Genomic DNA, 264763 nt, shown 5'->3' with positions numbered 1-264763 from the left:
GGCCAATTACGGGCATGTGTGGGTAATAAATGCTTCCTCGCATAATTTTTGAGCTTGCAACTTTTAACCATTGTCATTTTTGATGATTTGCAGTCCTTTGTTGCAAAATGCAGGTACATACATGTAACAAAATTTTCGTAAGGTTTTTAGATAAAACTGACGTCACCATAAGTTTATCAGATTCAAAATGATGACCCCTCCAATGAGTGAGGGTTTTCTTTTTATGCAGTGTTTATTTCATCACTGTGTGTCCCCACGGCCACATGGCTACAGTGGTTGACTCATGCAAGGTGGTGTGCAGTTTGAAACCAAAAAGGGGACCATGGCGGTGCATGTGTCTGAATGCCTCAGATCCCTGTTCCCAAAGAGCCGCTTTTGTACCAATTTCATTGAGATTTTTGTTTCTGGGACCAAGGAATAGTACTGAGGGTCCCACAATGACCAGAATCACCTTTTACCTTCACCTTCCACAACTTCTAGAGTTCTCTTGTCAAGTCATCATACACATTTTGGGGTTAAGAAAAGTGAAGACAAATTAAATCACATGTTTATGGGAATGTTTCCCTGAGGGTACCATTTTTAGTAGTTATTTTTTATTATTATTATTATTAATATAAACATGGTATTGTACCCTTCATGAGAAAATTTTATTCTTATACCTTATGGAGACACCATACATTTTAATGTCTCCCTAAAAATCATAACTCTTATTTGTGGGTGAATTTTAACGTTATTCAATACAATGAAGGCTTGATCCATTGCTTGTCATGGGGGAAGGATAATGACAAATGATTGTTAGTTTTTTGGCACAATCCTGTGGAAATGTCTCCCAAAGATTTTTTTTGTAATGTTTATTTATTTTATTACTTTTTTTATTAATTTTTTATTTTTATTATTACTTTGTGGTTCATAGCCCAAATGTGATGTGTAGATGTTATTGTAATTATGACTTAGTGTTACATTTGGGTGGCTAAATATGCGGAACATTCTTCTCATAGATTTACCGGGATGTCTGCACATCGACTGCCTTGCTGGTATCCTGGTTAGATTTGACGAAAATGTTGGGATAACAGCTCACCATCAAAGCCAAGGTAAACCTACCGGTACATCACCTGCCATTCCAAGTTTACAGTTGACTTCAGTTATTATGAATACAACCACTGTAATACAATCTCTGGTTAAAGCAGACCTAAAGACTGGGTCCCAATCGTGTTTGTGAAATATGCGACAAACATTAATATTAACTATTTATATATACAAATGACTCTGAAATGCTAAAGAAATAAAGCTACATTATAAGTCAAGAATTATTGATTTCGGGATGGGAAAATACATGGAAATTACTGATCCGGCTCCTAATAATTACCATGTCAACCAATTATATAACTTTGTAGATGCACTGATCTTCTATAACGGTGCATTTTGAACTAAATATAGCTTCCATAAATAGCAGTTTTGTTAATATTGTAAATGGATCTTTGGTAATACACATTATCTGGAAACCATTCAAATCTGAAAAAAGTTTTTAAATTATGTTTCCAGTTAAAAAACTTTAAATATTGAGATTCATGAACATGTATAGAGGCTTCCAGTTTTTTCAATATCTGTCCCTTATGCGCTAAAAGTCCCTCTGCAAAACAAATAATCTTTTTTGTCCTTGCATCCAAGTATGTTCTGTATAATGATCAAATAAGAGTACATGTATTAACCTTGATTTGTAGTGCTTTATTCTTGAATCAAATATTTTCTCAACAATTAACTGAATGTTGTTTGTTACAGACGCATATACCTTAGAGCACTTGTATCAAGAATGTTTTCCAGTGTTATGTGATAAATTGTGAACTAAAATTGTTTCAATATTTTCTTTCAGACCACAGCTATGCACACGCATCTGGCCTTGAAGAGGATGTGGTAAGTGGTGATGTTAGTTTCCTGTGTTTGGAGTTCTTGTTGGTCCCTCATGGTTCTATGTTTCTTGTGAAAAGTGCCTAGCGCATTTCAAGGGCAGAGGGGGTGTTTGTTGGGGATGAGGTGTCCCCCATGCTGCTGCTGCTGCTGCTGCTGGAGACCAAATCGTCGCAGAGCTGACAAACCAGCAAATCAACCATTTTGGCAATTTTGAGATTTTGTCACTTTCGTGGTTTTAAAGGTTGCTCTTTTAAGTATTTATGCCAAAATTCTTAATTTTTATTTGGATTTTGAGATTCGGAGCCCGGCCTGAGGCCAATCAGTCAAAGTAACAAATCCTTAATGTGACATAGTGACAAATACAAAATGTCCCTGGTAACCAGCTAATGTAAGGAGTGCGTTCAAAGTACAAACAAATGATGTGCTACTGTGGTTGTCAAAAACGGTGACTTTTTAAGACTAAATTCATTGTGCACTTATCTTCCTGTATTATGATCAAAATAACATTGCATGTTTCATGTTGAATGCGTAATTAATATGCAGTGCGAGTGCGATCTGACAAACTGAGATTTTTGTAATTTGACAAACTGAGGAATACATTTATGGTCGAATGAAAACATGTGGGACAACTAACCTGATGGATACTACATTTCCTATTTTATTTTGAATATACACCAAAAGGGTTATTATCGAAACATTAGGGACGCCCAGAAAAATGCCCAACTTCAAACGCGAATTACTTGAAACAGGGATTTTGCTTATTTGTCGGTATGTCAGCTGTGCGACGAAATATTCCTGTAATCTATTTCTCAGGTCTCTTGAGTTTATTAAGCTGAAGAGAGCTGAGTGAGTTCTAGTGTTAGTGTTCTATCATGGTTTAATGGTGTTATGTAATGTCATTGTTTAGAAATGCCAGTGGAAGCTGAATCTCTTCACCTTTTAGTGTGAATAATAAACTTGAATTTTGAACTTCAATCATTTTGGATGGTATGCATCAATTCCAACTCATTAATAAGGCCAAACAAAATATTTTTGCTACCTGATTTTTACAGCTCTGGTCCTGATTTATTTTTTTTGGGGGGGGGGGAATGAGGGGAAAAAATTTGAAAACTTTCAATTACTCCCTTTACTACACGCTGACACCTGCATATGATCGTACGCACCAGAAATGCCAAAACAAAATATGAAGTTTCCTATCGACCTAAGGTTCCTACCCTATTTTTAAATGCCAAGGTATCGGACACACAACTATTATTTTTTTTGGCCTAATATTTACCCTTTTAAGTGTACATATAGATATATATATTCCTATGCATTGGTAAAGAAAGGTTGGGTTTTTTTTCCGTATGCCACAGCAAATTCCTCCCAATCTCAATGATGTGTGGCCTGTGTGTGGAAATCCACGTGCTGCGGTCATTGTTACGGATCAATCATTTGCCGTCATTGACATCGTGGGCAATGGGTTGAAGTGTTTGACATGCAGGAGGGGCGATTGTCAGCACATCAGTAAGATCAAGGATATTCTTGAGCAAGTGACAGATTTGCCGGTCTTCTTATTGGAGATGTCTGCTCTTTTGGAGTCAACTTCTCTTAAAAGGAAAGCAGGAGCAGGATCAGTGGCTTCCTGGAAGCGCATTCCCTTTCAGCTTGAGAGCATTCATCTACAAGACATGGTTGCCAAACCTGTTATGCAACGGGGTTGTACAGTCAATGGCAATCTTCACCTGATTCCCACACCAGGTGGTATGTGCGCATGCTGTCACGCATCATGGAGTAATGACATCTACCTGAAGGGTGAATATCCTGTTTTCACTCTACAGTCAATTCATCGAGCATCAGGTATGAAAAACATGTTATTATGTACATTAATTGTGTCCTTCCCCTCTCCAAAAGTTGTATGTATATCACAATACATTTTTTTTTAGATGTCAGAATTACTTGATGTCGTTATGTATAAAGGGTCAACAATGTTCCATGCTTTCATTCCTATAGAATTACGGTATTGAAGTGAATACATCACGTGCACAGAATGTGTGTAAAAGGCATTAGCGCGTGATTCAGCCCATGAACCAACACGCGCGTACTCCATTCGATTGCACTACTCTAGTTCTAAATGACGTCACACTTCAGAACTCTATAAATCCAGCTTCAGACATAGATGACCTGCAGGGGACACATTGATTGATTCTTTTGGACAGCATTTTAATATAAATGGTGTACATACAATGCAAGTCAAAAACCAGGCTCGAGATAAATGATTTTTTGGTTGTTGAATATTGCAAACACATACATGTATCTTAAATTTTAATAACAGGTTGAAGGAGTATTTTGTTGGATTGAGAAAAGAAGTAATAATCTGTCATTGATCAAGCCAAACGACGTGAGAGCAATTTTAGTAAAGCAAGTCGTGCTTGGTGTTTACTGATTGCTACCCAGTATGAATTACTCATGTTTTGTTGATTTTGACAAAGAACATAGTTTTATAACTTTAAACTTCAGAATAAACGGTTGACTTGCCTGTCTGCACGATGCTTAAGTCTTAATGACTGAGTACAACATAAACCTTTTCAGTGTGGAAAAAAAGAAGGCGCTATATGCAGAACTTCACTTTAAAAAAATGGTCCCAAATTTTTGTTTTATTTTTTTTTTACTCACCCTGTATATGTGTTCATAATTTTCACCACAGTAATCATTTATTTTAGCTTCCATTTTGACTCATACTGTATGCATGCAGAAATAATGTCAAAGATTGGAAGACGAAATGGTTTTCAAAAGGGGCATCATGCATATCTAGTCAAACATTTTAACATTTTAAATACGTTTTTATGTAACACCGTTCGGCACACTATCTGTCAACATCCAAAACCTTCAATGACATAACGTTTCAGGTCTGTACATCTCCTACAGTAAAAATTTTGGTTCACAATGTAAATTCTACTACACTGTTCAATTCCAAAGAAAATTAATTGTGAATTTTCAACTTATACCATTTCATGTACGAAGTGTGTAGATCAATTTTATGTCATTAGTTGTACATCAAATTTTGATTTTGAGGAACCATATTGTATTTAGTTTTCTTCAGGAAGTGCAGCAATGAGATGTGTGACTCTGAACTTCAATATGATGGCTTGTCTGACTGCCTATTCAACATGACAACCTACTTGATTGACCACTCCGTCCTGAGACAGTACATGTACCAGTTTCTGTATGGAAGGTGTGCATTCCTAGAATTATTTGAAAGGGCTATATAAAGACCCTCATCCTCCGGGACGATCAACTGGTGTTTTATTTTTCTTGGCCTTAAAGAGATTTGAAAACTGGATCATTGCAGCACATCACAGAGCAATGTTCAATGAAAGCATGAATGGCAATACAAGTTACTATAGGATTAGGACCTCTGGGAATTTTGCCATGGGTGATATACGATCTCACGTTTGGCTCAGGATGTAAAAAAAACCCAAAAACATGTTTACAATATAACACAATGACAGCCATCATCAAATTCCTTCTGTATAACATGCATGTATGTACAATAATGAAATATTTATGCACAATAATGAATTATTTATTCATTATTTTCTTGTAGTTGGTAGTATTCATTGCTAATAGAAACTTGACTGTACATGGGCATCTTTCTGTAAGTTGACATTGCAAGAATACAATGTATTTCATCTGTCTCCTCAGATCACCCATGTTTGGATTTTACAGTGTTTGGGTGCAAATGCAGAATGATGCTGGACATAGCTCTTTTGCATCACAACTGCACTACAACAAGTTTGTATGGGCATGGTATGGGTTCCTGCGTCTGCTGGACATCGATTACCACGAGCAGTTTATCTGCAGGGAACAAACGTGTGGCGCACAGCCAGATATAATCATCTGTGATGCTACCCACCTTTCCCTTCGCAAGGACCTATCGCTGTGGAAGGACAATGTGCCGAAGGCTACCAAAGAAGCAAAACAGTCGTCAAGCAGATAAGGCTTATAATTGTGTTCTGGACTCTAATTTTTCCAGCTACTTTATTCAGTAGTTTTGTTGTAAAGAATCATGATTCCACAAAAGAGTTCACTTACATTACAATACAGCTTATATTAGTTGTAATAATAAAAACAAATAATAATAATTAGGGGTATTTATAAAGTGCAGGTATTCACCATTATTGATTGCATCATTATATTACCCTTCTCATTCGGCCAACGAAACATATTCCAAAGACCATCCCATTTCGCTGCATAGTATACAGCTCTTTGTTGCAATTTAGGCGCAAAGCAGCTAAAATAGGAATGGGGAGAAGCAATGTGTGACAAAGCGCCTTGTCTAAGGGCACACACACGATAAACCCAGGCTGGACTTGAACCCACCACCTGTAGGATTACATCATGAATTCAATGCTCCAAACTTTGATGCAACAGCACTCCATGGTAATCCTGTGATTCTTTTAATGCCAATTAATTAACACAGAGTGATTCATGCATTTGAAGGCTTTGTCTCATTTGGATTGTGTCTCAACTGGAAATTGTATGAATTGTTCATTTGACATTACGCTTAGCTAGATGATTTAATGTTCATGTGAATTACTTTTACTGTTTTCTCTTTATACTGTTTACAGAAAAAGCATCTTTCTGGTTGACACCCAAACAAGGAAGTTGTTAAAGAAGTTTGCCCGATCGTCAGAGGCACATCCGTTTCCTCCCAATGACTTCCTGATGCTTATTGATGGATGCAAGGAACATCAAGGCAGCCTACTCCCTTTTCTGAATGAGCTGGGTTCAACTGGACATGCAACAGCCCCACCTGCAACTTACAAACCGTTATTGCAAGCTTTGTCTGCAACTTCTCCAGTTTGTGGACTGCTCCATCCAGAGGCAGAGTTATTAGAACTGTTGGAGAAGATGGCTCATGGATTTTCCCCAAGAAAAGACTTAAATGCTATGGCTATTCTCACAAACAAGGTTAGTGCTCCATTGTAATATTAGCATAAATCCCCATGCAATAGTTAGATTACGTAGGTACAGAGAGATACTTATTAATGAGGTATAACAGTATGGTGTATTATTTGTTAGTGTGCATATTTTCCGTTTGATGTAACTACAGTACTCAAAATCTAAAGAAAGGTGCTTAATAACTACATGTACATGTAACTTGTGAATGATGAATACTCAGCAAAAAGCATACTATGTTCCTGATTTAAAATTCAAACGTTTTTTAATGCAGCCGATTGCAACTATGCAATCATGCTCTGAAGCAAGGAATAATAACAAATATCCTTGGATGTGCATTGAATCAATCACAAGTTTTTCCTGAATAAAAAAAAAATATATTATTACAGATATCTCCAAAAATGTGTCATCTTATAATTATCTTGGAAATGTCATTCTTTTATTGCTTTCTTCAAAATGACAACATGCTAGACAGAACAATTGCACAGCTCTACAGAATTATGTTAACCATCTCAAAGGGTGGAAAGAAATGGAATAGGAACCTACACACATACATGTACCTTGGATGGTGGCACTTTTCAGATGCACGTGATAGTTTAAACTGATAGTGGAGTGCATATTTTCCTTTTGGCTGTTTTCAGTATTCTTGTGAATGGATAAGAGCAAATAGTGCATTGAATATCCAGGGTGGTTTGCAGTTTGAGCAAATAGCAGTGGACTTTAGGGAGCATTTAGGACTCATTGAAGAACTGAAGAATAGTCCTAATAACTCAGATATGGCTTCACATTGTTGTCATAACAGAGTTTCAGAAAGGATAAATGGAAACACAGTACAAGGCCATACAAGAACATGGGATTCATTCATTCATTCATTTCCGTTTTATGGTTTAAAAAATCCAAGGACTAAAAATATTTGGTTTCAGCAAAACTTAATATTTACAATGATTGTTAAAAATTATATTAACGGTAATATTCAAACAAACGTGAACAGCAACAGTGACATGCATTACAAAATAATGGGATGAACGCATTGTGCTATGTGAAAAAAAACTGATGCTAATGAATGAAAAAAGAAGAGTTGAAGGTGGTCAACGTACATCATCGAACTTTATTGAAACATGACATCGAAGAGATTGAGGAATGATTATGTGGGAGAAGTACTTTGTACATGTAGGTAATAGAAGATGAGATATTGAATTCTGTCGTAGGCCAAATTAAACAATTTACATGTTTTGCGTTCCTGCCCGCTTCTATTTTGGAGGCCACCTCTTTCCTTTTTTGTTAATTGTAAAAAATGATACATTTTAAACAATGACATCATTTTGGCTTGTTTGTTGCATCTAGCCCTTATAAAGCTGGTTTGTCATTTCCTGAATTCAAGTGATGGTCATTTAAAAACAAAAACTGGCGGCCATCTTGAAAAATAGCCCGGTCTGGCAGCCATTTTGGAGGGGGGAAAAGGGCATCCTCCCTTGTTTTTCAAAAAGGCATGATGCTAAGCATTTTTTTTTACTTGGCCTTAATTGATGTGTACATGTTTCTTTGCTCAGATGTCAGTGCTGACACCTAGCACTCTTAAAGAAGTTTTCAATGGCTTGCCCGTGCTACCAGCATTCAACTTTGTAGTTAAAACAGAAGAGGAAATTACCAAGTGCTCAATAGTTACTCAATATTCTTATAAAACTTAAAAGTTTTCTATCACACAATATTATCTAAAATATGTGATAACTGATAAAATGCCGATTTCGTCTTTGCCAATTTCAAGAGCTACGTTTAGATAAAAAAAATACTGAAATTGCTCAATGCATTAAAAGAATATCATCATTTAAGCACAATGACCCTAAAACCTGTCACATCCCAAAAATGCAATTTCAAGAATCTTCATCACTCTTGTCTGCAAACATCACCTGAGATACAATTGTAAAACCTCAGTTTAAAAGTTAAAAATGATGAACAATGTCCTTTTGAAGGCCTGTCGCCAAAAAAGTGGATGTTATTTTGGAGCTTCACACAAATGTAAATACATTTTTAGGGGTTTGGGTTCATCTTTTTTTGACTCACCCTGTATATTGTTGAATTGATATTTTGTTCATAGTGTCCTATAATAGCTGACCTCATTGCATCGGAGCAAGTTCTTCCTGAAGTACTCTTTCCTGTCCTTTGTGAGCTGCTTCGTCTGGCAGTAGCCCCATTTGAGCAGTCAACTTCTTCACAATCTCCTGCTGCTGTTCAGGCTGAGAGAAGCACAGACCACCCACCACCAGACGACTTCGATGGCATGTGTTTTTGGCCCCATTTCCCCCAACAACGGTTAAGGCCAAAATATGCAATGGATGGCTTGAAGACCACCAGGACCAGTTGCAGGAAGGATTCCAAAAATTACGGGAGAATGACACCTGGAGTATTTGCTGCTTTCTGTCCCCATGGTAATACTTGCACTCAAATTTATTGTCAATGAACAAGTAATGCTGGGTAGGGGAAAAAAACAGCCTGAAAGTCAATTTGAACCAGCAATTATGATGCAACCTACCACATTGCAAGCACAAGGAACACATTGGGAAATCCAAAACATGTATTAACAGCACTGGCAATAATTTGAAAAGTATTGTCCATGTGTATGTTTCTCTAAGAATAATTTAATGGGCAATCATAAAATGTACAATCTGCCAAAGACCAAATTTCTCTACACCAAAGCCGACTGGATTACCCTAGTGGTAATTACAGTCGTTTGAATAATAGTAGTAATATGTCTGGCTCCATGACAATGCAATGGGATAATTTAGTATTACTGTGATTGATACTTTAATGAGAATATAAAGTGTGATGTAAATGCGATAGTTTCTGGTTTCGTGTGGCTCTCACAAGATTTTTACCTGTTTTTTTGAAACTTTGATTCCACTTATTATTACAAAGCATAAACAATGTTCCCCATTTCCTGTATTTCGAAGACTTTCTGTTCTGGCAAGGTTTTCATGAAGTTTTGCTTCCCTCAAAGGCCAAATTATGCCACAATTCATAGCAGTCCTCAGGAAACGATTATTACGTGACAACATTCTGTTTGCTGTTTAAGTATACATGTACACATAATCCTATCTATTTTATTAAAGACTGTCTTTCATTTTGTATTTGTTCAGGAATCTGTTATGGTTTCGAAATTATGAACCAGTTTGAATCACCGAATGTGCCCTTCACTTTGCTCCTCACACGATTTGAGACACGTAAGTAGTGTTTTCCTCAACAAATCATAGCTGTTGATTTAATAAGCCTCCGTACTGATGACGTCACACTTTGTTTACATGTGCACTTTCCTATGGAGCCAGTGGGGGCCCACGGTCAACTGAGCACCATAGGAGAGCGCACACGTAAACGGAGTGTGACGTCATCAGTACAGAGGCTTATTCAGTCATGATTTATAACTTACATTGACATTTGTAAATTTGCACACAACTGAAGATCATCGATTTGTTTGCAGCACCTAAACAAAGGTTTAAGAAAACAGTCCCTATCGTTATGCACCGGTAATCCTCCTTGGCCTTTATAATGATTTTCACTTAATTACGATGAATGTATGACACTAAAAAAAAAATATTGAAGTGAAATTGTTTAAGCATGTTGCATTTTTGTGGAAGCATTTGTTTGTTAACATGGGTGACTTGCGAATAACACTCAATGAAGGCATATGGTAGCAAATCTGCTTCTTCAGACTTTTTCTTATGTTACTCACTTCATGCCTGGTATGGGAATGAACTCAAATGCACACTACCAATTCAGTTGCAACAAGCGGTCGCTGAACACACATTCCATGGAAGCAAACTGATCTTTTGATAAACCTTAAATTTACATTATTGTTCTCATCAAATGTATGTTGGTTTTTTTTTTTTACGTAGCTCCAAAGATGATTGTGTATGACAACGCCTGTCATCTTCATGCCTACTGCCTAAATCGGGAGCCTGGCATGTTTAAGAAGACCAAGTTTCTTATCGACAGACTACACTGGCCCAATCATACTGGTAATTCTTGATTGTATATTTTTTTTATTTATTTATTTCTTTTTTGATGACTGTAACACAAGTGTATTCCATTCAGTTGGAATCATATCAAATATTTTTACGGATAATTATCAATGTCCACTTTCTGACACTTAAAGCCACATCTTACTCGCATGAATGTGAGTAATATAAAACAAGAAAATACAAGAATGATGAAAATACAAGCCTGAGAAAAAAAGAAGAAAATGCCAAATTAACGTCATACTTAATACTTTTAGGCATTGCATGGTGGAGTTTCAGTATCATTTCGGTTTGCGGTAACACTTTGTGGTAATAAATTCTGCTTAGAAGACAATTATTTAGTTCTGATAAGAACTTGTCCTGCTTGTTATCAACTTCCACTAAGTACTTTTAGTTCTGATAAGAACAGTCCTGCTTTAAGTTCTATTAGAAGTACAACTACTTGGTGAACGTTGATAATAAGCAGGACAAGTTCTTATCAGAACTAAATATCTTCTTAGCAGTAGTTATTATGACATGGTGTTACCGCAAACCAAAACGATACTTAAACTTAATACTTACAGTAGTGCAACAGGTACACTGTTCTACAGTGTAAATCACAAAATAGAGTGAAGACAGACAGCAGATATTCAAACAATGCTATTTGTTATTTGAAATGAGATATGAGAAGAATTTCACGGGTGTGAAATTTTAGTTTTAGAGCTGATTTCGCCTTTTTTTTCAAGAATTTCAGCTTTTTTTCCCTCACTTGCTGTGTACAAAAGTATAGTTTTTTTTACACCTTTTTCAGCTATTTTATCAGTGGTCACTCACACCCTTGATTAACAAGACCAACGATTTTAACAGTAACTGGTGCAATCCTATGGGTCACTTGGATAGCAAAATAACCTTTTCATCAAGAGAGCCTGGAAGATGACGATTATTGTCAGCACTAATCTTAAAATTATTTTGAAGCTGGAAAGTGGCCCTGCCTGAGGGATTCATCCTTATTTTGTTCAATTAAACTTCATTACATAAGCTGATAGCAATATTGCAATATAGAAATCATAATTTTCTTCATAGGGTTTCCCTTTACCTTGTCAATGTGGTCTTCAAGAATGAAGTCCCATAATTTCCCTCTTGTTACCTCTTCATCACATACACAAGTACCCACTTCATGTCTGTGTGCCTGATCAGTGCATTTCATTTGTCTATATCTTTTCAGTAATTTGAATTAATACATTTCTGTTTCATATTCTTTCATCAGCCTGTTCCGTTGGGTACAAACTAGATGGGTACTCAAAATACAAGGCGATAAACAGCCAAGTTGCCGAACAGATGAACTCGTCACTCCAGCGCATCAAGGTTCAGCTGTCATATATGGCTCAAGACAATTTTTTGTGGCACTGCAGATTTTTTTTGTGGGGGAAGAACATGAAAAAACAAAGCGTTCATTAGAATATGAGAAGCATATCTGCACTTAAGTGTATACATGTTACTTGGTGGTTTTAGAATCCAAGGGTGGTCATAAAACCTATAGGAGAATGTTTATTATATTGCTGTTTGTTTGTTGTGTTCTATTGTATTTTTATTAGGTGTAAATAGTCGAATGGCTTAGACCCCATTTTTTACAAGATCGTGAACGACTGGTCCAAAGCACCAACGTGGCAGATAGATTGTTATAGCCCTAGAGAAGATATTTTTAAGAAGTGGCACCTGAACATCTTTTGGGAAGGGTGCCTGATGTTCATAAATCATCAACACTTGCCATGTAATATGTTTTTTTTTGCCATGTTTGGGCATATTTGTATTTTTTTTTTTTACTTTTTAAAAAGTATATTTTGGTGATCGTCCTTACACACCCTACTTCAATTACATGTAATGAAGCCCACAAGTGACTGAATGATAATGTAAACATGGTAAAGATCTGAAATGACTTCCATTATACTAGTTGGCTGCATTTACCTCAGTTGTCTCCAGAGATCATCAATTAGTCTTGCCAAATCTCAGTGTTTATGAGCTTCAAATTCACCAAGTCGCTTACTGGCACAGTTACCCTATTAAGACTTTATGGGAAATCATGTAAACAATGCTAATATTGTTATATATAGCCCAAAAAGCAGAAACAGGGAAAAAAACTATGTGTCCGTAAATTAGGCAAAAAGGTAGGTGAAGGGTTGCTTAACAAGGGAAACCTGAACAAGTTCAAGGAAATTCCCTAAATTATTGGTAAGAAAACGTTTTGACGTAGACCTAATTATTAAAAACAACAATAATGTCTTATATTGCGGATTTCCTAGAACTTGTTCAGGTCTCCCACGTCAGGCAACCCTTCGCCTAATTTTAGCACTATTTACGGACACCTGATTTTTCCCCCTTTCTTGTAGCTAAGTATCATGATACTGTCCTCAATCATATGATTTATTTTTGTGAGGGTAACAGTGCCAGTAAATGACTTTGTGAATTTGAAGCTTGTAAATTCAAACTTTTGGCGAGACTTGTTGACGATATCCAAGGAAAAAGTGAATGGGCACAACTTTAGGGTATAATATTAGCCATTTGGGATCTTTATTATGTCCTCGTATCATCCAGTCTGTAGTATGATGCAGAAAACGTTATTTAAGTAAGGATATGTACCAGTAAGTGGAATCCCCAAAACATACTTTTCACTATATGTGTATTTATATACCCAAACATTGCCAAATATGGGAATATATTACACTGCAGGTACTAACCATTAGCGATTTATGCAATTTAAGCACCATTCCCAAAAGAATTTCAGGTGTCACCCCTTCTAAATATCTTATGTTGGGGCTATAAGAATAGCCAACTTTAGTGGTTTGAACCAGTTGACACGATTTCGACCTTATGCCACCCAACTAAAACGTGTTACACTCGTAACCCTTTGAAATATCGAATTGCACACTCACAATGTATACATTCTCCCTTCAAAAAAAAAAAAATGATGCACACTCGGGTCCTCCCTATGCTTAACCCTAGTCATGTCGTTGGTTGCGCAAAACTTCTTTTTTTTTAGCATTTGATGTTTGGGGGACGCCAAATCAAATTGCTTGGTGTGATGCATTTTGTTTGCGTGGTTTTCTTTATTTTTTGTTTGTGTCAGACCTCTGTATCATGCCATTTATGGAAAGTGAAAAAAAGGAAAATCAAAAATCTGACGGTCAGTCTGGGGTGGGGGCTGGCAGTTGCCCCTCTGCTTGATACAGTTGCTGTTGTTCTTGGGTTTGGCATCTAATCCTTTCATTCCTTGAAGAACATATTTTGAGTATGACAGGATAATTTTTCTTGATATTAGTTGTAAGTTTTACCAGACCTTTTTTGAACAATATGCACTGTTAATGTCTGATACAATATTTGAACAGCATGGACTGTTATTGTCTTGTTGTCCATAAAGTATTATTCTCTTCCAGCACACACATTTAGATCATTGTGATGTGATTTGTGAACATGTAATGAGGTTTGTATGTAAAAAAAAAAGGGTGTTTACCTATTGCAAAATACCCACCTTGGAGTCAGTGGTAGAAATCAAAACACAAAAACACATGTTTGCAGGTGTGGCTTTGTTGAATTTATTTATTAGCGTGAAGTGCGTGATTACTGAAATATATTTGGTACTATACAAGATACAGGAAATTTAATGCATCCGAATCAGTTATATCTTGGATGCTCAATTTTGAAAAGCAAATAAAATATGAAAGATTTCACTTAGTGAATTATTCTTCAAGATGTAGGTACTTCTCCAGCATCAAGTAACTAGTTTGCTGCAGCTACTTGACAACAGCAAATAATGGAACGTATAGTAATTTATGTACCCCATATACATGTAGCAATAGGGATTTGTTGGACTCTGCAACTCTGTATTTTTTTTCTGTATTATTTCCCAATATAGTATGAGTATTTTTTTGCAGAACACTCACCAGATTCTCTTTGCTCTGATTAATATTTTTAAAAACTTTATTAATATGCATGTACACATAAACAGGCATGATATTTTTATTGAGTTTTCCCATGGTTATAATTGATTGAATTTGAATGAAAGCAAATGGATTTGGATGCAAGACAGATTGATTTACAAATAAAGATTATTACATGGTGTCATTCCAAACGTTATATTGTACATGTACATTTCTACCACGTAAAGCTATGATTTCGTTTGATTGATAGAATAGCATTGTATCCAAACATAAAGGTGATTTGTCAAGTATGACACAATCTTTGATGATGTATATATTTAGTATACCAGGGATTGTTGTACTACTCAATGTGGTGTTATAACTCAAGTATACGAGAAGAACCAAATCACATTAGTTATTAGATTTTAAGACAATGAACATTATCTTCAGTGGGTCATTAGAGACACGCATCTGTTCACGCACATAAAACCTCACTTGTAAATTGTAACCTGATGTTAAACTTCCTCTCAAAACCTTTGTTTCATGGGGGGGGGGGTGTTACTGATCTTGGGATGTATGTTATTTCCAACTTTGTATCAACTAATCTAATTAAAACATAATGTTAGTAATATGTCTCACACTGTGTCACTTGTTTCCATTGAACAAACTGTTGCATTTAAGTTCTTGATAAACAACAATAACAAACCGTAATTTGTTATACTTTGTTTTCGTGAAATGTATGTAATTTAGTTAATATTTTATACTACATGTACATGTATGTTGTTATTTTAGTATTTACTTGATTATTAAAACGAAGATTGCACAATAATTCTGTGGAAACACACTTCTCAATATTGCCTCTGTGTCTATCTATCATGTTCATCTCCACTTTACAATTTTTTTTTAATTATCTGTGGCAGAGATGCACTCTTAAAGGGTATTCGAAGGGCAGGGGCATATCCATGGTGGTTTTTTTTTTGTAATGAAGATGGTGTGAAATATTGTGTGAATGTGTCCAAACTTTGCAAACAACGATTTCTAGTTGCAAAATAATTTGACCGTAATAAAAAAAGTGGGAGCGGATGGGTCGAGCCCCGATTCCAGCGTATGTATAGATCCGGATTTCTGCACTGCGTAAGACCATCCTCCCCCAGGACTGTGTCGACTCGACCAATTTGTAAACACCACTAGAGGTCTTACAAGCCTACAAACTGTAGGGACAGCAGTTGCAAAGTTTTGTTTGTTTGTTTGGTTGGTTTGGGGTTTTGGGGGGAGAGGGGGCCTTTGTTGCTTGATTCTATCCTTTTTTGAGGGGGGGGGGGTCGTTCAATAATGAACAAGTAAATGCAGTACTAGTAGATTCTCATGGCATGATCATCTTTTCACATATAGAGGGCGCTATTGACAAGTCGTGATACTTCTTATTGAGTATTATGGAGGTTGCCATGGCGCGGCGGTGGAGAGTGTACATGTATCTGGGTTATAAATTATGAAAAAAAGGAAAATTAAGCAAGAAATTGTAGAAGCACTAGTCGAGATTTAAAGTTGACACTGAACTTCTTGGTTTTTGTCATTTTTCATTTACTTGATTTGAATATTACATTAATTGTTTGTGTACGATGTCTTTTTACAAAAAGTTTTCGGATTAACTAGACTGCTGTTTTACTCTCATTAAACGCCACACCAAAAGAAGGAGAAACGTAATTATTTAGCAAGGCCGGATCCAGACAGCATTTTTTTTTCGAGGTGGGGAGATTTTTCTGTCCAAAATATTGTGTACGCAATGGCTAACTTTTTGCGACGTTAGGCTACTCAACAACAACAACAAAAATTTCGGGGTTTTTTTTTTTGGGGGGGGGGGGGTGTGGGAGCATGGCCCCTATTTGCCAATCCTCCTAGATCCACTGTTGTCATTTGGAGACCGGAAACTTATTACATAAACAGAATAAATATAAAAAGTAGACCCAAACACAAAAGAAATATATTTCATATTTAAAAAGTCGCACCACAATAATTAATACTGGTAAGCTAAAAACAAAAAAACAATCAATGGCTCAATCCGTTTAAATTATATCACCATTTAAACCAAATAATCGGCTCCACGTCCACAGTTAAACGGTATCGTATTAAACTTTAATTCGAAATGTAGTGAACACCTTCAATGTGTTCATTGTTTTCCCATGCTCAGACAAAAATAGTAGACAATCCATATTTCTTCTTCTTTGCTTTGTTTTTGGTGGTTTTAGTTTAGAAAAGGGTTCAGACCCCCATTGCTCAAGCTGCCATCAGTAATAATAACAAAGCACAGAATGAGCCATTTAGGCCTGGCATTATTATAACTCTTCTTTTTTTATAATTATATTATCGCTTTAATTGAAATTTTGAAAAATCTCAGAATATCACTCGTTTCTTTTGACAATTCAGAAAGAAGACATTTTGTAACAGTTCGATGTCAAAGTAAAAATTTGTTTTCAAAGACATAAATATCAAGTTCATGTATGTTTGTTTCCGTTTTATTTGCAAATCTCACGAGAGTCACTTGGGATGCAAATTCGTATAAAACCACTGCTGTGCAAAGACGGTCTACAAGGCTATAAAAAAAATAAGCGCATTAAAAGCTTCATACCATTGGCAAATCTTTTCTGAAAATGATAAGTAAATGGAAATAATGATTTATTAAATATGGCACGGAACTTATAAGCATAGTGCATAGTTTCTTGTTCACAAAAGAAACAATTCCATTGCATTAAAAAACATTTCACGTGAAGATTACTGCAAAAGTTTCCTAAAAGTCTAATCATGTACGGGCCTTTGGGCCAAATGGTATTTTCAAGAATTTAAGTGAAGACGTAGAGTCGATTAAAACAATCCATAGACCATTTATTTATGAAATATAATGGGGAAACAACTGAAAGCATCGGGCTTGTTAGAGAGTGGCATTCTCAACGAATTTGAGAGGCCGTCATTGTCTACAAACAATAGATGGATGGATGGATGGATGGATGGATCTCCTATATCTCCGATTACCCAGCCCTTTTCCCCGGCACATTTGTCTCCTATATACCCTCCCCAACGCTACACAATAGCGACAAAGCAACCATCAGTGAGCGTATGAGCACCCTTTTATAAAGAGCAGAGTCCCCATGCACCGACAGCATCTTTGCCACATTTCCGCTGTCAGCACCCAACATCCTCACCACGCCCACTGATCAGTCTCCTCATCCTCACCACGTCAAATGATCAGTCTCCGCATCCTCACCACGTGAAATGATCAGTCTCCTCATCCTAACCACGTCAAATGATCAGTCTCCTCATCCTAACCACGTCAAATGATCAGTCTCCGCATCCTCACCACGTGAAATGATCAGTCTCCTCATCCTAACCACGTCAAATGATCAGTCTCCGCATCCTCACCACGTCTAATGATCAGTCTCCGCATCCTCACCACGTCAAATGATCAGTCTCCGCATCCTCACCACGTGAAATGATCAGTCTCCTCATCCTAACCACGTCAAATGATCAGTCTCCGCATCCTCACCATGTGAAATGATCAGTCTCCTCATCCTAACCACGTCAAATGATCAGTCTCCGCATCCTCACCACGTCTAATGATCAGTCTCCGCATCCTCACCACGTCAAATGATCAGTCTCCGCATCCTCACCACGTGAAATGATCAGTCTCCTCATCCTCACCACGTCAAATGATCAGTCTCCGCATCCTCACCATGTGAAATGATCAGTCTCCTCATCCTCACCACGTGAAATGATCAGTCTCCGCATCCTCACCTTGTGAAATGATCAGTCTCCTCATCCTAACCACGTCAAATGATAAGTCTCCGCATCCTCACCACGTCTAATGATCAGTCTCCTCATCCTCACCACGTCAAATGATCAGTCTCCTCATCCTCATCACGTCAAATGATCAGTCTCCTCATCCTCACCACGTGAAATGATCAGTCTCCGCATCCTAACCACGTGAAATGATCAGTCTCCTCATCCTCACCACGTGAAATGATCAGTCTCCTCGTCCTCACCATGTGAAATGATCAGTCTCCGCATCCTCACCATGTGAAATGATCAGTCTCCGCATCCTCACCATGTCTAATGATCAGTCTCTGCATCCTCACCATGTGAAATGATCAGTCTCAAAATCCTCAACACGTGAAATGATCAGTCTCCGCATCCTCACCACGTGAAATGATCAGTCTCCTCATCCTCACCATGTCAGATGATCAGTCTCCGCATCCTCACCACGTGAAATGATCAGTCAAATGATCAGTCTCCGCATCCTCACAATGCCCAATGATCAGTCTCTGCATCTTCACCACGTCAGATGATCAGTCTCTACATCCTCACCACGTGAAATGATCAGTCTCCTCATGCTAACCACGTGAAATGATCAGTCTCCTCATGTTAACCACGTCAAATGATCAGTCTCCGCATCCTCACCATGTCAAATGATCAGTCTCCGCATCCTTACCACGTCAAATGATCAGTCTCCTCATGTTAACCACGTCAAATGATCAGTCTCCGCATCCTCACAATGCCCAAAGATCAGTCATTGCATCCTCCCCACGTCAGATGATCAGTCTCCGCATCCTCACCACGTGAAATTATCAGTCTCCTCATGCTAACCACGTGAAATGATCAGTCTCCACATCATAACCACGTCAAATGACCAGTCTCCGCATCGGTTGTCAAGTCTATATACGTTTAGTTTGTCTCATTGTTGTTTTGTCTTGTTTTCTCTATGATTTCGTGGGCTTTGTAGGGGATGCCTAAACACAATGTGGATGACGTGATGGGGCTGGAATTAATTGATTACTAAATTATTTCACAGCCCCTAGACCTGACTCACACTGTCGAACAGGAAGATGTTATTCTAGGCTAAATTATATCACTTCGCTATGAGTCGCACATATTCCCTCTTTTATATTTCCCCAAGAATACTACAAATATTATGAATTGATTATTAATTATTATTATTACTGTTGTTTTGGTATTATTTCTGGTAATGAAGAAACATGTAGAGAAAAGAAAATGAGATTTACATTTCTAAATGTGGGAGGAAAACTTCAGAAAAATATTATGTGGTGAATAAATAAGTAATGTGAGCGAAGGCCACTTTAAACGTACAAGGAGACAGAGCATTATTGATTCACACATACACTTTTTTTACAGCAGTGATTATATTAAGAAATAATAAGAAACGTTGTAATCTCTTGCAAATGCACGTTATTGCAGAGGAAAATCAAATAGTCTTCAGGTATCAGTTGCAGCGTAGCCACGGTTCTGAAATAGGGAAGCTTAGGGTAGTTGTGGTAAATGTGTGGGGCTGGATAGTGGAGGGGCGCCCAGTTTTATTCGTGATAGACAAATTATTGTCACCACACACTTGGCCTCCGTAAAATATAACAGATGGGGACCAAATTCAGCGGGCGCTGTTTAGAACCAACATCATGGTCAATGTCAGACTACATGTATTTGCTTTAATAGTGCTATTTGCTTTAGTGCTAAAGTGTTATTTGCTTCAAATCGCGAATAACAAAGTTGTCGAGGAAAAACAGAATAAAACATGTACAAAGGGTTTGTATTTTAACATGCTAATCGTGATAATATGGCTAATGATAATATTATTAATAGGGGGATGGGGTGTGCGCCCACACGCCCCGGGTTACGCAGCGCCCCGCACACAGCTTGATGATTAACTTTTGTTGTGGGGAAACGACTCCAATATCAGTGAAACACAAACTTCTGTCCACTCGCGACATGGCCATTTTTTTAAAGGTTATTGCAAGAAAGCGAGAATGAAGAAAAAACAATGCCTTTCGGTAAAAAAAATCAAGTTATTATTTATTTTCATTTGTTTTTTTTTTTGTGCGTGTGTGTGTGTTTGCTACAGTTGATTCCTTGTTTAGTTTCGTAGGAAAACGATGGCTCCACAACTGAAATTTGTCTTCTTTATTTTTCGTCCAGGCCTAAGGCCAAAAAACCCCCCATAAGTCTCCGGTTTCTGGTATGCGCGCGCGTCGCCGTAACCATAAGCGTCGGCAAAATGAAAACGTTTTTTTTTTCATTGAAATTGAAAGATGATGTCGCAAATCCGCCAAACTCACTGGTTTGACTGGAATCCTGCTGCTGCACAATGTTAACGTGTTTTTAGATGGGGTTACCATCGAGTAAAAGCTTTATGCGGCCTCTCTGGACTCCCATTTGCACTAAGTTTAGTCGGGCACCATTTGCAGTCATCAGCCGACATTTGAAGCCAAAAAAACCCCTTTTTTGGCCTAATATGTTGAATTGATGTTTCGACTGCTGATGATCTACGAGGTGACATTACACACCCTTTTAAGACGGCATGTATTGCTTATCTTGCATTGTGGATGCTTTCCCAATATTCCACAGTGTTTAGACTTAGTATTTGGATCATGGTTTCGATACATTTTCATTATGGTTAAGAGTTGATTTAATTCGACATAACGGTTATCCATATTAAAACACCCCCTCCCCCAGTCACACCAAACACTTGTCAGTACACACAATCCTCATATTTCCGCAGGCTAGGAGCGTCATAGTGTAACTTGCATTTCATGAATTCTTTTTAGAAAATGTTTTTAAAAAAACCCAATGCTATGTTTTTTTATTTAAACATTTTCTAACAAAAAATCATGAAATGCAAGTTACACTATGACGCTCCTATGCATAGTTTCCAATTAGTCTTGCTAAATGTATTTTTGTTACACACTCGGGACAAATTCAAAAAGTGGATTTCCAGTTTGAAAAGGTAAAATCATAAAACCATTTGGGATTCTTATATTGAAAGCTTAAAACTTCTTTTAATGAACCACATAAAATAAGGAGACAAACAGTCAAGCTGTTTCGGGTATATTAATGGAAAACCATTTATTCTAAGGCTACCATGAAGGCCAGACCAATCCACATATAATTGTAACTACATCAAAGAAATAAAAGAGAATCCTCATCAACGGGATACAAAATGAGACAGAAAAATAAAAGGCAAAACTGTTACAAAATGTAACGAAACAAAGGGGAGGGAGGGAAGAAAATTCTTGAAGTCAGTGCTGCTGCGACTTGAATATTAAAAACATCTCTGTCACATGGCAAATACTTTTAGATAAGTTTCCTGGGAATTAAGTTGATCGTCTAAAATTTCTCAACAATTCTAAACATCGTTCCTATGTACAATACCTCCTGTTGACTTGCTTTTGTTTCATATCCAAATATCCAAATACCTTAGATGTTATGCTCATACACAGGGGAGATCCTTCTGGATTGGGAGGGACCCCGGAGGATATTTCACGATTGTGGACACTGGTTCCAGAACCCAGATTAAGCCTCTGTTAATTATATAGGCCATAAAAAAATATACATTTGTACAAGATAACAAATATGTCATATTTCCATCAATTTGCACCTTTCGATCAAGAATTACCTGAGAGAAAATAGTTAAAAATATGAAGTACTAGGCATTTGTACATATGTTCAGAATGTCAAACAATCTGTGTAGTTTGTCATGGTTGATGTCTATATGACTTTCAATTTGAAGTTACATATTTTTGAAACTTGCGCAAATCCGGGCAGGCATGACATAAGACCAATATCATGCTGTGATTTCATTTCATAACTAAACACTTACCCATGCAAATACATACACGTAAATATTTTGTGTAAACAATATAATATTTATATTATAGTACATATATTTTCGAACACTTGGTAAAAAAGGTAACAAAAGTAAAAAAGGTTCTCTGTTGTAAAACTTTGATGTCCAAGAGACAAGAAAAGTCATAGCGGCTGCACACAGTTAATTTTCTGGGCCAACTGCATGTGTATGCAATGAAAATTATTTACGGTGTACACACCTGCTTGACACAGTCGAGTGAAGTAAGGGAACACTCAAATTAATATGCGATAGCAGAAAATACTTGTATAAAAATTATATACAGAAAACACTGTAGTGTAATACATTAGTTATTTTCATGGACATGAACTTCTGCTCGATGAGATAGTTTAAGCGGAAAAGTACACATGGTCATGTGCAGAGGCCTTGGCTACTATTCATACTTCAAGAGACCGCAACTTTAAAGCTGAATGTTAGGGACACTTTCACCATTCTTGATGCAAATTTGCTTTCTTTCACATTGGCTTAATTCAGCTACTTGATATACAGTATTACACTTACTAGATCTCTAAACCAATGCAGATGTCATTTAAATATTTCAAAACAAGCCCGCCTACATTGCTAATGTCATGGAAATTCGTTTTGCAATGACAGTTTTGAGAAGTAGGAAAAAGGCCTTTAATTACAACGTGTTACATTTTATAAGATTTTACAATTACATGTACCAAGTCACAGTTTTTGTGTGATTCTTTACACTCGTCTTTGTCAAACAAAACAAAGTATGCATGGTGCCATATCTGAAAGGTCATTTCCATACAGAGTGTATGTACTGAACCAAATGACATACTTGTGGGACAATGGTCTTGAAGCATTAAACCTTTAATCACTGAAAAAGCAATATACGTATCATCAAACACTTCTTAGAAAAAAGATTATTACCAGACTTTGTAATTTCACCCAAGAACCGCTTTCCGAGTGTTTTCTTGAATACATTAGGTTTCACTGAGCTTAATTCATCCTGCGTTTACATTGTATTGAATCTGTTCTCACAGGTGTGAAGAAAGTGCAGAAACATTAGGTGGTTCAATTTCATTTATTTACAGCACAAGTGTCTTTCGAAAAACTTACATTTAAAAATTCTCCTACAAAGAATGATAGTACTGTCCTGATCCAAAGTTATAGAGACAACTGTAATCGGGCCCTCATTCATGATACCACTCCAATGCCTACGAGCTGTGTCCATGTACCAAGGTAATGAGCCTCCTTCTCATCTTCATTCCATTTGTGCAAATCTTGCCCAACTCATCTATGCCTCCCTGCAATAATAATGTAGATAAAGACAGGCTCAAAAGTTAGATAATGAACTACATGGTTAAAGAGAATGTCCAACATTTGCTTTTGCTGTGATTTTCAAAATGGGAAGGATGGATTTAAGGAATTAGTATTTTACAGCAAATGTTTTGTGTTCGTAGATGCTGGAAAAAAAACAAGAAAAATAAATATGTTTGTATTTTAGTTCCCTGACTAAACATAAATTGAAATGGAGCACTTATAGACTTGGGGAACTGTAAGGTCAGGGACCCAGTCTAGAAGGCTTGTACCCATTCATAGATGTGTAATCGATTGCAAACAAAATTCAGACTAACTAAATGTGGTAATTTGGTGCAGTATTTGAAAAAAGCTCAGGTTCTTTCCAACACTGGTCGGCCGACTGCAGCGTTCAAAATTGATCTTTTCTTGAAAATGTGAGCACACCAGGTAAGTCTAGTCAGGTATTTCATAATAATTTGGTAGGTTTTTTTCTGTGTGTTTGCAAACGTTGTATGTTCCCTTTTAAGGAGCAGTGGTGGGTCCTTGGATTTTTTTAAAGGGGGAAGTACATTAGTCCGAGTAACTTGGACACAACTTATCGCCTTTTTTTTTAACATCTGGACATGGTCTGGCGTTAGTAAGGTCCAAGCTAATACCGCGACCTGGACAACACCGTCCCAAAAACCAACAAAAAACATCAGATTTCACCTTCAAAACGGCCTCCAAATTACTGCCACCTGAGGTACGAGTAGACATCGATGATTAAGATGGTTGTACTGAAGTTTACTTACGATCCGGAAAAAAGTGAAATTTTCCGTTCATTTCGGAGAGCTCCCCTCGTGATCTTGAACACGTTAAATTTTCGATCGTGTTTAATGTTTGAACGACGCGATTTCTTCTTCATGCCCAGCGTACATTCGATGGTCCCCGTATCCCGAGTGCGATTCCGTTACCGAGCGCGCGCGATGCATCGATTATGATAATGAGTCACGTTTGTAAACACATACATGTGCATTTCGAACAGTAAAAGGGAATCGGGAAACAGCTTGAACTGGTACCCGCCATAAAAGCTGCGCTTGTTCCATCGTTTGAAATGCACATGTGTTTACAAACGTGATCCAGTCTACTCATTATCATAATCGATGCCTCGCGCGCGCTCGGTAACGGAATCGCACTCGGGATACGGGGACCATCGAATGTACGCTGGGCATGTAGAAGAAATCGCGTCGTTCAAACATTAAACACGATCGAAAAATTAACGTGTTCAAGATCGCGAGGGGAGCTCTCCAAAATGAACGGAAAATTTCACTTTTTTCCGGATCGTAAGTAAACTTCAGTACAACCATCTTAATCATCGATGTCTACTCGTACCTCAGGTGGCAGTAATTTGGAGGCCGTTTTGAAGGTGAAATCTGATGTTTTTTGTTGGTTTTTGGGACGGTGTTGTCCAGGTCGCGGTATTAGCTTGGACCTTACTATCGCCAGACCATGTCCAAATGTTAAAAAAGGCGATAAGTTGGGTCCAAGTTACTCGGACTAGAAGTACATGTAGTATGACAAATTGTACTCCACAAAGGCTGTGTGTGGGGCTGACATGTGGGGTGGGGTAGGTTTTTACGCTTTACAGAATGAGTAACAGTACATATCAGATGGGAGCCAAAACAAAAGTCTCCATGCCAAAGAATTAGTAACACCCCATGAGAAAATCTAACCTCTCAGGCTTTTTAATTCCTTTTTTTTTAATTGTTGGTGGGTATTATCAAATTTCTGGGGACCTTCCAAAAAGGGAAATCCAGTCCCGGCCCATGAGGCCCAATCCCACACCATCACCTCCCTTCATTCAAACTACATGCAGTGTATGTATTACATTAATGTACAAAAATCAACAGAGGGGCGAAAAGAACAGCCAAGAAGGGAAACTATAAACTTTCAGAATAAAATAATAAAACCTACATCATACCTATAACAACATTGTTGTTATTCACAGACCAGTTTGAACAACTATAAGTAGAAAAAATATGATTCATGCTTACATTCAAGAAAGCTTCAAAGTTCGCAAGAAGGAATACGCCACAGTCGTGCATGTTGTCTTGCTGTTTTACCTGCAGAATTATAATAAAACAGACAATTTTATAAATACCATAGCTTCAATTACAGCTGGGTACGATACACAGTTTGGCAATGACAATAAACACTGATAATTTCTACCTTAGTAAACATTTAAATTCCTTCCCTTTAGTATCTCCAATTTGAAACAAATTTGATTCCTTTTTAACCACTGGACCGCGGATGACAGCTATAGCCGCAAACCCGTTTGCAGGTGAGTCATGCAAGCATGCAAGGAGTGTCTCAATCCATAGATGGTAGTGGACAAAGGCCGGTGTGCAGTCATGTGCGCAAGCCAGGCTATAACGTTGCCTCCAAGTGGCTAATTTCCTTTAGGTTTTTGATTTGGGAAACTTGATAGATGAAAATAATGTTATCTTCCAAAAAGAATAAATAAATAAAAAAAACCCATTTTTTAAATTAATGGCCAACTTTAAATACACGGTGCTGGAAGCACTTCAAGTATAAGACTGATAATATAACCGATCCTTGTCATTTGATTGGTGGAACTCACATTACTTGACATTTGTTATTACTGCCATTCACACCGCGGCTCAAAAAGTACTATCCGCCCATGGGGAATGGGAAATAGTATTGAACAGTTAGGATCATTCTTGTTCCATGATGCAGTATTTGTGTGCAAAGGCATGCTGGTGTGCGCGTTCAGCATTGCGCGTAGCGCGTATTGTTCCAAAGAACCAGCGCTACAGCGTTGGGTTCAAACATTTTCGTGAAGGGGTGGTTTGGAAGAGGAAATACATTTTTCACCAATTTTGTATTGAAAAGAATGTTCAAATATATCAAATGACAAGGATCTATATGTCAGTTATATAAAACAAATATTGAGTGGCTTTGAATTGTGAAATGGGAGGAATATTATCGCTTGGTACAATCTGGACTTTTCCAGTTCACTTGGCTTCACCTCATGAATGGAAAAGTCCAGATTTTACCTTGCCGCCCTCCCATTACACACTGATCCACTCAATATTTGTATACTATTCATGGTGTTCCTTAAGTAACAGTGAAGTGAAGAACACTGTATAGAACTTACTTGGGAGGTACAAAAGAAAGTTAAAACCACTCCCTGTAAACATGATTCACATGCCTGCCTGTTTGTTTTTGAATTTGGATGCTTTAATTATAGAGAGTGTTACCTTAGGGGCTTCCATGCATAGTGGCTCTTCATTCAATGCTTTATCAGCAGCACAATGAGCGATCAAGTCAAGATATCTGTTTTAAGCAAAAAATAAATCAGCATTCAGATCAAATTTGGACAGGGAAATAATGTAGTGGACAAACAGGATGTATCAATACACTTCCTCTTCCCTTAATCTCTAACTACAATACACAGATAAAGAATATGAACAGTAGCCACAGTTAACAAATTTGCTTGTATATAAATGTTACTGTACCAACCACATAGGACTGTTATTTGCATTGTCATCAGGCAAAATTAATGGTCTTAATCATGTGTTTTTATTCCTGTATATTCTAATGGCTAAGACATCTGGTCTAGAATGCAGAAGGTCATGGGTTTGAATCAATTTATCAAAAAATAAAAAGTAAATCAGTTTCGTATTGATACTTCTTTAAAGATACTATTTCTAATTCTAAAGACTTCTATATGTATTTTTTTAAAACTTAATGTCATTAAGTTCATTTAATTTAATTTAACTGATTTTCTGTGTGTGAACCAATTTAGTCAGGAGTGCCCCTTGACAGAGACTTTTATCTCTATTGGGTGATGGATCCTTTGGGAGCCGTCATGTTCCTTTCGCTTTCTGTTGTTGTCCTTTAATGGTACTGTATTGTAATTTGTATGCATTAGTTTTTACTGTTTATCCTGAAAAATAAAGAAAATGGAAATGAAAAAGAAAAGAATCCCGCCCGAGTGATCTGGATTTTAATCTGCAATCTGCAGCGCTCAAAAAACACAAATTATGGCACTGAAGAGTGATTAATGTTTGTTTGGGCAAAATTAAATCATAATTAAATCAAATTGGAAAACCAACATCAATTCAACTGAAGAAGATGTCAGTATCAGTGTCATGGATTAATTTACTCACACATGATATACAATTATTTGCTACTGTGGTAAGTTTGCATTGGTTGTTACTGTATGGCTGTTAAGACTGTTTCTATTGCTCCATGGTTAACGTGAACTGGCATCCTTGAACTATTTGACAATCTTTCAAGCAAGACTTGGCAATAAGGTCACAACATTGGTACACTTACAAATCTAATATAAACAATGAAATCAAATCTGTACACCACCTGCAAACAAATCTGTGCAGACTGTTGTATACATCAGCACCAAGAAATCCATCAAGTGAGTCCAGAATCAGCAATCTTTATAAAAGAGAGGAACATGTTAATAGATTTAGGGTTGGGTAGTCAGCTTACATCTTCATGCAATGTATGTTATTGTTGGTTTCATTGATTCATGTGGTATGCAAATGTAACAAGTGAAAATGAACAATAAAAGACTATATAACTCACGATTTCGCTTCTCGTTGGACTATAACGCCAACCCAGTGATTTCTGTGTGGGAAAAAAAAGAAGCGGCACAATTGTATTGTTAATGTTTAGATACAATTGACAACTTATTTTAACACTTATGTACAGTCATATTTCAATAATGTTGGAAAAGCATCAGGAAACATTATACAATCTGCAATCAAGAGAATACATGCATTACAGATGGATGTTTGAAACAGTATATACAGTCTAAAGTATATCTAGACAGTCCAGCATGCAAGCCAGCAAGCTAGCAAGCTAGCAATTTGCATCACAAAATGTAAGTGGACAAATCAGATGAACATCAAGCAAAATATTTAAAAGCAATAAGGCTTAGGTGTTTCCATACAAGGCATTGTAGGTTTACATACATGAAATAATCATACAGAAATTAAAATACAGAAATATTCAAAATACCGCATTTTTGTTCACAAGTGGCACTTACCGAGTACAAACTGGTAACAGCAGGTTGCCAGTCTGCTGGATTCTTGGGGCAGTGATGCCCACTGTTCGCAGATGCTGCTCCATCCTTGGCACAGCTTGGCTGAGTGGCAGCTTTTGCAGCCAGCTGTTAGGCTGCAAAAGCTGCCCAATGAAGTAGGGCAGGATTAAGGCATCTGCCCCATTTGATGTCTTCATGAAGTGTCTAAACACAAACCCAGAATTTGTGATGTAAGACATACTTTTAATTGACATGAAAATATAAACTATCAAATTTAATTAAAGATGCATTTTTGATAGATGCTGTGTTTCAAGCACTTCATACAGGACAATTTCTTATACTTCATGCATCTTATTCAAAGGAGGTAATTAGGCTCAGTATATATAGCAACTTCAAAATGTCCTTGTCCCTGTGTGGTATGAATACTGGGATGAGGTACAAGGTGTACAATTGGATTCAAGTCTGACAAGACAAGTGAGGTGTGAGTAGATTGAATTGAAGCAAAAATAATATGGATATCTCAGCGTACGATAGGCGAGCTGGAAATACACAATTTCCTTTCAAATGTACGCAGACTGTTCTCCTGGCCTAAGAAATGTTTTTATATATAGATATTTTTACAGCACACCTGTCTTTCCAAAAAATAGTACTGCTTACTTCTTTCATGAACTGAATTAAATGTGCTTGCACATGTACGCTTTTAAGAATTGGTAGGCTGTCTGGAAAAGTATGTGGGAGTGGACATCAGCAATAAATCTGTCAAAGAGAGCCACTAATTATCAGTGTACAGAAAAGTAATTGCTGTGTTAGTACCTCATGAAGAAGTCAATGGCATCACCAGAAAGGTCCTCTCCATTTCTTAGGCGATTAATGTCTCCCACTGTAATTGTGGTCCCATCAAGCTTAGCAACACTGAATGAAATAAACCAATAAAATTCAATATCTCCTGTATTTCTTGTTATTCCACAAGTGGGTTAATGATACAGTGTAAATTATACCAACATAACATTAAAAAAGAACACGACTACACAAAAAAAAACAAATGTTGTTTTTGCAAATAGTTAAGCATTCACCCATTGATTGTGTTTGTTTAATCTTAACATTTTTGGGATATCCTTTTTTGTAGCATCAATTATTTTTCACTGTGGTTGTTTTATGCATGTGCACAGACAAATAAATGTACAGGTTTGACCTTAATCTTTTTGTCAATAGTCAGCCAGGCTACTGACACAGACTCCTAAGTAGTCCAGTTAGGATTTTTTGGGGGCAAGTGGGTTACCAATAAAGTCAAACCCTGAATACAAATTGTTCCCGAAAAAATAAATTTCTGAAATGAGGTATAAAAATAATACTTGATTTTTGCTCACACACCAAGACACGAAACAACCATACCTGGTGGAGCAATTCAAGGAGCAGCAGACAAATGTCATGTTTTCTGCTGCAGCATGAGCCACTCCGGTGCACAGGCAATGATACCACTTATGACACTCATCGCATTCAATCCATGTATCTAGGTAGTGTACATCTGCCTGGCACATATTCATTGCCCCCAAGCAAGCTGTGCAGAAATTCTCGGCCACATCCCCCAGATTGAACTTCTTCCCCTTGTGGGCAGCGCGTCTTGATTGAGCACCTGAAATTTGATAACAAATATACAAAACCATTGTTAATAATGGCTTAGATTCACCATTGAGCAACGAACAGTTCACGTACAATACAATGTTCAAGTATTAAAACAACAATACCATCTGTGTCTGAATCTGTATACATGTAATTTTCCTCCAGCAAAACAGCTTCAGCCGCAACCCTCTTGAGTTGGCGTGGCGGGCAGGGCTAGAGGGACTAAGGGAGGACGTTGATGTTGCACGAGGGATCAGTGAGGGCATTTTTGAATTGATCCAAACTTTTAGCATTAATGACGTGGGAAGGCAGGTTATTCCAGTGTGTGATTGTAGATGGATAAAAACTGGTGCTGTAGATCTTGCTTTTGGCATGAAGTCAGTAATATGAGAATTGGTGAGACCTCCTGTGTGTTCTTGTTTGTGTGGTGAGACTATGCCCAGCTTCAATGTCAACCAACCCATGAACAATTTTGTAGAGCATGATGAGATGTGTCGCCAGTCTTCGGAGCTGAAGGAGTAGCATGGCAGTAATGGAGTTTCTGGTGGAATTGTTGCAGCACATTAAATCAGCCTATCTTTGAATGCTAAGTTTGCAGTTGTTTCCGTTCTTCGTCAGTGTATGGAACCCAAGCGCAGACACCATATTTCAATTTGGGGTGAACTAAGGACCGGTATAAGCGGCTACAAGGCTTGAGGTTACGACCGATGACACCAAGTGTTTGCTTTGCAGTAGTGGTAATTTAATTGATGTGGGATCGAGACCATAGCACACTCGATCTTTACTAAATACAACGCCCTGATATGGATGACTAATGTTATTTTGAAGGGGGGGGGGGTGTCGTTAATTCTACACTTGGATGTAGTGGGGGTATTTTTGGAAGTCATGTGCACATTACAAAACATTTGTCGGAGTTAAACTTCATCTGCCATTTATACTCCAGTGCGCACAGAGCACCAAAGTCTTTTTGTAGCTTTCAAATGCACCATTTGTAAATGATCTCATTTCTCGATAGAGCAGGCCATCATCTTAAATCATTAATTATGATTGGTAAATATATAAGTGCCACATTGCATTTCTGTGCAGTTCAAAAGAACGAAACCCACTTATAGTGCTGAGTTCATCAGACTTGAATGCAGTTTTAGTATCAAGTTAGTATCCATTGATGTGTTCTTCTTTTGTATATATTTAAATATGGATATAAGTTTGAAGTCAAATGAAATGTCCACTATGCAGGGTAAGTAAAAAAAAGCAAAACCCAAATGTCGGGACCATTGTTTTAGTGAAGTTCTGCATGTACATATATAGCCCTTTCAAAATCTGGGATACGAAAACCCAATTCATAGGCTTTCTTTTAGTACAAAAATCATTGAAATCAATCATGTACTTTTCAAACCACCGTTTAAAAGTTCTGTCCACGGATCACAACAAGGTAAGTGTTCTTTCAGCAAAACGAAAACAAATCACATAGGGATATGTTTGAATTGTTCTTGTTTTCCTGAAAGAACATACACCTTTTTTGTGGTTAGGGTTTATAATTCATTAACTTGAAAAGTACACAACTGATTTGAATGATTCTTGTACTAAAAGAAAGCTTATGGATTGGGCTTTTATATCCTGTATTTTCAAAGTACTACAGTCGAATCTCGTTAGTACAAACTCTGTTAATACAAAATTCTGGTTATAACAAACATAAAGCCTTGGTCCCGACTGTGCATTTATGTGCACAATGAATGGAACTGATGTTCCTCTTAATACAAAATTCTGATATAACAACCAATTTGGCTAGGTCCCAACGAGTTTGTACTAACGAGACTCAACTGTACATGCAAAACTTCACTAAAATAATAGTCCCGACATTTGCTTTTGAATTTTTTTTATCATCCTGTACATATCAATGTAACTTCCATTTCATATTTGATTGTGTGCTTTTAATACATTTTCAGCAGAAAAGAAATTGTAGAAATATTTATAGACACATGCAATTACAAAGACAATAACCATTCAATTTTTGTTTACAAGGAAATGGAAGAAAAGGTGAACAAAAAACAAATGAATAAAAGAAGAATGATTAGCAACACCTGTAGGGTAACAAATATAGTCAAAGAGAACATCAAAAATGTTTTACTAAACACTTTGTGGTACTTACGACGTGGAACGAGGGGGACAAAGTGGTTCATGGCTCCAGACGATGATGCTTTCACCCACATGACGTGCAAAAGTGGCAAGCCATCCTGCTCTTCACATGCGCATGGGTTTAGAAGGGTATCATACCCCGGGGCACGATCCTCCGAGTACTGCTGGATGTATACCCCTAGAAACCCAGCTGCAAACAACACCTGAAGGATGCCTAAAAAGTCAAAATACAAAGAAGCAAGACGAGAGCCAAAATGAAAAAAAGAGATATACATGTATCTTACTGCAAGTAAAATACATAGCAACTGAAACACCCAAAAAGAAACATAAATATGGGCCTTGCAATATATTTGTTGGTATACATGTTGGTCATGTATACATGTCCTACATGCATGTATTCTCCATTGGAACTTTTAGGACTATCTTGATCAACCACCTAATTGGCATTGTATTATAAGATTTCAGTATTTAATGTAAGATGAGCTTTTGGCATTAACTTTTTACTCCATGTATAAATACAACGATTCCCCCCAAAACTCATTCCCTCAAAAATCTTTGATGAACATATCCGATGAGCATCATAAATGCTGCAGTGAGGTTTTTGGTGACAATTGAAAATAATCATAGCACGAATTTGCATTGTAGATGTACATGTACGTGCTTCTGACATTTGGTGACAGAGTGTACTGGATGAAATTTTCAAAATGTACATAATTATTGCCTTTGACAAATGAGCCCACTGTTCTAATGCTGTCATCTTCCCTTGAGCCCTTACTAACAATATCTGTCCGAAGGCTGTTCAGACATTAGAATCTTGTTAATGATGTTGCAAAGCTCTATACATTGACTACAAATATAGATAATCGTGGTCGTTTAACACCTTTAGAACAATTATTATAAGTTAGCAGGGCATAAGCTTACCAGAATAAGACTGTATCTTAGCCGTGGAAGCAGCCTGGTCCTGCACAGTGTGGCATATAATCTCCTCCACAGTCCAGTCTGCAATGGATGTGCCAGGTGGAGGATGTGCACACATCATGTGCATGAAAGCACAAGCAGCCTGAATACTGCCACACTCTTCAAGATACTGTGTAAAACAATAAATACATAACTTACAGGCTGCTTATAGATTTCAGGTTATAGATTTCAGGTTATATCTGCTAAATTGTTCTTTTCTTGAAATTAACTTTCCAAATAGTTCAATTTTTTTTTTAAAAAGGGACATACATGTTCTCCACGGGCACCGGCATACTGCAATTTTGTGAAATACACTTAAAAAAAAGGTCATACCAGTAATTAAAAATGCAATCGCTTTGTTCATCACTTTCAATAAACTTCTCTACTATACAAATATCATCTGCTTTGAGAGGTGCAGTAAAACTCCTGAGGTGCTAAAACATTCTATTTTTCTTGAGGCGAAGCTGATGGAAAATAGAATGTTCCATGGATCACAGAGGGAGGCTAGTTTTACAACACCATGAGATAAAGCATTCAATATTTACATCTCTTTCATCAATTCGGCTTGATTTTAAGCGATGACTTATTAATTCAATCTAAATACAAATTCAAAATGTAATTAAAATTGAATACGAAAATTGGTGAAAGTTTACTTGCACTTTTCCAAGCTGGCTTCAGAAATGTTTGAACCCATCTTTTTAAAGTGTGTGCTTGTTGTATTGTATAGTACTTTGGTTGCTACGGGTATAGAACTTTTTGCCAATCACAGCAATATAGCAAAAATAGCAAATGCTACATGACTCGCTCTAAGGAAATCAAGATGCAGAATCTGTGGGTGAGGTGTTATAATAAAATACACAAACACAGATACATGCTTTGAGGGGTGGACAGTCCATATTCACTTCCCTAAGAACTGGTACTGGAAGTTCTCCTCAGGAACGAGTTAGTCAACTTCCAATACATCGACTGGCCACCCCCCAAAAACATGTTATATTTGTTTTATGCATACAATACTCAGTTGCCTTTTTTTTTTGGTTGCAGTATGCACTCTTTGGAAAAACTTAATTGTCAATACAGTTGTTTGCGGACAACTTTTTTGTACCCGCAGAGGAGGCATCTTTATTGCCCACAAATATTCTCCAGTTTGGCATCACTGAGCTTGGGAAAAGCATACTACATAATAAACACTATGCATACCATGATAAAATAGTTCACAAGAAACTAATCAAATGACAAAAATTTTAAAACTAGATTGGGCCCTATGATTATTAAGGGAATAAATATGTGTTTAGGGGTGTTACAACTCTCTGTTTAAGACCGGTGGGAAACAGGATGGGTGATTACCCGAGGCAAAGCCGAGGGTAATTACCACCCATCCAGACTCCCACCAGTCTTAAATAGAGTTTTTAATACCGACCGAACACAAAACAAGCCAAAAACTAGACGTTGCCAACCATTTTGTTTAACCATTTTACTTCATGTTTTACCAAACACCCCTCCAACTATAATATGGGATGCCCATCCCCAACTCTTTACCTTATAAGGACACTGGCGTGCGTGTCGCGCGTACTGCGCGATGTCGCGCAAAATGCAGCTGGGCTGGTGTAGTGTAAATTTCGGACCATGAAATCACTTACATGAGGAATGTGAACGTTCAACCAATGAAACATTAAAAGGCACCAAGGGAGTCCAAATTTCATGTGACACTGGAAAAGTGTTTAAGACCAGCTAGCCATGTCTTTATCATCCGGATAAGACCGGCCACATGACAGGCTCTCGACCAATAGGAATGTGTAAACTGTCTTAGGTATTTATGAACAATGCATAATCAAAATGTTTGAAAACGGTTTTAAACGGTTTTACAGTAAAAAAAATAAATGTGATTTGTAAAACACCACCAAATTAAATCATTTAGGATTTAATACCAATTGCTATTTTGGATGAGCTGTATCTATGAAAGTTGGGTTAATAATTTCACATTGCACAAGTGAATGTCAGTGTTCACTGAAAAAGAAGAGGTTTCCCTAGTTGATATAGTGCAAAAGTTGTACTTAAAAACAAGTGCCTTGTAGCCTTGGATAATTTAATTTAAGCATAAAAAACATTACCATAGAAACATAGTGGCTTGCATGGCACACACCATACACCGTTGCTGCCAGGCGAATAAACAGTGTGGCCTCCTCTGTTCCATTCACCAGGACACTCAGGGAGTGGAAAAGGCAATCCCCATCCCCCGTGCTGTAGAGAGCAGCAAAATTCTTTGGCAGTCTTGCTAGCTTGGACCGCCTGGAGTTTGTGAATCAAACAGAAACTAACATTTAAGATACAAATATTTCATAAAATCACACTGGTAGAGCTTGTAGAAACAAATGGTGATGCTTAACAAGACAAGTTAACATTAAGTAACTCAAAAATAAATAAGTTAATGAAAGAATGATCGGAACAAAGTTGGTTTATTTTATTACAGGTTTCAGTTTACAGATCTTTTAGATCTGTGCAATTGTTATTCAAATTTAGGCCCCTGGATTTTTTTGTTTGAAATCAGTTTGTGCATATCTTAACATAAAAACCACAAGAAATTCTTCTTTGTTGAGTTACAAATGCAGAGTGATGGGGCATAAATTCATAATTCACTAATCAGTGAAAGAGAATGTACATTGTACTAATAACAGAGAAAATTAGAGACAGTAATTTGAAAATACAGTTTTCTGCCAACACTGGTTTGCCGACCAGCCTTGGAAATTGATACAAAATAACAATTTTTCCTGTAAATGTCAGCGTACTTGCAATGATTTTGCAGGATGTTTGAGACTGTCATTTATAACAGACCAGCAGGATATCTTGCATAGTAATTTGGTAGTTTTGTTATTGTTGTTTGAAAAGGTTGTATATTTTCCAAAAGTTGTATTATTAGAACATAATTTTACAATATGCTTACTAACAGTCCAGTGTACAGTAGTGAATACCGGTACAGAATTAGCTCGTAGAGAGTACAAGTATGTTCATCATAAAGTTATAAATAATTTATGGAAATATCGAAAGTGTAAGTGAATGTATTAATAACACTAGGTCACAGCACTTGGAAACAGTCATGTCTCATGAAAGAGGACTAAATGACTAGGTAATAAAAAAAAAATCGATTATTTTCATATTCTTCCTCACGTGACTTCAACTCTGATGCATGCAAATTGAAAATAGTTTGAAATGTTACACAAAGTCGAACTCTATTTGATGCCACTGGAAGACACCCTTTCTGAAAATGACCTGTTCTCATATTTTTAATTAGATTTTCTTTACTGAAAACTTCTGTAATTTGTTTTTATGAGGTAATACGGGGTCCAAAATTAGCGGTAGCTAGCTAGCCAAATGCTAGTCAAAACAGTGGCGGGCTAGTCAAACTATTCCTTATGTAGCCCGGCTGGCGAGTCAAAAAAAAATTGGGTCACGGCAAAGTAAAAGGATAGGAAGAAATAAATCATGAAATTCAGAAAGCAAACCTGTATCAATTTTTTGGGTTTAATTTTATCAACCGTTTTAAAGGGTTTCATTTTAGATACGTTTATTAAAAACATCGACAAAATTATAAGATTTGAGACAAAATTATAAGACTATATTGACTAAGATGAAATCAGTTGGAAATGGGTAAAAACGATTTTACTGACAACCTATTTTTGTACCTAGGTTTCCTTGTTCGATCACATCTGTATTCACATCACGTACTTGCGTGAGACCAAAAAATGATAACGACACGAAGATTCACCAGTGTTTCTTGGTCTTTCATTAAATATGTACATTCAATAACATAAAAGAAAAAGATAACCCAACCTTTCATCCACTTTGCTAGCAGGAAAGTCTGCCAAGCTGATATTAGTGTTGATCTGCTCCTTCTTATCAATGACATGAGGCATCAGGTCATTGCAAACTACTTGTAGGTCTGCCCATGACAAAGCCTCCAAAGTGGTCAAGCAGGACCTGTAGTCTCTCTTCTGTAAAACGAGAAAAGTATGGAAGTGGGACATAAAATACATCTCCATTTCAATCTCCATAGGTTCAGTCAGCAAAATATCCTGTCGGATACATCAACGCTAACTTGCGCAGTGTGTGTGGACTAGCTCCAAAAGTTATGTTATTGTAAATTACTAACATGTTTATGATTCTATGCACCTCATGTTGACTATGTTGTAGAGGCATATTAGAGCAGCCGAAGATGTGGCCACATATTAATGATGTTTTATTGGGGCCATGGAATTGTCTCTGAGTAGAAAACCTGCTGACCAAGGCCCCTTTCTTAACACAAACTTCTTGTGTAGTATATTGTTTAAATTTTCCGAGAAATATTGACAAGTGACAGACCTTGGGTACATCAACCAACCTTGAATTTGTGGAGAACTCTGTCAGTGACAGAGGGCCGAGGTGGTGCAGGGGGAGGTTTTTTACTGGAACATGTAGGCCTAGGCTGATCCTTTTGGCCGCTGGGACCTGGGCACTGTTGATTGGTACCATCAGAAGACTTATATGCTTCAAGCACTTGAAGAAGCTGATGGCACCTGAGTTTAGTGCCTCCACCTATCATTATTGGACCAGTAACAATAAAAAAAACACATTTAGCACCTCACCTCTTTGGAATTCATCTAAACTTCATCAGAATATTATTTGTAAGGCACTGGTTTCAATACATGCAATAATCTGACTCTAATGCAGTTTATGACCGGGCACATCAGACTACATGGAGCAAGCATCTGGTGCTCCATGTGCTTGGCAAATCAGGGAAATTGCTAATTGTACATGTATTAGTTTACAGGTGACCAAGAAGCACACTAAATGTGTGCTGATAACATGAGAAAAATGAGAAGAACTACTAATAGGGAATTAAGCGAAATAAATCTGTTAGAGATTTTACATAAAATATAAATTAAATGTGAAAACAAAAAACATTATATTGTCTAATAACTGGATTTTGCAAGGTGGCTGTTACACATGTATACACCTATATTAATTGAACCTGATGGTGAGTCAAGATGTCACAGTGGTTACTGTCCTCGCCTTATGTCACTGTCCGGGTTTGATTCCTGTTCCATATAGTCCCCATATGTTCATTGGGTTTTTGGTCCCTACCTGCAGTTCCATGGGTTTTCACCAGAATATTCGGCTTAGTTTTACCTCCAACCTCTAAAACTGTCAAATGTTCTTATTGTTTCCCTCTCAACCAGCTTTTTTTAGAGCCCCTCTGACGGCACACCGCAAGTGTGTATGTACACTGATTTTATCCTGAAAGTGCACAAGGCCAAAGCTAAGCCATAGTTCATAAAGGATGAACCGGAAATCATTCTTGGTCTCCCCAACTCTGAGGGGGTATGTGCATGGAGCCCATAGTGTGCGTTACCTTGGTTTCTTGACCAGAAAATAAATTAGTAAAACACCATCACACAGCTCATGACCGAACATAGCCTACACGTATCACTGTGAAAAACATGATAAAGGGTTACTGCAGACCTGAAACCCAGTTTGGTGACTGGAATGGCACTTCATCACTAGGCCACCAGGATGGCTTGTTGCCAGGATTCTGCCAAAAGCCACATAGACCTGTAATAAGTGAAATTAATGGGATTAAAATAAGACATGTCTTAAATATGCAAAACATGACATAAATGACATATTTTCAAATGAACCAAAGACAGTGTGTACATATTTCTTAACAGAAATCACTTTGATTCTTTTTCCACACAAATAGCCCAGGTTTAAATACCTTTGGGATTGCAGATCTCTGTCAGAATCCGTCTCAGAGAGGCAACTGGAAGACTTTGAAGGTCCACACCATCAACATTTACACCAGTCCAGCTATTAGCTGCTTTCTTGGTCTCAGTACCTATCATGATAAAAAGATTATAAACTTGTTTGTTAGTGGGGACCATGATGTTTTAGTTGAAAACAATTGTTTTGTATCATTTGGCCCCATTTTGTAAAGCAGTATAACCAGAAAAACCAGACAAAAAAGACAGGGAAATGCTGGCTTAGAAAGAAAATAGCAATATTTTATCCTACTTGTTGGACAACTGCAATAAATGCCAATCCTAGCTGCGACTTAATTAAAAATGATTACTGATTTGGAGTCTCATCATTGACTGACTTTGAAGCAGATGGGATCCAAAGATGAACGCCTGCATGTTCTGGTAATGGCTGCACAAAATTAAAAGTATTACAAATGATAGAGAATGAAGACCCACCCTTGTGTCTAAAGGGCACAGGTCTCATGAAGGCTGCCTCCTTAAACTTGACGATAACTTCCAGGTCCTCAGCAAAGCCACGCATGAAGGAAGGACCTGAAAAATTATATGAATGTCAAATTTCAATGAAACCTTGAACTTGCATTGCATGAGGGGAAACATATTAAGGTAAAAAACATTATACAAATCATGCTACATTTGTAAAAGTTCTTACCTCCCCATTCAAAGACTCCCTTGTTCAGCCTCATGATTACGAAAGGCGCAACAGTCGAGCCTTGATTGTCAATCCACTTTTTGGCCTGAAATTTGTAAAAACAAAATGATATCAATGTTTTTTGTATGGGGTAGGGGAGATGTGCCATGCCCGGCAGAAAATGCCCCCACATTAATTGGCTGCTCACCATGAATTAGATTTTTCCTCCAGTAAGGCCTATTTAGCATTTTAAAAATTACTATTTAGTATTTAAAAAAAATGAAATCGAAGGTTTAGCCTTTATCACTTAAAATTATTTTATAAAAAAGTACTTTATTTGTATTATTCTTTGGTTGATATAAATAATGGTGAATTATATCACATAAACCATTAATATATTAAATTCAATTTTGATTTGTGCTTAATAATAATGTGTTTTTTTTGTGGGGGGGGGGGGGGGGAAGGCATTTCCCAGGCAAAATGAGGGGTCTCGGGGTAAAACCACGCTGTAACAGCCTTGTCATCAAACTGTTTTGCAGCCCAAGTCATTTCCTCCAAAACAAATTACAAAACCTCAATATTTGAATTTAATTCATTCGACAGCCATATATTTCTTTTTGCATGAGTAAGTATTGCTATTACAGTCCTACCACAAAATACTAAGCAATGCATTGTGTGAAGTGGGCCGGTGGGGGGGGGGGGGGGGGGGGGGGGAATACGGTACCACTAACTGAACTAAACATAGATGCAAGGAAATGGCAATTGTTAGGGAATGCCTGAAAAATAGCGAGCATATGGCATGTTCTCAAGAGAACAAAGTAACACCTCAATGAAGATTTGGGTGTACTTTTATTAATAAGTAAAAATGACTAGAAATGGTTAAAAAAAGAAAGAAATGTTTTAACACCCACCTAAGTACCGGTATAGGCCTACTCTCATGCTCTAATGGCAGAGCTTCATCTATAGCATTAGCCATTATTTTATATTCAGCTAAAATCGTGTCAAATGTAAGAATGTACAGATAAAATTTAGAGTGCACAGATCAGTGCATCTAATAATCAATTGAATTTGCAATCATAATAAACCAGCTGTGTTTGAAACATTATTTGTACTTGATTTACATGTGTTATTGCTCATTATTATTTATATCAGGCTTCCGGCGGTAAAAATAAATCAGCATATTGTATGCTTTCATAAAAAGTTGACTGCAATAACATTATTATTGCAGTCGTCCGGGCATTTTCGCAGGTTCCCGCTCGATCAAGAGCATAGAAAGTCACAGTTGTCAACCACTCAACAGAGTGTAGCGTGCGCGTACCGTCGAACACGCTGCGCGCATGCAGGCGCAGAAGGCCAGGTATACGCGCACTGTTGTTAACAATCACAGTGGCAGCTTCAATACGTTTGATGTAAACGAAAAAGATGTAATGGACAGTGTCTTGAATTGTGCTTCTTGCAGATCAAGTCGGCCTGATATAAATAATAATAATAATATTGGATGGCTTTGAGGTGGATACAAGAATATATTGCACTCTCTATGACAATATTGCACGAGTCGAAAGCTTGTGCAATAAATTCTTGTATCCACCTCAAAGCCATCCAATACTATATAAATATTAAATCCTTTAAAAACATATGACTATACTACTGTGAAACCTGTTTTTTTTTTTTTTCAGATGTGGGTGTCGTTTTACCCTGAGACCGGGCAAAAAAAAAAAAACGGCATAAAAACGCTGGCAAAAGTTCCTCCCTGAAAGGGGGGAAATTTTCCCTTATTAATAAAAGGACCATTATATTATATCTGCACATGACAGAGCAAACATGTATTGCATAAAACCACACATTTGTTTCCTATATGTGGTACTGAGATATTGAAAAAAAAAAACACACTACAAATCAGGCATCTTCACTCTAGTTTACTCAACCAACTTTAATTTTGGGCCAGCTGTTCCTAGCCCAGTTCCTTATTATCGAATATAACTACCATAGGTGAGTAGAGTCTGTAAAATGTTGTGAATTATACTTGTTGCTTTTATCCTTTCATAGCACTGTCTTAAATCTAGAGACCAGCTAATAGAAGTTTGAATGGATACACCAAACTAGACTCACTAATGTCAAATCTATGCCAAACTTTAATTTAAGTCAAAACGCATCTGCACCCCTCCGTTTTTTTATATTCATTGCATTTTTGAAATATCATTCTAGGATTCATTTTCATTACTACTGAGACCAATTTGAGATGTTGAAACCCAAATTTCCAACTTTTTGTACAATTATCCATAAAAAATTGGAATTTCTGGTATTATTAATAAATCAAACCTAAAAAAATTACCCACAAGCACAACTAGTTTGCCTTTAAACCTTGAAAATTGATATGATAAACTACGGTACAAGTGCTTTTCATCACATGTATACTTGAATTATACTATATGGTTCAGTCTGGATGGCAACCTTCCCAAATTGTTTTCCCTTTTAATTTATGGCAAGATATCCTGTAATAACATAATATCAGAAATTGAAATATTAGCCTACCGTGTCCTTCAGTTTTCCCCACTTTCTGCGATTGTACTGCAGATTCCTCTGTGTAACCTGTTATAAAAAGCCAAAGCATCAATATTGTATTAACAAAGGCATTCTGCTACAAGTACAATACAAATGTTTGGTCCCAGTTTAAAATGAAAGATTGCTTTACTGCAATACATGCACAGTTTATTTGTTAATCAATGTGCCACCAGGAGGGATAAACCTAATTACTCAGCACATGGTCAGAACAAACCACAAAAAGTGGAATAAACAGTTGAGAAATGGACCTGCTACCTATTGGGGAGGTTATTCAATACCTTCCCCCAAACCCAACATAATTTTTTGCTACTGGTCAGGAAAAAAATTAGGTATGCCCTGATGTATAAACTCATATGACAATTTTTGAGACTTCTGTAAAGAAAAAAAAATGTAAAAACCATGACAAATTGATAGCTAGAACATGACCTGGATGTAATAGACCCAGATGCATTCAACCATGTTCCTTGCTCTATGATTCAACGGATTACACTTCCCCCTCACTGCGCTCATTTGCATAAATTATCATTCAATCTTAGGTGCCAAAAAAAGGTGCTGAAGAGGATTAGAATGCAGACCCCCCCAAAAAAAAAAAAAAAAAACCAAATTTTCCCACAGTGGTCCTACATGTAGGAACAAATAAATATTAATTCACACTAAAATAACATGGTAAAATAATTATACATAAATATAGAGAAGATCATCAATAATGTGAACATGCTGAAAATCAAAAACAATGCAAAATTGGGGAAGAAGCCAAGTCAAATAAGGCAGAGTAGGTATATTTTGAAATTAGAAAATATCACTAAAACTTAAATAAGTAAGAAGGGGGAAAAAGTAAGAAGAGTGCCAAAAAAAAGATTCAAATATTTCACTGGTTACACATAATTTTCAAAAAATGATACACACTTTTAGAAACCTAATACAAATGTCAGATAAAACACATCAATACAAATACACACGATTTTAAAGATTATTTTTAAAGTTGTAGGACAATTTGTTCAAGTATATCTGGTCACAAAAGGATGTTCTAGAAAAAATATTGTTTCATAATTTTCCTGCAAGGAGAATAAATGTCAATGTGCTTCATAAACTGTCCTTCCTAGTGTAACTGTAAGGACCCTGGAGGTTTACTCATCATTTGCATAGCGGGATTTCACACATTAAAACTGTTTATTGTGTGTTTTCCTGTGATAATAGTACCACCTGTTTTGTACCAGTAGTGTGAGAGGAAACATTTTGACTCATAATGTTATGTGGATTATTAGATTAATAAAGTTATTGGGGAAAAATTACTTCGTATGGTATTTTGTATGATTAAATCTTTTAACATAATTTCATGTTTGTGTCATAACAATGTTAAAAATAAATGCAATAATAACAACAAATGTGTTAGTGAAAAACTTATAAACCAACTTTACATAAAAGGAAATGCTTTCAGCAAGCTGTCCATCAACTTCAGTATGATGTGATGAGGAACAACAATTTTCCTGACCATTACAAACAAAAGGGCCATGCCATAAACCTTCATGTGGTTACAACTCCGATTTACAACTACCGGTAGCTAGAAAATCCCCTGTTAGTTCACAAAACTTGTGTCCAGAAGTGCATGACCCTCATCCCTCTCTACCCCTGTGAAAACCACCCTCCAAAGAGGAGAAGAAACATCTAATAATCAATGCAATGTGGTTCACTGTTTACAAAAAAGAGATCTGGGCTTTGGCCTCCCATTGGGAATTGGTTGGAAGAGGCTGATTAGAAAAAGAAGATTATTTCTGACAAGTAACAAATTTTTAAAAAGGCTTTCGACTTTAGATAAATTATGGAAATTACTACATCAAAAGGCAATCACTAGTGGGCTCCACTTATGTATGTCGAGCATAGTCAGGGATTGTTACTTCAATTTTGCCCGAGGAGTGGGTCAGTTCCAAAGTGACAATCCCAACGTCTTGCCGGGAATGAGTGGTGCAGGGGGGAAATGTTGGTTATATACTGACAGATTTTGTGTTCCAGGTCACATTTTATATTTTTTTTTCTCGGATACTTGGCCTCCAAAAATCAATATGGGGGGGGGGAGGAAATCATTCTATATTACAGAAAAGTGTACAAATGTACAACTACATGTACCCCCTCACCAGTTGGCTCTGTCCGTATTTTGTGCACAAACGGACAGTTTATCAGTGTCCTCGATCCTCCTATTTCTGCGCAGATAACGCTCTGCAACCCAGTAGCTTAAAGGGAATGAACAACATTTGCTTTTGCTGTAATTTTCAGAAATACATGTAAATGGATTTGGAGGATTAGTATGTTATAGAAAATATTGTTAAACTGACTTGTTACATGTTTTGAGCTTGTAGACGCTGGAAAAACCAAGCAAACCTATCATGTTCTTGTAGTCTGGTTCCCTGACCCCATTTAAAATGAAACAGGGCAATTGATACACTTGGGGAATTGTAGGCTCAGAGAATCAGTCTAGCAGGCTTGTATCCCTTCGCAGGTGTGTAATCAATTGCAAAGAAAAGTCAGAATAACTAAATATGAAAACTTAGGAACAGTTTTTTGAAAAAAACCCAAGTTTTTTCCAACGCTGGTCGGCCGACCAGCGTTGGAAAAATACAGTTTTTCTTGAAAATGTCAGTGCACCAGGAGCCACGATTTTAAAGGATGATTTGGACTGTCAGTCCCTAATAATTCAGTGAGGTATTTCGTGACAATTTCGTAAACAATCCCTTTAAAAATAGCAAAGCAACCACTCTTTCCCTCAACAAAACTCACATTTTTGGCTTACGATCATCCATCATACCGATTAACAAAATGAAATCTCTTTATGGTGGCAGCAAGCGGGGAGTTCCAACAAGTGCAGTTTTGGCATTGTAGAAAAGAATCCTGCCAAATTCTACCATGGAACGCTTCATAAAAAAGTATGTGCTGTCCAGACCATGTAACTCAATGTAAATATTCTGTTTTTAATAACTTAGACTTGTTGGCTTTATGAAAACTATATTTCCTGAGCATTTCAAACATTATTTCTTTCTTTTTTCTTTCATTTTTTCAATGCCAATACACTTTTCGTAATTTCAGGATTATTTCAATATCCCATTTTGGAGATTTATACAAAGGCCTATATTTACATATTTACATATTAACCAGATTTATACATATTTACCTATTAAATGTAGATCCCAATGATATTGTTATTCTGAGCATCCCAATCAACAGAGACAGTTTTTAAGATGTCGGATTTTAAAACTTATGGCAAAAAAATTCCGAAATAATGTAAGAAACGTGTCTTTTTAGTTGCACCGTAAGTTTTCCCTTGTAGAAACTGAAAATTTCTATGACATCTCAACTATAAATATACTGACGATATTTGGCGACCAAGAAAGGACATCTTTTGGTCACATTTTTGACTTCTGCAGGCCCGGAAGCATGATCTGCCTGCATTCAAGCATGATTCAAGTTTGTACTTAAGTATTTGGCTGTAGAATTTGCCTGAATTTCTGGTAAAGCCTTCAATTTCCACTTTTTTTGGGCCGCTGGTTAAAGTTCGTGCATCAAAGGATACGATCCCGGTGAAAGTATGTCATTTCTTAGGATACACACCTTTCAAAATAAAGGCGAGTGCGCAGAAATAGGAGCGCGTAGCTTCAGAAGGTCTGACGATATAATTTTAATGTTAGTCAATTCAAAGTACGTACATGTACATGCAGGCCTAGGCCTACATGATTGTAATTGGCAACAAAACCGTATGCATAATTTTTTTTACTGTTTTCCCTGGATTGATGGCAGAACAATTTGCAGATCCGTGGAAAACATTTTCCCAGTATAGTTGCACTGTTCTTTCACAAAAAATATTATCTTGCTGAGTGATATTCAAAATAATTTCATCGCCACCTATTTTGGGTGATGATGAATGCATACACGTGGATATTTAAGTTCGATACAAAAAGGACAGTTCGAAGCTACTGCTATAGGCTATAATTTTAATTACGTGTTTTCTACTCAGCATTATTCCGGATGTCACTTTCTCCCATCATATCTCCAAAAGACAGTAAATTGCAAACAAAAATCGAGAACCTGCAATTCAGTTTTTGCAAAAAAATAATGTGAAAACGCATTCGGCTTTCAAAACATAATCAAGACGAGGTGTCTGGATACTCTTACCATTCTATCCTTATACCGGTAAAGGATTAAAAACTAACCTTGGTCTTGTTTACGGCAGGATTCGATTTTGGTGCTTGGTCCGTTTTGGGTTCTGATGATAGGCCTAAAGACGGAGGCGATTCAACATCATTTCTTTCTGACTCTGACTCCGACTCTGAACACATCTTCAGAGACAGATTAACATCAACGAACTATATGACAGTTTACGTTAGAATGTTGCTTTTTGCTCAAAAGTGGATGTTTTTTTTAATAAACAATTATACCGAGTCAAACGATCCAACCCACTCAGTATTGCACCGGAGATGACAACCACGTGCGCGCTTTGACTTATATGCCAAGGCTTTAACATGTGTGCACGTCCAGTACATACAGTACACGTACGTAGCAAGCATGCACTGTCAATCACAAGTGTCAAAAAGCAGTGATGTTTGAATATTCATAAAAAAGTAAGGTAGCGCACTACATCTGTCCGGGATTGGTGGGGCCTGATTTTTAATGAATATTCAAACAACAAAATCAGCTTCACTTTTGTGTTTTCCTCCAAAACATAATGTCATGGAATAAAACCAACTTCACATTTAAAAAAGAAACTTCCTACCCTTTCCTACCTAATATGTCTTCTGTCGTCATACCATCTTTACCTACCAATTATTCACGACTCCTACAGGAAAATATACACACTATAGTAGGTAAAGACGACTGAAAACAGACTAGTATTGCTTTGCACATGCGCATTTGGAGCGCAACCATCCGTGGTTTAGCTTCATAGGTCGTGATGCATAGATGCCTCGTATTTCATGGTGATTTTGGCCGATGCATTCTGTACAAAGGAAGTTAAACTTTCCCGTCGATTTCTTGTTACGTGACAAAATCAGCAATTGCGGTAAGTGTAAAATAGCGGGAATTCATCACTGATAAATAACGCGTCAAATTTTAGGAATTTTGTTCTGGTAAAAACGCGTAATGATTTGAATTTGTTTAACTGGCATGCGTGAAAGTTGTCTGACTCAGTGACTGTTTTTTTTGCCACCGCGTTCGTTTTCCTTGCAAATGTTGCAAGTTCAACTGTGTTCGTTCCCCACAATATGTGCCACGATGATTTCCGGACACGAATGCATGGAACGAACTCACGAAAAGCTTCAACATAACTAGCGTTATCACTGTAGTGTTACTAAAATGTGAATAACTTTATCATGGTTTCGTTGAAATGATGAGAATTTGGATTGAAAAATAAGAAAAATGGAAATTAGGCAGTCATGGCGTTTAAAAAAAAAAGGCAGTGTATATTTTGCCGGAGACGGCAAACCTTTAGTAAACGTTAGTTTGCCGGATATGCATTGAACATGCACAGTTACTGTTTTTTTGTACTTAAAACATTTTCCGGTGACAAGTTTTAGTGTGGCTCCATGCCAAAATTATCGTTGTTACCTCGTATTCACAAGATGGGATTCAGACCATTTTATAATTTCGGACTTTATTTCCCTTTAAAAAAAAATCCTCCAGAGCCACAAATCTGAAAAAGAAAATGTAATACTCTGCAAAAAATGTTTGAGACATGTTAAAACAATAAAAGAAGAATATTCTTATTTATTTGGGGATGAGAAAAAAAAAACTTTAAAATGTGGTGCGGTCGGAATCGAACGCGAGTCGTCCCGCTTACTAGAGCCTTTGCTTAACCATTACACCAAACGTGCTACACAACTTTTGGTGGGAATTTAATACATCTTATAATTCAGCCCTATTTTAAAGAGTACAGCGCCCTCTGTTGCTATGGATTGCCGCCGGCAAACCTTTAGTAATCGTTAGTTTGCCGTCATTACCTCCGGCAAAATATCCACTATCAAATTTTTTTGCAACCTGACGCCACTTTTTCTTCTCATCTCAATGAAGCCTTGCAAAAATGATGAGAAAACATGAATCTGGGAGTGGGACTGAGAAACGAGAAACATTTCAAATTTTTCTAGGCATGTTATTGTTAGGAAAGTGCATGGCTTCAGCCTTCAGGTCGCAAAATTTTTCCCCAAATATTTCCAAATGTGTTTCAATGTGTTGGGTTTAGAAACTAGGAAGAGACCAGATTATCATGATTATTACTCAGAATCATGTGATTTGATTAATTTGTTCTTTTTCTTCAGGGTTTTGAATAAGCCGTTTTGTAATTTCAACGCACATGCACACATGACCCTTCGACTTGTTTCAAGAGAGAACAGTTCATCACACGCATGCTTAATCATAGCGGCGTACCAACGAAATCAAAGAAAATTTTTGTTTTGCAGTAGGCCTGAAAGGCTAAATGCAATTTTTTTTACGGCACTATGGTTAAATTACGATGTTTTGTACACGCTCTATAACTTATTTGCGAACAAAAGTTTCCATCTCCTTTTTGATTAGATGAAAATCGCAGAATGCGGATTCGGTTACCACATCCCCCCTAGACTTGTGTGCTTTCATCTGCTTTGTTTATATATCTCAAAAAAAAATCGTAAACCCTTGTTGTGCGCATGCACAGTTGAAAATACAAAAAGACTTATACACTCTGAGGCCTTATGAATAATTTGTTTCTATGGTTAATCTGAATTCTGACTATTCTAGATCAATATTGCTCATCATTATGCCAAGGTATGGTTCCAAGACCTACAGCCGTACATTACGTGCAGGCACAACCTCCAACACACAGTTCGACGAACTCTTCACTGATTCCAGTGTCCGTCGGCGACCAGTGACACGCTCCTCCCCGACCAAAGGTTCGCAAATGAAAACCTCCCCAATGAAGTCCCATAATGCAGTGGTGAAGCAGGTGACGTCAGGGAACGCTGTGCGGTCAGCACGTAATTCTGAGCAGCCAGACACACTCAGTAGCCCAAAGAGGAGACGATTGGACAGCGGTAACGATGACCCGTTTAGCTTCAGCAGTGATGATGACGCATCACGCTCACCAATCAAGAAAAACGATGTGCGGACAGTCACATCTCCCAATAAGTTATCTGGGCTGGATAATCAGCCAGCATTGAGACAAACACGGGCCAGCAGTGCCCAAGCTCTCGCTGATAGCAAGATACAGACCAGATCATCTGGGAACAGCAAGCCTATAACGTTGGCCGACCGAACGAAAAAGCAAACTTCTATCATGCGCTATGTCAAGAAACTCCCCCAAGGGGAAAATGATCGCTCGGCTACCAATCAACAAACCTCAGTTCTACCCAATTCAAACGATGCAATGAGAACGATAGCAGCCCCACCCACAACTAAATCTGCTAAGCCATACCCGAAGCCCACCTCCACAAACTCTGTGGAGTCCCTCTCTCAGGTCAGCAATTCCTCTGAGTCTAGCAGTGCCCTCTATAGTCTGAACAGCACACCAAACTCGGGAGGAATGTCGCCGACGCAAGTCCTTAATTCCATCACCTCCCAGCCCAGCTCTAGCGAAGAAGGCAGCATTTTGCTCCTATCTGACGGAGAGTACAATCAACCCACAGCGACAACGGCACAGAGTCAAGTTTCCCATCGGACGTCAAGCAAACCCTCACAAGCGTCCAAGCATGAACAAGTGAACTTAGCGTCAGTCGAAAACTCAAAAGACGAGTTTGATTTCACAGATAGCGATGAATCGGACGATGAGTACAGCCTGCAGCCTCCCAATGCAATCGCTGGTTTTAAGGACAAAAACCAAGATGCTAAGAAAATCTTCAACAGCCCCAAAAAGGTAAAGTCTCCTCCATCACCATATTTTAAGTTTCATGAAAATTCATTGCATTATTTGTAGTCGCATTTCACAGGGATTATCAGTTTGTTATTGAGAAGAAAACTACATTATATTGTATTCTGCATATAAAAGCAGATCAAGAAGCAAATTACTTCCTCTAAGGCCACTGCAGTCATTTACTATGAACAATTTATTCAGGTAAGTTGTTGTTAGAACACTTCCTCGGTACATTTAGCTTTTTAGTGTGCCAGTATTGAGGAAATTGTAGATGTTTCCCAACTTGTGATGCACACCCAAGAACAGTTCACCCTGTATAATATAAACGCAGAAAGAAAAGGGCAAACTTGTCAAATTGTAGAATATAAACATTGTATCTTTTGTTTTGATGTGGACTTTGCTTCTTCCATGCCTTATCTAGTCCCCGGCCAAGGCTCGCTACAACGCTAGGTCCTGGAATGCACCCACTAGTCCGGAGGAACCGGAGGTAAGTTGGTCATTGGTCAGTCACAACTCATACATATTTATGAGCTAATGCAGCTCCTCCATTGGTCGGTAGTCCATCGTTTCAAGGATGTAAACATATCTCCCTCTCAGATATCACAAAAATAATAATTTCAACACTTTGAAAATATTGACAATGTATATATGGAGTACATACAGTTGCCAAACTAAAATATTAGATTGTGTCTTGCCCTTCTATGTTAATTCCATTATGAAACGATGAATCGTTTCCACTGTAATATTTGGTCTTCGATTTTACTCCCCAACCTTTTTCTTGCTCAACAGAAAAACAACGTAGCAGAAAAGCCCAAATCGCAACCCTCCCTGAAAAAATGGCAGTCGGATCCTTCAAATAAGGCATCGACAAGTGGCTATAGCGGTCGGGGTGCTAGACCAGGGGTCAGAGGTGGTGCCAAGGGGTTGACCAGACAGGTCACCTACCCAACCAAGGTCAACCACTCCATCGTGACCTCGCTGAAGTGCGACAAACAGGAGAAAGGGGTAAGTGTAAAACAGGTCTGTTAAGAGGGTACATGTACTTGTGCACAGAGTCCATAGACTTGCGGAGAGCCGACAGTATTTCCATCATTTTAAAAAGATCATAACATTAATGGTATCTTTGACTTTTGTTATAGCTTTACACGGTGGTGCAACACGTCAAGCAAGCCACCCAATGTCAGGAGTCGGGAGAGAGTCAGCAGTATGCTGACGACATTGAGTATCTGAGAGATGGCTTAGAACCGATTGCCTCGACATCCACACGCTGTCTCAGTACCATCAGCCTGGTTGAGAAGTGTGCAGCTCCAGCCTTCCGTCTTCACCTGCGAGCTCACGGAACCATCAGCAAGCTGTTTGCTGCCCTCAGGGACGCTGATCACTTCCCGGTAAGCCATCATCAGAAAAAACACTCTCTAGGTGATATTATTATTTTGATAATGCACCTCCATGACAGTTTGAAAGAAACAAATGCAACTTTTTCCAGGTAAAAAAGTCCATGTTAGTAAGTGAATGTTTGATATATACGGATTTGCACTATGAATATTTGAAGCATATCACATGCCTACAGGCACAATTCCTGTCAGTTGCAATGTAATATTTTTAATATCACATGCCCACGGACGCAATTTCTGTCAGTAGCAACGTAATATTTCTTATCTCACATGACCCCAGACATAATTCCTATCGGTAGAAATTTAATTAGGGAACTTTTTTAGGATTTTGAAGTATCAACAATGTATCACAGCTTCAACAGCCTTGGGCTTCAGGGTTAATAGTTTCTGAAGAGGTAATAACTTGACAACCTTAAACCCAGGAATTTTATTGAGAGAATATTTTGGTTGACAGAGCCTAGCCCTATGCACCTCCGGTCTGATGTACATGCTGAGCCGTGATCGTCTCAACATGGACTTGGACCGTGACTCCCTTGACCTGCTGGTGCGGCTGCTCAGTGTAGAATCAGAGATGACGTCCGATCAGTGGACCGAGACCAAGAAACAGGACTACGATCGCACTAAGGAGAAACTGAGGAGTATCCTAGAAGAGGTTCCTAACACTTGCAGTATGGCTAAGGATTTGGACTTGGACGGTCTGTCGGTAAGATCTTACTGTCAAAAAAATGTGGTTATACAAAACACATTAAGAAAGCAAGTAAGCTACGTCACATTAGCAACATTCCGTGATGGTTATAAAATTGTTGCGATTACTTGTCGTACTTGAAGTTACGCCAAAAAAACTGTCCTACGTATGAATCAGTCTGCAAGCTATACGTGAAAGGTACTAGTAAGTCCCCATTTTTTGTGTTTCGTGTCATGTAATGTTCAAAGAAATATTGAGAAAATAATCTCAAAATAAATTTATTTGCCTGTTACAGAGTGAATATTTAGCCATGGAATCCTTACTGTCTCTGACATCACGCCGAGCTGGTGAATGGTTCAAAGAGGAACTTCGTCAAGTTGGCGGGCTGGACCACATAGCAGACACAGGTAAGCTGAACAAACACTGTCGAATCAGGCATCATGACATAACTTTACCTAGACATGAACCCAGGACCTCTGGAGTGACGCTCCATTATTCAACCAACTGAGCTAACCAGCCCTATCCAGCCCTGTTAAATGATAGTCTAAGTAATTTTTTTTGTCTTTCCATCTGATCGGGTGGCTTGCAATTAGGACATCAAGCCCCATGTAAAGTAACAGTGGCTAGGCTGTACAAAATCCACCAAACACTGTAAACCACATGTATGATTTTGGCAGACATAGTGTAGTCAAAGATAATGACTGGATCATTTTAATGATCGGGAATGTGTTTGTCATTCCAGTGATAGGAGTAGGAGAGAAGCTTGCAACCTTGACCCCAGGCACTGACCCTGCCAACTTGGAGCTGATTGAGAGACTCAGTGGCTGTCTGCGCGTCCTGGAGAATGTGACATTCCTGAACACTGAGAATCAACAGTATCTCCTAGAACTCAACGACTGTAGCTTAGTCAAGGCCTTCGCTAGGTAACCTCTCACTCTAAACAACAACAGTTTTTACATTCCTTGTTTTATCCTCAAGTACACTTATAATAATAATAATAACAGGTTCTTATATAGCACTTTAAACTAAGATCAAAGCACTTTACATTATTATTACCCCTAATCATTGGGCCAATTAAACATTCCAAATACCATCTCAGCTCCCTGGGGAGTTTGCAGCTCGATGCAGCCTGTTAGGCGCAAGGAAGCTAATTCAATCACAATAACCATCACGGCCCTCATAGGTACCCATTTACTCCTGGGTGGAGAGAAGCACTTCACAATTTTTCTCAAGTAATGGCCTAAGTTTATTGCATTGACATCCAATATTATAACAGGGGTGAGCAGCCATGCACTCGAGGGCACGCATGATAACACTAGCAAACCTGTGACAAGGAATGAGTGCCCACTGCTAACGTCTGATACACTCTCCATCTCTTTGCTTGATAGCTTTTACATCTGTCACTGTGGAGGACATTGCACTCCAGCAAGTTAAGCTGTGGTGTAGCGTTCTTTATAAACTGCTGACAACCATTTCTGAGCTGCTACTGTAACCTGTACCTTAGAATAATGCTTACAAGAATGACATGATCTGTCTGTTTTTTTTCTCCAGTATGTTACCTTTGTGTGCTCAGCGTGTCGAGAGTTGCCGTGATCAAGAGAGAACGTTACGCCTTGGTAAAGAGAAGACACCCGGCGGTAAGATGAGACTGTGTCTGCTGGCACTGCTGCGAGTTCTGCTGAACATCACCCATGATAATGGTGAGAAGAAATAATACAATTGTCAGTATAAGCAATTGCCATTTCTGAAACTTTGTCATTGCAGCTTTGGCTCTGGTCTCCAGCCAAATGCCAGAGGTGAAGTATTTCAAACATGGCCACAATTTGAAGCATTGATATCTCAAGTTTAATCATTTTAAGGCTTGATTATACTTCAGCAAAAAGTGGAAGTGAAGCAAATTTCATGTCATCAACAGTTTAAATTTCATTGCGACATTTGTTGGATCCCAACAAATTTGTTTATGGATGGACTGCCTTTTAGTATCAGAACATGATATGATTGCTTTTCAAATTTTGTTTTTATTTACAGAATGGGGAAGCATGAAAGTAGGGGAGCAATCTGGTATGATCAGCAACACCTTGTTCTGTGTGCTTCAAGTGGCGCAACACATCGCCCACGACCAACGCTTTGATCTACTGGTGCTGGTAAGTCAAAGACGTCACCACTATTTATGTCTGCAACAGCACAAATTTCATGGGATAATGAACAAAGTGTATCACATGGATCACTAAAACAACACAATCATCGCTTGTAAATAACAAAACAACTTTCAAGAGTGACACAAACAGCCCCCTCTGTTGGACAACCTTGATTAAGTTCAATTGAAATTTCTGGTAAAATATTTTGTGAGTTGGTAGAGCTCTGTTGCTCTATCACATAAAGATGGTTCAAATCAAGCTTTTTTTCTTCAAACAGAGTCTTGGTGTTCTCATCAACCTTGTCGAGCATTGCCCAGGCAACGCTAAGATCCTGACCAACACGATGACCAGCTACTCCTACGACGCTCAGAAAGACGAGAAGGATAAATTTACAAATAGGGAGGAGGTTTGCTCGTTAGAAGCACTCACACAGGTGAGCATTTGTGTGTCCCTGGGCATGACACTTTATCATAAGTTGCTTCTTCCTACCCAGGGATGTATGGGTACTTATACTGGGCCCAATTTCATAGAGCTGCTTAAGCAGAAAATTTGCTTAAGCACGAAAAAACATTGCTTAGTAAAATTAGGTTACCGGCCAAAACTCCATGTGATGTACATGGCTTGTGACTGGTATTTAGCTGTTGTTTACTTAGCATAACAATCGCATAGAGTTTTTGCCGGTAACCTGATTTTATTAAGCAAGACTTTTTTGTGCTTAAGCAAATTTGGTGCTTAAGCAGCTCTATGAAATTGGCCTCAGATCTTTTTGTATCTAAATGGCATTTGGGAGCTATAATTCTCTCCAGGAAAGTGATGTAGTCATAGGCATGTTCTAATGTTCTATATATGTTAAGGATATAATGCCCTGAGGGCCAATATTGGTGGATGTGCACACTGTATACTAATAATCATTACTTTATTTATACAGCTGTTTATGCAGCGGTATCGTGCAGCATCTCGCGCCGAGCGAGAGCCAGAACCAGGCGAGGAACCTCATGAAGATGAGGATGAGGATTACAGTGAGGCTCAAGCTGGTCTGGAATGGGTGGAGATTGAAACCTCAGGGACAGGAGGTCCCAATGACCTCACAGAGGAAGAGATCAAACGGTCCGTCAGTAAAGGTAGGTCTTGAAATATCAATAGGAAGATACAACCTCATCCAGTTATTTGACATGAGGTTGTAACTGACCCTAAGTGGACAATGATCACCTCAAAGGAAGTTTAGGATCTCACATGAGGGAGAGATCTAATGGTCTGTCAGTAAAAGTAGGTCTGACAGTGTCTGTGGATAGGTAAAACCTCATCATTGTAGCAGAGATAGTAACTGCCCAACAGTAAAATAATGACAACCTCAGTGGTGATACCAGAACCTCGCAGAAGGAACCTCATTGTGGCATTTCAGATTTGAACAAGAGTGAAGTAAGCAGCATTTTTTTCTGAAGACATATCAGTTTCCTCTTGGTATAAAACTAACTTAAAGTAGAAGCAAATTGTGAGTGAACAAAGCTGGCAAAGGAAAAAAAACCTAGCAGGGAAATTTGCCTGAGGTAGTGCAAACCTCACAAGAATACGTAGGACCTCACAGGAAAATTACCTCACAGATGACAGTTGAAAAAAAAACCTAGCAGGGAAATTTGCCTGAGGTAGTGCTAACCTTACAAGAATGCGTAGGACCTCACAAGAAAAATTAACCTCACAGATGACAGTTGAACACCAATGAAAAATCCCACAGTTTTAGATAGGTGTAGCATGAATTATAGGTGCTCAGTGTTTGAGGAAACCATTGTATAAAAAAATACTTGAAATATCCAGCACCAGGTTTTTTTCTTAAAGGAGGGACATTTTTTAATTGTTACTCTTTTCATTTCCTTGTGACAGTGCTGCACACAGCAGGTAAACACATGGAGGACAGCATTGTAGCTTCCTACACTGCACTGCTCATTGGATGTCTGGTCAAGGATAATCACGTAAGTCATAAACTCTCCATGAAGTTCAACCCTTCAGGGCCCTTTTTCACAAAGGTGTAACATGTCCACCTGTTGATTGATTATCTCCCTTGTGAATGTAATTTGCTTATGTAATGACTTTTGATGCATTGGATGACATTCACAGATGAACGTTACTCGCGTGCGTAGCTTCCTACCAGACGGGGATTTCAACTGCATGGTACAAATGCTACAGAAGTTCCTGTCCTTTATTGAATTGACGGTAAGTTCCTTTACAGCAGAAAGCAACAACAAAATTCAGTAGACATTTTGTCTTCAAAGTTCTTACCAAAATGTGATTTAAAGTACTAAATCTTTGCATCCTAATTCATATTTGTCTAGTGTTATCAGTCAAAGGGTCATTTAATGTCTAATCTGACATTAGATCATCTAAGATGCTTAAGGTCAAACAATTGTCAGAGGTAAAAGAAAGGTCAAGCAAATGTCAAATGTCAAGCAAATGTCAAAGGTTAAGTAAATGTCAAATGTCAAACAAAATTCAAAGAAATGTCAAACCTGTTCTTATTTGTTTAAACATAATTCTTGTGTTCTTACTTAACTAAAGTTTCTACATTTTTTTCTAATTTATTTGCCCTCAGAATGCCGCCGGCAACACCGGCAGTAAATCCATATCCAAGATTATTGAGGTATTAGATCACCTTTAGCTGAGTGGTACAGTCCAGCAGAGTGTACAGTTGAATCATGGACTCTTCGATAGGACATCAACAACAGGGGTGTGGGAAATAGCATGACCAAACTGAAGGGAAGTTCACCTATTACTGTATGTAAATGTTCCGCCATAAAGACACACATTTGCAAAATTCAAAATTCATAGACACTTTTTGCTTTAACTGTACAATATCGGTCACACGTCATTGAAACTCAGTTATGTTGCATTTAAGCAGCCAAGTGGGTCGTTTCTAAGAGGTTGCAATGCATGCTGGGAAATCTGCCGGAGAACTCATTTCACTGTTTAGTCTTCTGCCACTGTGTACATCTGTCCATAATTCATTTTTATGAAGGCATAACAGTTTGGCATTCATTGTGAAGGAAATTTGCATCCCGTGCTAACGTCCTGGTGCATGTTGACCACAAGAGGGCGCTTTCGTGGTTACATCATCCAGAACCGAAGGGGACACGAAGCTCTGATGTCACTTTGCAGTGCTGTCAAGTGTTTGCATTGCTTTGGCCACATTGGCCAAACTGAGCATACCCTGACATAGAATGGTTTGACCCAGGCAAGCATTCCTTGTAGTGTAATCCCGGACCCTGGCACTAGCAACGCAGGGTTATAATATCTCTGTGGAGGGGGAGTGTGTCCATTTTATAATGGCTCCAAAAGGTTGCATTTCTCTTTCCTTATAGGTGAGCTATCTATTTTTGTAAATTAGCTTGAATGTGGATAATTTAAACAGAAGTGTATCGTTCATTGTACATATAATTCATGGTAATAGGCCCATATTTTATGAAAACATTTTGTCTTCTTTCATGGGTGAACTGACTTTTATGTGTCGGGGGAATAATTCGTAATAACTCTCACTATTATCAATTATCAATATATTTTAAATCATTGATTGGAAATAAGTCTCTCTTTTTTGTTACATTTGTTTCATTTTGAATAAAACATTGTTTTTGTGTTTTGGGAAAATTGTTGGACATGCACAAAAATCAGGCAAAATGAGGATTTTCTCTGATAGAGTTTCCCCATCTCTGTCATGTTTATTGATGGCACTGCTTTATATTTTTTGGAAACTTTGATTGCATAAAAGTAATTTTGGGTGGGTTTAAGGTGAATTTCTTTGTTTTTGACATGTAAATGTTGATTATTAATTATACTCGTTGTGACCTATAATGATCCATTTATTTTTTTCGTGTACATTTTAATTATTTTAAATAATGTTGTCTTGCAATTGTGGATTGAAGTTGTTTAAATGCGTAAGCAAAGAGTTTCGTCACAATTTTTTTTTTTTTAAGATATCTTTTAATTTGGCCCACTAATCATGATTATGTTGTAGTTAAATGACAAACTTCTAAATTTATATGTGTAGGTTGTGGTTTGGAATCCTAAACAATGTCAGTTAACACCATCAATTTGTTAACTTTCAAACTGACCACCTTTTAGTCCTCAAAGTAATGTTCGTATGTTACAATTGGATGACAACAATTTGAAATCAGGCGACAAAATTTGTGCAAAACGGGATAATATTGGACCTTATTTTGTTTTGAAAAATTGTAAATACAATGGGCTACTCTATTTATGATCAAATATGTGGTTCCATTTTCTGGCTAAATTTAAAAATGGATTTAAAATCCCATTTTGTATCAAACACATAAATTTTCCGTAATTTGATGCCATGATTTCTCATTCTAATTTGGGGGAAAACATGAACGTATTTGGTCTTTTTTCCTTCAAGAAAGGGTTTATAACTTACGAGTTGGTTGTATGTACAGTTAGTAAGGTTTAGGGTTCAACCAGTTTAGATATTAATTTGTGAAACTATGAATTTTTGGAACAAAAGTTGGTGGTGTAATTGTTAATGTATAGATAAACCCTTGTTGTAAATGTAACTTGGAGAGAGGACTAAAAAGGGCGATTCCAGATGAATAAAGTAACAGAATCATAGGAGTTCAACATTTGCTGTCTCGATGCCTTTTCAGATTTTTTTTTCAGAGTTGTCGGTCCTGTTTGTCTAGTTAGCTAAATTAGACAGTTTTGTTGGGGTATTACACTGGAACAATTCTTTTATTATGAGGACAAAATTCATCAACGTGCAAATTTCCTTTCATCAAGAACATATTTTTAGCCATCAAAAGGAAACCCTGATTAATGTGGAAAAGAAGTGATCAAAATTTACTTCAAAGAAACCACATAGGGACACTGACTAGGTGCATTATAGCTATTTTAAGTTTGAACAAGAAATCAACTGGAACGGGTTTGAACCTGTGACCTTCGAATTGCCGTTCCGGTGCTCTAAACACCAGAATGACAATGCGGGGGTCGCAGGTTCAAACCCCGCTCCAGTCAATTTCTTTGTTCAACCTTAAAATAATAATTTCATATATTTTCTCTTTCCCATAATGCTACATTTTCTACAAAAAATTCACCATGCTTGCTTAATAACGATGGATTTGGAAAAAATAGTAGAATCAGTCTATATAATATTTGATAAAATAGTTTATACCAAAAAGAAGAAAACTGTCTTCTTCGTTTTTTTAAATCCTAAGCCAAACTTCTGGACATCGATACCCAGCCACTGCGAGAGTACTTGCTTGCAGCCAACTCCCCCACGCGCTGACATGACGCGCATCGCATGTGGTTTAACTGCCCTATTACGTAATACTTGAATAACAATACAGTTATATGTAAATCGCGAAGGTTACTATGTTCATTGAAGCTCCATCAAATGATCAAAACGTCATATTTAGACTAACCATAGACTAACCGGGAGTGAATATCTTCAGAAATTATTATTTTGTATGAGTATCTAGAAAAAATACGCAGACAATTTGGGATGCGTAAAATTGTTCATGAATAATTGATTAATTTGGGAGATTGGAAAAGTACAACACGGTGACGTCACGAAATTCACCTTTGACACCGTTCTCCTGCACTCGACTCGTGACGCGAGGCCTGACAAACATAACATCGTCACAGCGAATTCTGGCCTGGTTCGGCGCCAAATCCATGCATTTTGCCCCAAATTTCAGCTGCTAGAGTAACTTGAAGGACCCAGGAACCATGTCAGGCCCGCCACCGTCGCGTCAGATGAGCGGAACCAAGGAAATTCCGACCAGGAAAGTGCTGTTGAACGACCCGAACCAGCTGCCGTCGGACTACAGCACCACGCCAGGCGGGACAATGTTTGGAACAACCCCCGGAGGTAAAAAAAAAATAAATAGCGAATCAAAACAAACTTTTCCAATCCATTATTTGTCCTTCAAATAAACACATATTCAACCGTGTGCTCCAAAACTTGCAAGATACATTGTAAGATCTGTAATTTTGCGTGTTAATGTCATATTTGTAAAACATTTTTTTCAAGCATTTGAACGATAAAGATTGGGCAAGTGTGTGGCCCCTGACATTGTTTACATTATGCGTGGACTGTTTTGAATGATGAAATCACACGGCCAATTCATAGAGCGCACAAAAAAGTGCGTAGAACTTAGTTACAAGGTAAACACACAATGCATGTTATTGTTATTCAGGGATTTTCATGTAATAGTGATAGGAGTTATAACTTAAATAATTTCAGACCAATAAGTTTTTTCATGTTTGTTGATGCATTTGCAATTTGATTTGAGTGAAATGATGAAATTTTTCAAATCAAATGTTAATCTAACTTCATTAAATTTAAGAGGATAAAGATGCAGTATTCTGATACAATGCTTTCAGTTATATTGGGAATCATTTTCCAAAACTAACCCAAAATTCTAAAAATCCTGTCAAACTCCACCAGCTGTTTTTCCAGTATTCAACATTTTGATCGACTACAAACTGCAGCCAAGTCAATACGTAGTATGTTTACATGTCCCAATGTTGTTTCACAATTCAGCCCTAACCCTGCTAAATGCAACCAAACGCAACAAAGTAAACAGTTGTTGCATACTGTATTAGCAGCCAACTCAAGCCCCCGTGCTTGTTGCATCTTGTTGCATTTAGCAGGGTAACTTCTATTACTAATACTAGTGCCAAGGCAATACAACATAATCCACTGATTTGGTTGCATTTTTTTTTTGATTTGGTTGCATGTTTTTTTATGCCAAGGCTAGTAGTATACATGTACACTGGGTTCACTGCACAATGCAACAGAATCCACTGAAGATTGTAATTTGTTGCAGTTAGCAGGGTTCTATTTCAGGCAAGTTGCATTTTGTTGCATTTGGCAGGGTGCCTAGAGAAAACTTGTTGGGGTTTATAGGCATTATTGTGCTATTTTATGTGTAGTGTGTGATTTTATTTTGAGGATTTGGTTTGCCTCACTGTATGTACAAATGTTGGGAAGCTCAAGGTTAATCGTCCATATCAATGTTGACCTTTACTTCACACAAATGCAGAATTTGGCAACTTTCCAAAAAACACCAAGCCCCACCCATCCTCTCTGCATACAATAGTGGCATGGATACAAGTATTACTCAATTACCTTCACAGTTTTAAACAAAAAGGTTAAAAATTTTAGAGGTATGTGCACAAGACAATTATATTACTGTGAGCAGAGACAAAAACATATATGTCACCAATCAGAAATACCAGGCAATAACTGTGTAAATATTCTGCCCTGCACAGTGGTCATAATTTCTAAAGATTAACACAAAAACTTTATTCAGGGTAGTGAATACCTGAAGGACTGTTCATATGCATACAATGAATTCCTCATTGTTTCATAGCTATGCAGTAAAGTCCAATGCATTGTTGACAGATCAAAGTCTACAGAAATTATTACTACAGATTTGAGAATTTTTATCAGTCGATGAAAGTGGCTGATGAGTCACTTTGATGCCGTAAATTTGATGCAAATTAACAACGTAGTAGAATTGCATAAATGCAGGCAAACTTTGCATATTTTGACTCGGCACGTTACTGATACTGAATAATAATAACAAAAGCTATTTCAATCAAGACTAAATATGCATTCATATAGTCATATTGTGTAATGTTTATGTGAAGCTAAACTGGATTGAACACACTGTATGCCATTTACAATGTATCTTAACTTGGGTCTCATGATTAAACCATACAGCGCCCTCTATAGGTCATGCACAGAGCGTGCTCTGCCTTACAAAGTGCAACCAATCAGATGTGACCTTCAGTAACCTGAGCTACAGACCTAACCTTGATAACCCAAACAAAAGGCTGAGTCATACTCCACATGGTGACTTCCCATAGATTGTGTCATTGTCCAGGGCCCTGGATAACTAGTCATTGTGGTAAATTTGTGACCCGCTCCGCAAAAATGAGTCTGTTGTGGCAAAACTGACATTTTGAGTTAACTACATTAATAAAATGGGAATGAAATAAGCTTTCATTTGGTATATCATGGACCTCTCTAGGACATTTGGTTGCATTGTTGTGCTTGTTTCATTTTGTAAAGTTTTTGCAAAGCTAGAAGTGTCTCAATGGAGAAAAAGGGCTTTGAAAAATGACGAATACACTGTAACTAACCAAGAAAAGCACCAAAGATTCATAATTTTCTTCTTTTTCTTAAAATATTTACATTTTTGTGTAAGATATTTGAACTCAAACTATCAAACAACCAAAATAAAACAAAAACAAAAAATCCAAATTTTGAGCAAATTTTTACTGTTTCCATTTCTAAATGGCAAAAGCTTGAATTCAAATGTGACATCAGACTCATTTTTGCAGAGCGGGTCACATTTATGACAGAAAGATATATGATAAGTTACATGTACAATGAAAGGACAAAGACAGTACTTAAAGGTAATACTAATAGGCCTATACTACATTTGCAAACATAAAAAAAACTAAACTACCAAATTATTAGGCCTATGAAATTCCTTACTGGACTGTAACAGTGTAAGTGAATAATACTAGTCTCAAGCATCCTGTGAAATCATGGCATTTGGCATTCCTTCACTTTCAAGAAAAGTGGAATTTGTTGATCAATTTCCAACGATGGTTGGCCAACAATCGTTGGGAAAAAACCCAGACTTTTTCAAATACTGCCCCCAAGTTACCAAATTTAGTTAGTCCACATTTTGTTTGCAATCGGTTACACATCCGTGACCGGGTGCAAGCCAGCTATAGTCTGGTTCCCTGACCTGACAATTTCCCAACGTCTATTGCTCAGTTTCTTCTCAAGTAGGGTCAGGGAAACCAGACTACAAGAACATCATGATTTTCTTGGTTTTCCAGTGTCTACGAACACAGAACTTTAAACAGGTCAGTGTGACAATATTTGCCATAAAATACCGCTTGAGCCCTAAATCCATCCACTCATGAAAAAAACAGCAAAAGCAAATTTTGTATAATAAGGAAGAGGATGGTATTTATAAAACCTATCAGTCAAAACCTGCTACATCTCAAGAGTGAGATTTGGTGAATTTCTGAGAGTTTTGTTACACAGGTCTCAGCTCATAAATAACTTGTTACTGACCCTTTCACTGATGAATTGGTTCTTGTAGGCACACGTATCATCTATGAGCGGCAGTTTCTGATGAACCTACGGGATTCGCCTCTAGCCAGGACACCCCCAGCTAACCTTCCCATCATCCCTGGTGTTACGGTGAAAGCCGACAAGGCCGTCAAGACCAACGGTCAGGTGGCTTGCAGTGCAAACAGCAAAGAGGGAGTGACTAACGGTAAGTTGTCTTCAGTTGCAGAGGGGTGTTGGTTCGAATGCATGATACTCAGTGTTCCACAGCAAAAGACTTTATTCTCTTCATCCAATGTTTTTTAAACTGAATAATGGTCGGTGGGTCTCATCTTACAACTTTGTGCTTGTGTGCAGTTGCAGAGTGTGGATTTAGGTAGGTTCCAGCCCTTAGGTGCTTAGTGTCCCTCAGCAAGAGACTTTACAGTAATTCTCTCCACATGGTCTGCTTGAAAAATTGAATGCGAATGAACACAAAATCACTTGGAAACACTTTTTTGCATATTTCTAAAATGCAATCTACGACTTGACCTGAGCTAGTTGAGTAAAATTAAATAATAATTTTTTTTTTGGCACCATGCTGAAATTTGATATTTTCCACAATGTCTTTCTTTTCATTGTTAGATAATGCTGAGGAGCCTCAGTTTGAGATGGACATCTGAGCAAAGGAGCAGGCAGCATGCATTCATCAGGTAGTCTACCGCCCTCGTGTGGGGGAAATAATCACACAGGGGGAATGTTAGGGTTTGGGCATTATCAAAGAAAACACCACTCCAATCGAGGGACTTTAGAAAATGGGGAAACAACCGGTGCAATAACGCAGTGTCGTCCAAAGTTGCTTCAGAAAAGACAGAAAGTTTATCAAGTCGGTGAATGCGTCAGTGTAGAAAAATTTGAGCGACTCAATGTTTGTGTTTGTGCGTGTTGAATTGTGTCGATCCGTCAGCACCAATGATTCTTTTTGGAATGATAGATGCCCTAGACAGGCCAAAAGACTGGATTTTCTTTTATAAATGATTCAGTTGAGCGCCCAGTTGAGTGACATTTGTGTTATGGATGCTGTTTCCATGGTAACTTCAACACGGTGCTTGGTTTTACGGACACGTTTCTCTAGTTTATTGCATCCTGATTATCTTCTCCAACTTGTTGCGATGACACTTCAGCCAGGGACAGAAATATAATCAGCTTTTGCAACGACAGAGTTGAACTCAGAACTATGGATAGAATTGCAAAATGTTTCTGTGATTGTCATTTCTCTACTCCACCTTGAAAACAGGAGCAGACCTTTTCATCCTATAAATGCAGAAGGTTAATACTGAATTATTTGAGGTCTTTGCAACTTTGTTATTCAGTTTCAATATTTAGCCCGCCTGTGGGCGACTGAGTAGAGTTTCAGTATTTCCATAGAAATATATTACATGGTCCTCTCAACATTAATTTATTCCAAAACCTATGCATGGCATACAATGTATAGGTCAATTCGTATGTTCATTTTCACTTTTGTGAACAAAAATAATTGCCTGCTCTATCAAAATGAGGATTCAGGGAAATATTGTCAAAATATGTGATTTCTTTTAGCGATGGATTCTGTATTGAACGACATTCTGACAAGATTTGTAAAAACTGTCAATTTGATTTTGTTCTATTGACTTAAGTTTGCATTTCAACAAACAACTTTTGATCATAATTTTGTAACCTTTTCGATACACATTTCAAACTGCGAACTAAAAAACAATTTATATAAAAAATGGTATCTTCTTGCAAGTTGTTCCTTATTTTGATAGAGCAATTTGAATATTCCTAACCACATATATACACGGGTCCTACACTATGAAATAACATGACTTAAAGTTTTCTTATTTGCCCAAAAACTGAAGTACCACTCTGGATAAGTTGGTTTTGTTTTAACCATCTATAGAATTCAAAATTTCCTTTTGAATCAACATATGGCATGACTCCAATAAATCCTAGATTTGAATTCAAAAGGTTGAACTACATCAGGGATATTTGGATTTTTAAAAATATATTAGGATGTTTATCGGAAGTTTGATGGTTACTTTGACTTTCAATCAAGATATAGAGCCCATGTTTCACTGACCAAATACATTTCTTCCTTATTACAAAAGGGACTTCAAAATACAACTTCTCAGTTTTGCATTATATATCTGTCCATTTTTGCAAAAGCATGGACTTTATATCTTAAAGACATCCTTCAAAGTTCCCTTGTATGCCGTGATAAACCTTACTATAGCTTAACGCATTAAGCCATTTGCAGTGGCATAATGTACTCTACACACAAACTGTAGCTGGCCATAGCCACAACTGACTAGCCACTGCAACTGGCTTAACACATTATCAGAAAAAGTACATATAATGTGTCACTAACCCAATTATATACATGTATGGTCACATGACTAAACAATCATGAATATACTAATGAAACTAAATTAATTTATTTTTCTTCATTGTAAAAACTTGCAACTGTTCAATTTCTTCATAAGAGAAGTAAGCTTCTTTTTTTTGTCCTCGAACTCAGTAAAAAAAATTAAGTCAGGCAAGTAAGTTTTTTTCCTCTCGAAAAACAATGTTCCAGGAAAAAAAATATGCACAATTAAAATTCTGAAGGTATAAACTGATGTACATAGGAGTTTTTAATTTGCTTTTCAATCCATTTTTCTCTTGAATTTTTTTTTCACCTCAGTGTGTGCCCCGTATAAAAATAAATAACGGGCACAAATGTTGCCTACTTTCAACATAGTAAAATATTTCATATTTTAGAAATTCAGTTTTGGGGTGGGGATAGTAATGTCATTTGTCAGATTACATTTCTCTCTTTTTTTTTAAGGTAAAAAATCCAGAGAAGAAAATGTTATATTTTTTCCACTTCAGGGTCCCCAAATTCTGTGGTTCATTTCATTTTTTTTGGGCAGCTCTACAGTATGTATCTAGCAGTTGGATCAGGGTTCAGTTTAGTATTGTTCCTTACAAAATCCAAGGGGGATGGTAATTTTAAAATATGCAAGGTTTATTCCTAAAACTCTTTCAAAATCTCTTTGAACTGTGAGTCTGATTTGTGTCAATATTTGATTCAGATGACCACAGAATCATATATATTCATGAACCCTATCTGTGTCAAACTCGTGAATATTATTTGACAGATTATGTTGTCGTCTGTTGGTAAATATGCCCATAATGTCGACCAATCAGAAAATGGAGCCAGCTCATGAATATGTATTTGATGGCATGCCTACCAAGTTATGGCAGCTCAGACTGTGTCATAATGATTTTCTTTTGGGGAAAAAAGACACAAAGCACACCATTTTTACTTCTAAATTTCATTTTGCCAATTGTCATGAGTGACTGGTATACATACATACCTACAGTATTTACTTTAAAAATGTAATAGACCGACCCGTTAGGCTCCGCCCACTGCGCACGTGGGCAATAATGTATCCCCAATAATGCCACACTGCATGTCGGACTTAGCTCACGGCTGTGATTGGTCAAAATATAGTTGGGCGGGGTATAGTGGATCGGTCTATTATTTGGCGGGAAATAGGAAAAAATGAAGTTCCATGAATTAATGAATAAACTTGATGCAATGTGCTCTATAGTCAAACATGATGGATTTGGCAATGGAAAGTGCACATCCAACAAATCTACTGAACATTATATATCGCTTAAGCAAAAATATCAGTTACTAGCCAATATTGTGCTATGTAAGTTTATTTTTGTTGTGTTTAAGCCGGTTTTCTAATTGGTAATGGCACCTGGGACATGAAAAGAAGTATTAAAACAAAAACTCGACCCGAATGAGGTACAGAACCGGTGTATTCGTCATAATCCTAATTTTGAAAATGTGAAGCTTGAAGGTTATTCTTAATTCTAAATGTACTTGAGTTGAAATATATTATTGACCGCGGCCCACGGCGCTCATTTGGCGCGGACGTTCAATATTTTATTTGTTTTCGTTATGACAACTTTAGGTCTTGTATTTACTTTTCAGAAGATTCTGAAAAGTTATCAGGCCCCAGCTGTCACTCCACAGTTGCGATGTAAGCCTGTTATGATTCTTGTAAATTTCGCCGCAGGAATCGCGAAATTTTTCATCCCGTAAAAAGGAATTGGACGATTTTGGAAATAGGGAAACATTTTTTTCAGTTTGGTTTAAACTTAATAATAGTCGCTTGGCTTTTTAACCTAAAGTGTTGTGCAGGCCTACCTATAAAATTAAGTTCTAAACTTAAGGGTAGTTGTATTCCACTCTAGCTGTGAATTTACCTGCCTTTCAATTTTTGCCGATCATTTTTGGTGACACTTTATTAAATAATTTTGTGATGTGCCGATGTACTTTTGTTCTCAATCGGCTCTGTAGGGCGCCACCATTACAGCGCCTCGTCAGTCTTTAAATTACCGCATAACCAATAGAGGGCGCACTGTTAATGACGTGCAGCGCGTGCGCGATGCATGCGTAATGCTTTTCCACCTACCGCCTACAAATTTAGCACAATTATATTTTGAAAATTCATTTGGGATTTCTAACTTACCAAATTTATTTAAACCGTTCAAATATTTGATAACGAATACCCATCTTTTGTGAACAAAGGAATATATTCTTATAAATTCATTTTCGGGCATGCCAGCCTCCTTAGCTCAGTGGTTAGAGCACTGGTCTTGTAAACCAGGGGTCGTGAGTTCAAATCTCACAGGGGGCTATTATTTTTTTTCTTTTGATCTTTGTTTTAAATTTTGGATGGTAAATAGTTGACAGATTTTAATGTTACCATAACATGGTATTTTGTTATTTTCTTTCCCTCTTTTTTTTGTTAAATACATGTGCATTGCACACCATTTTATGTTGAGTATCGATTAGAAAACCATTTCGTGACATAGAATATAGAGGTATTGATTACAATAAAAAATACTGCAAACTCTGACTTTTTAAAGCAATGGCAGTGAATTTTTTTAAACGGCATACAGTAAATGTCAGTATCTTACCATGGAGGAAGGAACACTTACCAAATTGTTTCAATTATTAATGTTTTATCAAGATGTAAATAACAGAAATCGATATCACATATTTCCGATATCGATAATCGTCGATAACCATTTCTGCCGTGTTTTCTCACTGCGCATGTTGTATGCGACCGCATGATATAATGAAGCCAACATCCGGGCTTTTCCCTCTAAAATCCAGTATGGCGGGCGACGTGTAGTCCAAAAGTGAATAATTACCGTCAAAAGACACGAGAAATTTTCTATATTCTACTGTTAATGCTACATTAGACATTTCTTGGGGACTACTCATGTAACTCGACTATCAGAAAATGCAGAATGGTGGGCAAAAGAAGGTCGCAGTCGTCCGAAAAGATGGGAAAATTAGCGAGAGTCCGAAGGCAGCCGTGACTGCGTTGGAGAGGTTGGACAAGGCGCAGCTGCTTGCGTTCCAGGCTCAAGACTTAATTTCCGATTTGTCTGGAAGTGAAGAAGGAGAAGTGTCAGAAGTAAGTATTTCAGCGAAGGAGCTTGCAATTCATTTACCTCTCTGTCTTTTTTCCCCCTTCTCTTTCCTTTTACTCCAAGCAAAAAGTATAAATAAATTCACAAACCAGTTAGGTTAACATGGTCATGATGGTTAACTGGTTAACAATGGTTAAGTTGCCCAATCATGCCAATTGATTTGAACTGGCATTTGGCAATGACTGGCCGGCCAACAATGAAAACATTCATGAACAGATTTGAGTTTATGAAAATGAGAAAGTATTCAGAAGTACATGTAGGACGAACTTTAGGGCCTAGTATTAGGTTTAGTTAAGGAAGAAGTTTTTGACTAATTTCAAATTCAAGCAACATAATTTATTATTTAGGGGCCTAATTTTTAGCACGAAAGTTGGGTCACCAAAAAAATTAAGAAATTTGATGATCATGATGATTGATGTTGATCATGTTTTTTTGGTGTGCTTGAAAGTTATACGCCTATCAATTGTTTGAGGTTCAATGAATGGGGTTCAGTTACATTGTTGGATTTAGCATGATCATGATGTCAGCATGATATCACTTCCAGTTACTGACCCTAACGATGACCTAGCGAGTAGCGGTGGGTGAAAACAAAGCTCGCCACCATTTTGACATTGTGTGTTTGCGTGCTAAAGCTCCTCTGGTTGCTATGGCGTGCCATTTTCACCCAAGTGTGGATAGCAATTCGCCACTTCGGTCAAAGTACCTGGATGTTTGGATCTGAGAATAGACAGAAAATGTTGCCATCTAGCAAACACAACATATCACAATAAATTGGAGCATAATCAGAATAATGCAGCTAATTTAATCGACATGCCTACATTTCTAGAGCTTTTGGGTGAGAGGAACACATTTGGGCATGGCCAAAATTACACTCAAGTGTCCTTTAACCCTAACTTCCTAGCCATTACGTTGGGATAAAGAACTGAGCACTACAAAATTCTATGAGAGTTGTGCATACTCCTAGACAGCTTAATACCCTGCAAAATTGTTTGCTTCTACAAAACACCAACTAAGTACAAAAACGTCCATCACAACCAAGCCATTTCCCACAGAACCACTGCACAGTTTGCCCCTAAACTCCGTACTTACTCCGTACGTACCTGCACTGGTACGCATGCGCATACTATCATTCCGCTCCTACCGTACCACTCCGTGGAGCATCATAGTTCTAGGAGTACATGTAAGTTGTGCACACTTATAGATGCTGAAGTATTTCAAACTACAGTTTACTAGTGTATTTTGTAGATTTAGGTGAGGTTAGGGTTAGGCCTACTATTTACTCTGTCATTTCCACTGTTGAGTGGATTTACAAAATAAGCACAGTCCTTGGCGACTGTGACTTGTCATTGTCAGGACCTCAACATTGTCAACGACGTCCAAAGGGCTTACCTAGGACAGGTTTATTTAATCCAGTCTTTTTGTAACGTATTTATTTAATCAAATCCATTTTTTTTCACTGACTGATGGGAAACGGCAAACAGTTGTTTATGAAGTCTCGTTAAGATTTGAAGTGAGACCAGATATATAATTCGAAGTAAGACCAAGTTCAAATGCTGTTAGTGTGTTTTCTAAAAACTAACAAATAAACATGTCATAATGTACACATACTCTATGATTAAGTTATGACGGAGATGAGTAATATGCCTCTAGTTTGGTTCTAACTAGGGGTGTACATTCACAGGTAGTATGGAATTGAAAGCTTGCATTCGTGATCAAGTTCCACACGGCCTGATGGAAGAAGTCTAACAGCTGTTGTGTCTCAATCAGCTATTCAAGCCCAACAACATAAATGTACTAAGAGGTGATAACATAAAATTGTCAGACAACGGCTGACAATGATTTCTTCATGAATTTTCATCTGGTGATACAAATTTAAAAAGGAATCGCTGTTAGCTACATGTATGGCTAACCCTCCAGATGCAATGTAAAGTACAAAGAATCTTTTTTAAATGTAAAATGGACATAAAGGTGCATTCGAATTCAATTTTATATATCAGTAGTTCCTTTAAGAAAATAAGCATGTATGATGTAGGGCTTGACCTTATATCAACAGGGAAAGTCTAGAAGTAATAACCGACATGCTAGACTAGTAACCTTCTCTGTAAGAGGTCTAGTTCCTTGCCAAGACGACTTCCTCTCTGTTCAACCCTGAAAGGGAGAAAGCTGTACTCTCTGGAAATAATTAGAATGAGCTCATTAACCCTAACCATGATAAAGTCAACATTATTCAGCATAAATTTTATGGGGAAAATTCTGTAGTATTTTATATTTTGAATTACAGTAGGAACAGAGACTGTTTGGATTTTATTGGATTAAGCAGGCCTCATTCTCTTCAATAATTGAATTATGTTGGAATTCATCACAGTGCATAGAAATCACCCAAAAGTGGTTGAGGTTCAGTGAAACAAAGAGCTCTGTGAATAGAGGTATTGTACATTGTAACCTTGATATCAATGTGGTCTACATGTACATGTACCACATGGTGGGCTAGGTTTAGGAGTAGGACATGCACATGTGAGCCTCACAGTGAGAGTTTGGCCAACAGTACATGTAAAATATACTGCTGATTACCACACACATTAATATTTGGCTCAATTAAGTTTTTCCCTTGAAGTGGAATTTAACTTAGTTATTTTAAAAATGGAAAGTATTGGCTCTACTCATGCGTGGACACACATCGAACATCCTGGAATGACATACATTGTACATGTTCATGATGTGCATGTACATGTTTTTTTTATGGACAAATCACTGTTCATGGTGACACATATGCACATGACATTTCCTACATGTATCTGCATTGGCCGAGAATTGGCAATCAGAATCTTTGCATGAAACGGCAATTTCTGCAGGAACAACAATGTCAAATGTACCCACACACATGCTGGAAATTGAAGGATGAAAGATAACGTGAAACAGTTGTCCGCTGTGATTCACCAAATCATGATAGTGAATACGTAGTGACGTTTATCTCTGTACATCCATTCAAAGAGTTCAGTAGTCAAGATTTGATTCATCAAAATGTCCCAAGGAAAACCCATGCATTGTACACATTTATTGAAAACAATTGTTGAAATGTAAAGAAATGTGTTCAAGTGAAGCATGTTATGTTGATCCATCATCTTTTGCATTAATTCCTTTAATAAAAATCCATTCAAAATCAGTCAAATGTCACAAATCCACAAAATTACTGAAAAGTCAGGTGTTGATTTTTTGGCAGGCTACATATAAATAACGTTAACCCACACCTTCCAAATAGTGAATAACTTCTACAATTATAAACATTGATGTGCACGTAACTTCTCAACATAATTTCTTACATTAATTTTTTTTTTGTGATTTTTATTTCTTCTTGTTTAGGTTGAATCTTTCATACTGGATCCAGACGAGTTACAGTTTGACAGTTCGGGCAACCCGGACCTCAGGGCCGTGGACCCAGATACCCTCGAAGCTCTCTTAGAAGCTGCGGGTGAGTACTCAATCAAGTCAAACCCGGGCTAGGAAATAGACAAACATCTTAAGATCAATGTCGTGATAGGTTTCTAATTGCGGACTCCAGGTCAAGATGGAGAATCCAGCGACTCAATGAAACACTTGCGGGCGCCCGACTGCTATGTGCCTTGCTGTTGGAGACCATTGAAGCCCACACAAAATAAGACATGTTTACCCTAATGTCCTGAGTCATTCTGGTATATCACATTAATTTACCCTACCTCCCTACTGTCTTTTACCAAATACTGGACCAAGTCCGCCAAAATCCATCAATCACACTGCTTCCAATGCATGCTTTGCTTTAGGCCTCCAGACCCAAGTCCATCATACTATATCCATATTTAGTCAAAACAGGCCTGCAGGACCAAGTCCCCCAAAATCTACCAAAATGAGGGGATGGATTTTGATGGAGATGGCGAGGGTAGTGTTAACCAAACTTGCAATGATCAGTGATGACACTCGGGTAGAAACTATGCAGTAACAGATGATCCAGTAGCACTAAAATTGGAATTAATGCGCTTGTGCATCAGTCATTGTTCAAGGGCCAGTTACAGTAACTGCTTGCTGGACTATGAGTGGAATGGATTCAAACACTCACCAAAATTCCCGTCTCTCTCTTTCACCCATCCTCTTCAGCAGGGATAGACAAGCTGACCACCGCCGATGGCAAAGCGTTCACCGACCCTGAGATCTTGGGCAAGTTAACATCCTCGGTCAGCTCGGCCTTGGACGAGGCGGAGGCTGCCCTCTACCGGATGCGGTCAGAGAGTGGAGGCAATCAGGCAAACCAGGGGGCTGATGGGTAGGTGTCTCTTGGCCTGGATATCTGCATCCTTAGAAAATCTCACGTAACCCTCCCAGATGCTTAATAATCCACCAAAAGGTGACCTTACCGTGTGCTCTAACTTTCAAAAGCTCCATATCAGGTAGCAGTTGCCAAGCTCTACCTTCCTCTATCCTGGAAAATCTTCCAAAACTCTTGGTTTTGGATGGAAGGTGCCAAAATGCTAGAAAATCCTTTCATTGTTAAAGCTAGGTTTACATGACATTACTTTTGTTGTTTTTTAAATGTTGGTGCCAAAAAAGTTCAGTAAGTGATTGTTTTCTCATGTTCTAGCCAAGCCTATGCCGACGCTGAAGATGACCCAGCAGCCCTTAAGAGCATCAATGAAACCACGGAAGAAGGCGAGAGTCTCCTGTCACTTGCCTGCTCTGGAGGTTACTTTGAGCTAGCCCAGGTCAGTCCCAAGTCATAGTTTGTGTTTTCATTTGAACCCTTCCATAATTTGAAATTTAGCTTCTCCCATTCTGATTACTTTCATATTCATTTGACACGCAACTTTGTTAAAAAAAACTAACTTGAGCTGCTAACACTCGGGGCCAAAATGATGATTGTTGTGTAAGGCTGCCGAAAAAAAAGTATCTGCAATAGGACATGCTTCTGAATATTGCCTGTAAAGGGAGAAGTAAGAGCTATAATTAGGGCTGTCCCGAATGTATCGAATATTCGAATATGCGATCAGCAACTGAATATTCGAATAGCTTTTTGCCGGTTTGAATATTCAAAAAGAAAAAAACTATGCATGTGCACACGAGACTGTGATGTTATTATAATCATAAGGTTGCATTTTTTGTTGTGAGATACCACTTTTTTGTCGACGGTAGCGTTTTTGTCGACGCCTATTATTGATCCCATTCTTTTAGCTAGGTTAAATCCCTTAACAGTTGCACAATACTTAATTCAAAACACTCCACTGGTAGCCCATAATATCCGTTGCCACGTGCAAATTTTAACCAGCGTTCTTTGAATGCAACTTTTGGAAGGAAGGCAGCTGCAGCTGGAGGTGTAAAACTTGATCAGCGAGTTTCAAATATTCAGTCAAGTGCAGTTTCAAATAATCGAATACTAAATTATTTGGAAATGGACAGCCCTAGCTGAAGTGTAGGCCAATGAATGATTTTTGTGGCCCACAAAGCAAAGGAATTGTGGAAATTCACCAAAGCAGGGAAAGTAACTGTGGTCATGTCTTGCTTTGGCATTGTACACCACGTAGGTTTTACTGAAGATGAATGCGAATGTGGAGGATCGAGGCAGCAAGGGAGACTGCACACCCTTAATGGAGGCAGCCAGTGCTGGTCATGTGGACATCGTTAAGCTGCTGATAGATTATGGAGCTGATGTCAATGCTCAGTCATCAGCAGGTAGGATATCTCTCCCTAATCCCCGCCCCCATTGCAAGTCCCGCCTCTGTGTGGAACCCCAACATTTCTCCACACGGCAATTTGAATCAGATCTTAAACTTTATAATGATAAATATGATAACTTTCATAAATAAGATGTTCCTGAAATCATCATTGGCACAATTGTCGCGGGTAGTAGCATGCTTAGATTGTATACAAAAATGCTGTATTAATGCCAAGTATTGCTTTATCCACACAGGTAACACCCCCTTGATGTATGCATGCAGCGGTGGCCATGAGGAGGCTGTCAAGGTTCTCTTAGACCATGAAGCCAACATTGAAGACCACAATGAGAACGGTCACACCCCACTCATGGAGGCAGCGAGCAGCGGTCACGTGGGCATTGCTAAGGTTCTGCTGGAGCGAGGAGCTGGAATTAACACCCACTCTAATGAGTTCAAGGAGAGTGCACTGACACTTGCCTGCTACAAAGGTACATCTTGTTCATGACCTCAAGACATGGACTCCTCTAGACATGTCCTGCTCTTTTTCTTTTCCTTCTCCTGCACCCCTGGCTCAACATCTCTCTTCCTGTGCCCCTCCCAAGCAGCCCTTACCCTGTGACCCTCCGAAAAACACCCTCCCAGTGAACTTCTCCCTTCCCAGTGAACCTCTCTCCCCTGCACCCTTTCCTTGCAGCCATGTCCCACATGCCCACTCTACACTCTTTATCCAATAACCTGCACTCTTCACCCTACACCCTCATCGTAATTATTTCCACCAGCTGCATACATGTACACCAAAACTCAAATATTCATGTCTCACATTCATCTTTGACCAACAGGTCATCTTGAGATGGTTCAGTTCTTGTTGGAGGCCGGTGCGGATCATGAACATAAGACTGACGAGATGCATACCGCCCTCATGGAGGCATCCATGGATGGTCACGTTGAGGTGGCACGTCTCTTGTTGGACCATGGTGCTCAGGTAAGTATCCTACACATGTGTTTACTTTAGTCTGAGTTTTGGGTTCTACTGGCAGAACACTCAAGAATGTCACCATTTGGGTGGCTCCAAATTTTAGGAATCTATTTTGATTCTGTCAACAAATCTCTTGAGAATTGACTTTGAATTTGGAAAGCCATACTCAGCTAACTTGAGTTCTTGCTTTGTTCTGTTCTGACAGGTGAACATGCCAGCAGATAGCTTTGAGTCACCTTTGACCTTAGCAGCCTGCGGGGGTCACACCAAGCTTGCTGACCTCTTGATAGAACGAGGTGCCAACATTGAGGAGGTGAATGATGAGGGTTACACGCCACTCATGGAAGCAGCAAGGGAAGGACATGAAGAGATGGTAGCACTACTCATGGCGCAAGGTAGGGGTACAGTAGGTTAAACCTATCAGGACCAGGGTAGTTTGGGTCTTCTCAGGACTGGGGAGTGAGGGGGGCGCGGGGGGCGGGGGAAAACATTGAGGAGGTTTATGAGGGTTATACACAGCTCATTGATGCAGCCAGGAAAGAGGAGATGGAAGCACTACAAGCTCAATGTAGGGCTTCATTCAGAAACCAAGTAGGTGGCAGTAACCATACGTATTATCTGTGCATAGGAAGGTATACATTATCAAAAGAGTAGATGCCAATTGGTAATGCTTAACAGATACCCGAAAGGTTGAGCCGAGTTGAGTATTACCATCATGGAGTAGTTGCTCTGTACAATAGCAAGCGCAATGCTTTCTCCATTACTGAGGGGCTCCATGAGTATGATTCAGTGCTCAGATTGGTCATACAAGTATGACATGAAGTCAGTTCTCCAGTTTTGAGTTACGTATTTTTATCATCCAGATGCCAACATCAATGCTCAAACCGAGGAGACCCAAGAGACAGCGCTGACCCTAGCCTGCTGTGGTGGATTCCTAGACGTGGCTAAATTCCTGATTGACGTGGGAGCCGATATCGAGCTGGGCTGCTCCACTCCACTCATGGAAGCAGCACAAGAAGGACACGTGGAGCTGGTCAAATTCCTACTCAGTAAAAGTAGGTCTACTTTTTTGCCCACACCAGTCTGTTGTTTCATTCGTCAGTGATTAAAATAATGGACACGTCCTTTCAATCGATCAGTCCGCATTGACAAATGAGTGAGTCAAGTGACTTAGTCCCAAGGTCTGTTAGAAATAAACACACACTAATGTTCGAGGGGCTTATAGCCAAATCCGGACAAGCTGGCAATATTGTTTCACGGATTTATGTGTGAAGCACAAATTAGCCAAGAACCCGTCTCAAGCTACCTCACTGCATCACTCGGTATAGTTGAAGATTTGTCTGTTTCTCCAATCTAGATGCCAACGTGCGTGCTGTCACAGCTACCGGAGACACGGCTCTGACTTACGCCTGTGAGAACGGCCACACTGACGTCGCTGATGTACTACTAGCTGCCTGGGCAGACCTGGTAAGTCTTGGGTCATTGTTTCTCGTCCATCGAGGATCGTTATCTTGAAGGACTTAGTCAGTGATAATTTGATATTTGGATATGTCATATTATAGCCTCGGTCCATTGTGATTATAAATGTTTTACCTCCTAGGAGCATGAATCGGAAGGTGGTCGCACCCCGCTCATGAAGGCTGCCAGGGCTGGTCACTTATGCACTGTGCAGTACCTCATTACCAAAGGTTAGTGTAACATCTTAAGATCCTTATCTAGGGCATACTTGATGAAGGAAGATGCTATTAAGCAAAATAAAAATCTTGAATGGTACCTGTAGAGTTATAACTACAGAATTAGTTGTTATTTTTAGTTATGACTAGAATTTATTGTCTGCAAATCATACAGCATTGAAAATCATGGATAGTAATATATACTCAAGACTTAGTATGCTTTGCAAACGATATTTGACTCCTCAGAGTTTCTTTGTTGTTAACTGTTTGCCTATTTTCTCAGGTGCGGAGGTCAATCGTGCAACATCAAACAACGACCACACGGTGCTGTCATTAGCCTGCGCCGGGGGCCATCTCAGCGTGGTGGAACTCCTGCTGGAACATGCTGCCAATCCATCCCATAAACTCAAGGTGCGTCTTGGAAAATACGCACAAGTGCTGATTTTGATCTGATGGTGCAAAGTCCCATATTGTCTTTGCGTGCCAGACAAGTGACTGTCCAGCTCTCTGTTATCACCATTGAGGGGTTACTTTTTGCACATGTGTTGGTTTTGAGTTCTTTTAAAAGTCTGAAAATTGTTGTAGCCATTGTGAGAAGTGAGACAGTTTGGTTCAAGAACACAGGCTTTCAAGGGAAAAATATGTATGAATTTGTGAACGTTTAGATATGAATATATAAATGTTTCATTATCAATATTTGAATAATCGATATCCTACTCGTACCCCATTCCAATTAGGATAACTCCACCTGTTTGATTGAGGCGGCCAAAGGAGGTCACTCTGGGGTCATGTCACTCATCCTCAACTATCCAAACAACTTAGTGACCACACCCGTACCCCTAGAGGGCACAGTCACGCCCCCTACGCCCGAGCTGGGGGAGGTATCCCGGGTGCCAACCCAAGCCCTACCAACAGTGGTACCTCCTCAGAAACCTGACGAGCATCCCGATGAGACGCAGTTGCCTCTGAACCAGGGTGAGTATGGCTTCTTGTCTCTAATGGCTAAGTCAGTCCATAAGGAGAGTGTGGCTTGTTGGTTAAAGTTGGTGACTAATGATCAGAGGATCCTCAGATTTGTTATCAAAGGTTGAAAACTGAATGCTGAAAAAAAAAACCATTTCCAAGAGGTATTTGACGTGAGTCCAAGAACCTGTGTCAATATTTGCATCTAAATGTGCATTTTCCTTCTTATGTAAATTAAAAAATTAGTTATTGAGTGTTGAAGTAACAGAATTTACTGCCTGCTATTGTGCTATCCAAAATGGTATATGTGATGTCTATTATTTATTTGTTTATCTTGCTGTTTATTGATGTCACAGGTTCCCTGCTGCTGGCTCAAGCAATGGCTGAGCCTTTGGTAAACCGAGATCCAACACACCAAAGAATTCCAAGCACCGCTTCCCTGACTGAGGAGCCGGGGGCAGATGCTGTCCCTGTCTCTACCACCGCTCCATCTCTAGTCTCCCCACTGGGGCTTGGTAAGCCCCACCCTGACGTCCAGATTGCCAAAGAGCAGCTGCTTGAGAAGCAGAAGCAGTTTCGGGAGCTGCAGAAGATCGAGTGGGATTTCATCCAGAAGGATTCGGTGGTAGAAGCGGAATTGGAATCCACCGATGGAGAATCCGCTACCAATCGAGTCCCTAGCCCCAGCGACGCTCCATCCAGTGATGTCGCCTCACGTCTAGCAGCAGAAGCCAACAATAACAAGTCTCCCAAAGGGGTTCGCGAAGCAACTCCAGGCTCCCCGAATGCAGATGTCTTAGCCACAGATATTGACGACTCGGCCTTGGATCTACGGGAGATCAAAATCAACCAGTTCAACAAGGAAGCACTTGCGCTAAGTCCCGACCTCCCCGAGCAGAGACTATCCGCCCAGGGCATGGAAGCTGAATCCCAAACTCCAACTCCAGATCTCCCTGCTGCAAGTCACTCCTCTGTATCTCCCCTTTTCAGCTTGGAAGATCTCGGTTTATCAAGAGATCCCCAAGATGGCCACTCTCCTAAACTAGAAGCCTTGGCCAACCGGCAATCTCCAACTAACCACCAAACCGCGGCTCCTCTGACTAAAGATGCAAGCAGCCAGATGGCCCCACTTACCCCAGCCTCCCTACCGGACGTCCAGAGTCTTCTACCCACAGGGGAGGATCTCTCCTTCATCTCTGTCACTGAATGTGTCACAGGGTCCACTACAGGTGTTGACAGACTTGCTGACATCTCGTCACAAGAGAGGGAGAGTGGAGTTGGAGAAGAGGCACAGAATGGTTTGATGGTGGCATCATCGGTGTGTGCTGTGGCTGAGACTATTGATGCTCAAGCACGTAAGTTGTAAATACATGTACATAATTATTTTTAAAATAGGATTGGTAACAACACGGCCATGGCCGTAAATGGTATGTGATGTTCACCAAATCTCTGCAAATTTGCTCATATGGTCTAATTTCTCTCAATGATTGAGTGTTTTTTCGGCTTTTTTTTTAAAACAGGCCCAGAGTTACCTCCCAAGCCCTGGAAGGCACCTCCCCAGACCCAATCTGTGGGCACCCAGTGTGGTTCCTCCCTCACCTGTCGCGTGACCCCTCCACTCACCCTCAGCACCTCCACTGCCTTCCCTACACCGGACCCTGTCCATCATCCCTCCCCGTCCTCCCCTAACATCCTCTACGTGCCGCAGTTCACCCCTCACCCACCTGTTGAGGTGGACGCGCAGACGGAGAGCAATCATGACACGGCGTTGACAGTCGCCTGTGCTGGTGGACATGACGAGCTGGTCCAGATGTTGCTGGAGAAGAGTGCAAACATGGAACATAAGGACAAAAAAGGTAAAGGGCTCTCAATTTTTATAATGTATGCTCAACGCTTTCTGAGAGCTTTATGAGAAAAACTTAGCCAATTTTTACACTTTTTGTGGGACACTCATGACCTTCTACAAGTACTGATGCCTTGCCACTCAAACATTGAGCTTCTAGGGCCCATTGGCCATTTCAAATCTTATATGAAAGCACGTATCATTATCAATGACATCGTGATGATGTAATTTTATAGAGCAATTAAGGAAAATCTCGCAAGCTTATATCTAGGTGGGCCTCAAGTAAGAGCTTATATCTGGTGCAAAGACAAGAAGGGCAAAATTAGTACCAAAATTGATTACATTAATCATCACAGATTCAGTTATGTATCTACAAACCATCTATGTAATGGTTTCCACTTGTTTCTCCCCTCAGGTTTTACCCCTCTCATCCTGGCAGCGACCGCTGGCCACTGCAAGACTGTCGAGATTCTCCTTGACCATGACTGTGACATCGAAGCCCAGTCAGAGAGGACCAAGGACACCCCGCTCTCCCTGGCTTGCTCGGGAGGAAGATACGAGGTGAGATTGTGAAACCAGGAATTCTTGAAAGCGTCCAAGGAATTGCTGCTTGTAGGTTTTAAGAAACCCTTTTGGAGAGGAGGAAGAATTTTACGTTCTTAGAGGTGGGAGGAAAAGCCACGTATATCTTCAAGGGGAAGAGCTTACAACTCCCTAACCCAAGCAATCTACCTCTACCACATCCAAAACTGAAAGTTTATTAACTGTTTGTAATTTTGTTCAGGTGGTGGATCTGTTGTTGGCCCGTGGAGCCAACAAGGAACACCGTAACGTGTCTGACTACACCCCACTCAGCCTGGCTGCTTCAGGAGGCTTTGTTAGTATCATCAAGCTGCTGCTCAGATACGGAGCTGAGATTAACTCCAGGTAGGAGCCAAATCAGAATCTGTTGGTGGGATGGGTCTCAATAGTTGGGTCATTTTCTACGTTCACCAGGAATACAGCTCAAGTTTACAACACTCAGACATGTTACATCCATATCCACAGACAGAAATGCTAATTTCGGGCACAATATCATATCAACAGCATCTTACTCGTATTTTTTGTTTCTAATATTTCAACTAGAACCGGCAGTAAGCTGGGCATATCTCCCCTGATGCTGGCCGCAATGAACGGCCACACCGCAGCAGTCAAACTCCTACTAGACATGGGCAGTGACATCAATGCTCAGATCGAGACCAATCGTAACACAGCGCTGACCTTGGCATGTTTCCAAGGTCGCACAGAGGTCGTGAGCCTGCTGGTTGATCGCAAAGCTAACGTGGAACACAGGGCTAAGGTAACGAATAAGAACAAGATGATACTTCAAAAAGGTTGTCTTCATCAAATTTTAATCTACCATCAAAAAATAAGTGAATGGGATATTGTGAAAATCTTAGCACGTCTCACAACCAATGCATGGCTAAATTTGATACTGTTTTCTTCTTCCCAGACGGGTCTGACCCCCCTCATGGAAGCAGCTTCTGGCGGCTACGCAGATGTAGGGGCGGTCCTAATTGACAAAGGGGCGGACGTCAATGCCGGTCCCGTACCTTCCTCCCGCGATACCGCCTTGACCATCGCAGCAGACAAGGGGCACTATCGCTTTGTGGAGCTCCTGCTGGAACATATGGCTGCTGTGGATGTCAAGAACAAAAAGGGCAATTCTCCGCTATGGCTGGCATGCAATGGTGAGTCCTGGCGGCCATCTTGGTCTGGCATCACGCAGTCCATATTAGGATTTGTGCTGTTTGTATTAATGTCACCGAAGCACCAGACTATTGGTCATTTACTCCTAATAAAATTTTTAACGGGTAAATAGCTACTAGGCTTTTAATTGCGATTACTGGTGGCTATGTTTTGTATTAAAGACACCCTAAAGCCCAAATGGGGATTAGTGTGATTTGTATTAAATTGATTATCGGTCATTAACCCTCGTTTTGAATTTCTGTCTCTCATCAGGTGGTCATCTGGACGTGGTGCAGCGACTGATCCATGCAGGAGCCGACATCGACAGCCAAGACAACCGCAAAGTCTCCTGCCTGATGGCTGCATTCAGAAAGGTGAGTCATCGTAGCCTTGGAAATCAGAAGGAAGCACTGCCTATAATGTAGTCCTTCTCAGAATGAACCGTAGATGAGTAAACCATGCTGGGAATTTTACTATTATCATTATTATTATTTATGCGGCCAACAAATAAAACAAGCACATTGAAAAAGCAATTATATATCATACAAGTATTCTAAAAGTAAAATGAGAATTAGTTACCAAAACATATGACTAGACAAGCCTGAAGGATGCAAAAAGGAATGGAGGGGGGGGGGGGACAGGAGGGGGACAATAGGGGTGGGACAGTTATAAAAAAAAGGAGATAGAAGGACCTAAAACAAGGACAACACATTCCAAGCCGGCCAGAGTAAATAAAAGTGTATTAAAAAGCTGTGGCCCTAAAGCCTGCTTACCCATGCTTAATATATCTGCACAACAAGTATATATGTTCTTTTCTTTTCTTTTTTTTTTTTTTTTAAATATTCACAAATTGAATGCCCTGTGTGGGAGGTATTATAGAGGACAAGCAGTATTTTGTGTAGGATCATAAAACAACTCCATTCAAAAAGCCTGTCTCCACCCAGCCCCCCCCCCCCCCCCCCCCCCCCCCCCCCCCGAACAAAAGTGACATTTAATTCCTGACCTGTTTTTACAGGGGCACGTTAAAGTAGTACGATGGATGGTGCGCCACGTGAACCAGTTCCCCTCAGATGCTGAGTGTATGAGATACATAGCTACCATCTCAGATAAGGTAGGTCAATATCTGGACAATCCATACAAATTTAGGTGACATTCCTTTACACCAAGACTATCCATAAGAAATTTTGATAGTTGGTATTGTCACTATGTCGAATGAAAACTAGTCAATATTGGCTCTGCTAACCACAGCATTCCGCGCTTACGATCAGTATTCTGTACTTACTGCGCTAACAAAAAATGCTGGACTATCCCTGTAAGCACAGAATTCTTAGTTACGGCATGTACGCATGTGCATAAGGGAAAATTCCTCACTAACCCGTGAAATATGCTTACCGTGCACACAGAATTTTCTGCTGCAGTAAGCAGGGATTTTTTTGCTAACGGTAAGCAGAGCCATGCAATTGGGCACCGGGCTTGCCATTTCAGGTCCAATTCAAATTTCCCTGATCATCCCATGTTTCAAATCTGCTCCTTACAGGGTATAAGATTTCCAATTTTGTTCCCTCTTGACAGGAGCTGTTGAAGAAGTGCCACCAGTGCATGGAGATCATCGTAGCAGCAAAGGACCGACAGGCTGCGGAGGCCAACAAGAACGCTACTAACCTACTGGAAGAACTAGAGTCAGAAAAGGTAAGCACTAAGCAAAGAAACGACCGCAGAAGGCTGTGGAGCTGCTGAGCAAAGTATTGTCAAGCAAGTTTACATGCTAAGCATAAATCAGTTGAGAAAAACTGTCCAGAAGTATTGACTTTTGTCACAAGAACCTTTCGGTGATGAAAATAACAAATAGCCAATACGAATGACCATCAGGGATGGTGGGGTGTTTTTGTTATTGTGCCATTCTGTTAAATGAAACCTTCGCAAAATGTTAATTTTAACATTTAGGAAATTTTAATCAAAAAATTAGAGTGGCCTGATATTTCATCCTTAGCAAGGACCTTTTAGAGGGAAATTTAGGAAATTTAACGTACTTAAAATTGAGCAATTTACAAAGTGATAAATAAGTGGTCCTTTTTGTCATTCGACAGACACGAGAGGAGAGCCGCAAAGCCCAGGCTGCCAAACGACGAGAGAAGAAAAAGAAGAAACGCAAAGAGAAGCAGCAGAAAGACGTTCCTGATGACCCTGACCCAGATATGGACCAAGACCAGGAGAGAGAGGACAGTACACCAAGCCCTACCATCAATAGTAAGTTGTGCACCTTCCCCTGGGATTTGTTGGTCTGGGGTTCATATCTACATGATGAATGCTGGATGGAGGCACAGGTGTTGCTGTTGGTTTTCCTTTGTTTGTTTAGACAATAAGGTAGTTTTTATCGTCCCAACAGTGGAAGAACCAGTCCCGTGGGAGCCTCCCTCAGCAACAACCACCACCACCATCGGTAAAGTTTGCACCACCGACGTCCCGGCCATCTACACCATGCCAGGGCCCAAGAAGGGAAAGAACACCAAGCTAGTCCTTAGCAGCAACACCAGCGGCAGCAACAACTACAGTAGCAATAGTAACAACAGCAGCAGCGGCAGTAATGCAGTTAAGAACTTACCAGCGACAACCAACGGAACCAAATCAGCTGTGGTCAGCTCACCTGCCACCTCTTCAAGTTCCAAAGAAACAGGTACTTAGACCCAGTCCCAATCCAGTATTCTGTAGCTTCGGCTTTGGCTTTGCAATTTGAATTGGCAGAATACTGTGAGTAGCCATAGTCAAATGACCTCTCCACCTTTTTTTTTTAACAGCGTCCAGCAGTGGTGACTCCAGGAAAGATCGCGTCCGGGCTCGGGCCAAATCCCGCGGCCAAGACCCCAATGAATCTGACAGCAGGAAGAGAGTACGTAACAGCCTGATGGACACGGAGGAGATGGACAGCAAGGAGTGTGTGGCTCCCAAAAAAGAAAGGGAAAGAGATAAGGGGCGGGATAAGGAGAGACGAAAGAAGGCGGGGAAAGATGGCAAGCATGCTGACCATCCCTCGTAAGTTTATATATTTTTGACAAGTTTTAAACCACTTTTATAATGTTCATGTTAATACTGGAATGGTAGTAGAAGCAATAAAACTTTGATTTAGTGAGCTTTAGGTTTTTGTTTGAGTCTCACCAGAACAAGTTTGTGTCTTCTCTAAGGTGTCAGAGACAGCACTGAAGATGCGGCGTTTGTGATTGCCAGGAATTAAAAATTTGTTGCCATTTCTCTTTTTTTTTTGTCAGTGACCACAGCCATAGCAGTAAGAACTCTCCCAGAGGTGGCAGTGGAGACGTCACAGGTTCCCCTAATCCCAAGAACCCACCAGGCACCGGAGCCAGCCCCAAGAGGGGACAGAAGAGGGACGAAGGATGGAAGGAAGTTGTCAGAAGGTACGTGGACAAGGGACAGGACAAGTCATTGTGTCACGTAGTGTCAATTGAAGAAAGCCTAATTTTTGGGGAGAAACTAGGTGAATTTGAACGTCGGATTCTTTATGGAGCAAACTTAGACTCTTCGAACAAGTTATTATGGTTTTAATGTTTTATTTTTTTCTCCAGGTCCATCTCCTCGTTCAGGTCCAAGAAAGTCAACGTCCCTGCATCGGCAATCAGTCGTCTGATCGGTCGAGGAGGATGCAACATCAACGCCATTCGGGAGGTGACTGGGGCTCACATTGATGTGGATCGGCAGAACAAGGGCGGCGAGAGGACCATTAACATCAAGTAAGTTATCAGGACTTAACTTCGGACGATGAGCCTAAATGGGACCCCTGTATCCCATTTGGAAGGATGGACATATATCAAGATGCATTTGGAGTCTGAGGGTGGCTGTGGTTGAGCCGTCTAAAACTGGTTCCTCCTAAAACCACACCAGCTCACAAAAGAAAATTACTTTCTCAGGTTGCAAGCCCAGTCTTGCTGTTAATTATTGACTATTGTTAATCCCAATATTTAGTACAGCCTTCTTTGCAACAATTATAGTGCTCTTGCCAGTTATCAGGATGTTGCTGAAGGTTTGTGGGAAACGATGACTATAAACAAACAAACCTAGGGTTAAACCTAGATTTAGAAGAATATCACTCTTATTCCATACCCTACGGTGAGCATTTTGTGTACATTTTCTTCTCTTTCAGGGGTTCTGCTGATGCCACTCGCCAAGCCCATCAGCTCATAGCAGCCCTGATCAAAGACCCAGATCGTGACATTGCTGACATCCTACCAAAGGTCAAGAAGGTGACATCCTCTCACCAGTCTTCATCTAACACCGCCACCTTCACCATCTCCAATTCTCACTCAGCCACCAAGTCCGCAACGGCAACCTTGTCGGCTGTCAAGGTCTCAGCAAAAGGCATGACCTCCGCCGACACCAAAGGGGTGAATCTGTGGATTCCGCAATCAGGGGTTGTCCGTCCTCCCTTATCCATCGCCAACAGTGTGGCCCATCACGCGCAATTCTCCCAAGCAGTATTTGCCAAGGCACTACAGCAGCCCTTGCAGTTCCGTGCTCCCGGAGCACCGCTGGCTCAGTTCCAGGGCGGGTTCCCTTTAACCCGCCAGGACTTAGCAGGAGGTACCATCTCAGGCTGGGGTGCCATCCCAGTCAGGAATGTGGTACCTGTATCGGGAGCTCCTAGACGTCCCAGTCCTAGTCATCCAGGACCACGCTTCCCAACAGCCACTACAGCCACTGGAGGAAGTCCATCTGCTGGATCTGTCACCATCACCAGTTCCGTCGGATCGTCCCCCCGCTCGGCAGCAAGGCAGCTTTTCCCTCCTACATCATCCACAAGCGGTCCCACACCCGTCAGCAGTGCGGAGTACCAGCCAATAACCCAAAGATCCAGCTCCGCAACTGCCCCATCATCATCAGCCTCGTTCGCCTCCAAGATCTCTGACACCAAGATGGCTAGCGTCAGACCTCAGAGTCTGATGACCATGGCGTCCATGTCTCAACCTACAGTCACTGCTCCGACCACCAAGACATCAGTTATTGCCCGGCCACCTCAACCACGCCAACCAAACCCCACCCAGTCAGGCTATCAGCAGGTCCAACACCAGCAACAGCCACCAGCACCACAACAGCAACAACAACAGCAGCAGCAACTAAGCCAAGCCAGTCGTACCATCACTCCCTCCACCACCTCTACCACCACCACCTCCACCCAGTCCTACCCCAACTTCAATTTCCTAACCCAGTCCCACAGCACCGGTTTCTGGGGCACGGGTGTGACCCAGCATCCCAACCGACCTGAAGCAAATGGCGAGTATCGCCCTCCTACCCCACCCAGCGTCGAGATGTCCAAAGCCCCTGGCTACAACCGCAACTCCCACATGAATCCCACCCCTCCACAACCGCTACAACCACCAGCAACCTCCATCCCTAACCCGTATTTCAACGCCCACAACTACCCAGTCCCGAACCCCCAAAATTCCTTCACCCCCAACCAGCAGTTTGGTGTCAACATCAATCAGACCCTCCCCCCTGACCAACCTGATTACCCCTCTCCAATTGGCTCTACCCTCAACGCAAATGCCCGTCAGTTTACCCCCATCGCTAACCCCAACCCCTCCCCTACCCCACCCAACACCATGATGTCTAGCAGCAGCTCGCCCATATCCCCTGGAGCCTCACCTCGTTCAGCAACTACTACGCCTAGTCCGGTCACCATGGCAACTGACCAGCCTCCGGCCCCGCCTCCAGCAGCCATTGGTCAAGATCGTCGCTTACCAATTCCCATTGGCAATGAGCGTAGTCGCGTGCAGCGCAAGACACCTGTCAACTTTGTTGGTGTCCCTGTTGGTGATCTTGGTAATCCTGTTGGTACACCGGGGAATAGCATCTGGGCTTACACACCAGGTAAGACAATTGGATATTTGTGAGGCATTGTAGCAAAACGAGACAGAACTGGGTACATTTTGTGGTCATTTTTTCTTCGATTTTCAGATTTATTGATATGTTTTGTCTTTGATATGCCTACTACACATATTTTAAAGAAACACTATCAAATTGTGGAATAAAAGGGTTTATAAGAAAAAACATCAGGCATCTTTCATATTCACGATTTCAAAACAGTCAAAAGGCCTTTTTCTCAGTATTTTACTTTCTTGACGTCAACAAATGCAAACCTTAAATATCCATAACTTGTATTCTCTTTCCTAATAACCACAAAATCTCATTTTGACCTCTAACCAGTTTTGCCTCATTTTGCCAGATTGCCTCACATTTATTGTCGAGTGTAAGAAACTTGGGAGGAGTGGAGACTATTTTAAGTGTGCTGTTTTGGCAAAGAAAGCGTCCTAAATCCGCCAACATCCATCACTGCATGCAAATCTATGACGCATTTTAAATCAAGCCCCACGTAACATTACCCTTTACAACCGGAATTTACCCAGAAAATATTTAGTGGAGTTTCAAGGACCCGAGAGGTATCAGTCTAAGGACAACATCTTATAATTGCTGGTTTTCTTTTTCCAGGGAGCGGTGGTGACTGGATCCCAAGTACCAACTTGGAGGACTTACCAGGCACAGCAGCTAACGGGATGCCTAACTTCCCCCATGAGGCACCGCCGAGAGAGGACAGCTTCCAAATGCACATGGTACGTGTCTCACTCCCCCACCACCGCCAACGGTGGTGTTTACATTAAAGAGGCTACTTCCAACTTCACCTTTGACTTCCTGCATATATTTTCTGGCATGTGAATCATCCATGCTTCAAAGCCTAAAAAGTTATGACTTAGACCACGTTTCCTCGTAGTATCCCTGTAACTCACATGTCAACATGGGATTCATATTGTATAGATCCTTTGCATTGCAGCCATCTTTGAGGTGTGTCCTTTTATATCTCATGAATATGCATGAGTAGGCCTCTTGTGCATTCATTATGGCTAATTAATGCTAAGGGTCTATTCAGAGCATTAAGAAGACTGAGACATCTCACTTGGCCAACCTGTTGTTTCCCCACAGACACCTGTCAGTCCATATGGTGAGCAACACGAGCCAATGTCCGGCATGCATCATAACATGGCCATGGGCGATGTGGGAGGGGTGCCAGCTCATGGAATGGCAGAAGCGGTCTGGAACCCTGGAGCCACCATGCAACTTGATGGCACAAATCCAAAGGTGGGTCCTGTCTCAAAGCTTAAGGCTGTTTCAATTTACATGGCTATGGCTAGCCACACCACATGTGTCTGTTGGACGTGTAGTCGGCCACTTCCTTGGCTGTATGGTCTCTTGCAAACCTCAGCCAAGGCCAAGTTCGCGCAAGGACTATAGTTGACCAATGGTTAACTAACGTTTGCCCGAACTCTGTCTAGTCGACGGTGGTTGACTACGCTAGTCGACTATTTGGAACCAACCTACTGGGGTTGGTTGCTTCGCTGGTAACCAATAGCCGCGCGCATTCATAACGCTAGCAGAGAGCCAGGATCCAGAAGTTTTGCAATGACATTTTGACCAGCGTTTGACTAGAGATGTTCGCACGTTGTTATTAGTGCGCAGGCGTAAGGTACGTCACAAATCAACCACTAGTCGACTAATGGTCCTTGCCCGAACTTGGCCCAAGTAATGTTGATACGGCCTTAAAATCTACTCTAAAGAATATTTTTTTTGTAGCTTATACACCTGAATTATTTAATGCAGTAATTTCTCAATAGCAAGTTTATTGCATCCCCGTTTTTTAATGTTACGTTTAAAAATACTGGAAAATAATTCTGACATTATTTCTCAAGCATAAGGACTATGTAGACAACGCAATGTTGATTCAGAAACCAAAAAAAAGGCATAACATTCCTTTAATGCCAGTTTGTTTTTGGATAGTTGCCAGGGGAGGCCCTCCTACAAAGGTGGTTGGCATGAACTACAAGTTCAAAAATAAAATTTATCCCAAATTATTTCATGTAGTTCAGGATTGTGCTCTTGGCCACCCCTCAAGAAGAATCTTAATTTTCTTCACCAGTGATTGGTCTGTTTGTCATTCATAAGTTGCAAATTTGTCTTCTACTTTCCCAGGTGTGGGGAGCATGGAGCCAGTCTGCAATGTGACATGAGGTCACTTCTCCATCCGCTGCCATAGAGGGCGCTGTTTGGCACAGCCAGGGCATACACCAGAGATAGTCGAGTTAAGTTTTCTTAGATGCTCAGCAGCCGTCCTGTAATGCTATCTGGTTTGTTGTCTAACCCGCCAAACATTTCAAATGACAATTAGGAGAAATTAAAAAAAATTGAACGAGCCTTGAGAGAAAAATTCTCATCGATTCTATGAAATTTAAAATTATAAAAGGCTATTAAGTAATTTTTGGTTGTGCATCATTCAAAGTATACGCATTAAAAATTTTGTTTTTGAAACAATGAATACGTGCAAAACCTTTTTCATATTTTTTTTTATATTTGACATTTTTGTATCTGAAAAGAAGACGGGCTACTCACACTAAAAATTGTCATTTGTGTTGAAATCTAATTTTATTTTTTATTTTGGGAAGTTGGACGACGGATTCAGGTTAGACACATTCCAGTTAAGCATTAGAGGATGCACTGTTATGGCTTTGGATGGGTACCTTTATGGATTTGTATTTGAGGTCAGTATCTATGAGACAGGGCACCAGCCTTGTCTCCCAACTATTTAACCGTTTATCCCAATGTTCCCAGTATGTTAGATAAACACGATAGTCGAATTCACATTTCTTGAGTGATTTTTATAGCGAATCTCACAAATTTTACTAGAATTGTTAAACAAAAATCCACCCAACCCCTCAATACCAGAGTAGAGAATGATATTTGTAGCAATGATTTTTTGTTTTTATTTTGGGGCTGTGTATGGAATTAATGAGTATGACCTTTGACCTTAAGTAGTCGAAGCAAGTGGCCACTGGAACATTTAATGTGACTTTTATTTTATTCCGAATTAGACAAAAATGAAACTGCCTTTCCGACAACAAACTTGTCCCCTCTTATGTTAATGAGACCCGCCAAAACTTGTAGCAAGTATTGGAAGAGAATGTTCCATTATGAGATTAGAGGGGTGATCACTTTGATGCAAGGCAATTAGACTGTTTTGTTGATTGATAAATGTAATAGACAAAAAATGTGACCTAAAAGTGATTCATTGAATGCATAAAAAAATTGTCTCACTTGAGATGTTTTATGTGTCAGTTTTACTTTTGTTTATGAAGCTTTACAAAAAGACGAACACTTCAAAAATCGCCCGGAAAGAATAAACTCTTTCAAAACGGGGATTATTTCTTGAGTTCAAAACTTGTCAGTTGAAGACGATGTTTCGTTAAATATGTACGTTACTAGTACGGAAGCATCCATCTTTAAAAAACGTAGTATTGTGATTGGTTCGTGCATTACATTGTAAACAAAGCGTGGCTTGCCCGCTTGGATGTTGGCATGTATTATGCTTTTGACGAAGGCACAGCATTAAATTAAGGTCAGTGAGCCTGTTTGACCTTTGACCTCTCGTCTCTATTGTATGTCAGTTTAAGCTTTGGTTTCGCTCTGCACAGTGAATTAACCCTCAAAAAATCGACTACAGCTCTATGGCCCATAAAAAATGTTGGCACATGTATCTTAATTGTGCATGCCTACATCAAACTTTGAAAATGTTTACTTCGAGACAACCACAACGGATAAAATTGTAAAAGTTTACGAGGGAAATGGAGATGAACTCTTGATCTACTGTTTTTCATGCAGGCATAAAATACGTTGGAATTTAAAAATTTGCACAGATGTTGGAGCTATAATGTAATATAAATTGAAAGCAATGTGCAACTCAAGGTTTTAGCCCTTTTATTTTTGCTCATTTCGAACCAAAAACCGTGTTTGATTTGTCAATTGTACTATGAATTATCTTGAACTGAAAATTTTCAAAGTTTGATGTACGTATGAACAGCTGTCTTTTTACCCAAATCCAAAAGTTGCCGGTCTCAAAAATATGTTTTTTTGATTCTCGTCTCTTACATCAGTGTTCATAATGTTCCTCCACAATAATCGTTTACCAGTACTTTGTAAAACAACAAAACACGAACATCTGTTAGGCAAAGGTTCATGTTTAAGAAGTGCATTTTCAAAATTTAGAATTCCGAAAAAAATACCATGAAAATCTTGCCGACGAGCATTTAAAAAAAAAAATACTTAGTTTTGAAATTCAAACCCTCATCCATAGTTCCATACTGAAAAAAAAGAACAAAATTCAAAAATATCACTTACATCTTCTTGGTGTGTAAAATTTCGTATTGGCTCTTGCAAAATTATATCCTAAAATTGTTCCAAAGACAGAGAAACAAATTTGCAACACTCACCATGAAGTCATTAATTCCTACTGAAAAATCATCCAATTTGCACCGGCACCAGACTATCACATGACCTCTAAATACCTTGGACAAGAGAGGGCGATATATTCAGGAAGAAATCATTGAAGCATGAAAACCTACTTCAACAGCACACTGCACGGTCAAGTGAGGAAGGCACTTCAACCAGGTTGCAGCAAGACCCTTATGCTAAGAGTCCACATCCATCATGTGTTCCACCGAAAGCCAGCAAGCCCTTAGCCCAGCAGAATTCGTACTACAGAGTCTCACTGCTAGATGTATCTATCTGACAGAGAAACATCGAAGCGAAGTTCATCAGCGCTCAACAGGCATCAATCAGAGAGCTAGTCTCCAAAAAGGAAAGCCTCTTCAACTACCAGCTGACTTATTGGTCTTCGCACTTGGAACTGTACTCCAAGCACTGCCTACTAACATTAGGACTTCAACCAAATGCAGATGCAAGATCCAACCCCTCTACTTAAGTCTATAGCAACCAAAAAAAGCAAGTCCAAAAAAACCCAAGTCCACCCCATTAAAGTTAAGTCCAACAAGCTCAAAAAGTATAAAGTCCCAGTCTATCAACTTGCCCCATCAGTCCAAAAATCCTATCAGCTTCCCTACCCTCTAAATAGTAGTCCAGTTCCCTCTCAACCATCAACCTGCCCACCCAGAATCCCGAAGCCTACCCTCCAGCTCCAAACCCCTTCAGCTCCCAACTCCTCAACCTCCCAGCCTCAGACCCTCAGATCTGAAAAAAATTCAAGGGGTACCCCTTGATTTCTGAAATTCTGGCCAGAGCTGAAAAATTGTCTAAGTCCAACAACCTAAGGGTTTTAATTACGAAAACCGGAGATTTTTTCAAGAAAGTGCCATGGCAGAGCGGGAAAAAAGAGAGCTGGCATGCAGAAGGTACGCGGTTCAACCCTGCCCCATGCTACTATTTTATTTATTTTTTAAAATTTCTCTCTGCTGTGAGGAAAAATTCTCCTCCCGGGTCCCCGGCTGGGATTTGATCCGGGGACCCCGGCCTGGCGGTCAGCGAGCTAGACCACCAGGCCATATGCCTCTTCGAAAATTTGTTCTCGGACGTTATATTTAAAGGTTAGATTGCGCAATATTAAAAAAAAAAATAAAATTTTTTTAAATACAACCTTTGCCCTCATTTGCATAATAAAACAGGAAAAAATGAATAGTCAAAAGGAAACTTCACGTATAGGCTCAAAATGCTGGTTCATAACCAAATTTAGACATTGGTTTTATTTTCTCTGTACATTAAATGACTTGCATTAAATATTTTTAACATTCTAATTACAATGCGTAACATGTTTTTGGTAGGTACGCAATAAAAGCGACTTTTATGCAATATTTAACAAGAACCAATACGTTATAAAATACAGTACCAAATTCACAATATGTCCTTTAAACACTCCTTTAAAATTAATTACAATGAAATTTGTTACTGCTCAATAATTTAGTGTTAAGTTGCTTGCAGATTTGTAATAAATGTCCTATGTACAAAATTAGCTCTCATTGGCAGACTATAAACGGATTGAAAACTAGCAACATCTCATTTTGTTTAATATAAAAATTTAAGGGTTTTTGCAAGTTAAAATCCGTCTTCTTTTGAGTACCATATCATACCAGTGACTAATCTTTAAATCCAATGACATTTTATCTACTTCAGAAACACACATTTTTAATACACATCACCTTATTTCATGCAGGTTCTAGTACCAACACCAAAAAATTAATACCGATTATAAAGGTTATTTGCCATAATGTATGAATACTGGCCTCTATATTCAATCGTAAAGTTGAGTTCAATATGTATGGCTTAATGCTAAATCATATCATAGCTAATTTAAACATTTGTTTTAATGAAAACAAATTGGCAAGGGCATATTTCCAATTTTCCATAAATTTAAGTACATTTCTGAAAACTGTCTTCATTAACATGGTTTAGTCTTCCCAGAATTTTATTTATCTACAGGAAATAAATGTTCAGTAAAATTGACTTTACAAAAATTACAGCGTGGGAAGTAGTAACTGGTGCGATTATAGGTATTCAAATACATAAATTTGACCTCATTTTGAGTGATCTAAAAAGTGTTGAGAATTTGCATATGGCGAGGGTTTTTGTTTTACTGTGGATTATGCATTAATTAATCCAACCATAAAAGTAGTATTTTTTCATAATCTAAAATTTTGTGTTTATAAAATTCGGAGGGCCAAATAATTATGAATTTTTCTGAATTTATAAGTAAGGAAGTCTTTATATTCTTTAAAAGTGAACAAAGAAAAATTTTGATGACCCACTTACGTTGTTCGATGCGACTCTTACACTGTAAATGGGCTTTCGTTTCATTCCATGGCGTTGATTGGGTTGTCTAAGTTGTGCGCAATGCATTCGACTATGTGCGTATTACTTGGGTCATGTTTTTAATAACACTCGACAGACACAAAAAGCCAAGAAAAATATCAAGCATGTTTTGAACTTTATAGACCAACCAGAAACTCTATCACTGTGTACTTAACATATCACCATCAGTTCCCATTCAATGTGTTATTTTCCTTTATTTATATTTACCACTAAAAACAGGTTTCAATAAAGTTTTACACACATTTTATCCAAAGGTTTTATTCAACGAGTATAACACAAAACCAACAGTTATGCAAATATGTAGGCCCAAATCAACCATCATTCCATTAAGACTTGTATATTTTTTTATTATCCTAACATTTTATCCACCATAATTGTTTATTAAAATAAAATTAAGGTTCATGCCATTGTTAAACACTAATGCAGACTGATATGAGAAGCTAATCACTCCTTTTTGAAAATTTTAAGTTCTGAAAATTAAAACTAAATAAATAAGTAAGCTCAAGGCAACCCAGGAAGGGTTATTTCTCAGATAGAGGATGTTGATGCAAACTGATGCATTGCCAGGGAACTTCCACATCAATAGCAGCATCTTTCAGTCCAAGTTAGCCGCATGAGAACCTGAAAATAAAAACAATGAAATTGAAAAATAACATACAAAATGTTCAGGTAATCTACGTCATTGAATTTTTTTTTTTTTTTTGGGGGGGGGGGGTAATATTGTAAGATTTTGTATACATTTTGAAGCTTGCATAGTTTGGAGTACAAACACACCATGTGAAGCTACTTTAACCCTAACAGTCCTGAATCCTCCAATTTCAGTATGTTTTTGCACATCCCCTAGGGAGTTAGGGTTAATTAATTTTTATACATGTACATGTAACAAAAACAAGCTATTTAAATACAATTAAAATTGTATCAAAAAGAGCAGTGGTTTCAAGAAAAGTTATAGTTATTAACCAGACTTGTATAGCATACTGACTAAATCTCAGATTAAAACATCTGGCTCTGAGAACCACTTTTATTTTAGGAGCGTCTCACTTTGCGCGGTGAACCAACAAAGTGTCTTCTAGAATCATCAACCAAAACCTGTACCTTTAGACAAGGGGAAAGCCACTTCTCCTGCAAGTCAAGGAGCATCCGCTTCGTTGGCTCAGGCATCAGCTCTGCCTCCCAGCTGCCGACCTCATCTGCTACTTGATCTGGAGTCCCTCCCATGGAAGATGCGAGGGGGGGGGGTGAAAATTTGCAGTGAAACTACTTAATTCAAATTTCCATCTCAACATTAATACCCATAAACAAAATCTATTAACCAATAAACCATGTTGAACTGAATGGAATGAATTGGATTGAATATTCCCCTCTACTATGCCAGTTAACTTATTGTCCATAAAAGGTGTATGTACAGTTTGGAAGATGAAACATAATTTTTAAAATGTAATAACAAAAATCATTAATTTATAAAATGAAACTAAATATCTTAAAATTTGAGTTATGTTCACATAAAACAACAATACAAAAATACTAGCATCAATTAATGCACCCATAATTTATACTGAAATTGTGACTTGAAGTTTAAATTTAAAAAGTTTTTAGCTTACCTGTTCCGATGCAACCTTGTATTCCTCTTCTCAAGGGGTTGGCATCTACTTCCAGTCATTTCTTTGGAAAGAGTGTGCAAAAAAAAGAGCAAATACAGAAGTTATATTCAAGCTTATCTATTCTCAAAATAATGCACATCACAGTGCAGGTAATTCAATACATTATGTGCTATTTCTTTAAAAATCAAACGTGTAGAAATCATAAAATGATTGATTTTATTTGCTGCATGCCATAATTGTTGTAAATCATTGGCTGAGATCAATGTGAATAAATAAGCTACCTCATACATGTAATACGGAGACTGCATGTATCCAACAGCGCCCTCCTGTGACTACGGTAGATCAGTCCTGCACTGCATAGTGAGTGTAGTCCAGTCATTGTTTGCTCCTGCCAGACTTCATCAGCATGAACAGAAGTTTAGAATCAGGGCCAAAATGAAGGCAAAGATGCTTTGGAAAATGATAAATATAAAATAAAATTGACATTAATTCATGAGACCTACAAGCACTCATGAGATCTGTTATGTAATGGAACTTTGAGAATTTAAAGTTTTCAAATTTATACGAAAATTTCACACTGAATTCCTTTTGCCATGCACTAGTTACGTATCACTATAATTAAGGCATTTGCCTGATGACAGACAGGACATATTGACTGAAATGTCAAGTTAACACCTTGGGTTCTCATAGAGACAATCGCTTCACTCTACAAAGCGTATCCCTGCTATCAGCAAACAAAAACCTCTACCTTTTAGACATGAGGGAAAGCCACTTCTACCAACAAATCAAGGAGCATCAGCTTGATTGGCTCAGACATCAGCTCTGCCCCTCAGCTATGGCTGCTTCATCTGGAGTTCCTGCCATAGCAGATGCCAAATGGGGGGGGGGGAGAGAAAATAGGCAATGAAATTAAAGTTCAAACTTCCATCTCAACATTAATTCCCACAAAAAAAAACAATACAAAATCTGTATATAATTATTACACAAGAAGTTGAGACAGGGACAAAAAATGAATGGAATATTCCCATCTACTATCAACTACACCTGTCAGCTTATTGCACATAAAAGTCTAATCCATAGTTTGCAAGATAAACACAATGGCATGAAAAAATAAACAAACTACAGAAAAACACACACATAAAACATTTAACAATACAAATGTACATAGGCCTACATTGATAAAGAACAGGAATAATGACAAAATAAATAAGACTACAAAACGAATGCTTGTATAAAACAATACTTAGGCCTACATTGATAAGGTACAGAAATGACATAATAAACAAAAATACAAAACAAATGCTTGTATAGAACAATACCTAGGCCTACATTAAAAAAGTACATGAATAATGACAAAATAAACAAAACTACAAAACAAATGCTTGTATAAATAAAGCAATAGATAGGCCTACACTGACAAAGTACAGAATTAAGGATAAAATAAACAAAACAAACAAAACTAATGCTTATTTAAAACAATACCTAGGCCTATATTAACAAAGTACAGGAATGGCAAAATAAACAAAATTACAAATTCTTGTATACAACAACAAGTAGGCCTACATTGACAAAGTACATGAATAATGACAAAATAAACAAAACTACAAAACAAATGCTTGTATAAAACAATACATAGGCCTACATTGACAAAGCACAGGAATGACAAAATAAACAAAACTACAAACAAATTCTTCTATAAAACAATACAAAGGCCTACATTTATAAGGTGCATGATTTAACATTTAAAATGCAACATGAAAACCTGTGGATTAACCAATAAATAAAAAAAAACAATAATGAAAATATACATAAATGAAATTAGAACTAGAAAAACAAATACCTGTAGACTGCCACGAACTTATAAATTAACTAAGTGAGAGGACAATACTCTTTCAAACATAATTACAATGTATACCGACCACAATCCTGAACCCTGGACTAGATATCACACCACATTGCATACATAATATAAGGAAGACATAAGATGGATAAAATAATAAACAAATAGGCCTTTAAATAACACAATTAAATACAACGATATAAACAAATACTAAAGTCTCTTCAAACAAATCTGCCAAAGATGTTTCTACAACACTGCAAGTTACCCAAGTAGGCCTATCGAATCTCTCTTTCTTAATCCCCATAAAAAAGTTTGCATGCAAATTTTCAATAAAAAAACTAGGGTCTCAAATTTGGGAGTCCTGAACTTTAGGGATATGGTAAAACTAAATAATAAAGCTTTAGATAAAATTGCGGTGTGGGATAAAAATGCACATATAAAGAAAGTTATTTTGTTAGTGCATGTGTATTAATAAGTTGTATAAATAAATTGAAACTGACCTGAATGTCATCTTGAATGGAGAACATCACCTGAAAGGAACATTTTCAAAAAGAATTATTGAACATTGTCAAAAAGCATTTCATTTTATTTTACCTTATTTTATTTATTGTTGTTTATCCTGGGTAAAATCTGCTGTTATTTAAACTGTGTTTACTGATGCCCACCGAGATTTACAAAATAAATATAATTGCAATAAATATAATACCAGTCAATAGAAATTAGATGTTAAAACTAGTAATCAGAAAAAAATAAAGCACAGATAACAAATGTAATACAAAATTATGACCACCCCCCCCCAAAAAAAAAAACTAGTAAGCCTATATCCACGAGAAAAAAAAATACATTGATAAGTACATGTACAGGAATTAACATTCAAAATAAAGCATAAATATACCTAAAATGAAGAAACCAGTACAACTGAAAACAAAATGTAATGAAAATACCCATAAATGAAATGCATGTAAATAAAAACTGGAAGAATATTTACCCTAATTATATTACTACAACATATAAATAAACTGATTGAGAGGACAATTCCAAAGCAAACATTTACCCACCACAATCATGAACCACGGAATCATGCCATATTACACTGACATACAAGACAAAAAAAGTGAATAAATAAATAGGCCTAAAATACAATAAAATTAAAAATAAATAAGAGTAAAGTAAGTCTATTCAAGCAAATCTGCAAAAATTGTATTACTGCAGTTAACAAGGTAGGCCCACCCGATCCCTCTGCTGTTTTCTTCCCACAAACTTACACAAAATGTGCTGTCCTTTAATTTGCTCGGCTGAATCATTCAGGAATAGGCCTACGCTACGGTATTCAATCAAAACTAAAGGGTAACAAAAGATAACATTGATGTGTAGTGTGGGATATAAAATATGTACAGGTTCAAAATAAATTAGTTTTTAAGGATATTAAAGTAGGCCCAACTTTCCAATGCACGAGGGCGTAGTTTCATAAAGCATGTTTCAGAAAGCTCCAATAACAACACTCATTATACATATCTTGGTATTAAAACAATGGAGGAAATAGAAAATTGCGACCCCAGCCATGCAGGTTACCTCAGTGTCTTCCTATATCCCCCACCCATTCCCCCAAAACACGCACAACGGTTAACCCATCCCCCCCCCCCCCCCCCCACCCCTGCATTTGCCAACTTGTTTATAAAACTACAATTTCTGCTTTTGAAGTAGAGGCTCAATATTACTGGTTCAGAAAGTCAAAACAACGCACCTTGAACATCCAAACGGTTCCATTATGGCCGCCATGTCACTGAGCATGCAACGCCAAACTTTGTGCCCAGTCCGAATTTTTCCTGCCCAAAACATCCCCTCAGAGACTACGAAGATCACAAATTGATAGCCAAAACACTTCTAGAAGTGCTCTAAAACAACATGAAATGGTCTGCTTGTGATGATGCATAATTTAAAAAGAGAAATTTACGGCTGAAAATTGATTCAGCAATCCTGCGAACCAAGCTCAATGAAGCCGAGCAGGAGAGGACGCATGTGCGCCAAAATTGAAAAGGAGGCCAAAGCACGTGTGCGCCGCCGCAGTTTGTGGGTTGTTCCATTTAAGATTTTCGCACTACGTGGACCGGATTTGGGAGGGGAATATTTCGATGGCTAATATAATTCCACAATTAGTTCGCAGGGACAGACTACATGTATAGCGAACTTTTTTTATCTGTTTATGATCCGGAACAAGTAATATTTTCGAAGAATTAATCTAAATTTTTAAAATTGAATTTCCCATAATTCGCATCTGAAACATTATGCATTTGGGGCCTGCCACCCTCCTATTTTGGATGTGAAATTTTACTAAATTTTTAATTAAAACAAATACACCATATTACTGACAGATATACGTTAATACTGATGAGTCCTCATCAATATTCATTTTATTTTACACTTCGATTCTCGCCAATGAGGTAATAAACTGACAGGCAAGATAAAACATTCAGCAAATACATCATTCATGAGCACCTTATAAATATGTAAAATATGTAATTTGCATATTCTTATAGCTTATTACTTTGCATACTTCATGACATAACGTTGCTATCTACAGAATATTTAAACACAGTGGAAGTCTAGGTCGACGAAGCTTTACAACAGTCATTTACAAAACAACAAAATAATTAAATAAATTATTCTTTGACTTAGACATGAGGAACTTTAAAGTTAAAAAAGTGTTTTATTTAAGATCATAGTGCTACAAAATTTCACGTAAGACCAAAGGTATAAGCAATCCTGAAATTAAGTTGTATCTGACTGAAGTAATATTGGTATAAGTATTCATGCTTTCAGCCCGGTCACTTACAAGCACAACTTTAATACTGCGAAATCCTTATCGGTAAACAACTTTTACGCAAGGTAGGGGACGAAATGAATCTTCAAAGATAAGAGAACTTTCATTTGAACTTTTATCTGAGGAGGGCTACACAGCTGCATTTCCAAATGTACAACAAAACACTGACACCTGCAGGGACTCAACTCAACTTTCCCACACAAAAGTCTCATATTTTAAACTTCCGATTTCAGCCAAACAATTAAAAGACCAACTACATCGCGTTCAGCAGGCCACTTCAGGGGCCAATCTTGAGAAGCTGGGTTTGGTGGCTCCTTAAAAAAATGTATTTACCGACAATTAAAAACAAAAGTAATAATGACCTTAAATTTGTATTTGTTTTCCACGCACTGAATGCATGCACATCAGACCAATTATGATACAGTGATAAACAGGTGTATTTTTTTTATAATGTATTATGTATACATATTTACAAGTAAAATCCATTACCTACAATTTCAACAGCAAATTATGCATACGAGGCACATTGTGGAAACAGATTAGTGAAGTATAAATCTCTGATTGTCATTCAGGAGAAGAAAAAAAATTAAATCGTATGACCAATCCAACTTTTAAGAGGGTTATATAGGGTCTAGGAAAAAAATTAATTGACAAGTTTTGTCTGTTAATTTCACACAAAATTTTGTCAGTGATCTTCCACATAATTGTTTGCTTTAAATCCAATTTCTTTTCTATCCACTTGACTTGTTCCAAAAAAATAAAACAACACATTTTCTACTAAGCCATGTCTGGTACATAAATAACACGGGAATTCTTTAGGGGCACTACATATACATAACCTGCAATATGACATCCTGCAATATACTGAAAAACGAATCTTACATGTACAAAAAAGTTGAACATTTATTATGAGAAATGTCGAGAAGAGATGAAGTTTCCGTCCCTCTTTTTTTTAACCAAATCAGGAAAAATTGGAACCAAAGGTCATTAGTTTTGTCTTTTGACATTTTTTCCAGATAACCTCCTACACACATGACCATGTTTATCTTCAAGTTTTCTGTAAAACACCAACAGAGCCAGACAAAAAAACACACAACATAAACACTACCCACCATTTCGTATGGCCAAAAGCAATCTTAAATAAAACAAATAAATAAATAACTGGACAGCATACTGCTATTAACTATTTATATTATTTACGGCTAAAATTGCATGATTGGAAACAGCATTTCAGGCATTTTCCTCATACAATTTGTTTTTACGAATACTTCTTTTACAAAAAAACATCTGTGCATGAATATGTACAGCTTAAAAATGACTGACTACATGAAATCGACTTCCAAAAAAGCAAAAGAAAGTTACTTATCCCTTTGAAAGGATCAGTCATGATTATGAATATTCATTTGGTATTATCACAAAAGCTATATTGTATTACATGCATACATTCCAATAAAAATGCATATTCATTTTTCAGTGTCCAATCAAATGATGTAATGTTCTTTGTACATATTCATTAAGAATTTCAGCCAATAAACATGAAATATACTGGTCATAGTTCAGCTGTACTCTTATTTACAAAAAACTAGTGTACACCCTACAGACAGTCCACACATATTCCAGATAAAAAGAGCTGCTCCTTGAGCTAACTTTTCTTTAAGTTTAAATAAAAAGAAATTAGTTTAATATAAAACCACAAATATCTTTAAAAATATCAAGGCATTTCTCAAAATACTTTACTTGACATTTTCCCCAGAATAACAGTGGTAAACTTATTTGACAAAAATGCAGTTAAGACCTGTTATGAAATTTCAGGCACCCAAGAGGAAAAGAAAACATAACCATTATATAGTTTTACCCCGGCCCAACCCCAGACTGGGACCGACCTAGAGTGCAGAAAAACATGAAAAACAAGATCAGGCCAACTTTACTCACTCTTTACCCAACAAAATTCTCAAAAAAAATTCACCCAAGGCAAAGGGAAGGTCCTCAGTATTTCACCAGCCAAGTTTTAGGTCTTAATTCAAATTGTTAAACACATTTTTTTCAATATTTTGCACCCGTGTGTGAAGCCAAGTGATTTCAATATGAAGCCAAAGACTAGACTGGTATAATTTCAAACTTTTTTGAAAAAGATTGACCATTCAGTAGTCTGGTGGCATGACTATTGGGAGTGTGTAGAAAAAGACTAGACACCAAACGTTTCTTTTGACACAGTTGATTGATGCAGTATTGAAGGGGTGTTGCACTGCTTGTTTCATGTGCCAGTCTATTTTCTTGTGTTGCATGTTTTCACTATCTTAAGTTCTGGGAATCTCATCAACAGTATTGAGAGTCCCAAATTGTCGGATTAGCCCAACCCTAGCAAACACTTGCTGGTACTTCCTGAAGATTCAGATTCCGCTGTCAGTTAATGGTGGATGGAATTTCTGCCCGTTTTTGGACCCAATTGAGGGGTGGTCAATAAGCACACAATAAGCAGTTAAAATTTGCGTTCTAAGAATATTTGACATAAATCAGGACAAATCCAAATATAGTTAAGAGGTGTAGTTTCTGAAGATTAAGATTGAAAACACAGTGTCAGCATTTGAGATCTTTGTAAATTAAAATAATTTGAAGGGCACTTTTTTCCCAAACAAGCTACTGGTTTCAGTGTTACCTCCAACGAAAAGCAGTTCTGGGCAGTCCTTTCTCAATTATCAAAGCACCTTAATTTTAAACACAATGTTTTCACCTTCAAAACATTTCCACTGTACAGTGTGAGTAACAAAAAACCGAAACCCAAATGTCGGGGCTATTGTTTTAGTAAAGTTTTTCTACATGTAGCACTTTCAAAATCTAGGTGTGCGTTCGTTCAGCAAAACGACAACAATTCACACGTCCCAATGTGATTTGTTTTTGTTTAGCTGAAAGAACACTTACCTTTTTGTGATTCGTGGACAGAACTTTAAAACGGTGGTTGTATTTAAAATTCCGTAACTTGAAAATTACATCAGTGATTTGAATGATTCTTGTACTAAAAGAGAGCTTATGAATTAGGCTTTCTTATCCTAGATTTTGCAAGTGCTACATGCAGAACTTCACTGGTACCGACATTTGGGTTTCGTTTGTTTTTTTACTCACCCTGTAGACTTCACAGCTTTGAGAACACACATTTTCCATTTGTTTCCTTGCTTACTGCAGCAATTTCATTATTGAAATTCCCAATGTTGTTTAAGTCACCATGGCAATGACCCACACACTTCTCATGCAGACACTGTTTCCCCAAATAGAATACAATAAAAAATATATAACTTTTTTATTATAAGTATTTTTGTCTCTCTTTTTTTAATTTCTTTTATTGTTTATAAATCTGCTATATGTACATATCCATACAGTGTAGTACTAAAAATGACACAATGGGAACCAGCTTGTGCCAGGTACCAGGTGGCAGATGGTCCGTAACTTGGCAACGAGTCCAGTCCACGTGTCAGATTGTAAATTTCAAGTCTTTCAAGGTTGGTAATAGCAGCATTCTGGTAGCGGTAACCCATTTGAACCCTGCAAAAAAACACAAACATGGATAAAGTGTTGTCAAACACAAAAGCTAAATAGATTTTTTCCTTTGTAAATTCATCCGTTTACACACTTCAATCTGTGGTCACATCCTTCACATCTGCACCCTTACAATTCCGTGCACACCTTTCAAAAGAGTCTGGTACCATCAATAATTTCATAGCAACACCCTTGACATGCAGGCCTAGCATCAGGTTTTAACCCTAACCCCAGCCACATGCTCCAAACCTGTATCACATACATGTCCTCGTGAGTTTTGGAATCTCCAAGCCACTACTTTCAAGACCTTACAACAACATTCAAGCCAAGCCACATCTTCCCCCAATCCAAAGGCATGCCCTCGAGCCTTCAAGCACCAGCCACATCCTTTAACACTGCCACATCATCAAATCCCTAGCCACACCCTCAAGCCAAAGCTGCACACCCTAAAGCTCAACCAAATCCATTAACCACAAGCCACACCCTTAAAGTCAAAGCCACACCTCTAAAAGCCGCAGACCATCAAACTGAAGCCAACCCCAAACCCAAAGCAACATCCCATGAGCCATAGCCACTCTCAAAAGCCCAAGCCACACCCTCAAACTCAAGACACACCCTTCAAAACCAAGCCACACCCCCCCCCCCCTCTTTCCATTATCACACCCATCTGTATCTCACAACCTGTCTATCAGCCATGGGTCATTAGGTCTTGGGACAGCACTGAAGGTCAGATCCACTGAGTAGACTCACCACGGGGACCGGCGCGTCCAAACCAGGGGGCCCTGGATCACCAGGATAACCTTTGATCCCTTTCCTTCCTTTCTTTCCTTTGCTGCCCTGCATTGACAAAAAAACCATCCAAAAAAAATTCCTTCAGCTTCTTAGAGCTTAATCTGCAGTTACTCCATCTTATAATATTAATAAGAAGATCCAACAGTCCTTACATAAAACTAGAATTATTGTGTGTGTACTTGCTCTATGATACATGCGTACTTTTAATTTGAAATTTGAGATTTTACAGATGAAATTCTGACAGATAAGTCATGTACTAACTGACTTTTACAAGGTCATGCATTGGCAGCATAGCACAATCACGAAACAAATTAATAGCAACAGAATGAAAGGTGAACTAAATCATTTATATAATTTCATTCAAAGTTCACTGAAAGACAAAGCACGGAACACTAGACTCATATGCACAACAGCCAATCTTTGAGCACAACTTTTCTGTTCTGTTGGAATGTATAGACCTTTAGGCCAAAAAAAAAAAGTCTCCGGTTTCTAGTATGCGCGCGCGTCACCGTAGCCATGCGCGTTGGCAAAATGAACAAGTTTTTTTTTCAATGAAAGATGATGTCTCAAAACCGCCAAACTCACTGGTTTGACTGGAATCCTGCTGCTGCACAATTTTAACGTGTTTTTAGATTGGGTTATGGTCGAGAATAAGCTTTATGTGGCCTCTCTGGACTCCTATATATTTGCACTAAGTTTAGTCGGGCAACATTTGCAGTCATCAGCCGACATTTGAAGCAAAAAAATCAGGTAAAAAAACAAAAAAGCCGCGTCGCCGCACCACTTTTTGGGCAAGCTCCATACCAGAAACCGGAGACTTTTTTTTTTGGCCTTAGTGTATTCATCTTTACTGAATTAAAAAAAAATAACATATAAGATGGCCGCATAAGGTACATGCATAGTTTGAAACAAAGCATTAGGCTAAGCCAATAATCCCTTTCTGTTAATCCTGTGAGGGATTTACCTGCTCTCCTTTTAATCCTTGATCCCCCTTTACACCTGTTGGACCAGCCTCACCCTGAATTCCTTGTGGACCCTAAAGCACAATGCATCATCACCAAATTAATGTTTATGAAAGCAGCACAAAATAATGAAGCAAAATCAACAATATTTTGAGAAAAAAAACAACATGCATATCAGGCATAAGAACGCAAATGCAAACAGCCAAAGAAGGATTTGTGCAATTTGTTTTTGAATTTTCAATTCATAGCAACAGCAAATTTAGATATAAAATCCTAGAAAAGAGGACAGCTTGATTTCAAAAATAACATAAGTTACAAAAAAAATGTATAAAATACTCACCTCTTGTCCTTTTGGACCCGGTATACCCTGTAAACAAGCAAAGGAAAAGATTGGGAAAGTGGGTAAAATAGGAACAACACATCACACATTTTCAGACAAGAAAATGATGTGTTCAAATCAAATGGGGAGTCAGGTTGGCATAGTGGTACTTTCCTCACCTTTCACCGCTGTGACCCGGGTTCTAATCCCGCCTGGGCCAACATGTGGATTGGCTCCCATCCCTAGAATGGTAATTTCTACTCATTGTCTCCTCTCTACAGGTTCCTTCAGGCTTGCGAGCTACAGTGCCTAGGGCACTTTTGAGGAGTCCTTGGTTTCATTTATACCAAATAAACAATAGTAATAAAATCAACAAAATTAACTGGCTTGACGTTGCAGTCTTAACAAGAGCCTTCAGAGGCAAACGACGGTGGTACAAGCAACAAACATGCAAGGGACACACAAGCATGCAGGGGTGGAAGGAGAAACACACAGAAGGGATTAAGGACCAAGGGAGTGTGACAGTAGGTGAAGATCATCCCTCCTATCTCAACCCCCTCCCCTTGACCCTCAACCACATCACACTCCTTTGTTCCTTCAGGCCCCATCCCCATTCTCTTCATTTCTTACCATTCCTCCCTTTGGTCCTGGTCTGCCAACTTTCCCTGGTTCTCCAACAAGGCCCTGTGACACACAGAAAAAAACATCAACTTAAGTTCCGTCATTTAGAAGTTAACAAGAAAAACACCAGGCAATTTTTACTTCAGGAAACAATACTTCAGAAAACGAAAACAACATGTCAAATTCTCAGCTGTGGAACTTATACTGGAAGCCCGCGTGATGCATGTACAAAAACATGTACATGATGTACATGTCACACGGACATTGGCCGTTTATGCTGTGTTTACGTTCGTTTCCCCCTGTGACGTGTCGGGGGTCACAGTCATATTTAATACATAATGAGCGTTCCGGAATCCGGGGAAAATGTGTTTCTCAGCGGTCCATGTTCGTGACATTTTCCAGCATAAGAGGTCAGCTGTGGTCATTCTATGTATTAAATTGAGGAGACAGTCTTATTGCCTGTTGTTGAAAGGCTTATTGCTGAAAAACAAGTTCTGTTTTAGTTACACTTTAAATAAATGTATGTTATCTAAAAAAAAAAAAAAAAAAAATCCAAACTGAAAAGGAACAAAAACAACTGTTTTGTTTTGTTACATTTTTCCTTTAAGCCCAAACCAAAGCACTTAAGTCTAGCACCCTGACTTACCATAACTCCTTTTGGACCAACTTCACCTCGTTCCCCAGGCTCTCCATTGCTACCCTGGAAGGTTATTGATAATACGAATGAGTAAAAAGGCAAAATAAACCCTCTTAAATGTAACACGAATACTGACTCAAACGCATGTGACACAAACAACAGAACATAACCTGAAAACAATTTTGAAGTTAGTAAGAAAAAGATATTTATTAGTACATGTAGTAGTAAACAAGTAACGATCAAACACCATATGAAGCTGAAATATTCGGGGAAAAGGAATTAAATTGTCAGTATGTGATGAGACGAACGAGAAAAAAATTGCTGACATGAAAGAAAGCAATTAGTATGTGAGAATGGTTGAATTAACAAAAAAGAAATGTTAGTAAGAGAAATCGGTTATGATTAGAACTGAACTGAAGCTTTCCAGTGAAGGTACAGGATTCAAGAAAACAACATTTGGAGAAAATTGTGGAGAAAATGGGAAAGAAAGTGGTTAATATGTGAAACACAGTTTGTGTGTAAAAAAAAAAGCATGTTAGTGGGTGAAAGCGGTTAGTCTTGAATTGGACTGAAAGCCTTTTAAAACATTGGACATCCAGTCAATTCAGTACAAAGCTAAATGGGAAGAAAGCAGCGCAGCACAGTTGCTTTAAAATCATGAATGTTAGTAGGAAAAAGTTAGTTTGAACTAGGACTGAAAGCCTTGTTTACGTACAGCAGGACCAGTCAATCCGAAGGATCCCTTGTCTCCTTTTGCTCCGTCTATTCCTGGTCTTCCCATAGGACCAGGAGGCCCAATCGTGCCTTTGATTCCCTGTGACATATCAATCCGCCAATTAATACAAAGATATAGAACGATTGCATGAAAAACAAAACTTGTTTATTAACCCTTTAGCATTATTTAGTCCTTGATAAATATAGAATATAATATTGCGCTGGGACAGTTTGGGGCAGTATAAGGAGTAATAGGCGGGGCACTTGTGGGCGGTTCAAGGACAAATTGGTTAAAAAAGGGAAGGTTTATATCATCCTAGGTCTTCTGTTTTGCAAAGAGGGTGAAACAGTCGATACTCAAAGAGCGTTGTACCTGCTGGCCTGGTGTGCCCGGTGACCCGGCTTCGCCTGGTAACCCATCATCTCCCCTATCACCTTTCACACCCTAGAAATACAAGAGGATGAATAATTTACATCAAATAACAAAAGACAGGTATTCATGGATGAAAACATGGATATGTTTTGCTTTAATCCTTCAACGTGTGTTATTTTCCAAACAAATTAAACTAGTGAGGCGAGGTTTCTATACAATGAGGTTCTGCCATGGCCAACTCTCTTTAACAGATGTTTTGAACTATTGTACACAACATCCGTTTTGAAGATTGAAAATGTTGCCACTGAGAAAAATGACAAAGACTATTAGTACACATTTGTCTGGCATGACCACATGACTACCTACAGGCGATCCGATTGGTCCAATCTCTCCGTCGCTGCCTTTCTCTCCTTGTAAACCAGGAGATCCCATAATGCCTTTCGGTCCAGTCAATCCCATCGTACCCTCACCTCCCTGTTTTTAAAAATGATGATGCAATGATCACAGAAATTAGACAAGACTTTCTTCCAAATAAAATATCACATTTCTTTCACACACAAAATCTTTCTGTCTTAACAAAGGAAATGACAGGGCAAAAATATAACATACACAAGCTTTGCATCAAATTGGAAGAATTTTTCTTCAAAATCATCCTTATTTAAAGAAACAGAGTGTAACTGCGTACAGACACCACATGCATGGGTTGGCCTGTAGTTTGCTTTAGACCATCAGTTCGGACAAAGACTAGATCTGAAACGATCAGAATGAAACTTAAATGTTAGTATGATGGGGAAGAGGTTAGTTCTTGGAGATGTTGAAGATTGTACCTTAGGTCCCGTTGCCCCTGGCAATCCTGCATCGCCCTTCATGCCTGTTTCTCCTAGTTCACCCTAAAAAAAATATCACGAACGTAACATATACATATTAATTATTCTCCACTGAACATTATTTTTTTATAAAGAACAAGTCCGTCATTTCAGCAATAGCAAAAACCAAAATCTGTGCAAATTATCCTGCCATGATAAAAATTCCGAATACTTTATCATGAATTGGAGGAACTTTCATCATCTTTCACTTTTGTGACCCGAGTTAGAATCCCATCCTACTTAGACAAGGTTTTCAACAACAACCTGATTAAGTGGGTTTACCCCTGGATAATTATCCTGCTGTTTTCCTCCAATCTCAAAAATTCAACACTCTTCATCATCTTCTCAAAGAGGGTTTCTTCAAACTTCGGAGTCACATTGCCTGAACAATTTTGCAGAACCTTTGGTTTCATTATCATAATGAATGAAGTTCCAACGAAGCATAATTTGAGTCATGATTCGTACCTTTTCTCCCAGCGTTCCTGGCAAGCCTCGGTCACCTGTATCTCCTTTGCTTCCTTCTGGTCCCATTTGGCCTGGAATCCCATCACGCCCATCTGTTCCATTTAATCCCTAGAAACCAAAATCATTCAGGAAAGAAAATGTCTATAATTGAACAAAGATTGTGAAATAACTCGATTCTGTTTTCCAAGTAAAATCCTAAGCTGTATAAATTTAAAACTAGTATCTCTTAGTTAGCACAATCCTCTAAACTTAACAAAGTATCAAACAACCTCCTATTATCACTTGAAAAAGTCCTTCTTACACCTCAAAAAATTGAACAATCCGGCACTGAAATTTATGGCTATATATTAAAATAGATACTTCTGAAATCTTATAAAGAGTTATTTCTTTATTGCTCACAGGCTTTGAAAAAGACAGAGTAGCAGCACATCCTGACTTAAAATAGGAACACAAAATAACCCAAACTAATAAAGTAGTGCAAAACGCTGACGTTCACTGATGTTTTGTGGTCACTCCACCAGCTGAATCTTGCAGTTTATACTTCAAATACACATATTTGTTGACTAAAAGAACTTTGAAGCTTCATGGTCTACAACCGGGGCACTTCATAGAAAAGCTCTACAACCGGTACCCTGCCACTTGTAAAAACAATGCTTAATTACTCCTATTTTGTAGTTCCCCGGTTAATACTTTACAATTGTTCACTTCCTTTTTTTTTTGAAGTAACAGAGTGCTGATAGCAAAAGTAGCCAATTGTCAGACAAGAATTGTAAACATTAATTGACAACACATATTTTCTATCCAATTCCCAACTGGTAAGCTCACAAAATCTTAATAATCAACAGTAAGAATTACTGATGAGTCAGAGTGTCAATTGTCCACAAGATTTCAGATGCATCTTGTTAAAACCTGAGAAGAGTGAATGTTAGACAAAGCAAAACAAACATGCACAAACCAAAATCCAGAGGCGCTTTGGGTTATGTTATGGCAAGTAAGTATTTACAGCGAGAGGGATAACATGATGACCTGTAAGACATCACAACCTTAAATCCGTGCAAAAAGTGACCCTTGTGACAGAATTTTATTAATGACTTTCAAATGTAGAAAGTACGGTGCTGTACTTGCACAATGAAATTCATTTCTTCAGCTTGAATACTCCCGATAGTTTCCACTTTCTAGAGTTCCAAGCAAACAATGTAAGTATATATTCTGTAAATATTTCTGAACTGACGTTCATCATTACATATTCTTGACAACACTGATGTTAACGTAAGCTGGATGGTAGCACAGCTGTTAGTAGAATTAGGTTCTGCTTCAGCGTCCGATTTGTCTCCCCAATGCCACCCTCCCCACGCCCCTCCCCCATCCCTCACACTCAATGTTCCCATAATGGATTTTTGTTAAGCTATCAAGACCATGCCATGTAATTTTTCTCAAGATTAATAATTGCACTGCACAAGTGTCATTTTATCATTAACATCACTTTATTTTCAGTATTGCATGCCATCCTTTTTTAATTCTTTTTGAAATCATACAAGTTATGGTAGGTAACTGCTGAAGACTGTCGTGATTTTTTGGGGAGTTTGTCGTCCTAATTTGAGCCCAACATATTTCTGTGTCAGCATCCTTTGAAGAATTTCTGATGTTAGTTAGTACGATGGTCTCGTGACCAGAGACGTTCCACTTCCGGTTAATGCTTGTTACACCTGTTTCAGATCAGGGGTTCCAGAGTCATGCTGAACCAACCTTTTAAGAGGAACTCAGGTCGACAAAAGTAGATTTTGGTTTCAGGCAGGCAAACTTTATTTAGTAATTTGTCACTGACAAGACTCTGCGTCAGTTCAAACAAATGCAACCATCGATCTTTCCTTCAAAGTCCCGGTAGTTGCTCGTAACTGTTTCAATCGTCGAACTTGTCACGTACTTAATTCAGATCTGCGGATGACTTGGTTAGCGTGACTCTAGAACGCCATTCTGAAACGGATGTTAGAGGGATTTGGCAGCCCAGGGGAGGTGACATGCTCATCACATGCTACCACGTACCCTCTTGCCCCTTCGCCCAGATTTCCCCCAGACTCCTTTCTGGCCTCGCGGGCCACGCATTCCCTAGAGAACAAAATACAGGCTGGCTAAAAACTACTGGCAAAAAAATATCTCAAAAAAATCCTTCAAGTCAGCACTTAGGTTCTTTAGTTGCCTTAGTGTACATGTATTGGAATTTAATTTGGGGACGGTGCATTGACTGAGTTGTCCGTGTAAAATTGGGGTGGTTTCTTAACTGTTTTTGTGGGATTTTCTTACTCCTACATTTAAATGGATAATCTTTCGTTGTTTTCTGTGTCGTAGTCACCCCTCACTGTTACAAACATCACAATTTTAATGTATTTAATTCAGATTTGTGGAATAATTTGGTTCGCGCAGCTGTAGACTGCCAGTCTAAAACGGAAACTAGAGGGATTTGGCAGCCTAGGAGAGGTGACATGCTCATCACATGCTACCACGTACCCTTTCGCCCCTTCTCCCAGATTTCCCCCAGGCTCCTTTCTGGCCTCGCGGGCCACGCATTCCCTAGAGAACAAAATACAGGCTGGCTGAAAACCTCTGGCAAAACAGAATCCTCTAAAAAGCAGTCAAGCTGGCACTTGGCTAATTTCCTTGCTTCTGATATATGAAGATTGATTCAGGGATGGTGTGTTGACTAGGTTCTCTGTTCCAAATTGAGTTTGTTTCTCAACCAACAGATCTAGAAAGCATTGTATGAAGCGTCTCAATTTACTCTAGGAGTTCTGAAGTTCCCATTATACCGCAGTCCAATTTGAAAAACCTCCATTTCCAACATTTGAGTCTTCCATCACTGCAAGCTTAAGGTCTGTGTTCGCTCCTATTTATCAATGAACAAACTTCACAAACTTCACAAAATGGAGGAGTATCTACTTTTTTCTAAATGGGATTTGCAGAGTTTGACAACATCTACACTGCTCTGAAGCAGAGAAAGCTTGTACAGGAGTTAAATAAACAATGAAGGTGCAGAGGTTATGTGTGAAATGGTGCAGACTATGTAACTACTGAAAGCTCTACAAGAAAGTCATGTCAACGGCCGTACTTAATGCCAAACCTAGAAAGAAGTTGAAGTAGTGCAGTGGCATAACGGAGAGAAACAATAAAAATAGAGAGAAACAATCAAAATAGAATATAGAAACTTTCTGAAGTGGGAAAGGAATGAAGGAAATGAAAAATTTATGGATCTTACAGGTACTCCTCTTTGTCCGGGGAGTCCGATATCGCCAGTGTCTCCCTTGGATCCGGGCGGACCCTGCAAAAAAAGAGGAAAACTTTATTCCTTAAGATATTTGTTCTGCAAAGAAGTATTCATTTCAAGATGCCACAGAAATAGGGCTCGACAGTTTGATTCTGGCAGAATCTTTTTTTAAAGATAAAATGACAGGGGAACAGTAACAAACATACAGGAAACAGGGACAAAAGGGAAAAGACAAGGGAGGAATCATTTTGGATGCCAGATGGGAGAATAAAAGATGGGCAAACAGAAAATGAAGGGACATTTGGGGTGTGAAGAGATGTCAGATAACAAGTGAAATAGCTATTAAAAAGTCTTAATTGAAAATAGAAATATTTTTCCATTAATCACACAAGAAATAAATACAAATGGAATGATAAAACTTTTACATAATAATTATATAGAACATCCTGGGTACATTACAAGCAAAACAGACGCAAGTCATGCAAGATAGCTCACTAGTCATAAAACAGTCACAGGTTATCTAAACAATCCCTTAACCTATAACCACATAAGACACAGAAATACATTGCACCAACTCAACACCTGTTTCATGCGTGATTCTTTCTCACCTGCATGATACCAAATTCACTGATAATAGGGCCTGCACTACCCTTTTCTCCCTTTTGCGATAGCATGAAAAAGAGAGCAATTTTATTGAAAGATACAGAATTGGAATTGCTGACGTAAGTATATATTTGTTTTCTACAGGTGAATACAACCGTGACTAAAAACATAAATGATTGTCCATATGGCCCAATTACTTAAACGACAGACATTAATTTCCAATGCTGAATTGTTTAATTACCTGTGTTCCGGGCAATCCTGGTTTTCCCATTGGTCCAGGCAAGCCAGGTTCACCAGCATCACCCTAGGAATGTCGAAAACATTAAACAAAACAGTTTGGTAGACAGTTAAAGCTGGACATTGATATGCCCAAGATTTATGTTTGGAAAATGGCCTGTCACCAACCACAGCCTATAGACGATGCATTGCAACTGATAATAAATTAACATCCGAGAAGCCTGATATAATTTCATCGAGCATGAAATCCAATCAAAACGCAATGATTCCCATTTTTTTTACAACTCTTATTGTACTAAAGTGCACATGCATGATAACATACATGTATGTGCTAGCAGTAAGTATATCACTGGTAGCTAGAAAACAACCAATCCAATTTATTTCTAATTGTTGGCGAGCTTACCTTCATTCCGTTTAGTCCAGGAATACCTTCAGGTCCTTGGGGTCCAGCGGGCCCAGGAGGTCCCTGCATCAACTCAGCATTCGTTCCCATGTCTCCTTTCTCTCCCTGTAATCAAACAAAGACACAGCATTTGGGTTATCTAGAGAATCGTGTTATCTTGGACTGACTTGCATTTGTGCTGGGACTTAGGGACACAGTGCAGAGGTACCTCCTTACTCGGTTACTTTTAATTTCAGGAAGTCCATTCAACAGAGACTCTTAATAGAACACGACCAATTAGTGAGTAAGTTCAACTTTTGAGATCCTTTACTCACCATGCGTTGAGCCGAGAGTCAAATTTCTTACCTTTTCACCAGGTAACCCAGGGAGGCCTGCTCTGCCCGAAGGACCCTGTAACAACAGAAAACAACTTAGTATTAAAATACGAGTCTCTGAAGTCAGACCTTTCAAGCTAGCTCTACTTGCTCTACTTGCTCTATTCAAAATGAGGTATCTCCTCCACTAAACAGGTGCTTCTCTTCATGATCTAAGTGCTTCTTTCATAAAGCTGTTCAAAATTCACAAAACACAGGAAATCTCTCTTTACCAAAACAGGTGAACAGCCAACAAGTCATTGCTCGTGACTCGCTATTAGCTGATATATCCTTAGCACTTGAATTTCCTAAGAAATAGTTTGCACTTGAAGAAGTACGCAAAATGACATCCTGCACCTACCATGGCTCCCTCCTTGCCTGGACTACCCTTCTCTCCTTCTGGTCCCTGAAAAAAACAACACACACACAATGCATGACTTCATTTAACAGTGTAAATGAGTACAACTCCCAATGCAACACAAGCTTTCAATTTAAGAAATTCAGAAAAGCTACCAATTGAGGTGCGTATCTTGCTCAACTTTCGGCAGTGGATCAAAGACTCTTACTGATTGGTGGTGGATCCAGCATGTACACAAGGGGGGGGGGCATCCAAAATGGAGGCGAAACCTTAACATACAAGCAGGATATATATTTGCTCATGTGGGTGAAAATTATGTCTTGGAAGTGATTAAATAACCAGTTTACAGCAGCAGAAACGAAGGCAAAAGACAAGATGCACCTCCCAAATTTTTTTTTTTTAAATGGGGGGGGGGGGGGGCCTGCGCCCCTCGCTGGACCCACCGAAACAATGTGCCTTGGGGGTCAGTTTGAACTGCATGAAATCCAAACTGTCTCACGATACAACACAGCATATCTCCACTACAAAGTTCTGATCTATCCTCAACTGGATCGACCATGGACAAAAAGTTGGCAATCTGTTTAGATGTTGCTAAACAGTACTTATTTTGCACCATGAGTTTGAACATTCAAATAAATGGTGGCGCGAGCGTTATATTAGATATTCGGATGCTTACAGAAAAACCGGTACTCACCGTTGGTCCCACATCGCCGTCTTTACCATCCATACCATTGAAGCCTGGTAACCCATCAGTGCCGTTAAAACCATCTCTCCCTGGTGCCCCGGGAATGCCTTGAGTTCCCATCATGCCTGAGTCTCCTTTCTCACCCTGAAAGGCAAAACCATTCATCCAATCAGATTAAAGCTTTACCTCTTACATATGCATGAGTATTCATATTCCTGATGAGCCATTGTCATTAGCCGGTTAAAAAAATGATGCGGTATCAGCTTGACAGAAATACTCCTACATTCATGAATATTCAGTGCATTCATGAATATTCAGTGTATTCACACTCACTGTGATTGATTAACTGTTCTTTTCAAAAGATAATAGCAAATTACCTTTAATTTAACAGGCATATTCATAGTGTTTCAACACGAAGTAAAGATTCAAGTAACTTACTTTGACGGTAACAATTTTCATGTGTGTGTCTGGATCATAGCTGGTACCCGGCTGCCCAGGTGGTCCCATTGGTCCCTGGCAAAAATTAAATCAGTTATGGACGGTAAATTGACAAACACTGTTGTAAACTTCTTCACTTGGAACTGGGCAAACTGTGTTGAGATCTTGTTAGATTTACACAGATTTGAATTTGTCTCAGTGGAGTTGGACAAACTTTCAATTTGAGATGGAAACTTGAATGATTTGGTAAAGGCAACTTTGGGAACAATTCAAAATTTTATTTTTAAATCTATAAATTCTAAGAATTGAACAGAAAATAACTCACATCCAATCCAGATTCACCCATAATACCTTCCTGGCCCTGCAAAGACGAAAAAAGGAGATTATTTCTATTATCAATTACCATTATTGTGAAAAGAAATAGAACAGAGATCGATGTGAAAGACTTCTTCAATTTTTCTTCCATCACATATTATTTGAGCATGTATGCAGTAATCCATCTGCCAGTGGCAGACGGATTCTGCTCATCTATAAACACTCCTCTACAGATGAATCACTCAGGAAAGCTGATCAAGAGATAAATGAGATGAACATTCATCAAGCTGACCTACCTTTTGACCTCTGTCACCCTTTTGTCCTCTATCGCCCTATCACAAAGAAGAAAGCAACATTTTGTGTTCAATAGTTTTTCAACATGTTTATTTTTAATCTGCAACTTCTGAAAAACTGTACCATCTCTTTAACAAGTAAACTTGTTCAGCTTGTTACCATCGATGTAATCTCTCAATTATAACTCAGTTGGTAGAGCACTGGTACGGTATTCTGAGGATACAGGTTCAACTCTAGCTTCAGTCAAGTTTTAACCAGAAAGTGATTATTACAAGGCGATATCTAATCTGATTCCCTTACCCTACAAATGTGATATATAAAAAAAAACACAACTTTGACAATTTAGATAGCATTTGAAGGTTTGCATGGTGGAGATAGCAATACGATAAAGATTTACGGTAGCACTATGTGACAAATCTCTTTTGTGAGTTTGTGAGGTTCTGAGAAGAACCGGGGGGGGGGGGGGGGGGGGGGGGGGGAGCTCAACATTTCGGACAGTATGCTCTGCCCATCGTCAGGAGACTGAAGGGATTCCAATGGTGAACGGGTGTTATGTGATTGGAAGCATTGAAGAGCGTTAAGCATGCGACAGTGGAGTCCTAGCTTGAAAATTTACAAAAGCAAAACGGGCACAGCTCAACCTACTCAAGATAACTGACACTTTCAGTACCAACTTCCTGGAGGTAACACGCGACCTTGCAAATGTCACATCATCAGTTTACACTTCCACACTAATCAAGCATTGCACGGCAAACATATTAGTGCATGGTCTAATGACTCACTTGATAAAACTTACAACTCGACCAATAATTGCTTTCATTGGGAATAATTTCTTCAAATTTCCGCATACATCAACCGTATAATTTGACCCAAGAACATTTGTAACATCAGGATATGTGCTAAATTAACAAGCCTGATAATGTGCCGTCTTCGATACCCAAACATATCATTCAAAAACTACATGCAGTAATGCTTCAAAATTAATGTGGTGGGATTTGTTACGACCTTCACATGGTAACAATTTTATGAAGTTGCGAGTTTGAGCTCCTTCTACAACATACACCTTACGTTTCTTCAACATATATGTATGATACTTTACATCAAAAGTTATGAGCTGATACATTTTGAAAGGCTTTGACCCTCCTTTTGTTTTATCAGTCACAGGCAAGTCAAAAATTCAATCCTGTTCCCCTGCCGTGTGTTTTACACAGGCTAGTCACCATCAGTCAGATCAGAATTTTTTTGTAGGCACTGTGACAGTCAAAATCCATCAACAGATAAAAGCAGGTAACTGACGGGCACAGCTGGCTTATCAATCTCTGACAGTCAAAGCATAGCTATATCAGATTTTGTAACAATCACAGCCAGTCAAGACAGGGAGCACTCAACTGTTTAAAACAGTCCCTTTTTTTATTTGACTGCTGGGCTGGCCTTGTTGAAATTGCCAACCAGAGAGGGAGGGTTAGGCCAAAAATTCAGCGGTAGCTCCAACAGCGCCCTCTATTGCCGCACCTCCTCAATTTTTTTTACCAAACAGCACCAAGGAATGGGAAATTGCACCAAGGCAAATGATCGAGGGCACCAAGGCAAATTATGGAGGACACCAATGTACATGAGGACACCAAAAAAAAGCAAAATAGTACCCCACCTTGTCTGAACAATCCAAGCTTTAAAAAAAAAAAAAAAAAAAAAAAAAAAAGCCGCGTCGCCGCATCAATTCCGGAACTTTGGCCTGACCAGAGACCGAGTATTTTTTTTTTGGCCTTAATTAAGGTGTACACAAATTAAAAGGCCATTTTCCCAAAATGTAACCTTTTTGGCCTTAAATATTTAGTAGCCTTATCTCACAAATGAATGATGTTTCCATCATGGAAATACAACGCCAGCTGATCAAAGGAAACACAATTTTTCTACCTAATAGCTTGCAATTCACTCACACGCTGCTGGGATATTATCAATTATCGGTCTCTGAACTGCATCTCAAGAGAATTCAAACCTCTCCAATTTCACACTGAATTCAACAGCGAGAATTACAACTCCTAGTATGACTAAAGATGGGAGTTGGTCCCAAGAGTCTGCTACTAGTCTTGAATTGACAAACGAGGCTATTTTTAACAAACTAGAAATCCACATTTCAACAAGTATTATTCAGTTCACACATTTAGAGGATTCCTTTCCACGACAGCCCCTTAATTTTATCCACAGTAGTCAGTTCATGTCTCGTACATGGCAAAGGAGAAAATACTGCAGCTACAATCCTGGCCAAATCTCGCTGGGCCACCAACCCCCCAGCCCCCGCTCAATGTTGTCTCTCATTGCGCGGTGTGTGCTCCATCCGCTGGCGAGAACAACATTGACCGGGGGAGCAGGGGAGTTGGTGACCGTTGGAGGCTAAGGTTGTTTCCAAGTGTCCCAACCATTTTGGCCGGGATTGTAGAAAGACAGCAGGTGCAATATTTGACATAGAAAAAAGATCAACAAATTTGTATTTATTCCAGTTTCACAACCAATACCTCCAGAAACTTGGGAACAATTTGTTTTCCATCGTCATCCATTTTGTCCATACTTTATGGCACAATGACAATCCTCAGACTCCTACCAACCAATCAAAAGCCTAGACACATAATCAGTTTTTGTTATTATCAAGGATTAACAATCAGCAATGATTTTGTATGCTTGGAACTAGCAAAAGGACTGGAGTGAAAAGCTGGGGAAAAAGCCTGTAATTACAGTTTCTGAAAGTCTTGTTACAGGGACGCCTATAAGCATTGTTCTGACTGTTTTCAGACAAAGCACGCTGCAATTTTCTCAGCGATTAGACCATTTCCTCCCCAGATCTACTAGGGAAGGGAGTTCCTGTCTTCTCCCCCTGGAGATTTCTGGGAGGCGGTAGCAGCGATTTACTTGGTGTCTCATGGGTACAGGACACGCCATTCTCAAGGGTGTTTTCAGAGCACGCTGGCAGGATCGGTGGTAGCGCTGTGGTCTGGGAGGGATGTGAAGGATATGGAAGTTCCCTCACAAACGCAAGTCCTGGCATCCCAGGGCGCGTGGAACCAGTGGCAGGGGGTAGCCGGGGGGTGGATTAGGGTAATAAAGTGCCAAGTGAGTGGGGATGAGGTTTCCTTCCGTCTACAAACCCTGTTAGAATCCACAATGCCTTCCTGTGTGATATGACACTAACCATGATCGGATAGCATTCAGTCAAGGCGATGTAATCAGTAAAGATACAACACCGATAAACGTAAGAAAAGCAAAAAGTTTTTTTCTGATAGATTTATTTCGTGGTTAATTTTATAAGCTTTGATCAACAGCTTTCATAAATGTTTTGAATTTCTAGGAAAGTTTCACTGAAAGGATATTTCTAAAACAGAAATATTACCTTTTCGCCACGCTTTCCTTCCGGACCCTGTAAAAAAAAAAGGAATAAAGAGTCAACATCTATCTTCAACAAAGAAATATCAAATTGAAAACAAATAAAAACACTGCAGAATTGTTGACAAGTTAAAACTTTGACATGACTAAATACGTGATGGTCCCCAAAACAAAACCATGGTAGCATTTCAACCTGTTTACAGGTATGGTACTCCACATTTGCAGGTTCAATTTCTCTTCAAACTTTTATTCTCTGTTCAATCAAAAAAAGGAAAGAAAAGTAATACTGATCTTACCACTGGACCAATCATCCCCTTTGGACCAACTTCACCATGCTCGCCATGGTCTCCCTATTTGGAAACAAATACACCAGGATTTTTTTTTTTAGAATTTGTAGCATTTAGCTTGTGACATTTTAATAAATAAATTGTAATCCTTAGGCCTACATAGCGTTTTCCATCGTATCAACAATCTCAAAGCGCTTTACACTCATTCCTCGTTCATCAGGCCACGAGACTACGCGGCAGCCGATATCAGCATGCAAATTTGGCCTCTATACTCTCACAGGTACCCATTTATACTCCTGGTATGAGAGAGGCAATTGTAGAACTACATGTAAGTGTCTTGTCCTTGGGCACACACATTATACATGTAAAAGCTGATGTTATGGCCAGTAGACAACACAACATCATTTGAAGTTCCTTTGAAGAGCAAATCATGGCTAAGGATTGACTATTGTGAGTAAAACTCAACTCTGTCCCAAGCAGGAAACCATGATTAAAATAAATTGAGTGTTTTCGCTGTGTTTTCTCACCTTTTGTCCTGGTTTTCCAATATCACCTGAAACACCATCATAGCCCTGGATAGAATTATCAAGAAAATATGTTGGAAAAATGAAAGAATGTTTTGTAAATGTCACAAAAGATGTATTTTTAGATTCTGATATTTCTAAGACACTACATATTTTCAATGACTAAGGAAAGCCAATTTAAACTGGCTACAATGACTTTTGTTCCAAAATTACTTCAATGATGCACAGAGTAGTCAATAATGGCATTGCTAGACAAGGAAGGAAGAAGAAACCATTACAGACTTACCGCTCTGCCAGGGCCGCCCAAGTCTCCCTGAAAGAATGAAATTAACAATCAATCAAAATTAACATTTCTTTTCTTCTAAGTTGAGTGACTCATGGATTTTATCCCCCTCTTGGGAATTGCTGTTGCCCAAGGCAAACTGCGACTGTTTGAACTGAAAACCATGATTTGCCAGAAAGCAATTAGCTTTCGCATAAAACAATCCTATTGCCACCAGCAGCAAGTAGGAATGGCTTAATCATCCAAGTTAGCAATATGGATTACAACACAACCAATGAGCAGATAATATCTCGTTCGCTACACGTAAGTAAAAAACGGATACAGATAGCTAAACGTAAGTGTAAGCGTATCCGTTCGCTTGCGAAACCTCCCTATTAACCAATAGTACCGCTCACATTGTCCAATTCATGAATATGGATTCAATGAGATGGCTTGGTTCAAATTCACACTACATGCTACTACCTGGTTTATAGTGTATGATAAATCTGCTTGTCAGAGGCTGATAACCAATAGGAATGGCCAAATTGTCCAAGTTATGAATATGCATGATGAAACAACCAATGAGAAGGCTGGATTCAAACTCACCTTATCCCCTTTACTGCCCGGTTCACCTGGGGGCCCAGGGGGTCCTGGTTGTCCCATGACACCCAATCCAGGGGGTCCTGGATCACCATTATCACCTTGGTAACCAATAGGTCCTGGCATGCCCGGGGGACCCTACGCGAGGAAAGAAACAGGAGGATTGTAGGCCTACCATCTTTAAAATAATTCCAACAAAGTTTTCTTCCTTTTGTATGAGCATTTTAAGTGTGCAAGGGGAGATGCTTATATTTTAATTTTGGATTTTCCTGTTGGGTTTGTGCATCAAAGCAGATGTGCAAATACTTTAAATACAAAGATTTGGAAAAAAATTTACAATGTAGAGAAAAATTCCCAAAATAGCCTGTATCTTTAAGTTCAGTAAATGAACAGCTTTGAAACTGTTATGCTAAAAACTTGGTTACTTTTCCCCAAAATAATCATTCCCCAACTTTTTCAGTCCTCAACAGTGCTAGTGTATGTTGATGCACTGATCTTACACTACTTGAATTTGAAACTGAAATTCCACTTTTTTTTCTGCTTGGAAAAGACTCAATCTTGAGGTCATTCACCCCACACCTCTTCCAATCCCACCCTAATCAATTGACAGATTGCTCTGCATGCTCCACTGACACCCAAACAATGTCTGTCTGTAATCATCCACTGGGTTGGCCACAGCAGGTGGGCCATGTACCGTTACTTAAAGCATGTCAGGTGTTTAGGGCTTAGGCTTAGGCTAAGTTTGTAGTCTGATATGAAAGTTTCTTGGTCAAGAAGCAGGTCATAGGTGGTCAGGTGATTTGATTAAATAGGTTTTTTTTAAGGGTGTGTCTGTATCTCTTGTCTTAAGGGCTCAGTGTCACTCATAGGTCAATTACAACTTTACTGGGAGCATGCCGACAGTAGGCATAGCCGTAGCTCTGGAAGCCGGTTTGGGACATGACCTTAGCTTTGTTTTGTAGAGAGGCAAACTATGGAGCATCTACAACGACACTACGTTCAAATTTCTAACTTTGTGCAAAGGTTGTTCCTAGAATTTGAGCCAGTGGGTCAGTGCTTGTCTTTTCTTTAAGTATGCTCTAATCATCTTCAGGAAACTGAAGACTTTCTAGTTCTACTTGTCTCAGAGATGATCAGAGGATACACTGAATAAAATGCCACAGCTGATAAAAAAAACTCGCCACAAGCCAAGAGTTGGCACCACAATCAGTTAAATAATGACTCAGAACTGCTGGACAAGGCGTCCATTATTCGAAAAAAAATTTCAAGCCTCTGACTCAAGATGTATCAGAGTTTCACTTCTGCCTTTCCTCACCATGTCAACACTTCTTATCAAAATATCTCTGAATTAGATACAGTATCCATGCACTTACCTGCACACCCATGCCAACTTCTCCTTTAATACCAATAGGACCCTGAGAAACAAAAAAAATCGAATGATAACTTCTTCGAGAATGCTAAGGTGGTAGAAACTTTCTACAAAGCTAATTTTTGACTGAGGTAAGTGAATGCAAGTTTTTTGGGGGTTTTCTGGCACTGCTTGTAATCAATAAGCTCTCTTATCAGAATGTGCAGAAGGCCTAAGGATCAATTTGTGAGGTTTTGATAAATGTTTGACAACATTTTTACTAGTCATTCGTCATTTACACACAATCCAACATTGGGTTTTACCCAGTCACCGATGTAGTTTGTTAATACACTGTATTTAGAGTTGTCCTGAGTGATTGTGAGAAAAATCACTCGGGTGGGACTCGAACCCATGACCTCCTGTTAATACACTAGTGCAGAGAACTTGACCACCAAGTTTGCCGGGGTACGTCGGCTGGCTGGTTTGAGTCATAAGTAGCAGTGGGTTCTACAGCTGAACTATTTATAATAAGATGGAATTTGCCTCCGGTGATGTAAAATTACACACCACCGCAATATTTAAGTTCTCCTAAATTTGAAATTGAAATATACTCACGGGAAATCCTGTTGTACCTGCCAGGAAATCAAGAAAAAGAAAAGAATTACTCAATAACTGCTGGAGAACTTGAGAAGGTACAAAGGTACTAAGTGTTGTAAACAGAGTTGTTCAGACAAATGCGCTACATGATAGTGTACACTATGTACTCTAACGGATTTGTGCACAGCTAGTGAGGGTGCTGTGTAGCTTCAATCACAAGTGCTAAATGAAGGTACTTGCAAGCTACATTGTACAGCCAAATCACAAATACCCGAAGCTTGCAAAACTTGTGAAGTACGGAAGAATTTTCTCACATCTTATTGCTTTCCAAGTCTTGCCAGTGCAGTGCTCAGCTATATCTCTGTCTAATGGAATTAGCATGTGTGCAAAACTACAAATACTTCATTATCTACAAGCTTGTAAAAAACTCTACAGGAATCGATCATAGAACCAATCCGCAAGAGTTCCAGAATAAGTTACAAAATAGTTTCCTTGATCGCATTCTTCTTGTAAGAGGATTAAGAACTGAGATTTGGTTTTGAAAGGAAATACAGGATTAATGGGTATTCCAAGACAGGACCTGTTTACAGATTACAGCAACTAATCTCTGGATAATCTGCAGTAATCCTAAATAACCCTCTTCAAAGAAACTATCCTGTGACTTTTCTGGGAATACTTTTGTAAATGGTTCCGTTTTATTATTATTAATTGGAACAAGGGTAACTCATTCCCGAGTACAATACGTCCATGAGTCTACAAGTAAGCTTCAAGATGTTAGCAGTCCAGACAGCATATGGATGAATGGCAAACAGCAGACAGACAGACAACTAGACTGACCAACAAACAGTGTTAATTTTGAAGCTATCAAAAGTCTGCATTTCAAACCATCACGTACGGAACTGTTGTTCGGTTACAAGGGCGGATCCAGAGAGGTTAGGGGGGGGGGGGGCTCTCACAAGTGAAAAATGACCTTATTAGGAACATTGTGGTCACTGCTGGAGGGGTGCGGTGCCCCATCCAGAACCCTTGATCCGCCCAGTGGGTTATACACAAAATTTAAAATTGTTAATACATTATGATTGATTTCTTCAAATTATATACATCTTTGACTTTAAATTTGTGTATTGTTTTTAGCACCAGATGGGTTTGTTACAATGCTTTCTGTCACAGTCAGATTTGGTATCAGTCATTATTGAGTATGGACTCCCAGGACAAGTACCCACTCATCAGTGAAACTTAGTCCTGATTAATGAGTGATATCATCAAATGGCATAAAAACGGAGACAAAATGAGAAAAAAAGATGAGACAACACACACACACACACACACACAAAAGATATGAGACAACACAACACTGAAATCACATCTAAAATCCTGCTAAGAAAAGAAGTAAAGACACAAACATTAGAGTGACAACCTCTGCGACGTGAGTGACAAAAATATTAATTAAGTTTTGTTAGTAAAATGAAATGCCGTTCTATCAGTAGATCTACATGTATCTGGCATTTTGTGGTATAAGGCTTGTATCACCTCAGTGAGAGGATGATCATGACAAACTAAATTCCTGTGGTATTATCTGGTATCAACTGCTATACATGGATGTTAGTGTTACAAAAGCAAATTGGGTTAGTACACAGAGACTGTTTGAATGAGTTAGCAGTGAAGAAATGTGAAGAAAAGATGAAAACACACGGGATTGAGCCAAACCTTGTTCACCTTTTTTACCTCTCCGTCCATTGTTCCCAGGCACACCGGGAAGACCTACGGGCCCTGCAAACAACGAAACGATACACAGGCAAAAAAAAAAAAACAAAATTAACACAATGTTCACGATATTCAGCATGCAGCGCATGTACAACACCATCTTCATTTAAAAGCATGCACAAATTTTGTTCAGAATTCACAAAGTTGTGAAGCATGAAAGAAATATTCTTATTGCACTAATCAGAAATCTCTGTTGCACACAAAAATGTTTCATGTTGTAAACATATCTTTGGTTGCTACATTCTGTGTAGAATATGCAAACGTCTGTGTACCATTCATAAATTTTAAATTTGTTTTGTGTACAATTCAGATTTTGTGTAAAAGTCAAAGTTCTTTTATCTTCTTGATTGAGTACATTCCTTGTAAAAACACTGCAGGCATGCAACTGGGAATTTCGGGAAAAAACGAGGAAATTCCAAATCACATAAGACTTTGTACCGTGTTTTTCAATTTCTAATGGCATTAATGAGAAGTAAAAAAACAAGGAAATCAGCAGATCCGAGGAAAAGTTGCATGCCTGACACTGTAATTTTAAAATACAACTTCAGGCAAGAAGTAAAAGAAAAAAACATGTAAGAAAGGGCATTCAAATGAATAATAATCAACATACACAAAACATCACAACAAAATGTTGGACACTAAAAATCAAGTTTAAAGGTGAATCTTTACGACACAAATCTTGATGACCACCACCCACAATTTAAAACTTGTCATGAATCAAGATCAGGAAAAAATTTGGACAATCAGCATTGAATGGCTTCCTTTTATTAGTACATGTTCCTAAAAATAAATGGTGGTTATTTTCCTACATTTAAGACATGGTACAGAATGCCAAAATGTAAACGCAATACAGTTCGTCTCTGTATCCAAATAAACAAAATATCTGTAATACTCATATGGAGCGGAGAAGTCGCACGAACACTGCATAAATTTTCCAGATATGTTTTCCAACGGCTATTTCGGTATGTGTGCTCTGGTTTAATACTGAGGAACATCAAGCATAATTTTAAGATGACGTACATTTCTTATTTCTGTCAGATTACGTCTTGTCAAAAATACGTACATGTACATGCTACAACACTGCAACGTAAGATCATGTTCAGAGGTACATTTAATCTTATATTTCGTCGTGAAGAAAATACAAATGAAGAACTGTCCATAATTTCAAAAGTTTTAAATACTTGTAAAAGCAATTCACTCATTACAATGTTATGTGAGATTCACAGGTTAATTTCCTTTTTTTTTTATTTAAAGACAAAATGTTTTAAAGTGCTGCACTTGTTTCACATGTTCTAGAGAGAGTTTTCAAAACTTAGGGGCCTGTTTCATAAATTCTTCAGCACAAAACTGCAAAACATCATTCACAGAGCACAAACAAAGACTTCAAAGCAAACACTGCCCAGGTACAGATCACAAAAACTAACCTTTAAAAATGTTAGATAGACCAGAACATTTATTCCCCAGCAACCATTTTTTGATTTGCGTGCGTGCGTATCGGAGTAGCGGACTCATAATGCCAGTGATGTATAGATTGGTCCTTCGGAATGTAAATACGGCTTGCGATATTTGTTTGGCTAACATTTACCAATTACCAACAGTCTGGCGTGGAAGTTGTTCCAGAGCTCACATTTCATTGAATGGCATCCTGTGTGGCGTTATTTCGCCTGTCTGCAGTCATGTATGCATCCCCTCAACGATGACAGAGCAACCTTTTTTTTTCCTGTTCATGTGCCACATGAGTATGTGCTCACAGAAATGTATTTTAAGATAAAATAGGGAACCTAGTTGTAATACATTCTATTTCAGGCTTCAGCCGGAGGGGGGGGGGGGGGGGGGGGTAAGGAACAGAAGGGTTTCAAATGGTTTGGGAAACTTTAAAGCATCCTTTCAGCATCATTCCTAAAATGCCCCAATAATGTAGAAGTGTGAGGGAACAGAAGTCATTATTTTAATAGATTTATTTTCCAATAATTGGTTTTTGTAAGAGTTGCCAAAAATAATGGCTAATAACATGGCCTTTAAATTGACTTAAATGCACTGTCATCAATCCAGGCAAACAAATTACCTTCATTTCAAGCGCTTAATTCAAGCTTAAGTCTTTTAAGAAAAGAACATCATTCCTCCTTCCCCCACCCTTTTATCACCCCCTTCCAAAAGCCCAGTGTATAAACACATCTTGACAGAGATAACGGTGTCAATTGGCACAGGAAGAGTCCACAGTTCTAAAGTCAGACGCTGTCCATCTCAGGTGACGCAGCAACCTGCCACAAAGGAAACGCCGGAGATTCGGTGCAGGCCGAACGACGGAAACTCCTAGAGAAGGCTCGTATTGTCTTTATCTCGGGGCCCACCGTGTAGACGCCATGTTATCGACAACTTGCGAGGGCATCTCGAAGAGATTTTTCAGCCGGTTTGCACTCTGGAGTCTCACAAAGTGTCTTACAACGATCACCTATGGATGGTCTTGCTTTGGAAGCGATTATGCGCAGTGTATGAAATAAAAATGAACATCCTGTGCAACTTGCCGACAAGTAACCAACACCCTAGGTGAAGGCTGTAATTTCTGGCAAGGGATGCCCTATGTTTACAAGTGCTGATAGCGCTTCCGTTTCAATACTCCGATTCTTCAAGACCTAGATCACGTTGTTTGAAACGTTGTTCGCACATGTGTGTCAAAATCAGATATAAAATTGTTCGTTGGAAAACTGTATCCCATTGACATGATGCAGTACATTGCGAGGTCAATATCATCAGCTGCTAGGCACAAAATGGAGTAAAGTGAAATGATTCGGGCCTATTGCACATCTTTGTAGCCTAAAAAATGAGAGAAAATCAATATAATCATTCAACCTATTTTGTCTTGTTCTTTCTTAACGAGGGAGCTTTGCATACATGTACCAAATGTGGTGTCAAGGCATAACCTTAAAACTGAAATTACAGTGTATCAGTGAGATTTCTTCAAACCAGGTGCTAGTCAAACTCAGACTTGAACTTTGTGCCAAACTCTAACAAGCATGGCTTTCTATGTCCACACAATACAATGCTTTAACGATGACAAACCATACCATCCCACAGAAACACATCTTAACTTCCTGTAGCAATCAATTTCGCTAACCATTTTTTTGTGAACAAGGCACACAAAATGTAAGCCTGAATTTCAAACTCATTCCACATGTTGCGAGACAGAAGACAGGCGTCAGTCTTCTCCAGGCACCTGGGACAATTTCCTGATGGACTTGCTGACTAAGATCACAACTTAATCCGCGAGGTCCCGGTGAGCCAGGCTGAGTCTGTATTTCACTCCCAGCCGTTCCCTAGGTGATCCCCAAGAATATAACAATCAGAAAATAAAGATGTTGCAAGTTCCTCGATGGATTAGAAACCTGGATTTAAAAGCGATACAGGATTAGCGATAATTTATCAAGGGATTTTGCTTGAGTGTTTAGATATCTTCGCAAGATGGCTTGCAGAATGCTGAAAACAGTACGCAGGAATATATCTCATGTGCACTTTCAACTTTTTCAATTTGCTCGTTCAGAGCAAAGACAGTTCAAATTCCTGATTGAACTCGGGATTGTTACTTTTTCTCAGGATAAATTGTGCACAATTGACGGCTATGTATTTAAAGCCTGAAGTCTTGCCTAATAAAATTTACCCACCAATATTTTCAAACTACATAAATGTCTTTCATTTCAGTATTTAGAAGGGTCAACCACCAATTCAAAAGGTACAAATTAAAAGAAATCAGGTGCAAGAATCTTAAGTAGTGGATGAATGTCTTAAATTTCCCTGAAAAGGTAATCCGGCAATTTCAAGTGGTCAAACTTAGGCCTTGAAAAGACTAATCCCCGGAACACCGCAAACCCACAACTCATCGGCTATTTTACCAATAAACCCATACTGACCTTGCCTGACCCCCTTGTTATACCATTGACCCTTCCTTCTGACCTCTGACCCCTCCCATGATTCATCATTCTAATCATCCCCAGTACAACTTTAAGGGAGGGGAGCCCACTCAATCGTAGACCCAACCTCAAATTTTCCGGTTAGGAACCTCCTATTTGGGTCAAAAGTTGAAATTGGGCGAAGGAACATGAGTGAGTCAGAATGGGCTGGGAACAAAATTCTGAGATGGATTGCGGTTTTTGTTAATCTGTTCTGTCAGCTACATTTCACTGCCTGAAGGCCCGGTATGTCAATAATTTTGTCTGCTGGAACAGTTTCAGATCGAGGGTATCTTTGGTAGACCGCAACCACAAGTGTCAATCCACTGAACTGCGATTGACTGCGATATTGCTAAACTGGGTATTTTTTATCAGTCAAGCAGCAAAATTTAAAAAAGGCAGTCAGTTTGATGTACTTTAATGATTTTTTTTCACACTTCAACAAGAAAACCAAGACCAGCTGACAGTTGAAATAGGCCTAGTCTGTATCCAGCTCACTCTTTGAGCTGCTTGTCACAACATTTGTTAGAAACAGGTGCCATATCTGATCAAGTTTTTGAGAACCTGTCACAGAACTGTCACAGCCAAAATGCATCATATTTTGTTGTAGTTTGGTTGGTAGTCTGAACCTGCAATTAAAAATAATTTGTGAAATTAACCAAGTTGTTTGCTTTGAATCTTCAAAGCTCATAAAAAAATTGCTAAGGGCAATTCTAAGCACGAACGATTGCTTTTAATTTTTAATAGGGCCCATTTAACACTTAATACATTTCTGTTGTTGAATTTCTACTTTTATTAGTTTAACCAGTTCACGTCCGATGACGTGTATAAACGCAAAGGTTTTGCAGTATTCGGAACGGATGACAGATAAACACGCAACGAGCAAGGCCGGAAATATCTGTCAGTGACCCACTCGCAGCGAACGAAACCAGAAATATCAGGGTGTGCTACCCGCAGATGACGGCCTGAACCCATCTTGCATTGAGGTTCGTGAAAAACAATCCCATGCCTGGGTCCGGTGTCACGGTCTCACTTCTCCGGCGTGCTAGCTTCTCCGGAGGGATTCGGCGGACAGTTGAGCACGTTACAGTGCACGTTACATGAGCACGATTCATGCTCATGTGTCCGCTGTGCTTACATTTCCTCGGGCTGTATTACCAAATAACACAGTGAGGGGAGGGACATCCAAGAATGTGTTATGTAACACGTCCCGCATTGTCTTGCAAGCATTCTGATTTGTGTTCCCAGCGTCATGCATGTGTGTGTGTGTTCATGGAGGAATAATTAAGAACGAACTCCTTGGTCCGTGTGCCTTGCTCTTTCGAGTTCCATTTTGTCTTTACTTTTGCAACCATGCGGCTTAAAATAAATGTGCATTTCAAGTCTTTTTTGGTTATGGTTATTGGGAGTTGTGCGCGCCACGAAAATTCTGGATTCGACTGGTACCCTGTAACCATGCATACAAATATCCTATTATATTACGTGCACCAGTACAACCCCGAAGAACTCAGCACACAAATAAAGCTGACGAAAATGTACACCACTGCGCAATTTTGTGCATGCGTGTTGAAGCGAAATTTCCCTTTCGGAGAAGCTAGCACGCCGGAGAAGTGAGACCGTGACACCGGTCAATGTCAAAATAATCCTGGCGCAAACTGGTTCAGAGAATTTTGCGTCTGACAACAGGATGATCTTTGTTGTGATACTGCTTTCAGGTGCCACAGAATAAATGCAGGCTGTTAGTAGAACAGCGCATATTAAATTAAATCAGGGCAAATTAAATCAGATGATACAAAATGTTCATCATATAACCAATGCAGACGATGACCCACATGAGTTTGCAATATCCTACAAAAAAAGTGCAAAAGGGTAACAGCCTCATCCAACCATTATTTTCCAATTATCTCCGCCGGCCTCAAACCACTGTGTATTTTTTTAGCCTTCTCCAAATTGAAAAAAAAAAATTGTTTGTATTCTCATAGCTGGCTGGCTGGTCAGAGGCCAAGCTGGGGGCCTACATGTATGTTTAGGTGTGAAAGAGATGGGTTGATTAATGAACTGACGACGAAATGAGTGTCTGCGGAAATGCCTGTGGTTTTAATTGGAATGGTCTTCTGATACTCGTAACAGCACGGTTGTAAATTTCAGAGCCGTAGTTTACAAATTTTCTTACAAATTTGTATATTTATGTTAGGTTAGGAGATAACCTCTTGAAAGCCTTGGCACAGATCTTCAAGGAAAGATTCCTGAAAGGTGATAGGAGACAGGGGTTGGGAACGAAAGGCAAACCTCAGACAATTCAGTGTTTGTTCAAATCTGAAGTTTCTTGCTGTTTTTTTGTTACTGCAATTTTTGTCTATTTACAGTGCAATAAAACCAAGAATTCCTCAAAGTGGATTTGGTCATTCCCCTAAAAACAAAAGATTACCGAAAAAGGAAAACAGACGGGTTTTATATTTCACTCCAAGCCTCCTCCTTTCACAGTATCTGTAAACAAAAATGTGTATAAAAGTGGACCTCTTGTGGAACTGGCAATATAAAAGTGGACCTCTTCCAGAACTGTTCAGTCACGTTTACTACCAGTACCAGTAGCAGACAAACCTTTAAACCCCTTTTCGTCTGAAAATTGGGCAATGTTACACCTCTCTGCCTCATCGGGCTGTTGGTTGTCAATCAGCACCTCCCAACGGCACAAGTAACAAACAAAGGTATATATACAGGGACATAAATTCTTGTGTTTCTTTAAAACAAACTAATGAAAACTCCTACAAGATCTGGTTCATCGCTGCGTCCCCCTCATGAAAGGCTACAGTAATTCTTTCTTCTGGCATGACGAAAAGATGGGTCTGGTTGACCCCTATGACCTAGAGGTCGCTGACCCGGTAAACAAAGCGTAGCGAGTTATTCCGAAAGGTAACAGGTTCAACTTTTTACAGTAACCGCTCGGGTGGGACATAAAAATGGGATGCTGTTTTGCTTTCGGTCGCAGCTCGGAACAAAATCTCACTCAGCCCCTTGTCAGAGGTCTGAATGTCAATGCGCTAACGGTACTGCAACAATTGAAACAAACATTCTATAATTTATTTGAGTTTGTCGTTACGGATGCTGCAACCGGTCTGAATTAATTACAGTTGCTAGGTTGTGAGTGGAAAAAAAACTTATTGACCAAAATTCAAATGGGATCTGGTGAACAATTCTGATACAATTAAACATACATTTTGTTTTTTAAATATCTCAAACAGAAAAATGAACATGAAATACCAGACAGTAGTTGTTGTAGACCATGTTATCACATATTTAGAGTTACCCCAGATAGATGGGTTATTGCTCTGGTTTTTACACAAGGACAATAAACAAACCCAAGTCTTCCCAAATACACAAGAAAACCACCCATGTCTGTACTCTCCCTATACACGAAAGCCAGCTGTGGTAGCACGATGACAAACTAGGATTATTTTGGGGGAACTTGTGCCAGGAATGTGGTTGATTTTTTTTTTATTTACGGATAAACCCAATCCTAGATTGGGCCCAAATACATTGTACAGTCCAAGGTTCACAAACAGCAAAAGATAAAGACCAACATTGAAATTAATACATTGAATAACAAACTGAGAGAAGACAATCAAGACACAAACACACATGTGTAGCTAGTAACATGTATGTTATATTTGAACATACAATGTACATGTATGTACATGTACATGTATATGTCTAATATAGATGAATGCTATGAATTTGGCACTTTCTCTAGATAGGTCTAGTCAAGCACTGAGTTTGCAAGTGTGAGTGAATAACAAGTGGCACTACTGCAAAAGCTTTTTTTTTATTTTTCGATTAAATTTATATTAATTAAGGGGGCACTTTGGCAACTACATGTAAGACAAATTCGCATTGAGTGACATTCGCACTGAGTGACGTGCTCTCTTACCAGGACCACCAAACTGCAAAACGCTTCTCGGAAATGGTCTACATAATTTTACAACCCATTTCCTCTGGCACAAGTACTTTTATCTGAAAGGATTCTTCATAAGTACATCCAGGGGCCAGGTCAACAACCTCTAAGGACATTTCAAGAGAGTGACCTTGGTGAATCATGACACTTTAATATGATCATCCATCCCACTTCCCATGTTTGCTCTCCATTTTCTGGTGCATCAAAATAGGGTAATAGGGTAATTTGTAGTGTAGTACACTGACCAGTAAGTTGATTTCTGGTCAAAATTGTACAGTGGACTAAAAGGAAACCAGTAAACATGTATGTTCCTGCACGTCAAAGTAAATCCCTGCGTGAGACTAAGTGATGATACGTGTATGGTCTATACTGTACATGTATTCTCAATTTGTGAAAAGAATCAACTTGCAAAATATGTTACAAATCTTATATCCTTGGAAATTGTTCAAATTGGTTTTGGTCAGGCAATCTTCAGTGATTAATTACTTGCGGTAATTGATCAAATTTGCTTCAAAAAGGAAATGTTTTTCTTGGTCCACATCTGTCAAGGTTATGTTTGCAAAATACGTTTCATGTTGTTTTGATAGTTTGCTTCCCCAAACTGCATGCGATAAAATTACGGTTGGAAATCCAATAATTTTTGCCACATTATTTTGTGTGAGAAGGAATTTATTTAATACTCCTCAAAAGTTAAACACTTTCTTCAATCAGTTATTGTGCTAATTTATATGCTAGGTAAGTGAATGTGTACAGGTACATCATACATGTAATTAGCAAGTTTGAGATCCTTGATGCATGGATGTGGCATTTACACTTTTAAATGGAGAAAAAAAACCACTAAATACGTTTACAATGATTTTCAGAACGTTTACATGAAACCAGACTTATAAAAAGGGGGCCATTAAACAGTTAAACATGTTTGCTAAACTGTTTGCAAAAGTCACATCCATGCTGCAGGTACAACACTAGGATATTTTTTTTTGTTCCCAATTTCAGGAAAGGGTTTGACTCAACTCCCTTTTCATGGATGATGCAACAGCGCCCTCTTGTGATGTTTAACGAGCACTTTACCAAGTCAATCAACTTGTCTGCTGAACTAGCCTTGAAAACCCACCCACAATCAGCTGATAACCAAGAAAGACCAATATTTCTGATGTCCATGTCCCGGCCAAATGTAGTGTTGTTACCAAAGCATCACAACTCATTTCACACAGGAATGACTTGAAATAAATTGGCAACAGCCAAAACATTACGCTTTACAACCAGTGAATGTCGGCTACATGTATGTTGACTTCAACACAGTGACAGTGGCTTTGACAATTAATGATAGAATCGCGTGCCAATTCCACCGGGTGTTCGCCGAGTCCTAGTACAAGAATTTCTTGCCCCTCAGGAAGCAGAAATTACTTCCAAGTTTCTAATCTAAGCAGTCTTGCAAATACATGTGATCAAGACACTACACTATCACTTACAGCAGAGCCAAAACTGAGCTAAAAGGGGAATTTGTCTAAAATCTCATAATCTAAATTAGTTTCAAGGTTGGAGAACACCTTTCACCAAACTGCTGATTTTTATCAAACATCTTGAAGCAGTTCTGTAATGATTAATTATTGCATTTCCCGAAATCGGATCTTTCCCAAAAAGGAAACAAAAATTACATTCGGAACTGACTAAGTACTATTCTAATCAGTGTAATTTTCTAGTTTCTCTTTGAAAATTATCAATTTTTAAGTGGCTTAAGCACTATTTCCTGCATTTTCACACGAAACCATCCCAAATCTTAATTGATACTCATCAATGTCAGAAAAAAAATGTTCATTTTATGTGTACTGACATCTAACAGATTCTTTTACAATCACACATAACCGCTCAACTTTTTGGTAACACAAAATATTAAATCTGGAAAAATCTTGAAGACATAAAAATGTTTGTTGATACCAAACACACCCCTTTCAACTTGATTGTGGCCATTGCAGACCCAACTAATGGCCAAAGTGGCTATGAAATGATAATATAAACCTACCATGGCATAAACCCTAATGGTCAGTTCACATGAACTCTAGATGACACCATAAGTGCCCCACTGCCAAACAAACAAACCCTAAGGGGGGTACTCAGTCACTAAAAACAAGGGCTCCCTTGGGCCAGTCAAAAGCACAGCTGGCTGGGTCCGAAAAACAAAAACCAAATTTGCGGTATTCTTAAATACATACTTTAAATTTTAATGAAGTTAAAAGTTGTTGCGCACATCTCAAGATTTTAAGAGAGTTGTAATGAGGCTTCTGGCCTTTACAGAAAAAGGTGTCATCAGTGTGTCATCACCATAAAAAGAAACCAATTTCACAAAGCAGTTTATTTTAAGTTTGGAATTTAGGAACCTGAATTTTTTGCTCAGGGAATTTTGCTAACCCCCCCCCCCTTGCCAATCCACCAATGGAACAAAGGCAAAATTAAGTACTCCCAAAACATTTTTAAAGTTTAATACCTGTGATATTTCTTTAATACACATCTTATAAACTGCTTAAATTCATCTGACCAATTTTGGAACCATTTCGTGTAATTTACGACGTGTTGATATGGCATACAATCCAGTTATTGAGACTGACCATCATTGCAGTCAACACAGCAATAAAAAGTCTGGACTTTGTCAAAATATTCCTTCGTCATTTCCCGCCATAATTACACAATTTTACGGCAGAAGTTCCACAACACTTCAGCTGTGCCACAAGGGGTCAATGCCAGGTCAAATTATACGTCCAATGCTGTGCACTAAACAACTGTAAATCAAGAGCTACTATCACTGGGGAATTAGCGAGTAATGAATTGACTTGTAATGGCTTGGGAGTGTGGTAATTAACGCTTACATTGTACAGAGTTTTCCCAGCCACTGGACTATTAAGTGAATACGAACCAAGGATGATTGTACAATGTATGTCCAATCCTTTTCCCATAGCAAAAAGTGCAGGGTCTGGTTAGGCCAAAAAAAAAAAAGTCTCCGGTTTCTGGTATGGAGCTTGCCCAAAAAGTGGTGCGGCGACGCGGCTTTTCTTTTTTTTTACCTGTTTTTTTTTTTGCTTCAAATGTCAGCTGATGACTGCAAATGGTGCCCGACTAAACTTAGTGCAAATATATGGGAGTCCAGAGAGGCCACATAAAGCTAATTCTTGATCATAACCCCATCTAAAAACACATTAAAACTGTGCAGCAGCAGGATTCCAGTCATGAGACATCATCTTTCACTGAAAAAAAAAACTTTTTCATTTTGCCGACGCGCATGGCTACGGCGACGCGCGCGCATACCAGAAATTGGAGACTTTTTTGGGGGGGCCTTATATGGATGTACCTGTGTTTCTTCTAATCTGGTTCCATGGGCCTACATCTTTGAATGCTCCAATATCGCAAATTTAGCAAAAATGTAGCAGAAAATGGCACTAGTCGCACTACATGCTAAAGCATCTCAACTCCAGGTTCAAGGTCAGAGGTACACACATATTTCCGATGCTATCTTGTGAAGAAGGCTCTTATTTCAAGGAAGTCAAACAAGCAAAGGAAAACACAGAGACTTCTGAGAAAATTCCACATTTGTTTTCTTCTCTACAAATACATGTACTACAGCTGTGCATAGATGGCATATTTGCGTACACAGCCCTGAGGCAGTAAAACTAGCATCTGATGACCAAACAAACATACAAGAAATTTGTGGTGACCAATATTGAGAATTGACATCATCACATCTGATCATTTCTTAGAAATATGAGCATCTCAAGGTGAATCTCTTCACAAAACAACTTGGCCTACGAGACCACCAAACTTGACAGAAAACCACAAGACTGGTACTCAAGTCGCTGGATTCAGTGAATTTCAGGGGCTACGTACTGTACATTTAAGTAATTCCGTTGTCGAGTCGGATTGAACTACTTGATCATTAATAAGAGGCAATCTCTGCAGGTTACCAGTTGGTCACTGGCCCCCATGGAGTGATCTCGGGATCATTAGGAGCAGGCCTGATTAAGAACTTCCGCTGATGACATCCAAGGAACAGAAGATGAATACATCTCTCTTGTATCACTCAAGACAAATTACACTCAGGCCACACAGAGAAGAATCTTTGTTTCCTGTATTAAACCCTGCAAGTATTTGCACCTTGAAGAATGCTGGGCAACATTTCTTATCTTCCAAGTTCTAAACTTTCTCTTTGAACAAAAAAATTTTTTATCAACACTTTATCCTATTTTATATAACATTTTGGCAAAAAGGCTTTCCAACAATGGACAAAAGTCTCAGCTCCTCTCATTTTATTGTTAGGAAGACTTTTATTTTTCCAGAAATGAAATGAAGGATCTTTTGAAGACATTTGAAAGACATTAACAAACCTCTGAGACTCAAGTTTACACCACCGTGTCATAAGCCATAAGCTATAACATTTCTTGTTAAGAATTCTTGCTAGCATCATAGACTTTTCAAGGTTGTCTGTCGTGACTCAACCTGAACCTGCTAATGTACAATGTACATGTATGATTCAGATGATTCTTTTCATCATAATATCATCAGACAACATTTATTTTGCTTTTCCTCTTGAAGTTCAGTTAAATGATAACAAATTGGGTCACAAGGGAAGTCACAGGAAAAAACACCCCGATAGTGAATGAAAATATTTATTGAAAGACATTATTATGCTACTGTATCTAGAACACTTTGTTGTGGCTTCAAAGTTGTGGTTTATACATTTATCCAAGATTTCCAAATGATAGTTGACTGACCTGCAGGAGATTTTTTTAAGACATTTTATCAGCTCAGAATTCTGCTTGTTAACTGGTATTTGAATAACATTTATAGACAACAAACTCACTCAGTACTAGCGATGGGAGAAATCAGAGATTTTAAAATCTGGTTATCCTAATGTTTTTCAAACCGAATTTAACGTAAATCCGATTTCACCGGACGTTTCCATTCAGCTCGCATTCATTTGGGGCAAAAAAAGGGATGAGTGAGATGCCGCATGCAATACGCTCCAGAGCTATAAAGGGTAAAAAAATGAACCGAGAAGACCACTAGCGAGTGAATGCGGTCACAGTCAGAGACCACAGAGCAAATTGGGATAGTTCCAGTTGTTTTCTTTAGCACTGTCACAAAAACTGGAAGGCTTAAAGGTTGGTTTCAAATATCCGGTTTTCAAAATCAAAACCGAATAATGGAATTCAAACTGAATTTTTCAAAATACGGATGTTAATCCCACCACTACTCAGTAAAAAAATATTCTTATTGGAAAGTCACCACAGTGGTATCACTTACATTTTGTATTTGTGCTGTTAAAAGGCAGATGTTATAGCAATTGTGTACTACATAAACAACCAATTTACAAGCAATAGAAACACACATGTTGCATCAATGAATAACAATTGTATCACTGAGTACCAGTACTTTTATTGAGGCTGTTCATCCTCTTTCTGGTAAAGCAATCGCTTGGATTTTACACTTCCATTCCATTCCATCCTAGGCATACAGGAAACGCCTACTGGTTTTTCTATCAATTTTTCCTTTAAACAACAGGAAACGACCACACGTTGTGCCAAGGGTTTGCACCTGTATCATTACACAATGAATGGACTATCATCAGATCCCGACAATTATAGCCCGAGATGTTCTTTTTTATGAATCAGGGACAGTACTAAAAAAGAATATGGACAATATACATGTAAGGGAATGTAATTTATGGTTCATTTAATGCATGCACCAGATGATATTGTCAATTTAAAAAAAAAGTCTGAAAATAAGATGACAGGTCTGAGTGACAGATGCATTTCTTTCTATACTTATAATGTCTTTCTCTCAGATTCAAAAACTCTGATTTCAGACTTTAGCAGTCTGCAAAATATCATGCCTGAAATTGAAAAGGAAATGCACATTAGAATTTGATGAGTAAAGTTGAACTTTTGAAAATCATCACCTCCTCACAATGTACGAATTGCACTTCAGAAAGTATCTTTATTTGGGGACTAATTTAAGTAATCTGCCTCCCCCTTCTTCCCCCCCCCCCTAAAAAGAGGCCTTGCCCTTGATGTTAAACAAGACGTCATTTTCAAGTTCAAACATTTGTTGATACTTAAAATTACAAAACAAATCTGTACTAGGAATAGCTCAAGTGACATAGTCCTCATTTTGACAGAGCAAGGAACAACTTGGCACCCTTGCTGGTCATAATTAACACTGATGTATCATCACACTGCGTGTACATACAACCCAGGACAACCAGACTTACAGCTGCCAGACTAAAAAGTACCTTCACCTCAAAGCAGATTTTAAGAAACTTTACGTGAAGCAACTGAGGAGAACTGTTACAGGTGCAAGTGTAGAAAGACAACAGCTGAAAGATGTGAGTCAAATCCTAAAGATTATTGCGGGATTAGATTGTAGACATTACTTCACACTGAAGACACCCAATTTCATCCACCCTTTACTCATATTAGGCCTATGGCCAATTGAACCTAACCGCCTCAAAGTACAGAGCCTTGAACTTCAATTGGTTTTACAATGTAAGCCAGGAGCACTTTTATGTGGGGAGAAACATGCTTCCCGGAAATATCTTTCCAACTTGACAAACATTTCCCAGAAACTATACCATTTCAAGGGCAATATTTGTACTTCTAGTAATGAGTAGTGATACTGCAGGAGGATTTGGTGTTAATCCATGTTGCAAAAGTTTTGATGTTTTGAATTCACTAATTACGACCACACAGACATAGGATAAATAGAAATGTCAAAACCATCCTTTTTGTACTGCACCTGACAACAACCCTTCATACTTAACTAAAGTATGGACACACAGTCACATACTTGTACTATAAGTAATGATATCACAAGTTGAAAATTGAAATCATGCACCTGTAAAAAGAAGTCTGTCAGATTTTGCTGCACTCTAATTATCAAAACGTATTTGACTACAACACTTAAAAATTACTTTTAATTACCCAAGTTCCTCTTGTGAAGGCAACCAAGTCAAGCCACTTCCCACAATCTTACTCAAATATTTAAAGTGTAAACACCTTTGCAAAAACTCACCCTCCCCTCCCACAGCCAAATCAGCCGTTAATTACCCCAATAATAGCAGTCAATCCCTCTGACACTCCACCTGAAATGACCCTATAGGGACACCCCTCAATTAATTGAGTCAAGCTTGGGGTGGTGCTTTGGGGCTGTCTGATTCCCTGGCCGAGAGAGAAAATTGACAACCACATGTGCTGAGATCATGAGGCCAGGTCACCATTGTCAGTAAATCACAGAGGTACATTCGAAACACCTGTTGCCACTGACCTGGCAGGCACCTGCTAAAAAGGGGGACCTATCCCACCAATCCATCTTATGTCTCATGATCACAATAATCGCTGATAATCAGGAGCCAAAGAAACGGAAGTGTGATGTCAACATAAAGACAGCCTCCCTGAGCATTTTTGCTAAGAGCCTTCTTGGGGCTTGAGTCAAACACTGTGCAGTGACTATTTGGCATAGATAGTAATTTACAAGTAAGACAAAACTGTGGGACATGAAGCCTCGTTAAAATCAAAATGACTGTGCTATGCTTGGCTGTAAAGTCCTAAATCCATCACAACACCACATAATCTAAGAGTGGATTTTGGAGGAAAATATTATTAAGCATTAAAAAGGCACAATGTCTACAAATTTCAAATTCTAATAACTGTCAAAATTTATTTTTATTTGTCCAGGTTTTGTGTCGAAAGAGAAAAAACCCAAGTGCATGTGCCGACTAACGACAGATTTTTTTTCTAAACTGAGCAGTTTTGTCTTCAGTTTTGTGAGGTCAAGCAACTATCCATTTGTCTTTCTGAGCACAATCAACTCTCAACAAATCAGAAACACTTGTGAAAACATTGTTCTAGGGATTAACCCCATCTGGTTAAAAGACTGAGAACAAATTGTAAGCGACAGAGTTGTTCTCCAACATGTGTTGTCTTGGGAATGAGAAAATGTCTTGGCCCTGTCCTGCTGGAGTCATGACCAATGACTGATGACAGAACTCTAAGGTGTCACATCAAATTTGTTTGACCAAGTCCTCTTGTTCCTAAATTTTATTCTATTTAGTAGTTCACCATGCATCATTTTCAAGACTAAACTATACTGTGAAAGACCCAAAGGATCTTTTGAGCAAAGTAAGAAAATTTAGGTTCAATGTGTTGGAGAAAAATCTCCACATAGCTGCAATTGAGTTAAGAGAAAAACAATCTTTTTTTCTACATTTCCTGAAAATCAGGCTCTCAAAATAAAACATGTTCACTCTACTAATAACACGAAGTCCTCTTCAAAATTTTCAGGCCATCACTGTGTCTGGTATGGACACTACTTCTAACAAACTCGATTCTCAATCATGATAGATTTCCATTTCCCTGATAATGTCCCGTCCGACCATCATTTCAACTTGTCATTACCTAAGACCTGAATTATGCCCACGTCACAACCTACATGTACTACAAGCATGTGCGTGACCATCTTTCAAATCCAACTGCCACAGGAAAAAATTCCAAAGGATATTGCCAAAAATAACAAACAGAGAAGACTATGAACTGCCAAGGGCTCAGGCAAAATTACATGTGCGTCCTCTTTCGACCTCAGGGGGAAAAGTTAATGTCTTATTTATTTTTTATAGCAGGGAAAAGGGACAACGGATGATAGGGGTTTACATTGCTTCATTCTCTTTTCCTGGAATTCTAATTACTGTTATCGCTGGACATCAAAAGTTTATTTTCTTTTAGCACCAATGCATACCAATTATTTCTATGACGTTACAAGTCCACTTTGGTCCAGCTGACGTAATATTTCCACCGAGTAGAGCATCACTTGGGTTATTTTATTTTCCAAACTACAAAAAAACTTCTTTTAGATCCACCATCGCTGAAAGTTTTTCCATGGGCACAAAGAGCAGAAGACGGCATCCACACATTCAATCCTTGACAGAGATTAAATTTTGAAACTGTGTTACAAAAGTGCAAAAGCATCGTCACATTCATGTTTTGACTGGTAACATTATCCCCCTCCACAAACTTAGACACTCACCCCATCCCACCCCTTAGCCCAGGCAACACTCATGTTCAGACATTACTATTTATTTTTCCAAGCTGGCCCCCGGTGAGCACATGACAGTAAATCCTCCATAAAGTCCCAATAAATTGTCTGACATCTGGACAAAAGTCGCATCCCAAAAGTCAAAGTGATAAATTGCGGGATGAAGATGTTCATTTAAAGAGGCAGGTTGTGATTTGTTCTTGTTTCCCAATCCTTGTAATTTGGAATATTTCACAGCAGAAAACCCCTTAAGTGCCCTCCAAACTACAAACCTTGAACCACTAGTAACTTCCAAGGTACATGTACTATAAAACACATACTTAAAGAAACAGAAATTTCTCAATTTGGTGAAAGCACAAGTCGGTCTTTCTTAAAATTGTGGATAACAGCGTTGAAAGATTTGTTGCGAAATACTCAATGATGCATGCCATTTTAGCCTACTTGTCCATTTGGTCTCAGCTCCCATTTGCTCTAGACATAAAATATTTATCTTCATCCGCTATCATAATGAAGGTACAGGCAAAGGCGACAGAAATGGGCCGTACTTGCGCCTTGGATTTATAATTGGGAGTCAGGACGAATTTAAAGACTAACAAGTTATCCATCCACTGTTCAGACTGAACAAAACAAATGTATTTGATGCAAAACGGTTTAGAAACCTGGTTTTGTTCTTTGTTAAAGGATTGTCTCTGTCAAAAGTCAAATTTCTTGCCAAAGAGAAATAACTTAAAATTGTTAAAGTTAACTACATGATGTACACATAAATTTGCTTCCGATCCTGAAGTCTTGTTCAACTTGATGGACCAGTTTTGGAAAACATTTTTATAGCGCTGCTTTAACTGATGCACCAACAGAGCAGACTGAACCCCAAGGAAAAAAATCTTGGCTCACTCCAGGGTTCAGAAGTTAACCAAATATGATTGGATTTGACAAGTATTTCCCAGGTTACCACACGCATGCCTCTATTCCTGACCAGGGATTAACAAGGGAACATATGGCAGTGGTGCCATGACCATCCATCAGCATCAAATGAGAACACATCAAGAATTGGAATAACAAAACTCAGCATTTTTTGGACAGAAGAGAGACACTGAATCAACAATCTACCAGTTTAAATTCAGTTCCTTAAATGTACATGAGAAGAGTTTTTGAGTTCTGACTGTGCTTAATGAGCTGCATGCTGCTTTTGTAAAAAGTTAAGGTCAATTGTCAAGATCAAGTTAAACCTTTAGCTGAAACTTTCACTTTATATTTCAAGTTAAAGTTTTCACTGATACTTTTGAGTTTGAGTTCAGTTTTCAAGTTTTGAGTACTCCGGAACATTCTGAAAAATCCATGATGTAACAGCCACAGCAGCAAATACACGACTACAAAGTCTGCCCGGCAATCATTGTCTGTCCTCAAAATGTCATGCCATTATTTGCAATCTCAAATGTTTTTCACCACCTTATAATGCTATAATATTCTTTTAAAAGTATGCAATTTAAGAAAAGACACTGAACAGGTACAAACATTGATTTACAACATGACAGATTTAAAACTGCCTATAACAACATGATTTACCCATAAAATATAGAGAAATGATGCAAGATTTTAACTCCGACAGGGAACTCTGAACTAGTTTTCAATATCATAAACAGGCCATCAATCAAAATGTTAAAGATGGCTGCACCCAAATTCCAGAGAGTGTTGCACAAACGTTGCCCCATTTGTCAATATAAAGAGACCCCCATGCGCTATGAAGAAACCTGTCAAGTTCGATAGATAGCAAAATTCTTTGACTCATTGAAAGTATTCGGCAATGTTCACAAGAGCAATAAATCATTGCTAGACCAAGGTGAGATGATTCAAATTTTACTTGTGGATAATTGAAAGTGACAGGGTATGAAACAAGACTATCATGCAATCAAGCCGGAGTTAAGATACAGTGCACGAACCACAGAATCATGACTGCATAAGTTGACGTTTAAAGAGGATGAATCCCATGACGACAGAATTTTTGTTAAATTAACTAAATCAATAAAAAAAAAATAAGATCACTCTTCTACTAGTTGTTCATTGGCCTTGTACTCAGAGCTCTCTGATGACTGGGGGAGGGGCAGGCCTGAAAATAAAATACACTGTGAATGATTCCTCTAGTAAAATCTCTTTTTTCTCATCCAACTTGTGAGCCTACAAGTTTCCACATGAACAGAGTTGTCTTAAGAAGCTGCTCTGAATGGACCAAATTTTAACAGTCCTAGGGGAAAGAAATTTCACATCGGAGAATGTTTTCCTTCAATTAAAAGATATTTCTGATCCTTGAAGTTGAGCCAGTCAAAAAGTGCCCCTGGGCTCTCGACACGTCTCCGCCCAGGCAAATCAAATTATACTGAACCCATTCTCCTCCAAGTAGTCCCAGACAACATGCTGGTCTCCCTATCTACAGGTACATGTTGCTATCAATCGCAAGGGATACCGGGCAATTAATGCAAACCCGACAAGCCCAGTTAGCTTATAGTGGCCAATGGGTGCTCCCGACACAAGGAATGTTCGGTATGAGAGGCCTGCAGTGATCATGTCTGCTGATACGTAATGTAGCCGCTCAACGAACTTGATTCTTATCTCCCAAAGAGAATTTGACAGCTGATTTTTCTTCAAGATAAAAACTTAAAGTTCAACATATATTCTTTCCTTCCTTTTCAAGAAAAAAAATTTTTTTCAATAAAATTCTTAGATTGAAGTAGAGTTCAACAGATACACTGGATATGCAAAGCAAGAGGAGGTACGATTGCTACATGTGTCAATTGTTTTAAAAACAACTTTCCAAGACCCTGAAACTTCACTCCGAGTCGGTGAAAATCCTTAGAATTTTAACAATAAAGAGGCAAAAGCTTCAACCATCTTCAATCCTGTGAAATCCTCAAAAACCTCCTGGTGGATTTTGAAAGATCAAGGTGTGTTGTTGAATCTAGATACACTTTTTTTTTTGGGGGGGGGAATAGTCGGTTAGGGGGAGGATCTCAGAAGGTTGAAGGTTTGCCAAGGATTAAAGCAGCTCTTAAACTCACTGTTATTACAAAGGCGCCACTATTATGCAACTATTGTTGAGGGATTCACAAGGAGATGTTAAGCTGTGGCATTAAGATGCCCCACATTGTGTCAACCTGCTAACTAGATGTGAAGGGCCCACTGTCCATGAGTATTGGGGTGGGACATCAAAAGTACCCGGACAAAAGCCCCTTTGGTCCACAAGTTTGCTTCAGGACCAAGCTCCAATAATAGAACCAACCAGGTCTTTGTTGGGGCCTTTGTGGCGGCTTTTTCTTTTAAGGTGTTGGGACCTGTTTAGTTTACAAAATAGTTACCCAATCCAAGGGGCACAAATGGGCCTCAAGGGGTGCAAAGCTATTGTGGTGAGATTTGGGGAAACCTGAATTGTCTGTTGTGTCTTTGTGGTACCTCTACAGGAAGCCTATCTGCAACTGTTATTTGTGTGCCCTGAAGAAAAAGTTACTTGGGGACCGTTATATACAATTTGTGGTCATTTACAAAACATAACAAAGTGTGGTTTAGTTGGGAAGCCAAAATGACACAGGAATGGTGGTATAAATTACAGTGTATGTGGACAGTTTACACCTTTTACTCAATGGATGTTGGACCGCAAAACCTTGATAGCGATATGTTGTAGTGTCAACAAGTGGTGGAGCTTTTGCAAATTTAAATGCAATAGGGAGGGGGGTGCAGACTGATACTGTTAGAGGGGTGGTGCTTGTGTTAACATCTTGCCAATTTTGCAAAGTAGATCCTGAAAAGATTTTTCAACAAAAAGTAAATTCAAAAACCTCCCACGAAAGTGAAAACAGTTTAATTTTGGTGTTTGTAATTCCTTACTACCCACTGTCATGCCTGCACACTTCACAACCAAACCAGCTGATTATGCAAGTTATAAACTTAATGCCTCCGGATTATAATTGCATTAAGATGGAAACCTGCCAAGACAGGTGTCACAGAAGCTGAAATTGCTCACAATCACCTGTTCTAGGATCATCAACAATTACTATCACTCAAATCCCATGGAGCCTCCTCAAATCATCTTACTAATATCGTCATTTACAAAGTGTCAATAAAAACGGGAGAAATTCCGGAAGTTGTACGCTACGATGCCTGGCAGCAGAGACGTTATCTCTTTCCTGCACCTCAGACCGTCCCACAAGAGACGGCAAACCTGTGTTGGTTCCATCACCCCGTCAAGCCCCAACGCTTCCATGGACAGAGTCAGGGAGCCGTCATTTCCCGCTTCAGTGCAGGGCCACACTTGCGTCGCCCCTCGACGACCGAAACAGGACAACCCTGATCCTTGCGAATGAGTAACACCTCACTGGGAAACAACCCAGCAATCAAATCGGTAATTGATTTTGAAATACGAGCATGAGTCACGAGTTAGCTCAACCGAGGAGTGTTAACCATCTTGGGAATGAATCCAGGGTGGATATGAAGGAAGGAAATTTGCCAGCGGCAATTTTTTTTTTCCCCAAAGCGTTATACAGCTTGTCCTTTGGCACATTCAGAACGGTGTTAACATTTAACTTCATACTCATGTTTTCCCCTATAAAAGCGTGCAAAATGAGTGGTTCTAATTTGTTTTACATAAAGGGGTATGACTGCCCTCACTGGAACAGGAAAGTACGAAAAATAATAATTAGAGACTACATTAACTTTCAATTTTGTATAATACATTGTACAAACACATTCTTGCGTCATAATCTCTGGAATGTTGTATCAAAAAAAGTTAAAAGTGCCGCACATTTTGCAATGCCAATCAGGAGGAATCACTCACTCAGAAAAGACCTTTCTGAGCTTCAACCATATGAGAATCTTGCAAAAAAATTAGAAGATTTGAAAGAATACAAATGTTCTCTACACTGCACTTCATCCGCAACTTTTTCGGATTGGATGCGAAAACCATTGACGCCTTCTTATGACAAATACTAAATAGCTTGTGACTGGGGCAACCCTTCTGGGAAATTTAACGAGTTGACCTGGTGCCCCTCCAATAACATTGAAAGCTCTAGGGGCCTTCTGGGTACCAGACGAGGTTACCAGCTGACTGGGTGACTGTAAGGATATCTTTCGCGCTGCACGTGCCGAGACTTTCTTGGGGAATTCCGGAATGGCAGAACTGAGAGTGTTTCTTTTGTGCGAATCAACAAGTTGACAGTAGAGGGATATATTCTTTTCACAAAAGGGGAAAGTTCAGAAACCTGTCATTCTGGTTTTGAACTCTGAAATGAACCATAGTGGTGATCATAATTCATGAATACTCTGGACATTTTCATGTGAACCCGAAGAACAATCATATGTGGTTCACTGGCCGTAGCGTAAATCATGAAAGCTGTGTATTTCATCACCTAAAAGCATGCTTGGGACCAGTCACAAGAACCAATAGTACTGTACATGTATCAGCTAACATTTTGGTAATACATTACTGGTTTTGCTATATTTTGCTAAGCAAAGTTTTCCTAGTAAGCTCAGTGTATTGGCCACTATATCAGGTAAACAAGTGTGTGCAACAAAAGCTTGATTTGCTCTTGAATAAGAGTTTGGTGAGTGGATTTTGGTTAGTGGGAGACTGCGAGTCTGCTAAACACATAATTTTCTATGAGCTGAGTGCTCTTCCAAAGTCATATTCAGGACAAATACAACCGCAGTCCTTCCTCATAAATCGTGTTTGTTTCTGATCGATTTCACCTCATGAAAGCCGAAACCATCACATATGTTCTAATCGGTTCAGCTCTGTACCCGCCAGGACCAGTCCCAGCCCCACAAGGTGATAAACACGGTTACCGAGGGGCGCCAGAGTCTGCCATGCACCTGTTCTGCTACAGAGAGTTCATGACCTAGAATACCTTCAAGGTTTTATTCTTCCAGTATTGTCTTGAGTCTCCGAAATTCCTAGCTTTTTGGCCTAAGTGGAGACTATAAACTAGGGTTCCAACCCTGGTCTTGTCAAAGAAAAGCCCCTTGAAAATTATGTTCTCTCAGGCCTTTCTCTACAATTCTCAGGCCTTTGCCTTTGCAGAGCCTGTGCCCCTGATATGGTTCAACGTGGATTAACATGAAGTCCACCATACATTTTTCGTACATTTTTGTCACAATAGTTCCTTTAGTTATTTTCTGACTAAGTCTGAAACACTATGGGTGTAAGACTATGTAGCAAGGTAATTTTTTCCAACAAGGTTACTTCCAAGTTTAAATACTGCCCACCCCCTCCAAAAAAATAGAATTTAAACCCTGAATAATAATGACTTGAGTCACATGAAATTACAATACATGTAAATGACATTAAAATGAAAATTATGAGATCATCAAAATCAAGCAACTTTCCCAAACCTACTTGCATTTTGGAACTGAAGACCTAAATTCTTGATCTACAACAATCTGAGTTTATTCAAGTAAAACACTGCAAAATATGAAAAGTGCAAAAAGCCACTGTGACCTCTTTTTTTGTGTATGATGAAGTACTCAAATCTAGGCTACCACCAACACGACAGTATGTGAAAGTGCAAACCTATCTTCTAAACTTTTCCCACCAAAGTATATCAGCGATTTCCTGACTTATCTGCAAGCATATCACAGAAATATTCAAATGGCATGTGAGAGAACCATCAACCAATGTCCTATGTGTCATTTGGATGAGTGATAATTAGAGAACACATGGCTTCAAGGACAAGGTCATACAAATCAGGGGGTGTCATGACCTTCTTTGAAGGGGGTGTCTTCAAGATGGGCCAAGATAGAGGAGCACAGTATTGCAACTTTAAGCATTATCTTGCTTGGGAGGAAGTTACCACAAAACACTCAACTTTTTGGAACATCTTGAAGGGGTCTTGTTGGTGTATTCAGTGGCACAGTCATTTCGGTACATGGGAGGGGGTGGTAATTTGACATCCTCCCACAATCCAAACACACATGCCCCTCCCCCTCCTTCAGTGGCACAACCACTGACAAGTTTGACAGGTTCCACTACAAGTCTTGAGTGTCGCCCCATGACAGCTCCCATTCCCAACATTGTCTCCCTTTGGACAAAAACAATCCTGACTTACCGGTAAATTCTTGTGTCCCTGCATGCCCATGTACATGTACCTCCTCATTACAATATCCCCCCAAAATAGTTCCACATGAATATCATCTAACATTCTGTCTGTATCAACTAGACTATTATCTTGGGACATTCTCAATACTTATCTTCCTGCAAATCATGAAACCATTTATCAAGGGGATATGTTCTTTTCTTGACCCAGAAAAGCATAGGGTGCGATGGCCTAGTGGTCTGGTTCGTCAAACTTGAGTGAGTAATTGTGCAGACTGTGGGTTCCAGTCAAACCTGTGGAGTTGCCTTGCATAATGCACTTGAGCAAGATGCTTTGTCACAACTGCCAGCAAAAATGTGAATCATTCTTCTAAACTTGTCCTGAAATTTTCATTTATACAACTCCAAAATCCAATCTCAAATTGGTACTAATTTTTTTAAATGCCCTCAAAATTCCATACAGGTTACCAAACCTTCAGCAGTATTGTTTAGATAAATGTGCTTTCTAAATCACAATTGACAGATGTTGTGACAAAAATGGCATTTTCGTAAAATATAAAACTCATAATTCTCTGACATAAATGTCAGCTTCCTCTGACGGCATTCTACCCCCTGGTTTGTGAACATACTAACATTCCTCCCTCTGTCATATAAGAACCCCCAAAATATCATTTACAGCAATCACCCAAATTTTATTATTAATCGTCCAATCAGAAGCTTTGATTCATCCGCACAGTAAAGCTACTACTGCAGTGAACATGAATAAATCACCAGAAACCTAGCAAGCCCGCAGACCACCCATTCGGTGTTAACACCGCTGTAAGGGCGGGCTAAGGGTTGGCTGCCGGAATACACTTATGAAATGTACCTGTTACATTACTGGTGGGGGAGATAACTCATGGAGAAGGCAAACACCTGCAGACTAGTGGCGAGGTGACAAGTGGTTGAACAACACACAAGTCAACAAGTTCGGAAGTAGAGCATTGACATACATAATGGCCAAGGCCAGGATCATGTTTTTCCAACCGGAGGGCATCTAGGTATACATTTTCAACAACCTGACATATATTTGGACAATTTTAAACTCTCTTTTAATCATCATGCACTATCATGCACTATGCATTTTCATGCCCCAATTTTTTCCAGAGGTAATACAATTTCAAGCCCCAATTTTTTCAAGACTCGCATTTTATTATCATTAATGTGCAAAAATACCCTAGTTTTGGTAAATTTAAACCCCCATTTTTTTCAGAGGCAGAGGGGTAATTTTTTCGAAGAAAAAAATTCTCAAGAATTCAGACAACACTTCCCAGTTCAATAAAGGCCACTTTCATAAACACAGGCAACTTTTTAGTTTCAAACTGATCGTTTTGCAACAAATCAATGAAAATAAGAATAAATTTACAGAATTAAGAGCACTCTGTTAAAATTAATTTCATCGTTCAGCGGCCAACGACCGATTATTGCAGCTCACTAGCCAACAGGTGGCTGATTCATGCAGCAATTAATAAAGCGTATTCTATTTTTAGACAATACCTTGCTGTTCAACTTCACTAATCATTAAAAGGCAACGTTTGTGTAGGACATTTTGCGTGTGCAACTAAGCGGGGAACTATGGAGCCATTGTCAAGACAGGAAGGGACTTTCAAAGCTCCTGCGGTTACGCCAAATTATCTCAACCGGCCCCCGTCTGACAAAATGCGGAACGCTGCGGTATGACCTGGGTAATTCCCTTCATCGCCCGGGTAGGGTGGGTACCAGATGTCATGCGAGCACTGAATGCAAACATGTGGTACCAGCAGACAAATGTTATTAAAACAATTTTTGGGAATTTTTTATCAATTGTACATTACCACCGCAGCTAACTCTTACATTTTAAAAACTTTTCATACTTCAATTTTACAAATGTGTCTTTTACTTTGAGCCAATTTGTTGGGTCCAATGGTCCAATTCCGATAACAATGAGCTGAAATGACACAATTATGCCAATGTACAAGTACTTTTACAATGTATTTCAATCAATGCCAAAATATTTGACAATATCCATTTTTACGGAATAGTCGGTACTGTGTAACAGTTGACCAAATATACGCTCTTGACAATAACTACCTCCCACTTCCTGATACCGGAAATTCAATTTGATTACATTTACCAAATCCAAGTACTCTTGGCATGCCTTTCCCACCAATATTCAATCAATTGTGAACACAAACCAACTAAAAACAATATCGGGGTGATAAAGTTAAGGTTCGGAAACCAAAACAGGCTCAAAGTACATTCTCCTAGCAAAAAGGGATGGGCATGCTTGCAGGAGTTGTCCAAACAGAGCGTGTAGTGACAACTTTATGCGCTGAGCTAGTCTTCCGAACCACTAGCCACCTGTTCCCGTCCCGAACACAGCCCTCAAAACAAACACCCCCAAAAAACCTCCAAAATGCACAAAAACTGTTCCCAAATTACCCGGGTAGCAGTGGGAACTATTTTTCTTGTTTGACACAAAACAAACACCGCTGGGGCTGACCAAGTCAAGAATCTCACTGCCTTAAATTCCGAAGCTATATAGGTCTGAGAACCACACCACTGCTTGCCACTCAGAACTAATTCCCTTTCATAACCTAATATTGTTTCGAATGACATTAGCAGGGCTGGTTCAATTGAATAGATAAATATTATGATTTGGTGCAATACAGTTCGCTGCAACAGTCCTCCTTCCAATGTGCTGAGTTACATGGGCTCAACACCCCGGACGCGGGGAAAAGACCCGGGTAATTTTAACCAAACTATTGCTGACATTTTCTGACACCAATTTCAAGGTGTTATTCTTTCTGTGGGCTGTGTACATACAGCATGCTGGGTCAATGTTCTCATACATGTATGGTGTGCTCACAAATGGTGCCATGCTGTTTGTTTGTTTGTGTCCATGCTGTTTGTTTGTTTGTTTGTTTGTTTGCTTGTGTGACTGTGTGTCCCTTTCTGTTGCTCTTTATCTTGATGTCTACATATAAATCTTACAAAATAAGCCACAGCAAAACCTCCTCCTTGAAGTAAGCATGTCTTTAGTTATACATGTACATTCACAAACTTCTCCAGTGCAAAGTTTCACCCCTATCAACACAAAAAAATATTCAAGGTATATCCATGAAGTTTGCGGCTTTTACTACAAGAATCCTCCGATCTGACCCGCTTTGTATCAATCATGTTTAATACCCCATCTACAAAAATTCAACCCGTAAACCGTTTAAAATCCTGCCCTTCAAACACCTGTATTTGACTCTACATGCACCGCCAACCTTCCCCTAAACAAAAAATCCCAGAGAAATTTATGGCCCAAATATTTCTGAACTTGTCTACAGATCTGTTTCAGGGATGGCCCTGTTGAAGTCACTCCAGCTATAAACTATTCCAACCCATCCTTCCGGAATTGTTTACAACGGACGTCTACCTGTGAGGCATTCATGGCTGACAGATTGACGATTCCGATTCTAACGAGCTTTTGTTTTTCTGGCCCTGCTTCAGACAGACACCTGCAAATCTCAGATTTTGTATTTGTTTCAGTTCTTTGTTTCAGTATTTGTTTCTAGACATCCCGTCATCCAAAAAGAATGTTTCTCATGTACTTGGGAATTGTGATTACAATGGTTTAAAGCTTCCCTCATAGCTGGGGTCACTTTTTGGAGTTGCTATATAGTAAAGGAGGCTTCTAGGCTTACATGTAGCTGGCAAGCAGAAAATAATGCACATTTATGCAAGTACAAATCACCCAAGAATGTAACCTTTACACAATGTGCCACACAACAGATTTTAAACGAGTTAATCATTATTCCGACCCTCCCAGATCCTAGATTTTAAAGGTTTTGCAGAATTATCACAGAGGATGGTATTACCATTTGAACTTGTTCCCCATGAAAGTTTTAAATCCAAAGATCATGCCATTTCTACACAGTTGTAGCTTGAGAAGATTATTCTAATGGAAGGTTCTTTACATAAAAAACCTGGAGAATATGGGTTAACCCTTTAGCACTTGTATGAATTTGTAATAATTGTATATAAATTTATTCCTCCATGAATCAGTAAAACCATAGAATACCGGGGCTGTTTGGGGCAGTTTTAGGAGTAAATGGGCTAATTTCTGCCAGGATTCTTGATGTTCTTTTTCTACAGTTGCATGTGTGTTAGCTTCGTCCAGAGACTTCATCAGACATCATTTTTCAGCTCCGTAAATGTTTACACGTTCTCCAAATGATGGATGGGGTGTTTTATGACTTTTGAAGCCCGTCAGTGTGGTATATATTTGGCGCTTTATGATAACACTATCAGGTATGAACTCCATACGCACCCAGGAATGTTTAATATCTCTCACGCAATTCTCACCCTAAAATTTTTCATCCCGGTATAAATATGATATCGCAGCGATATCAGAAAGTGCACATTGACGGGCTGTCAGAAACGTGTGAAAGGGTTAGTTATGGCCAAAATTGATATTTCTTTATTCTTTGGCTAAAATTAATGGGTTGTTTGTTTTGTGTTGAACAACAAGTCGTGGGGACTGGTAAATTTATTGTAAAGAAAATATTTTTTCATAAAAATCTAAGAAACGATGACAAAAGTACAACAGACCGTGACTCCAAATAGTGATTCAATAGTGAACTTTCAGGAATGCTTTAAAATTTCTGAACTGAAAATTTTTTTGAAATAAGGTCTGGATTAAAATAAATTCCTAAAAAATAAATGTTTATCATTTTTAACCATGAAAAACAGACTACTACAACAAATTTATGTAGGCCTAGTATTAACGATTGAAGCAGTAACCTGCGAATTTCAGGTGAAAGTGCAGGTGTTTCAACAATCTACATTTATGTGAGCCAAAAAAAATTATCACTTTAAAATTTAAATCTTTCTTTCTTGAATTTAGTATTATTAGTTTTTGGTGTCAACAAGGACTTATCTCATCAAGATATTTTAACAAACTTTTTTTTTTATTGAAGCCTAATGTAACTAACTTCCAAGAACTGTCTATAGATTTTGTTTTTTCAAATATGCACAGCCAGCACACGTCACCTTGGCAGAAATCTGGCCAAGTTGTGGCACACTATAACAACATTATTCTGGCCCCCCTGGATGGTCTGTGGGAGATGTATTAACCTCAGGGGCCAAGAGATTCAAGTCTGTCATGTAACATGCTAACACAATTTCGTGACAAGCAGAAAAATGTACATGCACAATGGAGGTGGTGGTGTACATGTATACAATGTATAGGTTGGTGTAAACAATGTATACATGGTGGAGAATACATGTACAGTATGTATCAATATTATCAGATTACAATGTGTAGACAGACATCGCACATGTAGAAATGCTAGTAAGTTGGGGGTGAGCTGAGGCCGTTTATTGCTTAGCATACATACTTTCTGCTAGGCATTTTTGGCTCCAATGTGTACAGTACAAATACTAAAATGTATCGAAGTGTGAACAGGCAGTTGCCTGCTCTTTTCTCAAAAACTTCAAAAACAAAAAAAAAAAACCCCAAGGGGTCAATTACAAGCAATTACAAGACGGAGCTCTTAACCAGACATCTTACATGAATTAAATCTTCCTACCGAGCAAGGCAATCTGAAAAATAGTCACAGGCAGCCAGATGCACCACATGACTTTTTGGCCATTCAGCTATTTTTTAATTTTTTTATTTTGGCAAAGTAAACAATTTCTGATCTGAACAGCTACAAAAACTTTGCCTGAAACCCGTCACAAAGAAATGTTCATAACATTGCATTTTGGCCGAATAAAACCTCCTTCAGCTAATAAGCAAATTATATTTGCATTCAGGACTGAAACAGAAGCACTTCAGCAGGTCCTCAAAATCCCCCCCCCCAAAAAAAAATCCTTGACTCTGATAACACCAATTGACAAGCCAATAGAGCCATCACACTGAAGCAATTATGGCCCATCTGTGTCGAATGTCTACCAAACTCCCATCAAATCCCCATATCATTGTTGTTAATGGTTCCAGAATCACTCCTAAGTGTTTTTTAACGAGGGCTCCTAATTGTTTGCCTTGTGTAATGTTTGTGGTGGGGGTGTGACATTGAACAGTGTGAAGAATTACTGTAATTACCATTGATGGGCACTCATTCGTGGAATTACTAATTTGCAAGTGTCACTAAGATGTCCATTTGCATTTGGATCAAAAAGGAACTTCATATAAGAAATGGATGGGCCTATAGTTGGCTGCTGTGTTGCAGTATATAATGGAGGTATTTCAAAAAGAAAGAGTGTGTCTGGGTGATGACATTTTTAACAGCTGTTTTGATTTTCCATTGCTAATCATACAAGTTCCCAGTATTAATTTTCTCTGTTTTGATTTGTAGAGTGCCAAAAGGTATCACATTTTCTCAAATTTTGAATTAAAAAAAAATGCACAAAGACTCTTCAAGAGACATTTACGATAGAAAGTTAAGTCCAAGTAGAGACCAAAGACAAACACAGGGGCTAACAAAATTTTGTTTTAATACGACCGGAATCAATAAATTGTGAAAAATTGTTCACCTGTCACAAGGACAGCCTCCCCTGGTATTTAACACCAAGAAAAATGTTCTAATGTAACCAACATGGGTCCAAGCCAAGAGGTTGCATTTATATAATGCTGTCAACACTCCTATGGGTTTTCAACACTTGATGCAATAAGCCAATCAACAGGCTCGTTGTCAATTAATCACTACGGTAACTGACTCCAATTGCATGTATAACTCCAATTCAGGCTGCAATGGTAGTCCTTACATCTTGGAGGCAACAACAGAACCTAGATTTGGGGGCAATACATCATGAAACAGTTTTCTTTTACGGGCAGTTCGGAGAGGAACTGGTAATTTGACATTGTGAAAAATATATACTGCTCATGCATCTTTGGGAGAAAAATCAGGCTGAAAAGCAGCAATATTGTGCACATTTTCATTCTTTGCTTTGAACAGGTTCCATACAGTTATAATGTACATGTTTAGCATAGTCAAAGTTGGCACAGATTTTGAGATATGATGCCAAATCATAAAAACGTCTGAGCCTATAATCTTCAGGGATGGCGGATCTGCGACAACAGCGATAAGCGTCAACGATACATCTGCAAATGTTGGAGAGCTACAGTTGACAGGGAGAGGGGGTGAGGTGGGAGGGGGAGGACTGGGGAAGGACTTTGGAGTCTCATATTTCTAAGCCCAGAGGCAATTGACTGGCGACACACCTCTGCACACAGAGATGGGGAGATGGGGTCAAAGGGGGGGGGGGGCAAGGGGGTGGTAACAGGTAGGTTGGGGGTACATGGGGGCGAGAATTGAAACAGAAAAGGAAAGAGGGCAGAGACTTTGGAGTCTTAAATTTCTAAGCCCAGAGGCGTATTGACTGGTGACACACCTCTGAACAGAGAGGTAGGGGCAAAGGGGGGGGGGGGTACATGGAGGCGAGAATGAAACTGAAAAGGAAAGAGTGCAGAGACTTTGGAGTCTTATATTTCTAAGCCCAGAGGCGTATTGACTGGTGACACACCTCTGAACAGTGAGATGCGATGACAGATCTTGACATCCGAAGCGCATGTATGGAAACATTGTCCCCCTGACCTGGGAACTGGGAGCGAGAAATCCCAAATCGCGATGATTTACTTTCCTCTTTTGTTTCGAGGAAATCTTAAAGCTGATGAAAAATCTTGGTGCAATTTCCTGTCCCAAATATCAGATTCAATCAATCTTTTGTTCCTGATATGTAACAAGACTTCAGTAGAATGTGTATATTTTGTACAACATGGAGAATTTTAAGGTTCTGATTCATAGGCATATGGTACCCTTCCTCCGGCACTAAAAGGGTGCTGAAGGTCCACCCCTTTCCTGAAAACTTTCTTTCAGATTATCTTGTACAGATGTACAGCTTTTTTCCTTTACCGCTGCAAGGAAGGAGGGGGTCAGTACAAAAGTGAAGGGTGCGAGTATAGACTTGGGTGAAGTCTACATACAAACATTAAAGCTCACCTGAGTAATTATGAAATCTTTCATCTTACCGCTGTATCCAACTTAACACAAAGTGCACTTCTTTGGTCAATAAGATTTGAAAAAGTCATCATTTGCAAGATTAACTGGTGAATTTTTTAAGTTGGGTGTGCCATCAGGTAAGGTGATGTACATGTACAATGTACAAATGTACACGTATTTAGTCAAACACATAATACATCACTTCACAGCTCAGCCAACATGTATGACAGTTTGTAGTGCGTCTTCTTGCAAAGTCAATACCACTTGTTTCCGCATGTTCGTCCGTCATTCGTGAGAGGGTGGAAGTAAGAGAATTCAACCTAAGATGATTGACAGAGGGACAATGCTTCCTGAGTCGTTCATGTGGCGATGATTGACGAGGCACTTTTTGGAGAACAATAAATAATACATGTTTGACACGCATACCGGTACAGTAGACCTCTGTTTTACTATTTCATATGCAGGATTGGATTGATTCCGAGAGTGACTGGTCTGAACTTAAGATTGGAACTGTTTGTGGGAATGGGGTTGAAGTGGGAATGTGGTGGGATGCATGGTTAGGGTAGAGGGTGAGATGGGATGGAGTAGGGTGTGGAGGGAGACAGGAGTTGGCAGGGGTAGGGATAGTCTATGTAATAGACCACAGCGAACGCCGTGGTCTATTATGCGCGAACAGATTTGCTGATTACTTAGGCAAGACCCCGCCTCTTGACTTCCTAGATTTTGACCAATCAGCAGGCGCTTTCTGTAGGTCTATCGGGTCTTCGGTCATTCACCCGTTGCGCGTCATAGACATGGATTTACAAAAAAAATTGTCACGGCGCGCGGCGCTCGTTATCATGTTACGCGAATGCCCTCCCGGCTGTTGTTGTATTACAAAACGCTGCATTCGAATTGACCAATCACAGCGTTAGTCCTGATTTTGGGATGAAATGACGTCACGATTTAGTAAAGTCGACTCCGATTGGCTGGCGCAAGGCTTGCATAAATCTGCATGCTTTGACATATCAGACGTTAGACAGGAGATGGCTCCGTGGAAAAGGGGTGATACTCAGACTAGGCTAGGGATAGGAGCTGAAGTATGCCGGGGGAAAATTGGGTTTGATAGGGTGGGGATGGGGCGGGGTGGCAGAGAGGCTGTACAGAAGCAGGCTTTAGCCCCAGTGTACCATTACTTCATAAACAGTAAAAATTCATGCACCTCAGGTGACTGCTGAAGAAGGGAGTAACTAGCTTGGCAAGCACAGCCTGCAGGCATACTTTTACTCCCCTCCCCAACCCCCAGATGACAAATCATCAAACGCCCAGCAAATGATGACAGATCTCTCGGAAAGTGTGTCAAAATGACTCGGTGGCCACCTCCGCAGTGAGGATTAGCGGCCAGGCACAAATCACGGCTGTCATACGGTGACTCAGTCTGGGATGAGCACAGGATCTAGCGATAATCTCCCAATAATCTCCTGATAATCTCCAGTTTCAAGGACAAGTCTAGGTTTGGCTGACCTCTGGGGGTGATATCGGTCAGACGAAAAGGTTGAACTTTCATAAAAGGACGATAAATTCATCCCTTGTTGGCCAATATCCAAATAATTTATCTGCTATTATTTACGTACAAGTGTCTGTGAGGAAAAAATGCTGGCTATGAAGGCAGGCTTTGGAAACTTACAGTGTGGTCATTTCAGTGAATCAGCAATATTTTTGGCATGACTGCTGTTCACACCAATTCACAAGCAAGATAAGACAAAAAAGTTAAGCCATGAACTTGCAAAAATTATTAATGAACCCTTCCAGATCCTTAAAATTCTAGCAGGAGCTTTTGAAGGATTTTGCAGGATTGAGGAGTTATAAAGCCCAACCACAATTACGTTACTTGAAATTTGATGCCTCTTAAAAGTTAGGAGTACAAATAATGTGTCACTGGGTATAAGTGCAATCTTGACAATGGAGGATAGTGCTAACCTACGGTACATTTTTGCCTCTCACTGATATTTTAGCATCATGGTGTTCTCAATCAGTTACACACAAAAGCAAATGGTAGCTTAAGTAAGTTACAGTCTTGTAATTTACTCAGCAAGAAAGTCAATACACTAGAAAAAAATTAATACAAATTTACAAGTCGATACAAAGTAATACAAACTGGAAGCTTCACATCCTCAATTAAATACAATGTACAGATTTGTATCAGCAATTTGAAAAACACCTCTCTTGTATGTACAGGTAAAATTGATACAAAATAATACAGGTGTAACTTTGCCCTTCCATAAATCTTCCAGTTCAATACCTGCCTACTGTATCTTTGCCCATGGAGGCAAGGCAGGGGCAAGGGGGGGGGCATCTTTTTCTTCCAGGTGGGGCCAGCGGCGTGAAGGCAGAGAAAAGGCAATGAGTATGCATTTCGGAGGTAAACTTGCACTCACTCATAGCAGAACCCGCCCAGAAGTTGCTAACTATAATCCAAACCTTGTACGACACTGATTCCAAATTTCCTCTCTCTCTGGATGTGCTTAAAGGGAAGGAAGCTCCTACTACAGGGACACAACTTCATCTGATCATCCCAGATGATAACCGGAGGCGAAGAAGTACGGTAGAGAAACTATTGTTCCGCCGTAGACGCAACCTCAGGAAGGTTTTCAAACCTGCTCTCCTGGGGAATCTTCTTGGTGGATTTAGTCCACCGCTCCAATGTGATGTTGCAAAAAAGAGGTTTTGCACCGTTTCAATCATCAGGGTTATTTCAGTCAATTGGCCCGCCCATTTCCCCTCCCCAATCACAATGTGTCCCTAATCTACAGGTGTAACAAGAACAATACTTTCTGCTCTGTGATGCCAGGGGAGAAGGATTATGGCATTGGTGAATTTCTCAACTTCCACTTCTGTGCGCCAGGTTCAAATTCCATAGTCAAACTTTTACTTGACTTCACAGGATTTCTGTTAACAACCGTGCATGGTTGCTCTTCCACCTCTAAAGATGACAACTTTAATTGAAAAAAAATCTGACTTGGTCAACTTTTAATTTATTTTTAAATAAACCAAGAAAAATGACACAGGTGGGATTTGAACCTACTGAATTTATACCTCTGGTTCTTTTCAGAACCATTCTCTTAGTTGATAAATTATTCGTTCATGGTGTTTCCGCAAACCTTTCATTATTTAGTATCTCCACCATGCAAAGCCTCAAATCTTACAAACCTACTGGGAGTTCTGGTGTTCTCTGTACTCTTTGAGGGTGGACACTAAAATTTGTCCCCCAAAAAATGGTTTTTAAGCCCAATTTGTGGATGAAAGCGAGTGTTCAAGGGCCTGAATCCCCCTCCAGTCAATTTTCTTTGTTGGGCAAATAAAACTCTAGTCTAATCAGTCTTATGATGACAAAGCACTTCATATTTCGGAGGAGTCTCAGACTCAGACTTGAAATGTCTTCATTAAGAAAATTTGACAAGTTCTGGCTGTTAGCTGACTCGCCAAATATGATTTTTTTTTTCATACTTGGGCAGGCTTTTCAAACAGACAGATAATGTGGGCCAAGTATGCCAATCTGTCACCGTTACGTTCTTCACATTCTCAATTGGGCATTTCCGTACCACTTCCCCTCCACGTCTAGCACAACTAAATCTGGGACTCCCTCGAGAGGGCCCGAACACTCCCTAACCCTGCGAATCAAGCGGGCCGGGCCCAACTGCAACAACCCGGCCCAAGTTCCGTTCCACTCCGCGCTCCCGTCTGAGATTGTAATTAACCAACCGGACAGATTTCCTGCCGATGCTACCACCCCACCCATGGTTGACACACGAGGGCGCCGCTGAGCGAAATCTCGAGAAATCGAAACATCTGATTGGGAGAAACCCAAACTAAGCTGACATCTGGAGTCAGTCTGTGCACGATGTCAGACATCTTGAGGTCTCAGGAAACACACGTACCTGGAGTGGTTTTTATTAGATTCAGGTTTTGGGATCGTCTTGGGGAATTAAACAATCAGCAAACCGGTTAAATTCATCTGTTACCAGTCTGTATCTCGTGCGAGGTATAAGACCTCCCCTCCATCCCCATGGGTCCGAGGGAAGGCCGAGACCGACTTTCCTGGCATTTACGTTCCCTTAAAGAAAAAGAGTTAATTTCAACCCCTTCCCTTTAACAATCACTCCGCGAAAAACTGAAGGACGGAGGAACATTCACGGGTATTTTCTTACCTCGGTGATTGGATTTTAGGGGTAAGTTTTCCAGCCCCACCTGGGCCGAATTAGGCCAATACAACCCTTCAAGCCTCGGAATCCCCCGAAGATTTTGGGGCCAATTTTAGACTGGTTATGGGGAGAGAGACTGAAGTACAGACTTTTCCTTTGGCACCGACTGTCGACAAATCCTGCCCTTCCTGAAAACTTGTGTTAATCATGATCCAATTAGCAGCCAACGCCCAATATCATTGACACAGTTAGGCAAATATTAGTTTTCAACTCCAGCTACATGTGTTTTTCATTATAAATTGATATCTAATTTCCCCCCTAGTGCTTGTTAACTTTCGAAATAAGACAGAATTCATATGCCATTAGTTGTCCATTTTCCCCTAAAACTCCTAAAGTTTTTATCTAACCTGCATAATCCAACAAAACCAGTGAGTGAAGCCTGCTGAGTGAATCCAACTGTAGATCCAGCAGAACTAGCCAAGACAATTTTTTTCACCAGCTACAAAGCACAGAATTTGTAATTTTCTTGTAATTACTCCAATCAAACAAGAGGCCCTATTTTAAGTTTACAAGCAGTTTCACAAATTCTGAATCAAGCCTAAAAAGCTGCATGTACCCATGTACCGTACACACTTTCCTAATACAATACACCTGTTCGAGTAATTTGTTCAGTTTTCTTAAGACCTGTTTTATGTAAACCATGTTGTAATTCATTTGGGTTTTGGGCAAGACCACCATCTTAGAACCCAGTGGACCATAAGGGATCACTTCCGCTGTACCAATGTAGGCCTACAAGCAGCCACTAGCCTAGGGGGTTATATAGTGCACTGTATCACCTTCAGCATGTGGCTTAAATTAAGTGATATAATGGGTTTACAAGTCTGTGCAAATTATTAGGTGGCATTAGCTATCAAAACGTCAGTACCTGTGTGGGTTTTATTCACAGGTGCATGGGTATTCAGGTCTCAGATCTACAGGTGGAAATGTGAACACAGAGGTACATTCAATCCTGCCAAATCCTTAAACCTCACCTTTGAGGATCTTGAAGAATCTGGGACTTGTACTTTTTTTTTATTTGTAGGACAGTTAGGGTTGAGCTTTAATAGACTTTTACATTTTGGAAATTCATTACTACTTGGAGCCCTTTAAATTAACCTCCATGTACGAAAAAACAGGTTCTTCGTCTAAGAAAACATTAATATAAATTTAGCAAATTCTAAATTGTTGAAAACAAATGGTGTGCTAAGTTCCTGTTCCACCAATGTGCAGACAAGAAATCCGATGGCTAAAGAGGTGTGGCTAAGTCGAAGTCCTGAGGGGTTCAAACTTTGTGCTTACAAGATGTTACATACATGTAAACACTATTGTATGTTGTAAAAAAAAAGGAAAGAATGGCTAGACCTCTTTCTTACAATAAAATCTCTCATCACAAAGATTTACATTTCCTGCTCGGTCCTATTTGTTGGTGCATAATTCATTTCATTTCAGCCCTGCGCCCTTGTAATAAAAAGTGGTTTCACTGGTCACCACTGCACTGTGCTATAACTCATCAAAATAGCTGACTACTTTGGATTGGTTGAAGGGGTGACTAGGACTGCACAGTTGTCAGCATTAATCATCAGCTGGCCTTGGAACATCTCAAGCCTGTTTCAGGGATGTTAGGGATATTTGAGGACATGGAGACGGTGCTACTACCCCTTGCATGCACAAAGGCTAGGCAACCATGGAGGAAGGAATGATCTTCAAGTCATGCAACACGTGTACCTGTAGTTTTATGCAATTTGTTGCCCAATTTAATTTACTTTGTACATCCATGTAATCCACCGATGGCCTATGTGAACATACATGTATCTCGTCGTTGCAGAGCTTGCGGGCTCCGTTGAACATCGGATGATACTCAGACTTGTCATGCAGCTACTGTACTGAGCAGAGAATACTGCTTAGCAAGCTTACAAAGCTAAAAAAAAAAATCAGCTAGAAACCGATGATAAGTGTGATGGCCTAGCGGTTAAGAACACCGGACTCACGTTCTGGTGTTTCAGAGGCAACAGTGACGTGGGTTCGAGCCCGCCGGCGGACACTTGTGCTCTTAAGTAAGGCACTTAACCATTATTGCTTCGTCCTTCGGATGGGACGTTAAGCCGTAGGTCCCGTGTGTTGTATAAATGCACGTGAAAGAACCCAGTAAACACTTATCGCTAAGAGAAGGGGTTTGCCCCGGTGTTTCTGGCCTCTTGTATAAACTCCCATGTGGAGTATTTAGGAGAAGAACCAACCAAGAACCAAGAACTAAAGTAAAAAAAAAACCTTATTAAGCCTTTTCACAATGGACAAATCTCTGGGTTGACGCAGGATTAATGCAGGGTTGAAAACATGCGGCGTTTTACCCTTAAAAATGTTCAACCCTGCAAGGCTGCATCAACCATGAGATTGATTTCACCCCAGGTTGAACTCAACCCTGCTCCAGACCAGCGTCGAGATTTTCAACCAGGGTCGAAACCAGGGTTCAAAACAGTATTTACCGAGCAAAATAAGCTTAATTGGTTTGAATGTACGAAACAAATGTGAAACAACACAGGGGTGAACGCGTCGTTGAAAAATTAAAACACAACCCGAGGTGGCACTGGGTTCGCCCAGGGTTGAGCTCAACCTGGGTTGAGATCGAGGCTCTAGTGTGAAAATGCCTTGCACTTCAGCTGATAACTCATGTTTCTGACTAATAAGCAACAATTTAATGTGCCTAATGTTTCTTTTCTTGGGGGGGGTTCATGTACGTACTAAAAAATATGTAAAAGCGCCTTGAAATGACTCCTCATCTTTTTACATAACATGGATTCCTTCGGGAGTCTTTGACAAAGTTTTGACGATTAAAATCTGCAAACACAGTGTATGAGCATGCATGATCACCTCCTGAAAGGGTCCTGGAATATTCACAGACTTACATGCACTCCACATCAATAAACTGTTGTTAAATAAAATTACGCATTGATTGGTGTCAACACAGTGGAAGTCACCAACAAAAGGCAACATGTCCACATGCTTCCGACCGCATTGTGAGATCCGAGTGTTTGGTGTGAAAACTTTGCGACACAATTGCCGGTTCTGAAAGGGGTCGGAGGGAAGTGGTTTTGTGGAGACTGGGAGGTTCGTTGACACGGTTGCTACCTGCAGTTACTGAATGGCAGTCAATTCAAGCCGGCAATTGTTTCCAAACATCCCGAGAACATCTTTACTAGTCCTCAAATCAATTCCCTGACAAAATATTGATTATGTTTTTCCGATGGTCCCATTTTTTTTCTGCTTTTTGGTTTCCCCAGGGGCCTTTATTCCCTTTGACACCATTCTGTGCTGCAAGACCTGAATAACTCGGACAGTTTCGCTTTAATGCATTAACGTTCCAGATGAATTTTTCATGAAGGCGGTTTTGTGGGATACCGGTTCTTTTATGTGGTAGGTTGGCTGCTGATGAATTGGCGTTAAAAAAGTAGTTCCGTTCGAACTGGTGGGGTGGATCCGTCTATGTGACCTTTGCAAAGTCAGGGCGGTCAATGAACTTAAGATCAGTCAACTTTGGCTTCAGAAACCGCAACCGGGACACAAATTCAGTGGCCTTTAAGATGCTACATTAAGACATCAGTGAAGCAGCCAAGTAGGGCATCAAGGAAGGCTGACTTAAGATAATTTAAGACCACAAAGGATGGATGCAGTAAAAAAAAAATTAATACTGCATGCTATTGAAGTTTGCACTAGCTTTCTTCAATGCACTCCTTGAATTACTATATTAAATTAATGCAATCGGACCTCACTTCTATATTGTATCACCTTTCCAAGAACAAAAAAAAATACAGTGTACCAGGAATTTTCACTACAATTTAGCAATTCGGTTACACTCTCAATCATATCTCAAACAGGATGAAGCGCTGGCACCATTCTGTGTTGGGTTTTATGATGATAAAAAGGAAAAACCATAAAGACGGATCTCGCTGTTTGATGCATTTTAGAGGACTCTCATTCACTGGGTTTAGGCACTGAACAAGGGGGGCAAGATTAGAGGCAACCCAGGTACCGCAGAGTCAATTACGCCCGGCTTAAGTGGGATTGCAGGGTCTGGAAAGGTGTGACGCGCGGTATTGTTAGGGCCCACCCTAGCGAAGAAAACCCTGACAGCAGGGGGGACAGGGGGCTGAAAAGGGGGATGACAAAAGAATAGGAAGCGCGATTGATGTGCCAATCAAGTTGATCGGTTAAGCGGGGTACCAACTGTTGCCAGAGCCAAACCCCAGGGGAGGTGTCGCAACAGGGTTTTGTCTGGGAGGGGGTTGTTAAGCCGGATTTATTGATGAGCTTTAGGGATTTAGTGAGGGGGGTCATTCTTCTGTCGACCACATACACATGTACATGGATGTACTACACATATGTGTGAAAGAAAAACACTCAATCTCAATGCAATGCGGTCATGATAATACGTTTAACCATGTTTCACATGCTTTGCTCGTTGTTGTTCCCATACTCGAAGTGTTGTACAGGCAAACCCGGCTACCAACTAAATTTCTATATTTATTATGATATGAAAGTTGTATATGTATAAATGCACAGGTCTGACAAATATAAGATAGACCCCATTGCGCCCCCCCCCCCCCCCCCCCCCCCATGGTGCATCATGTCCTATATAGCCACGACACAGGTGTGCGTTAAGCCACAATTGGTGTATCAAACAATTTAAGGGGGGCGACGCTTTTTCTCATATGGGTGGTTTGAAATGTTTCTAAATAGCATCCAACGAATACATTTGGTGCATCACTACTCTGATACAAGGAGCGTGTAGATTCCATAAAAAGATGACCCACAATGACGCACCTCCCCCAAGGGTCTTGGGGTGCCTCTTACAATTGATAGGTGCATAATAATGGACGGTTCTATGAGAGTAGCCAATAGCTGCACACTTTAAAATAAACACTTCTGAACTCCAAAACTTATCAACTCTGAAAAAAATGTCCTAAATCCATCTTTGGTCTACGTGCCTTAACACACTAACCCCTCCTACCATCACATCATGCTCAGCATTTTGAACTTGATGGTGTTGCCATATTAATACGCCTCCTCGTATCTGCCTTGTGTCCAAAATCGTAATGTTCACCAAAGCTTGACAAATTCATGTTTCCAATGTCGTTAATCGTGTTACTATTTTAGTATCGGTGGTTGACAGACATTGACACGACACTCAAGTTCAAAGTCGCGAAAGCGATCGCCACAACTTCCCTTGTAACTGATCACTTATAATAGCGTGCAATAACTGCCCAAGTTCTGGTGGACTGTTTATTTACTGCTCACAAACCTTCCATTTTCTTTACTCAAGGTGTTTACTTTGACGATCAAACATTCAGGGTCTGACTGACTCAGAAGTCATGTGGGAGGTGAGGTTGCCATCGGGTGGGTAAAATCTCGGAAAATTGGCCTAGCCGGTTGCCATGGAAATGTGTATGACACAAATTGACAGGCACTAATGCCGGGATATTTCAGAATGACCAACTGATTTTCCACTGCAAAGCACAAGGGAATAAGCTTTTAGGTCATTGTGTAGAACAAACTATGAATGTGTTTCTTTTTGTTATTTGAAACTTTGTAAAAATTATCAGCAGGACCTGTTTACTGAGAGAACCAAGAATATTTACTGAAACTGGACTGAAACCTCCAACCACTGAAATGCCACAATGATGCTATCTCAAATGGGCTATCAAGCCCTATGCTGGGGGTCTCTCATTTTGTCAATTGCTCAACAGCTCACTTGGTTCACTGTTGTATACACTACTTTAGAGGTTGCAGGTTCGATTCCTCCTCCAGTCAATTTTCTTTGTTCAACTGGAAGTTCATTCAGAGTAAAACTAGTTACACTCATCAGATGGTTTGTTCATCAATTTATAAGGTTTCGATATACCACTGATTTGGCATGTCTGTCCACTCTGTGAGCACGGTTCGAACCCCACCAAGAGCACCACACAGATTAGGTACTCCTACAATAATTCTAACCGCCAGTTTTACGGTTTTTTAAATGCTGTCCCATCTGTTCCTGCCTCTGACTTTAATCCAGCAGTTTCCTCAATCTTATAACTTACAGACACTAAAGAGAATTCCTCAGTTCTATTACCAAAAATAACATTTTGGCTGATACAAATGGATTTCATTATTCAATTTCAGAATATCTTGTTCAGGGGATTTCCTCCCCACAGCCACAAAGATCGGAGTCCGCGCTCCAATGAAGCAGAAAAATTGAATCTGCGCGCCGCAGCCGCAAGAACAAAAAATGATCATGTTACGGACAAACCCAGAAACCACAAGAGATCACTGGCTGTCTGGTCCCACTTGGAAAACGTCCAAATTGCGATGTTGTACAACTGAGAAAGAAAAAAAGCCGGGAAAAATTAGCTGAGTCTCGCGATGGGATCCCACAGGGGAGAAGAATCTGTGTGAATCATCGCCCATGGCAGAAACCACCCTTCTGTGCCCAGACAAGTACTCAGGTAAACGCGGCATGTCTGACGGGTTCCCCGTAGGCTGCGGTTACCAGGGCAGTGGTTTGGAGCTGGGAAATTTTGGATGGGTGCCATGATGAAAGTCCTGTCACAGCATTTTATCATTTTGAAGATGAACATGATATCTGCAACATGTATAATTTGTATGTGTCAAGGGCAGAAAGATGGTGATGATGAGAATTGATGTTACATAATTTACATCTAAGTCCTCAAGGCTGAAGCATATTGAAATTCTAAAGTTCTAAACTAGACCGAGTATTGAAATAACAATATCTTTTGCACCTGGCAGCCATCTTGGAGGTGTTATATTTTATAGTAAAATAAAAAAAAATCACTCTTGTCACTTCTGAGTTGTAAGGTGTTTTCTCCAAAAAAGTGTCGGTTTCAACTTCTACAAGATCATTAATAATATAATAGCCCAACAAGCACACACCCCGCCCCCTTGGATAAACTTTAAAATGTACTTGTAAAACAGAACTATCAAAACTAGGAACACAATCCAATCAAAGTTTAACATAAAATATATGAATGCCAAAACAACAACTCCACTACCAATTAAAACAACTGCTTCAAAACATGTAACAAAACAAAATTCTCTACAACACAAAGTGTAACTCTTTTAAACCAAAACTACCACCGAAAACAACTGCCTCAAAACATGCATAACCAAGTGAATATAAAGTTTTCAAATGATGCGGGCAAGAAGTATGGTAAAATATCTCTGATTCTATACATGTAGTCTTGCAGTTTTCCCAGCTGTGTTGATCAAGCCTTTTACACTTTCTGTAAACAGCTGCATTTTGGACGACGCCATGTAACCACCGATACAGCACACTTAGCAGACACGAGGGGTATGAAGGGGTTAGAGTGGTCCATGTAATAGGGGTGAAGGGTGCCCACTTGACAAAAACTTACCCTTTGTGGGTAACACTTCTAACGAGCCGAAATCTCTTTGGGAATACCATGGCATTGCATAAACAGCTCTCACGAATGACAGTAAAAAAATGTCTCGTACACACAACAAACTCCGATGTGTATGGGTAGAGTTACAGAACATGCACTGCAAAAGTTTTCAATGAATTTTTGCGGTTCTTTTTGGCATGTGGTTTCACAGAGTCTGCCTAGCTCACTGAGTGCCCGACATCTAACATCATTTCACAATTTCAGAAATGTTGCTGTTAAAAGTAACCCCCCCACATTTCCAAAGAGTTAAAAATCCCTCTTTGAGTGACAATTTATCCCACCCAACTGAAACAAGGGGCAAGACATTTAAGAGTGCAATTTATTCACTCAAATAAATCAAGTTTTCTCTGTAGTGATTCTGTTTCAAAGTATTTTAGTTTTCAATCTTTGGAAATTAGAGAGTAGTACGCTCTTTGCTTCTTTTTATTAATGTTACATACTACATTCCTGATTGGGAGGATGTGGCAGATGGTAATGTAGAGATAACAGCTAATTTAAGCCGCGTACGCATTGGACTCAATTTTGCCAAAAAGTTATGGCAAGTGATTGGCAACTTCCATTGTGGTTACATGTATTTTACCGCACATCCCCACTTGGATTTAATTTCGGCCTGCGGAAAGTCATTCATTAAGTTAAATCAGCAATGTAATTCTTCTGCGACACAGTTAACAGCTGACACTTGACAAGCCAGTGCGGTATCTCAATGAAGTAGCCCATGTCAAAGGTCAATCGGGATAAAATCGCTGACGTGATGATACGCGATGTTACGCGGACGCCCATTCTGCTTGTAATTAACAAAGGAGCATCGTGCGCCAATCTCCCTGCGTGTTCATGCGCCTTCGATGAGCGTTTGAGTATCCCGAATGACCAGTGAGCACTGAGCAATATCATTGTGCGCATGCATGCGCAGTTGAAATACCAAACTGGCCTATTTGGGAAGTTTAACAGCTGTCCGCACTGGACTAAATTTGATTATGTTGACAACAGTCACTGTTAGCTTTACCAAAAAAAATCCAATGCGAACACGGCCTAAGAGGTGCACGAGAAAGTGGTTTGTGGTCTCTGCAACAATCAGTGCTGGCAAGGACATTGCCAGAATCAAAACTCTTGGAAGTGGAATTCCCGGGAGTGACCCAGAAATGACCTTTGTGGCCTACTAGAGTAGCCATGTAGCCAGAAGCCAACAGGAAGTTTATCTCTAACTCAAACAATCCCAGGTCCGTTTTGGTCTAGACTTTCCTCAACTTGCATAATATCCCTCCAACCCACAAACACACAAATTCTGTGTCCTCTGTATACACCTGTTATGTTACAGTGCAGTAAAAATACTGGCTTCAAATGACAATGTGCATTTTGTGTAGATTAGCTGTGCATGCTGAACAATGTATGTGGGATAAAACAACCTCAACAACACTACAGATCAGCTACAAAGGTTTTACCTGAGGAAGAGGATTAAGAGATAATCCCCTTAACTACATGAGGATTTTTATAAAAATGTACAAATGTGTATGTATGTCAGATCATTGGGTTGTTTAAGTGCAATTTCTAGTCTGATAAGTTCTCCAACAACATACAACCAAAGTCAATACTCTCAACTAAAACTGCTTTCTCTATCAATTTTTAAAAAAATCATTTGTTATCACCTACGGGTACTTGTGCATATTTGGTATTGGATAATTCCCACATATTGAAAAATTACTTAAATTATTCAGCCACACTAGAAGTCAATCCCTCCCCCCCCCCTTGCTTCCTTTCCTTCAAGCTCTATATTTGAATTTTTGATGCAAGATTACTGTTTGCTGAAACTTTGGAAGCAAAATCTGGTTGATTTTAAAGCATCTTGCTAGATTACGGGTCAATTGCAAAGATTTCTCCTTGCAGAATGTACATTGCACAGGTACGCTCTACATGTTCTACACATGTTTCAATCCCTGACATAAAAGGATTACTCTCTTCTGTAGCGGCTTCAGATTAGACCACAAATTGCACAAAACAGCAACCTCACAATAGCGGCCACTTCCTTCTTAAGAAGCTTATCTACAAAAGAGCTGGAGGTTTACAGCTTAGCATTCCATCTCAGCTAAAAGGGAGATGATCCTTTAATTCCTGTTACTACATTGATTAGTAGCGTGGAACTTGGAGCTTCATTAGGTTAAAGTTGGTTGGGACAAGACTTCCCAGTTGAGCAACTTCTTAACAAAAGAGCTGTGAAAACTAAATTGTCTCAACTTTTTAACAAAATGTACTCTGCATGATCTCCATGTTGCAACTTTCATGGGTACTTGATCTGATCACTTCAAAATATGAAACAAAATTGATATATTTAAGAGCTGCTGAATGCTGAATTTTTAATTTTAATTGTTAGTTTTTTCCCGTTTATTTAAACATCTTGTTTCTTTGAGTTAAAGCATTCGTTTGTGGTGTTGAGGTACATGTACATAGGCCTACATGTACGTGCACTTGTAATATACCATTGGGTTTTAGTTGCTAGACCAAGTTTCCGTTGTGGCCAAGGCACGTAACAGCTCATCCGCGGCACGTACCCCCTAAAAACACAAGCGTCTCCACTCTAAACCCCTTGTCTTTATCAAGGCTCCACAAAGACACGGGGGAGGCTGGGGTAGCACAAATGCCCCGTGGCGGCCCAGTAAAGGGGAAATTAATTGGTATACTTTTGTGAAATTTTAGCAGAGTATGACTTCCGGTAGGGGAAGGAGGAGGGGGGTGGGAGGGGGCAGGGCTGAAAGCACTTGCGCATACTATGCAGCACAATTCATTGCGGGTCTTTAATTCTTTTTCATGATCATACAAGCTTACAATCTTGACACAGCCTCAGTATTTTTACACTGTAGTATGTACCTAACTCACTGTAATACACCAAAAAGTTTGTCTGGGAAACTCAAGTCATTTTCAGAGGGAGACGTGTAGGCCAACATTTTTTCTTTCTTGCAAACTTACGCAGGTCTCCAAACGTGTACGCAACTTTGCATAATATTACAGTTTGAATACCAGAGGGCATCACTTCATAAAATGCTACCTCCCCAAAAATAATTTAATTTACCTTCAAACCCTCTGTGAGCACTTGCGCTTATTCTAACACAGCATTTGACCCCTGTGAGGCGATCCTTGTTCTATTTTCAGAACCAATGACCTCTCGAGTGAGTCGATGTCAAACTGTCGTCTGTTCACACCCGTCACCGTGAATTAATGAACTAGTTGACACACCAGGCACTGTCCAAAGTTGTCAGCGTCACGGCCATCATTCTCATTGGCCGAAAAGGGTGGCAGGGAACCGGTTAGTAGCATAGTAGCATACCGGCGTTAATGCGATCTGTGTTGCTGTAATTCGGCTGATTTCTATCTATTAGGGGTCAAGTTGAGGGTCAACGAAACATGTTTGAGACTTGCGACAAGCTTTGACACAACTTTGAAGTACATGTACGTGTAAATATGTACCTACTGTAAGGTTCACTTTGTACAAAGTATGAGAAATGGAAAACTCAGTGGTGGTAATAATATTTCTGGAATTCAGTCTCAACAGGGCAGGCTGGGATACAGCTTTTTCAACACCAACAATAAACAAATATTTCAACGCCATATTAAACACAATACTGCACAAGTTTTTAAATGGAAATAAAAGGTTAGTACACAAGTCATTTCTAAAATTTCAAAATAATAAAGTCAAAACGCTGGAACAGATTGATAATGAAACTGAAGGGAAATCTATCCATTAGTATTCTTGCTAACATTAATTAAAAAATGTGTTTTCACAAATATCACATAATTTAAAAAAATGTAACAACAATACAGGAATAACAAAATTCTTGTGATGAAAAAATGGGTCATCATTACAACACAAGCTGTGATAGGAAGGAAATTGTATGTTTAAATGTCAAGGAAAATTGGAACACTGAATAAAAATGAAATGTGAAAGTGAATCTCAAGCAACAAATGATGGCGGAAATTGGTCATAACTGCAGTATCAATATTTGGACCAACAAGAAGCTCGTTAGCGTGACCCGGAGTCACGACCCAGGTCAAGAACTAATTGTAAACACAAACACAGAAAGCGGATTGGTCCTTGAATGGGACTGACTTACCCGGCGGACACTGACAATCGCCCAAACTGCGTGCAGCTCTTCTTTCCACGTGGGCGTTGACTTTCTGCAGATGGGATAAACAATCAAAACGAGCAGTTAGGAAACATGAATTTCAAGGCCTAGCTATTAATTTAAAGGTTTAACTCAAACTCAACAAATATGAAGCGTTCAAGTGGACCCTTCTTAGGCAAAATTGCAATATGGAGGTTGACGTAAATTTCATATCACCTCCCCTACCCCCCCCCCCCTTCACACCCAATCTTAGAATGACTTGTGACTAGACTTGTAATACATGAATTGTTAAATGTCGTAACTTGTTATTTGTGTTGCAGTTTGGCAGTACCACCATTGACTTCCGAGTTAAATGAAATTGAAAATGGTTCTGTGGAGAATTGTTTAAATTCTTGAATATTTCATTCAGTACTCTACGATCATCTTCAAGTGCTAGACTTAGGAGTCGATCAAATCCTTCCTCTGAAAACAATCCACACATTTACTCTGCAATGCAAAGTTTGAAATCATTTGGACAACATGTATGACCCCTTTAATGTCATCCTCCACCCAAACTGTGCCCGGTGGGTGACCAGGCTACGTCGAGGGTGCCCTTCTGAACTTCACCTGGTTAGAATTGACTTTTTATTCCCTCGCCCGACCCTTTCGCTGGGCCTACCCATAGGCACAGTGCAATGGCGACCCACCTACCCCTGTGGTTCACTGCTAAATCAATGTTGCGTGCCAATGTTGGGCCAATTAAAATAATATCTCCGTTTATCATCCATGCACCCAACATGGAAATACTGGTGCCTTTTTGTACCAGGTGCCTTTTTCTATTGTGGATCCGACTTCCAAACACTTTCAATTCCAAAATAAAAGTTTTCTCAATTCACAGCTTAGGCCAAAAAAAAAAGTCTCCGGTTTCTGGTATGCGCGCGCGTCGCCGTAGCCATGCGCGTCGGCAAAATGAAACAGTTTTTTTTTCAATGAAAGATGATGTCTCAAAACCGCCAAACTCACTGGTTTGACTGGAATCCTGCTACTGCACAATTTTAACGTGTTTTTAGATGGGTTATGATCGAGAATAAGCTTTATGTGGCCTCTCTGGACTCCCATATATTTGCACTAAGTTTAGTCGGGCACCATTTGCAGTCATCAGCCGACATTTGAAGCAAAAAAGTCAGGTAAAAAAAAAAAAAAGCCGCGTCGCCGCACCACTTTTTGGACAAGCTCCATACCAGAAACCGGAGACTTATTTTTTTTGGCCTTACAGTTAGAATGACTTTTCTGCTATTTGCATCTTTGAGCATGACTTGAGCAGAATTTATGGTAAGAAAGCCACAAGCATTGACAAGCACTTGATATTTAACATTTGCATACAACTGTTCTTGGTTACATTTGCCAACATTGTTGTTTCTGTTACAAAACGTACACTCATCAGTGTAAACTGAAGAACTTAAACCTTGAATGAAAAGGTGAATCACTTTTTTATGCGCGGAAATTCACGACAGGACTTTTTTTCGCCACCGTGCTTGTTCAGTCAAGTCAGTACACTATATCAGCTGTGGTGATTATGTAACACATCAAACAGTGAAACATACACACGTCCTGTACAATGGGCGCCACGGCAGAATATGAATGGCAAAGTTAAGAATGGATGACACACAAAACCCTGCATTGTGTCGCCTTCACTTAAAAGCGGTTCTCCCTCTTTTAACGGAGGCATTAACACACAACTTCAAAAAGAACAGTTGAAGGAGCTTTTCAGACCTCACTTTTATATTAACAGAAAGACTTTTCCGGTAGAGAGGATAAATAAAGCCCATACAACGGAACTAAAATCGATCCGGGAGTGCAAAACACACCGCCGTGGTTGTGGCGGTGAATGCCCCTGGAAATCAGCGTGGAAGGCCGGCGGACAGCTACCGGGTAAACCCCGCTCTGAATCCCCGGTCAGGGTCGGCCAAACCACGATGTGTGGGCACCCAACTCCACACTCAGGTGTAAATTAAGTAATACTTACTTGCTCAATCAATCTGTTTAATACCTCCGAATGCCCCTCCTTCTCCATGTAGCTTTGCACCTCATCGTGTATTCTGTCTTCGTGGCGAGTTTGTAACCTCGACAATTCGAGCTCAATGTATGAAATCCTGTAGTTAAATACAAAACAGCACAGTACCGACCCAACGCTGAAAATGGTCACTGACAATCCCCACACAACCGCTGCCCACGAGCATTTCCGAACCCCCCTTGCGGGATCCACTGAAGTCTTTTCCTTATCCATGGCCGATCTAAGATCTCGAATCACTGGCAATAATCCTGGTGGAGAAACAGCATCTTCTGTGGCACTTTTCACGGTGAAAATGACAATTTTGTATGCTTCGGTTGATCACCTTGTGTAGGCCACGTGCGTGTGTTGATATCTCACGACGTGATCTCCATGAGCATGTTGCACAAACTAATCACCATTGATGACTTGCGCAGGCACTACGCGTACTATGACCACATCACGCAGTATTCATCCGCTCATTTGGAACTAGCACTGTCCCGTCTTGCACCTCATGGGGACTAGCGCGCACCCCAAAGGGAAAACCTACTTGGGCTGAACATCACGTATGCAAGAACCCATCGGAAGGATGTTACAAATTCAATAAATTCAGAGGAAATTGACGTTCAGTCACCGATTGCGGATTAACAAGTACAAAGTGACGTGGTGACGCGCCTTTTTGGATCTGTCAAACTTTTTTTCTGCACTCGCTTGTATACCAGACCCTCGATTTTCGCTGGACAAATTTTACTTCATAACCAAAAAAGGTTGTAAAACCTACTTGGTGAGTTCTTAATACCTTTTAATTTCCACTTGAGCCAAGTATGAGAACTAAGCTGGCAATAATAACCCCAAATCCAGTTCAATATTTGATCTTAAATAGAAGTAAAACTCGAATAAAGTGGGTCAATCTGCTGGCATTTTTGGGCGGTCTACTCGACGCGGTCAGTTGGGTGCCTTGGCCCGTCGCAATGACCGACTTGAAGCACGCTGCGAATTTTTCAACGGTTTAACCCTATTGTAAAAGGAATTGTTTATAAACGATCGCGGTGACTCGGCATTCCAGCCATAGCGGAGGGTTCACCCCTTCTAAAATAATATACACAAATGATCAAGTTCACTGGGCGCAAGTCTGGGTTCTTGGTTCTTCACAGTTGGGGATGCTGTGACCATTATCGAGCCAGATTTGTTCGGCCTCGGGCCTCTCAAATGGCAAGGAGCATCCAGTAGGGGCAATTACGAGAGATGCAATTATGCATTGAGCCTAGTCTAATATGTTGGAGTTCTCATCTTCAATTTTCTTCTTTTTTTTATAAGAAACTTGGGTAGAGATATTGGCTGTGCGTTAACGGTAATTTCGTCCAATTTGGATTGAAAAACTCTCAGGGCACATACTTTTTTGGAAAGAAAACTAAAGCAATATTTATGCTCTTTCATCACTACACGTATATGGGAAGAGGAGGCACGTTAGGGATGTAGGCTAACTAACATCTTGTCCTCGAAGTTCTTCAATTGATGTATAACTAAAATTATAATAATTTCATGTCAAAATGAAATGAATATGTCACCATCATCATCTTCATTATCACGGTAGTTTCAACTTCCACAGTTCGACCGTGTTCCTTCCTCCATGGTTCCATGGAGGAATAAGAACACAACACCTGCAAAACACCACTCAGTAAACCCGAACCGAAAAAGTAAAAGCAGTTTTTCTCACATCAACAAAATCTAAACTTCCATTCAATTATGACACTTTCGTGTGCTCCACGAGAATCATTAGGGGCAATTATGTGAGCCAGCCGAACACCAAAAGAAACCGCGCCTTTTCTTCAAAACCACAATTATCACCGCACGATAGATTCGTCTACACCGTGTGTACTTTTGAGTGGTCAGTGTTTTCTTGTTTAGATGTCGTTGTGGTCAACGTTTATCTACTCTTCACGTCTGTCGTGGCCATTATCAACTCCACCAGCTAATAACATCCTCCATGATTTTTGACGGCCACGAACAAAATCCACTCAACACACACAACGTAGAAGTCTAAACCTCACAATACTCTTTCCCAATAGTTGCGCAAAACTCATTTCCCACGGGTGAGCAATAATACCTGAGTTTGAAGTTGCACGATTTTCTCCTGGCATCATGCAGTGCTCAAGGTCTTCGACAATTGATTTTTAAAGACAGACGATAGCAGTGAACCCTGGTCTTCCTTGCAAGGTTATCATTGTAAAAAAAAAAATCAAGTGGGCTTGGAAAACATCTTAAAGGGATACCCTTAAGAATGAGAAAATTTATCTCCCACAATCCGTGACCTAATAAAATTGTCATAGTGAAGGCTCTTGCTGGAAATGCTGACATTGAGACGAGGAGAATGTGCAAATAAAAGTGTTTTTGAAATTGAAATTTCATTAAATTGAGTTACTGTGCCATTATTGAAAAATGCAAGCTCTAACAACAAACAGCAACAGCATGCGTCATACGCAGCAGCAGTAGTAACAACAGCGACAGACATGAACAATAGTGACGATTTTTAAATCTCGTATTTGATTTTATATTGGGTTGCACTGGTCAGTCATTAATATCGTTAATTAAATTCAAAAAACTGAAATCTGTTCAGAGTTAGCACTTGTACTTAAGTATTCGTCGAGAAGAAAACAATGCAGGTGGCAATTCATGGACAGAAAATTCAATCTCGTCCGTAACAAACCGTTATCAGACTCCGTCTCTCCTATACAGACACAGTGAAAGACATCTCTTATGCTCGAATTGGATACAGGATAGGGTGGGTGGGAACCGGAAATACCTATAGACAATCCCAGAAGGAAATGCTACAACGTTCTATGCAGTGCGATCCACCTGCGTAACAGTCTCTATAATTGAGTCAATCTAATATACAATTTCATCCTTGACGGTTAGGTTCTTTGCCGGATGTACGTATACTTTGCAAACAAGCATCCGGTCAATATTTCGACTGTATGGACTTGAATGGAATAGGCCCACAGTGTTATACTGGGGCTATTCCATTCCAAAGGCAATTGGCTCTATGAAAAATTTCAGAAAGTGCTAATGTTTTTTTTTTCAATCAAAACTATTTGGGAAAAGTTTATAAAATTAGCACACTCTTGATGCATGCACTCACAACTTCAATAACGAATTCAAGCTGATTGTGACTTGGCTGTCTATTTGTATTTCTGGCTCAACCCCCTTTGACTTGGTGTCTCCGCCCTTTTAGGCAACAGGTATAGATTTAAAATAGACGCCTCTAAAATGCAGTGATACCATGCATGGTGTATAGCAGGGTTGGATTTTGGGAGAGGTTCAAAAATCGACAACCCCTATATACAAGAATTTTTAACAATTTGTTTCCTTCCTTTTTTTAGGGGGGGGGGGAGTGGCTATAATCTGCGACAAAATGACCCACATCGTGCATGCGTGATTCACAAAGTGTCCTGACGTTTTATCCCTGGATTAGAGGTTGTTGACAGCATACTATTATATTGAGACCTGACAAACTTTTAATACGGACTTCGATCTCAACCTTGCGATCCCTGGGGTGAGGGTATCTGTCGACGGACAAAAAGGGGAAGAGATTTGAGAGGATGTGAACGAGAATGACCTTCCTTTCAACTTGCTCTCAGGGACTCATGATTTAATTGGGTTAATTATTGTTAAAGTTTCAGAGAGATTTTTTAAATAAAAATAAAACAAATCCCCCCCCCCCACACACACACATTCAAAATCAGCTTGCACAGGGTTTTTTTCTGGCCGAAACGATGTAGAGATAAATTAATGGTTAATAAATGGCCAATCCTCTACAATCATGACTGTTTTCCCCTAAGCGACAACTTAACTGTCCCTTATGCCTCTCAAATTCGAGGACAGAGCTAGTTTACATCACCTTCACCTTCAAAACCAAACCGAATCCGGTTCAAAATCATCTATTTTCTCTGTTCTTTTTCACCCCGGCCAACTCGCAAACAGTCATCAATTACATCTCACTGGGGTCATCATTTACCAAGCAACAGGTCCCTGCGCGTATTTACGGTCAGTTGAGGCATCCTTTGACCCGCAGGGTGAATCAGTGATGTCATATATCATAACCGAAATGACGGTTACAATACTGCAGGAGTGTAGGTATACACTCTTATGACAAAACCTGAAGTCAGATTTTTTGTCTAGAAAATTAGTCAAAGTGCACCCAGTTGAGTAGGGACTACTGAATCACCTTGGCCTAGTCTAGTCTTTAGCGCGCCATGTTTCCGTTCGGTTTTGTCTTCCAAACAGTACGGTTGTTTCTACAAATGCGTAATTGCTTCAGAGATTCTAGCTTCATGATGGTCTAGCTTCATGATGGAACAATGAAAATAAACAATGTCTCGACCAATGAGATTCTTCTTTCTATATACTCATCCCAGGAAACGCCTGAACCTTTAAGCTTTCACCTTTGACCCGATGCAAGATGCTGCTCGGTGACTCCCTGGATCTCAGTGTCATGAAGGGACACAAGACAAAATAAATACGACCTTGTGACCTCTAGCCTCTTTAGTCACGGCTTGGTTCGTCTCCAAAAACTCTCCCCGGGAACTTTATTTTGACAAAAGGACGTGTGCTCTTTACACTGCGAAATGGTGAAAAGATGTTCGTTCTCTCGCAACTCCGGTACAATCTAAAAAATCTCACTTGTTTTTAATTAATCATGGTGACACCATTCAGTTGTTTCCTTAAAAACAACAACACACAAACGCTGAAATAAAGCATTTGCCTTTCACTTAGTTGCCTCCTCGTGCGTGCATCATTATTTGAAACGATACAACTTAATTAGCAACAGCTTTTCCGGTTCCATCGTGCGCCCTCTATTGACGGATAACAAACAGTTGCAATTGCAAACCGGCCATTGGTGAACGGAAGATTAAGTCGAAAAGTTTTTATCCATTTTATGGTTATCCATTTCTGTTTTTCCCTCGGGGCTTTGACAAGAAGAAATGGATGAGAAAAGCTTCTATAACCTCAATGCAAACACGTTCAGCAATTACCAAGTCATCTCGATGGCGTGGAACCGGGATGAACTGATCCACTTGATTATTATCCTAAGGATAACGGGGGCCAGAGATATCTGTCATCACGTGGTGTGAAAACTAGGGCAAATATGTACGCCTGCTCGTATTTGTGGTCAAAAGGGAGCCTTAGTGAGTGTTAAATGTGATTTGAAGGTTTGGATAATGGAATGAATGCTAGAAGTGATGGGGTTTGTGATGATGTGACTGTCAACCTCTTCTGTAGAAAGTTTTGGTTATCAAAAACCCTCATTCAAGACGAACACTTATAAAAAGACTTTCTTGTCTTGTCAGTACTGCACAAAACTTTACAGCATTTTACGGTGCCAAGTTGGGTACTACGAATGTTTAATGTTTCTTGTTTCGACTTGGAAACTGCGACGGCAGGTATTTTTTTCGTACATTTCTTTCTCCATCTTTGAAGTGAGTCTGACGGTTGGTATTTGCTCTCTGTATGAAAAGGAAGTATTCGTGTAAACAAGAAACATCTCAGACTGTCGACTTTGAAGATAAGATAGGATACTAAAAGAATGCACGGTGAGTCAAGTCTGATCCAAATGCGAGAGGTTACGGTAAACAAATGAACGAGAATAGAAAGCAAGTGTTTCGAGAAAGTATTCCGAGGCATTCGGCGGACTTATCTTGATCATCCTTCGCGCGGCACGTCGTGGAGTTGGCACTTTTCCTCGATCTAGGCTCAACCTCTGGTCATCAGTGACCGTTTAGACGTCGGCCTTGGCCGTGTCATATAGCCACAGAGCACTGACCACTTAATGACCATCTGTCCGCACCCAATTGGTCACTCCTCGATGAGTTATCGCCGAGTGCATCTTCGGCAACTCGGACCTGCAAAACAACTCATCATTCAGTCTCAATCACTGACACTATTAAGGCGAATGCCATTGAGTTGTCAGGCGTTAAAAAGATACGAGCTTCCTTGAAATTGTACACAAGAATTTGCACTAGACCTCCCATGAAAACAAAACTGTGAACTTGTTTGTTGTTGATTATCGTAGCCTATGAATCAAGAACATAACTTGCACTATACACTCGTTGTTTTCACGAATCCTCAGCAATTACGTGCGTTCTAGAGGTCGTGCTTGCCGGTTAGTTAATTTAAATTTCAGTGAAGAGGAAAATCCTCTTTTTACGAGGCCGAGGATTGGCAGAAAAGCAACAGATTTTGTCCGAGAGAGGTTACATTTCTGGCCTTGGTATTCAAGAGAAAGGAACCTTCTTCTGCATTTTGAAGTGTATGTTGATTGAAAGGTGTATTTTAACCCTATACCAAACCTGAATCATCTATTTTATGAGGGGATTCGGATTAGTGTTAAAACTAGTATTTATGAAACTTTGTGAGTTACAATTTTGCTTTGCAGTGTCTGCTGTCCACACCACTCGTTTACATTTTAAACAACAGCTGTGACGTAGGAGAGAGAGGTCTGTAGTTCGCGCTTGCATCGGCTGACCGCGTCGCTCTGCGTCACGTTTCGGCAGACAGGAACCATTTTTTGCTCTCAAGACTGGACTATTTGTTTGTCTTCTCTCTTTAGTAACTGACGGGGATTGATCCCAGTAAAAATGTGACCTCAGTCTTCGATTTGATGTCACTGACCGCATAATTGGGATTACTCAGTCAATTAAGATCGGTTAATTTGAAGTTTCACCGTTTTATATAAACACCCCTAAAGATTTCAACAGTTTACTGAGAATGACACAGTGATTGTAAGTTGCAGGGCGAGGCGTTGGCTTACCCCACCTAAACTTCTTGCCTGACGGATTTTGCATAAGTTGGCCAATCAAAGCTGTAATCATAGAGAATTGGCACATCTGTACAGTATTTTTCAAAATTACACATCATAATATGTTGCCATCTTCGTGGGACATGAACAGTCAATACAGTGATACTTCTGGGGATTGTGTATACGAACTTCATTATAATTTTACAGAAGCTGTTAAATTTGTGGAAGGCTCTAGGTTTTTGCACTAGAATTTTATGGAAAGTCGATCATGTTGGCTTTCATCTCCGTCTTAATTTTCAGCCTTAAGGTACTGGTCCGCGGACTTTTCTTTCTCAACAAACACGCCGCGCCAACACAAGGGATTCCTGTTATCACTACAACCGCTCCCTCCGATGTCGTGACCCAGGGGTCAAGTTGCCTGATCCACAGGGTCGCCCCGAACCCGCCAGCCCGCTTTGCTGGACCACCGAGGAACAATATTTTCATAGGGCGGCCAAAGACGACGGACCGCGGGGTGCGGTGAGCGCGCACGCGGGGGCGGGTGCGCGTTGCTTACGGCGCAAAAGTTGCCCGAAGGCCCGGTACTTTTGTGTGCATAGATCGTTCAGTTCTAGGACAAGATTTTCTTGGAGGCCTTTAAAAAGCTCAGTTTTGGGAATTGGTTGGCCATCTGAGGCACATTACCAAGAGATGGCTACCTGAAGCCTAAAGATTGTGTTCATCTACTTCAAGCCAGAGGTCAAACGATTTTAAATAAAAATGCCATAATAATCCGCGACTGAAGCCCTCATTCACGCCGATACCCATCCCCCCCCCCCCAAAAAAAAAACCAGCTGAAAATCCACAGCGCCCCCAATGTCAGAAAGTCGTCACGCCTCAAGCCAACGCGCTCGGTACTAACATTGTGGGTAAAACCCGTCACATTCAATAATATGGAACATGTACATGTGATGTAGGATATAACATGATCCCAATCCCACCAATACTCCGGCACCCTGGGGTCACTGACCGCACTACAATCGACCCGTAGACTTGTCCAATTCATCACACCTCAGATTTCCCGGACCTCGGTTTGACTGCGCACAGTTTCAACCGCCAGCTATTAGGAAATGATATGAAATTACCAAAGCTGATAAGGTGCAGTTGGAGTGAGATGAAAAACCTTGTTTTCCTCCTCAATCTATCAACTATGTCTTTTTGCGCTTGCGTGGGAAAATGTCTGTACATGTAAGAGAACAAAATCTGAAAGATGAATATTCAAGGTAAATTTTAAAAAGAAACATGGAAAAATCACTGCTTGAAAATATTAATTTTTCTGACAATTTTTGGGCCATTTACTCAACCCACAAATGGCTGCCGTGAGCCATATTGCACTCAGGAAAAGTTGCTTATGTATATTCAGCCAAACTCGGAAAGCCAACCCTAAATGGCAGCGAATCGTGCGAGAGACTGGTGCAACTCTACGAGCTACCTGCAGGGGTGTCCTCTACATGCAGCCTCGATTTCTATCGGACAGGATGAGAAGAAAGCGCTTCAAACGGTTAAACAATAAACCCAACACAAACATTCAAGGAAAACAATGATTGTTTTAACGATTGGCGAATTCGAGAATTATCAAACAATCGGAGAAAAGTTAACGATTGGCCGGGAAGTGGTTGAAATATTTTGTAACCTCCACTAGTCTGATGTAATGTCTGAAAAGCAAATGTCATCGACCTAACTGAATGAAAACAGATAACCTAAAGATTGCGCGAATCCTGTCGTTTTGTCTTGAATCATACTGTCTACAATTTGAAATGCAATCAAAATACTGCTTACTTTAAACTGCAATATATTTCTGTGTAGGTATACCGTCGTAACCAACAAGATGAGTTGGTTTCTTATCTTGAGAATGAAGGGCGCCCGCTAGGGGTCTTAAGGGCCGTCTGAGTAGCCAGGCTATGTGGCTGTACGTATGAAAAAAATAATTGTGTATGATCATAATAGTCGTTCTAATTGTCCTGGCGTGTATCACAGCATGTGGCAGTCAGGCTGTCTGGCTGAGGCCTGTTTGGCTACCGGTGCAGCCGGGCAGTATGAAGCTAAGTTACCATAGTGCCAAGTTACCATGCTTTGAGAGACCTTTCTTAATTCGACCTAGCCAGAGTCCTATGAACCTAGGGGAGTCAGGTTGGCATAGTGGTACTTTCCTCGCCTTCCACCGCTGTGACCCGGGTTTGAATCCCACCTGGGCCAACATGTGGATTGGGTTTTCAGTCCCTACCTGATTCCGTGGTTTCCCCAGAATATTCTTCTGGGCTTTTCCTCCCACCTCATAAACTGTAACTTGTTCTCATTGTCTTCTCTCCACAGGTTTCTCCAGGCTTGCGAGCTACAGTGCCTATGGCGCTTTTGAGGAATCCTTGGTTTCATTGCCAGAAATGATTGATAATAATAATAATAATGACATAATGGTAGGGTTCTTGTTCTAGAACTGGCCCTTACAGCATGGATTTGCATGTGCATTTAGTAAAGATCAAACCGGTCGAGGTTATTATAAATAAGTAAAGTGCATTGGGGGCTTGCAGAATGTACATGTATGTATAAAATCAAGTGAACGGTCAGTTACACCGTGTGAACACCGGCCCATATAAATTAACACCGTGTGAGCACAATATTAACACCATGTGAGCACTGTTGTGTTTAAAAATTAATACGAAGTGAGCACAACAATGTTAATACCACCATTACCACGTGAAGACAACGTTAACATTAATGTGAGCACAATGTTAACACCATTTGAGACTGAGTACTATGGTAACACTATTATTTTGTCCACATATATATTATCGTCGGTATTACTGTGTCCAGAGGGCGCTCCATAATGGGCCGAACAACCTAACGAAAACGCTACCGACTAATCCGGCGACCATAAAATATATTCATAGAATTTTTTTCCAAAGTTAAATATCTCACAGCTCGTGTTTCGAGTTCTATCTATAAAATCTCCGTATTCAAGTGTGCTTTTAACATGATTTACCCTGTTTTACCTGCCTCCCAAGGATGACAGAGTACACTAGTGTTGTTGACATACACCTCAGACAACAAAAAATTACCGTATTTCAATCAACACTTGTCTGTTAAGCAAGAGGAAATGTTGAATTATCATTACGTGATGCGCTTTGAGTTTTTGAAAACGATGAAAAAGTGCATGTTGTACGCAGGTTGTATTATATGGTACGCGCGCATTCAATACGTTTTTCGACCAATAGGAGGTCGGCAAAAAACACGCGAGCCTAAACAATCATATTAAAATATGCGCGCACGCGCGCGCGTGCCAACACCTCAAAAAGGCGTCTAATTAAGAGTTTCGTTTGTACTGATGAGATGAATTAGAGACACGTACTAACGACTATCACTTTGACCTTTTCACTTCATGTCACACAATTTTTCCTTCTTTGTCAGCTGAGTCACATTTGGTGGAAAAAAGTCGTAAATTCAATTTTTTTTTTGATTTACAGGGATTTTGCAACGAGACCTGCGTGCAAGAACAACACGCGAGTCAGAAGGCGCAATACAATAAATGATCGAAACTATTATACAAATAACGAATGTTTGTGAGTGCGATGGTAAGAATAATTTCATTCGGTGACAGATTGAATGTTCTATTCCACGAGGCGAAGCCGAGTGGAATAGAACATTCAATCTGTCACCGAATGAAATTATTCTTTCCATCGCACGAACGTAAAACATTCGTTATTTGTTTTATACAACACCAGAATAAATTCTCGTCATTTGATTGGTAAATTATAAACTACAATTTATTTTGATTTTAAAGATGTTGAACTACCCCTTCACGAAAATGTTTGAACCCAACGCTGTAGCGCTGGCTCTTTGGAACAATACGCGCTACGCTGAACGCGCACACCAGCGTGCATTTTGCACGCAAATACCGCGTCATGGAACAAGCGCAAAGTGAAACGGTATAACGCATGGGTATAACGCATGGTCGCACCGTGCATTATACCGAATAATAATATGTCACGTGATCTACAATTCACCAATCAGATGACGGGGATTTATTCAGGTGTTGTATAAAAAACAATAATTGATGGCATTGGCTTTGTTTAGTGGTTACTATAGTATACTATGTAGTATGTAAGGTATTATACGTAAGAACCCGTGCCTCCCTTTCACCTCAACAGTGAAGAAAAGGGCCCATAGAGCAATGCAAAGTACGTTGCTGACGGGAGTTTTTGGGAATCCGCACGATTGAGGTAATCGATACATGAAGGTGATCGATCCATCCATCAAGGTCCTGCCATTATTGTCTTTCCTTCCGATGTTCATAGACGGTCCACCGGAAGGAAGCACCACATGGCCAACCCTCACTGATCGATGGTATTGATTAGCTATCAATAACCTTTTTTATTGGAAGGTGCAAGGGTTCACGAATTTGACCAGCGGGAGGCCACATTTGGCAAACTGGACAGTCACTATCAAAAGAAGAGTGAGGGGGATGACCTGACAAACTCTGTTCCGACCGATTGAGGGCGCTATCCAGTGCTATTCATAATTTAACAAGCACCCTCTTCAAAATTACTTCATAAATAACAAGCACCCTCTATTAAAAGTACTTCTTCCTGTATAACCAGAAATGGCGATGATAAAGCGCAGCCACGCGTTTAAAAATTGGACCTTGTAAGGGTGAGAACAGGTATTGAGTTCCCAAACCATTCAGGAAAACAAAGATGAAACTAATATGTGGTACATGGGCCGATTCAGATTGCCAATTTCACACCTCTGACGCCAATTACAACAAAAAGCAAGTTTTACAAGTGAATTCAAATTTTGAGGTAAGGATAAGAACCCCCCGACCCCCCCCCCCGTTGGACCTGCATACAAATCAGATTTAAAGGGCAAGACGAAACCCACATATTTACCCCTTAGAAAAAAAAAATGAACGTTATTCACGCATGTCCAACCCCCGAGTTCAACGACCCTATTGAAATCAATAATAACTGAAACCCAGGAATCGATACATTTGTGATTCTCTTTGTTCTTCACACGCTACGAAATGAAGAGAAACGACGTGACGCACCGAATATCACGTTACAGACATTTTAATTGCATTGAAAAGTCTAAGGAAATAATAAATTAATCAAGATAAAATTAATATACAATATTCACCAAATTGATCGATGAACAATATTTGCCAAATTTGCCCTTGCGTGCGAATGCAAGCTTAGATTATGACCATGCCAATACATGTACCTGTCCGAAACAAAATGTTATACTAACCCAGAAAAAAACCCATTTAATTGGCTGGAAACCATCTTTCCCGCCCGTATATTACATTGACAAATAAATTACAGCGAGCAGACGATAAGGTAAACAAGACACACAAAATATCTATCAGTAGGCGGGAAATTACCTGATAGAATTCCAGATTTGTTTTACTGGCGTGCTAAATATCTCCACGAGGTTAAACGAATACGGAGTTCTCACGCATGGGCTTCGCTGGAAAAATCCATTTGGGTAGCTTGAAATTTGACAGTTATTAAAAGACATATAAACAGTCATCCATCAAGCATACGTGTGGACGGATAGCTTTACAGACTTTTAAATCTGAGGAACATTTTCTGGCGAGCATTTCATGACTATTTTAAAAAGAATCTGTTTATTTATTCTTTGTTTTTCAGGGATGGGCTAAATAGTTTGAGGTACTTGAATTCTTTTTTAAATGTTGAAAGCGGTGGTGAAAAAAAAATAATGCATGTTGCCGTTCGCGAGGCGTACAGAAGGACTCACAAGAGGGCGCTCAACTATCATGACAGTGAAAATGCCAACAACATAACACCCTGACAGACTGCACGGTAAGGGCGCACTTGTGTACTTCAATAAGTTTTTAAACATAATTTTCTTTTACTTGACGGACTCAAAACTAATCCTTGTGCAAACTGTGACAGCTTGTCTTGCCATAGATTTACTAATAACTTGTTACGATATTCTATATTCACTACAATATTCAATGCTAGTAAAACCAGATTAGCTAGGCCTACATACTTTTGTCATTATTTTGTAGCATTATATGAATAAATATCTTATGTTCTAAAGTTTGCGCCTTGCCCATAACAGTTCACTTCGTATTCCACTTGGAGCAATCACTTGAAAGGCCCTTGAAGAGTGGCTCCATTAACATCTCTCTCGCCGTACGCGAGATCTCGTCCCAGATGAGAGTCTTGACGCCTGCGCAGTACTCCACTCTTGGGTCGATGGGGTCGAGAGCTATTGGTCCATCATAATCACGTGACCTTCAACAAGAATCAAAATCGCGACAGAGAAATAAAGCTGAGACAAACATTCAAAGACACTAAGTTACATATAGCTTAATCAACAAGTTGAAAGTCGGGACACAAAATGACGTAGGCATTTACCTTCTTATTTGACTGTTGTACGTCCGCATTGGAATCTGGTAAGTTACAACTAAATTGGCGTCGAATGAAGTTGAAGTCATGGATTCCTCATGTGAAAATGAGTAATTCTATTCCGATTTATTTTTACCTTGCCAGAATTTCCCGATGTTTTCCCTCAGCTATTTTCCTTTGGTACGCTAGACTTGAACTGCCCTCCCAAGTAATGCTGATGTCTTTCCATTCACTTAGACAGTTGAAAACGGACTTGAGGGCCGTAGCCATGTTAAACATCCGGGGATTTCCCGCCACGTCCCAGCAGTGGATCACCAACAGCTCATAGAAGCGAACTTCCGGTTTGTCGCCGCGGAGCCGTAGGCGGCGCTTGCGCCAATGCTTGACCAATAGGATGACGTCTTTGACAGGACTCGGTAGGTTTTGAAAGAGGCCTCTTCTAAGATCGCTCAGGGTTGGTTCGTAGGGAGACTTGTCTTCGTCCTGCATGAACTGTCGGTACATGGTTTCTCTGTTTGCTGGAGAGAGGGGAAAGTGATTACAAAATAATCAAGAAACACATCTCAGTCTGAAATTCGAATGGAAAAGTTAATCATTTAGGTCTATAAAGCTTCTAACAAGTTACCCATATCAGTATGAGATTTTATGAGGGAATACGAGAGTTCGGGACATCACCTTTGTATTCTTGAAAGTTTGTGGAATGTTTTTGCCGCCGTTTGGTACTTGAACTGGTTCCTTTAATTAAAGTAACATAAATCAGTGCTTCTAAAACAACAAGACGGTGTTTAGAAAATTGACACAAAATAAAACCAAATAATTGGCGTTTCCGCTTAATCATCCTTGACGCTTACATTTATTTGGATTTGATCCAATCAGATCAACGGCTAGGACGATCGTCCCTTCTAACCGCTCCTCCCCCACCATGACCCTCACGCGTATCATCCCATCTGTCACACTGTCTGGCTCCCTAACCATCACCGAACGAAGGGCGCCCTCAGCGCTCAGCAGGTCACGTGTCTGGGTCACCACAACCGAGAGTCGTTTGTGGTAATCATCAATGCTGCGGAATTCGGAAACGAAGAGGGCGAGTTGGAACTCGGCTTCCTCGTTGAGGGCGCTAGTACCTCCGGTGAGATCGCCACCCTGCGGCGACAGAATCAAATCCGAGCTTTTCAAAACGGTTACGAAATCGGCGACTTTTAGACGCTTGGCGGCAGAACACTGATTCACTCACTCAGCTACAAGTCAAGTGCCCCAATTTTTTTTTCAAGTGAACGTCTTCAGATCGCACAGACGCACACAACTACTGACAGAGTTAAGTAGTCATCTTTAATATGTAGCATTATTAGTCACCAATATGTGATTATCGAACAATCCTTAGTATTGGAAACGTAAGCCTATTTTTATTGTCTCGGGCATTTTTATCAGAGATCTATATTTTTTTAATATGCCTACTTTTATTGTCAAAAGGTACACTTAAAATTGTGTTAATTTTTAAAAAGAGTCACAATTTTAATGTCTGAATTTCATAAACCGATGAAGAAAATCATGAATGCATGGTCACGAAATTATTAATTATTCAACGTACGCAATGAACTCACTACTCACCACAACATATCTGGATACAGAAAATGAAACATTCGCTTTGACGTATGTTACCACTTTGTGTAGCGCCCTCTGTAGTTCTTCTACGAAACTATCAGATTGCCGTAAGTGCGCGGACACGAACGATTCCAGGTCGCTTGGGCGCAGTTGCCATGGCGATTTCTCTTTGGCCATGGAATACCCTAATAGCAAAGACACGTGGTAACAATTATTTGAAATACAATTTAGAACACTCTTTCGTCCCTGTATTTCCAATTCCAAATCTGGGGCTAACAAATTCAATTCAATTCAATTCAAAGACATTTATTTCCATTTCACCGATTCACAACAAGCAGAATAAACAAAATATTAAAACATTAGGTAAGTATGTAATAACAGAATAATAATGGTGAAAATGGAGGCAGGCCCCGGTAAGCATGTGCTTGTGTAACAAAGTAACATTGTTTCCAAAATTATAGGCCTACACTTCAATTTGTGCCTTTTTTTCGACGGAAGACAATCCCCCAATTTCCGAGTCGCAGGTGCAGTTCAAAGACCTTACCTCATTACCGATGAAGACAACGTTGGCCTTACTCGTTAAAGGATAAAAAAAATTGGCCTGCAAAAGGCGATCTTTTTACCCGGTAAGTTGCATTTTTCTTACTCAAGAAAAAAAATGACTGTAAAAAGGTTAATCAGACTCGGATTGTATTAATTTCATGATGACATTCCGTGCCTCGTTACGAACAATAACGGCAAAATTAGTGAGCGACATCCTGGGGTCGTGCGTGGTTATGGTTCCTGCAGCTGCCCCCAAGATAAACCCTTCCGCCCGCATACTCGTTAAATACCTATATATACTAGGCGGACGTGATGGCGAATTCTCTCGCTTATTATAGTCCCCACGCTTGCATCGGGCTGCCGGCGCAGGTGTGTGAATCAGCCAAAATGATGAAGAACGCTAATTATTTGGCTGCTATATCTTAATTTTCATGTACTATTTTTTTCTATGCTTCTAGGCCACGTGCTTTCATGTGAAGAATCCGGCCTAATTAGTTTCATTAAATCCTAGCAAAATAATCAGCCAAAACCTTTCGATAATGCCCAAGGCAAAAAAATCCAGATTATCAATTGAATCGAAGATCTCATTCTGCTCTTTCTCTCACTTCGTATGAAAGATTTTTTTGAAGCATGTAGTAAAAAAAGGCCAGGATACACAAACGGTTAAGTGAGGATTTATACTGTCATCAAGTTGTTTACACACGTACTTTAACCTCCAGCCTGCACCAGAGGTAATTAATCAAGATAAAACCTTGTAAGTCCAAAAACAAACATTCTTTTCAGGCCTTGTTTGAAATCATGGAGGAAGGAATTTGGACGTGAATGTCGTCACGTCACTCGACAGCCTGCCATTCTGACAGTCAATACAATTAGAATTTGGTGATTTTATTCAACCATTTTCGTAATTCATGTTATTGGATACAAAAGCCATATACCGAGGTCTAGAAAACCAAGTTTGTGGAATAGAACGCTAATTAGTAATATAACGACCATTGGCACCGCGATGTGAGTTCTTGACATTTTGTGGTCTGGTAGACACCTTTTCATCGTTCAGATAAAAACTTCCAATCACGCTATCAATTCTATCACGAAGGCCCCCTTCAATGGCGACAGCATTGTGCTAGCTATTGCTCCAATAATCCGTCACGCAGGAGTTGCATTGTGCAATTGCATGCATGCACAATGGTTCCTCCATTGAAGGGGGCCTCGAGAGTGTACCGTGATCAGACGCCTGTATTTGTCTATACTAAGATTCTTGCATATTGTACATTTCTTACCTTTTGTGACGTTTGTAGAATTGGTTTCAAAATGGCGACACAGGAAACTAAAAACAGGTATCGTTGAATAAAGATGTAGATGAAGCACTCGTTCAACTTAAACGAATCAATCGCGGCTAGCTCAACCTGTTCACACAGATTTGCATTAAGCGTTGAAATCCCTAGTACGTATGGATTCTGTAACTCAAAAGTACACGCTGCAGTATAACGCTACATACACAATGCTGAGAAAGCAGTACTGTTCTTTACCCGAAAATCACATGCCTGATAATCACACCAGCATTCGTCGTTCAATAATGGGTTTGATAGATCTCGGAATTGATCGTTTTAATATTCAAGCTCCCACGTGAGTAAAGTGCATTCTACGTATTAGCTATTTACAACGCCATTAACTTTTTTAATCAAAATGTGATTACATAAATCCTGCCATGCACGATGCCATGGGGATAATTGAACTTAGTACACCACAAATATAAACCTCTCCAACCAGTCCACTTCAGTATCAAGTGCAAACAGGGCACTCTGAGGGGGGACACTTGAAGCTGTGCTACCATTAATTACCATAGACCATCAAGGGTCAACTTTGTCTAACATGGACCTTAACATGGAGATAACAAAACTATCAACGGTAAAACTCAGTAATGGAAGAATTTTCTGAAAATATCCGCTGTTGGGTTGTGAATTGTTTCATTTTGATTTAATTGATGTAATTTATTTCGGATCAACATATACAATGATTACGGTTAACCCTGAAGGGGCCGGGTTATTTTGACCATCTCTCAGCCGGGGGGGGGGGGGCGGATTCCCCCCTAAGATCTCGGCCATCGAGTGACGAAAATTTTTGAAACTCGGCACATGCATAGAGCAACTCTTCCTAAACATACCCAAGAAATTTCATGACTATAGGTCAAAGGGTTTTGGAATTATGGCTAATTAATTATTCATATGTACGAATGGCAATTCTACTCTGTGTACACGACGTATATGCGAAAATTTAGTTTTCGCCGGAAAATCTTTCGCTACGCGGCAACCCGTGGTCCGATTTTTATGTTTTTGGTATCAAAAGATGCGCAAAGCTCGAGGCTAAAAAGTCATAACAGCTCGGGTCGCAAATTTTTTTTTTTAGAGGCTATCACGGAAAATGTTGAGGGGGGGGGGGCGGATTCCGCCCCCCGGCCCCTTTAGGGTTAAACTACCCCTAGAAACTTAACATTCACGGACACGAGAAAATCATTTTTGAACTAGAAAGCACTCAGAGAGCGAACACGTACCCGGCCGTCAATACAAAGGCTGAACATTCCTTACCATAATTGTTAGTACACCCATACTGCCTTGCCTATCCATTGGACTTCCATTTTTATTGCACATTGAAAACATCCTTAAACTCAAAAATGTTGTAGTATATGCCTGTGTTGGTCTACTTTCCACTCCCCATTGCTACAAAATGGTTTAGTCCATTGACCTGTATGGTTAGATTAGGTGAGTTACAAGGCATGCAGGGTCATCGGGTCAGTGGCACTGCGCGCACACGAACCTGTGCACAGAGCAATCTGGTGAAAGTTTTACATGCATGTGGTGAAAAGTTCTTCAAGAAAAATCCTGCATCCACACACAGATGCCGATCACTTCCAAAATCTAATCGATTTGTTCTTGTACCAAGGACCACCCCTAAAAAATCTGTCCAGAACTTTTTGAGTTATCCTGTTCACGGACACACTAACTAGCCAACAAACCAAACTGACCAACCAACACTCAAACCAACATCGGTGAAAACATAACCTCTCCGGCAGAAGTAATTATTTGGGAGAAATTTGCAAGGTGGTTACTGACAATGGTAATTCCAATTCCAATTCCAATTCCAAATGTGTATATCATGTGACACGTGACATACTTCAACGGCTGTTTGTAAACGAATCCAAAGTATGGATGGAATTTCAGTAATATCGTATGGTTGCCCTCAAACAGCCGTATAGCGTAATCAGCGAAATGCTCATCCCATCCAATCTTATATTTGACCAGTCCCAGCCAATTGTGGCCACGCAAGGACTCATTTCGTCAAGAGGGAAGCAGTCTTGATGAAGAGTCCTCGGCCCCAAAATCCATTTATTTCTGGAATTAAACGCGAAGGCTTGTGATCGAGACCCCCCAAGGGCGGATCCAGAACCCATTTTATTTTTGGGGGGGCCCAAAAAAAATTTGGTCCCCAAAAAGTGTGTCCAAAAAAATTACGGCGTGTGTTCGGAAGGGCCCCGGAATTTTTTTGGATTCTATATGCTCTGTGGTGCGATCTGAGGCAATTTCTGACCACTGTAACCAATTTGTTTGGAGGAAAAGATGGTGGTTTACTCATTGCCTGCCTTTATTACGAAGTCACTCAAAAAAGAAATTGGATTCGGGGTTTTTTTTGGGGGGGGGGCATAGCCCCCTTTGGCCCCCTGGATCCGCCCTTGCATCCCCCCACAAACAATAACAACAACAACAAGAAACAAACAAACAACCCAACACCCCAACAAACACCCTATAATTTCACACGATCACGAATGTACAACCCGTCTACCGTTAGTGACGTCAGCGGTTGACACAGCGAACTATTCTGACCATTGACATACGCGCAAGCCGCGTCACCGATTTTCGACAAATCAAAGAATGTTTCCGTTTAGGTGATCAGCGGCAAAATGCCCGCGGTTCTTTAACTCCACCAATAACGATTTTCGTAAAAAAATATCACATTACATGTCTAGTAATATCTGTGATGCGCACAGAGGAGACTGATACAAATTCCCGCATGAGACGCAGGACGGTCAGATGATAAAAGGAAACTGAACAATTTGGATGATCATAAACAAATCCGTCCACGACTGTAAGACATTCACAACTTAAACTTCCAAAAGATGGCAAGTACTGAGAATACCCCGAGTACTATTCTTCCTCCTTCGCCAGAGATTGATGCCATCAGCAACGAAGGGGCCATCGGTAGAGCAATCCTCAACATCTTCGTCATCATCTTCGGGACTTTCGGCAACTCTTTAATCCTGCGGGTTTACTGGAGTAAAATGCGCAAGAACAGCACCCAAGTTTTGGTCATGGGGCTGGCTGGCGTCGACCTGGCAGTGTGCTTGCTAAGAGTCCGGTCCGTGGTCAAATTCTTTTTCGTCGTTGCGGGAAGGGAGGCTCTGCCTGAGATTTCTGCGGTGCCTCCCCGACTTGCTGTATCGATGTCGTGCGTGTTAACGGGCGTTATAGCTTTTGACCGTTACGACAGCATTTGCCGGCCCCACAAGCGCCTCATCAACAATCTCCGCGCCAAAGTGGTGCTGTTTGTCTCCTTCGTTGTCGCAGTCCTACTTGAATTGCCGGATCTACTCAGTCTGGTCGCCTCATCTCTGCCCCTGCGGAAACTCTCCCACACCATCCAGATCACCCAGTACTTGGCAGTTTTTCTAACGACTGTCGTTTGTTACGGGAGAGTGTACGGGGTCATAAGAAAACGAGCGAGAGTTCACATTGGATTTCAGGTGGCAAGAACTGACGCACCAACCGTGTCAACTATCAGCAGAAACAACCAAACTAGGCCGACCAGAAAGTCTGAACCAAGTGCGATTGTTATAGAATCTTTGTCGTCTATTTCAACCTCAAAACCTGCACCGCGGTCCGAACGACCAACTTTGTCAACTTTGCAAACATTAATGTCCCAAATTCCATCCACATCGGAGACCCAGCAACCAACTGAAAACTCGACACACAGGAAAGTGTCTTCTCTCAAACCACCATCAGCGTGGGTTGATACCCAACGGCAACAGAGGGCCACGGAGACGGACACCTTTAATCGCATCCGGTTGCAGGAGCCCAAGTCTGGTAACCTGCCCCCAATGAGGGAAGTCATGCAGAGAAAGGTAACCCGAATGCTGTTCATCACTAGTGTGGTTTTCCTGTTGACATGGTTGCCCTATTGGATCTTCGTGGCTGCGGATCTCCATGTTCTGAATGGTGGAACAATCGGTGAGGGCGTACTGGAAAAGCTTTTTGGTGCGGCAGTGTTGGTGGCGTTCAACAGCACCGTCAACCCTATTATCTATGGTTTAGCCAACAGCCAATTTCGGAAAGATTGCGCGGTTCTTTTTAGAAAATGCCACCTTTGTTGTTGAATGACAAAACAATTCGCTGCCGAAGTGTGACGTCACCTCCTCCCCAGTTCAGGCTCACTTCCTCCACAACGGTTCACGCGCATTCCACATCGGTACATCACGTTGGTTTAATACAAAAGATCACAGACAGCAATTTTACATCCTATTATTCATAGAACATTTTCACAAACTATAGTATCTGAAACAGGACGCTGGGACAAGCTGATGAATTTTACTCTCTGATTGGATAGATTTTGCGTGACATGTGACCTGCAAGTCATCACGGCCACGACCCTGCAAGGTTTAAACGGCCGTTAAGACTGAGTCATCACTCTTTTATTCCCATTCCAAAATGTTTTTTTTTCGTTGAAAAACGTAATAATGTAGGAAAATCTGTAAAACGTATCTGTTTTGTAAATTTTCAATTCCCGTCACTTGCCCAGGCTCTGTTTCGAATTCACGAAGGGTCAAATTGCATATTATGCGACGCTCAAAATTTGTCCACATGGTCCGCAATGAAAAAGAAATTACATCCGGTATGGAATGTATGTATTTCTATGAGAAAGTTTTCGGATAGCATTCGCGCGCATTGGCTAACTGTAGTCTTAATTAACAGCTGCAGCCAGATGTCTTTATACATAGGTCATGATAAATTACCCAGAATGCCACCCCGTGCACTTCCTTCACAAGATTCTGTGAAGCTCAACAGCCTGTTCCAGCGTCCTGTTTGCAGGGCGGGGGTACGGTACGAGCGAACACGAGCATGTGAGGCGGTGCAGCAATTACATAAAGGGCGCTGTTGTAGCTAGCGCGGACAAGTTTGAAAAAATAAAAAAATGACGCACACGATCAAAATCGACGCGCGGGCTGACCAGAGACCGACTGTTTTTTGTGGACTAACCGTAAAGTATAAGTCCCGATCGTGCAGTGTTAATGTTTGACTACTCGTAGTTGTTATCTAGATTGATAGGCATCAATTCACCTCATTGTAACAGAAAACATCGGTTCAAGTTCTGTATATACGAAAAAACCGGTTACTAAGCCCATAGAATTCATACGGTAGCACAATCATTACGGCAATGTGTACATATGTATTGAATTGGTGTAACTTCTGTATGAGCACTTAGTTTTGGTCTATCGAAAAAAAAAGAATTTATGTAATAACACTCAGAGTCAACACATGTTTGTTATATTATAGATTTGAGCATTACACCTGTATCACCTGTTGTGTAAAAGTGAATTGTGATGAATTAAAAAACAAAAGCACGCACACTCACCCATACAAGCCTACTGCGAGTAGAATGAAATCATTCCTATTTTTCTCCTCGGGCCTCATGATGGGGTCACTCTTATTTAAGTCACCTGCGGATGATTCCCGCTGAACGCACCAGATTATTCCTTCCATGCCGAACATGTGATCAGCCACCTCCAGGCATGGCCAATTCCTGCAGCAAAGGAAACGACCATCATTACCAGAGTCCCATTTCACTTTGTAGTCTCACCTCAAGAGGGCGCTTCGCCCGAGAGGGCGCACTTTGCCCTTTCCTTGTTCGGTCGTATCCACCTGGGAAACGTAAGTGTTACCTGTACGCGTAAATACCAAAATAGTGTAGGCCTACGTACGGAAAAGCTGACTCTGAGCTACTCGGTGTCATATAACATTTTGGACTCCTATGAAATCTAGTCTCTCTCACCTTATATGGACTCTAACCCGAACACGTGATCTGTCGCTGTCTACACCGGTCCTGATTACAGAAAATGTATCCACGAGAGCGAGTAATGCTTAGAGGTAATCAGCACTGTAGGACGTTGGAGACGAGAGACTCTTTCCTCGTGACTCTTTTCTTGTAATCCACGGAGGGCGTTCTAAGTACCAATCTTAGGCTGCATCCGAATCTGTTGTCTAGAGCTAGGTCTAGGTCTTCGCTCCATTAGAAATACGCGGAGACGCGCTGACAATAGACGTAGCCGTAGCTCTGGAAGCCCGTTTCGGACACGGCCTTAGACATCCATTTTAGTCTGGTTCCCTGTCCCCATTGTCATTCGGACTTCAAATATGGGGACAGGTAGCTAACAGTGAACCTGACTACACCAGGAGGCATTCCTCCTGATGTATGCAAATTATATGCATGATGTGCATAAGTCTGAATCTCGCCTCGTGAATTCAAAATCACAATGGTAATTGTTGCGCACAACAAGCCTATCACAAAATGGCAATATAGGCCGCGCCGCAAATGAGCAGCCGTTTTTCCGAGGTGATGAGCTTCGATTTTTGCTGCATTCGAAAGTGTCTCTGACAAATATCAATAAACAGGGGGAAATTACTGTTTTGTATTTACAATCTATGCAGTTGAAATGCTTGAAAGTTGCATCCCTGGAGGCACTGACGATTGTGCGTACTTTTTGTAGCATGGCAAGTAGAGTGAGTTTTTTGATAATCGTGTGTTCATGTTTCAATCACCGTCCATGCGCAAAGCTAGCTAAGCAGCATTAAAAAAATCATGTTGCGCGCTCAGAGGTGATCCAATCAATGATTTAAATGGGAGGGTGAGCCAAGCAATGTTTTTTGGGTGGGGGGGGGGGGGTCTAAGACATCTTTATGCAAATGTCGATCGAAAGAGGGCGCTATGGGCTCTGTGCGCCAACGAAAGAGGGCGCCCTTTTACCTAGCAACGACGTCCCTCGGGATTAAGCTGGTTGACGCGTATTAACTGGTGTGACGCACGCACACCAGGGGATTTGTACTATGTGTACATGCAGTGGTACGTCCGCGCGTAGCGGCAAACTTGCAGTCTAGTCAGTCAAGATGGCGTCGGTCAGTCAACCCCAACTGTACTTTCCTTGCCGGTGAGGGGGTACTTGTGAACGGAGTGGATGTCGACAATTGAAACCGGAGACAAATGAACCCCGGATCATATCGTGATATCTCATTGGTTGAATCTAGAACCCATAAGACAATAGTGATAAACTCAATTATACATCAAATTTACTCTATAAAAAGACCCACTTACAATTCTCAATATTCAAACATTAATTGGAGCCGACATGCATTCAATTTAGATTAAACGCAATTTTTTAGGGCCGTGCATCCAAAAGCAAATGTGAATAATGTAGTGACGCAATTACCGGCCTTCACAATTTAAAGGGTTTCTCGATTCGAGTCTCGGACAATCACCCTACTTAAACACTTGGGAAAGTCATTCACCCCGAAAGGCGGTTAGTAATGTACGACCATTTACTGTCATAAATTCGCCTTTATGAATAGTGGTGATTTAAGCGGCACTCCATCAACGGAACATTGTGCAACACATGATCAATCAAAGACAGAAACTCTAGTGCGCATCACTTCTTAATCACTGATTGCATTATTTAAGAACATAAACCAACTTTAATGACTTTCTTTAAAACCCGTTTGAACAAGACATTAAAATGATAAAGTGACTTCCATTTCATGGACCACTTATGATGCTCGTCAGGTGTTCTGCTTTTATACTGTTGTAAACGTGAATGCATAAAGGCGGTTCATATAGGCCTACGTGACGCGAATTTTAAAACTTCCGTTGTTGACGTCATGAAATTCGCTTGAACACACCTACTTCAATAAAACCACTGCAAGCAAAGTTGCAACACATTCTCTGTAGCAAGAGGGAGCATGCCTATCTTGTATGCGAAGAGTGGTCCGACTTGATAGCCGGAAACGCAGTAGTCGATGTGCAAGCGTTACATTAGACGCACTCGTGAGTCGTTTTCTACAAGGATGGCGGGAACTGACGGTTATACCATGGGGCTCGTCAGCGTCACGCCCAAACCAGTTGGTGCGAGCGTCACAGTCTTGGAAGCTGTCGGGAAGACTGTGGTCAGCGCGTTCATGCTCATCTTTGGCACCGTTGGAAACTCCTTGATTCTTAGCGTGTATCGGAGAAAACTGCAGAAGACGAGTACCCACATACTCATCATGGGACTAGCAGGTGTGGATTTGGGTGTCTGTTTGATGCGAATCCGGAATCTGGCCAAGTTTGCTTACGTCTTATCTGGGAAACCTATCCCAGATATCGTGGAGTATCCTTTTGTTCTACTAGACGTCATTCTTCTTGGTTGCTCCTCATTGTTGATGGGTATCATCGCCTTGGATCGCTATGACAGCGTCTGTCGACCACACAGGCGAATTTTCAACAAACTCCGTGCCAAACTGGCAATCCTGGCCAGTCTTGTGTTCATGTTAGCACTCGCGCTGCCGAATTTTATGACTAAAAACAACCCCACCGTCAATATTCAGAGATACACCTTGGTGCTGCAGGTGATTGACTACGTCATTCCGTTACTGATGGTCATCGTGTGTTACGGTAGAGTGTATATTGCCATTCGGAGACAGGCAAGGGTGGGTTGGGTGGGTTCTGGTCGAGTAGGGAGGAAAGTACGTAACCTATCGGCTATCAGTCCAAACATTCACTTTAGAGTTGATGAGGTTGACAGACATGAGATGAAAGTTACTTCCTTCTGCAACGAACTTCAGTTAAATGATGGAGCATCAACATCCGCAAATCAACAAACAACACGTGAATCGCAGGGACCTGCACGTGAAGTGTCCAGAAAGAAAGCTACCAAGAGCACGAACCGTCTCACATTTTCAGTGAAAAGTCACGATCAAAAGTGGGCTGACAAACCAATCGCCCCAAAACGCATCCGGTGGCGGGAGCCTCCATCTAGTATCCTGCCTCCCATGAGGGCCTCCGGGCAGAAGAAAGTCACCCGAATGCTGTTCATCACCAGTGTGGTGTTTTTGCTGGCGTGGCTGCCCTATTGGGTCTACGTCGCCATTGAACTCTTCCGTCAGGACGGAGGGAAGTTAGACGACGGCGTTTTGCCCGCCTTAGCGGTCGTTTCAATGTTCATTCCCCTGAATAGCACAGTCAATCCTATCATTTATGGACTAGCTAACCGGGGATTTCGGCAAGATTGTAAGAATTTGTTCAAGAAGCTGAGACTCTGCTGAAGCTAATTCGTTTCGCTAAATTTAATTGATTTTAATAATAACAGTAATAATAATACAGGGCGATTAAAAAGAAACTGCAATAATGCAAAGGATCTATTTTTTCCCAAACCAAGTTGAAGTTTTGAAGTTTTTAAATTTTGTAGGAATGACATATTCATTAGTAACCTTGTGTTGAAAAAATGAAGTTAATTGCATTTACCGTTTGTCTTTAATGAACCGTTTTACTGCGGTACCCGATTTAGGTTTTTGTCCACGACGCATCAGAATTTTGCATAAGAGCGGTAACGGTACAATAAAGACATTAGAGTCAACACAGATTTAACTGACAGTTCCTTAAAGCTCATGCTTTTTTACTGTTTCACTTCTTCATGTTTATGCAAAGTTTCTCTGGGCTATACTGCAGTTACTGTGTCCTTCATTGTTCACACAATTGCAGCTCGGCCCTCGACTTGGCAACCCTGCAAGGCAATGCATGTCTCAGCTCTAGACCTAATGGATGAAAAGAACGGCTCTGGGAGACACATTTTGTACTCTTATGCAATTTTAGACGCCACGTGGACAAAAGCGTAAACCCGGTAACGCAGTAAAAAGGTTCACAAAAGATAAACGGTAAATGCGATTAAGTTCAATTTTTTTGCACACACAAGGTTACTAATGAATATGTCATTCTTAAAAGTTTTTAACATTCAAAGCTTCAACTTGGATATAAAAAAAACCCGATGTCTCCTTTGCATTTTTGCAGTTTTTTTTACTCACCCTGTAAAAACAAATGAAGAGCGATGTTGTTATTAACGTGTGGAACGAAACCTTGTGTAATTACTGATGGTTTAAAGTTCGATCTCAAAACAAGTCTGTTTCTCAAATCTACACCGTCAAAGTAGGCCATTATTACAGCTGAAGCCCCATCAAGTTGAGAAAGAACACAGCAGGCTGTTTATTCAATTTATTACTTTTTGAAAGCCATCTTTAAAACTTCAGTGATTAAAGGGCTACTTTCTACTAACTTGTAGAAATGTCAACTACAATTCGTAATAGGTCTCAACATGTTAACAGTATACGTTCCGGTCAAAACTGTATATAATATATACTTGATAAAAATAAAGTTTTATTTTACGTCGTATTTAAAAAAGAAAAGTGATGTAATCATGGCACCAAACTATGGTATGCGAGTAGTTGTGCACAAAAGTTCTTCTTTATAAGTATTTTGCACTGCCGTGTGTTCTGTATGCAGTCGGATCACATGTTAATCACAGGTAAATCTTGTTTTTCCCAACCAGACGTATGAAATTAAGTTTTACACCCTAAGCACTATGTGTAAAACATCGCTCTAGAGTGCGTCACTGTATAAGCGAACCCATGGGCTAGGAACGAGAAGAAAAGAATCTCAATATAATACAAAAATTGACAGAATCTGCAAGATTGAACGATAAGAAGATTCTATCCGAGTATAACATCCCCAGGGCCTCCCACCGAATTTGCTTAAAAATAAAATAAAAGAGAGGTGCAGTCTTGCTCTGGTCTTGTTCCATTCTTGTTTTTTTTTGTCCAGTGCTGTTGGACATCTGCAAGATAAATCTGCAAGATTAAAATTTGGAGAACAGCACTCGCATTTTAGTTAGACGGCAAAGTTGTTTTTACTTCATACAATTTGATGCTGGGGGGGGGGGGTTGATGCATCATGATCCAGAATATCACCATGCTTTGACATTTAATCGGGACAGTGGCGGTTTTGTCTAGCCCCCCCCCCCCAAAAAAAAATCATAAAAAAACAATGCACTAGCAAAATGTAAGAATTTGACGTACATGGGAACGGTCTCCCCCATTTGTACACTTTTAGTTAATAGGCCTATAGCGTGCCTGATTGTAGGATTTTATCAGCGCTCCCCATTGAAAATATGGCACGAGCCCCCCCCCCCCCCCCCCCCCCGCCCTATTGATTTGTGGAGGCCTTAAGTGTCCGGAGAAAATAACCGGTCTACATTTCAGCACGCCTCCCAGAAAAAATTCTAGATCCACCTTGCTAGCCCCCCCCCCCCAAAAAAAAAATAGGCTCTAGAACTGCGCCTGGGACTAGTCCCGATTGGGACGAGAGGCAAAGAGGAAACACGTACCACATATTTTTCCGGATGTTATTTTGTATTCACGACTTCCTATTGAAAATATAAGAGCTTCAGACTCAGGAGACAGCCTTCAAAATGACATTTTTAAGCCGATTTATTCCACTCCCTCGAAAGGAAGATTAATGCTCCATTACTACTATGTTATAAAAGAACCATTTTTAAAAATTAAATCTGAAGTAACAAAATGTATAAAACCCTCAAAGTTTCTGCGGGGCAGGTGCGTGGTCTTTAAGCGGGGGGGGGGGGGGGGGGGGGGGGGGGGGGGGGTTGGACTGGGGAGGGGCGTGTTTTAATGTTACGCAAATGAAAGTTTTTTTACCCCAGGAGGCCACGAACTCGGCAGAGAATTACATGGGTGGAAAAGGCCAACAAATCAGGCAAATCGATTTGTTGATATCGTCCCAGAAATCACGAACGGAGAAAGAACTGCAGACGGTGCATTCGATGCATGCACAACTGTAACGCTTCGTTCCGCACGAAGAAGGATTGTGGCATAGCCTAATTACATCTGCAGACTTACAACAGGGATGTGTTTTCTACGTGTTAGTCTTCTCTACAGGCGTATCATTTTATTGCGTCCTTGCTCAGTCAGATTCTTGCTCGGTAAAGTTATTTGTAATTCTCTTGGTCAGATTATTATTTATTCTAACTGCGCATATACATATACGCACATGTACTATCGGACGATTTTAAACACGTATGCGTGAAAAAAACAACACAAAATCCCAAAAAGCTGGAATTTCACCTTGTTTTAAACTATCTTATAGGCTTAAAAGTATGTGCGCTAAGCACCATCTTATGTATTTGATTTCTTGAAATTAAATTGCTGATTTAGTCACATTGCCCCAAAGACTTGTGTGCGTTTATCCGCTGTTATTATCCCAACGGAACACACAAATATCGTCTGATCTTGATGTGCACATGCGCAGTTTGAAAACTAAACTGTTTTATTCGAGGAAAGAAATCCAGGGTAACACGTACTATTAATACTGAGTGTTTAATAGTGATTTGCGATACACTGTGGCAGAAAGTGAAAGAACATAGTCTTAATTAGTAGAATTGTTTCCTAGTAGACTTGTTACTGATACGAAATCCGGAGTATACATGAGAAGGAAACATTACTCATTGCGACAGGTGTATGGTGTACATATTCCTCGTTCTATAAATACACCAATTATTAGGGCCTTGAACCACCGGTGGTGAACCCAACCATGCATGGGACACACAGTGTAAATAGACCTCTCGGGGCACTATAAATTCAAAGCCCGCACCGGCTGGCTGGAGTAGGCTAATCGGGCTGGGTGGGGGAGATTTTCAGTTGACGGCTGAATTTAAGGCTAGAGGGGTTGACATTCTGAACAAAATGGAGTCCACCATCGAGTACGTCTATGAGCAAATGCTCAACCGTAACGTCGTCGTTTTGATAGCAGTGTCGCTCGCCGTTACCTACGGCCTGTGGAACCGGAGGGGCAACCTCCCTCCCGGACCATGGGGGCTGCCATATTTTGGCCTGGTGCCGTACTTGCTCCTGATGGACTGGTTGTACGGACTTCAGCGGCACGAGGCACTGGCGAGGGTGGCTGGGAGGTACGGTAAAGTGTTCAGTTTCACGGCCTTCGGACGAGTTGTGGTGGTCTTGAATGATGCCGAGGCGATCAAGGAGGCGTACCAACGACGGGAGATGAACGACCGACCGAGGATGAAGGTTAAGAATCACTCCCTCGGAAAAGGTAGGATGGATACCATCTATCTGGGTATCTTTTTAATAGGGCTGTCTGCCCAGAATTTGGCAGTGCCATTGCACACTTCTCACTACGTGTGACTGCCAATATACCGGTACATTGGCAATTTGAGAACCCAGTACTGGCTCACGCATTTCATTTCAGTGTGCGCCCGGTTCGAATCCACCCGAAGACTATCCCTACATGCAGGGATTTTCACTGTCTTAACACACTTTGTAGCTCTCAGCCTAAAAAAGGGTATTTCCTTTACAATTCTTGGACATAATCGTATTGATAACATCTATGACTTTTCTAAAACACAAATAGTGGATTTATTTTCCTAGGCGGTTATTGAGCCTGATATCAATTGTAAAATGATAGTGGAACACTTTTGCATCATTTGTTTTAACCATGCAGGGTGAGTAAAAAACAAAGTGACCTGATGAAAAAGACAAATACTAAAACAATATGTGGCTTACTTCATTTAATACAAATAACAGGTATGAAGTTTATATATTGACCAGTATAACCGTGAAAATTTCACGTAATTTTCATATGAATTCATAAGTTATGTCTACTGTAATACAAACGTCACAAAATTCAGCTGTCTCCTATATATAATGATCATATACCGTTCAAATACAAGGAAACAAGGGCGTTTCCTGCCTTCGTGAATGAATGAAAATTTACATAGGAAAATAGACAAAAACCATGCACCATCATTATTTCAGAAAATAATCGGCATATTCAAAACACAAAAAAGTAGAAATAATGTTTCAGTCTTGACTAAAAATTATACACATCTCATTTGCATCTGAATGACTGTGTGTGATATGGTTCTCACTCAGCACAGTAGCTTAAAATGGCATTCCATATAGACAGCTGTAAAACTGGATTCTTAAAATATTCATAACTTCTTCCTTATTTTTTAAAATTGAGTAGATGTACATGCTCTTTTAATATTTGCTTCGTTGATTCGTCAAATTTAATTGCTTTTTGAAGTGGAAAAATCATTAATCTATGCGAGTCACTTTCTTTTTGACTCACCCTGTAGAACAAGGAACAAAGATAGTCTTTGCCCAAACCACTTGTCAATGTAAGTTTGAATAAACATTCGATATCAATCCGGCTTCCTCTGATTTAAACAGGACATGAAAAAGGACTGACTGCAAAGGTCCATGACATTGAAAGAAACCCCCAGATACACCGATCTATTAATACGACCCACTTGAGTCGGGTTAAAGGTAGATCGGGCAAGCCCCGCTGAAATACTGCATTCCAAACTTCTACCCTTTTTGTCGCTGAGGTACAGAAATACATGACCTGGCACTATTAAGCACATGGTTTTCCTCATGAAGAACTATCTTATATTTTATAGTTAGCAGTGAGCTCAGCACAGAGCACGGAGGAATTCTATGGAAAGATCTGAAAACTTATCTGCTAAGTCAATCAACAGTCTCTAATAAGTAACAAGGTCCTCAAATTAAATGCGACAAAGCTTTCTCTTCTCATTGACACCCTGGTACTTGTCACTAGCGGTGACTTGTATTTGGACTTGTAAAGACTTGTGATTGGACCCGTGATGAATTCGATACAACTCTGAACACGAAAGCGCAATCTTCTATTATACCGCCAAGAAGACCAGTGCTAAAACTCAATCCAGGTTTCATCTTTAATTTTTGTTTCAGTCAATTCATTCCAGCACATAGGCCTACTTGTCTTTCTCTATTCAAAATAATTAAAGAAGTTAATGAATAACATGAATTTTGTCCTATAGCAAGGTCAGTTTGTTTAGTTCCACTTTTGTCGACGATATGATAACCAGCACTCGTGACTATTAGTAGTTAAATGCACTCTAAATTGTTTGGTCTGTCCGACCTTAAAGATAAAAAAACATCTGATACATAAAGTGCATTGAACCAAGTTATCTGCTATACCAAGAAGTACAACAACATTTGAGGCTGAGAGAAGGTTTGCGGGTACAACCTGTGGATTCCATCTCTTTTATAAGAGTGATGGTTCTGAGAAGAACCAGTGAGAAGAAAAGGAGGACGACCACAGCATCCTGGTCGAAACGTCGAGTTCACACTCGCCGGTTCTTCTCAGAACTATCACTCTTAGAAAAAAAAGATAGAATCCACAGGGTGTACCTACGAACCTTCTCTCATTCTAGCCTTCACCATGCAAAATTTCAAATCGTACTGAACATTTGAGACGCCCTAAAACCCCCACAATCTTAAGACACCACAATTAAGGCTATTTTGTCATCTTGGGTTGTTCGCTCGCCTTTCCACAAAGCGATCGTGTTTAAAAACATGAACATGTACATGTATGGAAACCATCAGTGCTGTCAGACTTGATAGCATACACAGACAGATTATGGGACGGTTTACAAAAAGCATGCAGCACGGAGATAATGACCGGTTCCTTTTAATCAATAATCTTTTGAAGGATATTCTGTATTAGTGGACTGTATTAATATTTAATCCATCAATACTTATGGCACGTTGTCAGATTAAACACAGTCTGGTGCAATTTTTATTTTTTCAACAATTGGCATATTGGAATATGGCTAAGGTTGGCATACGACCTTAATGGTTTTTTTTAAAGGAATTTTAAAATGACTTAAAATTTTTAAATTCAAGCACTGATTTGATAATAAGGTTAAGTAAGTAAAATTCACATTATAAAATCAAACCATTAAGGATTATCTCCGTCTGGTTATTTTCAGATTCATCACTTTGTCAATCAAAGAAGATATTTGTTAATGGTTACCACAGAAAAAAAGCTCCACTTCTCCCCTATCGTCCACACTATACTTTTTTTTATTGCACAAACAGGTGTGGCTTTCGCATCTGGCGATTGCTGGAAAGAGCAGCGGAGCTTCAGCATCCGTACCTTGGAGAGTCTGGGAGCTGGCCGGCCAGTCCACGAAGAAAAGATCGCTCAAGAAGCCCGGACGGTCCTGGACGAGATCGCATCCCATGAAGGTAAACCCTTCGACCCCAAGTTTCCCATGCTGATCTGCGTCTCCAACATCATCTCCACTTTGCTGTTCAGCATCAGGCACGAATACGATGACGATAAGTACAAAGCCTTCCTGGACATGATTGCCGAGATAACTCATCTCATGGGCACCTCTGGGGCCATCCAAAGCGCCCCTCTCATCAAGCATCTCCCTCTGGATTCCAAGAAGCGGCTGGCCGAGTTTGGTACAACAGAGTGTAGGTACATGATCGGTATCATCAAGGAGCACCGTAAGAACCTGGACCCTGGGAACCCAAAGGACTTCACGGATGCCTACCTCGGTGAGATACTCGCCAAGGTGCAGAGCGGCGAGACCGAGTCTCACATCAGTACGGAGAACCTCCCGCATACCCTAATACACCTGTACTCAGCCGGTACAGAGAATGTCTCCACTACCCTCCGATGGGGTTTGATGTACATGATCGCGTACCCGGAGGTCCAGGCACGAGTCCAGGAGGAACTAGACCGAGTGGTAGGACCCAATCGGATGCCTCAACTCTCCGATGAAGCAGCTCTACCATACACCCAAGCCACTATCTTAGAGCTCCAGCGTTTTTCGACGGTAGCCCCGCTAGGAGCCGCCCACGTCTCCACTGACGAATTCAACCTGTACGGCTACACCATCCCAGCACGAACCCCAGTGATACCGAACACCTGGGCCATCCACTACGACCCCAAGGTGTGGAAGGAGCCGGCGAAGTTCAACCCAGAGAGATTCTTGACCGAGTCTAACTCGCTGAAGGGAGCTGATGGCATCGTTTCGTTCAGTGCAGGTGAGTTGAGGTACCAGATCCCTCACTGCAAATTTGTGATTACTGTTCCTTTTTTTCATCAGAGGTATAAAATAGATAACTTGAGATACCGAACCTCTTATAAAACAAAACGTTTTGTCCCCTTATGCGTCCCGCTCAGAATTTGATAAAAAAAAACACTGATTTTTAAATGAAATTATCCCACAACCATTGAGTGCTACCTCCACCAAATTAGGACTCCTAAGTATCCCCTCCTTACAAACTGGAACATAGTTTATTCCACTGGTAAGGGAAATGAATCCAGATTCTAACTTCTAACTTTTCCCTGGTATTAGAATGACCGTAACCTCTCCGATCAGTTGAATAATATTATTCTGTAGATCCATAATAATGTTGCATGCTCTTCCATTACTCTCCACAGGGAACCGTATTTGCATTGGCCGCCATCTTGCTCGGATGGAGATGTACCTTCTCTTCACCCATTTGTTGCATCGGTTCAACTTCCGGAAGGTCGACGGTTCCCCGCCCCTCGATTTCCGGGGTCACGGGAGCTTCGCGCGCGTTCCTGACCTTTACCTACTACGGGCTACAGAGCGCCACCAGGAGGGTGAATCATAAATTCAAAATAATGAGACATTGAAACACTCTTTACTAAGAGATCGGGAAGTGCGTGGTGTACGTTGTATTGCATTGTGGAAAGGTTTGCGGTTGAGTAGGGACTTCCATTATTAAAGGGATATTACGGCCTGGAATGCGCTCAATTGGGCTAAAAACGCGTCTTAAACAAAATGTTATATTTATTTGAAATAGCATTTAAAAGTAGGATATAAACGTCCACCCAACCATCCTTCATTATTGTGTTCGTCATATCTCAAATAGGCTAATTATAAGGTCCCAACCTCGTCCCCAGAGCTTACTTTGTTTTCAACCTCGTTTCCAATAGTAAGCCCTGGGTTTGACTTTCTTCCTGTATCCTGATTCGATACGGCAATTAGCAATGGATTTTTATCGAGTACTTGGTGGTGTTACTCCCAAAGTGTATTTACGTTCATTTTAATTATACGTCCGCACCTTCTCAAAAACAGTCCTTTCCTTTCCAATTTGCTCATAATTAATATGCAATGTGATACTGCATATTGGCTTGATAAGGTCGTAACATCATAACTTCATGTTTTACGCAACCAACAATTTTGGATATGCAAACGATCCATTACGAGGGTGTGACGGGAGCGTACTGCTCGACACCATGTGAACGAGGTTCATAAGGTCCAGATAATTAACATGACATGGCCTGATCGATAATAATATGGGAAATCACTTGATTTCTCTTGTCTTATCATATATCATTGAAGACTTCTAGATACCAGTCCCGTTCGTTTGTATATACACTGCTTCTTAGTTATCGATTGTACAACATTGATATTTGTGCAACAAAATAAATTATAATTGGGCAACAGGACTTACCATAGTTTTAGGCTCCACATTGAAATCAAGTCCAGCTCAGAAACTCTGTCCCCGGTGCGTAATGTGCCGGCTACAAAATCCTCAGTTGTAGCAAGTGAACGTCTTCCCAAGTCAGTATGTACGGCCATCATGGAGCAAGAAAAACACGACGTAGATCCCTTGACCTGATTGAATCAGTGTTTTAAATCTCACCCCTTCTCGTTACGTAAAACGATCCAATCGCGCAACCAGTGTAACATTCTTGTCCTTTCTTAAATACCGATGCCAAGAGGACAATAATGGCATTCTTCTCTAAGGAATTGTGAATACGACCAAAAGAAATAAAGAAAGAAAATTAACAATAGACCTTATGCGTTAGGGCGGAGTCAGAGGGCAGTGGTTTTGTATCATCAGATGGGCGTGAGTAAACCGTTTGCGCATCCATTGTTTCACAAAGAACAAAGAACAATATTTTGAGATATCTGCAGTGCAAAACGGCTGTAAATAGACCTAAGACCTAATGACGTACTGGCTTTGTTTACATATGCGCTTTCCTATGGGAGCGAAGTCAGGACGCCAGACGAAGTAGGGACCGTCTGCCTTATAGGGAAAAAAACGCACATGTCAACAAAGCGTGACGTCATTAGGTCTCAGGCCTATTGAAGGGACCGTAGGTTATTATAATTGAAGCAAAATCTACAGAACCATTGTTGTAAATGCATGGCATAGTTGCATGACTATTTAATTGTTTTTTTTATATTTCAATTTATTGATATATTGAAGATATAAAAACCCTGTGCCCAAAACAAATGAGAATAAAATACCTTTGATTTCAAAACAATTTTGTTTTTAAATTAATGTAGGAATCAGATACAGTAGTTTCGTGTTTTTTGTGAGCTATATTCCTGTAGCTTTATTGACAGGTATAACACATGTTAGTGTTTGTTTTCAACGCTCAAAGGAGATGATTATTTTAAAACTATTTCTGCATGTAAAATAGTTTCTTGTAGAAGATGAAAATCAAATTCTTGTCTTGTAATGTCACGCTGTAAAATATCACAACAAAATTGTGAAAGATGGTTGTAATTTTAAAATGTTATGGAGATGGCATGTCAATTTACATTATGTAGTCTAGTTTTAAAACGTTAGTTGCAAATAAATTTGATCTGGTTACCTTAAGAAGTCACTAAATTCATTGTGTGTTTGCTTAAACATTACACTTTTATTATGTTTATAAAAATGGTGTTAATGTCTCCAATTTACAATTTTAATAGCTGTTATAATTGCAATGTATTAAAACAATCTAAGCAAAAATAGTATTCGCTTTGCTAGTCACTGTTTAATTGGAAAGTTTAAGTGCTTATTCTAAAAAGCTTCATTATTTCTAGAATATGTTCTTAATTGGATGGTTTTTTTTTTAAAGTTAATTCCAGATTGAGTCTTTGAAATCTGAGTTGCATTCCTAAAATCTTTGTTCACACTGATATGGAAAATCAAAACAAATCAAAAGTAATTGACACTTATAAAGAAATAGAAAAAACACGACAAAACATCTTCTCAAATCCCCACACCGATTGAAAGCATGACCACTACAGCTCAAAATGACGAATGTCACATAAAAGTATAACAAAGAATTCTGTCCTCGAATTTAAGCGTTTTCGATGTTTAATTTTATTGCTTTACAGTAGCTTGTCTATTTTTTTCATTTTGTAATTTTTTTTTACAAATATGAATTTCAGGTGTAATCTTTCTTTTCTTAGAAAACTAGATAAAAAAACTGCATTGATACTATAATTGCCTTTTTTTCTGCAGAGCTCTTAAATAATTGGGATGCAAAGATTTGTTCATTGATTTTGTGAGTCAATTTCTGATCATGTTCCCATAGTATAGTCGTTTTTACTTTGGTGGTACCCAAACCTCGACTTATTCTTCAGCCTTGCCTGCACTGCACTCTAAAACATGTTAAGAAGGTGAAGATTGCATTTGTCCAATTCCTAAACATCAATGTTCAATCGCTAAACACTATCCTTCAATACTCTAAACAAATTTAGTATTTAAACGTGTTCAAAAAGTGAAAGCAAGAAAGTGTTTTGCTAAACCAAGTTCCTGCAGGGTGGCTCTAGAATCGTGCTGAAGCTGTTATGTCAAAACTAAATGGAAATGCTCAAAATCATAAGATGTAATAAACTGAAGCAGAAAAAAGACCTGTTATCAGGCCAGCGTCCCTAATATCAGGGTCTAACATCCTTCAAAATCCTAAGCTGGGACGAAGCCGATAAATGGAAAGCGCCTTTTATGTGTGTGTGCATGACGGGATATCAATGGGGCGGTTTACTCGCGCAAGGATATTTGCAACTCGAACTCGTCTGGCACACGAGCGAAGCTCCCATGACCCCGGAAGGAAAGCGGTGAACTGCCGACCTTTCGGAATTGGAAGCGATGCATGAGGTGAGTGAATAAGATGAAGATCTCCATCTTGGCCAGGTGCCGGCCGGGACAGATGCGATTACCTACGGAGAGAAGAAAGGTACATTTTTTGTATTGTCTATCATAAATCCTGTGTGAGTGGAAATATGAATTGACCTGTCACAAGACATGTGGATTAATTCACTTGTGACAGGACTTGTGATATAGGCCTCCTTTTGATCCCTAAAAAAGAAAGAACCTTTACTCCAAGACATTTTTTCTTTGACCGTGTGGTTACTGTACTTATTGGTAATTTTGGTGAAGTGACGTTTCGTCATGTCAGCTGAGTATTAATCATGATAGCCGTAATCTTTTGATCTTCATTTTTCTGGACCAACTTCAAAAGAAGTGGTGGCCGGATGTCATTTCATTCAGTAGATAATCTCAAGCTAGTCATATCATGCAGTTTCAATTAAGTCAAAGTGGCAAGTTATTCCACTAAAATGTAACTTATGATTTGACTTGTGACGAATTTATGAAGGATAAGCTCTGCTACTAAGTCCATTATAAGTCCTTCTCCTTACCTGCGCTAAACGACATTATCAGGTCATCGTTGACAATCTGATTCTTCTCATCAAGAAACCTCCCTGGCTTGAAGACACCGGGATTCTTCCAGATGTCAGGATCGTTGTGGATGGCCCAAGTATTTGGAATGACCGTGGATTGTGCTGGGATGGTCCAGCTGCGGTATGGCACATCACTGGCAGAAAAGTGCGCTACGCCCAGAGGCGTAACAGAACCAAGTCGCTGGATTTCAAGCAGGGTAGCCCGGGTGTAGGGAAGTAATGGTTCATCAGAGAGCGTAGGAAGACGCTCTCGACCGACTACTCTATCCAACTCGGCCTGGACTTGCGCCTGGACATCCAGTTTACCGATCATGAACAGTAGGGCCCATCTCATGGTCGTAGCGGTATTCTCCGTGCCAGCTGAGTACAGTTGTACCAAGGTCTCTGGGAGATTCGCATCGTTGACCTCACTAGGTGATCCCTGCTCACGCCTGCTGACTACCTCGTTAAGATACTCGTCTAGGAAATTTCGGAGGTTCCCGCGGTCCAGACGATCGCGGTGCTTCTTGATGATCTTGTGCATGTCGTCGAACTCCGAGCCCAGGATCTGAGAGAGGCGGATCCTAGACGGTAATGGGATCAGGTTGATGAGAGGTAAGCTATGAGTTGCTCCAGACGTGCCCATCAGGTGGGTGATCTCAGCCACCATGTCCAAATAATTCTTGTAATCAGCATCATCGTACTCGTGCTTAGTGCTGAACAAGATGTCAGTGATGATGTTAGAGACACAGAGCATCAGGTGGTGCTTCGGGTTGAAGACTTCTCCATTTAACTTCTCAAGCTCCCTAAGCAAGGCCCGGGCTTCGCTGGCGATGTTCTCCTCGAAGGCCGGTTTTCCTACGCCGTACTTCTCCAGAATTCGAATGGTGAAGACTCGTTGCTGTTTCCATCGTTCGCCATTTGCTAGAGCGACGCCTGTTTCAGGAAAATTTAAACATGTTTTAATTTCTTTCAAGTGCAAGTCAGACCTAAAAACTCACCCATTCACAAAAGTTAAGCTTCAAAACGTCTCTCTCCAATTCCACCATTAATATGAAGTAACACACATTTATATAATTTTGTCATAAAAACGTAAACTATGTGGCATATCGCTTATAGCCGCAGCAGTGACGTTTTTCAAATCTCGGCTTTTCTCTTCTGGGGTCCCTGACTTTGTGGGATTCCGATTAAAAAAAGGCCTGTAAAAAGCAAGTTACACTCAATTATCATGTGGCATACGTTTAGATTACTGTTATCTTTAAAAATGCTTTTGGAATATAAGAGTTGAAGCCACAGCCACAGAAAAAGCCGGGGTTTGCTAGTCCCAAATCCACAAAAGTGTCATCAAAGTAAATTGCACAAAATAAATATATTTTGGTGGCACAGGATAAAGTGTATTGAACTTCAGATTGTTCAGTGTTCCAAGGTTCAATTTCGCAACTTTGTGCGTGGACATATGCCGAGTACGTTTGGCCTGAAAGGCGTGTCACCGTACACACAGTAACCTGTTGTGCGCAGGGATGCGTAAATGATTTCCCTTTGTAAACCGTTTCTTTTGATAGGAAGTGAGGCATTATTATCGGCCTTGAAAAGGCCATAAATACTGATATTTTAAAACCTCGGGGAAAGTGGTTGAATTAATGAAATTTTTTATCATTTTCTCGACTGAATTAAAAACTGACAATTACTTATGCCCAGTTAATGTTGTACCAGACTAAAGGGTTTCCACATATATGATGACAGGCGGAAACAAAGGGCTCAAAAGTGTGTTCGGAAACAAAATCGAATAAATTATCTCTACACTTGTACAAATATGACCTACAATTTTTCACAGAAGCCAGAGATTACTATCAGGAGACTTAAAACTAACACTGGCCCACCTGTTCCGGTTGGGATGTTCTCGATGTGGATCTCTGGTCGGTCATTGAGCTCCTGTCGACTGAAGAGCTCTCTGACAGCCTGTGGATCCGACAACACTATTATCACTTTGCCGAACGCCGTGAAACTGAACACCTTGCCGTAGCGAGCCGCCAAGCGGGCCAGAGCTTCGTGCCGCTGTACCCCGCCAAAGCGACCAACGAGCAAGAAGTACGGGACCATACCGAGCCAAGGGAAACCCCACGGGCCTGGAGGCAGGTACCTAGCCTTGAAGATGACCCTTAAGGCCAACAAGATGACCAGGCAAAGGATCAGGGAATAGCTGATGCCCAAATTGTCGTGGATGTACCGTAGAGCTTCCATTTTGCGATGAAAGTAACTCCGTGTCTACTCTCTAGTTATCTCTACCGTATGGTCCTGTATACGTTGTGCAGTCATGTTCATGTACCGTAGATATTACAGAGCTCGTGAACTTCCCAGACGTCAACACTCAACTACGCATGCGCGAATCGCCAGAGCATTATGCATACATAATAGTGCATTAGATTTTACACCGATGCTATTGATCGCCTGTATTCAGCAGCCTATTTTATGGTATTTTATGTAAATTCGTTCACGACGAATGCAGGAGGTTTGCAAACTATCTATTATTGTATACAAATATTATCTTCCCATTGGGGCGGAACGTGTACAGAAGTACGTTGGTGATTCGATCAATGCACCTTCCACTCACGGCATGACCCTTCATGCACGCATTCGAGTTTGTTTGGTATACGTCACAGTCGACTCGGTTCAAAGGTTAATGTATTTTCCGTATGAAGCTCGATCATTTTCAACATCGACAGTCACTGAACTTGTCAACTGCGGAAGCATAATTATGTAGCCTACATGAATATACAGCAAGGACTTTCTTTTTATTTGTATGGTTGGGAAGGGCACAATGTTCCCGTCCCATGTATAATTCTTTGAGAAAAAAATATGTATGATACTGTTTGTAAAAGCAATGCAGAGTTCAGTATTTTATCGAGAAAAAAAAAACCGAATTGATTTTTCTCATGACTTCTAAGGATACAATTATTATGCATGATTTAGCCAAGTACATTTTGCTGTCGGCTAAGTTAAAAGAAATTATCTTATTAGTGTAAAATAAATAGGATCTTAGCTAACTCCAATGTCATGATTTAAACTTTAATTGTATATAAACCTTTGATGTAATCCTCCCCAGGGTAACAGGGTATGTTCCTTTGTGGAATAATACAAGAAAAAACAATATTATGAGGCCCGGCACGTAGAGGGACCATTTACAGTTCGGCAGTTGGCCACATAAGAAAATGGCAAAAGAGAAGAAACATGCACCGAAAAAAAATCATGAGGAAAGCATATAACTTGAAAGCAACTGTAACACATACAATACGCCAACATAATTTTTGCTTAATTAGCATTAAGCCTTAGTTTTCTTCCACCTGAAATTGAGCAGCAAAAATGCGTTTAAATTTTTTTAACGACGTTTTACTTGTTCAGACTCGAAGGCACTAAAGCCCTCTCTCTCCTCTCTGTAAGGATTTAAATCACCAGAGTTTAGGAATTCTGATGACTGTCAGAGCATGATTTATGTAAAATTCACAGAATTAAACTTAATTGTCTTTTAGAATTATTTCACCTCACGTGGCATCCCGACAACTTTCCCAAATGGTACTCCCACCCGTGCGAAAACACCTGGTGAAAGTGGTAATAAAAAGCATCCATTAAAAGATATATTATATACAAAATATTGCTTTATGTAAGCTCTAATTACCATCACCAAACTATTAAAATTGTAAAACTGTTACCCATTAACCACAAGTAGGCCTACAATATTACAACACTTCCAAAAAGATATAGTAATTTTCAAACACAAATTTTTATACTCAAGCTCTTATGCAAATTCATTCCGGATACAGAAGAGGCCCCAACTAGTCAGAGTTTGGCATTTACACGTTCACCTTAAACACATCCGTGATTTCGTAAACCTCTCTACGTGGTTACTTAACTTTTCTATTGAGACAGCGTGGCTTATTTACGCTCAGTCACTTCCACTTGAAAGTCGAGCGGCTCGCGAGCGAAGCTCCCATGTCCCTGGAAAGAAACAGGTGAATTGCCGACCTTCCGGAAGTGGAAGCGATGCATGAGGTGAGAAAAGAAGACGAATATCTCCATTCTGGCTAGGTGCCGCCCGACACACACGCGATTACCTATAATGTAAAGATATCAGAGAACTTGTGTTTGTAGTATGTTTTGGACGATATCAGTTTGGTTTTTTTTCAAATGCACAATGTCTCAAAAGCTTTTAATAATGCAACATACGTGGAGTATACCATCTATATGCTTACCTGCACTAAATGGGATGAGGCAAGCATCCTTGATGATCTCGTTGTCTTCTCCCAAGAATCTCTCAGGCTTGAATTCAGCCGGATCCTGCCAGATCTCAGGATCATTGTGGATGGCCCAAACGTTGCAAATGACTGTGGTGTCGGCTGGGATGGTCCACCCGCGGTAGGAAAAGGAACGGGACGAGCGGTGCGCCGCGCCCAGAGCAGCTGTGCTCGCGGCTCGCTGGATCTCAAGCATAGTAGCCCGGGTGTAAGGCAGTGAAGGCTCGTCAGCGAGCGTGGGGAGACGCTCCCGACCGACCACTCGGTCCAACTCGGCCTGGACTCTCGCCTGGACGTCCGGCTTACCGATCATGAACAGCAGGGACCATCTCAAAGTGGTGGAAATATTCTCAGTTCCGGCCAGGAACAGATGACTCAAATTCCTGTTGAGATTCTCTCTGCTAATCTCTGACTGTAATCCTTCCTCACATGTGCTTAGCATCTCATTCAGATACTCGTCCAGGTAATCACGGAGGTTCCCGCGGTCCAAAATGTCCAGGTGAGTCTTAATCATCCCCTCTATGGTGTTAGCTTCGTAGCTTAAGAGCTCAGCGAGGCGGATCCTAGACGGGGTGGGGATGTGGGACAATAGATATACGCTGTTAGCGGCCCCGGATGAGCCCATCAGATGTGTGATCTCTCTTATGGCATCCAAGTGCTTCATGTAATCAGCATCACCGTACTCATGCTTAGTACTAAACAAAAGCTCAGTGATGACGTTGGAGACGCAGAGCATCAGCAGGTGCTTAGGATCAAATGACTGCCCCTCTTTCTTAGCTATGACACTTAGCAGAGACCTGGCTTCCCTAGCGATCTTTTCCTCAAAGGCTGGCTTGCCAACCCCAAACTTATCCAGAATTCGGACGGTAAAGGCGCGCTGCTGCTTCCAGGCTTCACCGGATGCTGTAGCCAGACCTGTGATACATTAGACGGAGACAGCACACGTAATTTTCGGAATTTAAGCCATTATATTCCCAATATCTTCATAGATAGCTTTGCAGCCATATATATGCGAACCACTTAAAGTATTGTCTGAAGTGCCCGTAAATGTCGAGTGTGTGCCTGAAGTAACATTACAGCAACAGCGCCCTCTCGGGAAAGATTAACATTTTTAATTAATTAGTCTTTTGTCGACCCTGGTCAATAATTTATTTTATTACATGTTTGAAAAGAGCACAATCTCGGCATTACTGCTGTGAAAACTGCATGCTGATACCATCTTTAGTTAAAAATTATGGATGTTGGAACACCAAGCCATGTGATGAAGTGATGTGATGAAGTGGCCTTGTTTTGGATTGTATCTCCAAATAAAAATTCTCGACAAACGACTCATTCCGCTGGATCGCATTACAAATGATGAAAAAAAAGCTGAACTCACAGAAATTTAAACCAAAATGGTGTCTCAACTTTGTATGGTATTGAGGCAAAAATATTGGAAATTGCAGGTTTGAAATTCATCCTATGATGATCCCTGGAAGTTGTTATTATTTTAATTATTATTGCGGATCTGCTACGCTGCAGTGCATATGGTATTCAAATTATACGTCTGTCTGCTTGCATCAACGACGACACGCTGCCAACCTAGCTAATAAAAAACGTTAATGTGGTGGATACGTGACATATTTTGCATACGTGATAGGTTTTTAAAAGAAGTTAATTTACGTTTTCGGGTCATATGGTTGATAGTATGTCTACCATAATTTGTATTCTGTTGATGTATAGACATATGGATCATATTTTATTTAAATGGCTTTGATGTGATGTGGTTTTTTTTCAGAAACAAAAACCACACAGCAAAACACTTGGACAATCAAATTGAGAAACACTCTGATAAAGTCTTAAAAACATAACTTCATCAAATGCTTATGACAATTACGACAAGAATGGCATGCCTGAACGACGAACGTTAATTATGTTCGGCTCTTCTACTTCAACGGAAGGTTCGTGATCATGTAATAGTTATACCAGTCCAGCCATATTGAAACAAAAGCAAAATTTATCAGCTTTTCAAAAAGTTGTCTTATGATTCTGTAAATTTCAAAGATGATGTGGATTAGGTTTTGGTGTGCATTGCTTTTTGAATGCCACGAAAATCGATAAACCGAATCTTAAATCATACAATTGGGCTATACATCGTTCGTCATCTGCATGGTGATACAAATATAAATGAAACAACCTGAACAAAACAAAAATATATACGAGAACACGCAACAGGCCCTACCTTCTCCCTTTGGGCCATTTTTGATCCAAACTTTAGGCCTGTCGTTCAACTCTTGTCGACGGAAAACTTCTTCGACCGCCTCCTTGTTCGACAGCACAAGGACCAGTTTTCCAAGCACCGTGAAGCTAAACACCTTGCCGTAGCGAGCCGCCAAGTGGGCTAGAGCTTCGTGCCGTTGAACCCCGTCCAAGCGACCGACGAGCCAGAAGTACGGGACCATACCGAGCCAAGGGAAACCCCACGGGCCTGGAGGCAAGTACCTTGCCTTGAAGATGACCCTTAAGGCCAACAAGATGACCAGGCAAAGGATCACGGTGGTCATACCAACACTGCTACAAATGTACTTCAGCATCTCCATTTTGGACTTTTTGAATTCCTATCTATTGAAATGCAAGTATGCTGCTGGGCCTATTAAATTCTCCCAGGGACGTTTATAACCTCGTCGTCTATCTACTGCCTTAATCAGAATAATTTATCCAGCAGAGAACAATTATCACTCACAAATAGTTCTACCGTTGCTCATAGTGATTCTGAGTAGGCAATCGCAAACGTGATACAGTAATACAAACTGCGCATATGCACGCCCGTGTCGACACTACAGGGCGAGTCTTAAACTAATGTCCTTTTGGATAAGTCCATTTCAAAAACAGGGAAGGTTACAATTTTGTTCCCATTCAGCCATCACTCGATCAGGGACTGTGGGTATGTGGGTATTGACCACAGTCAGTACAACTTTCACTGATATTCAGCCATTCATGAAAAGGATCAAGGCATTTGTTTGCGACTTCCCCCCAAAACACAACCAATTTGATTTAATCCTGTTATTTTTAAGGGGATAGTTGTTTAAGGGCCAGTACACTGCTAGACAGAACGTACATTTAATTCAAAGTAGCCATGGCAAGGCCACTGTCCTAAGCGCATTATATGGTCAGAACGTCTTATGAAACAACTAGCACACAAGACACCATACGTCAATTCGGAGAATACTTCCGGAGGTATGGCAGCCGATAATACTCGGATCGAATGATTGCTACCCGGTAACCTTTCCCGTTTATTTGTGGGAGGCAAGGACTTATCAAAATGGACCTTTTTTGTACACATCCCCTGTGTACAGGTGAATAATTGCAAAACAATTATACGAAACCGCTGTTTAACATACGGTACTTTTTTTTATTATGCCATAAAAAATATCAATTGCATATAGCTTTGTCGTACCTAATAGCATGCATAAAATGACAGGGTACATGTATATATTTGCGAATATGACTAAGGCACATAAGGGCACAATAGTGAGATGCGCTACGAATGCCAATCAACGATACTATTAATTTATAAAATGTTTTAAGAATAACAGTTTTAGGTTGCAGATAAAAGACATGTGCAAGGCACTTTATGGTTAGTATCAACAAATCTTTCGGTAAATTCGAAGCTCCTTGAAGTCCAAAATGTGAGTGACGTTCGCTCTCACAATCAAGGAAAACAATCGATATACGGGATTAGCACGCACCGAAGCTCTGCATAAATGTATCATTAGTAGACTTGTGTATACAATGCAATGCACACTCACATGCAAGAAATCTAACTTAATTCGAATATGCTTCTAGGTTAAACAAATTATCTAACTTCAACTTAGATAAAAAAAAAAGAGTACAGGTTACAGATTCGGTGTACATGAACAAATCATCAAAATTACATCGTATACCTGCAGCATATAACAATAATAACAATGCATAAGAATCGCAGTGTGTAGCAGCTGTTAAAAAAAGTAACGGAATTTATCAGAACAATTTTATTCTGCAATAGAAACAATTAAAATCCAGTTGCAAGTGTATTTTAAAGGCACTCTTTATGTATTTAATGAAGCAAATATCGCAGTCTATTAAGGCACTTTTCGTATAATTGCATCATGTCTACCTACGCTTGCCTATTAAGTATTGCGACGTGTGACTATAAGGCACGTTTTAGGTAATCTAGCGCATCTCAAAGACATTACTTTGGTTTCTCAGTGTAGCAAGCATTGAAAACTTTGTAAGGCACTACGTACGTTTTAATTTAAGAATATTTCTTGCTACGGTTGAATGCATACTTGTTGTGGAACGTTCATGAAATTCAAGCTTTTCAAACAAGTAAACATGGATCCAGAAATTGTTATAATTACATTGTATGTCAATAACGAGTCACAATATCTATAAGGAAAGCTAATTTCCAGTGGAAGCATCAATATCTATACAGTTAAACTCATTGAATACCTGGTGGCCGTAGCAGAGCGAACATTGTAGATACCTACAGAGAAACGTATTACAGTGACGTCACCTCAAGCTCTTCCAGGAAGTCTGGTACCCTTCCCATGCCGAAGTCTACCAGTGGAGTGCTGTCAGATGAAGCCGAGGAACTACTCCGGTCTTCGACTCGGTCCGATAAATCAAAGTGGACTGATTTGGGCGTGGTTGGGGTCCGTAGTGGCTCTGTCTCTGGTTCCTCTGGCTCTTGCCCCTCTGAAGGTGGCTCTTGGGTAACGTCGTCTTGGTTTGATTTGTCACCCTCCTTGTCATCTGACGTGCTTTTCGGAGTGTCGTCAGAGTTCCCGTCTGACTCATTACCCGGCTTGTCGTTTTGTTTGTCAGCTACGTTGTCATCTGACTTGTTATCCACTTTGTCATTTGCCTTTTCATCTGTCTTGTCATCAGCCTTGTCATCTGACTGGTCATCTGATTTATCTGACTTGGCATCTATCTTGTCCTCTGTCTTGTCATCCGACTTGTCATCTGACTTGTCATCTGACTTGTCATTCGATTTGTCATCCGACATGTCATCTGACTTGTCATCTGACTTGTCATCTGACCTGTCATCTGACTTGTCATCCGACTTGTCCTCTGTCTTGTCTTCCGACTTGTCATCCGACTTGTCATCCGACTTGTCATCCGACTTGTCATCTGACTTGTCATCCGACTTGTCATCTGACTTGTCATCCGACTTGTCATCATCCTGACCTTCCTGTTCATTCATTGCCTCGGTGCTAGCAGGCAGTGCTTGAGCCACGTCAGAACCAGGACCTTCACCACTGTATTCTGTAGTCTTGATATGGGCATAGTCGGAGATTCCAGGCTCATCCTCGGAATCTTCATACTCCAAGAAGTCAAACACAAGTTCCTGTGTAAAAGAATAAATCAAACACTTAAAATCTTGAAAATGGTAAATTATCCCTTTAATATAGAGTCTACCTTTTTACCTGTTTACACATGCCACTAAATCTATACTTGAGATAAATTTCCAGATCCTTTGAGAAGCGCCCTCACCTGTGATTCATAGTACTCCGGACCCTTCTGCAGTGGAGAAACTGGGACTTCAGCGACGTCTATAAAAGAGAGCAAGAATGAGCATTATGAAGTGAAAGTAACAAACTATTTCAGAATGTGTGAAGTTGAATGGGGCGGGATTTGTTGATTGAGCTACAGTTTCATCTGACATCCACAATATACAAAGACCCAATCAAATGAGATTCAATGTTTAACACTCACTGGTAGTTACGTATCTTGGTTCTTCCTCGACCTCCGTTTCTATAGCAACCTCAGCTTCACAAATTTTAGCCTCCTCCTCGACTTCACTGACATGCCTGCAGTTACGTGATACAATCAGATAACCTTTGATTCCTCGATATGGCAGATAAATAATCATATAGATGACAAGCAGTCTCAGTTTGAACAGTAATATGAGGTGAAACAAAAAAAGTGACTACAGGTGAATGGGAACCTGTGACCTAGCTCCTGAACACACTACTCGCTCTCTACTTACTAAGCTATCCAAACTACGTTGGATGTCTCCTAATTTGTCACTGTTTTGCTCAGGGAATACTCGTCAGAAGTCACCAAGTCAGGATGACATCAAAAAGTAACAATCTCACTAAACTGACAACTTTTCAAGCCTTGATAATGCACAGAGGATGCAGATTTTGCTTTCAAGGATCATTTTATCAATCTAATATTTTGTTCATTCTAACACATAAAGTCAGTCCCTTAGTGTACTTTATTCGACCGTCTAAATTTGGACTTTGGACACGCCCTTCCACCAAATCGAGCTTGATTGAAAAGGGGCGTGGCTTACGCAACAGACGCCTCCTCAACCGATTGGTCGTCTTCGAATGCTGGATTGTCAGTCCCGAACTCGTACTGGTGCTCGTCCTTCTCCGTCAACATCAACATGTCCAACTTGCGGGAAATCTGACGGCCTCCTTGAAGTTTCACGCTGACACAAAATGGTACAACAATCAATAATTAACAGGTGTATTTGGACAGGTGGCTTGTGCTGTTCTGAAATGTGACTTGTTATTGTGACATTAGGGGTAGGTGGGCATTGTCAAGTTGGCATATTGATACTCTCCTCATCTACAATCGCTGCGACCTGGCTGATATGTGGATTAGGTCCCTTCCTGATTCCATAAGTGTTCATTAGAATTCGCATCTGGGATTTCCCAGTGTCTAAATCTGGACATTAATCTAATATGATTTCTCCAGAGGTTTCTGGGCTTCTGAGCTATGTGCCATGAAAGCGCTTTGCAGGGAACTTTTGTTTGATTACTAGAAACAAATGATTTTGTTTTTATTAACTTACTCCTTCCACATGTAGATAACGGCAACAATCATCAGGATTGAAGCAACACCGATGCAACCTGCAAGTATCAGTAAAGCTATCCCGACGATCAAGGAGACATCATACTCCTGATTCGCAACAGCTGACGGTCGGACAGGTTGTATGTTGATGTCCGGGCTACAATCAGAAACGGCCGAGCTGGCGGAGTCCCATTTCCTATTCACACAAGAAGAAAAAATCGTAAATTTCAATCAATCTCTTGCTGGATCAACCAAATTGCAATGTAACTTGGGATTTGACTAAAGGTATTCGACATATGGGAAGAACAATACTTGACATGCATTATAGTTGGTGAAATATTCAGGCATGGTTTTCAAAAGGTCGAGATTCAAATGCCTTTCAAGTTTACTGTCTTATAACTAAAATTATGATTGATCTTACGCTTTGATATCCCAGTACTTGAGAAACGAGCCGCCATCTATACTCACATCTACTGCATACACCCACAGGTCAGTTCTGCAACAACAACACAATATTTAAATACTTTTACAAAAATATTACAAAATAAAATTCTAGACTAAAAAACATGTCAATTTTCTTGTTCGAAATATTATATACATTTTTTAGATGAAAAACTGAAGAAAATATTTTCAGTTAAAAAAAAATACAAAATGTAAACTCAAATGTCAACTTTTTCAACATGCTTACAGAGTAATACAATTAAACAAGAAAATGTATAACTTCATCATTTCATATCTGATACATTTGTTATGAAAATTAAAATATTAATATTTGACGAATACCTCTTGTTATCGACTGTAGGTGCAGCATTTGCATTCATCACAATATGAGCTTCGAGTCTTTCTGCCACCAGACTTACACCCAGACTGCTCGACAGACAACTGGTATCAGAATAAACAAGAAAGGAGTAAGTCATACAAACAATAACTAAGGGTACTGTCTAAAAAGAGGTCCCAGTATACAAGAATCAAACAGGTGAGCGCTGTTCAATCGTAGGACACCCTATTCATAATGGACACATTGTGGCAGCTATTACAATTCAAATATGCAAAAAAAAATAAAAGAAAAACCTCATTTTTTCCTGGTTTAAAATTCTCATTTAGCGTGAGTCTTTTCGCATTATGTGTCTGCAAACATTTTTACTCAAATTTGTACTATCCACTGTGCAAAGTCATGTATAAAATTTAATATCCTTAAAAGGCAGATACTTACTTAAGAAGCACCGTTTGCTCATTTTCTACCTCTGTTGGGGTTTTCTCGATCACCAGAATGGCAGACTCAAAGGTGAAAAGCACTTTTATCTGGAAATCAAGGAGAATGTGTAATGAGCAATCAAATGAAGGCACCAAGGTAGAAATACATCAATATCAAACGCGATCCTCATACATATGCATAAGGTGTAAGAGTAAATATGCATACCAACCTTAGCTTGAACCTCGGCTGATGCTTTGCTCGCGTCACCCGTTGTCAGGGTGTCAGTGACCTTGAATGTGACGTCATAAACCGCTTGCTCTTTTTTCGGGTCGACACTTGCATCATCTAAGTAATTGGCGACAATGTCGTCGACCCGGAGAATGCCAGTGGATTGATTGAGGAAGAATTTGGGTAGATTTTTGTCATCCGATTCCAAGGTGTACTCCAAGGCCGATGTGGCATCTGCGTCCGTGGCCTGAAAAGGAAGGGCATCATTCTTATCAGATCGTACTCCAGGTATTGGTAAGAGATTCATCTTAAAGGAAGTACAGTTACAACTTGCTCAAACAGGTACTAGATCCAGAGCTAGCATCTGAGCTCGTGCCAAAACTAGTTCAAGTAGCCTGAAGGCTGGGTTTAGGGCTGGGCCCACAACTGGATCCACAGCAAAGTCCAAATGTGGTTTCAGAGATTGTATTTCAGTTGGTACCAAGACTTACTCAATATTGGGTTTTGCCCGTCACTGCCGTATTTTATAAACACTGTATACTCAAGGGCGGATCCAGAACACCATTTTTTGGGGGGCCCAAAAAAAAATTTGGTCCCCCCAAAAAGTAGGTCCAAAAAATTACGGCGTGGGGTTCGGGGCCCGCTTAAGAGCCCCGAAATTTTTTTGGATTCTAGATGCTCTGTGGTGCGATCTGAGGCAATTTGTGACCACTTTAACCAATTTTTTTTTGAGGAAAAGATGGTGGTGTACTCATTGCCTGCCTTTATTGCGATGTTACATAAAAAAAAAAAAATTGGTTTCGTTTTTTTTTTTTGGGGGGGGGGCATGGCCCCCTTTGGCCCCCCCCCGATCCGCCCTTGTGTATACTCAATGTTGCTCAAGCTTGCTCAAGCAGTCTCAGTGTCCCACAGGTGTTGCAGCTAAATCCAGAAGTGGTTCCAGAGCTACCTGGATGTAGAGCTACCTCCACGACTAGCCCTGGAATTCTCTCATTGGCGAGCTACAGAGGTGGCTCTATAGCCGCTATTTTCAAGAAAAAGATGCCAATAGAGCTTTACCTGAAGCAAAAAGATGCTGGCGCCATATTTGGTGTCATCTAGGATACCGATGAGAAATTTGTTGGCGCCATCTATGAAGTCCTTCTTAATCACAGGAGCGGCATCGTTGACGTCACTGACGAAAAGTCGTATGACGACAGTGCTGAAATCTGGACTGTTCTCGGCTGGGTATTGCAATCATTCCAACATTGAAACTTAGGACGATAAACTTGTGGAGACAGTTTTCCGATGAATAATGACAGGAAGTAATGGGCAAAGTAAGAGCTCGAGTTCTCAACGGCCGTCCACATGAACTGTGGTCCACTTTTAAAGGCTTCGAGAAGGCATTGCCTCAACCGCTTTAGGTAATGTTTTGGCCATAAGAGCGGAGTTGTAACTCATTTATTTAAAGTGGATTAAATGGAATTGAGAAGGGCTACACATACTCTATATTACTATTATGTACCATATACATGTCGTGTCTAACAAAATTGGGGATATTTGAGAATTCAGAATTCTTGGCTAAAAATGCCCTGAAAAGTTAGGATAACTGGACATTTTACCACCCTGAAACAAAAAAAAACATACCTTCTATTTCAGCCTGTCTCTTAATCCTTGCCTGGTTGGCGGAAGTGCAAACCTCCACCGTTGTGTTGCAAGAGCTTGCCTGTACAGTGATGGAGTATTCCGCATCAGTTTCTCGATCTAGAGCTTCAATTGTGCAGAGCATTGGAGAATAAGGGTCTGTGACATTCAGGGCGAACTTGGACTCGGCTGGACCAAAACAAGAGATCAAGTGAAATTATCTCATAAATGAAATGCAATATCAGAAAGAAAGCAGTGACGCAGGAAAAAATATACGGTTAATATTTATTTTCATAATTAACCTATCGTAGAATAGCGTCGACGCGGCTTGTGAAATACAAATGTATTATCCAATGACATGATATTAAAATGAACGCGGAACGCGCAAAATCTGAAACAAACAAAACTCAACGCACACAAATTCCAAAAGAGTTGTCTAAGGGGCGTGGCAACTCGCAAACGGCGACAGGTCAAATGAAAACTTGTCGTTCAGGAAAAATTATAAACATAGCACAAACAAAACTTGGCAAATTGCCATCGAGGGAAAACAAATACACATAAAGTTATAAATTACAAGCATATATGATGAAAACAAAATTGTGTACTGAGCTCCTTTTTATACATGGGAGATAAAAAAAATAAACAAAATGTGATGGAAGTCTAGGAGGATAATCAGAACGGGAAAATTCAAAGACAGGACCGTCAAGAAGACCTGGTAGATTTCCAACACGTATGCCTGAAGACATCTTTCTTACCAGATGGTGGATCGACAGCTAGAATACTGTAAACAACTCTGATTGCTGGGTCTTCAGGAATGACCGGCCTAGCGAATGGGCTGCACCATGCAGCTGCATTCTCAGGTATCGACGTCCTGCAGATTAACAGAGACAATGATTTGTTTAAAATAATTTTAATTTGCTAGGTTAAGCTTGAAATGTTTAACAAAAGAAGACATCTGGAGTGATAGGAATACATCCTAACTATTTACATAGCTAATCAGTCTCAAAGAACTTAAACAGGAGAAGTTTAAAAATTACTGATGTTCGGCAGTGTCCAAGGAATTAACCCTTTTCCCAATTATGCACTGTGGGTATAACACCGTAAAAGAGGAATGAAACACTGTTGGGAAATGCTATTTTCCCAAAATTGTTGACGAACCATTGGGACGAATTTGCCCAAGAATGTAGGCAGTTGGTACGTTCTGTTTTAATACCGAAGAGGTAATTAGCTTAACTAACTCTTGTTGTCTGTCCTCTTCATAGAAGTATGGCTCGTCCTGGAAGGTACGATCAATGATGATGGGGACGCGAGCTGGTTCAGGGGATGTCTGCGGTGGAGAACCTTCATCACGTGCATCCACACGGATCTTAAAGGAACAGGAGTCAGAGAAGGGCTTCTCAGGTTCATATAAGACTTTTTATAACATCATCACACACTGGGAACCTGACAACGTTCATTTGGTGTTTTATAGCTCCATGGTTACACAGATGTGAAGATTTGACCTCGAACAGACTGGACTAATGTTGTACTATCCTAGCCATCCCGCACTTGGATTCTGACTTGCGTCCGTAAACTTGACATTGATAAGTTCGGAAACCATTATGACAGTGCTGGAACGTTCAGTTGACAGAGCGCTGTACATTGTGTACAACTTTATTAATAGCTGGAAAACTGCCTTGGCACTTAACAAAACATGCTGCAGGCCTAGTTCTGTTAATTTGATGATCAAATAATCTTAACAGTTAAAATTAACAAAACTGGCATTGTAGGAAAATCACCAGTTGTGCTCTTGTACAATTCCCCCTTTTACTGATATGCAAGCCTTTAGTCTTTTTAAATACAATCTTACCGTTATACTGTTCGCTTCTCCAAACTCTTCATCGGTGTAACCAGTCACGTTTGATGTCCTGATCTGACCAGTGTTCGCATCGATAGTGAAATACTGGAGCATATTTATATCTTGTCCTGGCGTAAATGAATACACGACGGCACCGTTGTACTCGGTCTAAAAAATGGAATACAAAAATCCAAGTTACTTAAATACCAAAAGCAGTAGTAAGCAGACACCTTGCCCCATGAAGACGAAAAACCAGAAAATGTCAGCTCTACGTAAGGGCCACTTTTCAAAATTCGCGTTCGACTCCATAGCAGGTATTAAATCCCCTTCGTTGTTCATGAGTGAGACATAATTAAAACAATAAATCTATTCACCAAAAAGACAACTAAGAATTAAAAAAAACTGAGATGTTCCTGTTGCTAAGGCCTATAAAAGTATATAAAAAAAATCTACTGTTTATCCCAAGCAGAAGCGCTTCCCTATTGTGAATTGCTCGATGGAAACACCGAAATTTTCAAATCTTATTTGAATCATTGATCTCACCACGTCCACGTCGATAGCAGTGACGGTCCCCATGTTGGCATACGACGGTAAATAAGGAAGCCGCACAGGAGGGTAATCCACGGGGTCAAAGGTCGGAGCATTGTCATTCAGATCCCGGATGATAAAAGTGACGACCGTCGAGCCGAAAAGTTGAAGTTCTGCTTCTGGGTTGGTCGCGTTGACAGTCAGACTGATTGTACGGGACGTGTAGTTGGTGTTTTCGGCATCGATGCAGCGGATCTTGACGATCAGTCCAGTGGACGGGTTGATGTCGAAATCCTCACTGCCACCTGGAATGAGAAAATGATCCATTTTCAAACCTTCGAAAGAGGACTTTTTGATGTGACTATACTAATAAAGTTCATCAAGAGAATGTAGCTTGATTTTGGGAGGATATTGAATACTGATTTTGGAACGTATTCAGTACAATGTTGCGATGTACACATTAGGTCCAGCAAGTTACTCCGGAGACAACATCAATATTTTGTGATAATTAGCTATTAAAATGACTGTGTTATCATACCAACGATAGAGTACTGGATGATGTTATTCTCTGGTGTGGAATCGGCGTCTGTTGCAACGATAGACCATTCACGCTCGGCGCAGTCAGTATCGTCAGTGTCTTCATCAAACTCAAAGATGTAGTCCTGCTGTACGGAGATCAAAAATAGATATTGTGGTAAATTGTACACGACATGAGGGCCCTATATGACATGTTCCTTACCTGTAGAGAGCGCTACACCAATAATACAAGATCTTACCTGTGCAAATACTGGGGGATTGTCGTTGATATCAACAACCTGTACAGTAACAACGGTGAAACTTTCCGGTCCAGACTCGCTAGTCCTCGCGAACACAAGTAGCTGTGGGGGAAACAATGTTGTGACATTATCAATAAATCACCCATTCCAGAACCATAAGCGACTATCAAAATGATCTTTCGCAAGGGTGACTGGAAAATCACCAATAACAACAATATCATGATTTTATCTCCTAATTCGCCCGACTGGTCCCTTCAAATAAATTGGGAGAAGGTGGATGATTTCACAGACTTAAGAGCCGTTAGCTAATCCATGATGATGAGACTTGATATAGCTCTAAAAAGTTTAATCTTAAAACGTTCTGCTGTCCTCCTGCATAGCAAATGTTTTCAGGATGCAGGACGTTTCCTAGCAAAATATCCAGGGAGTGTGGTTTACCGATGAGAGAATTGTAGGGTCCACTAACGAAAAAGAAGTTTACAGAAGCACTCACTTCAAATAGTCTGTCGTCTGCGTCGTAATCGAAGGGCCTCGTCGTGTAGATATCCCCGGTCTGGGAGCCCAGCGAGAAGTTCCCTGGTTCCAGACCATTGAATCTGTAGATGACTGGTTGTCCGTCCCAAGACACAGCCTCAAGGGCACACACGAGAACGTCTACTTCTAGTTGCTGCAACAAAAAGGCAAAAATTGTTTTAAAAAACCACGATGTGAATGACTTGCATCCGACAGAAGCAAAGAGTTGTAGATGCTAGTTGACACATTTTACGGATTTCTCGATGAAAAGGAACGAAAATGTGCGTCAGTAAAATGTCCTTTAGTTATCCTCATTGGAAGCTTGGATAGCGCCCTCTTCAGATTACACACGGAGTCATTAATCAACCAACCGCTCAGTTTCAGACGAGTAAATTCTTACCTCGTCAATCAGGACAGGTGTCTTGCATTCCTTGACGAACGTTGGAGGACTGGTGCTCGCTCGCCGGAAGGAGATACTCACGAGCGCTGTGTCATTGAGGGAAGTCAGCGCTCGATCCTGGACTCGTACCGTTACATTGACCGATTGATCGGTGAGGGTTGTCGAGTCGACAGCCAGGAAGAGCTTACCATCAGGTGTAACTCGGATGATATCTGAACATGGAAGGACATTTTCTGATCCTCTAAAGAGTTTATGTTTATGGCAATGCAACTATCAATAGGGTTTTGCCTTTCACCAAATTTGTTAAAAGTAATAGGTTGAGCACTTTGTAAGAAATCGCAAGGAGAAAAAATGGCGTCGATATAGCGAATTATTTTAATTAAAAGTCCGGCTAATGAGTACCTGTCTGATCGTCAGCACATCCACTACAATCCTCTGCCAGTTTGTCAAACTCCAACTCGCCGTTACCGTACGCTGGATAATCCTGGTCCGTCACATTCTTACTCAGATCGAACAGTTCCACGTCTCCCTCTATCGGCAGGATTAGAGTCGGGACCACGAATTTTTGGAGGAGAATTCAGGTGCTACATTGTCATCGGAAACCAACCTCACTTCAACCTGTACAATTGGGTAAAATGAATTCTAATATTGCTTTCTCCGTTTAACACAACCTTTTGTTTTTAAAATACCATCAGATGGAGAAATGTATCTTAAGAAATAGAAGAGTACAATTAAGGATCATTTAATCCAGTCAGACCTTGGTGTATGCTCGGATGCTATTGTTGACGTCGGAGCTGTTGAACATTTCTAGAGTGATGTCGTAGAGTCCAGAGGAAGCCGATGAACTACCCGTCAACCAGCCACTCATCTCATCGATGGAAAAGAGGTCGGAGTCGACAGCGGGATTTTGGTCGCGGTCTGTTTAACAAAGGAAAGCATTGATGGAACTTCGTAATTCTCTTACCAAATGTCAAAGTACATCACATTGATTTAGACTAAAATCAAGAAAATAATCAATTTCTAGTTTGACCAGCCTATTTTTTTATGCTTTAAGATAGAACCACTTTCCGGTGAAAAAGGTTGAATACAGTCTTTTATCAAAATGGAACTGAAACCTTTAAAATTTTTAAGAAAAAAAATGGTAAAAGAGAGGGCAAATTTAGTCTGATCTTATGGGAAAGATTGAAATTCCAAATGTCGCCAAAATGTCTTTTACAGGTGAAGTCACTATATCCTTCCTATCTCGGAGTGGGTCTAGCTGCATAATTTAGGGAGCAACACGTGTTAGACTGGGAATCAAAGGACGAATGGTCAGAATAATTCCTTGAGACATAATACCATGGAACAAACATCTGAGATGTTTAATTAACCAATTTCGGCATTAGTCTTGTCCTCCCCAGCAAATATTTTTTCAGAACCCTTAAATGATGAAGCTGATACATCTACCTGATCTGTACGTCTCCGCCACTTTCGCAAATTCAATGAAGTCTATGTCTTGATCATCAGCGCACGTGTAGTTCACCATCATCTGAATGACTAGGAAATCCGTAACGTTATCAGGTGCAGCAAACGTCAGGCTTGGGTTCTGCGGCTCAAACTGTAAGCACTGAAGCTCCCCGGCAAAGACCCTCAGACTGATAGTACTGCGAGGGTCCTGGAGATTCGGCTCGTCTGGATTCTTGACTCCAATGTCGATGATGTAAGGTTGAGTGGAGTCGACCAGCTGGCTCCTGACGAAGACGTCGCAACCATTTTCTATGTTTAAAGAAGGGAACGAAGTGCAGCGATGTTTATTATTCGAGTAAGAACAATCCTTTCCGATCAAAAACTTAAAAGGTATTTTATTGGTCAGGTGTAATAATCAGTTGAATTAGAATTACAACTCAAAGCTTGTGAAGTAATACCTGTTGGTTCAACTATAAACGAGTCTCTATCCTTGCCACTTGTAGTGTATACAAAGAAGTTTGGGAGCTCGTCTGGGTCTCTGACTGTTAGACTCACAACCTGCACAAAAAAATGAAAACGATTTGACTCATGAAAAAAAGATACTTTAGTCACATTTGGCCAGCGCCAGAATTAATGATGACCAGCTTTAGGTCACGTCCAACAGACCGATGACCTAATCGTCATTGTTCAATCCTTATTTGTGCCAGTTTCTTTATTAAGATCTCACGATAGTTGCCATGTATAAGATGTAGCCTTACCAGGCTGCCCGAGTCGTGGGAAGCTTCGTCTTCCAAGACAATGTCCATGTTTGATTGGTCGAACACAGGCGGGTTGTCGTTCACGTCAGTCAAGATGACCCGAAGTTGCAGAGTGGCATTGAGTTGCGGCGTTCCAGAGTCGCTTGCCTGCAATGTCGAAAAAAACCAAGCAGCATTGGCATAAACAAATTTCAGTGTAAAAAAAACCAAAACTGTTAATGTAAAGGTGGCAGGATCCATCATTTGGTTGTGCAGTACTTCAATCGATACGATAGTCGTAGTCACGTCCACGGTCCTCAGGAGTCAGTTACTCGTCAATCGCAAAGGTCTCCACGTATAGTCTCAAATCAAGTCATATAATTGCTACGTGAATAAACTGCGACAAAGGCATTCCATTGAGGCGGTGTAAGAAGTACTTGATAACGGCTGGAAATTATACACTCGCCTTTGGAATAATAACAGCGGCTGCAGCTACTTCCCAGGGCTCCATGGGTTATTTCCAGCAGAAGCCAAGCTGATGGATGATTTGGCTTGAGATAGACTCAATACAAGTCACTCTTATGTGTTTCATGTTTGGGAAAAATTGTAGCTTACATATATGGCACTTTTTTCAATTCTTTGCATTCTTATAAAAAATATCTTCGTCTTGGTCTTAGCAAACCAAGTTATATCAGGGTTGCCATGAAAACGTTAAAAGTTTAACTTAGTCATACCACAATGATGATGTCATATGACGCTTTGTCTTCTATTTCTCTATCAAGGGTACCATTCACGATAAGTTTGTAGACATTGTCATCAGTGGTCTCAATCGCAAAATCTGCAATGAAATGACAAATACTGTTACTTAATGTAAGTATCCTATGATGAATGATGATGATATATATTTCATAATTTTAAAAAATTGAGATCATATTTACGTTATGTATCATTTCCCACGAGGCATAGTAAAACGATTTGACTGTTTACTTTCGTCCAGTTTAAAACGAAATATCAGAACACATTAAACATATCCACAAAATAAAACAAAATTGAAAAAAACCCAATATATTTCCACCATAAAATAAATGCAACGAACATAGTCTCGACACTGTTGTTGCAAAATTAAAGGGTGATTAAAAATCTTAATTGAAATCATGTATTACATTCATTATGCTCTCGTACAAGAAAAAAAGAAGAATTTACAAGACAAGGCGTAAAATCGCGTAACAATTTTACTACTTAAAAACTGTAATGCTGGAGACAACAGCCGTTAGAGGCAAAATAAAGGGGCACAACGCTCACGCACATGCCAAGCGCGTTGTTAAATTGAGGCGCGCGCATTAATGTGGCGATCCTATTGGTCGAAAGAATGGTCTGTGCGCATAACCAATGCGCGTGCGTGGTATCTCCAGGCTGCATTATACCTGTACCTGTCTCGTCCTGTAATTCGTAGGTAATTCGTGTGTTTATTGTATTCGCTTCGTCGCCATCAGTAGCCCTGAACTGACAGACGACTGTACCGACAACAGTGTCCTCGCTGATACGGAAAGGAGATGACGTCACGCAGGTCATTGTGGGGTCGAAGATCGGCGGCTCATCATTAACATCTTGAATAATAAACCTAACCTGAAATATCAAAACATAAAAAGAAAACGATCGTAAAACAAAAGAAAGAGTCTGAAACTGAAAAATTAAATGCGTAAAAAAAGAACTCAATCTTTACAGTCTTGAAGTTGTAGATTTTTAACAATTTACTTGAAAAAAAAGGTTCCTTTAACATTGCTATTTATTTTGACATCAATTATTTCTTTACCATCTTTCCCACAGAACACTATAAAAATCTGTTTGAAAATGATGGCTCAAAAGACGAAAAAGAAAATCAACCCGGAAAAGCAAAGAGATTATTGTTTCAGCCGACTTGTATCCCCAATTTATTCCTGGATACTTATACAAGCTTCTTGTCGACTAAACTGCAACCAGAACCATTCCCATAGCAGGAGTTACACGTGAGTAGTGGATAGACCGTACCGTGGTGAAGGCTGGGATGTTTTTCCATCACTTGCTCCCACAATGACCTCGACTACACTTTGCTCCTCACGGTCGAAGGTTCCATTGACTGTGATGTTCCCAACCTGAAAAGTCAGGGGAAATAATGATAGTCATTAACAGCTTTTCATCGCAAGCCAAAATCTCAAACATCTTCAAAATCCGACACACCAGGAATGTTTCTTTTTAAAGATTTTGCAGGAAGGAGGAAGATTGAGTGAGCTCAGCTCTGATACTTGGAAAATAGTGTATTTTTATTGTCTGCACTTTAAAGATTATTGAATAATTCAGAAAAGAAACACAGTCAACAAAATAACCTGTTTATTATTAAAAGTAAAACAGTCAAAAGCTGAATTAAATTTTTATTTAGTACATTTCTTGAAATACAATAAAAGAAACAAAACACTTCTAAATGTGATGCAACACTTATTATTCAATTAAGAAACTCCTGGGTTTTGTTGTTAAAACGGGTGTGACGTCATCGAGTTCAAAAATCAATGAAAATGTCTCACACAAACCTTATCATCCAGGATTCGAAATGTGTATTTGCTGTAAGATGTGTACCCCAAAGTGTAGGTAATGACAGCGCCCTCATCGGCGTCGGTAGCGGAAACCTGAACCGAATTCGAATGAGTTAGTTATCAGCGAATATCCTGACACAATTACATTTATCTGTATCGAGTTTTTTCAATACATAAGTTCTAAGTCACTGGAGCATAACATTTTTTAACCGAAACTGACTGTGCTTTATAACGTCACGAAAAAATGAGAAAAACTGTTTGAAAAAAAAAAAAGACGCTTCGATAAGGTCTTGTTTTCATGAAAATCGCCTATAAGTGAAATAATTTAGTTCTAATGTAATTTTTCAACAAGCACTTACATTAAGGTAAAAAAAAGTAGTTTTTCTTTTAAAGTTTTTTTTTAACTGTTTAAAAGGATATAATTACAACAAGTTTGGGAGAGAATTGGCGGAGATGGCTAGACAAGATTTGATACATACCTGAAACACTCGGTAGTCTATCTCCTCCTCTTCGGGTAAATCCCATTCGTATGCGGCATCAAACTCCGGCGCGTTGTCATTGACATCAGTCACACAAATGGTGACAGTGACTGACTGGTTCTAGTATGTAGCAGAGAATGTTTATAGCAATGGTGAGTAGACTAATTTCAATAAGTGAATAACATCCGTGGATTTTATTTTTCTCTCTTCGCGTTAATTATTGTGTTTTTGTTGTTGTTTATAGCAGGGTCTATTGTCTTTAAGGTTATCCATTGTGCAGACGTTGATTTGACACTGTTGTTTTCCATATTTCTCAAGAATTACATATTTATAAATCAATAGGTTTTGCCCTTCACCGACGTATACACACTGTACACTCAGTGTGTTACCTCCCGAGTTGGAAAAAAATACTTGGGTGGGGCTCGAACCCACGACCTCTTGCTTTCCAGTGCATACGTCTTCACCACTACGTCGGTGAAGACAAAACCTGATATTGATTTACATCACCCCGCTAACTTTATTGCTAACTTTGCAGTCGTACCCTTGCTGTTGCTGAGATTTCTGTTGGCAAATTGTGTTCATTGATGCTAAAGCTAATGTAGATTTGACGATGTTTTAGAAATACCCACTAAATGTCATTACTTACATGATCTACATTCCCATCGGAAACAACGACGGCAAATGTGTAATTCGTTTGACTGCCTGGAGCGTCTACATCCAGAGTCTCATTCAAGGTGATCTCACCTCTTCAAGATAAGATATACAACGAATTACAATCTATCCGTCTTAAAGCTTGTAGCAACAATAAAGCCACGACAACAACCAGACATCTATATTTATATACAGAAACACTAATAAGAAGCACATTACACATACTGACCTACAACATATGACACCAAAAAGGACACTAGGAACAACATGAATAACATTTCCTACTGACAAAGAACTACAACAAGAAGAACTTTTACAACCTGAAAAATATTAAACAGCCGACGAGAAAACATTTACAACATAAAGTAATTACAACAAGAGCAAAATTACAACTTAACGATAATGTTAACGATGACATCACTTTATATAACAAGTTAGTAGTGCGTTGCAAACTCACGTCTCTTTGTCTATGACGAAGGGCAAGCCTGTCGTCTCGAGCCTGTATGCCAAAACATCATCCTTATCCGCATCGGTAGCCTGACAAACACAGACAAAAACCGTAAAGAATGCATCAGGGGAAACAACCTTTAGGTTTGCAGCTACTTCACTGCAAAAATTAAAAGAAACCATTAAAACTCACGAGGTTAAACATGTTGCAAATTGAGAACAGCTAGAGTAATTTTTGACCATTCCAATGACAGGTAAACGAAGTAAGATATCATCGGTGGCCTCAGACAGGGACATGGGCACAAAAGCAGGAGAACAAATGTTACAAGAGTTGGTTGCTCTATGTCATTTTTCTTCTGAATCAATAAAGATAATTGGTGTCAGAATCAATAAGAGTTGATTGGAAGTAAGTATACTCACCGTGACAGTTAGCACGCGTCGACCTATGTTGTAGTCTTCTGGTATGCACTTATCTGGCGGCGTGCTAATAAACACCGGGTCATTGTCGTTTGTGTCATTAACCGTGACGTAGACGTTGGCGAATGAGATTCTTCAGAGAGACCGGGAATAAAAGTCGAAGGAACAGGTCATTGAAAATATGACTTTACCACAAAATACCTTTGTGTGACTTCTTCAACCTTTCGCTTTATCAATGGCTATCATCAAATGTGTATGGTTTTGATCGCTGTAGAAGACAGAGTCTTTACAGAAAGAGGTTGTGGCGGTTTAATTTACTGACTCAATGACTAATTCACTGCCTGACGTCCACTTACCGGTTGGGCAATTAGGATTACCAAATAACGCCAATGTGTAGACTGATGCATAAACAAGTTGCAAGTGAATAGCCATTCGGAATAAATTGAAAGGAATTTCACGCGGGCTGAGAGCAGTTTTGCTAGGCTTGCTGGGTTGTCTTGTTTTTCCAATACTTAAAGACAATTTGCGTTCATGTGTCCATGAATAAAAGATATACCTTGCTGGATCCCACGAGCTATCCTGAGCTTCGATGAAGAGAATAAACCTCTCCACTTCCTCAGCATCCGTCTTCACAGGAACAGTGATCTCACCAGTCGATCTGCCTACTGAGAAGTAATTCTCTCCACCATCCGTGGCTGACTTCAAGATGTAGGCAATGCCTCCCGCTACGCCTGTGGATTCGGCAGTCACCTTAAAAAAAAAAACGTTAGATATCAAAATTTTAATTTAATTTATGTCACTTTACTTCTCACTTAAAGTTAAGCCAAAGATTCCTCAAAGGTAGCATGCACTGTAGCTTGGGAGTCTGAAGAAAACTCAAGGGTCAAGACTATGATGAGATGAAGATACACCGGAAAGTACAGTTTCAGTTCTTGGGGGAACCCCGAGAGATTTTCCAGGGAGAAACTACAAAATCAGGTAGGGACTGAAAAACCAAATCCACATGTATGCCTCAGTGGGAATCAAACCTGGTCGTGTGGAAGGTGAAGACAGTTGCACTGCTCAATCAAGCTCATAAGCATAGACAGTGGCTAAGCCTTATACATGTGAACTTGGAAAAAAGGGTACCAGCAAGAATGAAATGCGAAAAGTTTTACTCTTTCCCTCTTCGCTTTTCCCTGTTTTCACTCTTACCCCGTCTTTTCCTTTCACATGCTTGTTTGTTTCATGTTTGCTTGTTACTGTTTCAAACCTATTTTTAACTTTTGAAAACGATTCATTGAGTTGGGTGCGTCAGACAGTATGGATTATATGATTTATACAAATCCTCTACAACATTATTCGATTCATGTCTGGGACTTCGACGTCTCCAATGTATTAAACTATAGTCACCTTTAGTATAGAAGTGTCGTAAACTTGTTCCTCCAAAATGCTGGTTTCGTATCTAGCTTCAGTAAAAGCCGGTTCCAAGTTCATTACCGAGATACTAACGTCTGCCACGTCTGCATTCGAGCAGTTATCGGTTCTCACTTCAACCTAAAGGCAAATGCAGGCGAAAGAGAAACAAAGAGAAAGAAAGAAGTTATCTCAAGAAGTAAGAGGGATGTAATCGGGAAAGAATGACACCAAGCTCTATCATATCTCTTCGCTTTGTTGTGATAATATTAGGGGAAAAGCATAAGATAGCAACGGCTCATCAAAAATGAACGCCAACAGCTAAAGGGAAACTAAAGAACGTTTTTGTCATCTCGGAGGAGCAGGATATTACCTGGAGGTTGAAGGTTTTGTTGAGTACCAAGGAAGACGGATCTGTCACTTTAAAGTAAAGACGTCGTGGATTCGTGTCTGGGTCGACTGCAACCAACTCAAATGGCTGGCTGTTGTCTGCAAGGGTTATGTTTCCGATGAATTCCTGCCAAAAATCAAATGAAACGTTATAAAAAGATATATCCCGGAGCATTTGCCTCAGATTGTTTGAGCATAAAACCGCAAAATTTAATGTGTGATACATCATATGAAACGGCAATTTAAAAATCGATATTAGAGGTATTTCAGGACTGCCGTTATGTGTCGTTAATTATTACCGTATCGTCATCACGGACTTCAAGTGTCAACCTTGTGACGCCATTGATGATGTACGCAACTTTGTCCGGAGGGTCGATTCTGCCCGTGAGCGTTTTGTCTGGAAAGTAGGGCATGATGAATCGACGTCTGCGATGGTGAGTTCAAGGGTTGCCGTGGCAAAACGGAGGTCGTTGTCAGCCTGCTCTGCCTGGTTACCAAGGATATTAAGAAAGCATGGATAAAGATACTCTCAGAGCATGCAGCAAATAGGAAGGAATGAGAAGGGTGATTGTGGTGGTTAATGATGGTATCCAGAGATGAATGGTGATGGTATATATGATGTTTATCTTGGTGATGAAAAGGATTATCACGAGGGAATGTTGTTGCTACTTATTATCATTGGCTTAACTAAAGTCGAGCGCATGGGGGCATCCCCACGCTGACTCGAGACTTGTGCCCCCATTGTGCCCCCCTCCCGCTAAGAACTAATGGAAGGCAAAGGTAGACACTTTTTGAATGATCCAAATTGATTGAATGCCCCCTCCAGAAAATGAGGATCCTTAATGAGTGCCCAATGCGAACCGAACCTCAGTATACGCCACTATCGTATCTCAAAGTTTTACTCAGGCTCGTAACAAGTCTATTTTGTTGGGGGAACTGAAAGAAAAAACAAAGGCATACGTTTATCACAGCTAGCTTATTGGAATAACTTGTCACATGAGACTGGATGACGCGAGACGAACTTGTGAGGACTTAACCAATAGACGGTCTATCAAGCCCCGCCCCATACGGCGCTTTAACCAATCACAGCATGGTACATGCAGTGTGGCATTGAAAGGCGCGCGTGTTGTCGCCCATCACGTGTGCAGTGGGGGGGGGGGGGCGCGTAATGGATCAGCACACTTACCCGAAGCTGAATTCCACACTCCCCTGCAGCCAGATCATCTATGATCACCGTGACTTCTCCGCTGTCTTCATTAATTCTAAAACTATCTTGCGAACAGGGAGCAGCACCTATAGGGACAAGTGGTACATAATTGTAAACAAAGTGAATAAATTAGTCCTTTTCGCGAATTGCTGCATAATTTCAATTGCTATCTTTTTTGCGTCATAGTATGACGTCGAAGCGTGACGTATACGTCTCATGTAGAGTGGTTGTACCTGTGATGAAATACTTGACAGGGACATTCAAGGAGTCCTGATCCTTAGCGGCAATTGGCGGCTGCACGTCCAGTCTACCAGTGAACCCCTCACTGGTAATCGCCGTGTATCTGTCATTCAGAAACTTCGGGTCCTGGTCATCCAAATCTTCGATCTCGATCACTAAACTTGTCGTGACCACATCGTACTGGTACATTCCCACTAAGGTGTCCTTATATCAGAAAGAAAATACAAACCCATTTACTATAAAGTTGATATTGTAGAAAGACTTTTTTATTTAAACACATTATCGAGGTTTCATTGTTCATACTAAACAACAATGATTTGATTGTTTTGTTTGTCAATTTATCAAGTCGGTAACCACAATGCATTGTCTCGGTTACTATTAATGTCAATTGTCTGCAGGGTGGTTTGTTAAAATGTCTGCATTTGTCTGATATTAAATGCATGGAAATATTTCATCGCGTTGTTGTCGGAAAAAATGGGTACAAAAATGTCATGAAGACATACTACTCTTTGGAAACCGATTTCGTTTTTGTTGTATCCATAAATAATTATATCCAGTATGTTTTAATCCCATGTGTATTATATTTGCGTTTGTCCGATTGTTTGTATGTTTCTGTATTTGTTAAGTTGTCATTTTGGTTTTGTTTTGTCAAGGCATCTCCATATAAGCCCCCGGCTTCGGAAGATGCCCCCATAATTGCCTTTTTTTATTGTCCTTTCTTGCTTACTTATATCAATGTATATTTTTAATTAAAATGTATTAATTTGTTTTTGTTACATTGTCATGTTTTTCTTTTTGGCATTATGGAAATAATTGTTGATTGATTTATTGATTTCAAGAAATTCAAAACAATTAAGTCTTGAGGGTTATTCACTCTTCTTGAGAACTTAGAGAAGACATGCAACAGGAAAAGGGTGCTCAATATGTATTATTATAGTAAGATTGTTGTAAATATTATTCATAGTCAGCTTCACCTCTTTGTTGTTACTTACGTTGAGAGCGAGTGTTAAGTTGTATCTGGGAGTTCGCTCATAATCGACGGACGTGGTGACCTTTATGGTAATTGTCACTAGATCAGTAGTCAGTAGACTTTCAAAATCGGCCTCGATCTCGAAGGGGATGGCAATGTTCTGCAAGAATAAAATAATGGCGTCATTAAAAAGTAGTGGGCATGGAGAACACCCTTCCCAAGCCCCACTTCCCCACTCCACGCCCCTCCCCCCCATTCCTTGTACAGCTTACGCAGACGTTTTGGAAGATAAACGAGAGATTTGTTTATATAGTTATACCAACTGAGAGTCGTCTTCCACAAAATAAGCTCCCAAGTGTCACCTTTACAAATAACGCCTTAGTTGCGACACTGGTCTTAATAACGTTTTACAAATAGACCAAAGCTCTATCTAACTTTTCCTTCAATAAAGAAAATGTTGTTTTAATCACAGTGAATATTTTTCAGACGTTATAGATGAAAAGTCGACTTGTTAAGATTACATTGCCATCTTGAAGGCTAAATTGTAGAGCACTTTGAACGCGATCCTCTTCGGTCAGCTTGATGTCATCAAATACCACGTATCCAGGCTTTGACAACTGTGCACAATAGAAAAGAAAAGAAAAAAGTTCCATTCATTTTGAGACTTTAACCTAACTTTAGTCACAACGACAGAAACAAGTAAACTACTATCAACCCACAAACCCCAACCCCAAACAAAACCCCAACCCAATCCACTGACCCCCAACACCAACCGCAACCGCAACCTCAACGCAAACCCCAAACCCAAACCTAGCTCCACCTCCAATCCCAGGACCCGACCCCACCAAAACCCGATCCCCAACCCCACCTCCAACCCCAAGCCCAACCCCAACCCAATGCGATCTATTTGCTTATCCGCTGTTATTTGAATAATTTGACATTAAAAAGTCGCAATTAACGGAAAGGCAACTTTTATAGTACCTCTGGGATAGATGTTGTGTATTCCGATTGTTCAAATCTTGCCCGATTGTCGTTACTGTTCCGGACATAAATCCCCACAGTCTGTTGGAAGAAGGAACACAAAAAGAGTCGTTTTACGCTAATTTTTGGGAATTAGAAGTAAATTTGAATATCCTTAGTAAAATAGTATTACGGTTCAATCAGGCAAAGCTTATGTACTCGATGCACTCTCCAACCTTGTGAAATGCAACCTATACAGTAACAAATATAACATGGTTTTAGGGTAGACAGTCGATATTATTTATTTATTTATTCATTTATTTCTTATTTATCCATGGGTGATCCATTCTTATTTATCCATGGATCCCAGCTCACACAAAACTATTATCAAAATACAATTAAAAGTACAATGTATGAATGTTAAAAAAATCATTGAAATAAACTTCAATAAATAAGGATTACACAGATCAACAGACGTTTACAATACAATACAAAACATCACTGCAAGATGACATCTTCCCTCCCCCCTGTTATTAGCTCCCCGAGCTATTGGAAGTTGACAAACTAGTTCCCGATGCGGAAAAGAAAATATTAAGATTAAAAATTATAAGGACAATGTTAACAATTTGAAGTGCATCAACGGGACATGAATAGGACCTTGTATATCACATGGTTTCAAATGAGATCATAATTAACTGAAACGTTTGTTTACTTACAAATGTACTTGGATCGCATACGAAGTCATACTGTGCTAGTGCAACCGCCTGGTTGGGGGTGTCTCCAGCCTGTACAGTTTTACACAAATTTCTATATTGAACAAAGGCAACCTTGTGTATTGTTGACATAAAATAATTCATTTGTTTAACAGATTTATAAGGTTATATACAACTCGCATGCATAACGGCAAATTATGTTTGAAATGACATGGCACAATAGCATAGTAGCTTTTAAACTCACAAACCTTTAGTAACCTTAATTGATTGGAATCAGCAAGCCAATAAAAATCAGCAACGAATCTGCAAACAAATAATTGGATATTTCAAGCGGCCTTCTTTTTAAAGCGTAACGCCATTTCGCTCAAGTGACATAAATAAAAAAAGTACAACGTTGTAATTAAACCTACCTCTATGTCAGGTAAGGAGGCGGCGGTTGACAGAAGCTCAATCGTATTGTCAGCAGATTTGAATTCGAATGAATCACAATAGTTTGTATCAGTGCTAAGCGTGACACATGCTTCGTTGACTGTCGCATTCGAGTCGTTGACGCTGAATTGGAAGACGTCCATTGGCCCAGCTGTAAAAGGGAAAATATCAGGAAGACAACCATATAAATCCCCAAGCGTATCATGAACATTATTGATTCAATGCCTAAAATCTTTACGTTGGCAAAAGTATCTTTCAAACAATTGATTGTTTTATTAGGTCAACCGACCTGCAAAACGTCTGCAATACGGGAATCTCTTCTCTGCACTTTCCCATTTCTGAGGAGGCATATTCCAATGTCAATCAAGGTGTTCCGAAACATTGTCTATAGACGAATCCTGGTACATGTATATTGTATATGCTTATATGCCGTCACTCCTATCACAAAAGGCCCCCTTCGATTGCGAAACATAACGTGCAAGTTATTGTTCATGTAATCCGCCACACTGCAGTACCTTTGAACAATAGCATACTCAATGTTATCACCATTGAAGGGGGCCATCGCGTGTGCAAGCGTGCAAGTGTGATCACGTGCCCGGATTCGTAAATTGCATATTGTACTTACTATCCTCTTCATTTAGAAGCACGTTTCTACTATTGGAACACGGGTCGTTTCCTTCACACAAAAAGGTACATTCTGCAAAAAAGGAAAGACAAGACTATAAGCAAGCCATGTTTAGCTGAACCCAGACCGTCTAAGTCAAAGTGACAGTCGGTCATCAGTATAAGATTGGTAACAGTTTAAGACACAAATCGTTCGGTGAGTCAGCCAGCGAGATGAGTACAAAGAGGACACTACGCTGACCCTCTGGGAGTCTGGGACCAGCCAAACTTGAAAATGGGACACGCTTTTGAAGTGCTCAGCTACATGTATAACAATTGCTCAGGCAGTAGCCTGTAATGCGTTCGACACTTTGGTTGCTGGTGTGCTTTGCGTTCTAATTCTGCTGCTGTTGCTGCTGCCGTTGCTGCCGCATTTAATTATTAATGCTTCTGCTGCACATTTCGTGTGTGCTGCTGAATTGTTGTCGCTGTTGCAGTAGCTACATGTACTACTACCGATACTGCTGCCGTTGCTGCTGAATTTTGCTGTTGTGCATGAATGCATCTGCTGCAAATTTGCTGTGTGTGCTGCTGAATTGTTGTTGCTGTTGCTGCTGTAGCTACCGATACTGCACTACTGCAGGCGTTGTTGCTGTCATTTATCATGCTGCTGCTGCATTGTCTTATGCAGCAACTAGTGCTGTTGTCGATACAACTTCCCTTGCTGTTCTGCCTCTATTACTTTTTTCTGCTGCAAATAAGAAATAATGGAATATGATCGTCATACGTGCGTTCGAGAGTTGAAGACGAGTTGCAAGTCCCAGAAATGTGACGAGAGAGATCGCAAGAGTTTCATTCTGAACAGCCGATGGACCCTCAACAGGGCGGAGATCCTGCAACAATGGACCCCAATCTGCATGAGAGAAAAGAACAAAGACGTTTGGCTGCGGAGGCTTATTAACATACTTAAGTGAAATAGGATCGAAGTTACTCAATGTTAGGTTTTGCCCTTCACCGACGTATAACCACTGTTTACTCCGTGGGTTACCTCTGGAGTGAAACTTGGAAAAAATCAACCCGACACAAAAATTCCATCTTGTGAATAGTTAAATGCGGTACCCGCTGCTATGTCCATCAGATTCGAACCAGCCAACCGACCCCGTAAGCTTGGCGGTCGAGTGTACGACGTCTGCATTAGAAAGCAGGAGGTCGTGAATTGAGTCCGTGCACCTGAGTGATTTTTTCCAACTTTCACTCGGGAGGTAACACACTGAGTAAACAGTGTTTAAACGTCAGTGTAGGGCAAAAACTTATATTGATTTACATCAGCCCGACGCAAAACTTCCGCCTTGTGAATAGGATCGAACTTGTTGATTTGTTGCCCCCCCCCCCCGTGCTTCCAAACAAGACTTAATATGTTACAGAGGCGAGCAATGTAAGGAGTTTTTCTTCATTTTTGCAACAAATAAAATTTGAACCGACTATTACCCCGAACACCTACTTTGTGGAGATTTTCAGGATGTTTAGTAGAAAGAGAGCTAGAGGGAGAGAGAGCAAGTTACTGTGAACAATTTAGCAAACTGTTAATTCGGAATGGCATTTGCAGAGTTATTTCTCACGTGGAAGGTTAAGTAAACAAACTCATTTTGCTGTGGCTAGAACGTGCAGGTACACTGTAAATTATTAACTTTGTGATGGAATTGTCCCCCAAGTGGTCTGAATACCAGAGAACGAACCGACGGTGAAAACAAATTGGCAAACGGTCCAACAATCCGCCACGGTAGCGGTATGACAAACATGCACGGCTCTGTGTATTCAGGGGATTGATTTAACGGGCATATTGAAATAATTAAACCAATACACATATCATACATCCACAGACAGCGTGCAATATTTCCTTCGTACATCATATTTTAAAGGTTTTGAGGAAAAACTTTTCTTAAAAAAAGGGTTTAATTGAGGTTCAAATTTGAGTCATTCTTCTCAAACCTGATTTAAGATGAAGACCAACTTTCATGAGTGATGGTTTGTTTAAAGATCGTAGCCAGAATACAGCCAGGTCACTCAGCCAAAATAACCATCAAGTCACCTTGTTGGTCAACTGTCAAATTTTGGCGGCTAAAATCAACAGCCAGCCAGGCAATTTAGAAATACAAAAATGAGCATTTTAATTAGGCAACATTTTAATGCACCGTTATTAGGGACACTTAAATTCACCATTGTCACAATTATATTTTAGTGAATTTGAAAACAGGTGGGGTATGGTCTATGTAATTAAATATTAGACAGATTCAGTTAAAATTGCTGGTATTAATAGAAATTAATAATGTTGTCGAGTCTTTGAAGATGGTGCTTACCACACACAAACAAAAGCAACTCTTTCTTTGGTTCGCTGTCATGAGTGTCATGGAGACAATAACAATTGACAAAGTATGAGGTAGGAGCCATGATGAACCATAGGTGAATGCAGTAAATATGGTGAAAAACGATAAAATGTCAATTAAAAGGTACAATTTAAATGTTAGTTTCTTGTACATTATATTTTAATGGTTTGTACCACTGTTCCGGCCATTACATACAAAAGTTTTTGAAATAGCCATTTTTTTTTTTTAAACAAATTACTCTTTCTGTATATTTTTTTTAACATCGTAGGATCCTTATAGTACGTAATTCATTAGTACACAATTCTATATCGCATTAGTTTTTAAAAGTATTGTTATTCAGAACTGAATACCTCTCACCCCGAATTCCTGCTGTCCTGCTGTCATCGTCTAAATAAAGGGAAACTCCGTCCAAATTAAAAATCTGGCCAAGAAAAGAGCTATTCTTACTTTAATCATGAACTTTGGTATCGTTTCGCCAATTGTGGGATCTTTTTGGTGTGGTTTCAGACAACTTATAACCACGTTTGGACACGTCTAAACTACGTCGAAACTACTCCCAAAAAGATCCAAAACTAGTTTGGATTTTCCCGTTTCTAAGCACCCCGATATTAAAGTAATATTCCATCAACACTTTTGAGGTAAATGCAACTTATTGACAAAAGTCGGTTCCCAGCTGTATCAAAACACAACATTCCAAGAACATAATGGAATTATCCGAAATCCAAAAACCAGAAACTTACCTTGTTCAGTTCGTTAGCTCCTGGGTTTCCTTGACGCACAAAACATGCAAACAAAATGGACGCACGAAACGAAACCGAACTGCGCAGTTCCTAATCACGCGTGATATCTCTGGCATCAAGTTTCCCATACGAGATCCGGTTCGCTGTCACCACTAGACCAGCAAAAGTCTATTTACCTTGTGACGTTTAGGGCTTTTTACGAACAAGGATCTGCTGATAAGTTGCTGATACTGGGTGGATTTTGGACCTCTTCACGTGCTTACCGCCAACACCCTTGTCTGACAGAGTTTTGATCTGATTATAGGCCTAACCCTTTTTTTTCTATCGGGCAAAGGTCTATCACCATACCATACCACTGGTATACTCGAAAAGGAACTTGAAGCGATGCGTGTTGGGGTTTATGATTCGAAACTTCATTATTATCATCCTTGCCACTAAACAAGGTTTATACTCTTCAAATTATATTGCCCAAACTTGATCTTGTACCTGTTATGTACTTTGTAACATATTAAGAAAGGTAGATTCAACCCTGATTTAAAACAAACACATCAATCGGGTTTTGTTGAAAGTCTTCGCTAAAATTAATTGAGGAATTGCTTGGGTAGATTCGGCTCAACCTACCGTTGTATTTTGTTATAATTTTATAAGAGTATTTAACGTCATGTACTGATGGTTCAATGATTTTAAATTTATTCCCGTATTTCTAGGAATATATTTCCATAAGAAATTCACAGCAAACAATTCCATAGCGGTAACCATAGCTCGCATAAACACACGCATGCAGTAAGTACCACTATTATGCACGGTGACCCTTACAATCGACCCGTGCTTGTTTACTCTGTTGAGATAAATTACATCGTGTTGTGTCGGTGTAAAGGCTCAGTTCCGTTAAATGGCTTCATTCCGTGCGCAGGCCTTAAAATGAGGTGCGAATTTATTTGCAGTTGGTGAACGACAGAGGGCGCGGTGTTCCTTGATGGTGGAGTGAATTGATGGGGATTTTATGACCCATCCCAAACAAGATGTGTTCAAAATCGCCAGGCTACTCTAAGAGTAAAAAACTGTCCAACGAGAAGTCAGCAGAAATATTCATCATATTCACTCAAATAGGCCTACAACACTGCGCCAGTATCAGTCTAGTCTCCTGACGACGCGCAGAGAAAACTGTCGTCCGAAACGTTGAGTTTGCCCGGTTCTTGTCAGAACCTCACCAGCTCATTGAAGAGATTTGCTACATGGTACAGCCGTATCCTATTGCAATCTTCACCGCAAATCATTAAATCTTAAAACGAGTGACGTATCAAAGCAAAATACAGAGTTTTCAATATCTCCTGCATGAGCCAATGTAACTAGTTTTACTCCTCATGACGTGTAAACACCACAGCCACAAAGGACTATATGCTTCTCTGACAACTGCAGTCTTTCCATTCCATTGGAATTTCCATTCCAATCTGGACGAATCTTTGACTGGACATCGCCGCTAGGCATCGTCTTCCAGTTTGACTTCACGCCGGTGCCGTGCAAGCGTGACACTAAGGTGGTGATGCAAGATATTTTCCTATAGGGCTATCTTAAATTGGGATAATTTTACTACTATCACTGCAAGGAAAGCTTTAAATCTTACAATGTGACATATCAAAATAAAAGATGGAGTATAGGTGAGCTACTGTACAAACTTGAAGTTTGACTCATGTTGCGTGTCTGCCGCGCCACAGAGGCTTAAAGGACTCCCCGACAACTGCATTCTTTCCATTCCAAACCATTTAGCAGAGTATGATAGGAGGAAACACTAGTCATCATCATGAATGACTATTATGTAAATCCCGTAGGCCTACCTTGTTGTCCCTGCGTAACACTGTGCAATACTCGGAAAAAAGAACTGTGCTGTGCCAGCGGTATTCGAGCTGTAGCATACTAGAGACAAATTCACGTCTCACACGATTCCTCATCGCTCAGACGAATTTTGGATTCTTCACGTACTCACGCTGGCAGTGGTACCAAGCCTGAGGGCTAAACGTGGACGTGCAACGCTCCGAAGCGCTTGAAAAACGGCGCGAAATTCACATTGGTTTGGAGTGAACCCCAGGCCGGCAGTGTGCCATGCTCTTCTTATAAAGCGCCCTCAAGAGCCACTTGCTAGCCATTCATGCGTGCAGCATGCAGCAGTGTCGGATTTCGAACCGCTTCTCCCATCCTCCAAAAACTCAATAATCACCCGGCTGCTTATGTGCTCAATTTTCATCAGATGGCGGACACACATTTAAATATTTCATTTTTCCGATAAAAGGTTGAGTGAGCTCCATCCAAAATAACTCATCATATATACTCCTCCTTAACAATGCTATAGAAATTCCTTCTCAATATAGCACCGTGGTCTGTTCTTATTCTGATATTCTTTATTATGAAGCATTCAAAATGCCTCATCGTCAACAAAATCAATCAAATACGAACATGGGCGTCGTCAGGATTTTGTTCGGGGGGGGGGGGGGGACAAAGCACATTTTCCCCAATATCATATTCCCCACCCCCATTGACACCCCTGCAGACGCCCATTTTGTTAAATTAATAGCAAATATGATTTCACACCTCTTTTTTTGTTTTGTTTTGTTCTGCTTTTCCAGGGGAGGGGGAGGGGGTGAGGAAGAAAGCGCCCCCTCCCACTTGCTCCATCCCGGCGACGCCCATGAATACGGATGAAAATCATTCAAATGAGAAATATAATATGTTGCAAGTAAACGCACGATGAGTGTAATCAATAGCTGTTTTTATGTAGGGTTTTCATTCGGAACTAGTGACGTCACATTTGGCCAAAAGTTTACAGATTGCGGTAGAAGAAAGTGATTTGTTTGCAGAATGAATTGATAAACATCATCCATTATTTTATTTAATCGACTGTGCGCTTGTTTTTAAATTTGTCATAAAAATAAGGCAATGCCTTTGTTTTTAAATTTGTCATAAAAATAAGGCAATGCCTCCACCTATGTTTGTGTGTGTGGTTTGTTTTTTGATTTCATGAAAACGATGTGAATGAAACATGGCTCTAGCTACATGTATATACAGAATTTGCTTTATAAACTTCGGCCTTCAAGTTTAAACTTATTTAAAACCTGAAACTAAAACCTGAAACTAAGCCAAGCGCACTCATATCCACAATCATTTCTTGTTTTAAATTGTCGTCTACTCTTAGTTTTGAGGTGCTAAATTTAAAATAATGAGGAATTGCACAGAATTCTATCATCACAGAGTGCACATTTCACGTTTTGTTCGAGTAGAGTAGTACAAAGGCAACAGCAAAGAAGTCCTACATTAAATAGTTCGTTTATTTTATAAATTTGACGAGCACGTTGTTTTCCTTATGTTGTATTTGCAAAGACTGATATAATTTACACTGTGCAGGAGCAGGATGCATAATTTTCAATCAATTTTAAACGATCATGTACTGTCAATGAATCATTTTCTACTTCCATTTCCCATTCAAAAGCTCATACCTAGGGCAATGCTCTCAAAATCACCCAATTTTCAAATTTATTTGGAGGGCTGTCACACCCCGAAGCACACACTCACAGTAATCTCATCTATGTTATTACTTCAGTATACAATCGCGCATTAAAAATGTGAACCACTTTCATGAATTTCAGTGGAAGAGGGCGCCCTATTCTTTCCCGCCAAACATGTAGTCTTTCAGTTGTCGCGTTGTTCGGATCTTCTCAAAGTCCGAGATGAGTTTGTAGGCGATTCGGAGTAGTTCTTTTTCTGTCAGGGGCTGGTTTGGGCTTTCGCCGAGTTCCATTAAGCCCCAAACCCTAGAGAAGAAAAACAATATAATGTAATCGTAGCAAAACTGGTCCCAGCGCACAGTATTATGTTAAGTAGAGTAAGAAAAGAGTTGGAATCACTGAAAATCTTGTAATGTATCCGTTCTACACAATGAGTCAGATTTTAGCCCGTTCATTGACGTTGTGGGTAATCCTATCCAATAGGACTGCCCGGTTCACAGGTGACAGTTAGTCAGTCAGAGAGTCAGTCAGGCTCGCTCCCCGAGATATATGGCTGACATCAGAGTTACAATGCACAAGGGCTATTAATGGATTGGATGGAATAGGTACTTCTTAAAACAGCTGGCTTTCAATACGTAGCCTCTGCACAAAGTGATTTCCTATCGCATTTTAGTTACATTTGGTAATACGTGTGTAGTTTTGGTGGATATCACCTTATCCAGTCTTCAATAGATTTTAGAAAAAAATAGTACCATATTGGCATCTAATATTGGCAAGCCAATATTATAACGAGCCTTTATTTTGTAAGAATTAAGCTTTGCGTATACCTTTTGACTGTATTATCAATATCCGTCTTTCAATTTAAAATAAGCCCAACATCTTGCTCTCCAAAGGAAGCTGAAAAGCTAAAAATAGCAGATAATTATTTTGTCGTACCTTCGAATCATTCTGGCTCCGACGAATCCAGCCGTTTCGGATACCGTCTGTTCGTATTCTTCATCGTTCAGGTACTCCCTAGCCTCCTTGAAATAAATATCCACTATAAGGAAACAAACAAACACAATATCATTAAAAAACCACAGGAGAAAATTCTGAAACCCCTCCATGAAAAAAAGAAGAAGAAATTCCGGCAGGAGCCCAGCCCGCGCTTTTTTAACTGACAACGGAACAGGATGAACGAACACTGACAACGAAACAGGATGAACGAAACAAAATGGTAGTATCTATTGAGAGTTTGCATGTGACGTCAGTAGATATCTCCTTGCTTTGGAGACAATGTAAACCCTCAAAATGGCCGCAAGTCAGGTTCCTGCTCGACATTTTTTTAAGAAGGGACTTGGGAATGCATGGCAACGTATGGAAGTTGCCTGTATCGGAGCATTTGGACATGTGAATTGGACACGTGATTTCCACCTGCTTAGTTACGAGTTGCGTTCCAAAGTCGCACCGAGCCAAATTATGCCAAAGATGGGTAATTAGACCCAAGTGTACATGATAAATTAACAATTAAAATGGAAACAACTACTGCTGCAGTCATTCGGAACGACCAAAGGGCTAGTCTGAAACCAACCCCGAATCTCTCCGATTACAAGTTGGGTCTATATCCTACTCTGCATAAAACTACAACGAGTGTTTACTCTGCCCATAACAGCTCACCCAGTTCACAGATCTCCTCGCCTAGTCTCTCGTGGAATGTCGAGTCTTCTTTGAGAGGATACAGCTTGTGGTCCAGGTATGGTTTGTAAAGATTAGCCAACATGTGGCCAAAATCGTTCCCAGCAGGTCCCATGTGGGAAAACTCGAAGTCGAAAATCTGAAGTAAAATTTAAATTTAAATTTAAAATCGCATTCTTATTGTACAATTCCCATCTTCATATATCTAACGGATAAGGTAGGTACTTTCAGTTTTGGAAGAATGAATTTAGAATCGAATTCCAAGAGCAGATGCAAAAAGAGCTTGGCTCAACGGACGTAAAAGGGAGAAAGCACCACTCTACAGTGGTACCAGGTGTATCACCTGATCTAATTACACGTTGAGGATACACCTCCGGTTCCACTCAAACCGTAATTCTCTTTCAAGAGTAAGTCACTTCACATTCTGTATCCTTCAACAGTTTAAGGTTATACTCTTCAATTTATAGACAAACATTAAATGCCATTTATGGGCCCAATGAGTTCGGCTGTGCCATAGTTATTCGGAATACCATAATTATTGGGAACACTATAATTATTGGGAATACCATAAATGTTGAGAATACCATAATTACTGGGAATACCATAATTATTGGGAAAGCCATAATAATAGGAATACCACAATTATTGGCAATACAATAATTAATGGGAATGTCATAAGTACTGGGAATACCATAACTATTGGGAATGCCATAACACAATTATTGGCAATATTGGCACTACCATAATTATTGGAAATACCATAATTATTGTGAAAAGCTGTCGGATAACACACCTTGACAGTGGAGCCCCTGATCATGACAGAGCTAGTGTGGAAGTCTCCATGCACCAAGCAGTCACTCTTGGTCCTATCGATGTTCTTCAGCTTCTCCCAATGACCACCGAGTTTGGGGTCTTTCAAGAACTCCTCAACCTCCTTCTCGTACTTCCCATAACCTTTTCTATCGATGGGGTCAACGAAGACATGGATCACTCCCAGATCCTGCATGCCGCTTGGCCTAAAGGAAACAACATAGTTACACCATAGTCTTTCATTATGGGAAATAATGGATACTATTGGAAAACCATGATATTCATCCGTGGTGGGATACCATGGCATCGGACAAATAGGATCCCATAAGAATACACCAGGAATTATTGACTTTCTCTTGGAAAAATATGGGAACGAAGGTAAAGTCATGGAATCTTCTATAAGGAAACCCATTTTGAAAAAAAATGAGAACGTATTATTTTTTCCCTTGCCATTTTTTTTTCAAATGGAGTGGCATGCTGCATGCTGTCTCGAAAGAGTGTTTCCTTCAAAAATGATTGGGAAGATGATTATTTTTGATTAATTATGTTTCCCAAGAAATATTAACAATATGTCTAAGAAATATGAGACATTTTACAACTTCACTTTCACAAGCTGCTCTCAACTTACTTGCAAAATACTTCCATTTCCTGATGTTTGACTGGATCCGTGGTGACTCTGTGGGTTGAACGGTGGAGTTTCGCGATGTTTCGGGCTAACGGAGTCAAGAGCGACAGATCAAGGTTGCCATTATTGAGTCTGTCTCGCAGGATGTCGAAGCCACCCAGATCTTCCATGACAACTACGAGAATCAACGAGAAAAACCAGACACGTTTGAGTATCTAAGCAACTCCAAACGCACGAGGAAATTGAGATGTATTTAATTTAAATTTAAGATGCTTCAGTACATAGTATAGGAAAGGAGAAAATGTCTTTGTAGGATTGGCGTTTTCAACACTGTTTTGATTCATCAACTTAAGTAACTCATCAGTTATTTTAGTATGTGTGGTCTGGAAGCTTGGGTATCCCTAAGTTTAATGAAATTGTAATTGACACCTTGTATCTCTGAAGAAAAATAGCACAAAAGGGAGGTTTTATTGAATGCTGGGAAGGGCAAGGGAAACGCGTTCTTCATTGTTAAAACCACAGGAATGATGTCGGGGAAACCTAACTCACTATAATTTTGATCGGGGTGGTAGAGATATGGAGTTGGTACGGATCCAGGAACCAGTTCAGACATCTTCGTCATACCCCAGAATTCCACACGTGTTCTCGCCTTAGGTAAGGGATGAACAGGAAACTCCTGCAAATGCAAATTAACATAGTTAAAAGCTGACGTGCATGCACTTAGTTATGCATACCCCCTCAGCGGCGTAAATGACAAAGATTGAAGGACACTTGAGGACCACGCTTTGGTTGAAAAAGTTATGAAAATGGTTGTGCACATGACAATGAAAGAGTTGTCATGCCTAGTCCGCGCTGCAGTTGATGTGTCCTTAGCAGAACCTCGTGCCAAACTCACCAAAAAAATGCAAAAAAAAAGAGCCAAATAATTAGATTTTTCATGTAGCCAAATTAATTAACCATTAAGGAATTCACATCACAACAGAAAACACCTGATTTTTTAAAAATCTATCCTATTGGCCATGGTGCAGTGACGTCGTCAAGTCCAAACACTTTGTACATACGGAGTCTGTAAAGCACCTGTAGAGCAGAACTTACCTTAACATGGTCTTCGCCATGTTTAACGATCACAGTCAATTTGGGGTTCTTGTCACTTGTTATCCGGTACACATAATTAATCGTCCCTCCGTCAACCGCCTCTATCTTGGACTTCGGACCAAATTCCTGTCCCGACAAGAAAAAAAATCAAACTGAGAAAACGGACTTGTCAGGATTAAATAACTTTATTCGGTTATTCATAATACAAATGACCATCAAAGTTTAAAAAAGGTTAGTGACGTAAATACATGCTGGATGCACAGGTAGTTGAAACCGCAAAGGGCCTCTGAAATTTGAACATAATATACATACGCAATTGGAGATTTGTTTGCGTCTCGATGACATTTCTTAACGAAATTCTTAAATGGAAGAACATGATAATGATCAGGCTTTAGGCTTCAATGTTATCACATGACTTCTCAGTTCTGGTTCAGCTACTTACCTTCAAACCTGGTGTTTTTGCGAACAAGTTCCAGTCGTAGCAGTTCTTTTCTGTCGTTTGCGGCTCGAGTGTCATTGTTGCAACAATGTCGTCCCTCAAGTTCTAGAACGAAAACACTGCTACGAGCTGTAATTGTAAAAAGGTTCCAACAAGTCTGGTTATACCACGGAAGTTAAATAAAATAAGATTCCTACACCAGTACCGAGTATAAATATCAACCTACCACACTAATAATTGACACTTCACCACTCCAAACCGTCCCGATACGTCCGAATGTTAATGTTCGTATATCCACGTGAATAAATGGTACATGGCGCTGTACTTTGATATATGGTGTGACCCTCATATCAACTTTCAAAGTACTTATCTATCCGGCTCATTTTTTTTCAATGGATTTTGCTCCCTTCTGAACTTAGACTACAAAGTCTACTATTCTTCACGGTTACACCAGAAAGGGTTGGCCTTTAGCTATTTGTCAATCACTTACAAATACGGCACAGATCAATACACGTACTTCGATGATGGTTCGTTCAAGTTGAATTTTGTTGGACACAAATGTCTAAGTTTATGGCAAAATTATAACGACACAATTCACTCAGTCAGATGGTGTGTCAGTCAGCTGGTACATGGTTGAGGTCCAACCCTCCCCAACCCCATACCCCAACCCCCACTCCTCGAACTGACTGTATAAATGAACACGATTATGGAAACATTAAATGTTATATTTTACCTTTTTGGTGAACATGATTTTACGATATGCAGAGTTGATATTATAACAAAGTGTAGGCACTTCTGACCACCCAGAAGCATTCTTTATCGTTTTGGCAAAAAAAAAAATCTCAATTAATCAAAACCGCGACTTAAACACCATGAAAAGAGACTATATATAGGAATGTGTGAGATAATGTTGTGTTGCATTTTGACGAAACCTAGCTTTGAGATCCCAAACTATAGTCGCGGCACCAATGGTATTGGTTTAATAACTTGAAAAAGGACAGGGTTGGGCGCACTCGATAAATCAGTTGTTCCCAGTTGTTTGCCTAAACTAACAAAGACTCATTAAATACACACTTCGGCTGACGCAAATCGTAACCCAGTGACACTTAAACGAAACAGATAACATTATTGCACATCGAACTTTTACCCACATTGGCGTCCAACATGTATTATTTCGTCACCCTCGTTCAGTTCACCTGTATGAAGCGCGCCGGGTGCTGGTAATTAACCTAGTTTCTTCACTGGATATCATTCTTTGTGGTGTATGCATGGATAACGGCAGTCACCTATTCGTAAATATCTACCTTAAAGTCTACCTTAAATTCCATCACACAAAATTAGTGGAAGAGATAAGTCGCGCGTCCTTATAATGGCGTTAAATACGCGCTTACCATATTAGGTATAACTATACGCGGGCCTAAGAGCATATCAAATCTGACGACATTTTTAAGAAATCGATGAGTAGTTGATCTTTGCAAAGTGGTTAGAGTTGAACTTTCTTCCCTGCCTGCCAAATCAAGAAAATACAACAGTTCTCAAAAGTTGAGTGAGGTCAGGTTTGGCTGAACAAAAATAGCCATCAGTTCACAAACACTGTTATCGCTGGTCAATTGCCAAAGTTTATTTGGTAAGTCTCTTGACCTCTGTCACCTTTTGGAAACTCCAAGCAGATGAAAAAGAACGTTGCTCACGAGATATGATTACTCTCCTTTGAATTATAAGCGGGCAGAGTTCCTAAGCAACTTTTGACAGTTTTATACAAGAATTATTCATACAAACGGCTGAATAATAAATAAACAACTAGGCAGAATTTTGTTGTTTAATGACGCACCACATTTTGCAGAAAGATTGTCAAGTAAATCCCAGACATGGAACACCTTTATCCACTAATCTCCTTAGTGAACTATTTTTCGCCATGTCAAATTCAATATGCATTGTAACAAAATAGGACAGCTGACACATTTAGGTCAAGATAGATATACATTATTAATGGCAATACGCCATGATATGACACACATCTATATGTACCGTTGGTCAAAGAACACTATTTGGAATCAAGTTTTATCAAGTCATCTATGTCAGCAATGGGCTTATTCACCCACAACTGTACCAGTTTGTGACGGTTTACAATAATATTGTACAGTATAGTCACACGACCGTAAGCGCTATATTCAATGTCTTTGTTCCGCGATAAAAGGCATGGCTTTATGCAATCCTTTCATTTATTTGTTGCAGTCCAACAAAAAAAAAGCTCTGCTGAGGGCCAGTTGGCGGTCAAGGATATTTTTATCTACACTTTGTGTAACTGGTCCTGAAATTTCATTCCAAAGAGCCAAATTTAGTTCATTATCTGCGTTGTGTTTGCATGGGAAAAACAAACTGAGAAAGCCCCTCCCCAATAAAATCACCTGTCACACCTATAGGTTCGTACCCAGTTCCTCATCAAATTATTGCATGACAAAATGCAAAAAGAATCAGGCCAATTTTAGGTTTACCCACTAAAAAGATTGTTTTGACTGATAGTTATCTTCATGTACAGCAAAGAGGTGTAGCATGATCTTCCAGCGAAGTTAAAGCCTCAATTTAATTTAGCGGTATTAAGGGAGTGTGGCCTAGTGGTTAGGGTTCGAATCCAGCTGCTGGTCATGGGTTGTGTCCATGGGCAAGCCACTTCACCCCCACTTGCCTCTCTCCACCCAGGAGTATAAATGGGTACCGGCATATAGCTAGGGAGTAACCTGCAATGGACTAGCATCCCGTCCAGGGGGAATAGAAATATCCTCAGTCGTTTCTTGCTACTGAAACCGGAGATAAACGCCGGCCTGATGGGCCACATTGGCTCGTGACAGACTTTACTTTTTGACTTTACTAAATCTGAGTATTTCATTTTGACACCTAAGACTGGCTTATATCATCGTAAATTAAGAAAAGAGAAAAAGACAAATAAGAACACAGGTAGCTGTGTGATAACATATTGCAGGGAATAATTGGGAAATTTACTTGTGACGTAGCCGTCTGAAGTATATGTTATTTTGGAGTGTTTTCTCTGCAACATGTGCTGGTCTATTTGTGCATAACGTTATTGTCTCAATGCTATCGCCAATGAAAAAGAGGACTGACCAAACTTCCCATAATCTGAAGCAGTTATACTTTACGATTTCCGATGTTGTGACGGTACGTCCGTTGGTATTTCTCTTGAATTTAACCCGAATTTAATGCCTACACCTCTTCACCAGCACTTAACCCCGCGGGCAAATGCCTCATCGTTGCTAAGTTGCTGGTTATTATTTTGTGCATAGCCTACAGATGTTATTCACGTTGATATTCAACCAAAACTCTGCGTTCACTGAGCGATAATTACTTATTTTCGTGTGTTAATTAACACACACAAAAATGAACACAAAACCGACCACTGGTGGATGAACAAGCTAACCTTAAAACTTACCTAAAATGAGGAATTGTCAATGATTCTGTTCACTAGATAATGGCGGTTGGCTGTAGTGACCGCGCATAATACACGTTCTGGTTCTGTTGATATGGATCAATTGGACACCCTTTGACGTTTGGAGGCGCTATACGCATATGATTAAGTATTTTTAATGCAAAGTATTATTTTGATTAAATCAATTTTCCGACGCAGTAAGCGGTCATTAAACTGTATAAAATCTCTACCATTTTTGGAATAAAAACTTTCAGCATACACTTTGTCCCCCATGCTTTCATTTTGTGGTTGGCAAAAGAATTGACGAGAAGCTCCGTATTATTGTGACGTTGAATCCATGGCTTCTGTAAACGAGCGTCCTCAGTTCGTTTTGGAGAGGGCGCCCTTCAATTCAGAATTTGTTTTTTTCCTCATTCATGGACAGCAACACTGCGGAGAAGCCTTTATCCATTACAGAACGAGAAGGCGTTGCCTTTTCGTATCTGTGGGTTACATAGAGCACTGCGAGCTTTCCAATTGGTATCACAGACCCCTTTTTAGAACTAGTGGCACATTCATGACAGCTTCTGTTGTGTTACTGATACAAATGGGGCACATGATGTATTATCAATCTGTATATTAAATGACAAATTGCATGACAAGTTTTGACTTCTCGGTTACAAGTTTCAACAAAAAAATATCGCCATGAGAAGGACTGGATTTTGATTGATACCTCCAACTACTTTGATTGTTCCATCTTTACCTTTTGTCATACTACCTTTCCGACAGGGTTCGGTTCCTAGTCAATTATCCCGGTTTCGCCCCTGGCAGTTGTCACAGTTTAATTTGGATCCGAGATTGATTACAGTCGGTGACTAATTTGCTGTGGCACATTGATACTACCCCAAGGATGAGAGCGAGGTTGCATGGGCCATAGTTCGCCCGTAGGTATACAGTGATACATGTACACTATTATTGTGTAGCCGCAGCAGCTATTACACCAATCGTTTTCCTTCAAAACAATCGATGTTCCGGACAACGCAGACTGTTGAGAGTGAGACTATTTTACATTTTCGTTAAAATTTCCTTTTTGATTTTCCTTCATACTCATTGTTAATGGCATTTTTAAGGCACAATTTAGGGTACGTCGGTTTAGAAAAAAAGTAGATTTTTTTTTTTTAAGTTCAACGAATATTTCGTATTAATTAGAGAATGTATACTATCTTATGCAAAATTTGTCAGCGGTACAACTAGAATACCCATAGGCCTAGAGCTCGACAATGGACAAAACCCAATCCACAAATGTCAGCCTGTTTTAACCCCTGTTTGCCCCTCTTTTATGCTTCCTTTACTATTTGCAGACAAATAGTAGTCAACTATGTACTTAAACCATACCGGGGTTCAGTTTGGCGTAGCGGTACATTCCCGCCTTCCACCGCTGTGACCCGGGTTCGAATACCGCCTGGGCCAATATGTGGATTGGATTTTCAGTCCCTACCTGATTCCGTGTTTTTTTCCCCAGAAATATCTTCTGGGCTTTTCCTCCCACCTCTAAAAAAAAATGTAATTTCTTTTCATTGTCTCCTCTCTACAGGTTTCGTCAGGCTTTCGGGCTACAGTGCCTAGGGCACTTTTGAGGAATCCTTGGTTTCATTAACAGAAAAAAATACACATATAAGATGTATAGGCCCTCAGATGTTGCATGTTGTCATCTTTTGGGAGTTTGGAAGGCCCTTGGCTGGAAAATAAAAGTGACTGAATTGTGAGAAATTCCCGGTTTTCACACAGCTATTTAATTGAGACATCAATTGGACAAATCTCCGCGGACATTAGACCGATTGGGATCCGGTTTAATAACCCAAACAGCTACAGCTCTACTCGAGGAGTTTTTAATTGAAAAGTTTGTCGCTCAAAGAGCACGTCGCTACCTGTTTTGTTTTCCTAGAAATTGAGATGTTTTTACCATTAAAGACACGTGCCTTGAGAGTTCATCCTCCTTCAAATCCATTAGCAGATTAGTTTTATTACAATAAAAAAAAAATGTAAATATTTTTTTAAAGCAAAAATAGGAATCCGCAAGTAATGGTTTGCAAACACCCAACCCACCACATTGGATGTTCTTTCTAAAGTGAAAGTCTTGAGATGAGTTTGATCAAAATACACTTATTATACATCATTAAATAATGAAGAAAAAAAAGTAACTTCCTAAATATTGAATAAAAAACTTGTTGAAAACTGACACATGTTGGAAGCTTGATTTAAAGTCTCAAGGATGAAAAAAAAACGCCGTAGAATTAAATTGAGTAAACTCACTTTCAAACTGCGTCTTGAAAGGACGAGTAAATGAAACCGCTTCCAGGCAGACGCCAAGCCAAGGTTCGCTCTTGGTTCGTTCTATCGTTTTGTCGAGGACGCCTTCATGGCCCATGGCATATATGGAGCGTCTACCGCCGTACCTGGAGAGGAATTAAGATTTTTAGTCTTGAGGAGAAGCAACAACGAGGCGTAAGGCTTCAGAGCAAAGTGGTCATTCAAAGTCATTGACCCGAACGGTAAATTCAGCGTCCATCTTTGAGCTGATAATGCACACTAAAGTACTGCGTCTCTTATAATAGTTCACAGACCTTTCCCCCTTCTCAAGTTCTTTGAACCATAATTTATAGGTTCGGTCCTTTGGTATGAAGGTTTTTGGTTACGCATCCATAATGAGGTGGGCCGTGGAGGCGAGATATGAAACTTGAGATTTACTAAATTCGTTTAGTGGAGCACTGTTGAATTGCATCCTTTAACCAATATTCGAATCCGCCTGCATGTTGAATACAACAATATAGTTGTACTAGTGTTTAATATGCTTGGTTTAAGAAACATGGTTCAATTTAATAAATATCTAAGTCCTAAGTGAACCTGTTGTGATCTCCCTAAGGCATCTCATCTCTACCTCACAACTTTATTCGGTTGCAAAACTGTTTGTTTTCATGATATTGTAATAAATACCATCATTTACAGTTCGTTGACTTAATTACTGCCTTCGTAAACAAACATACTGCAGATTCGCTAAGCATTCCAATCCGAATGAGTCGTTGACACTAGTGACCTTTCCTTGAACTTTGGTTGTCCCAAATATCCATCAAAGTCATCACACAAGGTGCAACAAACTGACTTTAAAAAATACCGAAGTAAAAAAAAAATGTTATGTCTGAAACGACTGTTTTCCATTAGTAAATCATTGCAAATGTGAATTATTTGAGCTTTTTTGAATTTCGAATTTTTTTTTTTTGCCCCGCTGATTCCTTCAATGCCTTCAATGTAATCGCCCTCTTCCCTTTTCTCAGACCGAACTGTCAATGAACGCGAAGTCGATTCTGAAGCCCTAGAATTAGAATAAGAAGCGTGTGGCTTGCATGCCCCGAGCTATACTTCGGCCACCGTACATTAATGACATGTAATTCACTCCACTAATGGCGTATTACTGAGCTTTCGCGAAAGCTGTGAGATCGCCGGAAGCGGCATCGTATACCCGCAACACCAGAGCAATTACCGACTTGAAATCAAGGCTATCATCGCGAGTACGCGTTTGTCGAATCCACTTCACACGGCGACTTCACGTCATATGTCCCGGATGTGTGTGTTAAAAGCGGACAGTTTTGGGCCAAAGCACCATTGTGGAAAGCTTTGACGACTGAAGTGGTATACTAGCCTCATTTTGAAGCCTGTCCCCTAAATCATTCAACGTCCTATCCAAGGGAAATGGTGACGAGTCATGTGGTTGACAGACCATGTGCGTGGAATGTAGGCTATACGTATATTTCCATGGGCCTTATTCACGAGTCGGCAATATTGAATTGAAAGTATGATAAAATCTTAATTTTTGGAACTTGCGAAGAGAAATTACAGCAAGTTCATTTATAACAAACTCCTGATCTGCTTCAATGGATAATTTAACATTTGTAATTAAACATTCCCTAATGTTTAAAGCCATATTTAAAAAAAAAATGACAGTAAAATAAGGCTGCATTGTGCCTGCATAAATAGTCTGGCGTCGTTCCATTACACAGTTAACAATTAATGAAATAAATGATTCAGGGAACTTTACACAAATGGCCAACTCGTGAAAAAAAAAACCATGTCGATACTCTTTCTTACCACAACGTATCGCGTTTTTCCTAACAAAATTTGTTAAAAAGAGATATGCCGCATTCGGTGCTTCATTTTGTTATGCTCGCCGCAGAGAAACGTTCTCAAACAAAAGTAGCACAGAGAAGGGCAGAGATTGTATAGTTTGATTCATACGCACAAAACTTGACGTTACTTCTCATAAGATTCCATCCTACCGACAACATTGTTTTAGACAGAAATTCAAAGATTATAGACCGGAGAAAGGTGACACGGCACCTCAGTTCATGGCTACCTTCGACTGCAGATACTCGCTAGATAGCAATGGATAGAACTGATGTACGGCGGCATTACAGAGATCATAGTACGGCGCCGATTCACACGTACAATGTTGACCGACATCACACTGCCTGGTAAACATGCTAATTCTCCTGGTTCCATGGC

The 264763-nt window shown here is 39.8% G+C and overlaps 16 protein-coding genes, 1 long non-coding RNA gene and 1 other non-coding gene across 25 annotated transcripts in view; 8 read left to right on the top strand and 10 right to left on the bottom strand.

The window, feature by feature from the left end:
* Positions 1–16, bottom strand: part of LOC119731828 (transient-receptor-potential-like protein) — a 10545-nt gene extending 10529 nt beyond the window's left edge. The window contains 1 exon segment of the mRNA XM_038205102.1: positions 11–16. Within this exon segment, the coding sequence (XP_038061030.1) occupies positions 11–16 (6 nt within the window).
* Positions 17–924: 908 nt separating this feature from the next.
* On the top strand, positions 925–14320 carry LOC119732259. Of its 2 annotated transcripts, none has more exons than XM_038205709.1 (10): positions 925–1091; positions 1871–1911; positions 3264–3747; positions 4981–5122; positions 5617–5883; positions 6510–6861; positions 8945–9275; positions 9984–10067; positions 10737–10859; positions 12106–14320. In XM_038205709.1, the coding sequence occupies exons 1-10, from the start codon at positions 977–979 to the stop codon at positions 12294–12296; spliced, it is 2130 nt and encodes a 709-aa protein (XP_038061637.1). In that variant the 5' UTR covers positions 925–976; the 3' UTR covers positions 12297–14320. The 2 variants fall into 2 exon arrangements, with proteins under 2 accessions (XP_038061637.1, XP_038061636.1); XM_038205708.1 differs by having other exon boundaries at positions 5593–5883.
* Positions 14321–21629: 7309 nt separating this feature from the next.
* LOC119732554 lies at positions 21630–46795 on the bottom strand. Its single transcript, XM_038206120.1, has 19 exons — positions 46662–46795; positions 42433–42489; positions 39922–40006; positions 39708–39803; positions 39230–39349; positions 38977–39066; positions 37856–38049; positions 37309–37469; positions 35592–35769; positions 33448–33613; positions 32540–32740; positions 30163–30403; positions 29584–29682; positions 28774–28974; positions 28311–28352; positions 28086–28160; positions 26966–27041; positions 25739–25807; positions 21630–23710 (listed from the first exon to the last, which is right to left on the bottom strand). Exons 1-19 carry the CDS (start codon positions 46785–46787, stop codon positions 23621–23623), a joined length of 2367 nt encoding a protein of 788 aa, XP_038062048.1. The 5' UTR covers positions 46788–46795; the 3' UTR covers positions 21630–23620.
* Positions 46796–47406: 611 nt separating this feature from the next.
* On the top strand, positions 47407–59159 carry LOC119731855 (wings apart-like protein homolog). Of its 2 annotated transcripts, none has more exons than XM_038205140.1 (15): positions 47407–47506; positions 49243–50326; positions 50745–50810; positions 51113–51328; positions 51463–51711; positions 52172–52420; positions 52698–52809; positions 53145–53325; positions 53954–54102; positions 54431–54546; positions 54818–54973; positions 55469–55661; positions 56419–56507; positions 56653–56748; positions 57125–59159. In XM_038205140.1, exons 2-15 carry the CDS (start codon positions 49376–49378, stop codon positions 57188–57190), a joined length of 2889 nt encoding a protein of 962 aa, XP_038061068.1. In that variant the 5' UTR covers positions 47407–47506; positions 49243–49375; the 3' UTR covers positions 57191–59159. The 2 variants fall into 2 exon arrangements, with proteins under 2 accessions (XP_038061068.1, XP_038061067.1); XM_038205139.1 differs by having other exon boundaries at positions 49216–50326.
* A 950-nt stretch (positions 59160–60109) lies between these two features.
* Positions 60110–67462, top strand: LOC119731985 (eukaryotic translation initiation factor 4E-binding protein 2-like). Its single transcript, XM_038205327.1, has 3 exons — positions 60110–60406; positions 63669–63845; positions 64262–67462. The coding sequence occupies exons 1-3, from the start codon at positions 60265–60267 to the stop codon at positions 64297–64299; spliced, it is 357 nt and encodes a 118-aa protein (XP_038061255.1). The 5' UTR covers positions 60110–60264; the 3' UTR covers positions 64300–67462.
* Positions 67463–68279: 817 nt separating this feature from the next.
* On the top strand, positions 68280–68352 carry Trnat-ugu. Its single transcript has one exon. It is a non-coding gene; the product is annotated as a tRNA-Thr (tRNA).
* A 453-nt stretch (positions 68353–68805) lies between these two features.
* On the top strand, positions 68806–91491 carry LOC119731984 (ankyrin repeat domain-containing protein 17-like). 2 transcript variants are annotated; one of them, XM_038205326.1, is made up of 31 exons: positions 68806–69141; positions 72518–72626; positions 73289–73451; positions 73767–73887; positions 74704–74851; positions 75090–75323; positions 75675–75817; positions 76017–76206; positions 76675–76866; positions 77169–77278; positions 77412–77499; positions 77768–77895; positions 78222–78459; positions 78804–79802; positions 79968–80303; positions 80706–80851; positions 81075–81217; positions 81416–81629; positions 81783–82020; positions 82292–82392; positions 83034–83129; positions 83591–83707; positions 84106–84265; positions 84405–84692; positions 84814–85048; positions 85282–85428; positions 85597–85761; positions 86172–87895; positions 88514–88635; positions 89003–89158; positions 90047–91491. In XM_038205326.1, the coding sequence occupies exons 1-31, from the start codon at positions 68965–68967 to the stop codon at positions 90077–90079; spliced, it is 7461 nt and encodes a 2486-aa protein (XP_038061254.1). In that variant the 5' UTR covers positions 68806–68964; the 3' UTR covers positions 90080–91491. The 2 variants fall into 2 exon arrangements, with proteins under 2 accessions (XP_038061254.1, XP_038061253.1); XM_038205325.1 differs by having other exon boundaries at positions 73286–73451.
* A 4332-nt stretch (positions 91492–95823) lies between these two features.
* On the bottom strand, positions 95824–100197 carry LOC119731986. Of its 2 annotated transcripts, none has more exons than XR_005271502.1 (6): positions 99912–100197; positions 98668–98697; positions 97076–97184; positions 96609–96777; positions 96328–96388; positions 95824–95928 (listed from the first exon to the last, which is right to left on the bottom strand). It is a non-coding gene; the product is annotated as an uncharacterized LOC119731986 (long non-coding RNA). The 2 variants fall into 2 exon arrangements; XR_005271503.1 differs by lacking the exon at positions 95824–95928 and adding an exon at positions 95956–95983.
* Positions 100198–104095: 3898 nt separating this feature from the next.
* LOC119732002 (collagen alpha-1(I) chain-like) lies at positions 104096–125976 on the bottom strand. 3 transcript variants are annotated; one of them, XM_038205349.1, is made up of 28 exons: positions 125923–125976; positions 124225–124241; positions 123635–123676; positions 122268–122399; positions 121686–121712; positions 121403–121447; positions 120885–120938; positions 120596–120622; positions 117216–117251; positions 116930–116965; positions 116605–116679; positions 116176–116310; positions 115485–115529; positions 115116–115160; positions 114771–114875; positions 114372–114434; positions 113519–113581; positions 110269–110376; positions 109765–109827; positions 109304–109411; positions 108938–109009; positions 108566–108664; positions 107860–107913; positions 107223–107276; positions 106614–106640; positions 106276–106347; positions 105201–105356; positions 104096–104525 (listed from the first exon to the last, which is right to left on the bottom strand). In XM_038205349.1, exons 3-27 carry the CDS (start codon positions 123644–123646, stop codon positions 105222–105224), a joined length of 1692 nt encoding a protein of 563 aa, XP_038061277.1. In that variant the 5' UTR covers positions 123647–123676; positions 124225–124241; positions 125923–125976; the 3' UTR covers positions 104096–104525; positions 105201–105221. The 3 variants fall into 3 exon arrangements, with proteins under 3 accessions (XP_038061277.1, XP_038061275.1, XP_038061276.1); XM_038205347.1 differs by having other exon boundaries at positions 105270–105356; XM_038205348.1 differs by having other exon boundaries at positions 105270–105356; positions 115485–115532; positions 116179–116310.
* Positions 125977–187712: 61736 nt separating this feature from the next.
* LOC119732227 (2'-5'-oligoadenylate synthase 2-like) lies at positions 187713–192585 on the bottom strand. Its single transcript, XM_038205661.1, has 5 exons — positions 192463–192585; positions 190649–190827; positions 189892–190183; positions 189177–189558; positions 187713–188926 (listed from the first exon to the last, which is right to left on the bottom strand). The coding sequence occupies exons 2-5, from the start codon at positions 190817–190819 to the stop codon at positions 188752–188754; spliced, it is 1020 nt and encodes a 339-aa protein (XP_038061589.1). The 5' UTR covers positions 190820–190827; positions 192463–192585; the 3' UTR covers positions 187713–188751.
* Positions 192586–195215: 2630 nt separating this feature from the next.
* On the top strand, positions 195216–196843 carry LOC119732226 (D(2)-like dopamine receptor). The gene has a single exon (XM_038205660.1). It carries the CDS (start codon positions 195354–195356, stop codon positions 196605–196607), a length of 1254 nt encoding a protein of 417 aa, XP_038061588.1. The 5' UTR covers positions 195216–195353; the 3' UTR covers positions 196608–196843.
* Positions 196844–200343: 3500 nt separating this feature from the next.
* LOC119731827 (5-hydroxytryptamine receptor 1A-like) lies at positions 200344–201579 on the top strand. The gene has a single exon (XM_038205100.1). It carries the CDS (start codon positions 200344–200346, stop codon positions 201577–201579), a length of 1236 nt encoding a protein of 411 aa, XP_038061028.1.
* Positions 201580–204707: 3128 nt separating this feature from the next.
* Positions 204708–210049, top strand: LOC119732223 (cytochrome P450 2F3-like). The gene is made up of 3 exons (XM_038205657.1): positions 204708–205429; positions 208261–209220; positions 209621–210049. The coding sequence occupies exons 1-3, from the start codon at positions 205063–205065 to the stop codon at positions 209815–209817; spliced, it is 1524 nt and encodes a 507-aa protein (XP_038061585.1). The 5' UTR covers positions 204708–205062; the 3' UTR covers positions 209818–210049.
* A 1784-nt stretch (positions 210050–211833) lies between these two features.
* LOC119732224 (cytochrome P450 2U1-like) lies at positions 211834–216417 on the bottom strand. Its single transcript, XM_038205658.1, has 3 exons — positions 215534–216417; positions 213633–214589; positions 211834–213152 (listed from the first exon to the last, which is right to left on the bottom strand). Exons 1-3 carry the CDS (start codon positions 215892–215894, stop codon positions 212974–212976), a joined length of 1497 nt encoding a protein of 498 aa, XP_038061586.1. The 5' UTR covers positions 215895–216417; the 3' UTR covers positions 211834–212973.
* Positions 216418–216705: 288 nt separating this feature from the next.
* On the bottom strand, positions 216706–221185 carry LOC119732225 (cytochrome P450 2F2-like). Its single transcript, XM_038205659.1, has 3 exons — positions 220164–221185; positions 217901–218857; positions 216706–217762 (listed from the first exon to the last, which is right to left on the bottom strand). The coding sequence occupies exons 1-3, from the start codon at positions 220519–220521 to the stop codon at positions 217584–217586; spliced, it is 1494 nt and encodes a 497-aa protein (XP_038061587.1). The 5' UTR covers positions 220522–221185; the 3' UTR covers positions 216706–217583.
* Positions 221186–221309: 124 nt separating this feature from the next.
* LOC119732165 (cadherin-23-like) lies at positions 221310–232418 on the bottom strand. Its single transcript, XM_038205579.1, has 20 exons — positions 232273–232418; positions 231871–232082; positions 231451–231624; positions 230958–231059; positions 230720–230846; positions 230197–230486; positions 229666–229821; positions 229055–229182; positions 228572–228687; positions 227820–228005; positions 227253–227416; positions 226195–226440; positions 225984–226072; positions 225554–225652; positions 225192–225266; positions 224772–224966; positions 224265–224405; positions 223682–223776; positions 223460–223518; positions 221310–223313 (listed from the first exon to the last, which is right to left on the bottom strand). Exons 6-20 carry the CDS (start codon positions 230227–230229, stop codon positions 222462–222464), a joined length of 2634 nt encoding a protein of 877 aa, XP_038061507.1. The 5' UTR covers positions 230230–230486; positions 230720–230846; positions 230958–231059; positions 231451–231624; positions 231871–232082; positions 232273–232418; the 3' UTR covers positions 221310–222461.
* A 3116-nt stretch (positions 232419–235534) lies between these two features.
* On the bottom strand, positions 235535–241666 carry LOC119732166 (protocadherin-like wing polarity protein stan). The gene is made up of 12 exons (XM_038205580.1): positions 241586–241666; positions 240699–240886; positions 240383–240526; positions 240007–240150; positions 239171–239364; positions 238618–238747; positions 238208–238287; positions 237746–237845; positions 237100–237219; positions 236618–236713; positions 236082–236185; positions 235535–235679 (listed from the first exon to the last, which is right to left on the bottom strand). Exons 2-12 carry the CDS (start codon positions 240810–240812, stop codon positions 235622–235624), a joined length of 1284 nt encoding a protein of 427 aa, XP_038061508.1. The 5' UTR covers positions 240813–240886; positions 241586–241666; the 3' UTR covers positions 235535–235621.
* A 9559-nt stretch (positions 241667–251225) lies between these two features.
* Positions 251226–260316, bottom strand: LOC119732574 (5-deoxyribose kinase-like). 2 transcript variants are annotated; one of them, XM_038206141.1, is made up of 9 exons: positions 260231–260316; positions 256789–256914; positions 256347–256472; positions 255801–255927; positions 255255–255426; positions 254610–254832; positions 253799–253955; positions 253079–253181; positions 251226–252448 (listed from the first exon to the last, which is right to left on the bottom strand). In XM_038206141.1, the coding sequence occupies exons 2-9, from the start codon at positions 256861–256863 to the stop codon at positions 252298–252300; spliced, it is 1134 nt and encodes a 377-aa protein (XP_038062069.1). In that variant the 5' UTR covers positions 256864–256914; positions 260231–260316; the 3' UTR covers positions 251226–252297. The 2 variants fall into 2 exon arrangements, with proteins under 2 accessions (XP_038062069.1, XP_038062070.1); XM_038206142.1 differs by lacking the exon at positions 260231–260316 and adding an exon at positions 257012–257118 and having other exon boundaries at positions 252298–252448.
* Between the last annotated feature and the right edge of the window lie 4447 nt (positions 260317–264763).

The sequence above is a fragment of the Patiria miniata genome, unplaced genomic scaffold (genome assembly GCF_015706575.1).
Source record: "Patiria miniata isolate m_02_andy unplaced genomic scaffold, ASM1570657v1 HiC_scaffold_24, whole genome shotgun sequence".
Taxonomy (NCBI): Eukaryota; Metazoa; Echinodermata; class Asteroidea; order Valvatida; family Asterinidae; genus Patiria; species Patiria miniata.
Note: the sequence above shows the minus strand (reverse complement) of the source record. Positions and strands in the feature narration are given on the sequence as shown.

Bases quoted from the DNA above. Each gene is read 5' to 3' on its own strand.
- LOC119732165 (XM_038205579.1), bottom strand. From the start codon at position 230,229: ATGGGGACCGTCACTGCTATCGACGTGGACGTG. The intron at 227,417-227,819 runs GTATGTTTTTTT...TGCAATACCCAG, and splicing joins GAGACAGGCTGAAATAGAAG to CCGAGAACAGTCCAGATTTC. The intron at 225,653-225,983 runs GTAAGTATCTGC...TTCTGATACCAG, and splicing joins GAGCAAACGGTGCTTCTTAA to TTGTCTGTCGAGCAGTCTGG.
- LOC119732554 (XM_038206120.1), bottom strand. From the start codon at position 46,787: ATGTGTTCAGAGTCGGAGTCAGAGTCAGAAAGAAATGATGTTGAATCG. The intron at 39,804-39,921 runs GTAAGAACTTTT...ATAATTTTTCAG, and splicing joins GGGAGTCTTTGAATGGGGAG to GTCCTTCCTTCATGCGTGGC. The intron at 38,050-38,976 runs GTCTGCAGTAAC...CAATAATGATAG, and splicing joins GTCACCAAACTGGGTTTCAG to GTGGAGGCACTAAACTCAGG.
- LOC119732166 (XM_038205580.1), bottom strand. From the start codon at position 240,812: ATGCCCTACTTTCCAGACAAAACGCTCACGGGCAGAATCGACCCTCCG. The intron at 240,527-240,698 runs GTAATAATTAAC...GATTTTTGGCAG, and splicing joins AAGTCCGTGATGACGATACG to GAATTCATCGGAAACATAAC. The intron at 239,365-240,006 runs GTGACTATAGTT...TTTTTTTTTAAG, and splicing joins ACGACACTTCTATACTAAAG to GTGACTGCCGAATCCACAGG.
- LOC119731984 (XM_038205325.1), top strand. From the start codon at position 68,965: ATGCAGAATGGTGGGCAAAAGAAGGTCGCAGTCGTCCGAAAAGATGGG. The intron at 74,852-75,089 runs GTAGGATATCTC...TTATCCACACAG, and splicing joins CAATGCTCAGTCATCAGCAG to GTAACACCCCCTTGATGTAT. The intron at 75,324-75,674 runs GTACATCTTGTT...TTTGACCAACAG, and splicing joins GACACTTGCCTGCTACAAAG to GTCATCTTGAGATGGTTCAG.
- LOC119732259 (XM_038205708.1), top strand. From the start codon at position 977: ATGCGGAACATTCTTCTCATAGATTTACCGGGATGTCTGCACATCGAC. The intron at 6,862-8,944 runs GTTAGTGCTCCA...TTTTGTTCATAG, and splicing joins TGGCTATTCTCACAAACAAG to TGTCCTATAATAGCTGACCT. The intron at 10,860-12,105 runs GTAATTCTTGAT...TTCTTTCATCAG, and splicing joins ACACTGGCCCAATCATACTG to CCTGTTCCGTTGGGTACAAA.
- LOC119732574 (XM_038206141.1), bottom strand. From the start codon at position 256,863: ATGACACTCGAGCCGCAAACGACAGAAAAGAACTGCTACGACTGGAAC. The intron at 256,473-256,788 runs GTAAGTAGCTGA...TTGTCGGGACAG, and splicing joins CAAAAACACCAGGTTTGAAG to GAATTTGGTCCGAAGTCCAA. The intron at 255,928-256,346 runs GTAAGTTCTGCT...TTGCATTTGCAG, and splicing joins ATGGCGAAGACCATGTTAAG to GAGTTTCCTGTTCATCCCTT.
- LOC119731855 (XM_038205139.1), top strand. From the start codon at position 49,235: ATGCCAAGGTATGGTTCCAAGACCTACAGCCGTACATTACGTGCAGGC. The intron at 50,811-51,112 runs GTAAGTTGGTCA...CTTGCTCAACAG, and splicing joins CTAGTCCGGAGGAACCGGAG to AAAAACAACGTAGCAGAAAA. The intron at 55,662-56,418 runs GTAGGTCTTGAA...TCCTTGTGACAG, and splicing joins CAAACGGTCCGTCAGTAAAG to TGCTGCACACAGCAGGTAAA.
- LOC119732223 (XM_038205657.1), top strand. From the start codon at position 205,063: ATGGAGTCCACCATCGAGTACGTCTATGAGCAAATGCTCAACCGTAAC. The intron at 205,430-208,260 runs GTAGGATGGATA...TTGCACAAACAG, and splicing joins GAATCACTCCCTCGGAAAAG to GTGTGGCTTTCGCATCTGGC. The intron at 209,221-209,620 runs GTGAGTTGAGGT...TACTCTCCACAG, and splicing joins CATCGTTTCGTTCAGTGCAG to GGAACCGTATTTGCATTGGC.
- LOC119732226 (XM_038205660.1), top strand. From the start codon at position 195,354: ATGGCAAGTACTGAGAATACCCCGAGTACTATTCTTCCTCCTTCGCCA.
- LOC119732224 (XM_038205658.1), bottom strand. From the start codon at position 215,894: ATGGAAGCTCTACGGTACATCCACGACAATTTGGGCATCAGCTATTCC. The intron at 214,590-215,533 runs GTGGGCCAGTGT...TTCCTGAAACAG, and splicing joins GAACATCCCAACCGGAACAG to GCGTCGCTCTAGCAAATGGC. The intron at 213,153-213,632 runs GTAAGGAGAAGG...TTCTCTCCGTAG, and splicing joins GATAATGTCGTTTAGCGCAG to GTAATCGCATCTGTCCCGGC.
- LOC119731827 (XM_038205100.1), top strand. From the start codon at position 200,344: ATGGCGGGAACTGACGGTTATACCATGGGGCTCGTCAGCGTCACGCCC.
- LOC119731985 (XM_038205327.1), top strand. From the start codon at position 60,265: ATGTCAGGCCCGCCACCGTCGCGTCAGATGAGCGGAACCAAGGAAATT. The intron at 60,407-63,668 runs GTAAAAAAAAAA...TGGTTCTTGTAG, and splicing joins GTTTGGAACAACCCCCGGAG to GCACACGTATCATCTATGAG. The intron at 63,846-64,261 runs GTAAGTTGTCTT...TTTCATTGTTAG, and splicing joins CAAAGAGGGAGTGACTAACG to ATAATGCTGAGGAGCCTCAG.
- LOC119732227 (XM_038205661.1), bottom strand. From the start codon at position 190,819: ATGGCCAAAGAGAAATCGCCATGGCAACTGCGCCCAAGCGACCTGGAA. The intron at 190,184-190,648 runs GTGAGTAGTGAG...CTGTCGCCGCAG, and splicing joins CTGTATCCAGATATGTTGTG to GGTGGCGATCTCACCGGAGG. The intron at 188,927-189,176 runs GTAAAAATAAAT...TTCTTGTTGAAG, and splicing joins CATCGGGAAATTCTGGCAAG to GTCACGTGATTATGATGGAC.
- LOC119732225 (XM_038205659.1), bottom strand. From the start codon at position 220,521: ATGGAGATGCTGAAGTACATTTGTAGCAGTGTTGGTATGACCACCGTG. The intron at 218,858-220,163 runs GTAGGGCCTGTT...AATGTATCACAG, and splicing joins AAATGGCCCAAAGGGAGAAG to GTCTGGCTACAGCATCCGGT. The intron at 217,763-217,900 runs GTAAGCATATAG...TTTACATTATAG, and splicing joins CCTCATCCCATTTAGTGCAG to GTAATCGCGTGTGTGTCGGG.
- LOC119732002 (XM_038205349.1), bottom strand. The intron at 116,680-116,929 runs GTGAGTTATTTT...AATTTTTGCCAG, and splicing joins TGGGTGAATCTGGATTGGAT to GGACCAATGGGACCACCTGG. The intron at 109,828-110,268 runs GTACGAATCATG...TATTTTTTTTAG, and splicing joins CAGGAACGCTGGGAGAAAAG to GGTGAACTAGGAGAAACAGG.